The sequence below is a fragment of the Urocitellus parryii genome, chromosome 5, assembly GCF_045843805.1.
Source record: "Urocitellus parryii isolate mUroPar1 chromosome 5, mUroPar1.hap1, whole genome shotgun sequence".
Taxonomy (NCBI): Eukaryota; Metazoa; Chordata; class Mammalia; order Rodentia; family Sciuridae; genus Urocitellus; species Urocitellus parryii.
The window spans coordinates 94,537,630-94,792,359 of record NC_135535.1 but is presented as its reverse complement, the minus strand read 5'-3'; the positions used below and the strand labels follow the sequence as shown (position 1 = coordinate 94,792,359).

General features: G+C 36.5%; 2 protein-coding genes across 2 annotated transcripts; one reads left to right on the top strand and one right to left on the bottom strand.

Moving 5' to 3' along the window:
• The first annotated feature begins 18,741 nt into the window (after positions 1–18,741).
• Pde6h (phosphodiesterase 6H) lies at positions 18,742–22,328 on the top strand. The gene is made up of 3 exons (XM_026414176.2): positions 18,742–18,875; positions 19,915–19,955; positions 22,252–22,328. Exons 1-3 carry the CDS (start codon positions 18,742–18,744, stop codon positions 22,326–22,328), a joined length of 252 nt encoding a protein of 83 aa, XP_026269961.1.
• A 104,506-nt stretch (positions 22,329–126,834) lies between these two features.
• Rerg (RAS like estrogen regulated growth inhibitor) lies at positions 126,835–243,448 on the bottom strand. The gene is made up of 5 exons (XM_077798971.1): positions 243,262–243,448; positions 239,506–239,678; positions 139,888–139,944; positions 129,975–130,048; positions 126,835–128,471 (listed from the first exon to the last, which is right to left on the bottom strand). The coding sequence occupies exons 2-5, from the start codon at positions 239,564–239,566 to the stop codon at positions 128,064–128,066; spliced, it is 600 nt and encodes a 199-aa protein (XP_077655097.1). The 5' UTR covers positions 239,567–239,678; positions 243,262–243,448; the 3' UTR covers positions 126,835–128,063.
• Positions 243,449–254,730: the final 11,282 nt, after the last annotated feature.

Genomic DNA, 254,730 nt, shown 5'->3' with positions numbered 1-254,730 from the left:
ATGAAACCTTTTAAAGTATTTTCCAGCCATTGCAAGGATACAGCTAAAAGGTAAATTCTTGGCAACTCTTCCATGGGGCAAGGCCTTTGCCATGAACCTGACCTTTTTTGGGCACAGATATTTCGTAGAGGCTACAATACACTAAGAAGGCATTCTGCCCTAAGGCTGTTCATTCTGGAAAAAGAGTCCAGGCAGCATCCACAGGAGCCCTGCTGAGGGAAGAGCTGAGTCTCAGGCAGGCTTCCCAGTGCCAACTCCTCCTGTCAATGTGGCCTTGGGCTAAATGGTTTTATTTCTGTGAGCCTTAATTTTTTCATCTATCAAAAAGGGATGATACTGATCTTCAAAATTGCTGGAAGGGTTGGAAAAGATGTGTGATATCTAGCAGTTTTTACTTCACAGTACATGCTTAATAAAAGACCCGGGCAAAAAAAGCATTATTGCCATCATTATCATTTTGATCCTTTGGCTGTTAAGCAAATATTAGAATAACTGAATCTAACTGCTCATGACCACTCCACGTAAATCTCAAATATTACCTCCTCCTTCTTTGAAGCTTTGCATCCACGATTCAGAGCAAATGAATTATTTTTTTCCCCAAATTTCTAGAATGTACAATTTTATAATATGCAATATTTATGACATATTGAACTACACTGTATGTTGTGTGTTTTTCTGAAGTTCTAAAGTGTGTAATTATGCAGTATACTTTAGAACTCTAGTAAGCACTGTTTTATATTGTTAAGCAATTATTTTGTGAATATTGAAGTTATATTTCCAGCTAAATATAAAATCTCTTCAGGTCCTTGCCATTTATTGATTGGGTTATTTGACTTTTTTGGTGATTAGCTTTTGAGTTCTTTATATACCATAGTGATTAGTGCTCTATCTGATGTGTGAGGGGTAAAAATTTCAATAGATGAATGGATTAAAAATGTGGCATATATATACACAATGGAATATTACTCAGCAATAAAATAGAATAAAATCATGGCATTTGCAGGTAAATGGATGGAGTTAGAGAAGATAATGCTAAGTGAAGTTAGCCAATCCCAAAAAACCAAATGCAGAATGTTTTCTTTGATATAAGGAGGCTGACTCATAGTCGGGTAGGGAGGGGAAGCATGGGAGGAATAGATGAACTCTAGATAAGGGAGAGGGATTGGAGGGGAAGGGAGGGGGCATGGGGTAATTAGTGATGGTGGAATGTGATGATGATTATTATCCAAAGTGCATGTATGAAGATGCAAATTGATGTGAATACACTGTGTATACAACCAGAGATATGAAAAATTGTGCTCTATTATGTAATAAGAATTGTAATACATTCTGCTGTCATATATAACAAACAAACAAACAAATAAATAAATAAAATGGTTGAAGAAAGGATTACATCTTACATACCTCGTATTCCTTGGAATGCCCAGAATAATGCTTAACTGAATTGTGTAATAATTTGTGTAAAATTCTTCAGTAGAAATATGTGTCTACATAGAACAGCTATGCCTGCATTCTTCCCCTACTCTACCCCTTGCTCTTCCAGGAGACTATGGCCTTGGGGAGGGATGAATGTGAATATGGTCATGTGCCAAGAGGGTAACTGAGACTTTTACTTTCTTCTTTTCTGTGTATGCTGTCACGTGTCACTTAATGACAGATGTATTCTGAGAAATGTCATGAAGTAAATTTTGTTGCACAAATATCACAGAGTTACACTTTACACAAACCTAGATGGCCTAGTCTTACTATGCACGTAGGCTACATGGGATAGCCCATTACCCTGAGGGTGTAAACCTGTGCAGCAGGTTACTGCACTAAAACTGTAGGCAATTGCAAAACAATGGCAATGGTATCTTTATATCTAAACATATCAAAACATAGAAAAGGCAGGGTAAAAATATGGCATAACAGATTTTTTTAAAAATTAAAAAATTGTGTGTAGGGAACCTACCATGAATTGAGTGTAGAAGACAAATTATTCTGGATGAGTCAGTGAGTGACTGGGGAGTGAACGTGAAGGCTAGGACACTGCTGCCCACAACCGTAGACTTTACAAACACTGCACACCGAGGCTACACTGCAGTTATAGAAGTACTTTTATTCAATAATGATTAACCTTAGCTTACTATAAATTTTTACCTTATAAACTTTAAAAAAAAATTTAAACTAACTCTTTTGTAATAGCTTCCAATGAAAATGCATTATGCAACTGTACATAATATTTTTCTTTATATCCGTATTAAATAAGCTTTTTTCTATTTCTATTTTTTTAACTTTTACACTTCTTTGTTAAAAACTAAGACACAAACACACACTTAGGCCTAGGCCTATGCAGGGTGTCAGGATGATCACTGTCATTTTCTTCCATGTCTTATGTCACTGGCAGGTCTCCAGGGGTCGAAACATGCATGGAGCCATCATTTCCTAAGGTAACAGCTTCTTCTGGAACCCTCCTGAAGGATCTTCCCAAAGCTGTTTTATCATTATTTTTTTTTTATAATTCTGAATAACAAAATAATGTAATTAAAAGTATACTATAGTCAATACATAACTCAACTATATTATCAAGTATTAGGTACCACACATAACAAACAGTATGTTATGCTTTTACACAAACTGCAGTGCAGTATGTTGTTTATTCCAGCATCACCACAAATATGTAACTGTTGTGCTGCTATATTACTATGGCTACAGTGTCACTAAGTGATTTAATATTTTAGCTCCACTATAATATTATGGGACCACATCACCTCTGTGGTTCATCATTGACAAAAACGTTGTTATGAGGCACATGATTACATATGACATACTGAACTACAAAACTACAATGGCTGTATTTCATAATTTTGGCATAAAGACTCTTCTTTTTTTTTTTTTTTGGTACTGGGGCTTGAACACAGCAGCACTATACCACTGATCTACATCCTCAGCCCTTTATATTTTTTGAGACAGGGTTTTACTGAGCTGTGATGCTGGTCTAGAAGTTGCCATCCTCCTGCTTCAGCCTCAGAGTGCTGGGATTACAGGCGTGAGACACTGGGCCCAGCTATAAGGACTCATTTCAAATTTAACAAACAATAATTCCCAATTAGATGTCAGAAACTGCCTAAAGGTAAAGACAAAAAAGATAAACAAAACATAATCCTAGACCTCCAGTTGCTAATAACTTAATAAGGGAAGACAGAGACAAACTTGTTGTGAGCACAGGGAAAGAAAACGTACATGAGTATTGTGAGGGCATAAGTAAGGAAGTGGCCACAGTGCTCAGTCCTGGAAGATAGTAGGTGTTGGGCATTTGATGTGGGGAAGGTTGCAAGTGGAAGGATATTCTAACAGGACAATGGAAAGGTCCTGACCCAGTGATTGTCTGGAGTTGGGGTTCTGTTTGTGTATTTCCACAGGGAGAACAGCAGCCGATTTGGATTCCAGAGAAACTAACCAAAGCGAATTCTACGGACCAAAAAAAAAAAAAAAAAAAAAAAGGTGATCTTACTCAAATCCATAACAGCTGATATCCAGAGCTCCAGTTTGGCTATTCTTACATCTGCGACAGTGATTAACCAGGATGCTTTTTTCAATATTTATTTTATTATTGCCTTTTTCCACATCATAAAGTTCTTTATTTTTGAGCTCATACAGACCTAAGTTAATGTTTTTCTTATCAGTTTTATTTTTTGACTGTGGAGTTTTTAAACATTGCAATGGAGATTTCACCTAGGGAAAGCTACAAGGCCTTTACTATTGTCTTATGTGTTGTATGTTATGTGTGCACACTTCTGTTTTGTGTTGTATGTCTGTATGTGCGTATGTCCATATATCATATATGAGGAGCGCTCATGAATAAATGGATCTGAATTTTTTTTATTCACGTGATTTTAATGGTTTAATTTAGATTGGGTACACAGCTGTTGAAAATTGTTTTAATATGTGAACAAATAAGGAGGTTAACAGATCTGTTTGTTTACTTTCACCTTTCCTTTTCATTATATTTAATAATTCTGTTCAGGTTAATGTAAATTGTTCAAAAAATTGTTTTCTTAGTGCCTGTTGGAATGTTACATAATTTTTTTCTTAGCATCATTGCCAGAATTCCTATCCTCATCCCAGTGCCGGTGAAGACAAAGATAAAACTAAACTACAGCTTCTTCGATAATTATCACAACAAACTATATAAACTGATGCATCAATGAATAATAACTCAACAAGTAATGCTCAATTAAGGAGTCAATTTACTTTGGGAGGAAATGGACATATTGACAGATTCCTCTGCTTTGAACTGCTTGCAGAACTTGCGTGGACTATGTATCACTTGTATGCATTGTGAACTATCTGTTGGTGCAGCGAATTGTGGTAGTGCTGGAGTATCTTTGCTGATGGTGTCACCTGTGGTACAATTTTTCAAAGGAGCCCTCAATTGGCTTAGTGTCATGGCATTTTGCATCCTCCTCCCTTCTACTAGTGATGGTCTAAAATTTGGGGGCCAACAGAGGTGAGGCAAAGAACCTCACCCCCCCACTGGCACCAAGGCCAAATTTGGGGGCCAACAGAGGTGAGGCAAAGAACCTCACCCCCCCACACTGGTGCAAAGGCCTATCCACAAGTATGGCTGTATGCTGGACCGGTAGTCAGTGACGGGTATGATCCAATTGCAGTGGTACCAACCAAAGACAGGAGGCTGATGCCTAGAGGTCAGTTCATCCGATGACGGGTAAGGACCATATGTTGAATTGGACTACCTAACAGGCACGGTCCCTAAGCCACATTGCTTGTTGTTTAATTAAACAGAAGGGGGGAGATGCTGAGAGCCACGAGTCTGTATGGCCCCTGGCATTTTGCCAACAGTATTGATTGACAGGCGAGGCATTACTATCCGCCTCTGCCGCTACTTTTGAATTCTCGCACTATTTTGGAGTTCTCGTGGGGATTTCCGGGGATTCCCCGAGAGTTCCCATTTGTTGGGGAAGTGCAGGAGGAGGGATTTCCGGGAGAGATATTTCCGGCTAGGGGTTCCTGGAGGAGCCGCCTGGCATTCGGGAGAATTCCCCAGGAGCGTGTGAGAGGTTTGTTCTTGCAGTTCAAAAATAAAGTTTGTTCCTGCTTCAGTGGCTCCTGATTTGTGCCCAGCCAGACGGCGGCAGGAGAGAAGTTATCTGACATAAAGAAGCAGCAGAGGCAATGGTATCACATCCTAGCATGGTGTGTTATGGTGGGGAGGAGGTGAGCCCCAAAAGCTTGTAAATGAGACAATGCAGGGCCATTCAGAGGCAAAACAGATTGTGAGAGTATAACCTAATCAGCAGAACAATCCATTTGGTGGATTAATAATTTAATTAATGAGCCATAACCGTAGGCAGGTGGGGTGTGGCTGGAGGAAGTAGGTCACAGGTAGCATGCTCTTGGGTATTATATTACCCTTGGCTCCTTGCACTCAAGCTCTCTTTGCTTCCTGGCTGTCATGAGCTGAGTAGCTTTCCTTTGCCACATTCATCTGCCATGATGTTCTGCCTCCTCCCAGATCCAGAGCAATGGAGTCAGCCATCTAGGGACTGACCCCTGAAAGCACGAGCCCACATAAACCTTTCCTTCTCTAAGCTGTTCTTGTATGGTATATTGGTCACAGAAATGCGAAGTTGACTAACAAGCGTGACACCTGCAAAGAATTATAAGGGAGGAGCTTCAGATTGCTGGAGTATGAAGTGCATGTAACGAAAGGATGAGAAATGTTCCTGGAGTGGGGCAGGGTCAGGGTTCAGAGCACAGCAGGCTTCTTGTGCTGTATTAATAAGGAACTTTGCCTTGATTTCCGTCAGTGATGGAGAACCACCAAAAATAAAGGAAGGACATGATTAGTTTTATGTTTTATATAATTCACTCTGGTAAAGTACTATAGAAGAAGTTGATGTGTATAAAACCCTTTAGGAGACTTTTTAAGCTTGAACTATTATAATAGAGATTTACAGAGGTGGTCAGATCTGAGAAATATGTAAGTAAAATTGGCAAGATTTGGTGAGTGATGTGGTATGACAGATGAAAGTGAGAAAGAATCAGGAGTTGCAGATGACTTCTGGCTCTCTTGTTAGGGTCCTTGGTGGTACCACCTACTGAGATAGAACTTAACAACAAAAGAAGGAACAGATACAATGAGGAAAATAATGTCTTGAGCTTGGACATGTTCAGTTTGAAAGATGACATGTCTAGGAAGTGATTTCTGACACACAGTAAGATATGTCAGGCAGGATTTCAACGCTAGGCTAATGATTTAGACCTCATAAGACTATAGATGGTAATTTAAACCCGTATGGTCTCTATACTAGCAGATCAGCATCCCTAAGGAACTTGTCAGAAATGCAAAGTCCCAGGTCCAACTCCAACGTATTGTATCAGAACCTCTGGAGTTGGGGCCAAGAAGCTATGCTTTGGAAAGCACTGCAGGTAAGCTGAAACACTAGTTTAAGCCATATAAATGGGCTTGTTCACCCAGAGAGTCTGGAAGGAGCAGTTGGCCAATTTGAGGAAATCCTGTTAGCTCTACTTTCAATGTGTTACCTGCTGTCGACTCATTTCCTCCTTTGCTAGTACCCTGGTCCTCCCTTCATCTTGCCTCTGCTGGATCTTTACAACAACCTCCTTATTTCCATTTCCACAATAGCCTCTCTAGCACACTGTTCTCATAGCAGTCAGAGTAAGAAGCACACTCTTCATCACATGGCTTTCAAACATCTAGGGACCATCTTTTTGTAATAAATGGAAATCCCATGGTTGCCACACTGTGGTAGCTGGCCCCCAAGACAGCCCCTCTGATCCTGTTATTCAGTGCTGATCACATGGTATCAGGGTGGGTCTGTGTGACCAATAGAATATGGAAGAAGAGATTGTGTGTGGCTTCTGAGGCTGTTACAAAAAGGCATTGTGTCTCTTCTCTTGAGCTCCTTTAGCTCACTTGTTCTGTGGGAAGCCGGGAACCATCTCACAGTGACACTCAAACCCTGTATGGAGTGGTCTGCATGGTGAGGAACCTAGGTTTTCTGCCAAAGCCACAAGAGTGAGCCATCCCAGAAGTGAATCTTCTAGCTCCACGTGATGACAGCCCCAGTTGATAGCTTGGCAGCAATTTCATGAGAGACCCTGAGCTGGAACCAGACAACTAAGCTGCTCCTGGATTGAGCCTCAGATATCGTGAGGCACATCTAATTCCAGTGACTCAAGAGATGGGAGCAGGAGGATGGTAAGTTCCAGGCCAAGCTAAGCAACTTAGCAAGACCCTGTCCCAAAATAAAAATAATGGACTGGGGATGTAGCACAGTGGTACAGCACCCCTGGGTTCAATCTCAAGTATCAGGAAAAAAAATGATAACAAAAACCTGTGAAATAACAAGTGTGTTAGACACTGATAAATTTGGGGGTACTCTGTGCAGCATCTGATAACTGATATACTTATGATCTGGCCCTTGGCAAAACTGTCAACTCATTTCCTATACTTAGCCATTGTCCTCTTCATTCTAGTATCCTGCACCCTTGCCATTCCTTTCATGAGAAACAGGCTCCCACTTTAGGAGTTACTCTCTACAGGAATTCTTTCACCACAGATAATCATAGTGATTCATTCCTTTTTTGCTTAGGTCTCTGCTCAAGTGCCAGTCCCTCTGAGAGATCTTCTCTAGCCATTCTACCTAAAATAGTGCCTTGATCTGACCATCAGACTTATTTTTATTTACAGTATATAACATTTCTATATATTTTATGTATTTTTTTTCTGTTTATTATCCATTTCTCCACAGGAATGTGATCTCTGTAAGGGCAGAGACCTTGTTATGTTCCCTGTTGTCCCAGGGACTGGAACATTGGCTTCTTACATAGTAGACTGTCAACAAGTCTGTGTAAAAATGAATGGAAAAGGAAAATGTGCTAGGAAACCTCAGCATTTAGGAAAAAAGCAAGAGATGCCCACAGAGGAAGCAGAGGAGTGGCTTGAGGTGGAAGAATGGCTTTAGGGAAGTAGATGGAGAATGAGAGCTTCCCACAGATATTGACTTGATTGCTACTATGTTTAAGTTGCTGTGCTTCTATTTTAGTTAGCCATGTGTTGCTGTGACCAAAAGGCCCCAAAGAACAATGTAAAGGAGGAAAAGTTTATTTGTGGCACATGATTTCTGAGGTCTCCTTCCCATAGATAGCCAATTATATATGCTCTAGGCTCAAGGTGAGGCAGAACATGATTGTAGTAGAATGTCAGGGAAGAAATAAGCTCAGGACATGGCACCAGGAAGCGGGGTGGGGGGAGAGAGGAAGCTCTGCTCAGCAAGGACAAAATATATACCTCAAAGTCTTGCCCCCAGGAACCCATTTTCTCCAGCCACTCTCTACAGTTCCCACCCAGTTAAACCATTCAAATGGGTTAATGCACTGATTAACTTAAGGTTCTCATAGCGCAATCAGTGCACCTCTGAAATCTCTTGCATTTTCTCACACATGAGCTTTTGGGAGACACCTCATGTCTAAACTGCAACAGGCTTCTTCTTATGGACTTAAGAATAACAAACTTTTTTAAAATTGATTTTTTAAAAAATAAATGACAGTGGAATGCATTACAATTCATATTACACACATACAGCACAATTTTTCACATCTCTGGTTGTACATAAAGTATGTTGACACCAATTTGTATCTTCATACATGTTCTTTGGATAATGATGTCTATCACATTCCACTATCCTTGCTAACCCCCTGCCCCCTTCCTTTTCCTCCCATCCCTCTGCCCTATCTAGAGTTTGTCTATTCCTCCCATCCTCCTTCTCCCTACCCTACTATGAATCAACCTCCTTATATCAGAGAAAACATTCAGCATTTGTTTTTTTTTGGGGGGGGGGATTGGCTAACTTCACTTAGCATTATCTTCTCCAATGCCATTCATTTACTTGCAAATGTCATGATTTTATTCTCTTTTAGTGCTGAATTCCATTGTGTATATATGCCACATTTTTAATCCATTCATCTACTGAAGGCATCTAGGTTGGTTCCATAGTTTAGATATTGTGAATTGTGCTGCTATAAACACTGATGTGGCTGTGTCCCTGAAGTATGCTGATTTTAAGTCCTTTGGGTATAGTCAGAGGAGAGGGATAGCTGGATCAAATGGTGGTTCCATTCCCAGATTTCCAAGAAATCTCCATACTGCTTTCCATATTGGCGGTACCAATTTGCAGTCCCACCAGCATTGTATGAGTGTACCTTTTCCCCCACATCCTTGCCAACACTTATTGTTATTTGTCTTCATAATAACTGCCATTCTGACTAGATGATATCTTAGAGTAGTTTTGATTTGCATTTCTCTAATTACTAGAGATGATGAACATTTTTTGTTGATTGATTGTATATCCTCTTCTGAGAAGTGTCTGTTCAGGTCCTTGGCCCATTTATTGATTGGGTTATTTGTTTTTATGAGAAAAGATAGCCTCTTCAAATGGTGCTTGGAAAACTGGAAATCCATATGCAACAAAATAAAATTAAACCCCTATCTCTCACCATGCACAAAACTCAACTCAAAGTGGATCAAGGATGTAGGAATTAAACCAGAGACTCTTGTCTAATAGAAGAAAAAGTAGGCTCTAATCTTCATCATGTTGGATTAGGCCCCAACTTCCTTAATAAGACTCCTATAGCACAAGAATTATAACCAAGAATCAATAAATGGGATGGAATCAAACTAAAAAGTTTCTTCTCAGCAAAGAGAACAACCTGTGAGGTGAATAGAGAGCCTATAGCCTGGGAGCAAATTTTTACCCCTCACACATAAGATATAGCACTAATCTCTAGGGTATATAAAGAACTCAAAAAAGCTAAGCACTAGAATAATAAACTTTTTAAACTCTATATTATGAAATAATGATAGGTTCACAGGAAGTTGTCAAGAGATATATAGTGAGACTTCTCTTTTACTAAGTCTTGCTTAATGATGTATAGTATTAACTTCGAAAACTGACATCGGCCCAATTCTCAGGTTTTATTCAGATTTCGTGTGTGTGTGTGTGTGTGTGTGTGTCCATGATCAAGATACATAATTCTACCATAACCACAAGACTCTCTTCTTTTACTTTTTGTAATCATGTACACCTCCCACCACACCTGGCCCTAACCAGTTCTCCATCTCTATAATTTTTTCTTATATAAATGGAATCATACATCTTTTGAAATTGGCTTTTTTTTCATTTAGCATAATTCCCTGAGTTGCATCCAAATTGTTGCATGTATTGGTGTTTGGTTTCTTTTTATGGCTGGGCAGTATTCCATAGTACAAAAGTACCATGGTTTGTTTATTCACATATTGTAGGAGATTTGGAAACTCTCTAGTTTGGGAGAATGAATAAAGCTGTTATGAGCATTTATGTACCAGTTTCTGAGTAAAACTAATGTTTAACTTCCCTGGATAAATACCTAAGAGTGCCTTACTAGGTTGTATAGCAAATGCATGTTTAGCTTTAGAAAAACCTGCCAAACTGTTTTCCACAGTGGCTGTACCATTTTATATTTCCACTTGTAATGCATAAATGACCCAGTTCCCTGTATCTTTGCCATCATTTAGTGTAATAAGTAGGCTCTTTTTATATTAATTTTTACAAGTACATGGTCACATCTCATTGTGTTTTTTTATTTTTTAAAATTTATATATGACAGCAGAATGCATTACAATTCTTATTACACATATATAACACAATTTTCATATCTCTGGTTGTATACAAAGTATATTGACACCAATTCATGTTTTCATACATGTACTTGGGATAATAATATCCATCACATTTTTGCATTTCCCCAGTGAATAATTATGGTAAACATTTTATGTGCTTATTTGTCATCTATATCCACACATCCTCTTCTGTGTTTTATCTATTCATGTTTTTGTTCATTTTCTAATTGGATTGTTCCCCTCTTTCTTATGGAGTTGTAGGAGTACTTTCTATTTTCTAGATACATGTCTCAATATAATTGTCCTTTAGTTCTCCTATCAGGATTTTTACACAGCAAACATTTTTAATTTTTATGAGGTCAAAATTGATTATTTTTTCCCTGTTGCTTTCACTGACAAGTCTAAATCCTCTTCACCAAATCCAAATTCCTAAATGTTTATAAAGGTTTTATAGTTTTACATTTAAACCTGTAGCCCATTTGGAACTAAATTTTGTACAAAGTAGGAGGTGTGGGTGTGAAGTTTTGGGTGCAGAAAGTGTGAAGCTTAGGTTAAGGTTCTTCTTCTTATTAGTTCTGGTCTGTGGATATCTGTGGTCATAATGTCCATGCTCATTTGTTGAACAGGCTGTCTTCCTGCATTGAATTGCTTTTGTCAAAGATTAACTGGGCCTATCTATTTGTGTGAGTTATATCTATATCTGAGTTCTCTACTGTGCTTCTGTAGATTTTTATATTTGCTCCTTATAAGGTCTCCCATTCCTAGTTTGCTAAGAGTTTTTACTATGAATAGGTTTGGGGTTTTGTCAAATGGTTTTTCTTCATTAATTGACAGATTTTTCTTCTTTAGCCTGGTCTTTAGCCTTTATGTTGCTTGATTTTTGAATAGCTAGTAAGCCTTGTAAAGCTGGAATAAATCTCACATTGTTGAGGTGGATCATTCTTTTTACACATTGATATATTTGATTTGTTGATATTTTGTTCAGAATTTTTACATCTAAGTTCAGAGATACATTTCTCTCTCTCTCTCTCTCTCTCTCTCTCTCTCTCTCTCTCTCTCTCATCTTTGGGTTTAGTATCAGGGTAAAATGGGTCTTATAAAATGAGTTGGAAAGTGTACCTTTTGCTCTATTTTCTGGAAGAGAGTATTATATTTTTAATCAAATATATAATTTTTTCAAGAGTAATAATGCTGTTCTGGAAAATCAAGGTATAGGATATTAAAGGAAAGAAGGACCTAACTTGCACATTCCTCTTCCTCATTTAGAATATTCCTCTCTGGTCTTCACTGTGCATAAGTTGGAATGGGTAGCTCAGGCTAGGAGATTCCAAATGTGGAGGAAATGTGACTTTAATATGTGTTTTCCTACTCACTGGTATTTTAAGAAGCACTAAGAAAGCTTAGAGATTAGCACTTGTGTAAGCAGCTTACAGGACAGCTAACTTTTTAATTACTTACTACCTGCCCGTAATTACTTTCCTATATGTAATGAGTGGTAGTTTCCCATCTGTCAGAGGGATCAAGAACCAATGATTATAAAGATATCGAGCTTAGGCTTTTAAAAAAAATATTTTATTACATTTAGTTTTGAAATTTTCACGTAATAAAACTTACTCTGTGGTGTGTACTCATGAGCTCCAACAAATGCATGGATTTGTTCATCTACAACTGTGATCAAGATACCCAGTAGTCCATCATCCCTCAAAAAATTACTGTGTTCTGCCTTTGAAGTCAAGTACTCCTTCAACTACAACCTTTGGCAACCCCGATCTGTTCTCTAGTGCTCTAGATAATTTGCCTTTCCAGAGTGTCATAAATGAAATCAAATAATATAGATCCTTTTGGTGGTGGATATTTTTTACTTAGTGAAATGTTTTTATGATTCATCTTCCATTGTACCTAGTTCCCTTTTCTTTTTCTTCTTCTTCCTCCCCCACTTTCTCCTCCTCCTCCTCCTCCTTCTTCTTCTTTTTCCTTGCTCAGTGAAGTTCCTATTAGCTTTATTTATTTCATGTCTAGTCCACCAAAGGACTTTTAGAGGAATTCCATAGTGATTGGTTACCTGGCTTAAAGTCATGTGGTCCCATTATCAGGCTGCTAAGATCAGAGATAAAATGATTAAGAGTTAACCATGACTAAACTAGTCAGTTACCTGGTAGAAGACCTCTGCCCAACAGAGGCAGTGATAGGCAAGTCTACTCAAATCCCTTGCGACTCCGTACCAGCCAGAAGGAGTAGAGACAGAACCAGAAAGCAGCCGCTTAGAACAGGGAACAATGAATGGCTATGTTCCATGGAGACAGAAAATAGAGACCAGTTCCTTAGAACTCCACATTGTCTTGGACTATGTTTCCTTCTGCTTATGACATAAATGTTTGGTCTTTTAGTTTGACAGGTATCTGGGAGAGGGATTGTGACACTCCCCCACTCCCCCAAACCTGCTCCATTAATAATAATAGGATTAAAAATGCTATTACCGATGATTGTGGGTTATCTCTTTCAAGAGTTTTGGCATAGGAGACAACGAAGATCCTGGCACTCTAAATCATTCATTTTTACAGATAAGGAAACTGAGATTCAAAGAAGTGGCAATCTTCTCACCTAGCAGAGAAATGGTAAATCCAAACCTGAATGTAGATCTAGACTGGCACTTTCATGAATGTAAAAATTCGTCAAGAAATGCAGATTCAATAAATCTGGATTAGGGCCTAAAATCCTGCATTTTCTAGCAGGAGATACTGATGTTGTTCCACTTTAAGTGACAACATTCTGGACAACTCAGCCTACAGCTCTTCCCAATGCCCTTAAGAATTAATTGCTGTTCTTCATGAAGGAAATGGAGAACACTATTTGACAGTTTGTTAAACAAGCATCTAAATATCCATGTGCCTGGTATGTAGGAGCAGAGGAAGATGTGAATGGTAATGGAGACACAGAGGAGAGAGGGAGGGACCCACACAGACTACAAACACTTTGCAGCTTGGCAGGCTGTTTGCTGCTTTCACAACTGCTCTTATTTTGGTAAAGACCACATATAAGAAATTTGTAAGCTATTTATCTACTCATGTCATCTGTTTGAGGCTACCAATTAATATTTCCCTGCCTAGGAAGGATAAATTGATATTCTTTAAAATCTTATGAAGTTCAATTCTCTAATGTGTAGCAATTTAGGCACACTAAAATTCACAAGCAAAGCCTACAAGTGACCAGCCCATGTACATCTTGGTTGTGTCTGTTTTGTTGTTGGTAGAGTAGAAGAATGCAAGGTGTTCCCAAGCTTGGTCCTTGCTCTTAGATCCACTTTGAACTTTATAAGCAGTCTTGAAGAAATCATCTGGTGTTTCTATGATGAATTTATCAAGTAAGCTTACTAGCATTTATAAGATCTGTTTAAAATCATGTGAAGTAACATATAAATGAATACCAGTGACTAAATGCAATTGAAGGACGAAGCCAAGTGTCCCAGTGAAATAGATCATAGCCTGGGCCCTGCACCCTGAAATCTCTGGTTATAGACAACCGAGCAATCGATTTTCAAACAAATGTCATTGGCTCACAACTCCTAGCTATTACTTGAGCCTCTTCTCTATTAAATGTCACTGAATTTGATATCACTCCCAACTTGAAGTTTCCATCTCCCAGAGGAAGTACATGTAATTCCACTAAGGAACAGATATCACCTGTTTTTCAATGGCACTATTTACATGATCAAATCCCTTTTGCTGCAGGAAGTACTGAGGTTCACTCTCTGCAGTTATCTAACGTTCCATAAGAATTAGGCATGTGTGTCTGTGTGTGTGTCTCTGTGTGTATGTGTGTGTGTGTTTCTCTGTGTGTGTGTGTGTGTGTGTGTGTGTGTGAGAGAGAGAGAGAGAGAGAGAGAGAGAGAGAGAGAGAGAGAGAGAGAAGAGAGAGAGGGAGGGAGGGGTAGAGAGAGGAGTAAGAGGGTAGGACTAAATGTGGGTATGGAAAAGAACAAAAGATAATGGAATCAAAACCTTAAAATCTACCCTGGTTATCAATACTTTGTGTGTGTGTGTGTGTGTATTCAATATCTGCTTACCAATAGGAGGGAGAGCCCTGTCAGTTGTTTAAAGACCATCTCATTATCTGGAAACTCCTAAGCCTGTCCCAGTCTCACCCCATTGTCTTGCAGCTTCTTTGCCCTTGGTTGGTGTTCTGAGCTTATGACGGTGGGATTAGGTAGCACCAGGGTATTACGGAGACAGGAATCAGGATGCAAAGATTCTTTTGTCTATCGTGAGGAAGGCAACCGGACGGCTTATAGGAGCAACGAGCAGCTCTGTGAGTATTTCTCAACTTCTGGGGAGTTTGGGGAGGATTTAACTGAAGGGCAATGGAGGGTTGATCTGAATCTAAAACAAACAAACAATCAAACAAAATGGAAGAAGAGAACATTCTGGACCTGTAAATCTGTACCCGGGCTGGGGCTGAAAATGGGAGAGAACATGAAGGAAATACACTGAAACCTCCTTGTACTGCTATGTGACAAGCTAATGGGCGAAACTTACAGGTCACTGCAAACCTTGATTACCGGATTCATTTGGAAGGAAACCAAAATGGACCCTCTTCTTTTTGAGGCTTCACAGCAAACAGTTTTCTGGGAAAGGAGGGATCTTGGCCATTAAAAGACCACAGAGCAAACAGTGCTTTACTCCCAGGGTGTGCTGGCCAACTCGGCCCAGGCACCAAGAGGCCCCTGTGAGAGTGTGAGGATAAGGAGACAGGGAGCAGAGTGGGCACCAAGGTTGACCGTGGGGCAGCAGTGGCTTAGATTTCTTCCTTTAAGGCTAAAGTGCTTGTTTGCTCCATTCGAAGCAAAGTACTTGCTAGATTTTTTTTTAAAAAATATCTTTTGTTTGGGTCTTATTTGGTCCTCCATATTATTTGCTTTTTTTCCTGCCTCAGCGGGATCCTGGGTGACATCAAAAGCCCAAACCCCGCAGTGGAGTAAATAGTAGTGTCCCTTGTGCCTCCCTCTACACTCTTCTCTAGTTTATTAACAATGGAGTGGTCTCTCTGCCTGCATCTCTGCTGAGAAAAGGGAACTGGGAATTGGGATGGTAAAGCAGCATCAGAGGGTCTGTCTCAAGAACCTTCTGAAATTGCTTTTCTTTCACTGGAATTTGTGGAGGATCATCATCTATAACTTTAAACAGCTGAGCTTTGCTGCGTTGGGTCTAATGGACGCTAACCCCAGCCCTCTTCTAAGTGAGCTCTTGTATCCACTTCTTTCTGTAGAAGGTATCTATAATGTTCAAAAGGAGAAGGGCTAATGTTGAAGTAAAAACAGGGAAGTATTCTGCCTCACAAAGGAATGATGTACTTGACACTTTTGGAGGTCAAAAACATGAAACCTCCTGATTTAGCAAGAGTCGAGACTGTTGCTAGTTTTGAGATTATTCAGCTCCAGGATGCCCTTAGACATTTCAAGGGAAGATCTAAGTATTAGTAATCCCAAATCTAATATCAGTATTTAATACCTACTTACATTATCTCCCTTAATGTTCCCCATGACCTTAAAGGAAAGGTGTTATTTGATTCATTTTATAAATGGAATGAGGTCCAGAGAGGGATATGCAACTTGTCAAGGTCACATAACCAGTTTGTATTTTTTTAAAGAAGGAATTAAAACTGAATCTGTTTGATTTTAAAGGGCACAGTCTTCACACTGTATTATCCCAAAGGGTAATTTGACGGATCAAGGTCACCTTAAGTCTTCCTATTATCAAATTCTGGCTCTCAAGTAAGAGGATTCTAATTAGGGTCACCAGAAAACATATGGAATTCCCAGTTAAATTTGAATTCCAGATAAATAACGAATTATTTTCTTAGTATAACTATGAACATTGAAATACATGGGATACACTTTCATTAAAAACTGATTTGTTATTGACCTGAAATTCAGATTTAACTTGGGTGCCTTATATTTGTATCTGTAAAACCTGGCCATCCTGACCCTAATAGGTTCTCCAGATGAAGGAAAGGAAAACATGGTTTCTTAATACTTTGAAAGAACTGAAGAGTCTAAAAATCTTGAGTCAGGAGAAGTTTTCTAGTTTTCCCTGTGGCTTTGGCAGAATCAGGATGTGTCAATTGCTGGTGGTGCTCTGAGCGTAATGCTGTCCTTGGCCACCCACCACCGAAACCCACGGTCCCAACCACACTTGGGAGAGGCACAAACCTTGCCTGTTGACAGGGCTAGAGAGGACCCACAGCACAAGAGTGAGACTTGGTGATCAGAGGAGCTGGCAGTGCATGTCCTAAAGCCACTGAGGGCTTTGTGAGGTGAAGTCCATCTAGTGCCTTCCCTGTGATCCGATGGAAAAGTCTCAGGTCAGGATGCGAACACCCAAGGTCTACTTCTTTATTAATTTATTCAGTCACTTGACCAATACAATGTATATGGCACACTGTGGTGCATCTGGCTCTGTCATGGGTTCTGAGATGACAAAAATGTTCTCAAATTGAAAAGGAGCCTTATGAAGCCTACTTCAGCAGGAGATGAAGACGAGATTCATAGCATGAGCAAGTGATTTAGGTCCTTGACCGAATTCACCATCCTAGCACCAGCTCACAGATTGGTCAATGCATTTCTGTTGAACAAATTGAGGATGACAACGAATTGAGAAAATGACAACAGAAATTGAAAAAAAGAAAACAAGGACAAAAAGTCTTGGAGGCAAGGATAATAATTTAAACCTGATTTTCAAAGTCGTAAGTAGGGTAAATAGCGATGATTGGCTGGAGCCGAAGACTGTAAGGGAGAGCTGAGCTAAGAACGTTAGCACAAATCTGTGGCAGGCACAGTAAGGGATCCCATGCAAACAAAGTCCCCAAGCACTAGATTAGGGAAGAGGTTGGCTCAGGGTAAGAAGTTAAGGCTATTTGGAAGTTCTTTAGAGCTTTCCAGAATCTTCCTTCTCAGGATAAGTTTTGTTGATTATTGATTGTGAAAGAAATAGAGAAAGAAAAAAAAAATGTCATTCTAAAACTTAGCACTTTTATTTTAAAAATTTGTCTTTATGGATACTTTTAAAGGACAGTGTAACATGTCTGTAACCAAATTAACCTGGGAACACCATAGTGGACAGGTCCATGATATGGATACGAGAAAATGTTGAAGATATCTGAGAATCATGGCTGAAGTAACTAATGTCTGGGTATGGAGTTAAAATGCAAGCTTATTACTTAATCGCCTGTATTAAGTTCACTATTTGTGCCCTTGTCTGTTAGTTTCTCCTATCCAGATGGCTACAATGTCACCTCCCAGGACTAAGAGAAAAGTTTCTGGGTCACATGAGGATTAGATAAAATAAAGATATACAGGAACAGGGGCTGGGGTTGTGGCTCAGCAGTAGAGCACTCACCTAGCAGGTACGAGGCACTGAGTTAGATCCTCAGCACCACATAAAATTAAATAAAATAAAGGTATTGTGTCCAACTACAACTAAATATATATATATATATATATACATATATATATATATATATATATACATATACACATACAGGAAGAGAGCTCATTAAATATAGACATTTAGAATCAGGTTATTTTATAGCTGGCACGAAGAATTCATAAAGTTTGGAGCCCATGAAAGCTGTAATAGGCTACAGATATGGTAGATAGTCCATTTCCCTCCCTCGACAAATGATGGGACTGGTGGTAGTGGAGGGCAAGTTCACCATTATGATGAATTCACATTCACATAGAACTCGAGAAGCTCATCTCTCGGAACAGCATATACCTACATTGAGATTGTAAGTCTCTTGGTTGTCAGTTTACACCCCAGTACATTGAATGCCTCCATTGAGTTACACCATATTTTCTTTAAAATCTCTTTAAACTATAAGCATCTCTCCCCTTTTGTGTTAATTTAGAATACTGAACTTCTTTTTCAAAGTGCTTGTCTTTCCCCGTTTAGACTGAAGGTCTAATAACAATCATTCTTGTTACTTGAACAGTCTTCCTTTTTTCCTCTCTCATTGTCCAGAGAGCCCCACAGGGAAACATCAGCCGACCAGGGGCAGTCAAAATGAGTGACAATACTACTTTGGCTCCTCCAGCTGCAAGCCAAGCTCCTGCCACCCCACGCAAAGGGCCTCCCAAGTTCAAGCAGAGACAGACTCGCCAATTCAAGAGCAAACCTCCTAAAAAGGGTGTGAAAGGGTAAGACCAAAAGGAAAAAGAAAGCCTACTGCTCCCACAAGACTACTCTGGTTTTGAGAAACTAAGGCTCCTAATATTGAACAGACTTACACAAATTTCCACCCCACCCTCTGTTTTCCTGTCTAACTCAGGCTTTGCTGAGTCATGTCTTTAGTTTTGTAACTCTTCCCCTCCCAGTTCGCAGGTCCATGGCCAAACTTATCATGTGAAATGGAGCCTCTCACAATAACCTTGGATTTGACCTTCCAGGATTTTCTCGACCACCCTTTGTTGACATTCCTTGTGCTTTAATACTGGAATACTGAACCACTGGTCATTTCCAAAAAAACACGATTTATTTTTATGTTTTACACTTTGATGTCTTCAGTTCTTTCTTTTCTCTCCCTCTCCTTGAAAAAATGCTGCCAACACACAGCTCAATTCAATACACCATTCATATTGCTTTTGAACTCTGAAACTTTATCCTTACTTTCATGTTTGCTCTATGATTAGTATTTAGCTATCCTAATTTGACTTTTCTTTCTTTCTTTCTTATTTTTTTTTGGTATAGCATTTATTAATTTACATCTGTTCCCCAAGGCTAAAATCCCTCAGAGGAAATTTGTTTATTGTTTTCCTTAACTTTCTGTGACTAACATGATGTTGGGCACATAGCAGATGCTAAGTTAATGCTTGTGAATGTGAACAGGCAGATGAATTGAATCTAAGGGTCTTTTGTAAGTAGTGCTCTCTAATTTCAGTTTCCATTTTACAAAGTGCAGCTTGAGTAAGTTGTCCTCTTAGTTATTCCTTCTGGTTTTCAAATGTCTTAGACTAAAGTTTCTAGAGAAGAAAAAAAAATCTCCCTCCAGAGATACACTAAGTCCTACTGGAGTGACATTCACTTTGCTCCAGTTCAATGCGAATGAAAGAAATTTCTCAAATACAACTCTTAAGCTGCTTCTTCTTCTCCCTTGAGTCAAGAAATTGTCCATGTGCATGACTCCAGGATCCTTTTAATTGAACTCAGCTAAATGTTTCTTTTATTCTTTCCACTTAGGTTTGGAGATGACATTCCAGGCATGGAGGGACTAGGAACAGGTGAGCCACTCACATGTCTAAGTGAGAACCTTGCACTTAGAGTTTCTCCTCTTTACACACTTCAGGCCTCAAGGGGCAGTTGAGAGTTACAAGGAATACCTAAGGCAGCAGAACCTTCGAGGACATAGAAATGTGGGGATTTCATTTACCCTCCTAAGTAAATACATATGTGACCAGACACAAAAACCCTAAAAGAAATCAAGGAGACCCAAAGTTTAATGAATCCCCTTGTTTTATTAAAGAACCTTTGAAGGTATATAATGGGCAATTGTAGATTTTCATGGTAGAAAGATTCTCAGAGTTTGTCTAGCCCAACTTTACTTTTCAGGAGAGAAATCTGAGACAGAGGAATTAAGTGACAATGTGGGGCCACAGAGTGAGGTATTGGAAATAAGACAAACTTTCCACCCAACAAGGCAAACCACTTCTTAGCAACTTCCTCTTCTTGCACATCCTCTAGCACCAAGAACAGGACCCTGCATGCAGGAGGCATCCAATACAACTTTTTGAATTGGCTAGAATATTTTCATTCTCTGGATAATGATCGTAACTAATGTACCCCAGGAAGTGTATGTCATCCTATTTTAATAGGTTTTATTTCTTATAGAAGTTTTAGATTTAGAGAAAAATCAAGTAGAAAGTCCAAAGACTTCTTTTATTCCATTTTCCTCTTTCCCCTCATGCACAGTTCCCCTATTGTTAGCATCTTGCAGTGTGACACGAGTGTTATAGTTGATGAGCCGATACTGATACATTATTATCATATTAATCAGAATCTGGGGCTTACATAGCTTTGGGCTAATTCCTTGTATGATTTTAAGTGTTTTAATTAATACATAATAGTTGTGTACCCACCATTATTGTACCATAGTTTCACTGCCCTAAACAACCCCTGTGTTCCAACTGCTCATCTCTCTCTCCTTCCTCCCAAACTCCTGACAACCACAAATATTTTTATCTTACTTTTGCCTTTTCCAGGATGTCATATAGTTAGAATCTCACAGTATAAAGTTTTTTCACACTGGGTTCTTTCACTTATCAATATTCGATTAAGGTTCCTCCATGGCTTTATGTGGCTTGACAGCTCATTTCTTTTTATTGTTGAACAATATTCCATTGTATGAACATACCACAGTTTATTTAGCCTATTGAAGGACTTGAATTTTTCCAAGTGTACACAAGTCAAGCCATTGTCTATGCTCGAGCATGCACACACACACACACACACACACACACACACATATTTGTGTGCAGGTTTTTGTGTGGATATATGTTTTGAACTCATTCAACATGGTTGATAACTGGTGACACTCATAGAAATCAGTGTTCTTACCAGGAGATACTCAGTGTGTTTGCATTCTATATTCAGTGGCACTCCTGGGATCACAAATAGATTTTCTAGTCACTTTATAATGGTCATTTGTAGTTCTAGGTCAGTTGCTTCTGTATTTTGGCCAGATCAGCATATTTGCTTTGAGCTCTAGAAGACAGGCTTAAACTCCCAACACATTTGGAACAATGTAAACAGATTTATTCTGAAGGAAGATCTGAGGTCTTTGACCTGGTTCTAGTCCCATATATATAACTGGTTTGATTGATTGATTGATTGATTGATTGCTAATTGTTTACTCTGGGTATAAGCCAGCTTCTTTGTAATGGGGGATAGTAATATCTGAAACAAGCAGCTGAATTAGATGATGCCTTGAGATTGCCTGTCAGTATATGATTTGATATAAGTTTCAAAATGTAGAGGAACTGAAGAGTGAGTCAGAGAAACCCAAGGAACCCATTTGGTAGGAGTAAGACCACTGATTCTCAGACCCCGGGGATTTACAGTGCTTCCAATTCCCTTTTTAATCTTTGACCTGACTAGAATTCCACTTCTGCTTTCTCCATGGTAGTTGAAGTTTAGGGAGACTCAGTGAACCATACCCCACAGTGTACTCCAGTCCAAGCCATTGTCACCTTCCCAAAGAGGATACAGAATGAAACCAACAGAGATACCAGGGCAGTGGGGGCAGCAGAGGTGGGGACAATAATTGTGCAATTGATGGGATTCTTCCTGGGCTCTAGGGCCAGTCTGGATAGCTTCCCAGTTGCCAGGGGGTGATGAATAGGAGGGAGGAGAGAGGTGTCTCTGCCTGAAGGGTATCCTTTGCATGGAAGAGGCTCTCCTTCTTTATGTAGAAGAGGCTCTCTTACACACACACACACACACACACACGCACACACACACATACACACACACACACACTGGATGAGGTTGTTTTACATATTCTTCTTTCATCTCTCGCAGATATCACGGTGATTTGTCCATGGGAGGCGTTCAGCCACCTGGAACTGCATGAGCTTGCCCAGTTCGGGATTATCTAAAGCACCAGGGGTTCTGCCAATGCTCAGCAACATCTGCTGTAAAATTGACTGCTTTTGCTCTATTGTTCTGACAGAGGCTTAAAATTCAGTATTTAGAAGGAGTTTCTTGGACTTCTGTGGTCATTTTCCATCAGTTACCAAGAGTTCTCTTGGTGTCAGAATCTCTCTTGCAGCCCATAGCTCAGCTAGGAGTGAGATTGAAAACCTACTTTTGTTGGGTGATTTTAAACTTCACCACCCTTTCTATCAACTGATTAGAAGTCATCAATATTTCTGTACATTTTGTTTTATGTGTAAGTTTCTCAAATCTAATTTGCTCGGCATTCATTGTAATTAGTAGTAGAATTTTAAGATAGCATGTCATTCTTCGCCCCTTCTTATTTAAGAAAGGAGACATTTACCTTGAATCTTATGGTGAAATTGTACTAAATACTGCATACAAATACTTGATGCCCTGTTCTGAGTACCAATTAAACAAAGAAGGCACAGTCATGGGGAAATAGGCACACGATGCTTGTGAAAGAGTACAAGATTAAGATTCAAGTCATAGTTTTGCTTTGTCAATTTCACTTTCTTGGTCTATATTTTATTGAATTAGGTTATCCTGAGGTCCCATGTAGCTCTGAATTGTATAATTCTATGATAGTTGAAGACTGGACACTTAAACTCACAACTCTGACAACATGAGTCTACTTTTTAGTGCTCTGTTTTGGAAAAGTTCCTATTTATAGCCTCCCTTTGGTGGAATTATTCTGTCCAATGGCTTAAGGTGAGAGTCACAGCTTATTTGTATATACATCGGCTGGATTTCTGTACATTTATAATAAATCACTTTTAAACCATTCGTTTAAAAGCTTTATATGCTATAGATGCAAAGTGCAGATAGTTGAACCCTCCAAATAAAATGAAGGTTTGCTTCACCTCTAAGGTTGTGTCAAATGGAATGTGCACATAGTTATCTTTTCCCAATACTTTCAAGGCGCTTGTGCAATTTGAATACTGTCTCTGTCTGACTTGGATGCCTTGGTACTAACAGTATGGATTTCTTCATTTCAGTTTCATAATCTGTGGTTAAAAAAAAAAAAGAGTAAATTAACTGAAAAAAAGAAGGGCGAAAGAGAGGATAGAGAGATTCTAGTCCTGAATCTACCAGTAAGTTGCACTGTAATTTTGGGCAAAGACTCCACCCTTTGGACCCTCCAGTTTGCTTGAATTTGATAATCTGAGGTTCACGGTAGCAATAAATTCTGAGAATTAGAGGAACTCAGTAGTCAAGAGAATTTACTTTTGCTATTGGTTTTATATTATTTATGTTACACAATTGACCGGAAGTACTTATTGACCAGAAAATTAGAAGTACAAAAGAAAAAGGAAGATATAAATTAAAAAGTGCAACAATGACATGCGCAGAGGCATAGTGGTAAGTGTGCTTCCTCCTTCAGCAGGAACTCCTGCCTCCACCCAGGCACCTATTTTCTGTCCCTCCTGCAAAAGCTGGCCCGACCCCTTCAAGTCAGCCGCGTTTCTTAGCCAATGACTTCAGTCACCACTTGTTCATCCCAGGCTGTCTTTTAGTCTAGGAGGTCTAGGTTCTTCTGTGGCTGGATGAGAGTCTCATCTGCATTTTGCTTACTTTGAAAATGTTTCTCTAAATGTGAAACAATAATGTTGAGAAAACAGAATGCACCCAAAGGAACATATCCATGCTTCTGTCTGACATGGATGCTTTGATACCAACGGTATGAGTTTCTTCATTTCAATTTTGTAAGTATATCAGAAGTTAATTCATCACAAAATTTTAAGTTTGGAGAATTTTAAAAAATCTTCAGACACCTTCCTGATAATAAGAATCATTGAGGATTGCTGGTGCAAAGCATACAAAATTTGGATCCAACTCAAGATTTCCTGTATAAAAATCTCCAAGGGAAGGATCCTGGAGTCAATTATTATTAATAAGGGTCCCAGGTGATTCTTTTATTTGTGTCATTTTGAAAACACAAGGAAGTCCTAGCCTACATTTTGCACATTAGAAATTAGATCATTCTGATCATGCTGCCTCTATTAGCCAATCAATTTGCTTCCCCCAAAAAATATGTGAGAAAAGTGACTAACGTTTAATGGATTCCAACTCGTCAACTGTTTTGTTGACTGATAACATGGAAATACCTCACGACTCCTTGGTAACTCAGTTAAATGCTTTTGCAGAGACTGTCAGAGAGTGTAGACTTTAAGTATTGAATTGACAGTTTCAAGAACGATGGGGCCAAATGTGCACCATTATTGCCAATTACCTGCTGCTGCCTCACTCAGATCCCCTCCCTCCAAAGTCCTGTCCTAAACTGCTTTCTCTGACTGGAGTAGGAGAGACCAGGGAGGGAGAGAGCTTTGGTCTGGGCAGGCGGAGCCAGGGGCCTGCCTTATCCTCCACCCCTTTCTTGTTGGTTGCTGTAGTTGGGTAGAAGTTGAGAATGAAGGTGCTTATGATTTAGGCCCTTCTGCCCATTCTAGAACCCAGCAGCGCTAAAGTCAGACAGAAAAAATTATGCAAGGAGGAAATGCTCCTCTCAGTACTCCACCCTAGGCAAATATACACAGTGGTTCAAATAACGGTCACTGTGTGTTGACTTCTATTGTGAGGGAAGGAAAACTCCCATCAACTGACGGGAGAAAGGAGAGATATTTTCTTAACAACTAAAGGAGTGAATGGAACACACACACACACACACCACATACACATGCACAGAGGAATAATCAGTAAAAACAGTATTTAATACCAGAGAGAGTGGCAATCGCACTTGACCAAACAAAAGAAAAACCAACACGATGAGAGCTAAGAAAATATGACATAAAATTGTCTTAAAGGGAGAAACAGAAAAGGCTTTATGTTTTATTAAAGGCTAAAAGGCTTAAATGGAACCTAAAACCTGGGTATGTGTATAAACTAACAAAGTGTTTCCTGCAGATCTCAATGTTGCCCTACCATTTACCTTATGAGGGCATAGCTGGATTAGATGAAAACAGAAATTTAAAAGCAAAATTCATAAGCTGATTGTTAATCTCAGTACACATTTTCTTTTGGCAAAAACCATCAGGAGATGAGGGTTCTGCCTGGCTCTGCTACAAAGTGCTTATTAAATAATCAGATAATCAATGTCCCTTCTTTGGGCTGAAATATTTTGAGAATAAAAATAGATCTTGGACTAAATGATCTCCAATGTTCCTTTCAGCATAAACTTATAAAACACAAGTAATAAGACTAAATATATTTCAAATGCAACCACACTATTCTCTTTATGGACAGAAGTCCTAAAACACAGAGCCTCAATTTCCAGTTCCTTCCAGAATGAGTGTTTAATTGGTTTTTTCACATCTCTTCAAGAGCCAGGGTAAAGTCAAATTGTGTACAGTACTGCCACCTGCTGTGATGAAGGGGTACTTCAACACTCAGAAAGCTAACCATTTCAATTAGAAAACTTTTAAATCCTCAGAGCTAATTCTGAATTTGTCCCCATTTATTGGCCAATTAAGTCTATTGTACTACTGATTGGCTATGGAAAGGTCTTCTATACACAGGATACACATTAAGAGGCTATGAAATTGAACGTACTACAAGGTGAGTCTCACTTCCACCCAATGAACTGTGTAGTGTTTTGAAGTTATGACCATACAGAATTTCTAGTTAGTAAATTTCTTTTTTTTTATTATTGGTTGTTCAAAACATTACAAAGCTCTTGGCATATCATATTTCATACATTTGATTCAAGTGGGTTATGAACTCCCATTTTTACCCCGTATACAGATTGCAGAATCACATTGGTTACACAGCCACGCTTTTACATATTGCCATACTAGTGACTGTTGTATTCTGCTACCTTTCCTATCCTCTACTATCCCCCCTCCCCTCCCATCTTCTCTCTCTACCCCATCTACTGTAATTCATTTCTCTCCCTTGTTTTTTTTCCCTTTCCCCTCACATCCTCTTACATGTAATTTTGTATAACAATGAGGGTCTCCTTCCATTTCCATGCAATTTCCCTTCTCTCTCCCTTTCCCTCCCACCTCTCATCCCTGTTTAATGTTAATCTTTTTCTCATGCTCTTCTTCCCTGCTCTGTTCTTAGTTGCTCTCATAGCAGCACAATTCACAATAGCTAGACTGTGTAACCAACCTAGATGCCCTTCAATAGATGAATGGATAAAAAAAAATGTGGCATTTATACACAATGGAGTATTTCTCAGCACTAAAAAATGACAAAATCATGGCATTTGCAGGGAAATGGATGGCCCTAGAGCAGATTATGCTAAGTGAAGCTAGCCAATCCCTAAAAAACAAATGCCAAATGTCTTCTTTGATATAGTTAGTAAATTTCTATTATATGTAACAGTATATTTTGTAATAGATTATTATTTGCATATATTGAAGTTATAAAAATTTATAGGTTAGCTGCACTCTCAGCTGATTTAATGAGTTCTTAGATTATTTTAAATAATTTTTTATTTGTTAATTGGGGGGTTTCCAGATACACTCTGATACATCACTTTCAAAATAAGCAGTAATTGTCCAAAAGAAAAAAAAATTATGTATTTTTTATTTTCTGATACTCTAAATTGAGATCATTTCCTCGCCCTGAATGATATTATAATGGAAAGTGTGATATTCAGACATGGGAGGTAAAAGAATAGGCAAAAGAAGCAAATAGTACACTTTTATCACATTAATTCAATAAACCTTTCAGGTAATATTTCTGAGGCCTATTATGGGTAAAAATCATAACTATAAAATATGGAAGCACTTGATAGATATTTGTTAAATGAATGAATAAATTATATGATTGCAAGATTGGTATAAACCAATAGAAGTAATACACTATTAACAGAGTATATAAAAAACACCTGCTTATGTCAATTCATATAGAAGAAGCATTTGAAATAATTGAATATCTCCTCCTGATAAGAATTCTCAATGAGGGCTGGGGATGTGGCTCAAGCGGTAGCGCGCTCGCCTGGCATGCGTGCGGCCCGGGTTCGATCCTCAGCACCACATACCAACAAAAGATGTTGTGTCTGCCGAGAACTAAAAAATAAATATTAAAAATTCTCTCTCTCTCTCTCTCCTCTCTCTCTCTCTCTTTAAAAAAAAAAAAGAAAAAGAATTCTCAATGAATTTGCTGTAGAAGAATGTTTGCCAACATAATAAAGGCTGTATATGACAAGCCAATAGTTAACATCACACTTAATGGTGAATAGTTAAAAACTTTTCCTCTAAATTCAGGAACAAGACAAGTGATGGACACTATAATCACTTCTTTCCAAAATGCTACTGTAAGTTCTAGCTAGAACAATTAAGCAAGAAAAAAATAAAATCAATAAAATAAAAGGCATTCAAATTGGAAAGAAAGGGGATAAAACTGTTTGTAGATGACATAGTCTGATATACAGAAAACTGAAGATTCTACTAAAAATTGTTAGGAGTGCCAAACTGTGGTGAGCCGTGTCAGCGGACCGTGGTCGCCATTACAAGATGGCGCTGATAAGCGCCGTGGCCTGTGATAAACAACTCCTTATTTTGGGAGAGTTGGCGCGTAGCTGTAAAACACCCTATGAGAAAGATCCACGTGGCGGCTTTGCATTGGGGCTTGGTATGCTTTATTAGGCTGGGGGGTGTGGGTTAGAAGGAGAAGCTTCCAGAGACACATAAGTAAAGGCCTGAATAAACTGCTGAAAGAAGATTTCTGAGTTGCGTCTTCCTTGCGGGCAAGGGGTCGAGACACCAAACAAATGCAGTAAAATTACAGGATATAAAATCAACATGTGAAAATCAGTTTTGTTTCTATCTTTTAACAGCAAATTACCTAAATTATTTTTTTTTACAAAGCAATGCCATTTATAATAGCATCAAAAATAATAAACATTTTGGTATAAATTTAACCAAGGAAGTGAAACATCTGTATCCTTAAAATTGTAAGACTTCAATGAAAGAAATTGAAAATGACACAAATAAATGGAAAGATAGTCCATGTTCATGAATGGAAATTTTAATATTGTTAAAATATCCATACCCAAAGTGATCTCCAGATTCAACAAAATCCCTATCAGAATTCCAAAGTTATTTTTTGCAGAAGTGGAAAAAAAATCATTCTAAAATTTGCATGAAATCACAGAGGACCTTGAATATCTATAGTAGTCTTAGAGAAAAAAGAACAAAGCTGAAGGCAGAACATTCACTGGGTTAAAAATATAAATCTACAATAATCGAAACACTATGGCACTAGTATACAAACAGACACAAGAACAATGAAACAGAATAGAGAGGGCAGAAGGGTGAAATAACTACCTTGAGATTCATGAGTACACATCTTTGGTCAACTAATCTTCAATAAAGGAGGCAAGAATTTGCCATGTGGAAAGAATACTCTTCCATAAATGGTGTTAGGAAAACTGGCTATGCACATGCAAAATAATGAATGGAATTGGAACATTATCTTATACCACATACAAAAACCAATGAAGTGAGTTGAAGACTTCAGTAAGGTCTGAACTGATAAAACGCCTAGAAGAAAACAGGGGAAAAGCTCTTTGGCAGTGGCCTGGCAATGAGTGGCTTTCTGGACATGATATCAAAAGCACAGGCAACAAAAACAAAAATAAACAAGTGAAACTACAGAGATGCATAAGTTGAAGCTCTCCAAGTGCATTTTTCTGACTGTAAAATCAAGAAACTTGCATCTATTTAGTGCAAGTATTTTTTTTTTTAAATATAAAATAAGTGTCTTGCCTGGATAGTTGTAAATGCTCAATGATCACATTATAATTGCTATTCTTTTTTTATTGTTGTCATTATGAATTTCCTGATTTCACCATGCTGACAGTCTAGCACAGGGGTACAATTTGTTATGAAGTTCCACATAAGGGAGACATCTAACTGGACAGCTGTAGCGGTAGATGTTGTATGTGTATGTGAGCAATAAAGTCAGGTGTGAACAATAAAGTCAGGAGGAATAATAACGTAGGTACATCTGTCCACTGCTCTACATTTCATTATCTCAGGAGTGAATTATCACAATACCTCCACATAATCTCCCTGTTCTCACTCCTAACCCTTTAACTCACTCTTCAGATTAGCCATTGCGTCCATCTTCTCAGCAATAACAACATAAACTGTGAAAACAGTGACCTCGTTGTTGTATCAGTTTTGACTGTGTATCTAATATCTGGCATGGAGTCCAGCAGAGACTGAACACTCAGTAGGTATTTGTTCAGTGATTGAATAAATGATTAATTTAAAGACTTTGCCCTACCATACCTGTCTTAGCCCAAAGCACCCTCCTGCATATTCTTCCTGTTTTCCTGAGCTCTCACTTGATAAAATTGGTGAAATACTACACTGATCTACACATTGGCAAATGTGGCCTTTCAAAGTTTAGCTGAAATTTCTGCAAATACACTCTCTACCGGAACATCATAAAATTTCACAAGAAATGTCAATTAAAGACACATCTACGAGTACTTTGCTTGCATTTTTTAAAACTGGGTTAGCAGACTTCTATTACTCCATGTTTTTAAGAATTCCCATAAGTCCAATGAATCATTTTCTCATCAAGACTATAAGGAATTAGAGCATATTCGCTCCTGTTTTTAGCTTATTGTCTCTGGAAAGAGAGAAGGGTGTTAGGAATAATTAATTGTGGGATTAATTCATAAAATTTCTGGTTTTGTCCTTTTTGTTACTATTATTCAATATTTCTATCCATACCCTTGAACATACTTAGGTAAGCACGTTTTGTCTCCTACCAAGGAATCTGGTATGGCCTGTCACCTTGATGTTGTAATCATTTTCACTTGTAATCATGTGGTATTACATCACAGGACAATGTCATTGCACAGATATTGCTGAGAGAGAGAGAGAGAGAGAGAGAGAGAGAGAGAGCCCTCTGGAATCACAGAACAAGCTTGTAGGCCATGGATGAGAACCTGGAGGACACCTCCTGGCTTAATGCTTAGTCCTGTTAGCTGGGCATGCATGGTGGCAGATCCCACATGAGATGGGAACTATCATGCCACAACCCAGGAGTACCTAGTTCTGCCAGAAGCTGGAAGAAAAAGGAATCATCCTACCCTGGAGGGTTGGAGGGGACTTGGGCTGGCCCATACTTTGATTTCAAAATCAAAGAAATTCTTTTTTTTTTTTTTTTGTACCAGGGATTGAACTCAGGAGCACTCAACCACTGAGCTCATCTCCAGCCCTATTTTGTATTTTATTTAGAGACAGAGTCTCACTGAATTGCTTAGCACCTCATTGTTGCTGAGGCTGCCTTTGAAGTGTGGATCCTCCTGCCTCAGCCTCCAGAGGAGCTGGGATTATAGTGTGTGCCTCAGCACCGGCTTTATCCTGTTGATTTACACCACCCACCTTATGGTATATTGTATGGCAACTTTAGGAAACTAATATACTATGTTAAGTCCCAGAAGGGAGACAAAGTATAATCATTCATTTGCAAAAGTTTTTTGAGCACCAGTTTATTCCAGATACTCTTGCTTGCTAAGTGTGAGAGACGTAAGAAATGAAATCAGATATGGTCTCTGCCTCCATGCACTTCCCTTCTAGAGGGGGAGAAATATTAAACAAGAATGTCATAAAAGTATGAAATGACATCTGTGTAGGGTTTGCCATTATTTTGGTGTGTGAGGCTTTAAGTGTATATAATGGGAAAACAATCAAGGAAGAAGACCAAGACAGACATCCCTGAAGAAACAGCAATTGAAGTGAGCTCTGAGGGAAACATGTAATGATCCAAATGACAGGGTAGGGAAGGTGTGGTGTGAGAGGGAATACCCCAGGCAGAAAAAGAGCACATACAAAGGCCCGAGGTAGGAATGAACCTGGCATGTTGGAGGAACAAAAACCCAAGTGTGGGAGGCAGAGGGAACCCAGTCCAGGATGACACAGGGAGACAGAGGGGCCAAGCGTGCTGCATAGGCCACGCCAAGGATTTGACCTTTATTTGTCCATTCTAAGAGAATGGACGAGAAAAGCAAGGGATACGAGCTTTGTTCCAAGGGAACAGATGGTGGTTAATGGTGGGTTTCTCTGCATGAGTATGTCCTGATAGGTCCAGATCATTCTGGATCCTGGCACCTGGGGAAGAGACGCTACAGTTAGTCTTTGTTGCTGAAATCTGGAAGCATGACCACACTGAAAACCTGGGTGACTGCAGCTTTAGTAATATGCAGTAGAAGCACTGCATCTAAGCAACACCCATTGCCCCAAAAGCTTGAAAATGGCAAAGGAAATTGTGATGGTTTGTTTGATGTATTAAGTTGACTAGACAGAATTTTGTAGACAAGAGTGACATCCATAATCATTTGACTTTAAATAAAAAAGATAATTGTTGATAATCTGGGTGGGCCTGATCCAATCAGGTGAAAGGCCTTGAGAGCAGAGCTGAGGCTTCCCTGAAGAATTCTACCTCTTAATCCACATGCAACAAAATGAAATTAAACTTCTCTCACCATGCACAAAACTTAACTCAAAATGGATCAAGGACCTAGGAATTAAACCAGAGACTCTGCGTCTAATAGAAGAAAAAGTAGGCCCTAATCTCCATCATGTGGGATTAGAACCCAACTTCCTTAATTCAATTCCTCTAGCACAAGAATTAAAACCAAGAATCAATAAATGGGATGGATTCAAACTAAAAGTTTTTTCTCAGCAAAAGAAACAATCTGTGAGGTGAACAGAGAGCCCACATCCTGGGAGCAAATTTTTACCCCTCACACATCCACGTTCTAATCTCTAGGGTATATAAAGAACTCAAAAAGCTAACCCCCCCCCCCAAAAAAAAACCCCAAATAATCCACGCGACAAATGGGCCAAGGACCTGAACAGACACTTCTCAGAAGAGGACATACAATCAATCAACAAGTACATGAAAAAAATGCTCAGCATCTCTAGCAATTAGAGAAATGCAAATCAAAACTCCTCTAAGATATCATCTCACTCCAGTCAGAATGGCAGCTATTATGAAGTCAAACAACAATAAGTGTTGACAAGGATGTGGGGGAAAAGGTACACTCACACACTGCTGGTGGGACTGCAAATTGGTGCAACCTGTTTGGAAAGCAGTATGGAGATTCCTTGGAAATCTGGGATTGGAACCACCATTTGACCCAGCTATTCCTCTTCTCGGACTATACCCAAAGGACTTAAAAACAGCATACTACAGGGACACAGCCACATCAATGTTTATAGCAGCACAATTCACAATAACTAAACTGTGGAGCCAAACTAGATGTCCTTCAGTGGATGAATGCATTTAAAAAAATGTGGTATATATATACAATGGAATTTTACTCAGCATTAAAAAAGAACAAAATCATGGCATTTGCAGGTAAATGGATGGCACTGGAGAAGATAATGCTAAGTGAAGTTAGCCAATCAAAAAAAATGCGGAATGTTTTTTCTGATATAAAGGGAGTGACTCATAATGGGGTAGGAAGGGAGAGCATGGGAGGATTAGATTAATTCTAGAGAGGGAAAAGGGTAGAAGGGAAAGGGAGGGGGCAGGGGATTAGCAAGGATGGTGGAATATGATGGTCATCATTATACAAAGCACATGTTTGAAGACTTGAATTGCGTGTCAACATACCTTATATACAAACAGAGATGTGAAAAATTGTGGTATATATGTGTATTAAGAATTGTAACGCAAAAGAGACACAGAAATGAAGGCAAGGGTCAGGTTGATGAAGCACCTGCCAGTGGTCTCTGGAATAGCTGGGGGTCAAGAGGTAAGCAGAACACTGAATTTCCCACAGTGGATGCAGGTTCAAATCAGAGAAATACAAGTTTGTGGCTGTTATTTTGAAAGTGTGTTAGTTAGCATTCAGGCTGCTACCCCTGTGGCTGTACGCATGCTCTAGGGGTTTAGCAGATGCTTGGCGGTGGGAAGGGTAGAGGTGAGCCTAGGCTCTGGTTGCTACTTATGGCTGTACTACACTTTTTCTAAAAATATTTCTCTTAGTTCTTTCTGCTGGTAACTTCTATCATCTAGACAAGGAAAATTGAAAAGCAAAACTCAGAATCTTTATTGAATTGGACTTAGACTGCCATCTTGTGGATATTTAGCCTCATCATCTAGTGCCAGCAAAAACACTGTACATAAAAGTACACATAAATATCTTTTTGCAAATTGACAATGAAATTGTACATATTTATGGTATACAATATAATGCTTTGATATATATGCCTTTTGCAACAGATAAATCAAGCTACCTAATATATGTATTACCCCACATGCTTATCATTTATTTTTGTAGGAAAAACACTTAAAATCTACTCCAAATTTTCAAATACATAGTATATTGTTTTTAACTTTTGCAGTATAATTTACAATAGATTTATTGAATTTATTCCTTCTGTAAAACAACAAATTTTGTGTTCTTTGACCACCATCTCTCTAACCCCTGACATTGGCTTCTGGTAACCACTGTTCTACTTTCTGTTTCTGTGAGTTTGATACATTTTATACCCCACATATAAGTGAGAACATGTGATATTTACCATTTTTTGCCTGACTTATTTCACTTCACACTATGTTCTTCAGGTACATCCACAGTCACAAACGACAGAATTTCCTTCTTTTCAGACTGAATAATATTCCATTGTATGTATTTTCCACATTTTCTTTCTTTCTTTATTTGTTGATGAACAATTAAATTAATTCCATATCTTGATTATACTAAATAATCTTACAATAAATACGGAAGTGAGATGTCTCCTTGACATACTGAATTCATTTCTTTTGGATATATATCCAGTAGTGAGACTGTTGGATCATTATGACCATCATATTTTTAATTTTCTGAGGACCCTCCACTGCCTTCCATAATGGCTATACGATTTCTATTTAATTATTCATATAATATTTATATTTTTAATTATTTAAATATTTATAATATTTAAATAATTATTTAAAAATTATTTAAATATTTATAATATTTAATTATTTCTATAATAATTTCTATTCCCACCAGCAGCTACACATGCATTCTTAAAAATATTGAAACTGGAAGAGACTTTAGATTATTCACTGCATGCCCTAATTTTACAAAAGAAAACACTTGAAGTTGAGAGGGAAAATGACTGGTCACCATGGTATTTTCATTTGGCCAATCGGATGCACCATTTCGATACATCACTGTGCTCCTTCAAAACTCAGTAAAGGAGTAAGACACAGATTGGACAGACCCTGAGACTTGGAGTGAAAGTAAAGATAGGATGAGACTCAGAACTGGGATGAGGCTAAAAAAATGGTTCTTTGTATTTATTACAAAATTCGCATTTTAAAGTTGGTGTTCCCTTTCTGTTCTCTCTGCTTCCAAGAGGAACTCTTTATCTGTTTCTAACTCTGTCATTGTTACTATTATAAATTTAAATAATAGGCTATGCTTTTATTTAAACACTATTTATTACCTTCTTATTACAAAAGATGAGGCTATAAATTACATAGTAGGCTACTTTCCCTATATATTTTCATTTTCTGAATTATCTATTTTATTTTTAGATCTGTCATTGATCATCTTTGTAATTTCAATAATGTAGTTCTATCGTCTTTAGTTGTTTTTTGGAATCTCTGCTTACTTAGGATGAGTGCCCTTCTCCTGCTCACTACGTTTACTTCCTCTCTCAGTCAGTCAGCCACAATTTTTCTTCTGTGTTCTCTGGGTTGTCTGCATTAACATTCTATGCACCTGCCATATATAAACCTATGGATTTCCCATATGTAGATTCTAAAAGAAAAACTAACAACCAGCAGTTAAAGTATTACATTTATATACATTTTTGTCCTCCAAGCAAAGTCAAGTAGTATGTTTAGAAAATATTTTCTTCTCCATTCAACATCTATCTACATTTCTGGTATGCTCAGTGGAATTTCTTTCTAGCTTCGAGTTCAAATGGACTCTCTCTCTCTCTCTCTCTCTCTCTCTCTCTCTCTCTCTCTCTCTCGTTGCACTTCATCAGTTACTTGGTTTTGCAAAGTTTGTGTTTTGTTTGTTTATTTCTCACTTGATTTTTAAACTTCATGTTTCTTTCTTTTTCTTTTTCTTTTTTTTCTTTTGCAATATAATAACATGACTTTGTCATGGTCTCGAGTTCATCTAGCATTGCGATTACCTGGTCTTGCACCTATCCTGGGAAGACATCTCCACCAGAATCTCTGTCCTACTGACTGATTGTTGTCCAGGTGTTTGGCAGAGCTTTGTCATCCCAGGCACAATGTTTTCTTGGATTACATCTGTGTGTTTTTTTTTTTTCTTGAAATGTTTACAATTAATTATCTTTTATCCTGTGTGCCTTAAAATTTACAAAGCTTTTTAAAATTTATCCTACTCAGCAGTCAGTGAAGCTTTTTCTGCTGAAAACTTGTACTTGTTAGGGATCACCCACCTCTACTGTCTCTGAGATATCCCCTCTCTTCCATTCTATTGTCTCTGTGTGAGTTTCTAAATCTTTTCTAGCTCTCTTATATTTTCTCTCATTTTTCTCTTTATCATTTTGCTTATATTTGGGGGTGTTTCTGTAACTATTTGCCTATTATTCTATTGAGTTTTCCTTGTTCTACTCTTAATCTCTTTACTTTTTCCTGCATGCTTTTTTTTTCTTAAGATCCTAGTTATGGACACATAATCTTCTTGGATACTTGAATTCTTACTTTTTCTCCCCACTGCAGTATTTTTTTCCTTTCTCCTTTTTTTTAATTTAGGATGATAGTTTATCTCATATATTTGGTCATTTTAGGGTTTTTCTTCTCAAATTTAAGAATGAAGGGTGGGGATGTGGTAGAGTCCTGGCCCAGCTATATTGGATCCAGTATTGGTTTCCAGTTGGTTGCTCCACTGAATGGGAATTCTGATTGGAAGTTCTGTTTATGTACTTAAGCTTGTGGAACAGCAAGCGTACAAAACTTTAAAATGTGAAGATGTGGAAGTGGTTGTTGGGTGAGGCCCCCAAAAGTCAGAATGAGTGACTTTACTCTGGGGTATGTTAACATTCATTAGAGATGGCTTGCAAATGTCAGCAGTGAGGCAAGTGGAGAGGGGAATGTAACTGGCACACCTCTTGTCGGTTTATGTATTCAATAAATTCTCCTGTTTTCAGGCTCCAGACCAATCCCACCGTCTGAGCCCAGAAGCACACTAGGATTCTAGTTGGCACATTATGGCATCCCCAGCCCCCACTCAACCCCCTGTTGGAATATCCCAGGGAATAACTTCCTCTTCCATAGTTTATCACTATACTCCCATCTGTGTTCTGCTTTCTGGAGATTTATTGAAATCTGTTGTCTATTGGTTATCTCTGATTCCCTGGGTTTTTTTTTCCCCTTTGGTGACTTTTGAAGTGTTTCAGTGTGTTCTGAGAGGAACAGGATATAAATGTGTGTACCAAATCCAGCATCTTGAACGATTTGGTAGATTTTTCTTTGATGTTAAAATGTTCTACTTCATTGGTGCTTGTGTGGTTTTCTGATTCTCACTAAAGTACTCTTTTCTTCATCTTCCAAAAATGATATTGACTTCATGACATGCTAATTATTGCACACCTACACTTTAGAGTAGGGGTTTATAAGGGAACTTGGAGATAGTTTCTTGCTCTTTGCAATCAATAAACTGTGGGTTAGCTGAGAACTGAGGATCTCTAGGTGTTCTGGAATATACATGCACTATTTGCTATACAAAGAAACCAAAAAGAGAGGGTTGGAATATCTTTCAGCTAGCCAATCATGAATTTCTGTCACAGTATCTCATAAATCAACAGCATATTTAGAGCCAATAAATTCCTAATCTTCCAGATTTCCCCATTTCCCAAGATAATTTGTTAATTAACATTTATACACATATCCATTCTATATATATATATATATATATATATATATATATATATATATATATATAAAATGCCAGACATCATGCACTATGTTAAGTACCTAAGACATGCTCCACTCCCTCTGGGACCTTCTAGTGGAGGTAGAAAGACTGGTACAAAGGGATAATGCCTAAATCAGCCTGCAGTTGAGAGGGAGATAGAGGAAGCATATTATGCTTCAGACCCCAAGCTGTTCAGTAAATGCAGGGTCTGCAAATCTTAACTGCTTTTAGAGGCCATTAGGTGGCTGGACTAGGTGTGGCTGGCTGAGTGGGACTAGATGTGGCACTGTGCTGAAGAGCACAGGCTTCACTTTTCAGGGCATCTATGAGCAGTGGCAACTGGGAATTTAAACCCCATATTGTTAGATTATCAGAAGAGGAATAAAACATGAATTTTAATATTAATTATGAGAAGGAATATGGTGAGAAGAGTTTTAATTAAAAAAATGTATCCATAGCATTATAAAAGATTAGTATATGTAATCTTCAGATGCATTTAAATTAGTTCATGATCAATAAATGCACACTGGATTCTCAATTTATCTACTATAGGTCACCACAAGAAATACACACAGGGATGAGATTAATATCTTCCCAATTTCAGTAGTCATGGCACTGAGAAGAAGCAAAACAAGTTGGAGTCGAGGCATCTGCAATATTCTTTTTGTCTCAAGTAAAAGTACGTCAGAGTTAGAAGAGCCCTTGTGCAATATTATTTTTCCTAGGCAACTAACTGTACCTGAAGCTACAAGTAAGTGATTTGTCACTGAGGTTTCAAAAGAACTAGTCTCTGAAACATCTCCTCTGGTTTTTAATTTCTTGCAAAAATCTGTTGATATGTAGTTCATCTCTAAAACTCTTTGGGGGAGTCATTTCAGATACCAATGGAACAAAAGAACATTCTGGAAGAGTGTCCTAACACCCACCCGCCTCAGTGCATGAGGTTTGCACAGACAAGGGTGTACTTTGGCTCTTCCCAAAAGTAGTGAGTGTAAGGGTCTCATCATTTTAGAAGACATGATGTTAGTAGGACAGTTTAATATGAAAGGTGACAGTTAAAATGATGGCTTATGGACGACAGAATGTTAATGTAGAATGTTATCCTAGATGAACTGGAAGAATTAGTAGTTTTTTACTAACAATTTATATGTGCTTGACACATTAGGAACAGGAAGTAAATTGGATACTCCTTTGTTGCCAGAGACCTGTCCTAAACTTCGCACTACTGCCATGCATTACTCACTTGTTGTCTGTCCACCCTGTTAGAACGTAAGCTCCAAGAGGACAGGGAATTTGCCTTTGTTCATTGTCATAACCATCCCAGCAACTAGAAAGATGCCTGGAAATGGGAACCTGATGTCTGCTGAGCAACCAGCACGTCGCTAGCTTCATACTAGAGGTTCTAAACATAGAAGTTAACTAGTGAGATCAAAATAAGGACACATAAAACTCAATTTACCTTTTTCTTGCCCAGCTAAGAGACGGCCTTTCCCAGCTCCTGCCTGGAGCCACCTGATGTGGTAGCGAAGTTTACACAAGAGACCAGCAGGAGAGAGGAAGAGCATGCCAGAGAGTGGGCTTTTATTGGGGGACAAAAAATTCAGGGGAAAACTCCATCCAATGAAGGTCGAGGGGGACAGCATTCCAAGGTCAGGGTCAGTGATTGGTTTCAGGGTCAATGGTCAGTCACACCCCCAGATGGACGTGCTCTCGCACCTGAAAAGGGTGGGGATAAAGCTCTGACACAGCTGGCCTGAGCCCTCACACCCAGTCAGGGAGGTACCCAATCACGTGTGAGAATAGCTTCCCACACTGATGAATATTTCTTGGGTAATAAATGCATGGACAAATAAATGAGACCATTATTTGCTTGCATGAATAGTTGCAAAGATGAATATGGTGCAAGCAGAAGTCCCCCTGGTTACAGAAATGCTGTTATTTGTTTACAAACTGCAGTTGCCAGTTGAATCACCTGCTGTGATTTTTTGTCTACTGCAGTTGACAGAAGGACCTGCTAAGAAGATACTGTGCTGAGTTATATAACTTTGGTCCTCTACTCCAAGTCTCCTTTGCACACCTCCTTATGGGACTCTGCCGCAGCGACACCCATAAGTATGGTTGGGTTCCCCTTGGATTCTTTTGAGGATAGGCACTGGAAGCTGCCTGAGCACCTGAGAGAGTTGGGGAAATTCCTGTCCTTGGCAGCAGCAGCCCCAGCAACAATTTCCCCCTCCTGGCAGTGGCAGTTAGTGGGTTCTGGTTTCCACACGATCATCCTGCTTCTTTCTGCCCTCCACTTACCACTGTCTGCAGAGGCTTCAGTGGCAGCCAGGCAGGGACCTCTGCTCGGGGTCTGGTCTGGATCTGAATCTGGCTCCCCCAAATTCCCTCCCTTTATTCTACTTTCCCCTAGGTATAGAAACTGCTTCTGGACGTTATCTCTTTATTACGTCAATGTCCCCCTTTTGTATTTTCAGCCCTCTAACACTTATTTAGCCAAGACTTTAATATTGATTATAATTAATGTATAAATAAATCCCTGTGTTAAAATAATTAGCATGCTTTCTAGTTTTCTCTACTGGACTGTGATGGATAAAGATTCTCATCATATTCTTTATCCTTTAGCTGTGTGTTTCTATAAATTTTGCATTTAAAGTTCTAATAACTTTAATCACAGATTTATAGGGCTTCTTTTAATTTGATTGTAACTTTAAGTCTTTTTAAATTTAAAAATGTTTTTTTCTGATGGTGAGACTCACAAAACAAATAGTGGTGTGGACAGAATGTAAATGTCATATTCTGCTTTTAAAGTCTCCTCTTTATAAATATGCAATCTCCAATAAACCCCCCAATGGTTCATGATTTCGAAGAGGATCCCTTTCTATGATATTGAAGTGGAGAAAAACTTTCTATAGGTTTATAATTCCTTTTTTTTTTTGCTTTGTGAACAATAGAGTTTATATAAATATAAAATTGTGCACCTCCTAAGCTACCACTCCACAAAGACTCAATGAAACAAAACATATTTTAATAAAGTACAAATATACTTATAACAATCTGCTGACTAAGACTCCAACGAAGTTCACAGTACCTACAATGGAACTTACAGATTTTTATAATAGTTTGTAGATTGGTTTATAGTTACATATGTTCCTTTGTTTTAAGAAATATCATTAATACAAATGTATGAATTACAACATCCCTGTTACAGCAAAAAATAGATTCATAACATAAAATGTCTTTTAGGCATTTATTATGCCAAGTATTTAAATGATTATTCTTAATGTAACATAATAATAATATTAATTTAGTTATAAAAGATTAGATTTTATTAACCTAAGGACCACCTAAGAGTTTCCGGGAAGTTCCAAAGTAAAATCTGTCTAGCTTTTAAATGAAATAAATAGAACAGCAGCAATCCTTGAGTATCCCTTAAACATAAACTGTGAAGATTCTTCTTATATTAACTGGGCCTTAAGTAAATGATATGTTAGAGCATAAAAATATAAACAGAAATTTTGAGACTAGTTAATAATACTGGCCTGAATTTTGTTTTTCCTTGTGCGTATGTCAGGTAAGAAATCTCATCACTAAGTATATATTAAAAATTAACAATTATTTCTAACTTTTCTAACTCATTTACAAGCCAAGTGCTCACTCTTACCATTGAATCAAATCTTATTTCTGAAAATAACCTACAGAAATAGTATGTAAATACATAGATCTTTGAAATAGACTAAGAGCATCCTCCCATGTTCTATGGATCAAAATGTGATGATCTCTATAACATAGGTAAGTAAACATATTAATTTGGGATATACTGACACATTATTGTAGGTATATATATGTGTACCATAAAATAAATTCTGACAGTGTTTCTAGTGACAGCATACTTTCCAGCACTGCTAGAAAGAAAATAAAAACTTAGTATTAAAACTATGTTTTATTTTTTAAACAAAGTTTTTAAGTGGAAAAAATAAACCCAGTTCTCTTCTTGCAATTGAACTGAGTTCTAAACAGTTCATAGTCAAAAGTCTCTTCAGCTGTTCTCCAATGACACATAAGCTTTCTGTCTATTCTGGAAGTCTCATCATCTCCAATGATGCTTTCGAAGATACAAGGTAGCCATGCTGGTTAAATTCTTTCCACTGCCCACTACATACCTGATGTAACTTCACAGGTTGGTACCTTAAGCACCACAGCCATGTTAACCACAGCCAGCCACTTTGAAGGAGAAGACAGGACTGAAGGCAAATATCACCCATTGCACTGGACAGGCTATAACTACTGACCCAAAGATTCCTGATCCAGCCTCTGAAACTGATTTATTCTCCAAAGAAGTTGCCTTCCTAGACTCAAACACTCAGTGACTGTTTCCATCCTCATCAATATGATTCCACCGTGAATCTACTTCTGATAGTCTTTACTGCTCAAAAGTCATATGAGAACATCAAGATAATTGTCATCATACAGGCAATAGAGCTGCTGCTGAGCAATTCATTGAAAAGATAGACTGCAATGGCACCGACTCCAAAGAACACATGGAAAAATGATGCCCCTGGATGTCTGGTTTTTGATCTTCTTGGTTGATTAGTTGTCTCTCCTTTTGCATCAAACAGTGAAACACTTTTGGTATCATCATTGCTATCCTGTGACAACATGGTGGCCCTGAGTCAGACCCTATAGGTTTGTAATTCTATTCTCACACGCGTACAATGCTTTTAAATATGTTTAAATGTCTCTTTTTTTCCTGTTGAATAATATGAGTAGCTTTCAAGGGGACCAAGTCCCAACAGTCACTTGCATGGTTCACTCAGTTCTGCTCACTGCAAGAGGACATTGACACATGGAGGCTGGAGCTTGCTCTGTGAGAATCCGATGTTGGGAAGTGGCCTTTTCCTGCTGGGGCAGAGTTGGCAGCTTTCAAGCAGCTGATTGTTAGCTAGGAATACCTGGGATGGGGCAGAATAGGAGCAGCAATATTGCTCTTTGAGATTGCTGAAATTCTCGGTAATTATGCCCTCTGCAAGCTTTCTGCTGCAGAATTTGTTGATCTAAGGTCGAGGAACCAATTTGATTTTGCTAACAACAGCATTTTCGCATGATCTATGAAAGATGAAAAAGTGATGTGCTAGAAAGGTTTAAGTCATCAGAGGATAGTGAATTGCTTGGCCTGCAGGGAAGAAAGAAATTAATTTCTCCTTCTCACCAAGTGTAACTTCTATCTACTGAGTACCTCTGAGGGGTGAAGCACCATTCAAGGCACCCATACCCAGCTCGCTTGATTCTTCACAAAACTGTGGAGTGGGTATTGGGAAGACAACACTTATCATGAAACTTGAGCTAATAATCAAATGCCCAACCAGAAGGTGGTAGAGCAAGTCCTCAGTCAAATCTAAGTTTAAAGCTAAGTATTTTGCTTTTTTTTTTTTTTTTCTTCCTTCCACTAAAAAACAGGTGTGTTCTTGTATAATCTTGCACGGGCAATTTCCCTACTTTACATTAATGAGACTCACAAGAGATTTATGTCTTTTACTGCTTACAACCTCCCATATTTTTCATATCTTCTTTTTAAACTTGTATTATTTTTTCTACTTTCAAAAAGAGATGTAATTCTGTCTGTCTCATGCCATGTCTTTCCTACCCCTTTGCCCATTCCTCCCTCCCCTTTAACCACATCCAAAGTTCCTCCACTTATCCCATTCACCCCACCACATGTATGATGGCACGGAATGGTGTAACCCTATTTCATGCACAACCAGAGAAGTGACAAATTCTGCTCCATTTGTATACAATGAATTGAAGAGCTGACTACTGTCATGTATAACTGATTAGAACTAATAAATAAATAAAGAGGTATAACTCCATATCTTATTCCTGGGATAAATATTATGATCTCAGTATTGATCCTTAAAAATGCTCCATAGGGGCTCAGTTCTGAAGCTACTGATTATTCAAAAATTGCTCCTTCATTTATTTTTCATGTCACTTTAATCTTTGGAACTTTATGTTTTGAATTTCCTCTTTACATAGTTTTCTAGTGGAAGAGAGGTCTTCCTTCACTGTTTTTCTAAAATTGCATAACTTTAGGTGTTTATCTAGCACATATGGATAGAATTTTTTCTATGTTTATACCCATAGGTAAGTCTTGCTGCAATATTATTTAAAATGGGTAGAATGAATAACTGAATTTATAAGTAAGAGAAACTGAGACTTAGGGAGTTAATTGCCCAACGTAACTAACTAGACTAATCAGTAGTGGAGGGATGCCTCACACCAAAATCTGTTCAGAGCCTGTCTCCTGCATTATTACACTCTACATGCCTCTCATTCACACTGCATTCTCACCACGTCCCACAACTTGTCTCAGAGGGATGGCTTACACAGAACATGTCTGTGGATCTAGTGCCCCCTGTTTGTGCACACCAGAGCCAATCGTATCATCTTGAAGCCTGCAGAACATTGGTCTGTTTACTTCTGTCACCCCAACCAGAAAGGAAGGTTCTTCCCACTGTTTCATTCCAGCACTTGACATAGTGAATAATATGTTGTTGGTGTTTAACAAATATTTGTTGAATAAATGCATGAGTGATTCTGGGCTTGCCAAACATATGCTCAACTTTGCTGTCTGTGCCTATGTCTACCTGGGGGAATTTCCATCTGCTTCAACTACCACCAGATCTCCATAAATAAACAAGTGAGGGATTTCAATTGGTAATGGGTATTTGTTGCTGATTATGCTAACAAACTCATGTGGGGAAATAACTTCTCCGATAAAAGAGCAATGAGAAATGTTTTGGAGTGGATGCATTTATAAATGCATACATATTACGGAGATTTTATTGGCTGGCTGTTTTTGTTGCATGTGGCATAAACCCAATTCATATTAGCTTAGCAAAATGTACAGTTGTGATTTTATATATCTATAACTGGGAAATGGACTGTAGAGTCTGGCTTCAGATCCTGATGGATCCTGGAGCCAAACAATCTTGTCTGGATCTCTCTGAGCATGCACTTTCTTTCTCATTATTTCCATGTGTCTCAATCTGGCTTTCTTCAAGAGAAAACCTCTCCCTATTTGATCAGAAGAAAGAAGGACCAAGACAGGAGGACCGTAAGTCAATGATTCTCACAGTATGTTGAAACAGAATCAGCTTCTTGGGAAACAGGTTGGATGTGCAATATTCTTCAGCCCTATGCTAGAACTTCTGAATCACAGACTGACAGTGGAACCAGAATTATACAGTATTCTATGTGTCCCAGGCAATTTTGGTACACACTAAAATTTAAGATCCACCTGATAAAAGGTGGGAATTGAGTTTTCAAATGAATGGCCTTCATCCAGTGACTTTTTAAAAAAAAAAAAAATTTATTCTTTAGTTGTAGGTGGACACAATACCTTTGTTTAATTTTTATGTGGTGCTGGGGATCAAACTCAGTGCCTCACGCATGCTAGGTGAGCACTTTTCCTCTGAGTCACAACCCCAGCCCCCATCCAGTGACTTTTTATATTCAAACAAAGAGGATCATGGCAGATGGCCCCAAAGGAGAGACTCATGTTTGAAATTCCTGTAAGGTACAAGGCACTCTCCTGAGAAAATCCTAATTAATCCACTTTAATTATGCCCTTTTCCTTATTATGAGAAGTCTTCAAAAGAAGTTTAATAAATGGTGATATTTTGGTAAATTCCACTTTAAGACTGACGGGCAAGTGGCAGGACCCTGCTCCATCAGAGAAAAGTACTCAGGCTTCGGGCGTTCAATTTCCATAAGAGCTATGGGAACTCTGCCACTTCCAATTTTATTTTTTTGGCACCAATCCTTTTTTTTTTCTAGTGATAAGTAATAAATTTGTTGGATAAAGAACGGTTGTTCATTAGTTTAGGGAGATAGCATGAAGTGGGAAAGGAGAAAAACGGCTATCCATTCTGAGGCCAGTCTGAGGAAATGGATCTCAGTAGATGACAACAGAGTCACAGCTCAGAGGAGGGAAAACTTTCTACATTCCTTGTGCTCAAAATAGAGGGGCCCCGGGGGGCTCCTCAGAAGTGATAACAAGTTGCTTTGGAATTCTGTGTTCTGTATTATCTGTCATTTTAGATCATAATTGCTTTTATTCTTGCTTATTCCTTTAGTAAAGAAAAAAAAACGTATCTCCCTCTTTCTAGGGCCAATACCGTCCTTTTGGGGGGGCATTAAAGGGAAGATCGTCAGGATAACTCTTCATGCAATAACTTGGCAGTTCCTGGACAAAAACCAACAAATAAAAAAAACAAAGGCAACAAGAGCTAGGAGGAAGGTAATTAACAATTCTAAATAATATAATAATTCAAGTGAAATCATTATTCTAAACTTAAAAAAAAAAACTCCAAATAGGAATTATACTAACATAATAATAGCAAATACTTGGTTCTTAAGATGGGGTAGGTTCTGTTTTAGGCACTTCAGTTGTATTAACGCATTTTGTTTTTACAACTACCACTCATTTTACGAGAAAAAAAATGGTCACTGCTCATACAACTGTTGGTACTGCAGATAGAATCCAGGGCCTCATGTTCACTAGACAAGAACTCTGCCACTAGGCTACATAAACCAGTGACACTCTGTCCTCAGCACTTAGGCAGTTTATTATTGCATGAGGCTCCCTTCCAAAAGTGATTCTCTTCAGGTGAAGTCTGGAGATGTTTGATGACATTCAATACTTTCGTGTTTGGGGAACGCCATTGCACATGTAGGATCTTTTCGGTATGGAGATAGGATCGGCTCACTTTCTTGTTCTTCTCCTAACACTGTCATTGCAATCAGATCATCAGAGTGGACATTCATTTACTTTGGGGTAGCATTTCCATCTGACCCTATACAGAAGTCAGAGAGCTACCTGTGATTGAGATTCTTCTTCACAAATCCTTAAACTCTTTGCTATGAAGGTTAAAGAATGTTTTTATGAGAATTATTTTTATAAAAACAGCAAACTTGAAGCTCTCTATTCGAACCTCTGGAGTCTGAGCAACCTGACTCCATCACAAAGCATTCAACTCTCACATGGTTTTTTTTTTTTTTTTTTAATTTGTTATGGCTCTCAAAGACTGCTCAGAATGTTCAATCATATTTTTAATTTCACTGCAGGCATATTAGCTGATGAACTCAGCTGTTACATCTGAGCAGTGTTAGGATCTAGCAAGATCTTGGCATCATTCTACAGGAACCAATTTATAAACATTGTTTACTTCAAGGTTTTAGTTGACATAAATTTAGCAGTTACAGAATTACAGACAGCATTACGAAAAAAGCTATTAGCTACTCTTTTAAAGACAATATTTATAAAGGGAATATAATTACAACCCGAAAGCACACTGTTTCCAGAGCTAAAAGCAATAAAGCTAGAGCAATAAAGAATTTGCTATTAGCTCTCCTGGGATAAGGAGGCCTCCGGTGGAATGGGAAATAGGCTGGGGTGAGGAGTGGGACTAAGAAGGAGAAAGAAGGAAGAAGGAAGAAGGGAATGGGATCAGGAGAGCAGTGAGGTTCTTCCAGACAGTGGGTACATTCCAGGCTGTTCTAAGAGAGCAGAGACGCAAGTCTTTGGCCTTTACTGAGGAAAACTTTTTTAAAAATGTTTTTCTCCAACTTGATGGAAACTTTCTCATGGGAATCCTTTGCTCACAGATGTTTTCCCAAAAGATGATTCCTCTTATTTTCCCAGATAACCAAATTAAAAAAAAATTAATGAATACAGTTGTAACCAACTAGATAGTATATGGCCTGCTGTGTCCTTTGGGTAAATTCAGGCTGATGAATATTTACTGAGCAATTGCTGTATGCGGAACACTTCAGTAGGCATTCTGAGAGACATTGAGATGAACAAGACATGACCCCTGCCCTCCAGAGGCATAAGATTTAGACAGGAACTGAAGACTGTTATACTGCAATTACTAATCCTAGGTACTCTATACCAAGAATTGCTTTCAGTACCTTGGATATGCTAACTCAGTTCTCATGGCCATGCTGAAGTAAGATGCCATCATGATTTTCATTTAGTAGATGCAGATTCTAAGGTAGAACACTGTGATATCACTTGTCCAATGTTATATAGCTGTAACTAAGTTATAGCCCGAGTCAGTGGGAGATGAACTATTGACTTAAAGTCATGAAGTAAATTAATATCAGATCCAGGATTATAATTCAGTTGAGGCTCCTGACTCAATGCAAGAGTCCTTTTCTTAAACTGTGAAGTATTTTTTGTTTTTTTTCCTTAATAATAAATGAGCCTAGGAGTGACTTCAGCACTCCATCCAAGATTCCGACTTGCTTATTCTGAGAAAGGAATCAACTTTAAGTCCAACTTTGTTTTTTCTACAAAGTCTTGAAAGTATTCACTAAGTGTTTTATGAAATTAAGCAAAGAACTGTTTGGACAAATACCATTTTTAAAGGGCTTTTTGGCTAGAACTAATATGTACATTTGTGGTTGATTTTAGGAAGGCTTTCACATGAACATCGGTTTTTAAAGTTTCTTTAAAAATACTAATTTATCTAAAAATGCATGTTTTACTTCAGTGCATCAGAGTAAAAGTTCATTAAATGATGTTTTTATTAGGAAATTGGTTTATATGTGTAAAGTAGCTAAAACATAACTTACAAGAATACTTAAACTCATTTTTGAAACATTCTCTAGGCACATTAATTTTCCTACAGGACTTTTAGGAAATCAGCAAGGCAGGCCATCAACCTAGGCCCTTAGATGGAAGTGAAAAGCAGGCAGTGTCTGTGTTCAGTGGGTTTTTTTGGACTGGTTTCTTCATTCGTCTGCTTCTGCTCAGTTCTGCTTTTGTCCTCCAACCACCTGGAAGTCTTGCTCCAAAGCTTTAGGCAGCATTGAAAATTTCACTATTTCCATGTCATTCTCTTCCATTCACTGCTTCTTAAGAGTACAAGGAGAGAACTAGGTGAGCACATCAGTGATGGTGGGTGTGTGTTAGTTTCCTGAGGCTGCAACAACAAGGTGCCCCAAACTCAGAGGCATAAAGCAACAGAATTTTTCTCACTGTCTCACAGTCCAGGAATCCAGAAGTCCTAAATCAAACCATCAAGGGTTGTGCTCCTTCTGAAGTCTGTAGGGAAAAGAAACCTCCTGACCCTTTCTAGTTTCTGGTGGCTCTGGGAAATCCTTGGTTTTTGTTGGCTTGTCACTGTATCACCCTATCATGTGGCCTTGACCCTATGACTCCTGCATGTCTCTGTGTCTGAATCTCCCCCAACAGTCATTGGATGTCGGACCCACTCTAAACCAGTGTAACTTCCTATTAACTCATTACTTCTGCAAAGACCCAGCTTCCATAAAGGTCATATTCTGAGGTTTCCAAAGGATATACATTTTGGAGGATACTCTTTAACCCAGTAAAATAGGTTACTAAGAGAAGGCAGGAAGAAAAGTTTGATGATACAAACAAATATTGGTTTATTTTGAAGGTGTTGTAAGGTTGCATCTGCCCACAATTACTTCTATTTTGTTATAGTTTTAGTTTCCCTTTGTGGCTGATTGGAAATAGCCAGTGATCTCCATGGGTCTGATTCTAACTCCAAAAAACTATGGAGACAAATGCCCATGTTTCTTGACAAGAGGGAATGTTACCTTTGGTTAGATTAATTCACTGCCTTCACTAATTATCTTCCTGAATAGCAAATGGAACTTAGCATGTCTTGAAAGGAAATTACGATTGCTGAAAAGAAGAGAGCTGTGAGTCTTGAGTGTCATACAGAAATAAGTTCAATTCTCGGTAGGGCCATGTAGTGTGCTCTAATCAGAAGATTACTAACCATGATCTCTTAGTAGTAGTTTCTGAAGCAATTAAATCCACCTACCAAGTTATTTTTAAGGATTAAAGAAAGTCACAGTATATATTTAAAAATGATAGTATGTTTCCTATGTTCATAATAAGAAGGAATAATAATAAAGCTGCAGCTCTAATTGGAATCTGAAGAGTCTCCAGAAGGTTCTCATATTCCCTAAGGCCAGCCTGTGGTGCTACTGAGAGGTGGAGGAAGCTTTAGGTATTTGGGCCTGGTGGAAGAAAGTGTCCCCTTAAAGGGAGCACTACAGCCTCTTCCTCTTTTGCTTCTCTTTTACTAGGAAGAGAACAGGTTCCCTCAGCCATGTTCCTCCATCATGATATGCTGTCTTGCCACAGGCCCCCAAAACATGGAGCTAACGAACCATGAACTGCAACCTCTATAACCACAAGCCAAAATGAATCTTTCCTCTGTATAAATTGATTTTCTCAAGTATTTTTTTCACAGTAATGTAAAGCTAACACAGTTGCCAAAAGGGAGTAAGGTTGCTGGATAAAGAGATGGCACTTAAAATGCATTTCTACCTTTTCAAAATTTTAAGAAAAGTGAATCCCATGGTGATACTCAAGAAGGGGACAGTAGACTACTTTAGAATGCTGAACAAAAGATGTCAGTACTTTTGAGGGTTGGCCAAACCTTCAAACTCGTCATCCTTTGCAGGATGTGTATTAGTTCACCCTCATCTTACTTTTGCAGTGTGCCAATATTGAACTTTGTAACTCTAATAGTCCAGGCCAAACCCTTTCCTCACACACTTCTTTCCTCCCTTGTATCAAACGGCTTTGTTTTATAGGGAGGGCAATCTTAAAGGTTAAAAGGTAAGAAGGTGCCACTTCTGAGAAGGTAAAGTGTGGAAGGTGGAGTATTTCTAAGTAAGCATCAGCTCTGCCAAATAGGATCTAACTGTATCCGTGAAGCCTGGGTTTGTCTGTTTACTGTCAGATGGCAGATCAGCTTCTTGCTCACTGCCCTTCAGTTACTCATGATGGTATCTAGTTTCCAAAACAGAAAGTTTGGGTGATCTTCAAAATTTATCATGGAGCTGGGTGTGGTAGTGCATGCCTATTATCCCAGTGGCTCAGGAGGCTGAGGCAGGAAGATTGCGAGTTCAAAGCCAGTCTCAGCAATTTAGTAAGGCACTAAGCAACTTAGCAAGACCCTGTCTCTAAATAAAATATAGAAAAGGTCTGGGGACATGGCTCAGTGGTTAAGTGCCCCTGGGTTTCATTGCCAGTTCAAAAAAAAAAAAAAAAGATTAACATGGCTTTGGATTAGGCCTGGTTTAGTCCTTGAAATCTATAAATGCATCAGAGAAACTTCTAATGTGTAGTCATTCCACACCTATCCTTGGTCTCATATTTCAGGTCTCTGGATGGCTGTCTTAGGATCCTGGTGGGCTTCTTATGTCTCCTGAGTCATTCCACACAGCCATCACCACCCACCACTATTACCTCCAACCTGGCCCCACAGGTCCTGGCCTTGCTGTTGGCTCATGGTGCCAAGTACTCAGGCAGCATTGTCTTCTTTTTAGACAAATGCTCACTAGGGAGCAGCATCAAAAGGCTTAGAGCCATTGCATACTGTTCTGGGTGGATTCATTCAACTGCTAAATAGCAATTCATGATAAAGGCAAAATGTGTACTTTCACATGAAGTTCTTATTTGACTATTTTAATGAGCTATTCAGGACAAAACAGGTAACAATAGTTTGAGCTCATGTGTATAGAATATTTCACTAGGCTCTGTGGGAGGTAAAACAGACACAGGACTTGCTTTGTGGAGGCTAAAATTGTATCTTTATTTATTTTTCTTGTTTTAAATACCCCCATCCTTCCATTTTGAGGGGGGAAAAACGTATTGTCACAGAGTTTGCATTATTTCCTTCATTCTGTTCTTCTTTGAAATATCAACTACTTCTAAGAGCAAAGGAGTTTTAAAAGAAAATCAAAGATTTTTTCCTTGACAAAAGAGAAAAAAAAGTGTCAACCTCTAAAGTAGACTCCAATAGTGAATTGGGAAGAATATAGCCTGAAATCCCTTTTCTTAGCATGATCCTTAAACTTTGAACCTTGCAATAGAAGAGTAATGGAAATTGCTTTGTGTTCTGTGTACTACACTAGCCAATGTTACAAATAGTGTATTATTAGGAAAAAAAAATTTATTATCTTTACATACTTGAAAAAATATTTTTGTCCTTTCTTTTTCTAATTCTCTCTCTCCCTCCTTCTCTGGTGTGAGTGTGCACATGCGTGCACACACACATAACACAAATTCACATACACAATTGCACAAAAATTTGACTCATAATCACTTATTAGAAGGAGGAATGTGAGAAGAGTTAAGGCTCATTTATCTTGGTAGATGAATTAGACTGTAACTGGTCTTACAATATACTCAGTATCTCATATAGTTCCAGTCCTATAACACAAAAGGTAGTAAAAGAAGTACATGTTATGGTCTTGCTATATAAAGATGCAATAAAAGATAAAAATATGGTGGCTTCACAGTGGGGAAGTGGTTAAGCAAAGTGTGCAGAAGACTATCCACTGCAGAACAAGGGTCCAGAAGGTACATAATGAAGAGTGGTTCCTGAATTTAGCTAACTGGGAGAAAAAATTTATTTGGCTTGAGAGAATTGGAGTTGAAGCATAAGTTGAAGGAAAATGTTCTTTTGAAAAAAACATGTTAGAATTAAGTGATACCTTAAAGTGTAAAGATGAACATGATATGGCTGGGAGAGACAATGAGATCAAAAGACTTCTTTGGCTTTTGAGACAGACCTCCATGAGAATAGAGAGGAGGAATCAAGAAGCACAGAACTGACGATGTCAAAGATGGAAAGAAGGAAACTTGAAACTGATAGCAAACTCTTCTCTGCCCTTGAGATAAAATGGAATTTTGCATTGCTTGCTAGAAATCTACATGGTACAGGTCCCACAATGAATCTGTTAAATTATTAGTTAAATTATTATTTTTGTTTCAATAAATGGGATGGAATTAGAAAGGTGTATTGCTTTAATAAAATCTTGGATTTCACATTCAATTGCTCACCTCTGAACTATATTCCTCACCAAGGCATAGAGATACTACATCAAAAACACTTTCTGTATTTTAGTCCTTGAGGTTGTTGCCCATCACATAATCTTTTGCATGGGGCACATTTACCCAGAGCTCACCTCTCCAAGCAGAAGACTGATTGTGGGCATACTCATAACAAACTTTCATTGTCTCTGAGATAGAGAACTCCGTGGTCATAGTCTCTTTTCTGCTTTTTTCTCATAGCCACTCTAGGCTATTGGTGCCATAAAGCAATTATTTAAATTTTGTGTGGCATCAAGAATTTATCAATTGACACACTCCAAGTAGGCTATTGATTTTAAGATTCTTCTAGAAGAACCACCCCACCACACACATGCTATGCTGGAATCTATTGTCTTCTCCAACCACTGTGATGAGAGAAGGGACTGGCATAGTTCACTCCTTTGGGTAATTTCTTGTAATGAACACAATAAGATGGGTTATTGCTCTCAGGCAAGATTTCTCAACCTTGGGGAAATACTTGGGGCATTTTGACATTTGGTGCTAAGAAATCCTTCATCCTGGGGGACTGTCCTGTGCTTTGGAAGATGTTAGGCAGCATTCCTTGTCTCTACTCATTAGATGCCTGTAGCATGAGTTATCTCCAAACATTGCCAAGCCTCCCTGGGGGGAATCGCTGTGGTTGAGAACTGCTCTACACTCTTATCTCCTTTTAGTTCCTTGTGATCTGAGTCCCAAAGTCTAGCAGGGCATTGAGATAGTGAGAGGTTTTTAGGAACACAGAAGAATCATCAGCTCAGGAAGCACCAGAAAGTGGGCAGGAAGAGTAGATCTGAGCTGGCTATCACACTCCCCAAGAGCCACAAGAGGATGGGATGAGGGGAAGACAGGGATGAGAGACATAAGAAAGACAACTGAAAGGGAGAAACACAGAGAGCAAAGGTGGCCTTAACCAGGACTCACAGGAGGGGAATCACAATAGACAGTCAGAAAAAACAAAGTTCTGGTCTGAAGCACTCAATGGGTCTTCAGATCAAGGGCTTGTATGCCTGGTTTCCTTGTCTACAGAATGTGACCTGAGTATCTCACATTGTCATGTTAAAGCAATACACAGGAATACACATTGTAAATGTATTCTTTATAGAGGTGTCAAGAATTTCTATTTTTGCATAGCTGTGCCTCACAATAAGTCAGAAGACTGATAGGATGGAACTTAAAAAGGCACAAGGCCGAAGAACAGAGTGGACTTCAGTCGAGAGCAGCATCATGCTCTGGGTGAAATCCAGTCATTACTGATACTTCAGAATCTAATAGTTACCAGTACCAGTTATCCCTCTAACTGGTCAAGTTTGATCTGAGTGGAAGGGAAAGTAGAATCCAAATCCATACCAAATTTGTTTATCTCACTTTACATTTATGTATCTTTCTAAAGAGAAAGTCTTAGTAAGTCTTGATAGTAGGGCTTTGGTAGGTCTGTATTTCTTGTATTCTATGGTGGGAAGAAGAATATTTACCTACCAAAAACTTAGAAAAGTTTTTATTTAACTCTGATCACCAAATAATCATGCTTTCCCCCCATCCCCTTATATCCTATGTAGAAAGCTGACAACATCTTCCTCAAAGCATTTCTTTTTTCATTTAAGATCAAGATTTGGCTAGTAAAAAGGAGAAGTGAAAACACAAGTTTAAAAAACCTGAGGCAACAAAACCCTTTGGAAATTCCAAAAAGATTATGTTGAAGATCAGCTCAAGTTTTAAGGAAAGATTTAGTGCTTATTTGCTCAACCGTAGTAAAAATAGCTAAACATGTTTGTCCTCTGGAATCTAGACTTTTGTACCTGGCCAGAAGGAAGAAATATATCAATTCACATTAACCCAGTTTTTATTAGGATATGCAAGGCACATTGTGAAGTGCTTAAGCACAGTAACTACATTATTCCTTTCTTTATGGAGGAAGTTTGATGTACCCCTTTCAAGTTTTCTGTTTACCAAACTATAAATAAAAATGTATGTGGATATACTTCATGTTTTATATTTCTGAATGCTATTGGAGATTGCAATCACACAAAGTTGGAAACCGAGAGCTTAATTACAGTAAAACCTAGTAGTGTGGCGGGGGGAGCCACCAGCAGCAGAGATACAAAGCTGCTTGTTCTTTGTCTCTGGCATTTGGGAACAAATTCTAAACCTCCCCTCTATACTTCTTTCTCTTTTCACCCTCTAAAACCAGTGAGCTACACCTAGTTGTAAAACATTGTTATGGCAGGCAACTGATGGAGAATAATTAATAAGTAGCCACAGTTAAGTGATGCGAAGAATAATATAGTTAGCTGCCAGAGAGACAAAGGTGACTTAAAGAATATCATGAAGCTTTAAGAACACAAGTGCTCTAAACTGGCATTAGGTATTTGCTTTATTGATGTCAAATGTTAGATTTCAACAAATATACCCTCAGAACATTTCAAAGAGTAGAGCAGTATTAGCTTCTAATGGTGAGGTTTATTGAAAAGTGGGATCTAGGGGCTAGGGTTGTGGCTCAGTGGTAGAGTGCTTGCCTAGCATGTGTGAGGCACTGGATTTGATTCTCAGCACTGCATATAAATAAATTAAATAAAGGTCCATTGACAACAAAAAAAGAAAAAAAAAAGGGTCCATACCCTCAAAGTTAGTGCATTCCCTAGCACTGAGTCATTTCTAATAAGAAAAATGATCCTTTCTGCCGGGTTTCTGTTTTTGCGACTAAAAGGCTCAGGGGTCACTCTAGTTAAACTGGGCTAACTGGGCTAACTGGGCTGCACGAAATAACCACACAAGAGACACAAATACCTTTTTCTTTGGGGTCGCTGTGACGGCTCCTCTGACCTTAAGGGTCCGCAGAAAGAGAGAGAGCGAGAGCACGCACTGACCCCTTTTATTGAGGAGAAGCTATTCAAATGAGGCAAGGGGTCAGGTTTCAGGGGGCTGAGTCTGTCTTCATGATGTCCACTGTCAGCAGGTTGACTGACACCTGGGTAGGCCACACCCAAGGGCACAGTAAGAGAAGGGGACACACACAAGGCACTTCCATGGAAGATTCTATCCTAAACAGGGCAAGGGGTTGTATTACAAAGCAACAGGTGAGCATAGCTGCACCCATGGGGCTGTAGGAATATACACCCATTTCTGTGACTGAGGGCCTCAGCACCCAGCTGGGGAGTGTGACTCAGTCACCCATAAGGTTGGCTTCCCACACCTTTCTATGTTAAGGAAATTCACAGAATAGACAGAACAGATGGGTAAACCCTCATGATTTCAACTGATCTTGAAATTGTATGACTTATATGTATTATTGGATTCTTGGAACTTTTTAAGAGCAGGACACAAACTATGTTTAAAAGATGGGTAGGTTCATTTTATATGCTACAAGACATGATTCTCAAGGTCATTATGCTAAGTGAAATAAACCAGTCACAAAAAGACAAGTATTGTATGGTTCCACTTACATAAGGCATCAAAAGTGTTTAAACTCACAGAAACCTGGAGTAGGATGGTGGCTGTCTGGGACTGAGGGGAAGAGGATATTGGGAGTATTTGCTTGATGAGTGTGGTAGAGTTTCAGCTTTGCAAGATGAATATGTACTTGCAAACTTGTTGTTGGGCAGCCTTGTAAAAAAATGGCACTAATGAGCTATTTATCCATTAAATATTTTATTTTATTTTTAAATCTTTATGTATTCTTTAATCTTTATTTATTTTTTAAATAATCTTTTTATATGGTGCTGAGGATCAAACCCAGTGCCAAACACTTGCAAGGCACATGCTCTGCTACTGAGCTATAGCCCCAGCACCTATTATATATTTTAGAAGTACACTTCAACTCCTCCTGAAGACAGTCAAGCAATTAGTTTACTTATCATACAGGGCTGCTTTATTACATTCTTTTTCTGATGATGCTATGAAGAATATGAATATGAAGAAACTAGAGTAAAGATGATATTAAAGAAACATAGGAAGGCATTGTCCTTGGCAATGAAGAGTGACATATCACAAGGGAGGAGTTGGGGATTCTTAGGATATTCATGCGAATGTCTGATTTCTGTGGCATGGAATAGATTCTCATAAGAGCCATATCCTCCATCATATTCTTGTATGCAATTAAATAGTCTGCCATTTAAAAAAGGAAAAAAGCCAGGCCTGGTGGCCCATGCCTGTAATCACAGGGGCTCAGGTGGCTGAGGCAAGAGGATTGCAAGTTCAAAGGCAGTCTCAGAAACTTAGTGAGGCCATAAGCAATGTAGTGATATCCTTTCTCAAATTAAAAAAAATAATAAAAATAAAAAAGGGTTGAGGATATGGTTCAGTGGTTTAGCACTCTTGGGTTCAATTTTTGGTACCATAAATAAATAGATAGATAGATAGAAATAAGTATTAGTTAATAGCTGTATCTCTTCCAAGAACAAAATCTTAATGACCATAATATTTCTTTAGAAACGTATATTTTTCCTTTAGAAATGTTACTTTTAAAAAATGCTATTTTTTCCTAAAGTCACATTAATGCCCTTTTTCAATTTTTCCATTATGGTCTTAATGACCATAATGTTACTTTTCTAAATGATCATAAAGTTACTTTAGAAAAAAAATAGCATTAACATGGCTGACAATGATCATGATAGTAGCAGTGAACATCATTGAAAGATTATCATGTGACAAGAACTAAGCACCTTCGGTCCCTCTAACAAACTCCTGTGATAACTTATAAAGGGAAACCATTTATTTTGTTTTCAAAGTTTCAGTTCATCATCCATTAGTACCATTGGTTTGGGTCTCTGGCAAAGCAGCACTCAAGACAGAGCCTGTGGTGGGGCCAAACCATTCACCTCATGGCAGAGAGTGAAAGAGAGGAAGAAGAGACCAGGGTCCCACAGTCCCCTTCAAGGACACACCCCAGTGACTTAAGACATCCCCTCAGATTCCGCTCTTAAAGGTCCCCCAGCTCCCAGCATTCCCTGAGCTGGCTACCACATCTGGAGCCCGTGGGCCAGAAGGGAGCTTTCCAGGTCATCTGATCCACAGCAGCAAATGTCATCCTTGCTGTCCCCGTTTCCAAGGTGAAGGCTCATAAGGGTTAAGTCCCTTGTTGAACCCCATACAGCTTTAAATTAAATAAAGGTACGCTTTAGAAGCCTCTTTGATGATATAATTGCAATTGCCTCTGGAGAGAATGTAGCAGCAGAGAGTTTGGAAGAGCAGGGAAAGCCTCTGGTGTCCCATCGTCTTACCTGACACACCAAGCAGTTCTCACTTCTTGACTCCAAAAGCTATCCTTAATTTCAAGAAGTCTGTGCCACTTCAGCCAAGAATTATGAGAAGACCCTTGATGCAGTTATTTAAAACTCAGATCGGACGAGAGCTTTGGCTTCATCCTCTCTACATTAAGCCACAGCAGGGGGGAAGCTACAGGAAAAATGAATATCTGAGAACAAGTAGTCTCTGCCTTGCGCAATGTTTTTTCCATTGAATTTAAGAAGGGGAAAATAATACATCTCTATTGGAGAGTGTAGGAAGGGGAAAATTCATCAAGCCCAGATCCTTTTTGTGAGCCTCACACAAAGCCACAAAGTGAACATGTGACTGTTTCTGACAGAGCTGAAGCTCCTCTGCTGGCTCTGACTGAACACGGAGCCCTGGGGCAGGGTCTGTGCACCGGGAATTAGCTCTCCTGATGAGCCTCACCAGAGAGAAGACAACCGACTTGCAGCGCTTAGAAAGCCCTTTGGCGCGGGTGGAGCGCAGAGCCACCCTGGAGGACCCTGTGCGCTAAGCGGATGACTCAGCCTCATCCCTTTCTGCAGCCGGCCACACCAGGGCAGTGGGATTTCAGAGAGAATTTTTTTTTACCCCCTGTGGACATAAAGGCGTGTTTCGGCTTAACATTTCACCATACTTTATTCTTTCTCAATCTCTTTCGCATTTTATCCGTATAAAGCATCTGTCATGGCAGCAAGGCGGGCACGGCCATTTGTATTTATGCAAGTAAGAAAAAAAAAAAAATAGACCTAGGGAGGTTGTGTTTCTCTGCTCTGTTCCCGGAGCTCAAAGGGAGTGGGAGGGGCATTGTGCTGGAGCTTGGAATGCTTACTCACAGCTCATCAGGTCAAAGAGAAGAAAGGACCAGGGCTCAGATCTTAGGCTTCTAAGGACTAGGTGAGGTTATATGACATGCAGAAATGTGCAGGAAAAAGACCATGTCACCAATCACACTTAACTCCTAGATTGATGGACTAAATGCCTTATTTTGCGTTTCTCGGAAACATTACTGAATATAAGGATGTCAGTGTAAGCTTGATTGGGAGATGGTGATTCTGGAAAAAAACCTGTTGGGAAAGAAAAAATTGAGAAAGGGAAGGGAAGTTAGTAAAGAGTGGTGCATGACCAACTGGAGCTTCAGTCTCTTAGGGGAGTCAAGGCAGAAACAGCGTTTTATAGTTCACTTATCTAAGAGGTGAGGATTCAGGAACACTGAAGAGAGCTGATAAGGAAGTCTCAATCAATAGCATTTTCTTTTTCTTTTATTGGTTTTATTTTTTAAATACATGACAGTGGAATGCACCACAATTCTTATTATAATATAGTACAATTTTTCATACCTCTGTTTGTATATAAAGTATGTTCACATCAATTCATGTCTTCATATATGTACTCTGGATAATGATGTCCATCACATTCCACCATCCTTGCTAACCCTCTGCCCCCTCCCTTACTCTCCCACCTCTCTTCCCTATCTAGAATTCATCTATTCCTCTCATGCTCTTCCTTTTGATACCTATTCTCACCTCATATGTAAAACAACAAAAAAATCAAGACTCTTGGCTTTTCTCTCATATTTGTATAATATACATATATATGCTTATTACACATTTATATATACATGTTATCATCTACATACAAAAATATGTTTTATGTATATATAAATATCCAGTGACTTGACATATACAACAAGACTAATTCTGTTATTTTTGTGTTTATATTTAAATACATAGCAATATAGATGCTATTTAATTTTTCACTTTTACATTCATTAAATTTTTTGAGATGATTACAGATTCATATACAGTTAATAAATTCTATGCACTTCTTACCCAAATTCCCCCAATGATAATATCTTATAAAACTACTGTATATGTTTTAGTCTATTGCTATAACAAAGCACCCGAGGCTGTATCCTTTATAAAGAAAGGAGACATATTCACTTCACAGTTCTGGAGATTTAAGAGCATGGTGCCAGCATCCACTGTTGTGCAGAGGGCCTTCTAGCTGCACCACAACATGTTGATAGCATCATAGTGGCAGTTTTTGCAAGAGGGAGACTCCAACGGTGGGACAGGAAGCCAGTGAGATTCAGAGCCAGGCTTGCTCTCTTTATAATAACTTGCTCTCATGGGAATTAACCAGAGTCCTCTGAGAATTACATTAATCTCTACAAAGGACAGTACAACCAATGACCTAATTAGGTCTAACCCCTTATGGGGTTCCCAACCTCTCAACATATCACACTGAGGACCAAGCTCCCAGCACATGAAACTTCAGGGGACTCCCTCGAACCATACCCACATCACAGCAGTACAACAGCTAAGTGGAGAAACAGTGAACATTTTCCTCCCCACAAGGATCCTCCCATCATCTGCTTATAGTCATATCCCCTTTGCCCACCTTGTTCTCCTCCTCCCTATTCCTTAACTCTTGACACCCACTATCTGTTCTGTATTATTTTGTATTTTTAAAATGTTATTTATACAAATGTAATTGTATAGTATGAATCTTTTGAATTTGAAATTTTTTAACCAGCATAATTCTCTGGAAATTCATTCAAGTTGTTGCATATATTAACATTTTATACCTTTTATTGTTAGGTAGTATCCAAGGGATGGATACAACAGAATTTGTTTATTAAACTATTGAAAGACAACTGAATTTTTTTAAAAAAAATTTCTTGCTATTACAAATAAAGCTGCTGTAACCATTTTTGTGTTTTGTTGTTGTTGTAGCAGTTATTTTATTTAGAAAAAGGATCTCTCTAAGTTGCTAAGGCTGACTTCCCACTTGTGATCCTCCTGCCTCAGCCTCCCAAGTAGCTGGGATTACAGGTGTGAGCCACTGCAACAGCTTACTCTGACCATTTCTATACCTTTTTCTCTATGAATATAATTTTCATTTCTCTGAGGATAAATGCCCAGGAATGCAACTGCTAGGCTGTATGGTACTTCAGTGTTTAGTCTTTTGATGTTTCCCAGATAGGCGTCATCATTTTATAACATCATTGGATGAGTTTCTTCACATCCTCATCAGCATTTGGTGTTAGCACTTTTATTTAAACCATTGATAGACTTATACTGAGATCTCATTGTGATTATTTAAAATTTACATTTCACTAATTGCTAATGACATTGAAATTTTTCATGAGTGTCAAAATTTCTTTGTTAGATATGTGATTTGCAAATATTTTCTCTGAGTCTATAATTTGTCTCTTTTGCCTTTTTAATAAGATTAATAAGCTATTTGGATGATAAAATTTCTTAATTTTTTTTTTTTGGTACCAGGAATTGAACCCAGGGGCCCTTCATCCCTGAGCCACACCCAGCCCTTTTTATATTTTATTTAGAGACGACGGCATCTTGCTAAGTTACTTAGGGCCTCACTAAGTTGCTAAGGCTAGATTTGAACTCATGATCCTCTTGCTTCAGCCTCCTGAGCCTCTGGGATCACAGGCTTCTGCCATTCCTCAAAAATTCTTAATTTTGATGAAGCCTAACTTATCACTTTTATCTCTTACAAATCATACTTTTTTGTGTCAAGTTTAAGAATTCTTCAGGGGGCAGGAAAGATGGTGGAAGGAAATGAACATCATTACTCTCGGTACATGAATGACTGCACATGTGGTGTGGCACTACATTATGTACAACCAGAGAAATGAAAAGTCATGCTGCAATTGTGTACAGTGAATCAAAATACATTCTGCTGTCATATACACCTAATTAAAATAAATAAATAAACAAACAAACTAATTAATTAATTAATTAAATTTAAAAAAAAGAATTCTTCAGCTAGTCCTAGGTCCCAAATATTTTCTCCTGTGCTATTTTTTATAAATGTTATAGTTTCACATTTTACATTTGAGTTATGATCTGTTTTTACATAAGCTAATTTTTGTATAAAAAAGTTCATTTTTTGGTCAGTGAATGTTCAACTTCTCCAGCACTGTTTATTGAAAAAGTAATCATTCTACCACCGAATTGCTTTTGTTTTGTCAAAAATTAACTGGCTGTATTTGTGAGAGTCAACTTCTGTGTTATATATTCTGTTCCATTGATCTTTGTGACTATCCCATGCTTTCATGATTACTTCAGCAGTAAGTTTGGATACCACAAAATGTAATTTGTTTGAGTTTATTTTTATTTTTCAAAATTATTGAAAAATTAAGGCCTAACTAAGGCCTTTAACGTTCCACATAAATTTTAGAATAGGGGCTGGGTTGTGGTTCATTTTTTTTTTGGTAGAGCGCTTGCCTAGCACGTGTGAGGCACTGGGTTCAATCCTCAGTGCCATAAATAAATAAATAAATAAATAAATAAATAAATAAATAAATAAAATAAAGTTAAAAAATGTTTTAAAAATATTTTTAGAATAGACTTATCTGTAGCCTCATGAAACTTCCATCATTTTGGTACAAATTGTGATAAATAAGTAGAAAGATAAATTTAGGAAGTATTGGCATCTTTACTATATCAAAATTTTAGTACACAAATACAGTATGTTGTATCTAAGTATTTAAATATTTGATATTTTCCTCAGTATAATTTTCACGTATAGACCCTACCTATGTTATTTTACATTTATACCCATTTTGACTTCTCTTGAGAAATTTTTAATAGTATCACATTTTGTTTTAGTTTCTACTTGTTCATTGTCAATATATAGCAGTGAAATTGATTTTTTTGTGTGTGTGCTGATATGGTTCATGGATTCTGTGATCCTATTAAAGTGTTCAAGGATGTTTTTAAAAAAGAATCCTTGGAATTTTCTATGAAGACATGATATATGCAAAGAGAAATAAATTATTTCTTCCTTTCAATTTGTATGCTTTTTGTTCTTTTCAAGGCTTATTAGTAACTAAAAGTGATGAGAATGGATTTCCTTGTCTTGTTTCTGATCTTAGAGGGAAAGCATTAAATCTTTCATGACTAAATGTGATATTTGCTTTAGGTTATTTGTAGATGCTCTTTATAAGGTTGGAAAAGTTTCCCTTAGTTCTTAGTGTATAAGAAGACTCCATCATGAGTGGAAGCTGAATTTTGTTGAATACTTTTTTTCTGTGTTGGTTGATAGGACCACATGATTTTTCTTCTTTAGTCAGTTGTTGTGCTGAATTACATTTACTAATTTTTGAATATCGAGTCAGCATGTGTATGTGGAATAAATTCCACTTGATCATTGATGTATTCATTTCATACAACGTTTGATTAGATTTGCTAAAATTTTATTGAGTTTCCTAGTGGAAAGCAGGATCTTTCCACTAGGATTTGAGAGTTTTGGATATAAACCTATAAAAAATAGACTTCTGTTTTTCTGCCAGGCCTCATCTGTCCTTATCTATGTGAAGGCAAATGTGATTTTAGAGGTACTGGAAAGGGTTCCACCATACATGCCCGTATGCTTCCTGATGACTCAAAAATTTCAAGATTTATTCTATAATCAGAAATAAATAGCTTAAGACGGAAAGAAACTATGGAATAAGAATATGTTGACAGGTTTGAACTTTGGGAAATTAGCCATCCAACATCTACTTTGGCCTCTTTGAACAACACGTAGAAATATCAGAGACTTGCTCTTTTTTCTGCCCCTGCGTTCCCATCTCCCACACTTCACTCATACACACCACATTAAAGCCCCATTGCTAGACAAATCTTCAGAATATTAAAAATCAGAAAACTGTTTTTAACAATTTAACGTAGATGTGTAATCTGTAAATTAAACACATAGATCTGAGCTGTCTGGCAGAAATGGGATAGCTGAGGAGGAGATTCAGGCCCAACTTGTTTTTCTTTGCCAGCAGTTTAAAAGCCACTCTCCTGATCCCATGTTTTCCTGAAAACTATGTAGGACGATTGCTTGAGGGGAGAGGAAATGCTCAAGTAAGCCAATTTCTTTTCTCTTAAAATTACATATTTTTTTAACGTCTGGAGAAGGCAGACTAACAAAGTCACTGCAAATTTTACTCTTTCTAATTGCTGTTAGAATCAAAATAAAATGGAATGAAGTGCAGGATGGAGAGAGAGAGTTTCTGTGCAGGAATTATGCTGGCACCACAGAGGTCAAAGCCAAACTTGAGCCAAGTTCAAGCTTCAAACTGAAGTTTGCTCCACAAGTTTCAAGGCTCTCCCCTTCCCCTGCTTTATTGTTGTCCTCTATACTGGTGTTAACTCAGTGACTTGAACAGCATCACAATCTGCATTAGAAGGGGAGATTTTGAGGATTGGAGCTTAAGTTTTATTAATTGTCACTATTTAAATATATGTAATACACAGAGGTCAGAACTGGAAGTGACCATACAAAACCAGAAGTACTAGTGTGGGATTATAGGGTTTACTTGTGTGTGTGTGTGTGTGTGTGTGTGTGTGTGTGTGTTGTGGATTGAACTCAGGGCCTCAAGCTTGCCAAGCACGCTCTCTACTGCTGAGCTACACTCCAGCCCTCTCCACAAATTTCGACAATATTCAAATTTAGAGTTTAGAGCAAAGAGCTTAGTAAATTGTATACTTTGTAGATTTTATAGAGAAGGGGGAAATGATGTAATTGGAATTTTAGCCCAATTTACTCTTCTCCAAAAAGAAGGGTTCTCAAGGCATATTGTGGAAGTGTGGTCTCCTTCCCCCCTCTCAGCCCCAGCAGACTTCCTCCCACCAGAGCACAGTATTTAGGGTTCTGCTGACAATAAAAGGCAGTTTTCTATACAGACTCAGTGATTGTAAAAGATGAAAACAAAGAAAGACCAGTCTGGCATAGCGGAAAGAATCCATTTTGAAGCAGATGTTTCTGTTCAATCTTTGGTCATGGATTTAATTACTAACGATGTAATTTTGAACAAATTACTTCATATTTCTACTCACAATTTTTTAAAGAAAACTACTATTTACCTCAAAAGGGTACATTTTTAGGTGCTTCAAAGATGCATTTGCCTCTGTCATATTTGCAGAGCAGTTTCCTGTGTACAATTGAAGAGTTATTTACACTTGATGGAACTCGTCTCTGGGCATCAATAATGAAAACATCTTACAAATGGTTTCCTGACTTTGGCCAAGTATCGGAAGTTTTTTAAGCACAGCAATTTAGATACATCTCAGACTGAGTAAATCAGAGTTTCCATGGGCAAAATTCCAGATTCAGTATTCTTAAAAGCTCTCCAAGATTGATGATTGGCCAGGATTCGGGACACCAACACCAGTGATTTTTCAGACTTGAATATATATGTGAGTCACCAAACGATCTTGTTAAAATGAAGATTCTAACTCAGTAGACCTGGGTGAGGTACCACATTTCTAAGGAATTCCCAGAGGATGTAGATGCTGTTGGTCTCAGCAACATGGTTTAAATTATGGGATGTCTGGAGAGCTGGTAAGACACTATTTCTGGGTGTGTCTCTTAGGGCGTTTGAAAAAAAGATTATTATTAAAATCACCAGACTCAGTAAAGAAGTCCACACTCATCTTCAAATTTACTGAAGACTCAAGTAAAGCAAAAAAGCAGAGGAAGGGTACATTTTCTCTCACTGCTGAATTGGGATATCCTTTTTTTTTTTTTTTTTTTTTGCCCTCAGACATTAGAGTTCTAGAATCTCAGGTCTGGCCCCAGGACTGAAAGTTACAGAACAGTTCTCCCAATTTTCATAACAGATCTCCTCTTATATTTCTCTGTATATCCTATTTATTCTGTTTCTCCAGAGAATCCTGATTAATGCCAAACTATTGGAACAACCAGTTGGCCATATGGAAAAAGGCGAGATTATATTCAGATCATATCCTATAAACAAAGAAAACTTCCAAAAAGATTAGCAACATAAAAACGGAAGTGTACAAGTACTACAAGAAAGCAAGAGTACATCCCTCTCTTGATCTAGATAAAGGCAGGAACTTCCTAACAATGACTCAAAATCCAGAAGAATTCAGATTGATAAATTTTATCATATTAAAATAAAAACATATTTCTTCATAGGAAAACCCCAAAATATGGATGACATAGCAGAGAAATAAAGGGTTTCAACTCGTATGACAGAAAAGTTATAATAGCCCTAATATATAACCACTAAATATTAAGAAGAAAAATAATAACTTAAAAAATGGACAAAAATACAAGCAGTTCTCAAAAAAAGAATGACAATGGATAAATAATGAATAGGAAAGTAGACCAAATTGGATCAGAATAAGAGAAATTGAAAATAATACCACGTAAAATGCAATTTTCTACCATCAGTTTCACAGTATATTCTCTTGGCATGGTTCTGGAAAGACAGGTACTCTTGTATTTTTCTAGTAAGAATGAAAAAAGGTGCAACTTTTATTGAGGAGAATTGGATTGCAATTAGTAAAGTTTTCACTAAAATTTCACTTTATCACAGCAATCTCACTTTTGGAAGTCTATCACCAACATAAATTTACAAAAATAAAAAGTTACAAATGTACACAATTATTCATTGTGGCAGTATTTGTAACAGTAAGACATTTAAAACAACTCATGTTTATCAATTGGCAACTGGTTGAATAATCATGGTACAATCATACATTGGAATACTATGCAGATGTAAAAAGAAATAAGCATAGTACAAGGCCTTTAAATATTGAAGTATAGTCATTTCTGGAAAATACTTTCAGGTTAAGAGACCAAGGTACTGAAGAGTACATAGAGAATTTAGCTTTTGTATAAAAATAGGAGATGGTGGGGGAAATATATATACATATATAATATATATAGTATATATATTATATATGTATATATATTTCTTCATATATATATGTTTGCAAAAGGAACAATTGAAGGAAATGTAAAGCTGATACAAGAATTGTTTGTATCTCATTAAGTTTTGAAATTGAAATCATGTAAATATTTACATGAAAAAATCATGCAGAAAATGAACTGTGAAGAAAAACAATTGTTTTGTAATGTTGAAAACTAAAAACAAACAAAATGGATATTACTGCATGTTAAGTTGGTGGAAGACCTTACAGAGAACAGATTTATTCTACCTGACTTTAGAACACAGTACTGTAATAGTAAATCCTCATCAATATGTAACTTAAGGGCTAAAACTTCAAAGGAATTTTATACTTCATTTAGCAGTTTTATTGTTAGTTTAAAAAAAGCTACAATTACTTTGAAAGTATTATTATTTACATTGAAATAAAAAATATCATTATGTTAATGTTACTAGGAAATATTTAAAATAAGAGGAAAGAGATATAAATATAGAATTAAAGAGTTTAAATAATATTCAATTTGAATTAGAAATATAGAATTCATATTTTCCCTTTAAAGAATATGTATTTCTTAACTCTTAAAAAAAAAGCCTAAAAGCAATGATATCCAGGAGCATTGTGATTTCTGAGTCATATTTTCCACCCAAAGCACTGAGTTCTTTACATAAATGGTTGCTTCCAGCTCTGAGACAGAAAACATACAGATAAACCTGTGTATCTTATGCCAGAAAGCAAGAAAACTGTCAAGTCATAAAGGGGTTGCATCAAAATGACAGAAGACAGCAGGCAGAGGCTCCCTCTGGTCAAAGTAAGATTAGTACCTGCCCACCCCCTTCAAAGGTTTGCACGGACTATGCAAATATCATGAATTTATAAGTATCATGGACCCTGAAGACAAAAGTGCCCATGAAAAGGAATGCAAAAGAGACAAGAAACCTCACCACTACTGGAGGTTGCTAGGCTGACTATTTTTAATACTGGAAATCAACAATTAAAGGGAAAGAACTAAGTATTTATCTTCTCCAGGTTGAGATCTATTTCAGGGTAAGCAAATAGCCCAGGTAAATGAGGGAGAGATCTCAAGTGAACAACTTCACGGGATAAATGCTGAAGTTGGAAAGATGGCAAAACATTATTTTATAATTTTTCAATTAAATGTCCAAGAAACTGTTTTCCATAGTGGTGGTAGCAGTTTGCAGTCCTATCAGCAATGGATGAGTGTAGCTTTTTCCTCACATCTTCACCAACATTTATTGTTGCCTGTATTCTTCATGAGTGGAGTGAGATGTAATCTCAGTAGAGTTTTAATTTGCATTTTTCTAACTGCTAGAGATGTTGAACATTTTTTTTATATATTTGTTGATTTTATTGTATTTCTTCTTTTGTGAAGTGCCTGTTCAGTTCCTTTGGCCATTTATTGATTGTTTTTTTTTTTTTTGGTATTAAGTTTTTTGAGTTCTTTATACATCCTGGAGATTAATGCTCTATCCATAGTACAACCACTATGGAAAGCAGTATGGAAAGTCCTGAGAAAACTTGCAATGAAACCATCATTTGACCCAGTTATCCTACTGCTAGACTTATACCTAAAGGACTTAAAATCAGCAAACTACAGTGACACAGCCTCATCAATGTTTCTACTAACTCAATTCACAATAGCCAAACTGTGGAGCCAATATAGGTGCCCTTCAACAGATGAATGGATAAAGAAACTATGTACATATACACAATGGAAAATTACTCAGCCTTAAAGAAGAATGAAATTATGGCATTTGCTGGTAAATTGATGGAACTGGAGAACATTATGCTAAATGAAATAAGTCAATCCCAAAGAACCAAAGGCCAAATGTTTGATATGAGGATGTTAATTACAATAAGGGAGGTGGGGGAAGAATAGAGGTAATTCGGACTAGACAGTGGGGAGTGAATGCAGGGAAGGTGGATGGGGTAGGAATGATAGTGGAATGAATCAAACATTATGACCCTATGTGCATATATGATTACACAACCTGTGTAACTCTACATCATGTACAACCAGATGAATGAGAAGTTATGCTCCATTTATTTATGATGTACCAAAATGCATTCTATTGTCATATATAATTAATTCAAACAAATTTAAAAAATATACAAAACAGTCAAAAAACTGATTTAGGCAATGGATATTTTCCTAACCCTCAGGATTCTAGCAAAAAACAAAATCATAAACTGGGTAGTTTATAAACCAAAGAAATTTATTTCTGACAACTCTACAGGTTGACAGAGTCAGTGACTTGAAGGCCTGCTTCCTGGTTCCCGGAAGGCATCATCTCACGGCATCTTCACATGGAGAGAGGAGGCAGCAGCTCCCTGATGACCCTTCTCCAAGGGCACTAATCCCATTCATGGAGGCTCCACACTCAGGAGCTGATCACCTCCCAAAGGCCCTACCCTTAATACCACCACAGTGGTGGTTAGGTCACAACCATGAATTTTTCTTGGGAGCACAAACTTTCAGAAAATAGAGGTATCAGTGGTTGGCAATACCATGAGGTGAGAGACGGGTAAGGCGCTTTACCATTAAGGAAGTTTATCATACGAACTTGCTGATTGATTGTAGCATTATTAAAAAGAAAAATAAATTACGTGCCTTCTAATGTAAAGCTTTATGAATTCTATAGCACTACTTACATAATTTTCTTGTCCATTGGTCCCCCACCACCAAATAAATAAATAAATAAATAAAAGTAAAAAGAAATACTGAACCTGAATTGAACCTTTACATCTATCTGCTAACAATTCAAAGAAGGACATGTTAAATGAATAAACCATTACCAAGAGTGTGGAGTGTTTTAGAATATAAATGATGTTGCTTTGTAAAAAGTCGACAGTATTTAAAAAAAATGAGTGAGACAACTAAATAAAGAGATTTAAAGGAGAGACAACAATCAAAATCATTGAGCAGGCTTAATTTGCATATGATAAAAACAAAATTTAAAATTGTTATTTTGAGACAATTGGACATATTTGAGAATAGTCTGTGTGTTAGGTAATTTTAAGAAATTCTTTGTTATTTTTGTTACGTATGGTAGTAGTATTTTTCGTGAGAAAATATCATTCGTGTTATCTTTACTTTTATTATTATTTATAAATTCATCCTAAAGTAGATGAAGATATTCTCGTGGAATCTGGGATTCACTTACATGCATTTATAAACTCATAATAAAAGGTGTTATGTGAGAGGAAGTTAATATGACAATGTTGATAAATGTGGAACCAGGGTGCTTGGACTCTGTTTTGTTGGACTGTGTATTTTTGCATTTGTACTTTTCTTTAAAATAGGCATCACAGAGTAAGACCTGGGTAGAATATGAGGAGGAAAGGGGAGGCAGGCAGCGGGTGGGGGAGGGGGAGAGGCTGAGTCCTGAACACAGGTCCAGGCTGCTCTGTAGGGGCCTCAGGCTACAGGCAGTTCCAAAAAAAGGGCTCAGCCTCCCAACCTGAGAGGAGTTGAGGGGCTCTGGGCACTCTAGAGACAATGCCCTTTAGACTGCCAATGTCCCAGGACAAATCCTCTCTGGAAATCATGCCATGCTGGCTTGAACAGACCAGATCGTTGGAGGCAGGAGGATAGTGTTCCCAAGTCCATTGTGAGAGTTGGTGCGAGTTTGACCATTTCATAAAATAAAATCTACATGCAGTTATATGTTCAATTCATAACTGAAGTATATTACAATTGATTCTGGCATTTATTCACTGAGGCAGGAAAAATGCATGATTGCTCTTCCCTTATAATAATTTCTTAAAGATTGACATACAGGATGAGTTTACTTCATAGCCTTCTACTCCAATTAAAAAATGAAAAATTATGTCACCCTTTTCTTAGATTGTTTTTTAAATCCTTTTGTGTTTTTTTTTCTTCTTTCGAGGTTTCAAAATATAAATTGCAATTCTAGAATGCACCAAAATAACATGTGATATTGGTAGTTCTTATAGAAAATATGTAGAGATGTGAAGAAGAAAAAGAATTATGCACACTAAATAGGAGTCATAGGAACTGCATGGATTGATGGGCCATGAAATTGGCCTGGAACTAGATAGTGGCTCAAATTACACCGATATTTTCAACTCAGCAGAGCTCTCTTAGAAGCAGGTAATATTGTGTCCTGCATGCAGAAGTGAAAATGATTTCTTTCCTCCCTTCCTCCTCCCCTTCCTTCCTTCCAAACTGGTACACAGTTAGAAGCTGAAGTTTTTGGTGTTGTTGCTTTTTGCTTGAGAGTGTGTGTGTGTGTGTGTGTGTGTGTGTGTGTGTGTGTGTGTGTGTAAAATCCTTTCAAGGCCCAACAGAATTTGTCAATTGAATGTGCATATAAGAACTGCTCCTTCCAAACATGGGCTCCTGTCTCCATCTCCAAGACATAGCTCGGTGTCCTTCCATTGTCTTGAATCCAGAAACTTCCTCCTCCATGGAATGTATGCTAATTCATTGTGATCTTTTTTCTTACTCCTTTTTACTTTCAAGGCACTCTGAAACCCAAGCAACTAAAGATTCCTTAAAGTGTTTATGTTTAGAGACTATATTTTTCAGATGGCTCTTCGCTTTGTGGAAATGGAAAATCATGTATAACCTTCTTCTGCTTAAAAATGAGAAATTATATATACAGGAGAAGAAAAATTAGAGGTGGAGAAGAAATTAATTATCTGTCATTTTGTTTCAAATTAAAATATATATTGTGTTAAATACATATATTTTTTTTTTTAGCCATTAAACCCTTAGTGCTCTATTTATAATGAACTTATTGCAACCAATGCTATGTGTTTGGTAAAACAAAAAAATTAGAACATATTCCCTTCATTTAGTATGTGTAATATTCTACACTAACTTTTAATTTGCATTTTAGTACTCATATGCAATTTAGAAATTGAGAGCCCTAGAAACTTATATTAAGCATAGACATATACACATACACACACACACAGCAGTTAGTATCCAATGAGTCCTACTCTCCAAGAAAAATTGCTTTCCATGTTTTCAACTTCTGTTTCTAGTATTTACTATCACAATTTACAAGCAGTATGCTTCTTGGCTGTTTCTTGATTTTTTTTAAAAAAATTAGGATATTGTCTTATGTCTTCCTACTGGAAGATTTAACATTTTAACATTGTTCCATATTCTGACAAACTTCTACTTTTCATTATTCAGTATATCTATTTAGAAATTGTGATTAAATATGTGTTAGATTTTAAATTACTAGGACTGTGTACATGTTGTTCACAGAAGCATTTGATGTGCTCTGATCTCATTTTATTCTTTATGATTTTAATTTCCTCTGGAGCTAACAATCTTTTTGTTTGCTTGGTTTTCTATTTATATAGAGAATTCAGGAGAGAGAAAAAGTGTTGAGCTACACTGTGCTTCTGAAAGCCTGGGCTTTGGCAGCTTCCTTTGAGGGATTGGTTTGGAGTTCTCTAGCTGACATGCTTGTGGGGATGATGGGGAAGCTGCCTCTTGAAGACAGGGTGCCTGGGCAGCACGCAGCAGAGGGCTAAAATGCTCCAGGATCTTCTGAAGATGCAGAAACAGAACACTGCAGGAAAGAGGGCAGTAAATGCTGTTTGGAGAAGATGCATTTTAAAAATGAAGGGAGGTTTACTTATTAGAAGACTCATTGGCTCTGTGACAAATAATTTACACTACATTCATGCCTAGGGTACCAGATTGTAAATCCCAAGGAGAAACGGACCTTTAATGTATGTGGGAATAAGGTATAAAATGATGCCACAGTCCAGGTGCAGCAAAATAACGAGGGGTGACGAGGAACTTGTGTAGATTGACACAGCAGGAGTGGGAGCCCATCAAAAATCCGGAAGAAGTATCAACTGTAACATGCAAATATTTTAACTTTCCAAATTCTGGCAAGTGTGTGACGTCCATCTGCCAAATATGGTTAGGTATCAATCCTCTAGGATTGACTCCAAGATTAACTTGTGGTAAAAAGGTCACACAATTTTTACATTGTTTTATTATTTGTCTAGCTTGTTCCTTAGTTATTTTAAAATGCTTTTGTAAAGTATTAGCATTGACATGGAACCTTTTATGAAAATTTGTAGCTTCTTCTAGTGTAGAGAAAATATGTATGTCATGTGTAGTTTTATCTGCTAAATCATTGCACAAACTAAGGGCTCCAGGCAATCCTGTATGTGCCCTGATATGTCCTATAAAGAACGGATCTTTTCTGTCCCAGATTAGACTTTGTATAGTGGAAAACAAAGAGAAAACAGTAGAGGAAGGGGAAATCCTACCAGCATCTTCAAAGGATACTATAGCATTAACTATATACTGACTATCAGAAAATAAATTAAATACAGAATCTTTAAACATCACAAAAGCTTGTAATACTGCATTAAGCTCTACCTTTTGAGCTGATTGTTTGGGTACTAAAAATGTAAAAGTTTGATCAGGGGTAACTACTGCTGCTGTACCATTATTTGACCCATCAGTGAATATATATGAGCATTCATGAAAATGAGGCTCAGGGAACTGCCATGTCTCCGGTTCCTGTTTTAGAGATAAGGTCCCCAGGTCCACACTTGGGAAAAATTGAATCAGAATACTGATCAGTTTTCATTATATTGTTTCAAATTTAAATTAGCACATAGTTTCAAAGTTATACTTTAGGGTGGTTGTATCTTTTATTATTGAAATTCTTTTCATTTAAACTATTTTTAAGAGAAGGAGTAGAGTTAAAATGCCTTTACTCTACTATCTGTAGTTATAAGTTAAAGGTAACAATTTCACTTCTGCTACCAAGTGGCAGAGGTGACACAGTTGTTAAAAAGATATAGGTTTTAGAGACAGACTACATTGTCCAAATCTCAGCTCTGCAGTCTATATAAATAAGAATTATCTTAATACTTCTATGCCTCAGTACTTTTCACATTGTTTTTACAGTACTATTAATTAGCCCTGGATTATTGGTTTTAAGTATTGCATGCTAATATTTTACCACTAAATTTTTTATTCTCCTATCTTTTACCCTAACTCCATTACTTATTTTTGTCACCTGAGGCAAAAGCTGTTACAGCCGAGTAGCCTATATGAAGTTTCTTATGCTTCATGCATTGCAAGCTACTCAAATATTTTTACTTTATAGAAGAACACAAACTAAACCTTATTTGACTGCAGGTGTCAAAACTCAAGGAACTTGGCAGAATTAATAAATTCTAGCTGCTTGTGGTGTAAGCCGAATGACTGTGACTGCCCTCTGTGTAGGACTGTGGTTTACAAAACTCCAAACCTATAAAAATGGCCATATGCCAATACTTTGAGGTAGAGACTTTAAAGTCTCTACAGAACCTCTTTGGCCAGATTCATGACTCTGGCATCTGCCTGAAAAATGAGTAAATAAGTGGCTAACATGCTGTGCGGGTCACAAGTACTGTAGCTTGCTTGTTTTGCTGGTTTAAAAAGTAAACGTGTAAGATCAAAACTTGTCACATAGAATGTTGTGAACTCTTGTCAAATCTACAGCATTATGAAGAAGCATATTTTAAATTTGTCAAGAGTACCAATAGCATCTATGATTTCTGATACTATTATTATCTGCTTCTATGCAGCAAGGTCATTATTTTGGCATCTTAGCTGTTAATTTGTAATTTATGTTTTGTGTCAATCTGTTCAAGGCTACATGGTAATTATAGAAATATAAAATCATTCAAGTGTGCTAAATATTTCTTATTTATAAATTCATAATATCAGTGTTATGGTCTGGATATAAAATCTACATCCTACAGCTCACATGTTGGTGGCTTGTCCCTAGCTGATGGCATAATTTGGGGTGGTGGAAACTGTAGGAAGGAAGACCTAGTTGGAAGAAGCAGGTCATTGAGAGTGTGCCCTTGAAAGGTATGTTGGAATTCCAGGCCCTTCCTCTCTCTTTCTTTCTGTCTCTGTTTCCTGGCTGCCATGAGCTGACAGCTTTGCTCTATCATGTACTTCCTACCATGATGCTCTGCCTCACCACAGGCCCAAATGTAATGAAACCAGCCAACCATAGACTGAAATATCTGAACTGAGCCAAAAATAAAATTTTTTTTTCTTTTTAAGTTATCTCAGGTATTTTGTCATAGTGATACAAAGCTGACTAACACAATCAGTGTTTGAGTAGATAAAAATATCTACAGTATCTGAAGTACTGTCTTTTTCTAAAAAAATAAAATAAATGATAACTAGCTAGCAAGTTATATACACATAAAGGATAAATAACATAGAGGGAAGTTTAAGTAATCAAAGCTATAAATTTCAAAGACAAAGCATGTGGTCAGATAAGGGTTCAAAAGAAAGGAATAATTAAAAAAAAGCTTGAAGAGGTTTAGCAAGATTTATTATTATGTGAGAATGACATGAAAAAAGTTATTACCACAGGAATTCATTAGGTCTGATCACAATCAGTGAACAGGTACATCGGCTGGAGAGAAGGTTTAGGCTCAATTTCAGTTATGTTTTAGGAAAGCACATTTATAATTTTACTGCCTTTCTGATTAACTGTGTTCACTAAAGCAAAAAAGTCATTTTGAAGCAACTTCTCCAGCTTCTCCAGTATACTTCAAGAGCATGCCTTTTGTGCTGATTTTTCTCACCAAATGTTCACAGCAAGGGTTAATGCTGATCTCCAGGATCACCTTTTCTGCAGTGGTGGAGGCCGAGATGACATTTGTACCCAAAACTGCTTTCTTACCACCAACCCATTTTTGAAGATACCATCACGATGACAGAGAGCTCATTCTTCTCACAGCGCTGCTCACCTGCCTTGCTTGTAAGATGTGGTTCTCTCGAAGGAGATCATATGTAGCAGCTAATTTTCCTTTTCTCCTTTCATTTCTAACAACTGGGTGGAGTTGAATGGGTAGCTGTGCATAACAAGAATGTAAAATAATCAGATTTCTAACACTTGGCGCTGCTTCCTACCTGCTCCAAGTTATAGTACAGATACTTGATTACTTCAGGCTTTCTTCTTGGCCAAAACACTAATATAACATGATGATTATGGATATGAATTCTGGAGCCAAATTGCCTCAGTTTGAATTCCTGGCTTCTGTTTTCTAGCACTATCAACTCAGCCAAAATATTTAGTTTCTCAATGCAACTTTCTCAATATTTTTAATCCATGAGATAAATATTATAATAAATGTCTATTTTCTTGGGTGGTTTTGAGAAATTCAAATGATTACACATGCTTTTTAAAAAAAGTTCTAAACAGAAAGGAAGAATGAAAATTTTTGTATACTTGTGGTCAAAGTTCTATATTTTAGTTTAATAATACTTTTTTTCTACTACAGAAAATTTACTATAACACAGACCAATTAAAATTGCCAAAACTTCAAATGAACGTCAACAAGCTTGTGCATATTTGATGATTAAAAAATTTACCTCATTATAGTCATCCCATTTTGTAATTGTGCCCTTTTCTTTGGCTACCATTTAAAATGCATTCTCTACTGATCACAAAGACTTGCTTTGTATTAGGACTTTGTGTTTTACCTGCTTCCTCCATTTGCTAAGGAAGGAGAGAAAATAAAGGATTCTCCCTTCCCTCCAACCTGTCTTCACACACAGACACATATAGGCAATGACTTATAATGTTAAGCTTTAACAAAACACAAATAAGGACTTTTAGTCTTCCACATTTAAACCTTTTGGACATAACTTGAAACAAATTTGGCTTATGTTAGCCATATGTATAAATGTCAGCCAAGTGGTTAGATGTCTAATATTCAAACCTAAGTTTCAAAGTTTAGAATTACAGTAGAAAATTCCTCTTTTCTTCAGAGCAAGGATCATACAGTGGAATTCTAAGCCATATGATTTGGTGGGTACCAGACACTTTTTCCTCTGTCCAAAGAACATTCCTTTCTGCCTTCTTCTAGATGTCCTTTTTACTACATTATTTACTTATTTTTTGGTGAGGGGATGATAAAGATTTACATGCAAAGGAAATAAGATTACTTTCTGTCCAGAGACAATTGGAAAATATGAAAACAGCCAGTGTATTAGAACACTTCAGTTAAGCAAGAGGAAACAAGGGGAAAGAATAGGACCCAAATTAATTTTGTCTTTTTATGATTCTCTTGCTTAAGGAGTTTCTGTTTTCACTCATTTCTATAATTTTTTGAAGCAGATTGGGTCACTGTAGGCTTTCCTGTTATTAGGCAGGTAACAGTTACCTCTTAGGAAATGGAACCATCAAGACCATCAAAGAGCAAGAGATAGAACCAAAGACTATTTTAAGAAAGACAGGAATGTTTACCTTTGATAAACGGTCCAATACTCAGTGTTCATAATATGAAATGAAAAAAAAAATCCCTTAATGGAAAGCGAGTATAGAGTGATTCTACACTGTTTTAGCTTAATTGCCTCTTTATTTCTTCAGAGATGATAATATTAGTTTTCTTCTTCTGTTCTTTCACCCATTTGCAAGTGTAGAAGGAAATTATTAAATTATCTGCAAACCCCCAGAGGCCCATCTCATATCCAGCTATGAGAGACTGCCTCTGGAAACCAGCTGTATTTTGGTCTGTTAATTCACCAGTTAGTTTCAGTATTCTTACCTCTAATTATTTATATATATGCCAGGGAAGGGAGAAGTACCTCAGTAACTCTCTCTCTCTCTCTCTCTCTCTCTCTCTCTCTCTCTCTCTCTCTCTCTCTCTCTCATCTATCTATCTATCTATCTATCTATTTACCTTAGAACATTTGAGTTTAAAATATCTTCAAGCTAAGGCTTTCCTGATTAGAAAGACAGGCCAATACATTTTTGAATCGTTCTATTTACTTGTAGGTAGAAGAGATTTTTAGTTACCTGACTATAAAAGATCCTTCAGCCCACTAAGAACAATGACCACACACAGTGAGTGAATCTGTCAGGGCTGGATCAGCTGAGGTGCCAAAAGTTGGCTTTGCTAGGGGGATATGAATGGGTTATGGAATTGAGAAAGTATTAGACCACAAACACTGAAGGCCAAAAAATACAATTTAGTGTGCATTATTGACAAAGATAGCAAACAATTGGCCTTTAAGTTTGACCTAGGTTAAAATTACTCCACTGATATTACTAGTTATATAACTTTGGGCAAATTGTTTAAAATTTGAATGCTAGTTTCTTTTCTATAAGTAAAGATATGAAAATATTCCAAAAGGGCTAGTATAAGAAGATAATAAAATAAAATATGCAAAATGTGGATGGATTGTAGGCCATCAATAAATAGTAAGTGCTAATTTTAACATTATAGATTTTAAAATTTTCTTTGACTCACTTATGTCCATTATGATGAATATATACATTCTTTACTTGTTTTTATCCATGCATCTGATGACTTAGACCTTAAGAATTAATGACAAGCTAATAATAGTTGACACCCAACTATGTAAGTGGGCTTTTAGTAGCCTCAAAGGCAAAGTTATATTCCTCATGAGCTTGTGTGGGTGTAATCAACCTTTCATGCTATGAAGATGTCTGCAACCTGTTTTCATTTTGAAGGAAGAATATGTACTTTTATTTATTGCCTGCACACAAACCTATGCCTTAGCACATTCCTGAAAATATATAAAAGAAGACTCAAACTATTTTATCATCTTTTTTTCTAAGTTATGATATATTACCAATATGAGACTATTTAATATTCAAATGGAATTATCCAGAATACCTTGTTCTGTAAGACACTAATTAGAGATATCATCCTCTTGACTTTGGGTATTTTTCAGTCATTTATCTTATTTTAATGTCATAAATTGACTTGTATTTCTGTTGAAATCCTTATTAACTGGCTCCACTATCCTAAATTCACAGGATATCCTGTGAGCAACACTGCTGTCATTTTGGAAGTCAAAATTTATGCATCAGTTATATGAAACCACAGAGTTATCACTTGCATTTATTTTATAAATGCTTAATAAGAAGAAAGCAAGGGAAGGCCAAGAAAGGGAGAAGTACCTCATTAACTCTATTTCTCAAGTTTAAAATAGATTCTGCCTCTATCACTGCTTCATTCCTTATCAAAATTATTCACTATATTTCTCAGAATTCAAATTCAAAAGGAAAAGGGTATTCCTTAACATAAGACTGACAAAGTTAAGTGATAAAACTATTTAATAAATTTAACTTAGATCTCAAGTTTGGGGGCATTTATGAAATGTTTTTAGAATGGTGTGGGGGCTTTTTTTCTAGCGTTTAAGGCATTTTCTTTGATATTCTAATTAAGATTCAGAGCCAAGTGGAAATAGCTACATAAAGGACTCAATTCTATGAGGTATGGATTTAAACCACTGATTTTATAACTTCATACAATTTTAAAATAGAAAATAATTATTCCCATTAAGAAAATGACACAATTTAATTATTATACATATGGTATGCATTTAAAATGAGTGATAATAGGACTGGTCTATTTTAATCTTGGTTTTACCTCCAGGTTTTGTTTGGAATGTTCTCTTCTGATTCACTTGGGGTCAACTATTCTACTGCAGGGATTTAAATTCTTGATCTTTAGGCTTTTGATATTAAAGGCTTTTAGGTTTGCTATTTCCCTTGGCAACCAGTTTAATTGCACAAATAGAGTCCTTTCTGTGATCATAAACATAAAGGGTTGTTTTTAGTTTGCTTTTTAAAATATTCCCTCTCATCTAAGATCTCTCATTTCCTTTCATGTAAAAAACAGCACAAGTGGTCACTGCTATAAAGGTTGTCCCTCTATTTTTGAAGCCCTAAGTATATCATGTTGTTTTTGTCCCCTGTGAAGTGGTTTCTGTTTCGTGACTCCGTAACAAATCATAACAGTTGTATACTGTCTCATAATTTATAAATCACTTTTATATTCTCATTTAAACTTTATAATAAGCCCATTAAGTTCAGAGTCATTTATTGAACCCTTGGCATGGAGTAGGTTGTTCAAGATTAACAGAATGAAGTGTACATATTAACATCTTATTTATTTATAAAAAAAGGATTTGAAACGCTGAGAAGTTCAAATGTTTGTCTAAGGTTGCTTGGTGGAGTTGAATTCATTTTCAGCTTTTCTAGATCATGGGACAAGGTTTTTTCCTACCATTCCAGACCATACTGATCATATTTGTGGTTTTAATTTTTGTTGCTTTTAAGGTAAAAATTTACACAGATTCAAACATTTAGGTAGTAAGTATATAATTCAAGTTTAGAAAAATGCATTCACCTATGTCACCAACACACCACCCAAGGTAAAGCACTTCCACTTCCCCACCTTTCTCTAGGGATTTTGCCCTTATTCTTCATCCTGGACAATCACCGTTACAATTTCATTTAGCAGAATACATTACAATTCTTGTTACATATATACAGCACAATTTTTCATCTCTCTGCTTGTATACAAAGTATATTTACACCATTTGTGTCTTCTTCATACAAGTACTTAAGGTAGTGATGTCCATCTTTTTTTACCCCTTTGCCCCCTCCCTTTACTTCCCTCCCATTTGCCCTATCTACAGTTTGTCTAAACTTCCCATGATCCCCTTCCCAACTCCACTATGAATCAGCCTCCTTATATCAGAGAAAACATTCAGCATTTGGTTTTTGGGGATTGGCTAACTTCACTTAGCATTATATTCTCCAACTTCATCCATTTGCCTGCAAATGCCATAATTTTATTCTCTTTTATTGCTGAGTAATATTCCATTGTGTATATACACCACATTTTCTTTATCCATTCATCTACTGAAGAGCATCTAGTTTGGTTCCATGCTTTAGCTATTGTGAATTGTGCTGTAATAAACATTGATGTGGCTGTGTCCCTGTAATATGCTGTTTTTAAGTCTTTGGGGTATAGACCAAGGAGAGGGATAGCTGGGTCAAAGGTGCTTGCATTCCCAGTTTTCCAAGGAATCTCCATACTACTTTGAAGATTGGATGCACCATTTTGCAGTCCCACCAGCAATGTATGAGAGTGTCGTTTCCCCCACATCCTCTCCAACACTTATTGTTGTTTGTATTCTTTTTGCATCTATCTCATTAGAGATATTGGTCTGAAGTTTTCTTTCTTTGATATGTCTTTTCCTGGTTTTGGAATCAGAGTGATATTGGTCTCATAGAATGAATTTGGAAGTGCTCCCACCTTTTCTATTTTCTGAAATAAATTGAAAATATTGGTATTAGTTTTTCCTTAGAGATCTTGTTGAACTCAGCTGTGTATCCATCTGGTTCTGGGCTTTTTTTGGTTGGTAGGCTTCTGATGGCATCCTCTATTTCATCACTTGAAATTGATCTGTTTAAATTGTGTATATCATCCTGATTCAATTTGACTCTAGAACAAATCATATGATTTTAGAAATTTGTCAATGCCTTCGATATTTTCTATTTTTTGTAGTATAAGTTTTCAAAATAATTTCCACTTATCTTGTGTACTTCTGTGATATTTCCTTTTTCATTACATTAGTAATTTGAGTTTTTTCTTTCCTTCTCTTTGTTAGCATGGCTAAAGGTTTGTCAATTTTATTTATTTCTTCAAGGAAATGACTTTTTGTTTGTCAATTTTTTCAATTGTTTCTTTTGTTTCAATTTCATGATTTCAACTTTGATTTTCATTATTTCCAGTCTTCTACTGCTTTTGGTATTGATTTGTTCTTCTTTTTCTAGGGCTTTGAGATATAATGTTAAGTCATTTATTTGTTGACTTTTTCTTCTTTGAAGAAATGAACTACATTCAATGAACTTTCCTCTTAGTACTACCTTCATAGTGTCCCAGAGATTGCAGTACATTATATCTGTGTTCTCATTCATCTCTAAGAATTTTTTAACCTCCTCCTTGATGTCTTTTACAACTCATTGTTCATTCAGTAGCATATTATTTAGTCTCCAGGTGTTGGAGTAGCTTTTATTTTTTTATTTTATCATTGATTTTTAATTTCATTCCATTATGATCTGATAGAATGCAGAGTAGTATCTCTACATTTTTACATTTGATAAGAGTTGCTTTGTGACATAATACATGGTCTATTTTAGAGAAGGATTGACATGCTGCTGAGAAGAAAGTGTATTCATTCATTGAAGGACAAAGTATTCTATATATGTAAGTTAAATGTAAGTTTGATTGTATTGTTGAGTTCTATAGTTTATTTGTTCAGATTTTGTTTGGAAGATTTATCCAGTGGTGAAAGAGATATGTTGAAGTCACCCAGAATTATTGTGTTGTGGTCTTTTTGACTCTTGAACTTGAAAAGAGTTTGTTTGATGAATGTAGATGCTCCATTGTTTGGGTTATATAAACTTATTATTGTTATGTCTTAGATGAATGATTCCCTTAAGCAGTATGAAACATCCTTCTTTATCCCTTTTGATTAACTTTGGTTTGAAGTATACTTTATTTGATATGAGGATGGAAACTCCTGCTTCCTTCCACAGTCCATGTGAGTGGTATGGTTTTTCCCAACCTTTCATCTTCAGTCTATGGATGTCATTTCCTATGAAATGAGTCTCTTGGAGGCAGCATATTGTTGGTATTTTTTTAATCCAATCTGCCAGTCTGTGTCTTTTGATTGTTGAGTTTAGGCCATTAACATTCAAGATTATTATTGAGACATGATTTGTATTCCCAGCCATTTTTGTTTGCTTTTGGTATTTAGTTTGACTTGGTTTCTCCTTTGATTAGCTTTTCCTCTAGTGTAATACCTCCCTTTGATGATTTTCATTGTTGCTTTTCAATTCCTCTTCATGGACTATTTTTCTGAGGTTGTTCTGTAGTTTAGGCTTTCAAGTTGTAAATTCTTTTAACTTTTTTTTATCATGGAAGGTTTTCATCATTAAGTCTAAAGCTTAATTTTGCTGGATATAAGATTCTTGGTTGGCATCCATTTTCTTTCATAACTTGACATATGTTATTCCAGGATCTTCTAGCTTTCAGGGTCTGGGTTGAAAAATCTGTAGTTATCCTAATTGGTTTCACCCTATATGTAATCTGATTTCTTTCTCTTGTGTTTTTAAATATCTCCTCTTATTCTGTATGTTAGGCATTTTCATTATAATGTGTCCTGGTGTGAATCTGTTGTTATTTTATATATTTGTTATCCTGTATGCCTCTTGAATTTGGTTTTCCAATTCATTCTTCATGTTTGGAAAATTGTTTGGTATTATTTCATTGAATAGATTTCTCATTCCTTTGGTTTGGAACTCTATTCCTTCCTCTATCCCAATAACTCTTAAATTTTGTCTTTTTATTTTGTCCCATATTTCTTGAATGTTCTACTCATGATTTCTTACCATTTTCACTGTGCTGTCTACATTCTTTTTAAGATTACATATTTTGTCTTCATTGTCTGAGGTCTTGTCTTCCAAGTGGTCTAATCTGTTGGTGACGTTTTCAGTTGAGCTTTTTATTTGGTTTATTGCTTTTTTTTATTTCAAGGATTTCTGATTTTTTTTTAACCTCTGTCTCCCTATTGAAGTAATCTTTTGCTTCCTCTATTTGTTTATGTAGCTCTTTGTCAAAATGATCTTTTGTTGCCTGTATTTGCTCTCTTATATCTTCCTTGAGTTCACAGAACATTTTATCATGTACATCCTGAACTCCTTCTCTATCATTTCTTCTGCTGTGCTTGCCGTGGATTCTAATAATATGGTATCTTGATATGTTTGGGGCACTTTCTTCTCTTATCTTTTCATATTGCTTGTGTGTCTTCCCTTCTAGCACTGTGGATCCAAGGAGGAGTTACTATTTTTACCCTATAGGCTTATAGTGCTCCTGTTGGGATCCAATACCTTTCCTTTGAGTTCAAGGACAATGTTTTCAGATCCCAATATAAAAAGTATACTCCCTAAAAACAAATGTTTGCTATTAAGACATTTACAGTTTGGTCACAATGTACAGAAATGATGAATTAAATTATTATCTACAATATACTCAGTAGGTTTGTAAAAGGGTTTACAGTTTCTGATGGTGGACAAAGAACTGGGGAGAGGAGAAGGATGCTATGCTGAGGAGGTAGAAATTGAGGATATAGAGTTGCTATATCTTAGGAAGTGTGAAAGAGAGATCTAAAGATGAAGGTTAGTAGCAGGAGAAGGAAGAGGACATATTTTGGGGTAGACTATTAAGTGGGAAGACAGTAGCGTACACAAAACACACACATATATATATTGAGAAAAATTTAAAATGTTAAAATAGTAGAATTTGGTGGGATGAAAGAAAAAATTATATATATCTCACAGCTGTAATATACTATTCAGATGTCCCAGTCCTCAAAATCCTCTTTCATGCAAAGTACTTAGTTGTTGGGGATGTGAGGGCTGGAGAATAGAGAGGGAGAGGGGAAGAAAAATATCTTGAAGGAAGAAACAAGATTGTTTTGATTGGAGATCCATATCTTTCCTGCTTCATTTCTTATCCAATAGGTGGGGTTATCTGTTGTTAGCTGGTATCTCCACCCTCCAGGTGGTGAAGTTAACCCAGGTGTCATTGTCGGGGGTAGCGGCTGCTGAGGAGAGGGCGGAAATTAGAAACTGGGTACCAGGCCAGCCAGAGTTCCAAACTGGGTGTTGCCCCCCACTGAAGAGGGTGATGAAGGTTGCGAAAGATGGAGGCGCCTGCTTTCAGTGGTGGGATGTTGGGTCATATGATGGGAGCTGGGCAATGGAGTTGGAGGATGAGTTCAGAGATGATCTCATGCAGAATGTGTCTGTCAGGTGACTTCAGAGCCTGTGTGAGGTTCTTGGGTGTAGGCCACTGAGCTCATTATCTCCACTGCAACAGAGTCCCAAGATGGCGGTGACCCCGGAAGCCCCGTGTTGGTAGATGGGGGTCCAGCAGGGAGTGGTGGCCTGAGTTCCTGCATGGGGGAAGCTGCCGGATGTCCTTCGTGGGAGTGGTGTTGGTGATTTCTGCTCAGTTGGGTGGTAGAATATTCTGTGAGGGTGTTGATGGTGCCTAATTGGGTACCTGATAGTCCTGTGTGGGTGAGTATTTGGGAGATCTACTCTGACGCTGAGGCCTGGAGCCCTGGATGGGAATGGTGGCCATGATTCCCATGTGGGAGCAGGAATATCACTCATAGAGAAGCATTATTCTCACAACTTGAGTCTCAGGTCACAGAGAAACCTAGAATGCTGCCCCCCTCTGGCCCACCATCTTGGATTCCCTCTCTAAAACTTCTGATAAGTGGCATTATATAGAAGATATTCTTTTATGCTCCACTTATTTCATCTCATATAATGCCTGAGATTAATCTACATTGTTACCTATAGAAAGAATTTTATTCCTTTTTATTGCTGTATGAAGTTCTTTATATGACTACAGCAAAATTTGTTCATCTGTTCTCCTATTGATGAGAATTTTGGTTATTTCTAATTTTAAACTATTATAAATCAATATAATCAAATCTGCTATAAACATTTAAGTACAAGTTTCTTTGGGGACATAAAATTTCTATTTTTGTTGAAGAATTGCTAGCTTTCAAAGAAAACATAAGAAATTGCCAAGGCTTTCCCAAATGTTTATACCAATGTATACTTCCACCATTAATGTACAAGCATTCCATTTGTTCCTCATCTTGTTGCTATCTAGTGTTAGTCTTTTTAAATATGGCTACTGTAGTGAGCATATTATAGTGGATTGCAGTAGGTTTTACTTTGCATTTGCTTGGTTAATGTGCAGGCTCTTCTCTTGTGCTTATATGTAATTTTTGTATCTTTCTTAGTGAAGTGTCCAAATTTTTTCTCCCTTTTTATGAAGGATTGTCTTTTTGTCGTTGAGTTGAATATATATATGTATAGCAAATATGTTCTCTAAGAATATAGCTTGTCTATTGTTTTCTTGATATTGTCTTGACGAGCAGAAACATAAAATTGATAAGTCTTGGTATGGGGTATTTAAATTTTATTAATCTTTCCGAAAAAATATATTTGGATTTAATTTTTATGTTATTTGCCTTTTTAAAAAATGATTTAACACTCTTATTCCCTTCTTCCTAATTCCTGGATAAGAAAATTAAACCTAAAATATTTTGAGCAATTTTACATTTTTTTTGAATTCTAATTTAATTCTGTTGTATTTAGAGTATGTACTACATAAGAAAATCTTTTAAAATGTACTTAAATTTATTCTATGGCACAACATATGATCCATCTTGGTAATTCTCTCTTATGTAGTCTGTCTGTCTATCCTTCTATCTATCTATCTATAATTCAGTTGTTGCATATAATGTTCAAAATAAATATGAATTAGGTCAAGTTGGTTTTCTGTTTTAGTCAGCTATCTTACTGCTATGACTAAAAGATCTGACCAGAACAACTGTAGAGAAGGAAGAGTTTGTTTTAGGGCTTACGTTTTCAGAGGTCTTGGTCCATAGAAGCCCAGCCTCATTTCATGGGGCTTGAGGTGAGGCAGAATATCCCGGTGGAAGAGTGTGGCAGAGGGAAGCAGCTCACTCATGATCAGGAAGCAGAGAGAGGGTCTACTTGCCAAACACAAATATATACCCAAAGCCCATCCCCCAATTCCCACCTCCTGCCACACCCTACCACTTCAGTTACCCCTCAGTTAATCCCTATCAGGGGATTAATTCACTGATTGTGTTAAGACTCTTATAACCCAATCATTTCTCCTCTAAACCTTCTTGCATTGTCTCACATGTGTGAGTTTTGGTGGGGGACACCTCACTTCCAAACCATACAATTATAGTGTTAAATCTTTTTTCTCCTTACTGCCTGATTTTGTGTAATTGTTCTATCAATGTTGAGAAAGGGGTATTGATATCAAAGTATCTTTGTTGATTTCTTTGTGTTTGGTTGTGTTGATTTATTGCTTCATGTATTTTAAAGTTCAGTTATTGGGCCTAAGCATATTTATAATTATTATTCTTTCTGTTGAGTTGGCTATTTTGTCATTATGAAGTAACTTTGGGGTAGTGCTTTTTATTTTCAAGTGAGTTTACCCCACCTGCTATTAATATAGCTGCTCTAGGCTTCTGTCGTCTCTCTTTGTGGTGCATTGTTTCCACCTCTTTACTTCCAATTCAAGGTCTTTATTTTGAAAATATTTTAGTATGTTTCTTATATACAGATGAAGTTGAGCCTTTCTTTTTCACTCAATTGGAGTCCTTCTATGTTTTTAGTTGGAGAGTTTAGACCATCACATATAATTATAATGATTGATATAGTTGGATTTGGTACTATTATATATTTTTTAAAATATTTTCATACAAGTCTTTTTCATAATACTTAACTTTCTCTTTTCTTGATTTATTTTAGATAAATCTCTATGTTTCACTGTGTGCATGCATGTGTGTCTGTTCCAAATTAACTCTTTGGCTATTAAGCTATGCCTTTTTTGTACCTTCTTTTTTTTTTTTTTTTTTAGTGGTTGATTCCAAAGGCTTCAGCTTGCATCCTTAGCTTATGAAAGTCCACTTCAAGGTGATATTTAAGGCCTCTATATATGAAACTTTTAATATTCTATTTACCATATCCATTTTATTATTGTTGCTATATGTTTTACGTATACACACTAAGAACTCCACCGTATGAACTTATTTTAACTTATTAAAGACATCTTTTCACAACATTAAGAGAAGAAAATCATATTTATTTACACACATACTATAGTACTTCTGGCTGTCTTTATTTTTCCTACAGATTCAAATTTATATTCAATGTAAATATCACACATCAAAAATAATTTCCTTTAGGATTTCTTGTTTTCCTATATTACTATTATATATCTATATAGGTAATTATTAAGATGATTGATGTAATATATTTAATATATATATATATATATATAATATATGATATTAATGTTTGTATATCCCCAAAATACATTGAAATTCTAACCTTGAGGTAAATATTAGGAGGTAAGGACTTTGAGAGGTGATTGGGGCTCTTCTCTTGTGAATGGGATTAATGCCCTTATAAAAGAGGGACCTAGTGAGACACTCACCTCTTCTACCACATGAGAGCATGTCAAGAAGACCCTGTGTGAGAATCAGGAAAAAGATCCTTATCAGACACTGAATCTGCCACTATTTTGATCTTGGACTTCCCGGCCTCTGGTGCTGTAAGAAATAAACTTTGTTCATTATAAATTGCACAGTCACAGATATCCTATTATAGCAACACAAAACATATCTATGATAGAAAATTGGTACCTAGAAGGGGGCTGTTTCTATAACAAATATTTACAAATGTGGAGATGGTTTTGTAACTGAGTAATGTGTAGAATTTGAAGTAGCAGATGAATTTGGAGAAACAGGCTAGAAAAAGGCTACATGACCATGAATGGAACATGATGAGCAATTCTAGTAAGGGCTCAGAAGAGTTTCAGAGAAAGTCTGAAACTTCTCAGGGATTAATTATGTAGTCATGATCAGAACACTGCAGAAATATGCACAGTAAAGACCATCTTGCTTAAGTCTGAGATGGAAGTGAAAAACAAGGTATTGGAAACTGGAATCAGGACTAATCTTGTTATAAAGTTGCAAAGATCTTGGCTGAATTCTGTAACTACCCTGAGACTTCACAGAAGGTGGGATCATAGAGTCATGAGCTAAAGTATCTGGCAGAAGACATGTCTAAGCAAAATGTTGAAAGGGCTCTATGAAAGCTTTAACCATATACAGTATGCTGTGAGTGGAGGGTAATTATTAATAATTTAAGACAATTTATAAAAGGGAAGCAGAATAGAAAGATTTAGAAAATTCACAGCCCAACCATGTTAAGAGTATAAAGGCATGTTTAGTCGAGCAAATCAAGACTGTGGCCAAGTGACTGTTTGCCAAATAGGTTAGTTTGTATAGAAGGGAGCCAAGTGCTACTGATTAAGACCATGAGAGAGAGACAGTTCAGAGATCTTCCAGGCCCAAAGCAGGGCCTTTAGGGCAAGGCTTTCAGGGAGATGGTGGTCAAATCTCAGCATTTACTGCCCAAGGCTGCTCCAGGTTCCTGTTTTCTTCAGTCCCACTCAGTGCTCCTCAGCTTGTGCAGATGTGGCTCAAGTGGAGTAGGTGTGACTCATGCCATTGCTCCAGAAGGTTCAGGCTGTTAACTTTAGTAGTGTCCACGTGGGGCTGACTCATGCCTTATCCAAGATTTGTGAGGACATGGAAGTCTCCACCAATATTTTTAAGGATGTCCTGGACAGCCCAAGGGCCCAGGCAGGGTTTTATCACAGGGGTGAACCCCCTCCCCCTCCGAGAGCAATGCCTACTGGAACTGTGGGAATGAGACAGTCCCTGAGATTATAGAACCTGTAGAACCACCAATATGCAACGTGCAGGAGTAGATCGCAATCTATTATAAGAGGTGCTGGGTGGACACTGCTCAGCAAAGCTAGAGGGTTGGGGTTGTGTGAGGCTCTGGAGGCCCAACCTCCTGCCCAGTGTGCACAGGATGCGGCACATGGAGTCAAAGAAGATATTCTCCAGCTTTAAGACTTAATGTTTTCCCTTGGGGTTTGGACATACTTGGGAGGAGTCAAAGCTTTCTTCTTGACTATTTCTTTTGGAGTGGGAAAGTCTCTCCTGTGCTTCTCCCACTATTGTATTTGGGGACTACATAACTTGTTGATTTCACAGGCCCTGGTGAGATATTTGCCTCAGGATGAATCATGCCTGAGTCTTTTCTGATTCAGATGAGACTCTGAATATGGAACTTTTGAGTGTATGCTATGAAGCTTCTGGAGTTTGGGAGATGGAAAGAATGTGTTTTGCATGTGAGAAAGACATAGATTTGTCTGGGGGTTGTAGGGGAAAGATGCTGTGGTTTGAATGCCCCCCCCCCATGTTTGTTTAGAAAACAAATCCCTGGGCTGGGATTGTGGCTCAGTGGTAGAGCACTCCCCTAGCATGGGCGGGACCCAGGTTTGATTCTCAGCACCACATAAAAATAAAGGCATTGTGTTGTGTCCATCTACAAAAAAGATTTTCTCTCTCTCTCTCTCTCTCTCTCTCTCTCTCTCTCTCTCCCTCTCCCTCTTTCTCTCTCTCTCTATCTCCCTCTCTCTCTTTCTCTCTCTCTCTCTCTCTCTCTCTCTCTCTCTCTCTCTCTCTCTCTCTCTCCTTTTTTAAAAAAATCCTTACTGTAACACTGTTGACAGGTGGGACTTTAAACAGATGCTTCATTAAGAATGAATTAAGACTGGTAACTTGGGAGTAGTTTAGGAATTGCAGGAGTGGTTTCCTGGTAGAAGAGGAAGTGAGGTCTCTAATCAGTTGTGTTCTCTTTCCCAGGTGCTCTCCTCCTCCATCTTGTGCCCTGGGATGCCCCACCTTGAAGGCCCTTGTGAGATGTGGGCTCCTCAACTGTGGACTTCCCAGTCCCATATTCTTTCTTGTGTCAGTTTCTTTACTTACTAATGAAGCAGAGGATGCATGGTTCTTTCTGGTATGTAATTTAATAACTATAAGAAATAAATCTCTGTTCTTTGTCAATTACCCCGTCTACAGTATTCTATTATAGAAACACAAAACAGACGAAGGAACTCTTATTTGTGCTTTAATATGATAGAAAGCACAGTTCAATAAGGGCTATGTGGAGAAGGTTCTAAGGCCTATTTCTGCCACTAAACTAAATTACTATGAGGAAGTTACAGAGCCTTTTAACTTCAGTTTCATTAACTGTAAGATAAACATGATGTTCTGTGTCCCTTCTATACAAAAATCGTTTTCTGTCAGTTTTTGGGGGGCAGCTTTTTTCTCTCTTCTAATCATAAAGTTTCTTCTTTACTAAAATATTCTTGTGAGCTAACAGATTGTTCAATATATCTGTTTTTTCTTCCCTCTTTTAGACAATATTCCCTTCTCATTCCAAAAAATAGACAATTTTTCTTTAAAATTCTGTTCTACCAAGCATTCTATTGAAACTTACTTAAAAGAGGAAAGGAATGGGACTCTTTGAATCTATAGGGTAAATTTTATGTATTGTAAAGTAGCTCTAAGTAGTAGCATTTAGTATTCCTCTACTAACCTCAAACCTGCCTGCCATTATTTGTCCTTCCAAATTTATTTGGAAGCCTTTGTTTTATACATATTTTCATACAAACTTGCTTCTAAAATCATCAGATTCATATGTATAGTTGAGATTATTATTTGAAAATTTTATACTTTTTAATTTAATTCATGCCCATTTACATGCCCACAATTTTCATGGTTATGAGTATGCAATATTGCTTTCATCAATTCTGGTTGTTGGAACAAAAATACCATAGACTGGCTGACTTAACAGCAAACACTAGTCTTCACAGTTTTGGAAACTGGAAAAATCGAACTCAAACTTCCACCAGATCTGGTGTCTGATAAAAGCCCATTTTCTGGGTTGTAGATTAATTTATCCTCACAGCAGAAAAAGTGGGTTTGAGTCTTTTTTCTTGTAAAGATTTAAATCCACCGTGGAAGCCCCTGTCTCATGACTTCATTTAAACCTAATTATCTCTCAAAGTCCCCACCTCTTAATACTGTCCTATTGGGAATTAGGTTTCAACATATAAATTTGGGGGAGATTAAAAACATGTAGTCCATAAACAATATTTAATCAAATGTTCTTTACTGGTAGAAATATTCTAAGTATCATTTTATTAACAGAAAATATTGTAAGTGTTAAAACCAAATGATTGTTTATGGCTCACTTTTGTCTTCTGTAGAATTCAGCCTGTATGAATAAAATGAGGGCTTTTGCTTTCTTGGGCAAATGTGTTTTCAGTAAAGTCACAGAGAAATCAGTTACCATGACTACAAGATTAGTTGCCCATTCATTCACTTATTAAATTACTGTCTAACAATAGTCATTCCTACTTTCTGGCCCAGGGACATGATCTGACCTTTCATTTTGAATTGCTAAGTAAAATTATAAATTCATGTATTCATTTTCCTATTTGAGAAAACTGGTTTTAATGTTTTTGATTATCAAGATTAATTTTCTGGATTGATTTGACTCAATCTTATTAAATGAACTCGTAGGGTGGACTCACGTTTTATTGGTATCACAAGGACTCATAAAAATAATTGCCTACAATGAAAAATAATTTTTTTTCTTTTCTGTGAAAATTATAGCATGCCGATGAGTATGATACTGGAATTACTAATGCTTACATATGGGATTTTATATGTTTCTTGAAATGCATTCAGTCAAATAAGCCAGCCATAACCAGAAACATTCTACATATTGCTTAAAGGAATTTTCTCAAATTAAGTTTGAGGTAGGATCACATTAGTTATTGATTTTTGCTCTGATGGTTAAAAAGTTTATTTTATAAACAATGCTTTTAGGCATAAGAGAGGTCTATTTTTTACATGATTTTCATTACTTAATACTTTCACTCTCCTCTATGGAGTCCTGGGAGGTATGTAAAAACAGGCTTTGGAAACTTTTGAGCCTCTGGGGGAAACTATGAAATTAATTCACGAAAATGTATTGTAATGTACTCTAACCCTTTATAAACACTGAGGGAAAGATTGGAATGGAGTTTATTTAGGAGATTGGCATCAGAAGAAGTTAACAAACATTTGGTATGGTTGCCTTCATATGAATTTAGAATTTTCCCTCTCAGTATGTGCTAATCTTTTTTTACAAAATGGCTGTGAATGGCATTGGATCTTCCTGAAGAAGTGAAATGGAAATATGAATGCAAAAATGTCATGCTAAGCATTACTCTTCACTACTGCTAGTCTAATATGCTAATACTACAGCACACTGACTTGAAGATGAGCTATAGAATCATCCTGTGTTATGTTTCAGCTACTGCAACCCTAAGAACAGTCACATATCCTTTCTGCCTTCAGTGTTATTAGAAATAAAGTAAAGATCTTGAAGTAGATGACCTAGGATTCTTTCTGGCATCTAACATCATTTTCTGGGTTTTACTGATAAGCTGTAAATTACCTTTCTGGTGATAGCTGAAATAATTTGAATGTATATAGATTTTCATGAGCATTGGCTTCATAAACTCCAAGAATGTTTGAATAAATACACCAACTGTGTTAGACTTCAAATACATCGTGTTACTTTCCTAATTTTGTTTTCAAACTAGAAAAGCAAGATGTATCAACTCCAAAAGTGGTTTTGTCATTTTTGTGTTGGAAAGTTAATTATGGATATGAAAAGAACTCAGATCTTGGTTCTGCCTGTATCTGGTAAATATGTTAGTGAAACTTACAGAGAAAAGAAGTAAGTTATTTTAACCCCCAACAATGATGTCTCTTTCATGCCAAAAATGAACTATCCAATAGTAGGATTCTATTTTTATTTTTTAAATGGAAGTTCTTGATTATCTTTAAGCATAAAATTACTCTTACTCCATTGTCCCTCTTTTACTTGACTAATGAGTAAGTTGAGACTAAAATAAGAATGTGAGGGGATTGATGTTGAAGTCATTATGAATAAAAATGACGGGTAGGTTATACTGTTTCTTATTATTTTAAGAAATCAATGTTTAGGAACAAAATAGCTTCTGGATAAATACTAAAGTACTTACATGACCCAAATACAAGCCATACAGAGATTGGTTTGGGCCATAGAAAGAGTCTGTGTTAGTTGCACACAGTGCTGTTTAGTAGCCAAACCAAATGGAACTATGTTAGCACTCAGGAAGACCCCAGGCGAAATTGGTAGCCCATTGGCTCCCACCAAGTACCACTCTAGTGACTGTCAACAGATAATAGTGATGAGCACTTCCTCCTATAAACCTATAATCTTCAATATTAGTATTTAATTTGTCATGGTAAGTCTGACACTTACAATTCTATTACTTCATGAAGAGGTATAATTATGTGTAAATAGATGAAAGGAGCATTTACCATGATTTAAGGACAAAAACGTAGTCACAGGTTTTTGAAAGAAGATACATCGGAGCAAATTTTCAAAGCATTTGCAAGTTTCATTAATCTTGAAGTATTATGCTATAATCATATTATGCTAGACACGTGATTTTGTGAACCAGTGTAGATAATGAACATACATCATTTCATAAATAACAGTTTATGTTTAACAGTGGCAAAATTCAACACAGAGCCAGCTTTGCTTATCTGCACCCATTCTTTGTGTCTAACTCATACAAATTGATAGGTGAACTGCTGTTCTCATTTTGTCTTCTTTTTCTGTTTTTTTTTAAATATTTATATTTTTAGTTGTAGTTGGACACAACACTTTTATTCCATTCATTTATTTTTATGTGGTGCCGAGGACTGAACCCAGGGCCCCGTGCATACTAGGTGAGCACTCTACCCCAGAACCACAATCCCAGCCCCTTCTTTTTCTGTTTTTCTTTCTTTCTTCTCATACACCCACATGGACCTGGCTTTAGCTCAGCCTTCCAGATGCAGTTCTGGCATTCATTCTTTTCCACAAGGCTCTGAGACCCTCCTCACCCATTCTGCTTTCTGGATAAGGTGTTTTATCTATAATTACCTCTATCAGAGCACAGTATTGTACCAATATCAGTATAATGTTTTAACTTGTCTTTATTCTCCAGTAGACTCTGAACTCTGAGGTCAGATCATTGTATTATTAATTTTTGTGGCTTGCATAGCATTGAGGTCAACTTAACGTAGTAAGACTGTAAACAAAGTGAATAAAATATCTGAAATATCACTTCTTCCTGGATAGAACATCAGAATTGTGAAATTATTTGGTATTAGAGTGACACTAGCTTCATAGAATGAGTTTGGAAGTGTTTCCTCCTTTTCTATTTCATGGAATAATTTGAGGAGGATTGATATAAGTTCTTTGAAGTTCTGGTAGAACTCAGCTGAGAAACTGTCTGGTTCTGGGCTTTTCATTGTTGGTAGGCTTTTGATGGCATTTCAGTTTCATTGCTTGAAACTGATCTGTTTAAATTTTCTATGTGCTCCTGATTCAATTTGGATAGCCCATATGTCTCTAGAAATTTATCAATGTCTTCATGATTTTCTATTTTATTACAGTCTAGATTTTCAAAATGGTTTCTGATTATCAAAGAAAGAAAACTTCAGACCAATAAGCCTAATGAACATAGATTAAAAAATTCTTAATAAAATACTGGCAAATCAAGGCTGGGCACAGTGGCACATGCTTGTAATCCCAGTGGCTCAAGAGGCTGAGGCAGGAAGATCATGACTTCAAAGCCAGCCTCAGAAAAAATAAGGTGCCTCAGTAAGACCCTGCCTCTAAATAAAATATAAAATAGTACTGGGGATGTAGCTCAGTGGTTGAATGCCCCTGAGTTTAATCCCTGGTACCCCTTTTCCCCAAATACTGGCAAACCATAAACAAAAACATATTTAAAAGATAGTGCACCATGATTAAGCAGGGTTCTTACCAAGGTTGCAAGGTTTGTTTAGCATGGAAATTAATAAACACAATTTATCACATCAATAGACTTAAAGACAAGAATCAGTGGATTATCTTAACACATGCAGTGTTGAGAGCCACAGCCAAAGGGGCCCCAGCAAACTTCCAGCTGCCAGCAAACTTCCAGCTGCCGGCTGATGATTGGCTCACAGCGGTCCCAGCAACATCTAGCTGATTGGCTCCTCTGCGGTGATGTTCATTGGGCTGTTTCCCTGCCCTTTCAGACCACGGAGCTGCTCATTGGGGGACTTCTTTGGCTCCGCCCATGCGACCCAGCCAGTCGGCCTCAAGAGCAGGAGGATTGTGGGAGGTGGTGAGGCTTGTGTGGGTGAGAGGCTTGTGGGAAGCCGGTGGTGGCAGTTGGGCTCTGAGGGTTTTTTCCTGAGGAGCTATTTTGTTTGGCATTTGTAGTTCTAAAAATAAAGTTAGTTTCTTTTGACAAGTGGCTCCTGAATTGTGCCCAGCCAGACTGCGGCAATGCAGAAAAAGCATTTGACAAAACCTAGCATCCATTCATTCTCAAGACACTAGAAAAACTAGGGATAGTTGGAACATACCTCAACATTGTAAAAGCTATATATGCTAAACCCAAGGTGAACAGCATTCTAAGTGGAGAAAAATTGGAAGCATTCCCTTTAAGAACTGGAACAAGACAGGGATGCCTTCTTTCACCACTTCTATTCAAGATAGTCTTTGAAACTTTAGCCAGAGCAAATAGATGAAGGAAATTAAAGAGATATCAATAAGAAAAGAAGAGCTCAGACTATCGTGATTTGCTTAAAACATAATTGCATATTTATAGGACCCCCCAAAAAACTTCACCAGGAACCTTCTAGAACACATAAACAAATTCAGCAAAGTAACAGGAAGATCATGACTTCAAAGTCATTGACACCCATAAATCAATTGCATTCCTATACACCAATGATGAATCAGCTGATAAAGAAATTAGGAAAACTATCCCAATCACAGAGCTTTGAAAAAAATAAAAACTTAGAAAATAATCTAACAAAAGAAGTGAAAGACCTCTACCCAGCACTAAAGAAAGAAATTGAAGAAGACCTTAGAAGATGGAAAGATCTCCCATGTCCTTGGATAGGCAGAATTAATATTGTAAAAATGGCCATACTACCAAAAGTGCTATATGGATTTAATGCAATTCATATTAAAATTCCAATGACATTCTTCATATAAATAAAAAAGGCAGTTCATGAAATTCATTTGGAAAAACAAGAGGCCCAGAATAGCCAAAGCAATAGTGAGAAAAGTGAAGCAGGAGGCATCACAATACCAGATCTTAAATTATACTTCAGAGCTGTAGTACAAAAAATGGCATGGTATTGGCACCAAAAAAGACATGAAGACCCCAATGGAACAGAATAGAAGACACAGAGATAAATGTAATATCTCATAATAGACAAAGGCACCAAAAACATCCATTGGAGAAGAGATAAGCCTCTTCAACTAATGGTTATGGGAAAACTGGAAATCCATATGTAGCAGAATGAAAATGAACCCCTATCTCTCATTCTATACAAAACTCAACTCAAAGTAGATCAAGGACTTAGACATTAGATCAGACACCCTATGCTTACTAGAAGAAAATGCAGGCCTAAATCTACATCATGCTGTCTTAGGAAACAACTTCTTCAACAAGCACAAGAATTAAAATTGAGAATAAATAAATGGGATGGTATCAAACTAGAAAGCTTTTTCACAGCAAAGGAAACAATCAAGAATGTGAAGAGAGAGCCTACAGAATGGAAGAGAAATTTTTGCTACCCCCATCTCAAACAGAATATTAATCTCCAGGATATATAAACTTAACACCAAAAATAAATAAATAAATAAATAAATAAATAAATAGGCGGGCAAAGGAACTGAACAGGCACTTCACAGAAGAAGAAATATGAATAGTCAAAAAATACATGAAAAAAATGTTCAACATACCTAGCAATTGGAGAAATGCAAACTACAACTATACTGAGATTTCATCTTACTTCAGTCAAAATGGCAATTATCAAGAATACAAGTAACAGTAAATGTTAGTGAGAAGGATGTTGGAGAAAAGGTTCACTTATACATTGCTGGTGGACTACAAATTGATGCAACCATTATGGAAAGTAGTATGGAGATTTCTTAGAAAACTTGGAATGGAACCACCACTTGAACCAGTTTTCCCACTCCTCTGCATATACCAAAGGTCTTAAAGTCTGTGCACTACAATGATGCAGCCATATCAATGTTTACAGCAGTTCAATTCACAATAGCTAAACTATGGAACCGACCTAGGTGCCCTTACAGATGAATGGATAAAGAAAATGTGGTACATATACCCAAAGGAATATTACTCAGCCATAAAGAGAATGAAATTATGGCATTTGCTAGTAAATGGATGGAATTGGAGACTATCGTGCTCAATAAAAGAAGCCTATCCCCCCAAACCAAAGGCAGAATGTTCTCTCTGATATGTGGATGCTAACACACAATAAGGGATGGTGGTGGTAACAATAGAAGTTCATTGGATTAGACAAAGGGGAATTAAGGGAAGGGAATGGGGATTGGAATAGAAAAGACAGTAGAATGAATCAAACATAACTTTCCTAGGTTCAATGTATATGACTGGTGAAACTCCATATAAAGTACAACCACATGAATGGGACCCTAATTAGAATAAGTTATAATCCATGTATGTATAATATGTTAAAATACACCCTACTATAATGTATATATACAAATAACAAATAAAAAAATTAGAAAAAGTTATGAAAATATGGAAAATATCAAATTTTGATATCATTTGTTATATAGCTCTGGTTCCTTAAAGGTACCTTAAGTGTCTTCAGATACATCTGATTTAGATCAATTCTTTAGGACTACTAGAGAAGCAATACAGTTAACACTATGTCAACAACAGGCTATGATGACATCAATTTTTAATTTTTAAAATTTGATTGTACAACTTAGGCAAGGCAGGGAATATTACTTTAGCTTTATAATAAAAGGTGATCTTGGGCAAATATCTACAAAATCATGCTATAGCTAAAGCAGGATCACTTTCAGACATTTGGATCAGTTTACTTTCTTTAGCAGCATGAGGATTTGTGTTTGTAATTGGGGTTACTCTATTTCAGAGACCCTGTGACTATTGATCAGACGATTGCCACTACAAACTATTGTACTATTGCCAAGTTCATTGATATTCCTCTTCAATATTTCTGACACTTCTGTTTAACTGTTTCAAGATTGTCATTCCAGATTATATTTTCTGGTGATGTCTTGTCAATCTCTATTGTTTGAGGGCAACATAAAAGAGATTATAATACTGTGTGTAGCATTTTAATTCAAAATTATGCTCTTTTTTTTAAAAGCAAACAAACCAAAAAACCTCAAGACTGTGCCCTGCCATATGATTTGACTTACTGTGTGAAAGAAAATTTCAAATATAAGGGAATAGACCTAGAAAATAATTTTTCTTTCTTAAAATTTGATTGTCCCAAAGGATAAATTATAAAAACATGCTTTATAAAAAGAAATTAATTATATAAGTTTTTTAGATGCCTAAAGAAAAATAAGACAAATTTCCATAATAGGCAAATATTTTATTAGGAATCTTGATTTTCTTGCTCAAATAAGTCTTTCTGAATTGACTTATATTTAGTTTAATAATATACTTCTGATTTACTATAGTTTTCATTTTTGGTCAATTAGACTAATTTTAAATTTTATCACTTTGCTCATGATTTATAGTTTGATTGGACTCCTCTTCAGACTGTCTTAGGCATTGGATTAACTGTCATGAACAAAGCAACCTGGGCATGATGTTTGCCTCTGTGGAGCTTACAGCAATCTTGACAGCAATTTTGGCCCAGGATCAATATATGGTCCTATATTAGGGCTGTCACACTATGGTCCTATATTAGGGCCTATTGTCACACTATTAGTGATCTACTTTTAATTCTTATCCAATGAATTCATTTCAGATATATTTCAGATACTGAAAGTTGAAGTTCTAGAATACCCACTGGGAATTTCTTTTTAGCTTCCATTTTTACATTTAAATATTACTTTCCAGTTTGTTCATCTTTTCCCTTTATTTTCTTTATCATGTTAACTAATCATTTTCAGCTGTTTCTTTGGTCTGTTCATCTTTCTTTCTATCCACATTTTGACAAAACATTTAAAACATGGTCTGGAGGAGGCCAAACATTATCAACTTTGCCCTTAAAAGGAGGGGGGCTTGCCAACCTGTCCAGTGTATGAGATAGAGGGAAAGAGCACAAGAGGGGATAAGTCAGTCTCAAAATCCCTTTAAAATACTATGCCTCTCTTCCTCCAGTTGTTTTCAAAATTTTCTCTTTGAGGTCTTTAATTTTTAGCAATCAGTGAGTAGGTATGGGTTTCTTGGTATTTTTCCTGTGTTAGAGCTCAGTGTTAGTTGCTATTGCTCATTAGATCTGAAAAATTCTCTGTCATTATTTCTCAAATATACCTTCAGTCTCCTCCTCTCCCGCCTTCTTTTGGAACAAGAATGAAAGGCTTTAGACTTTTATAGAATGTCTTATCTGTTTTATTCTATCCATTCTTTTTCTCTCTATGCTTCAGTTTTGATAATTCCTTCTAAACTATCTTAGCATCTACTAATCCTATCTTCTGTGTTTTTCTACTATTAAATCTATACAACGAGTTCATTCCCCATACATTTCAGATACTGAAAGTTGAAGTTCTAAAAAGTTTACTTAACTTCTTTTTAGATTTCATTTCTACATTTAAATATATTTTTTTCCAATTTGCCTATATTTCCCCTTTATTTTCTTTATCATATGAATTAATCATTTTAGTCTGGCTTTTATTGCTATAGCTGAATACCACAGATTGAGTAATTCATAAGGAATAATGGTTTATTCAGCTCATGATTCTGGAGACTGGGAGGCCTAAAGTCAATGTACTTGTGGGACTGTCTGCAGGAGGTAAAAAAAAAAAAATCACATGGCATGTTTTAGTCAGCTTTTTCTTTGCTGTGACTAAAATACCTGACAAGAACCATTTTGGAGAAGGAAAAGTTATTTTGGGGCTCATGGTTTCAGAGGTCTCAATCCATAGATAGCTGGCTCCATTCCTCAGAGCTCATTGATGCTGAACATCATGGTGAAAGAGCATGGTAGAGGGAAGCAGCTCATATGATCAGAAAGCAGAGAGAGACAGAGACTCCACTCACCAGATACAAAATATATACCCTGAAAGTCATGCCCCCAATGCCCATTTCCTCCAGCCATGCCCTACCTACCTTCAGTTACCAGTCAGTTAATTCTGTCAGGGGATAAGTTCTCTGATTGGGTTAAGGCTCTCATAACCCTATCATTTCTCCTCTTGCATTGCCTCACACATGAGCTTTGAGGGGATACCTTACATCCAAACCATAACATGGCAATATATAATAAACTTGCTTCCCTGTTCTCTCTTTTCTTACAAACACTTCACAACCTCATGTAATACTAATTACCTCTTAAGAATTATATGTTAAAATACCATAGTTATTTTGTAAATAAGTTTTAAATACATAAAAATTTGGGGGATATACTTGAATTCTGACATTTTCCTCATGGCTCCACAAATTCATGACTTTCTTACATGTGAATCACATTCATTCTATTCCAATAGCCCCAGAACTTTAACTCACTCCAGAGTCATAACAAAATCCAAAGTCAAGCGTTCCATCTGAATCAGACATGGAGAAAACTCAAAACATGCCTGAGGTAAATTCCTCCAACCATGAATGTGTAAACTCCAAAACAAGCTATCTAATTCCAAGATATAATGGTGGAATAGGCACTGGGTAAAATTCCCATTTAAAAAGGGAGAGATTGGCTCAAAGAAAGGTAACATACCCTATGGAAGTCTAAAATCCAACAGGGTGAACAATGTGAAATTTTGAGGTTCCAAAATTACCTTTCTCAATTCCATGTCTTAGTTCCCAGGCACACGGTTTATGAGCTGGTCTCCAAGATCCTCATGCAGGACCACTCCTATGGACATTCCTAGGTTCAGCCAACACTTCAATTCTCACAGACTGGGCTCTCATATCTGTACTCTCCCAGGCTGGCTTTGCATGCTGGTCCTCTACAGTTTTGGGATCTTGGTGGTGGCTCCCATTCTGCAACTCTACTAGGCATTGCCCTGATGGGCACACAGCAACAGGCCTAACCTCACATTTCTACCAGGAATTGCCCTGGGGGAGGTTCTTTGCAGTGTATTCTCCCTGGCAACAAGTCTTTATCTAGGACCAGGTTGTTTCAGACAACCTTAGAAATCTAGATTCAGCAACAAATAGTCCTACCTGGGGTGGTTGAGGCATGCTGCATTGGAATGTGGGAGGTAAGACTTTGAAGAGCACTGTAGGCCCACCCACTGCAAGTGTTTGGCTTTTCTGGAGTCTTGGACCTGTGATGGGAGTGGCAGCCTTGGAGATCTCTAACATGCTTAAGAGGTCTCCCTCCCATTGTCTTGATGAGCCCTTCTATCCGTAATCATCTCCTTATAGTTTCCTTTCCTGAAAACGCTCTTTCATTTTCAACCACATAGTCGGGCTGAGAGTTTTCCAAATCTTTCCACTCTGCTTCCCTTTTGATTATAAATTTTTGTCATTAAGTCATTGTTTTCCCTTTTACAGATTAATAGAAGCAGTTAAAAGTAGCCATGCAGCAGCCTGAATGTTTTGCTATTGAGATGTTTCTTCTGACAGATACCCTAATTCATTGTTCCTAAGTTGTGTTTTCCACAAAACACAGCTAGGGCATAAAGTCCAGCCAAGTTCTTTGTTTATAACAAGGTTTGTCTTTATACCAGTTTCCAATACTTTCATCTCCATTTCCATCTGAAACTTCAGCAGAACGTTCTTTACTGTCCATCCTTTTATCATCTGTCTGGTCACAATCACTTAGTAATTTTTAATAAGTTCCAGCCTTCACCTAGTCTCCTTTTCTTCTGAGTTGTTATCGTATTCACCCGTCATGCTCAATTTATGGCAACACAAGTTTTATCTAGCCTGGTCCTTCAAATTCTTTCAGCCTCTACCCATTACCCAGTGCTAAAGCTACTCCCAGAGAGCAACAGCCCCACTTTTTTGTTCCATTTTCTTAGTCAGTTTTCTGTTGCTGTAATCAAATACCACAGACTACAAAAGAATAAAAGTTGATTTGCATCATGGTTCTGAAGGCTGGGAAGGGGTGGCCACATCTGGCGTAGTCCTTCAGGTTAGTAGAAACTCTATGGAATCCCAAGGTGGTACAGGTAATCACATGGTGAGACAGAATGTCTTAACTCAAGTCTCTTCCTTTTCTTGGAAATCTACAGCCTTATTTTAATAGGATCACCCTAATGGAGTCATTTAACCTTAATTACCTCCCAATGGTCCCAACTCCAAATACTATAGTTGGGTTAAGTTTCTACCTACATAAAATATTATGATAGGGATTAAATTTCAACATGAGTTTTGGTAGGGACATTCAAAACACAACATTGATGTTGTATACCAACTCTATATGTGAGTCATCCCTGGCTCTAATTATTTTAATTTCTTATCACCTTTTTCTGCTAATCACACTTTGGATAATATACATCATCATATTCCACATTATGCTGTCTTCCTCTAACAAGTGTTGAATGTTGTTCTGATGATTAAATTATTAGCAGACCACTTTTTTTTTTCTGTGGATACTAGATTTTAGGCTTTTTAATAGCAGGTCGATTTTGTTTTGCTTCAATTTCTGGGGTGCAAAATGTGTGGGTTTAATACCCCATTACTAGAGCATTCACCAATGTCTCTGCTCTCTGATTCAGGCCAAACTTCAACCTTTACCTTCCTAGGACTGTGAAGTATTCCCTGCTGGTGTCTTAGAATTTTGCCTCATGGATACATGGCTTAGAGTTAGCTAAAGACTCAAAAGAGTTTTTTTTTTTTTTTTTTTTTTTGAGAGGGGGGGAGGGAGGGAGGGAGAGAGAGAGAGAGAGAGAATTTTAATATTTACTTTTTAGTTTTCGGCAGACACAACATCTTTGTTTGTGTGTGGTGCTGAGGATCGAACCCGGGCCGCATGCATGCCAGGTGAGCATGCTACCGCCTGAGTCACATACCCAGCCCTCAAAAGAATTTTTTCCCATAAACTTTAAAGTTCCTATTCTGTGGTCCTTGTCTCCAAGAACCTGTTCTGTGATCCTACCTGCCTTCATAGCCCCATACAATGACTGCGTCTTCCTGCCAGAAAGACCACTTCTCTTTGCCTGAACTCTATATCCTTGCACTGGGGTTTGGAAGATGCTCTGGATGAGAGTAAAGGGAATCTAGGGCTCACCTTGTCTTTTCCCTTCTCTCAAGGACTGTAGCTATTCTCCAGTTGCTATTCAGTGCCTACAAAGACTGCTTATATGTTGTAATGGTTAATTTGAATGGTCAACTTGATTGGATTAGGAGATGCCAAGAATTAAGAGGTTTATGGGTGTGTCTATGGGGGTGTGTCCAGGAATGATAGGCATGTGGGAATGCCAACTGATATGGAGACCTTTCTTAAGCATAGTCCAATAGAATGATGGCTTGGATGCAATAAAAGTTGGAAGAACAAGGAAGCAGGAGCAGATGCAAGCTCATTCTTCTTGAATGAGTTCTTGATTCTGCTGTGATCTCTGAGGATATCGGACTCTCACTTCTTCACTCTTCCAAAGCAAACACTGCCAGTGATTCTCTGGAAGCCTTTGGTTGCAGACTAGGATAGCACTGTTGATCCCTCTTTTTCTGGGGCTTCAGCCCCGTGGACTATGCAGCTACTTATTCTTCTAGCTCTTTGGCCTGCAGAAAGTCATTGTGAACTATCCGGCTTCTGCTCATGTAAGCCAACCTGATAAATCCCCTTTTTATAATTATACTTCCTGTTGATTGGGTTCCTCTAGAGAACCCTGACTGATATGTATGTCTTCTATAGCTTTTAACTATTTATAATAAAAGGATAAATACAATACTAGTTAATCCCAATTTGTCTTTGATAGCATGGATTTTTAAAAAATTTCATCAAAATAGTCCTCTTCATGTGAAATCTATCACTTCTTCCAGGAATGCTGAAATAGGGAGTAGGGAGAGTAGTTTATAAACTCACCGAGTTTTGAGTTTTTATTTCTGGCCCTGTCGATACGATTTTTGACACCTTTCCTTTCCTTTTTTCTTCTTTCTTTTCTTTCTTTCTTCTTTCTTTGTACCAGTGATTGAAGCCAGAGGCACTTAACCACTGAACCACAACCCAGCCTTTCTTATTTTCTATTTTGAGACAGGGTTTTTCTAAGTTACTTTGGGCCTCTCTAAATTGCTGAGGCTGACTTTGAACTTGTGATTCTCCTACCTTAGCCTCCTAATCCACTGGGATTGCAGGCATGTGCCACCATTCCCAGCTGTGAAATATTCTTTATAAGTTCAATGGCTTTTTAACTTTTTGAAATATTAGACATATCTTGATCTTCTATCTCCCTGACCTCTGTAGCACTTGTCATTAGTATAAATTATGCGATTCTTAATAGTTTCTTCTTTAAATTATTTTATTTTTATGTCTCCAACTTCAATAGACTAAATGTTTATGTCCCTCCAATTCCATGTTAAAATCCTGACTCCCAAGGTGACGGTGCTGGGAAGTGGGGCCTTTGTGATGCTTTGTCCTCATGGATGGTGTGAGTGCCCTTATAAAAAAGACCCCAGATATCTTCCTTATCCTGTCTGTAGTGTGAAATTATATTGAGAGGCTTGCCCTCTGTGGGAAATGGGGCCCTCACCAGACACTGGATTTTCTGGAAGCTTGAACTTTATGCTGTTGTTTGGACTTTAAGTGTTCCCTGACATCCATGTGTTAAAGGCTTGGTCCCCAGCATGATGCTATTGGAAACTGATGGAACCTTTAAGAAGTGGAGCCAAGTAGGAGGCCTGGAGGTCTCTGGGCCATGCATGGCCTTGAAGGGATAATGGAACCCCAGTTTTCCCTTCTTATGTCTTTACAAGGTGAGTGGCTTTGCTTTACCATGCGGTTCTTGCCAAGATGTGCTACCATTCCACAGGCCCAAGAGCAACATGGCCAACTGATCACTGAGAGCTCTCTAAACTTCCCAAACTGTGTCCCCAAACAAAAAGTTTGTTCTTTATATGTATTTTATAGGTATTTGTCATAGTGATAAAAAGCTGTTTAATACATTTCAGAATGTTGAGAAATAAATTTTTCTGTTGTTTATGAAGTTTATGGCATTTTGTTTTAGCTGCCTAGACACACTGCAATATTAACAGTACTCCATTAAAATCTCTAGTTCATGTTTCCTGTATATAATTAAAAGGTTTGTCTCCTGAAAACATATTCTTTTTATTCTCCTTAGCCATTCTCATTGATTTCTGTGGCTTCCAACATAGCCACTAAGTACATGACATTTTTGGCTTAGAGTTGTAGCACTAAACTTTCTCCCAGGGATGTGACTTCAATTATCTATTTTTTTTGAGGATATGGAGTTATTGAAATGGCATTGGTCTGAGTATCTCTGCTATTGTTTTGTAGAAAATTAAAAACGATTTATCTAACATCTGTGGAAATCCCTCTTTTCATCCCAAATGCTTCTCCAATGATTATCTACTGGAAATAAGCTCTGAAAAGACAAAGACAGAATCCTATTCATCTGTGTAGATTTCCTTAGTGCTTTGGAAACAGTTGGAAAACATTTTATTGAATAAACATCTGTCATTCAAGTCCATTTGAAGGGACTGCTTATATTTTCGGCACAATTGTCCTACTAGTCACCAACTAGAATTTGAGTGTGTAACTTTTAAGGTAAATTGAGGTGAACATTTTATTATAAACATTTAGCACAAATAAATATCTTTTAGAGAAGATTTATTAGTTTATATGAAAGATAATCAGGTTTAGGGTTTGGAAAAGCTGGTCACGTTGGGAGGCAGGAAGGTAAGCAGCAAATGAGATCTAAACTGTAGACGGAGGTAAAGGATGAGAAGAAAGGAGTGAGGAGACGTGAAGTCTGGGTGCTGGGGAAGGATAAAGTCAGAGGGAAACCGTGAAGGCATTTTAGGTATAGGGAAATCCAATCCATGATTGGAATCTGCCTTCAGTATAGAGAACTTTTCATCACCCTCAAATCGCCAGTGAAACTAACTACATTCATGAATAGTTTGGGCAAATGTTTTGTGTTTTACTTTACTTTGATCCTTAGAATTCGGAAAAGACTATGTTTCATATCCAGACCAAAAGATCGAGGATCAGTGATATCAGGTATCAGGAGACAGATGTGGCCACAAGAATAATTCGTAGAAATCTTTAGAATATCTTATATAATCTGTCGGGATTCTAAAATGTTTACCTAGATCTTGGTGGTCAGGGAGGACTTCATTTAATTCCTAAATAATGATAGCAATAAGTCCCATTTTAAAAAATCTTCAAATATACTTTTTAATTTTTCTTGGTATCGTTAAGTTCCTTGTTTTAATAAGTTTTTCATCACTGTGATGAAAAAATCTGACAAGAACAACTTAGAGGAGGAAAAGTTTATTTTGTCTTATGGTTTTGGAGATTCAGTCCTTGATTGATGGTCTCCAAAGCTCTGGGACCCAGGTGAGGCAGAACATCATGGCGGAAGGGCATGGTGCAGGAAATCAGCTCAATTCATGACAGCCAGGAAGCAGAGAGAGAACTCCACCCCACTGGCTAGGTACAAATTATAGATCTCAGAGGCATTCCCCTAGTGGCCTACTTCCTCCAGTCACACTCTACCTGCCTACAGTTACTACCCAGATAATCCTTATCAGTGGATTAACCCACCGATTAAGTTAAGGATATCATAATAATTTCATCTTTGAAAATTCTTGCATTGTTGTAGGGCATGATGTAACAAGTGGGGCATGTTGCATCAGAAAAGAGGAAACCTAACTTGCTGGCTGCTACCCGGCGCAGTTTCCCAGTACTGAGGCCACAAGTGGCTAAGATAGAGCCTGGCGATTAGCCAGAAGGCATTGCCCTGTGTTGTGATGAAAAATCGGACCACCTCTAGGAGAGGCTCAGAACCCCTCTGCCCTCACAGACAGTTCGTGTCTCCCATTACTGCCTGTAGGATGGGTGTACACGTGAACTCTCCCCACCCCGTGACCTTTATTCTGATTGGCTCCTGTACATTATATTAACTGTGAGTGTTTTCTCAATAAAGGAGCTCCTGCTTTGACTGGTTTCCCTGGCGTGTCTGATTGTCTTCCTCTGAGGGAGGGCTGGGTGCGGGTGGCCAGTGGGTCCTCTCCTTTCTTGGCTCATCCTGGTCGGGGCATGCTTTCCCCATCTCTCCCGCAGGTCAGGAGGAAATGAGGGGAGGCGGACACATGGTCTCACACCTGAGCTTTTGGTGGATACTTCATATCTAAACCATCACACTCTTCAAGTGTTCTTTTCTTTTTCTCATTTCTATTTTTCCCATCTCTAAAACACAGACCACTGACGTATATGATAAAGTATACAATTGATAAGTTTGAATGAGGAAAGTAAATTCATTAATTTAAGCTCTTTTCTCACTGTTTAGATTTAACAAATGACCAGATTGACTTGATTTAAAAGCATCTAAAAAACAAAACTGGGGGGGTGGGGTTTCTTCTATATGTTTAACCAATCAGAGATTTTAGGAAGCAACAAGATCAATCGTTCTCAGATTTTGACATACCTGAGAATGAGCTGTAGGGTTTATTAAAATGGACTTTAGGAGCTCCACACAGAGTTTCTGATTCAGTAGGTCTGGGCAGGGCCAGGACTATGTTGATCTGAAGACCATGCTTTGCAAACCACTGATCAAGGTGACTTCATTAAGTCACACAGAATTCTCTTCACAGAAGACACTGCAGAAGCACTCTGTTCCTGAAATGTTTAAAATATCCTTCACTGCCCTGTAGCATAAAAAAGCAGGAGTTACTCACATTGTGCACCCTTAGCTCTGCCACCCACGCAGGGGTGACCAGAGATGAACCAAATCATCTCTGCCTACTTTGGCTTCTTCTTATGAAAAGGTTTATGGTCACCTTCTTATTTTGCAAGCTGTTTCTAGTGTTTATGAAATGTAAACTCTCACTATGGAACTGAAAGTACGTAACCTTTTATGAAAAGCATTATCTAAGCTCTAGTAATTCAGCTACAGTTTTCCTCTAGAAACTTTTGTTATGATATTCTTATCATTAGCCAGACCTGGAAAAGTGGTTTACTGATATTGAGTCTAATTAAATCCAGAAAGTGACCTTAGTCAATATTTCATACTTTCTGTGCTCCTGATTTGCACTGGGGTCTAGTCTTTGTCTTTCCACGTCCTATGAGGGGAAGGACAGGCTGCACAGGGGAATGGGGCAGTTGCCTTCTTTGTGCCCCAGGAACACTTGAGCTATTGAGTATATGCACAGTAATTTGAATAAGACAGTCACCCAAAATGAACAAGACAATAATAACTTTACTTTTTCATATTCTTTAGAATCAGAATGCCTTTTTGGTTTTTGTACATATTTGACTTTATGGATTTATGGATGTTACATAATTTGACGGCATATGCGAGGCCTAATGTTAATGGTGGGCTTCTAGATATCCTAATAGGTAACCAACTTGATTGTGAGCACTTCAAATTTACTGGCCATTAGTCACTGTGCTTCTTTTTTCCATGGTTGACATTGACTGATACTGTCTAGATGAAAAAATTGATTATATTTCTTGTTCTTTCCAAGAGAAGACATGCAATGCTCTGCATCCCTGAAGTTCTACATACTAGACCAACATTTGGATTCTGGTAGAAAGGAGAAAAGTGATATAGATAGCAACAGATTGAACACTTTTAATGAAAATCAAGGTACTCTTAGAATAATACTATATTTAGACATCAGTTGCCTTTCCTTGATACTATAGTGTTTTGGTCAGCTTTCTTATGATCAAAAGATCTGATGAGAACAATTACAGGAGAAAAAGTTTACTTGGCTCACAGTTTCAGAGTCCTTAGACAGATGGTCAATTCAATAGCTCTGGGCTCCAGATGAGGCAGAAAATCATTGCGCAAGGATGTGACAGAGGAAAACAGTTCAGGACAAAGCAACAGGATATAGATAGAGAGCTCTGCTCACCACGGTAAAAAGATAAACCCCAAATATAAAACCCCAGTAACATACCTCCTCCAACTACACCTTACGTAGTCTAAGTGTCTAAACTTACCACCCAGTTAATCCATATCAGTGGATTAAACCATTGATTAGATTACACCTCTTGTACCCTAACCATTTTGCCTCTGAAAATTCTTGCATCCTGTCACACATGAGGTTTCTGGGAACATCACATATCCAAACCATAACATATAGCAAAAGGATTTACAGGTGGGTGGGGTGGCCATAGATGCCATGTTATTTGGGAAAGTCCTGCTTTGTATCTGTTTTCTTGGTAAGTCTACTAATATTTCTCTCTTTTGTTCCCAAGTGCGTTAGTCTGTATGGTAAACATGGTCACCTTATTTATTAGGAAGGGCAAACCACACTAAAAATACAATGTTTAGATATGTGTTGAAGAGGTAAACATTTTCTGATTTATCATTCACATACTGTTTCTAAAACATTGGGATGAAAACAGGCATTTACTTCAAATAATTAGCCTTTGATCTGGAGTGGAGGGTCCCCAAAATACACATGGATGTACAATGCCATGAAATACAAGATGAGGCCTCTGGGTGACACAGTCCTTTCATCAGTGGTGCCTCAAAATTTGTAATGAATTATTTGCATATCTGAAAAAAATGGTTAGATATCATGTTAAATGTGTTCTGAATTATTATGATTGGTCTCTATAGTGCCAATAGATCTAGCAACTATTTTTAAAAATTTTCAGGAAATAGTAAAGAATTGTAACAGGTGATATTTACAGATGGGAGGGTCCATGATGTATGGAGGGGTGGAAAATTTCCTAGGAAAGGAGGTTTTTCCCTGTGCTAGTCATTACCAAATTATGCTGATGTGTAGATTCTATTTCATAATATCAATAAACACCACAAGTTTATCATAACAATTATGTTCTGATAAGTGTTTTTTAGCTTAAAGTAAATGAAATATTTAGCACCAACTTTGTTCTTAGTACTCTATTTGGTCCTGGAGAACATAAAGACACAATTTAAGGTTTAGTAAAGAACCACAAAATAATTACACAAATATAAGATCTTAACAAATAGGATATAGAATCATGAGACAAAAGGTCTGACTTATAAAATTTTAAGGGCATTTTAGAGGTGGCAGCTAGAATTTCCTTGTTATTTGGGACTTCAAATGATGTATGAAATGTCCATGCTTGTAACACACACCAAACATTGACCCTTCAGCAGCAACCCATGCCAAGTGCATGAAAATGTTGCTGCCAGATTTGCAGTGCAATTAAAGAAATGCACAATAAAGAACTTTCTTTGTATTCTCAAGTCTGTTATTCAGACTTAGGAGACATTTTTCTCATGGAATAAAGTTGCTTTTTGGATATTTGGGCACAGGGACAGAAGGGGAAAAAGAGATTGAATTATCTGATGCTTTGAGAACATTAGATAGAATGGTGATTGATATGATTGACATTAAATAATACCATTTTGAAAAAGCCAAGTGGTTATAAATTTTACAGTTTTCTTTATTAGGGTTAAATGTTCAATTGGAGAGCATGTCAGTACATTCTGAGACATTTTAAAATCCTATTTTTTCCTTGGAAAGTTACTAAAATGAAGAAGGGCTTAGAACTACTGGAATCTTTGCCCGAGTCTCTGTTCATGGTAGAATGAAGTCAGTTAGCTTTGACCAAGCAAAAAACTTGGTATTGCAGAGTGGTGACCTCTGGCTTCCTCATCCTCTCCTCCTAAAAGTAGTAGTTCTTCATATTTTACTTACCCAGTCTAAGGAGGCAAGTAGCACATTTTATAATCCAGCTGTCAAAAAGCTCCCAAAATAATGATTTTGCTTGAAATGTTGAAGATCTAATCCTTGAGAAAAAAGATGCCTAGTTGTACAATTTTAGACAAGAAAGAGAAATAGAAAGTGGTCATTTCCTCAATCAGGGAAGCAAGCTTTCCTTGAGAAATTCAAGATGAGAAAGTTTGAGGTTTCTTTTCTTTTTTTTTTTTTAAAGACAAAATGTGGTCACAAGAGTGGTTCCTAACCTAACAACACTGATGTCCTTTCTAAGAAGAGGAGATTAGGACACAGACAACACAAAGGGAGGGACCATCAAGGAGGACACAGCCACAGAAGCCTATTACTAACCCTCTTTCCCTCTAAAGTCTCAAGAAAAAGTGGAGGTATAAATACTGGAGGAAATAAAGACCAGGGGAAAGGGTGTTGACAACAGCTCCCCACGACAGGAAAAAGTCATAAAACTCAACCTGAACTCTCACCTCTTAAGCTGCACACTCCTGTGTCCGGGCTTTCCATAGCTGAGATACAGAACAATTTCAGTAGGAATTCTTGCAGGGAAATTAGGTAAAGCTAGTTTCCCATTGTTTCAAAAACGACCTACATAAAATTCAAAAGAGCATTTGGAAATACCTCTGAAGTCTTGGAGATTATGCTTCTCCATCTGTTAAAAATCTTACTCGTCTATAAAGGAACAGCTGTGTATTCTCCACAAACAGAACTGATTTAAATTAAAAAAATAGATTAAAAAAAATCCAACATACAAATCTCACCCAGACCAATTAAAGCCGCCTCTGGAGGAGGAGGAGGATGGGCCTTATTATAGGGAAGGCATTTTCATGAGTTTGGTAGGGGTGCCACAATCAAGTACAAAACAAGGTGGCTTAAACCACAGGAGTGCATTTCTCACAGTTCTCCAGGGGAGATCAAGGGTGCCAGCAGGTTTGGCCCCTCTGAGGCCTCTCTCCTTGGCTTACAGACGGCAGCAATTCTCACTGTGTCCCTTGGCTATGCTGCATGTATGTCCTCATCTCTTCTTATAAGGACACTAGTTCTATTGGACGAGGTTCCACCAACATGATGTCATTTTTATCTTAATTACCTCTTTAAAGGGCCCATCTCCACATGCCGTCCACATTCTCAGGCACTTGCTGTTAGGGCTTCATCATGTAAGTTTGGATGGAAACAGTTGAGCTCATAACATCCTACTTAGATTTGCAGTCCCACTTTAGAGGGCCTCTGGGCTGCTTAAAGGCATTGTACACCTGAGAATATTTAGTAAAAACTTCACGTGGTTTATAATTTTCCTAATAACAGGCTGAGTCTTGAAGGTAGTCTCTGAAGTCAAAAGCCTCGGCTTCTGCAGAGCAGTGTGGGAGGCTAGAATGTACTGAATTTGTCAATAGCCAAATTATTTTCTTATAGCTACTGGTAGCTCTAAGAATTTAGGTGAGTAATTTAACCACTCAAAGCTCTACTTTTCTTATTCGAGCAATAATGCCTCATAGGTTATTTTATAGGCTGTGATAACATTTGAAATGATTAATATAGTGACTGATAGACAGCAGAACTCAAATATTAGTAAAAACAGGATTCTGGTCTTTTCCCTGCCGCTTATCAACTGTGCATCCGTATCATTTTTCTATTGCTGTATAACACATTACCACAAATCTAGTGGCTTAAAATTGCAGTAATTTATCATGCTGTAGTTCTGGAGGTCAGAAGTCTGATGCAGGTCTCAGTCGGATGATATTAATGTTGGCAGAGCTGTGTTCCTTTCTGGGGGGGATCCAGGAGCTGATTCCTGTTTCCTGGCTTCTAGGGACCACTCACCATTTCTTGGTTCATGATCCCCTTCCTCTGTCTTCAAAGCTAACAACTGTGGGTCTAGTTCTTGTTTCTCCGACTCTACCTTGGTCATTGTCACATAGCCCCGAAACTTTCTCTGATGTTAAGGATCCACGTGGTTAGATTGAATTCCGTTTAACCGTCCAGGTTCATGTTCTCATCTTGAGGTTCTCAGCACAATCGCATCTACAAAGTCTTCTTTGCCAAGAATGGTGGCAAAGTTGCAGGCTCTCAATAATGGGGCCGTTACTCTGCCTACCACAGTCTCTTGGACACATTTTTCTGAACCAATTCTTTAACAGTAAAATGGACATATTACCATCACTTCCCTTGAGAGGCTTATTGTGAAAATTTGTTTCCTATTTGAGAATAATAGTTCTATAATGAATAAAATATCTTATCTTTCCTCTACAGCCAAATGAGAAAAGAAGACTGATGATCAAAGCCATTCACAGAAAATCTATCAATTCTCCTTACATAGTGCTGATTTCTTACTTTAATTTTTCTTTTTTTCCCTCCTGTCCCTGACTGACCCTAGCCCTACTGATTCCCTTTTACTCTGGTGATAGTACTTTCTTATCTTCCAACTTCAAGTCCCTGTTCCTACTTTGTCCTCGTACCACAAAGGCTACCACATCATTTACATGATTAGAATGTCTCATTTTCCAATTATTCTCCAAACAAAAACCTGAAACTTGGACATGATCCAAGTCTATCTAATATTAACCTTGATACTGAGCTTTACACTAGATCGCAAGATTCTGAAAGCCTTAATTTACTGAGCTGATTCTAAGATAAACTGATGGAGTAGTCCGGAGAACACATGACTTTTTCCCTTGGTATGTTTCTCTTCTCCAATCAGTATGCGGAGGCCAGTGCTCCTAGGTGCATGGGAGATAAAGTAATATAAGGCACATGTTCTACTTTAATCTGTTATATCCATACAATATAAAGCAGTACTTTAAAATTTGGATTTTAAAATAAATATATTCAGGATTAGCTCTTGATTTGTTATTTAATAGCTGAGTGACCTTGTGAAATTTTTACTTTATTTAAACCTATATTCATATATCGAACCTAGTTAACATCAAACCTATAGGCTATAGGCTTCATTGGGTATTAAATTAAATAAGGCAAGAAATAAATTAATCACAATGTTTAATACTATAGTAAGAAATCAATATTTTGTTAACTTTTGTTATAATATTTTATCTTCAGTCCCAGGTGGTTGCTCAGTAGAAAATGGGAAAAGAAAGCAACTTTAATCTATAATGATTAATGAAAATAAGTCTTTCCTTTCTTATGTGAAGATTCAAAGGCATTTATTGGAAGGAAATATGGTGAGCCAACAAAAAGTTGTAAACACTTCTCAGATGAAAACTTTCCCTTCCCAACAAAGATGATTTTAGATTTTCTCTATCAGTTTCTTCCTCTTTACTGTCCATTGAAATACATTTCTGTCAATTTTACATTTATCCTTTGAGTTTTTACAATGCACAATCTGGAAAAAATGGTTGGATGGGAGAAGAGGAAAGGGTGGGAAAGTATTTTCTGTGCTACTGGATAAAAAAAATGTTCATTTGGCTGACCACAGATTTGATGTGAAAATTTAACTGGCTTTGCTGGGCATGTTGATGCACGCCTGTAATCCCAGAGGCTGAGGTAGGAATATCGCAAGTTCAAAGCCAGCCTCTGCAACAGTGAGGCACTAAGCAACTTAGTGAGACCCTGTCTCTAAATGGAATACAAAATAGGGCAGGGGATGTGGCTCAGTGGTTGAGTGCCCCTGGGTTCAATACCCAGTACCTTCCCTCCCCGCACCAAAAAAAAAAAAAAAAAAAAAAAAAAAAAAATTTAAGTTGCTTTCATTTGTGATTCTAGAATCAATGCCTCATTCTGTAAAATAGAACGAATTGGGACAAGACAGAATAGTTTGTTTTTAAGGTGGGGTAAGAAAACTAAACAAGAAAAGAAGCACATTGGTAAACATCAGATTACTTCTCTTATAAAAGTTGAAGCAGAGGGGACTTCTTGCTATGCTGTTTCAGGTAGACTTAGTTGTTTCTGATTGGTTTCTGTGAATATCCTGTTTTCAAGTAAAATTTCTTTAAATTTTCAGTTTGATTAAATGGCATTTAGCATAAGTGACTCCATTTTGATTTGGTCTGATGGGGCCTAGCGTAAGAGGCATTCACAACAACAATACACTATTCTCATAAACATTTTTAACAGAGTAAAAAGAAAAAAAGGGGTAGGTCAATCAGCTTTACATCTCTGTAACAAATATACCAGACAAGAACAACTTAGAGGAGGAAAAGTTTAATTTGGCTCACAGTTTCAGAGGTTCAGACCATGGTCAGCTGACTCCATCGCTCTGGGCCCAATGTGAGACAGAACAGCATGGCAGAAGGGCGTGGCGAAGGAGTGCTGCTTCACTCTCATAGCTAGGAATCTGAGAGCTTGAGTGCGAGGAGCCAGGGGTTACATGATCCCCAAGGACACTTGTTATGGTTTACATGTGGTATCCCCCAAAAGCTCAATGGGAGACAATGCAAGAAGGTTCAGAGGAGAAATGATTGGGTTGTAAGAGTCTTAACCAAATCAATGAATTAATCCCCTGATAGGGATTAACTGAGTGGTAACTGAAGTGGTAGGGTGTGGCTGGAGGAGGTGAGAATTGAGGTGTGGCTTGGGGGTATTTATTTGTATCTGGTCAGTGGAGTCTCTCTCTTTCTGCTTCCTCAACACCATGTGATCTGCTTTTTTTTTTTTTTTTTTTTTGCCACACACTCCGCCATGATGCTCAGCCTCACCTCAAGCCCCAAGGAATGGAGCCTGCTGTCTATGGATGGGGACCTCTGAAACCATGAGCCCCTAAATATACCTTTCCTCCTCTACAATTGTTCTGGTCAGATCCTTTATCATAGCAATGAAAAAGCTGACTAAAACAACACTCCTCCGGTCACCTACTTCCTCTAGCCATGCCCCATCTTCCCATAGTTACCCCCCATTATCCATTCAAATTATTAATCCAATAAATGGACTAATCCACCCATTAGGTGACAGCTCTCATATTCTAATGACTCAACCTTTGAACATTTGTCTCACAGGTGAGTTTTCCAGGGGACACGTAATATCTAAACCATAATAGGGGACTAAAAAAAAAATAGGCATGAACTATGTGTTCACTTCAAATTGTTAAGAAATGGAGTAAAAGAGATTATTATTTTGAATGTAGGTTTTACTTATGAAAGTATTTATTTTGTACACAGCTCTGAATTTGCACCACATAAATCATACCCTTAATAGCATTATACCAAGACAGGCTGGGGTCATCAAATAACAATGTTAAGTTTTGGATGTAGTTTGTGTGTGTCTCCCCAAGGTTCACATGCTTGGAGCTTGGTCCTCAACATGGTAATATTGAAAAGGGGAAACCTTTAAAAGGTGGAGCATAATGCAAGGTACTTAGGTCATAGGTGACCATCTTCTAAAGGAATTAATACTGGTCTCATGGAGTGAGTAGTTCTTACAAAAATGAGTGGTTATAAAAAGAGTAAACCTATCCCTAAATCTCTATGGCTCCCTGTCTCATGTTATCTTTTCCATTATCATATAATTTCATTATGATGCTATCACCATGTTGTGATATGGTTTGAAGGGCTGGTATCATGTTCTTGAATCTCCAGACTTGTGAATTAAATAATCATTTTTCTTTATAAAATATCCAGCCTCAGATATTGTATTATAGTAAGAGACTATGACTAACTAAGATAAGCAGATATTGAAAGAGAGAGAGAGAGGAAGGGAAGGAAGGAGAGAGAGAAAGAGAGAGAGAGAGAGAGAGAGAGAGAGAGAGAGAGAGAGAGAGAGAAACAGAGAGAGAGAGAAACAGAGAGAGAGAGAAACAGAGAGAAAAATAAGTAGAAATAAAGAATGGATATAAATAATGAAAGGGAGGGAGACTGCAGACAAACTGTTAATTTAAAAATTCTGACTGAAGTAGAGCCCTGCAATATGGGTTGTTTGTATCTAAATTCAACTACTCAAAGTTCACATTTAAGTCCCATTTTAGGCAAGGCAATACCACAGATCAATTTGCTAACCTCAGATTTTAAAAGTCTTAACAAGAAGCTTATTTTAGGTCCTATGGATACAATAACTGGCTTTACTAACTTCACATTTTTAAGCTGGTGGTTTTGGCTCTGGGTAGTCACAGCTAGAATCAGGGATCAAAACCAAGCCTTGATTGTAACTGAGTAAATGCTGAGATGTTAAATAACAAGCAACATTTTCATCTTGGACAAAGATCACAGATTACGTGATCCTGAAATTTAAAGTCTGGTTCTGCCTTTGGGCTATAATTCTAATGCTGGTATGGCATCCCATTTTGTTCTCACTCTTTTCTGGAAACAAGAGCAATTTTCATCCAGAAATGAATCTTGTGTCCAGGTAGCTGATGTCTTATATTTATGGGCAGATGCTGGTTTTATTTGTTTATTTTTATTTTTCTTTTAGTTTTTAGTCAGATCCTCTGAAGCTTATTTATATGGAAGATAGGAACTATAGTAACTGAACATTAGAACAATAACTCTTGCACTTTCATAGTAATACAACAAAGTGTGGCTGAGTGCCACAATTCAGGCTACAGAAACCAAAGTCAAAACAAGGCATGTGTGGCTTTTCCAATTAAGTGCATGATTATCTGGTTCAAGAGAACCACAAAGACAGAAATCACCACAATGCAAGTCAAAAAGAAATCATTAAACTAATCTATGAGTGCAAAGGAGAAAAAAAAATAAAGGTCAGGAGAAGGATCATTTAAAAAGTGATGTTTAACCTGAATCTTCAAGTTAGATAGCATTCATTTTTAAAAATGTTTTTATTAGTGCATTAGAGTTCTACATAGTAGTGGGGTTCATTTGACATAATCATACAGGACATGCATTTTAATATCATCTATAGCTATTTTATTATCCTAAAATTATACATGTGCAAGTCACTGGGAAAAGACCAAAATTAGTCCTCTGTAAATTAGTAAAAGATTACCACACTGGCATTTTATTCTTTCAGTATTTATTCTTTTTATGCATATTTTTACTTGGGTTTTATCTCATAATTTGTATCCTATTATGCTTCTTAAAGAATCTCATAAGCACTGTCCAATATTTAAATTTTTTAAAAAATAATATTGCAATGTTTATATAACACTTATTTACTAGACTATGACTTTTAACAAACCCCTTGTCACTGAATGTGTGTTCTAATTTTTTTCTTTGTTTGGTTTTGTTGTTATGGGAATTAACAATACCTTTAATATAAGTATTCGCTGCATTATTTTATTTCTTTAAAATAGTTTTCTAAAAATGAACTTGGGTAGAAACACTTGAGTCTATAAAGGCACAGATTTAGAAATAGTGTTCTAGACACAGGTAATAGAATAATCACTGCCAGGCTATTTCCCTAATCATAAAAATAGCACAATTCATAATAGCTAAACTGTAGAGCCAACGTAGATGCCCTTCAGTGGATGAATGGATAAAAAATGTGGCATATATACACAATGGAATTTTACTCAGCACTAAAAGAGAATAAAATCATGGCATTTGAAGGTAAATGGATGGCATTGGAGAAGATAATGCTAAGTGAAGTTAGCCAATTCCTAAAAAATAAATGCCAAATGTTTTCTCTGATATAAGGAGGCTGACTCATAGTGGAGTAGGGAGGGGGAGCAAAGGAGGATTAAATGAATTCTAGATAGAAAAGAGGGGTGGGAGGGAAAGGGAGGGGGCAGGGGATTAGTAAGGATGGTGGAATTTGGTGGACATCACTATCCAAAGTACATGTATGAAGACACGAATCGGGTGTCCACATACTTTATATATAAACAGAGATATGAAAAATTGTGGTATATATGTGTAATAAGAATTGTAGTGCAAAAAAACCCACAAAGCACATGTATAAAGGCATGAGTTGGCATGAACATACTCTATATACAAAGATATGAAAAATTATACTCTATATGTGTAATAAGAATTGCAATACATCTGCTGTCGTGTATTTAAAAAATAAAGTCAATAAACTAAAAAAATAGTTTTGAAATAACAAATATCATCCAGGAAGATGATTTTAAATATAGAGATGATTTTACCATGAAGCATCATTGAGGTTGTTTGGCTGGTTTTCTATCTACAGCTGGTGGGAGAAGCTGACATCTTTAGAAATTAGTCAGAAATTAGTGTATTAATCTCCTTTCCCTTATACCTTCAATGTGGTTATGCTCAATTGACATGAGGATTTACCATTAAAGGAATCTGATAAATTAATGCCAAGGTTATTTAAAGAAATATCTGTTCTGGAATACAAAATAGCAAGAAGACTAAGGAGACTTTGGCATTCTCAAATGAATGATGGTGGCCAGAGTTCTTTATACCTTTTTTTAGTTAAACAGGTATATGAGTATGAAGCTGAAAAAGAGAAGCTTTGTTTTAAACTTAATTTCATTCCACCTCTAGGATCTATACTGATTACCCATATATATATATATATTTCATCAAACCTCTTCTAAATTTAAGAGCCTTGGAGAATCCTGGCTGTGGCATGGGAATGTGAAGGTTTGTTGAATGGCCAAAAAATGTTACAGTTTAGAGATGATTCCAATCCTATTAAGAACCATAAGTTTTTCAGAAAATAGGGTTGACAAAGGTTTCTTTTTCTGTTTCTTTGGCTCTACTGCAGAAGCGGTCACACTCTGATGTCCATGATCATCACCTAGCTTGTTATAGTGCCAGTTTCCAGATTTCACCCCTGAATATTCTGATTTAGTGGTTCTGGAGTGAAACTGGGATTCAAATATTACACAAGCTTCCCAGATGACTATTGAAAATGTTCCATGGATGGATTTTGAGACACATTGCCACAAGAAACAGAGCAGCCAGTTGCAACAGAACCAAGAGGCAGTCTTACGGTCCTCCGGCCATACGTAAGCTTGGAGTAGAGATGGGATACAATGATTTACTCTTAGTGTCTTCCCCAAAGATTTTATCCAACATGGTCTAGTCCTCTGTAATTTAGTAAAAGATTACCATACTGGCAATAAGAACTACTTATTCATAGGTTCAGTTTTTCCACCTTACTCTTTGGTAAGGACACAAACTGCCACATGGAGGAAACACCTGGCAGGTGTGCAGTGTGGTGTATAACCTAGTTTTATGCTAAGCAGCATTCAGAGACAGCAGTATGGTTTGTGGTTTATGGTTGGTGCCTAGTAATTACAGTGGGTGGAAGAAGAGTTTTATTTTGTTTTAATTGCTCATAGTGTTTTATGATCACAATCAGATCATTTAGCAGCGTCATGTATTTGTTTAGCATAATTTCTGTTCTCCATTTCAACTGTGATTTTAATGGATTGTTTATAGCCAAGGTGGTAGCTAAAGACAGGATGTTGATTCACTGTTAATTTATGTTAACTGGGAAGATTACCAAACAAGCATATTTCTTGTTTGCTTATTTGTCATTGTCTGTGAAAAACAGAGCTTCCCCTGCCTTGTTCTCACCTATCCTTTGATTGTATGGCTTTTCTAACCAAAATAGCTTTCATTTGGTACACACTTGGATGCATAATATTTATTACTGCTAGAATTTAGAGTAATAGATCTAAACTAGCAAATTAGAGACCTGCTTTTAGCAAAAAGTCAAAATAGATGTGAAATGTTCCAATCTTCTCTGGAAAAGTGGTTTTAATAAATGTGTAGCTAATTAAATCTTAATTAGCTTATTAATCTACTAGCATTTTAATATTTTAATATTTATATTTTCCACAAGGTCCTAATGGGTTTAATGGAAAAATTAAACAATTGAATTTTACAATTCAAGTTGTAAGTGATATCATTGGGCTTCGGAATGAAAGCTAAGCAGATAAATTGAACCTGGACCCCAATTCTCTTGAGAGAAATGAAGAACTAGTATATCACTAATTTTGTTGAAGAACCTGAATTTATTATATGTTTGTGCTGCATTTTCATACAATGTAAATATAGCAGTAGTCAAGAATTGCTTTTAGCTGTGTATGGTGGCACACGGCTATAATCCTAGCAGCTTGGGAGGCCTGAGGCAGGAGGATGACAAGTTCAAATCCAGCCTCAGCAACTTAGGGAAGCCCTGAGCAACTTAGTGAGACCCTGTCTGAAAAATAAAAAATAAAAATGGGTTATGGATGTGGTTCAATGGTTATGCACCCTTGGGTTCCATCCCTGGAATCCATCCCCTGCCCCCGACCATTACCAAAAAAAGAATTGCTTTTTAATCTACAAAATATGCCCTGATTTTATGTTGGTACTAAAAAACAAGAATGTGGCATCACTTTCTGCTGTGGATATAGTCTGAAAAATGTGTTTGCAAGTTGAATTTTTGTAAAGATCATATGTTCAGTTTTCTGGAAGTATTTGATTTTTAAGAGTAATTCTCTAGTCATTTTAAAAATAAAGTTAGAAATTCTTCTTATAAATTCAAATTTTAATGGAAAATTTTTTTTTAAATATTTTTTATTGGTTGTTCAAAACCTTACAAGGCTCTTGACATATCATATTTCAGACATTAGTTTTTTTTAAACAGTATGGTATATCAGGGCCAGGTGCATGTAACCTAGCCATCAAGAAACCTGCATCCCAGTTTTGTCGCTATTTCATTATATTGTTACAGAATTCAGAGAATTGTATTATGTGATTTCTAAGAACATTGTAAAATTCCCAGATTCAAATTTAAAATTTTTAGTGACTGGATTTGTTTAAAATAAAAGATAATGTCTCAGTATATGGTATAATAGTCTAAAGCTGCACCAGCCAGTGCAGTAACTACTAGCCACACATAGGAGCACTTGAAATACGCATGGTTGAAATTGAAATGTGTTTTAAGAATGAAGTACACATTGGAGTTCAAAAATTTGATTCAAAAGAATGTGAAGTAGTTCATGAATTAATAATTTTTATACTTCTTATGTTTTGTAATGATAATATTTTGAGATAGTAGGTTAAATAAAATATACTAAAATAAATTCACTGTTTTATTTTCCAATGTAGACATTTTAAATTTAAGTAATTTTTTTTTTTTTTTTTTTGGTGGTACTAGGGATTGAACCCAGGGGCTTATGCATGTTTGGTAAGCACTCTACAAACTGACCTATATACCCAGCCCCTAAATTTAAGTAATTTAAATTTAAGCAGTTAATAGTCATTTGATGATCTAATAAATAGAACATTTTAATTTCCATATATAGCTTATGTTATTGGGGTAGAGCAGCAGCACTCTAAATGGACAGCACATGGTACAAAAAGAAACTTCCTGAGGACCAGATAATTCTCCATATCTGGTATTTTTCAAGAAAAACCTTCATGATGTGGAAGAGATTGTCATCATTTTCTGTTGCTTACCAGAATACCTGAAACTGGGTAATTTATGAAGAAAAGAGATTTATTTAGCTCACAGTTTTGAGGGCTGAAAACTCAAGATCAGGTGGCCCTATCTGTTCAGCCTCTGGTGAGGGCCTTCTGATCAAATCCCAGTATGGCAGAGGGCATCATGGGGGAGTGTGTGAAAGGATTTCATGGCTAAACAAGGAGCAAGAGAGATACAGGGGCCAGGTTCTGTCTCTCTCTCTTTACAACAACTTACTTTTTCAGGAACTAAACTGGGTCCCCTGAGAAATATAAATCCCTTCTGAGGTGCTCCACCAATGACCCAATGACCTTTCATTAGGTCTCACCTCTTAAAGGTTCCAGCACCTCTCTCTATTGCCACACAGAGGATTTAGCCTCCAGCACATGAATCTCTGGAGATATACTCAAACCATGTCCAAATCATAGCAGAGACCCTTTGAAGATAAGATGAAAGTATTATCCCCAAAACATAGTTCATAGTTCACTAGTCCTGCAAGAGGCACCACCATAGTCAAGTAAGTATAGGCAATACTATACTAACTGAGACCTCTTACTGACAACATTCATTAACCTAGTGAAGTCAAAGTTTAGAAACTTGCTTTACTTGAGTCAATCCAATTCTTTCCAAATTTATTTGAGAAAGAATCTTGTCTTTCCCTATCACCGCACCACCTTTTATTTTTTTAATAGTAAAATAAAAAATAATAAAGTCACTAAGACAAATGCTGGTGAATTAGATAATCATTATTTCCCATTTTTTTCTGTTGTTTGTTTATGGGCAGTACATAGGAATATATCTGAGGGGTTAGGTGTGCTTGCTTTGTTTATGTATGCTTCTATACTAAAACCCCTCCTATTATGCATAAAATGTTTTCCTTAATGTTTGAAAGATTGCCAGCTAGATGTATTTATTTTAAATCCCTAATTTGACTTATACTGTTAAGAAGATTTATAGTCAGGGATTCAAGGAAGGGCTACCAGAATATGTGGAATAGATACAGAAGAAGAGGTGAGGAAATGTTGACAGGATATTTGCACTTTCTGAAATGTTATGTTCAGTGTATTCCCCAAAGAAATATGCTGTTATGTATGGTTTCAATAGGCTCCCATGGACTGTCAGGGACGCTTAGATATGATTTACAACTTTGCTTTCCAGGGAAACTGCATCCAGCATTCCAATTTAGCAGTGAATGTTAGGAGCATAAATTTTAAGTTGAACACAACTGGTACAAAGATTGACTCCAAAGCCCAGGAAATAAATGCAATCAGCATCCTTTATTTGTTTCAATGAACTATCTTTCTTTTGGTGGTAAGCCTTTTACTTTCCCAAACTCAGAGAAGATGGAGATAATAATAGAACAAAAGTTTCCATGACAATGTTCATAGGATCTCACAAATCATAAAGGAATATTAAGAAGCCCTCATCAAGAATTTCCCTAGGTTACAATGAGGTTTTCAGCCTTAAAAAATACTCCTTCACAGGGTAAACCAAGTTATTTTCTTTTCTCATATGACATGTATAGAATAAATGTATACATATACATGAAAACAGCCCAAACTCAAAAAGCTTCCTACACTCATCTATAATTTCTTAAGGAAAAATATTTTTTGTTTCTTTAACTCACAGGGAATAAAATGACAGATTTCATCTGTAATGGCTGGATGTACTTCAGCCTGAAGTGAAACAAAAGCAAAGATAATTTAAGTAAAACTACTATTTTAAGGTAAAATATTGATACTTCATTAATATTGGAAAGATGCACAATGAAAACCTATGCTTAGACATGGAACATTTGTTTTCAGTAGGTTTCAGGAGGCTTACTCATCCAAATGGCTTCATAGCAGGTGTCCTATGAGAGCCCACTGGGCTGCCAGTTTCTGGTTAGGGACAGCTATTATATTTCCAGTATTATTCATTCTGTGTGTAGATTTATATTTCTATCTGGTATATTTTCTTTGTGCCTAAAAAAATCTTTTAACCTTTCTAGCAGCACAAATATGCTGGCATTTGGTAGATCTTTTTATCATATAAAATGGCCTTAATTTTACATTTATTATTGAAAGATATTTTCAGTTGAAATAGCATTCTAAGACATTTTCCCAATAATTGAAATATGTTATTCCAATGCATTCTGGCTTGCATAGTTTTGGGAGAGAAATCAGCCTTATCTTTGTTCTACTGGATGTGATGTGTACTTTTCCCCTCACATTGCTTTTAAAACTTTCTCTTTATCAATATCTTTCAGCAATTTGATTTGGATGTACCATATTGTTTTCTTTCTGTTTTACTCCTTGGGTTTCTTTGAGTTTTTTTAGGTTTGAGGGCTTATGGATTTGGAATGATTTTTAGTAATTACTTTTTTAAAAAAGTTTTTTTTTTTTGGTCCTACCACCATCTCCTCTACTTCTTGTAGTTCAATTATCTCTGCATTAGACTGCTCGATTTTATCCCAGAGATCACTGATGCTGTGCTCATTTTTGTCTTTTTAAATGTTTTTTTATTTGGATGATTTCTATTGCTGTTTCATCAAGCATACTGGTTATTTTGTCAGGATATAATCTGATGTTCATCATATGCAGTGTATTATCATTTCATACAGAAGTTATATTTGGGACATGTTTATATCTTTCATTTATATCCTCACTATGTTCATGTCTTTCCTTACTTTCTTGAACATATGGAATATATTTGTAATAGCTGTTTTATTTTCCTTCTTTGGTAATGACATCATCTGCCCTTTCATAATCTGATTCTGTTGATTGACTATTATTCTACTTATGGGACATATTTTCCTGTTTCTTTGTGTGCATAATAATTTTTGACTGGATGCCAACCATCATAATTTTTAACCTTGTTGGGTACAGGATTTATTTTGTATAATTTTATATAGTATGTTGGATTTTTTTTTCTAGCTTGAAATCAAGTTACTTGAACTCAGCTTCATCAATTTCAGGCTTTTTAAAACTTTGTTAATACTTAGCATCTTGATCTAGGGAAAGTGTACACTCAAATACTACAATATCCCGTTGAATGTCATGTGTACTACTTATATATTACAAAGTCTTTTCAGCATGGCTGGTAAACTATTCCCAGTCCTATGTATGGTTTACCTGAAATTTGACCTACTACTTTTCTGTGTTTCTTATTTCAACCTTAAGTAATTTCCTCTCATCATGCATTCATCCATATTCAGTCAAAGGCTGAAGGAACCCTTTCACAGACCTGTAGGGTTTTTTTCTCTGTTAAGATCCCTTCCTTCAGACATTATATCCCACAGATCTTAAGGTCTTGGCCTCCTGAAGTTCTAATTTTTGTTTCTTCAACTCAGTGAGACCACCAAAGTCTATTTGAGTATTTCTTCACAATATTGCTTTCTAGAACCTGCTACTTGGCTACTGGTGAAATCATAGGTGTTATTATCAGTTCTTTCCCTTCTCTCTAGGATCACAGTACTTTATTGCTTATTCTTCAATGTTTAAAAACCATTGTTACATATATTTCATCTGTTTGTTCTGGTTGTTTAATATGTAAGAGTAAATATGGCACCTATAATACCATCATGTCTAGTATGATATGCTTTTAACGCTGAAAATAAAACCCTATCCCTACTCTTTACTAGATATATCTTCTTGCATCATTGGCACTCATGAAAATGTGACTCAGTTTCCAAATTACTAGTAATATTAACCTCTTTGTGACCTTTCTCTGTGGAGAAGCCTGGGCATGAGAGGAATAGCTGATTTGTGTTTATGTAATCTCATGTTCTTCTATAATCACCAGTTGGAACTTATGTCAGTGGTTCTAGGATTTTTAACAGGTCTGGATTTGAATTCATATGTCTAGGGTAATTACTGGTGTTGTTGGCTGTGTATTTAACTTTCTTAGATTTTTTTTTTTTTTACTGGAAGATGACACACAAGTATTTTACTGTCTCCCTACGAGCTTGATTTTAATAGGAGCTGACTGAGCTATATTTCCAAAGACAAATATGAGAGAATGGAAGAGATTATAAATATGGAAAAGTAACTTTTACGGCATCCTTTCCCTTTACATTGTCTAAATGGACATTACTAAAAATGAATCACAGCTGAGTTTTCTAACTTGGTCCTTTAATGGGTAGTTGCTTGCAAGAATATGAATTTTTGGTATTTTATCCTTATTTCCTATTCCTTTACTCCTTTTCTTTCTATTCTTATCTTCTGATATCCTCTCTTTTCCCCCTAAAAATTACATATGTGGCCATATAAATTTCTTTAATTTCTCACACTTACCATCCATCACTTTTCATGTCTCCATGAAATGTGCCTACAATATTCTTTGCCTATGACATTTTCACCACTTTCTTTCTTAAATTTTTCTCATATATTCTTTAAAGTTCAGGTCTGACACCATCCAGTGGACTAACTTGTACTGAATTGTGTATATGATATATATATATATATTCCTTTATATTCATATCTACAGTTCAAGGGTAAGAACTACATAGTGGGTAGTAGTGTGGACTATACAGTCTGAGTCTTTGAACCTCTGAGTTCAAATCCTGGTTCTACCCACTAAATTCTGTGTAGACGCAGCTGCATTACTTTTTTCCCCTTATGACTCTTTGTCTTTAACTGTGATCATTGTAATACTCTTTCATAGGGTGATTGTGATGATTTGGGGGAATAATATATAACATGCCTAAAATAGCACCTAAGCACTCTAAAAGTAGCAGCTATAATTATCAACGGGAGCTAAATTTTAAAAATAGGGCTTACTTGATTTTTCAACTCTGTAATTCAATTGCTCCCTCAAGTGCCTCCTAAAATTACAAAATGTTTCATGTTTTTCTTTTTAAAGAGAGAGTGAGAGAGATAGAGCGGTAGAGAGAGAGAGAGAGAATTTTTGATATTTATTTTTTAGTTTTTGGCGGACACAACAACATCTTTGTGTGTATGTGGTGCTGAGGATCGAACCCGGGCTGCACACATGCCAGGCGAGCGTGCTACCACTTGAGCCACATCCCCAGCCCTCATGTTTTTATTATAAGAAAGACTGCCCAAATTTGAAAATTATGCTTTTTATTATAGTCACATAAAATAAAGTCAGTTACACCAAGTTGTCCAAATACATGGTGAACTAAAGCTTCCAACACTTACAAATTTTATACATATATCTATGCATTTACAAATACATACATATGTAAAAGATATATATTTTCTTCTAAAATAAAGTGCCCAAATGTTGATATATGGGGGCATAAGAGGAAGAAGAGAGTTATAAAGCCTTGTTAGTTATAGGCTGTACTTTTATAATATAAGAATCTGTTTTATGCACATTTATTCAGATATAATGAACTCAAATCATCTGTTCTTTTCTGAATTCTTCTAAGTGAATTAATTTACCTAAAATGTTAAAGAAATCATGTGGTCATCTTAATGAAGCAGAGGCTTCTTTTTCTGATGTGACTGGCACAGAGCCTTGGCTTCTCTACAGAGGGGTGTTTAAGCTCCATTCCTAATTACCCTGTTGTTTGGATTATTGTCTTTCTGCTAAGGTGATAAACAGAGTGAGAAACAATCAGGCATCTCTAAGTCTAACTCCTACATGCATGCAATGAAATTAGAATTTGGTGAAAAGATTGCTAATGTTTTACATCACCTTGGGTTTGAGGAGAAAGCTTTATCAAGATTTGAATAGTGGGTCTTGCTGCCTCTGTTATTACAGAGGTGTATAAGCCAAGCAAGAAGAATCAGGGCATAATGGTTAATATGTCATTGAGAGAATCAACTCAAATTGAAATGAACTCTATGACAGTGAAAAACCTTCATGTGTTCATGTTTCAAGGTAAGAACAAATTGCAGGGTTAAAGAAAAACTCAGTGATTTAAGATAATTCAGAAAATCCTCACTTCAAAGAGGAACTGGAGTTCTAGTCTTAGCTCCAACAGCTCAGCTGTCCTTCTGGTGTTTTTACTTTATTTTGTGCTATCTCAGACATTTATGATGATCATTGGTAGTCTTTGACAAGAAATGGAATTTAAAATGCCTCTGAAAAGACCAACTTGTTTAAGCAATGTGGAGATGCCTGAAAATAGCTGAATATGAGCCCAGCCATTTCTCAATTTCTGGTAGCTACATCTTCAAGCTGTAGCGGAGTGGATCCTATGCAAGCAGGAAAGGGAATAATTGTCAGCATTGAAACTGCACAAGACACTCTAAAACCCCAAACTTATGGAAGGTGGGGAATAATGAGAAGCCCAGACAATTCCCATAGTCAAAACAAGGAGTGGGGTATTTCATTTCATTTTTGGAAGGAAAAAAGAAGGGCACAGTTTCCAATGACCCAACCCACCTCTGCAGTGCCTCTGAAAGACTAGAGAAGCCTAACTACTGATTTTGGTGAGCATCTTGTTGATGGCCTGCTTGACATGTGTGGTGGAGCTGCGTCTCCTCGTCTTGCCCTGCACCATCCTCCGGCGACGCACCTCTCGACATAACTCATAGAAGATCTCTGTGATGTTCCCTTCTCCAGTGCAGGCAGAGCACTCATAAAAAGCACATGCTAATTCTGTGGCCAGCTTCTCCCCTTCTTCTGTACTCACTTGTCTGGAGTGGTCCAAATCAGCTTTGTTTCCAACCAAGATTAAAGTCACATTCTTGGGCTTTTTGATCTCATCTAGGATGTTCTTCAGTGGTAGCACTTCCTCAAAACTACCTCGGTCAGTAATGTCATAGACCAGCACAAAGCCTTCCCCCCATCGCATGTGCCCTTCTCTTTGAATGGTGTCTTCCTGTAGGCCAAGAAAAAACAGCAGCTCAGAAACTTGGAGGTGATCACAATGCATAGACACTGCTGATGCTGATAATAACCCCTTAGTCACCATTCTTCCATATCCACTTTTGTTAAATGTCTTGGTTGTCTGCCTTCCCAAGTTTACTTTCTCAATGAGTTTGGAATAGGAGCATTCCTTTCTCATATCAACATACTTCAGGCAATTGAAAAGTTTCTAACTCATAGACTAAATTTCTACTTTTAATTTTTCTTGCTATATTCTTACTTTTATAATCACAGAACTATTAATAAATTATACCCTTGGTTGAGCATATTGCTATTGAGACTTTTTCTCATCACAATTGAAAATTAATAAATTAATAATAGACAAGTGGTTGTTACCCCAATATTTGGGTATCAGAATTAGAGCCAAAATTCAGCAAGATGTACCCTCTACCTTTTTTTGGTTTCTTTGTGTGTTTTAATCTCCTTTCTCATTGAAGACAATTAGGGAAAGAAAGAGTCCAACTTTAAGGTGGGCCTTTTTCCCCCCTATGCCAATACCCCAAATATGTCACACAGTACCAATAATGATGGAAACTTATTAAGTGATTCTTCACCGGAAGGTATACCTATAATTTGAGAAAGCATTGCCTTTAAAGGTTCAAGTGGTTTCTGGAGGCTGTGGCCTCTCTCAGTAGGCTCAGAGTGTGAAGGTCAGAGCATAAAGAGGTGGTGATGAGAAGTACATGAGTGAAATTAATTTCAAGAACATTTCATGGATTAAACTCTTCAACTCAAGTCTTGTTGGAGGCACAGATTATTGACAAAGGACCATGGAAAACTCCAGTTTGTTAACTCATCCCACTGGTCATTTCTATACAAAGATATGAAAAATGGTGTTCTATATGTGTAATAAGAATTGTAATGCATTCCTCTCTCATGTATTTAAACAACTAAAATCAATTTAAATAAAGAATTAAACCTATCTATGAATTATTTCATCGTTTCAGCTCTAACTGACCTCAAATTAGATTTACAAAGAAAATATTTCAGGAGAGAGTTCCAAAATAAAGCATTTTGAAGCAAACAGACAAATTTATATATGGCCAGAGAAGTCAATATATACTATATACTTTCTCTTAAAGGGTTACCTTGCATATTAGCATATAAAACCTCTGCAAACTATCAGTAAAGGCACTTGTTTAAGTATATCTAAGCATTTCAAAGTACATTTGACCATGAAAACTTCTTATTATCCTGCTAAGCCACCAAACAGGTGGGAGATTCCAACCTGGACAATATATGAATATTACAGTATTTTCAAAACCTTCTTGAAGCACAGCGAAGTTTACATAAACATTATACACAGGCTCCTAGAAATGTGTTAATATATAAAATTGTAGAAATAAGTTTTTAGTTATGCAAAAGTCACTTGAATGACATGCCTCAATTTTTGTGCACATTATGCATGTCTTTTTTTATTTGATGCAGAAAATATTTTAGTTCAATTTCTATTCACCTGACCAGCAGTATCAAGGATCTCCATGGAAACAACTTCGTCATCGATGGTTGCTTGGTGTCGGTAGGTTGATTCTGAGAGAATGAGCAAATAAAGAAGACAAACAGGTAAATAAATGCAAGATTTAATTTGATCTTTAAAATGAGAAATTAGGCATGGAACAGCATATCTGTCTTGTAGTACAGGGGATTGTGCAGGCTAGAGAAGCAAAGAATAATGTGCAAGAATGTAGCATCTTTGTACTCCCAGAGCTCCAGGTATAATTTCTTTCTATTTATTTATTTATTTATTTATTTATTTATTTATTATTTTGATTTGTTATGTATGACAACAGAATGCATTACAATTCATATTACACATATAGAGCCCAATTTTTCATACCTATGGTTGTACACAGGCATAATTTCTAATGAGCCACTACTTCAGGGCATAGAATGTGGGAGCTCTCTTTGTTTCCTTGATTCTCTGTCTGCTCCTCTTAAGGTTCCATTTTATTTCATTTTTAGGTCAGTTCTCTATAGTGCTCTTTTCTATCTCAATAAACTGAGGCTTCTATTTTCTAGAATGACAAGGTGGTTTTCCACAAAATGGATTTGGTCATGATGCCCCGAAATGTCCAGTTTCTGTAAAGCTCTGTTAATTTATTTTCCTAACAAAGTTACATACAATCAGAAACTAATATTTTCTTTCTAAACCTCAACCCGATAGATATTAGAGGGAAGTGGATAGATCTTACCAAATGATGTAAAACATGGGAAACACTTGGGGCAGTAATAGACAGGTGGGACCCAGTGTTTGTAGTTGACAAGGAACAGTAACCCAAATTAAAGGAGGGCTGGGAAGCTTGGAAGACAAAAGGAACAATGCAGATTTCTCTCATTTGTGTTGCCTCTTCAAAGCAGGATACAGTAACTAGTCAGTATCAGCTGAGGTGGGTCAAGAGCAGAGTGGTACCTAAGCTGTGAGCGGGTGAAGAGAAGTCAGCAGGTGTAAGAAGACTAGGTAAGCTTGAATGTAACCCTCATCACATAAGTGAAAACCAAAGGTAAAAACCAAGCACTCTATAGGAAAACTAGAACAACTGAAATAAAGGAATCAATAAATAATTGGCAGCTGATGAAAATCAGGAGGAGGAACTCTCTCAGGTCTCAGGAAGTGATAAGAAGAAAACCAGAAGCTGAAAACTTAATAGGAAGTATGGTCAATGCAATTAGAAATTTCATTCTTTATAAAATGAACCTCAAAGACAGAAGAACAAAATACACAGAGATGTGGAAATATTCAAAGTTGTGATGACTAAGAATTTCCCTGGATGAGAGTCATTGAAACACTTCAGATCAAAATGACTAATGGAATATGTGAGGAAAAATTTTCAATCTAAATTTCAGTGAAATTTAAGATATAAATGGAAAAGGAAAAAAAATCTAAAGAGATTTAGAGAATAAAAGCTCTTCACCTACAAAAGGATATGACTCAAATTTGACAATGGACTTCTTAGCAGTTATGACATCTATGGCATAAAAGAAAATAACAAAAGTATACCAAAAGCAGTCCACAGTTACAATTCGATGCGATTCTAATATATTATATATCAGGGTGGAGGTGAGGAGAAGACCTGGGAGGCAGGTGTGAGTAAACACACTTATTTCAGAAGACAATAAAATACAGAAAAAGTAAAAAAAAGGAAAAGAGAATAATTTTTAAAATATATAAGAAAATAAATAAAATACAAAATATCATGCATGAGAGAAAAAGTATGACCTTTTATGAGAAATTATTCTGACTCCATTAACTAGTAGTACAAAAGTAACAAGAAGAAAACAAAATAATAATATATTTGAACATAGATTCAAAACTTATAAATAAAATATTACCCAATCGAGTTCAACAGTTTAATAAATATTATGAAAATAGCATTTATTTCAGGAATGGAAATAGTGTTTACATATTATCAACACAATTTCATACATTTATGAACTAAAGAAGACAAATCACATGACTGACTCTATCAAGAAGAAAAATACTTTCCTCCCTAGATCTCATTATTAATTTAAGAGTTTTAGAAATATTCAGAAAACTAAGAATAAAAGGAATTCCCTGACATGAAAAAATGTTACATATAAAACCCCATAGCATACATAAAATAAATGGACTAAGTATACAGATTGTCTTCAAACTCTTAAGCAAAGAAAGTATGTGCTATACAAAAATATAATCCAACATGGACTACAAACACTGGATAATTCTTTTTTGTATGTGTGCGTGGTGCTGGAATTGAACCCAGTGCTTTGTACATGCGAGGCAAGCACTCTACCAACTGAGCTATATCCCAATGTAAGGCATTCTGCTGTCATATATAAAAAATTAAAATAAAAATACACACAAAAATTAAAAAAAAACCACTGGACAGTATAAGATAGGAAAAAATAAATAAGAGACATAAGTGTAATGGGAGTCCACTTTACGCTCTGGGTACAAACCTTGATGCTTGATCAGGATTGACTTATTCTAAACCTGTCATGATTGTTTTTCCTTTTCTTCATCTTCTCCTTGCCCTCCCTAACAGTGGGGGAAAGGGAAATGAGATGAACATTTTTCCTGTCCCCAACTAAGCTGTCATGTCCTTCGCTGCCTGGAAGAATGTCACTGCCCACAAGGATAAACAAGCTCTAGACCTGGGAACTGGAGCAATGGCTTTCTCAAGGACAGCAGCAGACTGACACTGATTAATTCTATTGACTCATGATATTTGGATCCCCACCCTTTATTCCTCTCTTAAAATCCCTGCGTTCCCTCTAGCAGGGAGAATCACAGCTTCCGGGACAGGAGTCCTCTGCTTCTCCTTTGCTAGCAAAACAACAAAACATTCTTCTTTATATCAAAACTTGTTCTCATTTTTGGATTGGAAATGGAAACAAGGACTGAGCTTTCAGTATCATAAGGGTGGGAAAGGGATTTAAAAATCAAGGCTATGAATTTGAGGTCTATCAGAATGAATCACTAAAATTCCTCTATATCAGCAAAAACCACATAGGAAATATAAATGACAAGTAACCACTCCCAAGAGCAATAAAATAAATGACAATATCTAAGAAACAATAGAGAACAAGCACAACCAGCAAAGTTCAGAATTTCATGAAAAGGCCCCAATGATACTCAAATAAATAGGAAAATTTCCAAGAAAAGGGCATGAGCAACAATTTTTAAAAGATGTTAAATTTCCCTCAGAGTGATCTCAGATTTAATGCAATTCAAACTCAAAGTCTGGTCAGACTTTGTGAGGAACTAAATAAGCTTATCTAAAATGATGTCATGCAAAGTAAATAATACTACCCAAAACAGTGTGGTACTAGTGTCAGAATGTGCAAATTCATAAAGCCTTAAACAGATGCTCATTTATATAGGAATTTAGTATATGACTGAGGTAGCACCACAACTACAGTGGGGTGGGGGGGAGGAAGAATACATTGTTCCATAGATGGTAATGGGAACAACCAATAAAGAATAGTTCACTCTATGAACCCCCTGGAGCATACACTAAAAGTAAATCCAGATGGATTAAATATTTAAATCAACTAGACTTGAAAAGTAAACTTAAAACAATAATAAATTTAAAATATGAAAACACACACACACAAGGATCTAAAAATAAACAAGTTGACTATATTTAAAAAAATTTATGCAATACAAAATAAGCTAAAACCTGGAGAAAGTATTTGCCACATCAAAACCCAGAATTGATAAATACCTAAACTATAGAGGAACATTTAGAAATTAAAAGTAAAAAAGATGGATGAGGAGAAAATAAATATAGGCAAAATATTCAAAGAGGAAATTTGCAGAGGAGAAAGACCAAGTGTATATAAAATGATGCTGTACCTGGTTACTTATCAGAGGGAAGCTTATAAAATTATATTACAATCATAGAGTGGCCCAAATTAGAAAGTTAGATAATGAAATGCTTGGTTAGATTCTAGAGAGGTTTCCATGTACCAGCAATTGGAGTGTAGACTGGCTCAGCATTTTGGAGGGCAATTTAACAATATTAAATATGCATATACCCTAAGAACCTGCAACTTCCTTCCATACATGTACCCCAGGGAAATTATAAAACAAAACAAAAACCTGGTCCAGGCTCTTATAGAAGTTTTTCTCAAAGTCTAGTGTCTGGGTCAGCAAAATCAGTATCAATTAGGAATGTATTAGAAATGCAAATTATCAGGTTCCACCCCACACCTATTGGGAATGGGATCCAGTAATGTGTGTTCTGACAAGTCCTCCAGGTGCTTATGATGAATGCTAAAATTTGAGAATCATTGATTTAAGCCAAGGTTTTCCCGGGTGATAGAAGGAGTTCACTTTGGAGGCAACTAACTGGGTGTTTAACACAGGGAAGACGTGTTAAATGTGGCACACTAAGGAACGCTATGCAGAAGATACATAACAACATATATGGACTTTATAACATTCTGTTATAAAGATTAGAAATAGAGACACAACACAATAAAACTTATGTAAATTTAAATGAATAGACAAAAAATTATTTTTATAGATATAATAGCACAAACTGAATGTTTGAACAAAAATTGTTTTCAATGCTTTATTTATGTTCTCATTTACTCTTCACAAACATCTCATAAAATTTTTATTACTATTAGCTCCATTTTAGAAAAAGAAACTGAGACATAACAGGAGTAAATAATTTGCTGAAGCCCACAAAGGTGATAAGTGGTAGTAGTCAGATTTTGGACCAGGAAGACTGGCTTTGGAGTGGCTTTGGGATGTAATAGAAAACCTACATTTAGTATTAAATACACTAGAATATACTTATGGGAAAGAGGAGCAAAAGGGTGTCAGAATAAGGTATACAGGGACAAAAAAAAAACAATAATATAAAGGCTTCATATATACAATAATGGCAAAGTGCAATGAAAAGAGAATTTAACTAACATAATTACTATCTTGATCAAACTACCTAAATGACCAACCAAGCAAGCAAAAGTTTCTGCTTCCACAGGGATAGGCTATGAACAAGTGATCCTATTATTATTATTATTATTATTATTATTATTATTATTATTATTTTGTCTATCTACCTTTCTTCCATTTTATCCACTATTTTGCAGCATTTTGACAATAATTTTACCATAAATATAAATTCCTACCCAAAATACAAACTGTAGGAAGGAAGCTGAGTGAAGTGGCATGAACTTAGCCTCAAACATAACGTATGTGCCATCCTCACTGTGCCATGATGGTTACCACAGGCATGTACCTTGCCATTGTATTTTCCAAAAGTAGTATTTTAAAATGAGATTAGGTGTATTTTGTACTATTTTCATTCTCTTAGAACTTGCAATCTGTACACAGTATGAATGCTGATTCTCAGTTCTAGAATATTCCATCCCTATCATGAGAGATTATTAGTTTTGTATGATGGAATGCTCTAAAATTCCGTTTACAGCAGCTACTTGTCTCTAACTGTTCTCTCAATGATCTCCTTCTTCCATCTTCATTGCCCAAGCTCAGGGAGAAGTCTGGGCAGCGTCACACGCCCTTTGGTTTTCGGCTTCACTGTTCTTTATACTGACTTCCCTTTTCAAAAGACTGGCATCAGCCCTGGAGCCTGGAAAACAGAATTCTGGGCTCTAGTCCATCTTTTTTTTTTGCACCAAAAGTTGTCTGAGAGACAGGGCAAATTTTCTCGGTTACTTCCATGATAAATAGGATATGTATTTCAACCACAGAAGGCCGCAGCAGGGGGGCAAATAGGATAGAATGAAAATTGTCTGAAGTCGTGTGACTCTTTGGCTGCTTGTTATTGAAACAAAAAGGATGAAATGCAGGAAATGAGAGCATGTCTGCCACAGGCTTAGCAGTGGGTGGCAGTGGGGATTTCATCTAAGACCAATACCAGTTTCACACCATTTTGAACATATTTTCTTTAAGTATCTTTCATTAGGAACCCATTTTCTCTATATGTGAAACTCTGGAAGTACTAGCCACAGAGTCGAAACAATGTATGTGTATGTGCTAGCTCCTCTGAGATAGTTTTGAAAAAATGCACTAAGTTCTTTTTTTCTGTAATAAATGCTGATGTTCATTTTAAAACACATGAGAAAATGTGTATGTGTCCGGATGGTGATCAGATTTTTAATTTTCTTCCTACTAACAAAAATGATAATTTGAGTCTCTGTTTTTATTTTTTATTTTTGAAGGGTAGGGGATTATTGTTTAGGAGGTACTTCTAAAATGAATCAAAATGTTGTTTACTGTAAAACAAATATTAGCTTCAAAATGGATTTAGGCATATTAAAAAATCCTAGTTTCACTGTGTATGTGAGATATATGATTTAAAACCTGCATTCAGTCAAATTTTTATAAGTAGAAGTATATTTTGTATACTCCGAGAGGAGTTCATGCTCAAAGGGATGTTAAACGTGGTTAACTCTTACAGTAACTTAGTTGGTACTTTTTTTTTTTTTCAAATTTCAGCACTTTAGTATGGACACTAAGAGGCACAGAAACAACAGCAGTTAATAATGTTATTTATTTTGGAGTGGAAATTGCATTGACTTCAGTTCTACTGCTGGTCTGACTAAGAAATCTTGGATAAAAATTTACTTCTTTAGACCTGCTTCCTTATTTGTCAAAGAACTATCTCCAAGTTCCCTGCAGTGCTGTATTATATAGTGCTCTGAGTTGGCTGAGCACTTCTGCTTTGGTATCCAGTTGAGAGAATTTGTTCTGGGTGTGTATCTCTCTTTGTATAAATCTTTCCAAGCAGAAAGAGCTGTAAGGCAGGCAAGAAGAACCACATAGGGAATCCAAACACCAGTGGGTCTAATCTGTTTGAATCCCACCCTTTTACTATGTAGATACAGAGAGCCTCCATCCATTCAAACACAATGCAATGTGCCTCCTATGCACCAGCATAGAAATGTGTGTACCAAAATGCAGTCTCTCTCCTCTCCAAATGTCTCCAACACACACACACACGCACACACAGACACACACACACACACTCACTCACTCACTCACGGGCACATACACAATTGAAGACAATCTAAGCCTCTGTTTGTATCCTCTTCTATGACTCACATTCTTAGAGGGCAATTTAGCTCTTGGAGGTAGAAATTCAGTTCTTGGTTGAGATTATACAATATGGATTATGTTTGTCTACAGCCAGAATTTTGCGGCCATCCCCATTAGGGGTTTTCTTGGTTAGATGGTCCACATCCCAAATATTACAAACTTGAGTGTGGGTTGTTCATAAACAATTACTGGCCTTTGACAAAGATTTTATTAGTCTGCTGTGAAATGCAAAAAAAAAAAAAAAAAGAGGGAAACTAAAATCATTCAATGAAAAGGATTAAATGGCTTATTTTTTGTATCCTTCAAAACACTGAATATTTTTTAATAAAACTCCCATTTTTATGAAACAGAAGTTTAAATATGTGTAGATTTAGTTCCCTTCACTTTCTACCCCTTACATCTCTAATTGAAATTCTTATGATAGACCCTCTTCATAAAAAAAGCAAAACAAAATAAAACAAAAAAGAACAAACAAAACCAATGGGCTTGACATCTAGAAGTTTGGGACTACAGTAGCAAGCAATTTCTTTCTAGAATTATTTTGTAACAGTAAATATTCAAGTTTTGTTAATATGTAGAATGGTATTTATGGCTTCCAACTACATGGAGCAACAATTTTTTTACAAGTTTAAAATGCTGTCCCTTGTTTCTGAGGAAGACACTGAATTCGGAATGCAAGACTATTTTTTCCCCTAGCTATGTCAGTTTGCTTTGTAATATAGCCATTGCTGTTGGTGGTTGTCTTGGACTTTTAAAATAGCCATGACTTCAACAAAGGATCTGGTCTTCTCTATAGTATTGTGAAGTTAAGCCCAGGAAATGCTAATTTCTCTTGAATCAAATGAATTGGAGTCTCCTTTATGGCAGAACATTAGTGGTTTCTAGTGGTGTGCACACCCACACAAATCCCAGTCTCCAGAGTGAAATCTAAAGGAAACCATCACCTGGGAGTGAGTCATGCACCTGTTACTCCTGAAGTCCTAGGACAGAGCGCTCTTGTTGCCTAGCAGCCACAGTGCTCTCCTAGCAGAGCTGAGCAGCGAGGGCACTCAGAGAAATCTCGCCATTATCAGTGATGAAGCCCGCATTGCCAGCAATGGAAACAGGCTGGTTCTATTAATAGCAGTTGTTTTTCAGAATGAATAAAACAAAAGGAAAATGGTCCACGTAAGACTAATTAAAAATAATAGCGTTAGTTACTGGAACATATTCAGAGCAAGAGCAATAAATGATTATGAGATCCTTTTTAGAGCATTTCATCTTCATCGAGATGTGTGAGTATAACAAATAATTAGTATTTTTTAAACTCCTGTAGATCATTGAGATTCTCAGATAATCTCTGTAAACTTATATAAATAATGAAAATATAAGAAGGCAACAGGTATCTACTTAAGTGAGGAAAACAATAAAAAAATAATTTTTAAAAAACAGGTGCATTTTTAGATCCAGATAGATCATCTTAAATTTAGTGTGTCTATATTTTTAAAATATGTTGAAAAATTTTGATGAACAAAATATTTAAAAGAAAAATCCTAGAAGAAGAATAAATGCAGAGAGATATGTTAGGTTAAAAACTTGAATAGCATAAAGATATGAATCTTATAAAAATAATTTATAGTTTTACTGCAAATCCAATCAAAATCATCATATGATGACAGTTTGAAAACTGACTTGAAAAAAAATACACTGGAGAAAGTAGCCAAGATGATTTTGTAAAACACAGTAATGAAATAAAATTTCTTAGTAATGCTGAGTAGTAAAATATTGCATACAAATATCAAGAGTATAGTATTGAATGTGATGTGAAAAGCGAATCTAAATTGTGTCCTATCATAAATGATTTATTACACGAAGACAATACTGAAAGTAATGTGGAAAAGATATGAGTTATTTAACTATGGGAAAATTGCTCAAATATTTGGAAAAAAAAATGTTTGGTCTTCACCTTGTACTTCTCAAGTAAGTACTGAATAGACTTAAAAATTAAATATTGAAAAATAAACTGCAGAAGCATTCATTATTTCCTGTTCAGTCCTCCTTTACAGCATCATCGGATATATATCTATTTACTTACTGATTCTGTTCTTTACTAGACTGTTAGCAGGTTAAAAAAAAACAGAGGTTTTTCTTTTTCTTCTTTTTGCCAATGAATTTATCTGCAGTATCTGAACATGACTGACACACAGAAGGCAGTTCATAAATATTTGTCAAATAAATGAATGAAAATAATAAGACACAAGAGAGAAAGAAGGCTCCCCTTTAAGCTGAACATATGTAACCTTGGAGTGATAACAAAAACCAAAGCAAAACAAAAGAGCTCAGAAATAGTCTGCCCACACTTTATGCATAAACATTATTTTTACTTTCAAGATCCACAGACCACACATTTTGCATCTTTATTTAAACACATTTTAGTCTGATTCATAGGAGAGAAGAATTGGTGGGAGGACACAGTTTATTCTTACACTTTCCCCAAATTGGTATTCAGAACTTTGGGTTTTCTGTTAAACTGCCTTCAGCTTGCCATTCTACCCCACACCAAATTTGCTTTGCCTGTTTTTTCTCCCATTGGAGTGGGGCTCTTTTTTAATGGGGGGGTATCATATTGCCACTTCCTTGTGTCTTAGGTTTAACTTAGTCTCTTCATTTTCAGGTTAAAATCTTGCAGGGTTCTAAGCATATACAACATGAAACACAGCTCTTGCCTCTTAGAGAGATTCTTTGCATGATATGATAACTATCTTACTTCCAAAGCAGCTGCAAGGAGCTTTAAAATGTCATAATGGAAGATGATAGAAGGAAACAAAATTTGACCTACCGAGGGTGGGATCATATTCCCAGATGAACCGTTTGGTCAGAAATCTCACTACAAGAGCTGTGGGGGGAAAAAAAGAACAGCATGTCAATCAAATTTTCGAGTTTGATAGAGTTCTTAATCTTCTAAAGAAAGGGAAAAGATTTATACAACGTTATATGCATTTAATATTTCTGTAGTGTATATAATCCCAATAAATTTATGTTTATTTCAATACTTTTCAATTTCATATTGAGGCCTAAAACTGAAATCATGTTGTAATGTGCTTATTATGCATTAATCAACAGCTTAGATGTGTACCTTCAGTCAAAGGGTTAAAAACAAAAATATCACCATGTGACAATGCTCATCATACAACATTTTTAGGAATACAATGATTTCAGATAAAAAGAATCAAAATAGAGGTGTCAAAAGTTTAAATACCAATAAAGAGTGAACAAAATTATGTCATTTGCAGGAAAATGGATGGAACTAAGAAAGTACAATGTTAAGGGAAATAAGCCAGACTCAGAAAGGCAGTATCATGTGGTTTCTCTCTTATGTGAAAGCTAGAGGAAAAAGATAGATAGATAGATAGATACATACATACATACATACATACATACATAAAAATAGATCTCTCTAGGCATATGCCACATGCATGTAATCCCAGATGTTTGGGAGATTGAGACAGGAGGATTTAAAGTTCAGGGTCAACCTCAGAAATGTAGCTAGGTCCTAAGCAACTCAGTGAGATCCTGTCTCAAAATAAAAAAACGGGTTTAGGATATAGCTCAGTGGTTTAGTGTCCCTGGGGCTTAATCCCTAGTACCAATACATACATACTATGAAAGTAGAAGGGAGACCAATACAGTAGGGGAAAGCGGATAGAAGGAAGTATTGAGGAGTGAAATTGATCCAATTATATTATATGCATATACTAATACGCCAGAATGAAATCCACTATTCTGTAGAGTTAATATGTACCAATAAAAGAAAGATTGACAATCATGAGTTAAAATCATGATAAGTTTTACTATAACGGAAAGATCACAAGCTAGTATTGTAGATTATAAAAACATAGATATTAAAAATTAAGAATTCTACTGAAGATTCATTAAAGCTCCTCCAAAATAACATTGATGAAATACAGTCAGAGCCAGGTCTGGAACTGTGCTAAGCACTTTACATGAAGGAATGTCTCAAACCTCATTCCACCCCTGAGGCAGGTACTATGTCCCATTTTTTAGATAAGGAAACTGAGGCCCTGAGAGGCTAATTCAGTTGCACTCATCTAACTAGTTAGTGTCTGAGTCAGGATTTGAATTCAGGAAATTTGTTTACAATGATTATAATATATCCATTGTATCCAACTGATTTTAAATCCTAGGTCACCTGAATCATATTTCACTGGAATATGGGTTGGAGAAAAAATTCGGAGTATATGGACTCTATTGTCCTTAAAAATTGATGGGACATATGCTGAACATTTTCCTATACTTGTATTAGAGTTGATTAATACCTGGTCGTTAATACTAGGAAAGATGTCAAAGGGGTCATCACAGATGTTTTGAATATGGACTGAAAACATTGAATCCTTTTTCTAGAAACATGTACATACAGTTTGGGATGAAATTACACAGACTTTCAAGCCCTCTGAAGACCCTTGATGGTCTCCCTGGGATTCCACTGACCTTAATTAAAGAATCAATGCCTATAATTTCCTAGTTTTAAAATATTGGTTATTAGTGCATTTTTATTTTTACTGAAATACCTTGAATGTAGTAGCCCAAAGATACTCTTGAAGAAATAATACTAATTAGTTGAAGATTATTGCCATTCTTTGTCTATTGTCACTTTTAGGAATAACAGGGTTTTTTGCCTGCTACCCTCAAGTCTCATGTGGGAGATGACAGTGAAAACTGAAATGAGAACTTTATAAAAGAGACCATAGCCACTGGAGACTAAAAGTAGCAGTGTCCTTTCTAATTACAGAGTGGGAGGCTGGATTTGAGCCGAATCTCTGCAGAGCCTAAAGTAGCAAGGCCCCTGACCCTCTAATTCTTCCCACAGTGAGCCTATCTGTGGTTTGAGCTGCAATGTTCACAGTCTGTCGCTATCCATTCTCTGGAGACTGGGATTTTAATTTTTTTTAAAAAATATATGAAGTAGTAAGTACAGACAGATTTTTTTTCTCTTTTTAAAATTAACAATGTTAGTAAACATAACTGCCCATGGGATTCAAAGAGTTTCATCTTTTGTTAGAATATGTAATTTTAACTATGAAGGCTGTAACCTGGAGAAAATAATTGCTTGTCATCTTTAAGAACGGAGATATCAAAATTAACTAATTTTCTTTTTTTTAAAAAAAAAAAACTTTTTTTAGTTGTTGAGAAATGTTTATTTTATTTATTTATACGCAGTTCTGAGAATTGAACCCAGTGCCTTACACATGCCAGGCAAGTGTGCTACCACTGAGCCACAACCTCAGCCACCAAATTAACTAATTTTCATATAACTGAAATTGGAAGTTCTCCCATTCCAAAATCATTGAAATGTTAATCATTTCTCAATCTTTCTGAAATGTATTAGGTACTTGCTTTTCAAAATAAAATATACTGAACATAATTACATCATTTTTAAATGTCTGGATCTGGTAAAGAATCTTGGTTAGTGGCCTGTGTAGTTATGCAGCAATATTTTTGTGAAGTGGATGAAGCAAAATAAATCCAGAGTGCTAGGGCTTTCAAAGTTTTAAAGCTTTTGAATGTGCATATATAATTTTATTCTTCCTTCACATACTACATCTGTCTTCTTTGGCTATGGCCACTGAAACCACCTCTAATAAACTACCTGTTCCTCTGTTGTTATTTTATAATGTCATAAATTGATAAGCCACATTTAAAAACTTGTTACAATTTTGTATAACACAGGAGGAAATTAGCTCTGGGGTTAGGTCGGAAAGAACATGACTTCTATGCAACATGGAGTCATAGTGTTTGTTGCTGAAAAGGTTGTTCCTACCGACTTCTGAGTTATTTGCTCCATTTTTACAACATAACCAGAAAGGCTAATTCAGGTAATCCCCATAAATATTTTCAAGTATTCTTTTAAAAGAGACACATGTGAATAATTATTTTTAATAACAGAATCATGCATTTCAGAAAATATTTCAAATGTGTTTTAAAAACACTGAAAAATTGACATATTAGCTATGCAGTCTTTGAAGATATGATTTCATGTCTTATAGGTTACTTATAAAAAAAGAAATGCATTTATTTTTAAGTTCTCAAAAATGTTTCAATTTAAAACTATTCAAGAATAAAAATAATAATTTTACATCTGTGGACATGATGTCTTTTCAAGGTTTTATTATTACTTAAGTTGTGTCTGAGGTACTTAGGTGACATTTCACCATTTACTGGTGTGGTCATCAAACATCATCAGTATTATTTATTCCCAATTTTTATTTTAAGTTTACTACGGAACATGGTAGCCAGGTGCAATGTATCCTTCTGTTTCACCTCCTCAGCCACTGTGGCTCCCATGGCCTGTTCTCACCGTTAGCACCCAGTTACTTCCTCAGCAGCTCTGCTTCTCCCGACCCTCACAACCCCTTAGACTACTGTCCACAAAGCAGCCAAAGATTCTGTCAAGACATAAACCATCTCATGTTATATCTTCACTCTCAATTCTCCCTGACCTTGTGGCTTTACCCAAATCCTTATGGAGTGCTTCCTCCATGCTGTGTTCTGCTCTAAGCATTTGGAATAATCCAAAGATCCAAAGATATGGGGTTTACCTACTACTAGGGAGCTACTGTTACTACTACAGCCACCACCACTGATGAGAGAAATAAAACGACCAAGATGATTCTATATCATTATTTTTATCATTATGCTTGATTTCCTCTTTGTTATTTTTTTCACTGTTTTATTTGTTCATATGAGTTATACATTACATTAGGAATCATTTCATCATAAATATATAGAATAATATTTGCTCTAATTCAGTCTTCAGTTTTTCCCTCCATACTCTCCCCTTCTCCCTCCCCTTGTTTCCTTTATTCCACTCTACTTATCTTTCTGTTATTTATTTACAGTTTTTTAAAACAAATTAGTGTCTCATAAAGATACACAAGATTCACTGTAGTATATTCATATATGTACATAGAAAACTTAGGTCAGATTCATTCCACTCCTTTTCCTTTATCTCATCCCTCTTCCCTCTCAATCCACTTCTGCTACTGTAGTGATCATCCTTCTCCTCCTCCTCCATCTCCTCCTCCTCCTCCTCCTCCTTCTTTTTCTTGGGGGGGTACTGGGGATTAAAGGAAGGACATTCAATCACTGAGTCACATCTCCATCCCTATTTTGTATTTTATTTAGAGACAGGGTCTCACTGAGTTGCTTAGCACCTTGCCACGTTGCTGAGGCTGGCTTTGAATTCATGATTCTCCTGCCTCAGCCTCTGGAGCCACTGGGATTATAGGCATGTGCCACCACTTAACTCTTTCTTCTATTTTGATGGAATCCCCCAGTCATTTGTTTTCTCTCTTTTCTTATTTATTTTAGACTAGCTTTTTCATATCAGAGAAAACATTCAAACTTTGACTTTCTGGGTCTGGCTTATTTCACTTAACATGATAGTCTCCAATTCCATTTGAATAAAATGACAAAATTTCTTCTTCTCTATTGCTGAATAATACTCCATTGAAGATATAAATACATTTTCTTATCCATTCATCTGTTGAAGGGTACTTAGTTTGGTTCCATACCTTGGCTATTATAAATTATGCTGCTATAAACATTGATGTGGCTATATCACTATAGCATGCTGAGTTTAGATCTTTTGGATATATACTGAGGAGTGGGATAGCTGGGTCATATGGTGGTTACATTCTTAGTAAAAAAAGCACCATACTGCTTTTCAGAGTGGTTGCACCAATGTGTAGTCCCAATAAAAACATGAAAGTGTATCTTTTCCCCAAATCCTTGCCAACATGGTAGACTAAAAACTACTTATTGAATAGATGAAAAAGATGCATCAGTGTATGCCACAGATTACTCACCTTTAACAGTTAAAGAAGCAGAAGAAAAATTAACACAAAAGAGCTCACATTAGAATCATACCATCTTTCCATCACTATTTTCTTGAAAGGTTATAAGAATATATAATTGAAATCCTTCATAGTAGCTGTTCTATGATCCTTACACAAATTATAATTCTATTTTTTTATTAAAATGATTATTAGATTGGATCCAACATGGTGGCGGGCAGGGAGGCAGCACTTTCAGTACCTCCTCAATAACGGGGTCAGAGAGACGCATTGATACACTTAGATTCTACCTGCTGAGAAACTTCTAGCAAAATTCCACTGAAGAGAGACCAGCCAGGAATTAGTAGGATTTTTGGAGGTGACAGTTTGCCCCAGACGAGTGAATCTCTGCCACACAGCGCGGAGGTCCAGACCCGCCAGCCGCCGCCCGCGCGACCCGGCGACCAGCCTCCGAGGCGCAGCTCAGCAGGAGCGGAGCAGGGACTCTAGGAAGAGGTCTCTAGCCAAGCCTTCATGAAATAGCGAACCGGGAACTGAAACCAACCGAGATTGGGTCAGACCAGAGACAGACCAGTCCCACCCCTCCCTTCGGACACTCCAGCAAGGAGCCTGGGGCCCGCCATAGCAGAGAGGTGACATCACCAGAGTTGGCCAACGAAATTCCTTCCCAGCAGAATCCACTTTAGCAGGTGTGTGACTCCCACCCCCACCAGATACAAGCAGCCGGGAAACCTTGGGAAGCTCTCCAGGGGTGTGACTGTAGGGGCCGACTCCCCTGATGGCCAACGGAGTGGGCGTGACTGTAGGGCGGAGGGAAGCAGAGGGGATTCCCAATCCCCAAATCCCCTTACCACCATCAGCGACACCCAAGGTCTTAGTCACCAGTTTCTGGGGGCATGCCCAACAAAGGAGTCTGGAAAAATTAAACTGTTGGTTCCCAGACCACAACTCCACAGCACTGGGGCTTAGATGAATGACAGAGAGAGTGCTCAGTCTTTCGGGAAATAGGGCACGAGGTGGGGCTGAAAGTGTAACCAGATCATTGGGGAACTGCCTCCGGTGAGCAGGACCTGGCTGGCTGGCAGGAGGAAGGGGAGGAGGGACCGGAGAAGTGGAATGACTCTGGACTAACAGGATTGAGAGACTCCCAGGAGCCGCCTTACAGGGATTGCTGTCAGCACATAAAGGGCAGAAGCTCAGCTTGGAGGGCACAGCTCCGCCTACTGGAAGAGAAGGAAATGGATCTCTAAGACTTCAAATTCTTTTTTTTTCTTTTTTCTCTTTTTTCTTTTCTCCCCTTTTCCTTCTTTCTTTCTTTCCCGTTTCAAGATTTATTGTTCTTTCCATTCTCCTCTAATCTCTCTCTCTCTCTCTCCTTCTTTCTTTTTAAGAGCACCTTCCATCCCCTAACCCCAACGTTCATCCCAAGCATTACGTCTTTCATTACATGTAATTGTCTAAATGCAAATAGGTGAATGTCTCAAGGCTGTCTATAGGGCTCCTAAATACCTAGCTACTACCAACACCATGATCCAATCGATGGTTAGTATCCCCCCTCAGTAGAGCAATCTTCCAAAGTAGCCAAGACATACTAACCCTCATACCATCATAGCACCTAACCTAAACATAAAGTCCTAAGTCCAAACAACAGATCACTATATGCATAAAGAATCCGGAAGCCTTTTATGAATTGAATGAATCAGCTTTAAAGTACAATAAAGCCCAACATCTCTAGGCATAGTCTCCCACCACAAAGGAGAGACCACAGAGATATACAAAACCAAAACAAATTTATAGGAGAAAACAGAAATACAGCAGTTAAACAGAGTTGGAAAGTAACGTGAACAACATGAAAAAACAAGGGAAAAAAGGATTACAAACAATGCAGGACAACTTAAATCTACAGTAGAACCTAGAGGCATCAGAAAAATGGACAGAGAAAGAACTCAAGGCATACCTGATTCAGATGGATTGGAATCTTAGAGAAGTCATGACACAGCAAGTCGAAACAATGAAGGAATACTTTGAAAACGAATTGCATAAGCAAATTCAAATTGCAAAGAAGGAACTCTACCAGGAGATAGAGATCCTAAAAAAAAATCAAACAGTAATACTAGAAATGCAGGAAACCATAAACCAAATTAAAAACTCAAACGAGAATATTACAAATAGACTAGATCAAATAGAAGTCAGAATATCAGATAATGAAGACAAAGTTTATCAACTCGAAAAGAATATAGTCAACCCAGAAAAGATGTTAAAAAATCACGAGCAATCCATGCAAGAGATATGGGATGTCATAAAAAAACCAAACTTGAGAGTCACTGGGATAGAAGAAGGTATAGAGGTTCAAACCAAAGGAATGAACAATCTGTTGAATTAAATAATCTTAGAAAACTTCCCAGATATGAAAGATGGAATGGATCGCCAAATCCTGGAAGCCTACAGGACCCCAAACATACAAAACTGTAATAGACCAACTCCAAGACACAAAATTATGAAGATATCCAACATACAGAACAAGGAGAGAATATTAAAAGCTACTAGAGAAAGGAGGCAGATTACATTCAGGGGTAAACCGATTAGGTTAACGGCTGATTTTTCATCACAGACTTTGAAAGCGAGAAGATCCTGGAACAACATAAATTCAAATGCTGAAAAATAATGGATTCCAACCAAGAATACTGTATCCAGAAAAATTAAGCTTCAGATTTGACAATGAAATTAAAATGTTTCATGATAAACAAAAGTTAAAAGAATTCGCAGCCAGAAAACCAGCACTGCAAAGCATTTTGAGCAAAATACTACAAGAAGAGGAATTGAAAAATAGCACCCAAAACTAACAGTGGGAGGTATCTCAGTAAAGAGGGAGAAAAATAACTAAAGAGGAAAAACTAGCCAAACTAAAATAAGTAAATAAATAAACATGACTGGAAGAACAAACCATATTTCAATTGTAACCTTAAATGTTAATGGCTTAAATTCACCAATCAAGGGACATAGGCTAGTAACCTGGATTAAAAAAACAGATTCAACAATATGCTGCATTCAGGAGACTCATATGATAGGAAAAGACATACACAGGCTGAAGGTGAAAGGTTGGGAAAAAATTATATCACTCAACATGGCTCTCGGAAGCAAGCAGGAGTGGCCATACTCATATCGAATAAAATCAACTTCAAACCTAAGTTAATCAAAAGGGATAAAGAAGGCCACTATATACTGTTAAAAGGAACCATCCACCAACAAGAAAACAGTTATCAATATGTATGCACCAAACAATGCAGCTGCAACATTCATAAAACAAACTCTCTTCAAGTTCAAGAGTCAAATAGACTACAACACAATAATTATGGGTGACTTCAACGCACCGCTCTCTCCATTAGACAGATCCTCCAGACAAAAGCTGAATAAAGAAACTATAGAACTCAATAACACAATCAATAACCTAGACTTAACCGACATATATAGAATATATAAACCATCATCAAGTGGATACACGTTCTTCTCAGCAGCACATGGATCTTACTCAAAGATAGACCATATATTATGCCATAGGGCAACTATTAGTAAATATAAAGGTGTGGAGATAATGCCATGCATCTTATCTGATCATAATGGAATGAAACTGGAAATCAATGATAAAAGAAGGAAGGAAAAATCCTGCATCACATGAAAAATGAACAATATGTTACTGAATGATCAATGGGTTACAGAAGACATAAAGAAGGAAATCAAAAAACGCTTAGAGATAAACGACAATCAGACACAACATACCGGAATCTATGGGACACAATGAAAGAAGTTTTTAGAGGGAAATTCATTTCCTGGAGTTCATTCCTCAAAAAAAGGAAAAAACCAACAAATAAATGAACTCACACTTCATCTCAAAATCCTAGAAAAGGAAGAGCAAAACAATAGCAAATGTAGTAGAAGACAAGAAATAATTAAAATCAGAGCGGAAATCAACGAAATTGAAACAAAAAAAACATTGAAAAAATTGATAAAACTAAAAGTTGGTTCTTTGAAAAATAAATAAGATCCACAGACCCTTAGCCATGCTAATGAAGGGAAGAAGAGAGAGAACTCAAATTATTAACATACAGGATGAAAAAGGCAATATCACAACAGACACTACAGAAATATAGAAGATAATTAGAAAGTATTTTGAAACCCTATATTCCAATAAAATAGAAGATAGTGAAGATATCGATAAATTTCTTAAGTCATATGATCTGCCCAGATTGAGTCAGGAAGACACACACAATTTAAACAGACCAATAACAAAGGAAGAAATAGAAGAGGCTATCAAAAGACTACCAACCATGAAAAGTCCTGGACCGGATGGGTATACAGCGGAGTTTTTCAAAACCTTCAAAGAAGAATTAATACCAATACTTTTCAAGCTATTTCAAGAAATAGAAAAAGAAGGAGCTCTTCCAAATTCATTCTATGAGGCCAACATCACCCTGATCCTGAAACCAAAGACACTTCAAAGAAAAAAACTACAGACCAATATCTCTAATGAACTTAGATGCAAAAATCCTCAATAAAATCCTGGCAAATCGAATACAAAAGCATATCAAAAAAATTGTGCACCATGATCAAGAAGGATTCATCCCTGGGATGCAAGGCTGATTCAATATACGGAAATCAATAAATGTTATACGGAAATCAATAAATTTAATTCACCACATCAATAGACTTAAAGATAAAAACCATATGATCATCTCGATAGATGCAGCAAAAGGATTCGACAAAGTACAGCATCCCTTTATGTTCAAAACACTAGAAAAACTAGGGATAACAGGAACTTACCTCAACATTGTAAAAGCTGTATTTGCTAAGCTTCAGGCTAGCATCATTCTAAATGGAGAAAAACTGAAGGCATTCCCTCTAAAATCTGGAACAAGACAGGGATGCCCTCTCTCACCACTTCTATTCAATTTAGTTCTTGAGATTCTAACCAGAGCAATTAGACAGACAAAAGAAATTAAAGGCATAAAAATAGGAAAAGAAGAACTTAAATTATCACTATTTGCGGATGATATGATTCTATACCTAGAAGACCCAAAAGGGTCTACAAAGAAACTACTAGAACTAATAAATGAATTCAGCAAAGTGGCAGGATATAAAATCAACACGCATAAATCAAAGGCATTCCTGTATATCAGCAACAAAACTTCTGAAATGGAAATGAGGAAAACCACTCCATTCACAATATCCTCAAAAAAAATTAAATACTTGGGAATCAACCTAACAAAAGAGGTGAAAGATTTATACAACGAAAACTACAGAACCCTAAAGAGAGAAATAGAAGAAGATCTTAGAAGATGGAAAAATATACCCTGTTCATGGATAGGCAGAACTAACATTATCAAAATGGTGATATTACCAAAAGTTCTCTATAGGTTTCATATAATGCCAATCAAAATCCCAACAGCATTTCTTGTAGAAATAAATAAAGCAATCATGAAATTCATATGGAAAAATAAAAGACCCAGAATAGCAAAAGCAATTCTAAGCAGGAAGTGTGAATCTGGAGGTATAGCGATACCAGACTTCAAACTATACTACAGAGCAATAGTAACAAAAACAGCATGGTACTGGTACCAAAACAGGTGGGTGGACCAATGGTACAGAATAGAGGACATAGAGACCAATCCACAAAATTACAACTTTCTTATATTTGATAAAGGGGTAAAAGCATGCAATGGAGGAAGGATAGCATCTTCAACAAATGGTGCTGGGAAAACTGGAAATCCATATGCAACAAAATGAAGCTGAACCCCTTTCTCTCACCATGCACAAAAGTTAACTCAAAATGGATCAAAGAGCTTGATATCAAATCAGAGACTCTGCATCTGATAGAAGAAAAAGTTGGCTCCGATCTACATATTGTAGGGTCGGGCTCCAAATTCCTTAATAGGATGCCCATAGCCCAAGAGTTAATAACAAGAATAAACAAATGGGACTTACTTAAACTAAAAAGTTTTTTCTCACAAGAGAAACAATAAGAGAGGTAAATAGGGAGCCTACATCTGGGAACAAATTTTTACTCCTCACACTTCAGATAGAGCCCTAATATCCAGAGTATACAAAGAACTCAAAAAATTAAACAATAAGATACCAAATAACCCAATCAACAAATGGGCCAAAAACCTGAACAGACACTTCTCAGAGGAGGACATACAAACAATCAACAAGTACATGAAAAAATGCTCACCATCTCTAGCAGTCAGAGAAATGCAAATCAAAACCACCCTAAGATACCATCTCACTCCAGTAAGATTGGCAGCCATTATGAAGTCAAACAACAATAAGTGCTGGCAAGGATGTGGGAAAAAGGGTACACTTGTACATTGCTGGTGGGACTGCAAATTGGTGCATCCAATTTGGAAAGCAGTATGGAGATTGGAAAGCTGGGAATGGAACCACCATTTGACGCAGCAATCGCCCTTCTCAGACTATTCCCTGAGGACCTTAAAAGAGCGTACTATAGGGATACTGCCACATCAATGATCATAGCAGCACAATTCACAATAGCTAGACTGTGGAACCAACCTAGATGCCCTTCAATAGATGAATGGATAAAAAAAAAATGTGGCCTTTATACACAATGGAGTATTATGCAGCACTAAAAAATGACAGAATCATGGAATTTGCAGGGAAATGGATGGCATTAGAGCAGATTATGCTAAGTGAAGCTAGCCCATCCTTAATGTCTTCTTTGATATAAGGAGAGTAACTAAGAACAGAGCAGGGAGCAAGAGCATGAGGAAAAGATTAACATTAAACAGAGATGAGTGATGGGAGGGAAAGGGAGAAAGAAGGGAAATTGTATGGAAATGGAAGGAGACCTTCATTGTTTCACAAAATTACATATAAGAGTTTGTGAGGGGAAAGGGAGGGAAAAAAAACAAGGGAGAGAATTGAACAACAGTAGATGGGGTAGAGAGGGAAGATGGGAGGGGAGGAGAGGGGGGATAGTAGAGGATAGGAAAGGTAGCAGAATACAACAGTCACTAATAGGGCATTATGTAAAAATGTGGATGTGTAACCGATGTGATTCTGCAATTTGTATTTGGGGTAAAAATGGGAGTTCATAACCCACTTGAATCAAATGTATGAAAGATGATATGTCTTGAGCTTTGTAATGTTTTGAACAACCAATAAAAAAATGAAAAAAAATTAAAAAAATAAAATGATTGTTACAAAAAGTGGTTTAATTTTCTTTTTAATTCACACCCTCTCTTTCCCAACAATGCTGGGCGAAGTTTTTGTTTTGAGTTAAATGATGATGTTGATCATCCTAACTTCCACCACAAGTCTGATATAAAGTCTTTTTATCCTGAGTTTTAAGGTTTGACCTGTTTGGTTTGTTACAGTTAATTCCCTGTATTCTAAAATTATTTTTTTCTTCTCCACTGCCTTGAAAACCCATACTTTTCTAGTAAATATGTTAAAGATATTTAAAGACAAGCTTAAGGAAGAATATTTTCCTCCTTTTGCTTAATTTATAACCTACTTGGATAACTCTTCATCACGTGTGATTCATTTTTAGTATTACTAGACTATAAATTTCCTTATTAATGAAAGTTTGTTTCTAGTAGAACAGAAAATTCAGTATGGAGAATTTAACCCAAGGAAATATTTTTAAAAGTCAATGTCATAAATCAGGGGGATGATATTCTATTCATAAGTAGAACTAACTGGCAAAATTGCTACATTAAAATAGCCATGCTATTTTAAAGATTAACAAATTTGCACTCATTACTCAGAATAATTCTTGATGTCATTATAATGATAGGAGAAGCATCACAAGTGCCAATTTTAAAGATCAAAATAATATGTTTAAATTAAAATTGATTAGATATGTTCTGTACATTAAATATGTTAGAAAGTAATAAACTTTTCATGGTAAATAAAAACTGACACTGATATTCTTACATTCTAAAAAAAAGTTAAAAGCCATACTTCAGAGAAATGTAGACAGAATTTTCAGATGGTAACTTTTAGGATAATACTCTAAAATTCTGTTGTGCCATTAGTTTTCACTTATAAAGTTTATGAAATGATGTGATTAGCAATGTATACTTTAGCAAAAATTACCTGCTAAACATCTGGGATTGTTTTTCTCTCTATTGGTATATGACAAATCTATCCCCAAACACAGTGCACACAATGATAAGTGCTTATTTTAAGGCAGAGAAAAAACTAGCATGCACTTACGGAATTATGGTCAGTAGTTGGTGGTATTGGAGAAATTAAGCTGGAAGTGTTTACAAGGGACAGGTCACATTTTTTATAAGAGAATTTTTGTTTCAATGAGGAACATTTCAAGAAACACAACTCATAATCTGGTCATCATTAATACCTTCTGAATTTTGTCTATAATTCTTGTAACATACATAAAAAGAAAACTCTTGGTTTAATTTAAACTATAAGATAGTGCTTTTCATTTCTTAACTTATATAATAATGAAAAGTTATTATGGACCTATATTTGTAATTTATATTCTTTGTATTTTGTAAACTATGAGACCTTCATTTGAAAAAGCAACAACAACAACAAAAAAAAAAACAGTTTTAAGTTGTAAGACCAGGTAACTTTAAAATACTTTTTAATGGACAATTCTGTCCATTAAGACAGGTCTGTCATAGTTTTAAATATTTTGTGAAAAATAAGAATTTTTTTCTATATAAAATGCAGGCAAACATGGATAATACTAATACAACCATAGTCTGTTAGGGTTTGGGGTAAGTACAGCTGTCACTTATTTTCTTAATTATTTTTCTCATTTTAATTTACAACCAAATTTCTCAATTTTTAATAAATAGAAATATTAAAACTTAAAAACTGCATGAAGATATTATTAAAAACTTACATAATATCCTAAGTGTGAAACTTTTCAAAATCAGGATGCACCCAGGAAAAAGAGTGTCTCCTTCCTTGCCTCTTCTTCTTTTTCATTTTATTATAGTAATTGCTTGGCCTTAATACCAACAAAAACCCCATAAAGCAATGGTATGTATTACCAAGCCCACACAGGTTGCAAAATCAACACTCAATCTCTTTCAGTTTGAATTTTATGACCTATACTTAAAATGCCATAATAAATAAAGCAAGCATTAAAAATAATGAAAGAGAGAAAGATGAGGAGGTTTAATATCACTTGGGAATTGTTTATTCACATCACTGAATACAACCTTAATTTAAAAATACTGTGAAATTTATAATGGGAAAAAGTTTTAAATTAATGCGGTGATGTTACTATCATCCACCATCATTTACTGAGTGTGCACTATTAGGTCAGACATTGTGCTAGATATCTGCATATATTTCATTACTCTCCACTCCCTTATAGTATGAAATATATAAATATGGATATGGATGACTATCAACGTAGAGATTAAACCTGAAATTATTTATATTTTTGCCTAAAATACAAGCGTACTCTTTCAGGCCTCAAGATCCACAGTCTTTTAGTGCATGCACACCCTAACTCAGTGCAATCCCCTCTTTTCACAGATGAGGAATTTAGAACCAGAGACCTCAGGGGTCTTATTGGTGCTCTATTATCATTAAACCCTCAATGGGTACATTTTTACACACATACATACCGGTATTCTTCATTTTGAAAAAAGACACATTGTCTTACTCAGCATTCCTTTTGTTACAAAAGAAAAGAATCAAAACCCTGCTAAACATAAAGTTCAAATTATCTCTCAAAAAAGTGGTTTTCCAACATGCAAAAATCAATACCTTTGAAATAAGTCAATCCCCCCCCCCCCAAAAAAAAAAACAAAGGCCAAATGTTTTCTCTGATATGTGGATGCTAATTTACAATAAGGCTGGGAAGACTGGGGGAGTGAAGGAGAGGAGAGGAGGGGATATGGGAATAGAAGGATAGAAGTATGAAACAGATATCATTAACTATATTATGTTACATATATTACATATATGTACCTACCTAAATGACTGCATAACTGATGTGATTCTACAACATGTACAATCAGAAAAATGAGAAATTATACCCCATTTATGGATGATATATCAAAGTGCATAAATGCATTCTAATGTCATGTGTAACTATTTAAAACAAAAGAAAATCAATAGCTTTCCTATATGCCAACAATGAATCTGCTGAGAAAGGAATCAGGAAAATAATTCCATTTACCATAGCCTTAAAAAATACTTAGGAATAAATCTAACTAAGGAGGTGAAAGAATTCCACAATGAAAACCAATGAATATTAAAGAAAGAAATTTCTTCAGAAGACAGAAAGCTCTCCCCTGTTCATGGATAGGCAGAATACATATTGTTAAAATGGCCATATTACCAAACATAATACACAGATTCAATGCAATCCTCATCAAAATACCAATGACATTCTTCACAGAACTAGAAAAAACAGTCCTAAAGTTCCTTTGGAAGAATAAAAGATTCAGAATAGCCAAAGCAATTCTAAGCCAAAAAAGCCATGCTGAAGGCATCACTATACTAGACTTCTTATACTAAAAAGCTATAGTAATATGATACTGGCATAAAAACATACACATAGACCAATGGTACAGAATAGAAGTTGCAGAGACAAACTTACACATCTACAATTACTTGGTTCTTCCCAGAAGGGCCAAAAACCTTGGAGAAAAGATAGTCTTTTCAACAAATGGTGGTGGGAAAACTAGTTATCCCTATGTAGAAGAATGAAACTAGACCCTTAGCTCTCACCCTGCACAAAAAGCAACTCAAAATGGATCAAAGACCTAGGAATTAGACCAGAAACTATGCAACTCCTACAAGAAAATGTAGGGTCAACACTGTAGTAAAGGAAATAACTTTCTCAAAGGACCCCTAATGCTGAGGAAATAATGCCAGGAGCTAATAAATGAGATGACATCAAATTAAAAAGCATCTACACAGCAAAGGAAACAATTAGAATGTGAAGAGAGAACCTGTAGAATGGGAGAAAATCTTTGCTATCTACTCTCTGACAGAAGAGTAACATCTAGAATATATATAAAAAACTTGGGGTTGGGGTTGTGGCTCAGCGATTGCGTTCTTGCCTACCGTGTGTGAGGCTCTGGGTTCAATCCTCAGCATCACATAACAATAAATAAAATCAAAAGCATTGTGTCCAACTACAACTAAAAAATATTTTTAAAAAAAGAACTCAAAAAAAGAACACCAAAAATCAAGTAGCCCAATTAATAAATGGGAAAACAAATTAAACAGTCATTTGCCAAAAGAAGAAATACAAATGGTTAACAGAAACATGACAAAATGTTCAAAATTGTTAGAAATGAGGAAAATGCAAATCAAAACAACTGAGAGTTCATCTCACACCAGTTAGGATGGCAATGATTAAGAATACAAATAATATTAAATGCTGGGAAGGATGTGAGAAAAAGGAATACTTTTATACTGCTGGTGGGACTGTAAATTAATATAATCACTCTGAAAATCAGTATGGAAATCTGAAAAGACTAGACATGGAAGCATCATATGACCCAGTTGGTATTTATCCTGAGGAATTAAAGTGAGTACAGTGTAGCAATGTGCATATCCATGTCCACCATATAACCTAACTATCCTACTTCTTGGCATTTATCCTAAAGAATTAAAATCAATGTGCTATGGAGATTCATGCATACCATGTCAATAATAGCACAATCTGCAACAGCCAAGTTATGGAACCAGCCTAGGTGTCCCCATTGATGGATGAATGGATAAAGAAAATGTGGAATGTATACACAATGGAGTTTTAGTTGGCTATAAAGAAAAATGAAATGATGTTATTTGTAGGAAAATGGATAGAACTAGAGACCATTATGTTGAATAAAATAAGTTAAACTCAGAAGGTTAAGGATCACAGGTTTCCTCTCATATGTGGCAGCTAGATAGAAGAAGGAAAATAAAGGTGGGAGCAGATCTCATGAAAATCAGAGGAAGATCAGTAAAAGAAAGGGCAGGAAAGTAGTAGGAGGTAGGGAGAGAATAAATAATACTGGGGAGTGCTATTGGCTAAATTATATTGTTAAATTGTGTATAGTGTGCATGTATAAATTCCATCAGCATGTACAACTATAAAAAATTGCAAATCAGGGAAGAAATAACCACTGAATATGGAATTTTTTGTAGGATCCATATAAATAAAATAATAATAAAAATAAATGTATAGGCTAAAAAATGATTTTCTAGAGGTAAACTTCTAAACATTTACTTTTATGGCCTCACTATTGACCCTGACAATAATAATTTACCATTATTAATTTAGTAATATTATTGATAATAAATTATTATTAAACTTTAATAAAATTATTATTTGAAATATACTACAAAATCACTATATATTTGGGTGCAACATAAATCCCTTTGGGCTGATTTTGTTTAACTTGGCCCTCTTAAAATTCCAAATGAACTCATACTTAGTCAACATATTGGGAGGTAATACAGAATAAAACTAAATCAAGTAAAGGAGGAAATATACTAGAATACAATAGACTCATACATAATGCTACTCTTCATAAGACAGTACATCTATCCGTAGTAAGTGATGAGGTATATTTTCCCCTTTAAAGTTTCCCCTGGCCTTGCCCTGTGAGTAACTGCTCCTTCTGTGACATGGAATTGTCACTCATTTCATCTCTGTTACAGAAGGCATACACCTATTTTGTAAATATTCTTTTATATTACTGTATGTCTTACCCATTATAAATGATCTGAGGTCTGAGATTAAAACTTACTGATCTTTATCTTCATCGTTATCTTAAGTGCCTGATAAATCATATATGCCCAATATACATTTGATAAATAAAGGAGGAAACATTTAAAATGTGAATAAATTATTTGGTTCCATTTTTACTATTCTACTGGGGTCTGTATTCTGGAGTGTTTATATTGTTTGAAAACCATGGTCTTTAAAGTGGAACTTCTATTTCTTGAAAATATATCAACCATTTCTCAGGTTCAATGTCTGGTTGAGATACCCATCTGGTCTGCCTGCCAGATGATTATGAAGCCGAGGATTTGCTTGACCTCTTCTTGCAGGCTAGAGAAGAATCACTATCCCTACCCTCACACTACAATCAGTTTTAAATTTCATTCCAATCCCTTAGGTAGCCAACAGTTTTCAGAGATTTAAAAAAGAACATTACTCACAAAACAAGAAGGCCCCCTACATTAGTTTTGTGAACAGTTTCTTGGGGAATTAATCTTGTGAAGCAAAGTATCTATTTATTAATCATATTAGCTATTGGATTAAAGTGTCTATTCTCTTGGTAAATTCCATTAGGTAGGTTTTAGTTGTTTGAAATAAAAACACTAATGGAATGTTAAATAGCCAAAGGGGAGTTAGGTATATATTGGATACTGACTACAAACTTATTTATTTCTCAAGAAAACTCTGAAAAGAAGAAATTAATGTTCCTACTTTATACATAAGAAACCTGAGTTTAAAAAAAAAAATGAATACACTTGTCTATGCTTAGCGAGCAGTTAAATGACAGAACTGAAATTGAACCCAGTTTTATTTACCTTAAAACACATGCTTTTTCCAATATACAATATTTACATCTATGTGTTAACATTTCTATGAATACAATTTAATTCTGCATGGTTGAACTTGTTTTTCCTTATGAGCATATATCCCATGGAGAAGCATGCTTTGAGAAAAGAATTTTTAGTTCGTGACTAGAGTTCTTCTTCAACAGAGAAAATATCCATGACCAGAAGCCATGGCAACACAGAATAGGAATTTCAAGAAACGAAAGGGAAACTTTAAGATAAATAAGCCTTTTTTTTCCTCTTCAAAAAGTCTTTAAGAAGGCAGCACATGAGGAAAATAAGAAATATACAAAATGATGTAGATATAAAGTAGTATGTGATAAGCAACTGTCTAATTAGTAGTTTCCTTAGTCATGAAGAAGTTCATTCTACCAAAAACAATAACAAAAAATTAGAACTTTAGGAACCATTTTGGCAATGAGAAAGACAGCAAAGAAAATCAGATACACTTTCTATTTTTGAGGAGTTTGTGGTCCCTTTTTATGTCCCAGGAAAAAATAAAAAGCTGTGTGAGTAATTTGGAGTACAATCTAATCATCTAAATCCTGCCTTGAGGCCTAGCATTCTTCTTATAAGGACTGGGTAAATGAAGGAAAGCCAGATGCAGGGTGGGGTGGGTGGGCACTCATTTTAATGCCTCAGAGGGAGGAAATTTGTGGTTTTTTGTAGGAGAAAATATAATAGATAAAATCGTAATAGCACTTTCTGAAGTGTCAACTCTATGTTCCAGTTTAGAGGCAGCAAACTTGTATTCTTTCATACTTTACGCCTGGGTCTTTTCTCAACCATTTCCTATGTACAAATTTTTCCTTTCAATAGTCCTTCCTCTCTTTTTTGTAACTGTTCTGGCCTCCTCCAGAAAACTTGGGCTATTGTGCCCTGGGGGAAGAGTGAACCCAGAAGATCCCAGCATTGAGCTCTTAGCTAGTCAGCCCTGTGGGGGCCAGAACAGCTCTTTGAAGCTTTGGCTTGTTGGAGAGGCTGAGAGCAAGAATATCCCAGTTTGAAACCTCAGAATCCTTCATGAAAGGAGACTGAAAGCCCTTTCTGAATGAGCTATGCTAAAAGGAAATGGAAATGAACTGGATTAGAAATGGGATGTCAAAAATACCAAACTAAACCAAACCAAACCAGAACAACAGTAACCACAAAAAACCAGAAACCAAAAACAAAACAACAACAACAAAATCAGGTTTTAGACATATTTATAGATAACTGAATTTAACATTTTTTAAATTTCTAGTTAGATCTCTTTTCTTTCTCTCTTCTCCACATAAATGAATTTCACATGCGTTCATTTAATTAATAAATAGTTATTGAGCTCTGTGCAAAATGCCAAAGAAAGCAAGACTTAGAAGATTCAACAGGAAAGACATTAGAAATGACTTCATATTAGAGCTAAATGGTGAGCTCTGCTTTGGATGAATTGAAGCTCGGTAATTTAGGAAAAGCAGTTCAAGCAGAGAACAATCGTGTTCAAAGGCCTAGACAAAAGAGAGCCTCATTGAGCTAGGAATCACATGTGGTTTGGGGTAGGTAGAATAGTATGTGGTGGAGGTATGTTTGGGCAGGTTGTAAGATTTTTTGAGCCCAGAATATGTAGGAACTTGTATGTCACATTGAGGAGCTTGGATTTTACTCTGATTTATGAACAGATAGAGGTTCTGAGTAGGAGGACCTCTGGGTTTGATCTGGTCCAGAAATTTTAATTGATTTGATATGGAGATTGAGGGAAAGGGATTAAAGTTAGCATTCCATATGGAATAAGTCTGGAGGTAGAGGTATTATTTGAAGGAGAATGTAATGAGGAAATGAGTTAAAAGCAAGTGATATTGAACTTGAATGTGTTGAGCCTAAGATATTAATGAAAACATTAGGAGAGAATTACCATTCATCCATTCCTTATCATTTCATTCATCCATACATCTATCATACATTCAGCATGTATATACTGACTGTCTATCATACACCAGGCACTTGCAGGTGATATTCTATGGGCAGCAGACATTACACCCTGTGGCTGCAAAGAGTGATCCTTGCCAGAGTGCCACCTTCTTGTGGGTTTTAAATGTAATGTTGAGATATCCCAAGTAAACATTGTAAAGTAAAAGAAGAGGAATTAGTCCAGCACTCTCAAGGTGGCCTCCCTTGCTTCCTATGTTTCCTTCCACCTAAACTCCTCAACGTTAATAGATCAAGTCAGGGTGCACAAATATTTTTGGATAGGTGTACTTTCTGAAGAAGCCCCATCCTCCACCCCTTATCTCACCTTCCTCATTGTGCTACTCCCCATGAAGGTCAAAATAAGCTCACATTAAAAGCCCTTAAGCCCCATAAAAAATAGACATTGAGCAATTGAATGGAAATGCAAAATGAATGCAATATAAAAATGCATGCTTTATGCTGCCAGAAGTTAAAATGAGAAGTAAATTAGTTCCAGATGGGGTCTAAGGATTGCTTTTAAATTACTGTGTTTGTTTAAGCATGAAAATTTTGACTTATTCTGCATTCTGACAAAAATGCCACTCTGAGAAAGAGTTATAGAATAAATGTAAGTTCTATGTGCAAGACACTTCTTAGGAATATATGGTGCAATCCCCAAGAATTATTAGGAAACACTTTTGTTTCTAAAATTCTAGCTGGAGTGTTTAGCTTCAGTACATCTCAAGTCTTGAAAATTGAATTATTTGCTATGGAAATAGTAAGTCAAATGTTAATTTGATGCTGGCAACTGGCTTTTAAGATGACAACTTAAAGATTTAAAAAAAAAAAAAAACCCGGCAGAACCATGGCTTATAATTCCTGACATGTTTGGCGATGCTTACAAAGAATGTAAAATCAAGAAAAAATTTTAATATTAAATAAAAATCAACTTGAATTAATTTTTTATATTGTTTAATGGTAATAGTTTCTTACAGAATTTTTGTTGAAAGGAGAAACAAGAGGAAATCAATTTGGAATGTGGTAATCAGCTGCTTTGGTTTTATCTTTGTATCCTAAAGTTTAATAAATCAAAAGCTATGAGTTCCATGTCTAAGATTTCAAACTAGTTTCATATAAATTGAAAATTATTATTGCCTTAATTTAAGAGTGACAAATAAAAATGAAATTATTGAATTCCCCAAGCCAGTACTTTTAATTTTACAATTTATAGTTTGTAATATATGTCTCTTAAAAATAACATTTCATTCCAAGACATCATGTCTTTACAGAATTGTCTGTTAAGTATTAAGTATTTTTTTTTAAGTTGTCAAGGGATTTAGTTATAAAATTTGGATTTTTAATCTTTGTTTCTTTTGAAAGAGGGAATACATATGGTGTTAATGTCTAATTTTTTTTCCCCTATGCTTTTATTACTAGAGCATATGAGAAATTGACAGATGGAAACATTCAGATTTTATTGGGGACATAAAAGTGATTCAGAATGACTAAGTGTCCCAAGGAAGCAGAGGAATATCTGGTGTAATTCTCACTGAGTCGCCTCTTCTACTCAGTCTTTGGATCTTACAAGCTACTCTGCTCATGCAAGTCCTTTTTCTCCAGCCAGATCTTGCTTCCTATCAATGTGGGCGCATACAGTTTAATAGACTGTGCCTGCAGACTCTATTTGAGGTCATAACCTCTGGCAATAGGAAATCTCCATTTTCAACCCCATCATCATACCCACGGCTATCTGGGTAGCCCCATAAAAAGACATGGAATGTATGAAAAACTAGAACCTGGCAAAACAAGGGTGTAGTGAGAGGTAGTACAGGTGAGTGGGCTGGAAAAGTACCCACATGATGAAGAGTTTATAAACCAGGCTAAAATTTCCAATTGTTCTTGAAATGATGAGAAGCCATTATAAGCAGAAAGACATGATCTTTGTTTTAGTTTATAAAGGTCACTGCTGTTTTACTGCTGAGATGAACTGAGGGATGTGGATACGATTGGAAACAGAAGGACTAGTTAAGAAGCTCTCCCAGCACTACTGAAGGAAAAGTGCTAAAACTGAACAGCTTTCCCTTCACTCCTGCCATTAGTAAATGTGCTGAATCATAACTAGAAAAACGTGCGGGCTTTTAAACTAGCTTCCTTCACTTTGCAACACACACTTAAGGCTCATCCATGTCATTTCCTGGCTTGATGGTTTATTTATTTTTATTTCTGATTATTCCACTCTCTGTTAGTTAACCAATAAATAACTACTTGAAGAATGTCTTAGTTGCTTTCAATTTGGGATCAATACATTTTGGTGATAAAATATTCATATATAGATACTTCTGTAGACATCAATCATCAGGTTGGGTAAATATTTAGGAGCACAAGTGCTAGCTTAGATAAAACTAGCTTTAGATTTATAAGAAATTGTGAAAATGTTTTACAATGAGGCTGTACCATTTTACATTTCCACCGGTAATGAACAAGACATCCTTGGCAGCATTAGAATATAATAACATTGTCAGGTTGTTTTATTTTTAGCTATTCTAGTACATTTTTTCTTCGACTTGCAATTATCTAATGAAAATTGATACTGGGAATCTTTTCTTATGATTATTTATCATTTGTATATCTTCTTTGGGAAAGTGTCTGCTAGATCTTTTGCTCATAAAAAAGAAGAAAAGAAAAGAAAAAACAACTATTTCCAGTGCTGTTTTAAGTTTACAGAAAAATTGAGCAGAAAGTATGCAGAATTTCCATATACTTCCTGACCCAACACACACCCAGCCTCCCCTATTATTCATATTCCAAACCAGAGCGGTATATTTGTTATGATTGATAAGCCTGCATTGATACCTAATCAGGCAATGTCTATAGTTTATATTAAAATTCACTTTTTTGTGGTATTGGGGATTGAACTTCCTGGCACTCTAAGATGCCATCCCTTTATATTTTTATTATTTTTACATTTTTATTAGTGCATTACAGTTACACATAATATTTGGTTCATTTTGACATAGTTATACAAGCATAGAATATAATTTGCTCCAATTCGGTCTCTAGTACGTCTTTCCCTCCCTTCTTCCCTCTCCCATTTCCTTTCCTCTATTCTATCTTTCTTCTGTTCATATATATAAATATATATATATATATATATATATATATATATATATATATATATATATATATATTAGCTCATATTTAATTAGCTCATAGTTTTACCTTTTCCATAAATGTGAAATTCACTGTGCCATACTTATATATAGTTACCTTTTTGTTTTTTATTTTGAGACAGGGTCTGGCTAAGTTACCAAAGCTGGCTTTGAATTTGTGATTCTCCTGCCTGAGCTTTCCAAGTTGCTGGGATTACAGGAATGAGCTACCATGCCCAGCTTGAGGTTTACTCTTGAGGTTGTATATGCTATGCATTTTGACACATATAATCACATGTAGCCAAAACTGCAGGATAGTTTCACTGTATTAAAAACCTTCCCTGCCCTGCCTTTTGTTCTTCCCTCCCACTAAATCCTTGTAACCTCAATCTTTTATTGTCTTCATAGTTTTACCTTTTCCAGAATGCTGTATTGTTAGAATCATACAATATGTGGCCTTTCAGATTAGCTTCTTTCACTTAGTAATATGCATATAAGGTTCCTGCATGTCTTTTCATGGCTTAATGCTCACTACTTTTTCGTGATGAATAATATCTCATTGTCTGATGTACCACAATTTACTTATCCATTCACTTACTGAAGGATATTTTGGTTGCTTCCAAGTTGTGCCAGTTGTGTGAATAAACATTTTTCTACAAACACCTCTGTGTAGATTTTTTAATGGACTGTAGTTTTTAACTTACTTGGGTAAATCTCAGGAGTTGATTGCAAGAATCTGTTTAGTTTTGTAAGAGACTGCGAAACTGTCTTCCACTTTTGTCTTGCCAACAATGAATCTGAGTTTTTGTAGTTCCACATTCTCTACAGAATTTTGTGTTGTTCGTGTTTTGTTTTTCACTACTCTAATAAGTGTGGAGAGAGCTATTTGTCATGGTTATTTTCTTTGCAAACTTCTAATTATATATGAAGTTGAACATCTTTTCATATGCTTATTTGGCATATATTTTTTGGTATATTATTTTGGTATATTCTTCTGAGATAATCTGTTCAGATCTTTTACTCTTTATTTTTTTTTAAGTCAAGTTGTTTATTTTCTTATTGTAGAGTTCTAAGAATTATTTGCATGTTTTGGATGAGTTCTTTATCAAATATATCTTTTGCAAATATTTTCACAAAGTCTATGACTTGTCTTCTCATTCTCTTTACAGTGTTTTTCATAGAGAAGTTATTAATTTTAATGAAGTCAAATATGCCATTTAAATTTTTTTTCTAGATCTTTTTCTGTTGCTGCTTTTAAAAAGCCATTACCAAGACCAAGGTCACCTAAATTTTCTCCTATATTGTTATCTAAATGTTTATAATTTTGCATTTTGCCTTTAGGTATGATCCATTTAGATTAATTATTATAAAGAGCATATTTCTTTCTCCTTCCTTTCCTTCTTTCTCTTCTCTTTCCCTTCCCTCTCCTTCATTTCCCTTTTCCTTTTCCTCCCTCCCTCCCTCCCTCTTTCTCTCTGCCCCCTCCTTGAATAGTCCCCAGTTCTAGAACCAAATTGTTGATTAGAAATTCTTTTTCTACTAGGTGTGGTTGCCCACTCCTATAATCCCAGTGACTCAGGAGCCTGAGGCAGGAGGATTGAAAGTTTCAGGTTAGCCACAGCGATTTAGCAAGAACTTTCTCAAAATAAAAAATGAAAAGGACTGAGGGTGTGGTTCAGTGGTAAAGTGCCTCTAGGTTCCATCCCCATTACTAAAAATAAAGAAGAAGAAGAAGAAAAGAAACAAAGAAAGAAAAAATCTTTTCCCATGTCAATAGCCTTTGCTCCTTGGTGAAATTTCAGTTGACATTATTTGTGTAGGTCTATTTCTGAGCTCCTTGACCTGTTCACTAAGTTACATGTCTCTTTTTTCCTAAGAATCATGCTGTCTTGTTGCTATAAGTAAGCCTTGAAGTCTGGTAGTCTTTCACAAAGACAGACAGAACTCACTCTTCTTTTAATATTTGTTAGGTTTTCACCAGTCTCTTGGTTTTCCATATAAACTATAGATTTTACACATAAACTACGGATGATTATTATTATCTACAAATTGACTTGCTGAAGTTTTGCTTGAATTGCATTGAATCTTTGCATCAAACTGCAAAGAACTGACATCTTAACAATATTGAGTCTTCCAAACCATAGACATCAAATATCATTCCACTTATTTAGATGTTAATTTCTTCTATCAGAGTTTTATAATTTATCTCACAAAAATCTGCTATGTATTTTGTTATATTTATACCTAAGCATTTCATTTTCTTTGTGCTGTTTTAAGTGGTATTATTTTTAATTTCAAATGTCTTTTTTTCATTGCTAGGAAAACAATACACTTTTATATATTAAACTTGAATCTCCTTATGTTTCTATAATTGCTTATTAATTGCAGAGATTGTGTGTTAATTTGGAGGGGGGTTATATAGAAAATCATATCATCTGTAAATAGGAAGTTATATTTCTTCCTTCTGCTCTGTATGCATTTATTTTCTTTTCTTGTCTTTATGTACAAGATAGGGCTTCTGGTGCAAGGTTGGACAGGGTGGAATGAGGAATATATTTTCCTTTTTCCTGATCTTATCAGAAACATATCTATTTTCTTATTCACTAAGTATGATATTAGCTTTATATTGTTTGTAGCTATTCTATATCAAGTTGATGAAGTACCTCTTTATTCATAAGTTTTTGAGTGAACAGGTGTTGTGTTTTTGTAAAGTCTTTTCTATATCAACTGATATATGATTTTTCTTCTTTAGACTTTACCACTGTTGATATGGTAAATTACAATAATTGATTTTTAAGGTTTCTTTTGTTTTTAATTGACAAAAATATACATTTTAACATAATACTATGTATTATAATTATGTATTATTGTATATAATTATGGGTTAAGTGTGATGTTTTGATACATGACAACATTGTGTAATGATAAAATCAAAATATTTGTCATATCCATTATCTCAAACATTTATCTATTTGGGAGGTGAGAATATTTGATATCATCTCTTCTATTATTTTGAATATTGAACTGACCTCACATAATGGAATTAAACCCATATGGACATGAGGCATAATTCTCTTTATACATTGTTTGATTAAATTTACTAATAATTTGTGCAGAATTTTGCATCCATGTTTATGAAAGGCATAGTTTTGCAGTTTTCTGTTCTGCAACATCTTTGTATTGTTTTAGAATTAGGTTAATGCTGGCCATATAGCATGAGTTAAGAGGTGTTCTCGCTGCTTCTATTTTCTAAAAAAGGTTGTAGGGAATTATAGAAAACTGTATCATTTCTTCTTGAAATGTTTAGTAGGATTCACAGGGGGAACTGTCTGCTTTCTTCTTGGAAAATGGTTACGGACTAAATGCATTCCCCCAAAATCAGTGGGTGGAGAAACACCCAAATGACGGTATTAGGAAATAAATCCCCCGGGAGAGAATAGGTTGTAAGTGTGAAGCCCTTCTAAAAATGTCTCTACAGACTTCTTTCACTCCTTTCCCCCATGTGAGGGTAAAGGAAAAAGGAAAAAGACAATCCTTTGGAAGGAGGCCTTCACCAGACTTCACCAGGCCTTCTCCCAGCCTCTTGATTTCGACTCACCAGCATCAAAAATTGTGAGAAATAAATGTGTGCTTGTTTAAGCCATCATTCTATAGTACTGTGTGACAGCAGTCCACACTGACTAGGACAGGAAGTGTTAAATTATTGATTCACTTTCATATAGGTTTATTTCATATAGGTTTATTAAGTTATCTATTTCACACTATGTGAGTTTTGATTTGTATCTTTTAAGAAATTGGATTTCGTTTAAATTATCAAATTTGTGAGCATAAGAAAAATTATATAGATCAGAAACTGAAATTGACTTTATTACAAATTTAATGCTCAGAGGACACTAGTAATAATTTCTTTTTGATTCATAATATTAATTTGTATCTTTTTTCTTTGTTAGCCTGATAAGAGATTTGTCAATTTTGTTGATCTTTAAAAAGAACCAGCTTTCAATATTGCCAAATTCATTGATTTCCCATTTAAAATTTCATTGATTTATGCCCTGATGATGATGATGATGATGAGTAACATCATATTATTATTTTCTTTTGCTTGTTTTTGATTTAATTGTTTTCATTTTTTCTACTTTTCTAAATTGGAAGTTCAGATAATTGATTGTTATTATTTTCTCATACTTCCCTATAAACACTGCTCTTACTGGATGGCATAAATTTTGATAAAGTACATTTTTATTCCCATTTGCTTCAAAATATTTCTAACATTTCTTTTGAGACTTTTTTTTTTGTCCTGTGTGTTATTTAGAAGTATTTTCTTTAATCTCCAAGTATTTGGGGGAGATTTTCCAACTATCTTTCTGCTATTGATTTCTGGTTTACTTCCACTGTAGTCTGAGAACATACTTTGAATGATTTGTATTCTTTTAAAATTGTTTAGGCACGTTTTATTTTCTAGAATGTGGTCTACCTTGGAGAATATTTCAAATGAACTTGAAAAGATGTGGATTCTGCTGTTGTTGCTGACATTCTATAAATGGCAATTAGGTCAAGTTGATGGATGGTGCTGGTCAGGTCCACAGTATCCTTCCTGCTTTCTTCCTACCTCCCTGGTCTATCAACTGCAGAAAGCAGGAAGGGTATGTCTTCTCCTGTTACAAGAGTGGGTTTGACCATTTCTCTTTGTAGTTTGTCTCTTATGTTTGGATGCTTGTTTCTGGGTGCTCTTTAAGAATGTATGTCTTCTTGAAGAATTAACTCTTATTATTATGTGATCCCTTCTTTCTTAGTCCATTCAGGCTGTTGTGACAAACACCATAATTTTGATGCCTTATAAACAAGAAACTTCCATTTCTCACAGTTCTAAAGGCTGGGGAGTCCGCCATCAAGGTGACCTCAGATTCACCTTCCTAGTTAATAGATGGTGCTTACCACTGTGTCCGAGTATGATGGAAAGAAATGTCTAGCTCTCTGAGGACTGCTTTGTTGTCCTATGATCTAATTACCTCCTAAAACTCCCATTGCCTAATACCATCACCTTGAGAGTTAGGATTTCCACATACTAATTTTGGGGTGAAAAAAAATACTCATGCCACCACACCCTATTTATCCCTGATAATTTTTCTTGTTCTTAAGTTGACTTTGTCTGAAATTAATACTTTTGAGTGGTATTAGGATTGTATGCCATTCTCAATTCATTTACTTTTACTCTGTGTCTTTATATTTAAAATCTATAGGGTTTTTTTCTATTTGTTTAATCCAATCTACAGTCTTTTTAAGTTGATGTGCAGACAATTCATATGTGAATTGATGATTGATATAGTTGGATTAATACTTACCATGTTTCTAATTGTTTTCTATTTGTTGCAATTATTTTACTAGAGTTTGCAGTATACATTTACAATTAATCTAAGTCTACTTTTGAATAATACTATACTGCTTCACACATAGTACAGTTTACTTCATAACAAAATATTTCTTACTCCCCTCTTCTTGTTCTTACCACCTTACCGTCATTCATTTTACTTATTCATATGCTATAATCACCCAATACATTGTTAATATTATTATTTGAACAACAATGATCTATGAGATCCTTTAAATAGTAAGAAACAAAAGGTATTATTTTACCTTCATTTATTCCTGCTCCATTTTTCCATTCTTATGTCAATTTCAGTTTCTGATCTATATAATTTTTCTTCTCCAATGAAGTTTTTTTTTTCATTTCTTATAGGGAAAGTATGCTAGTAATGAATTCTGTTAGTTTTTATTTAAGACAGATCTGAATTTTTTTCCTTCATTTTTGAAGGATAATTTTATTGTGTGTGTTATATGTAATTCTAGGTTGGTGATTTTTTTCCTTCAGCACAGCCTATTTTATTTCATTTTCTTTTTGATTGGTTTCAAATGAGAAGTCTACTATATCATTCTTATACCTGCACCTCTCTAGGAAAGGCCTCTCATTCCAGCTTCCTTCAAGATAACTTTTTTTTGTCTTTCTTTCCTTTCTTCCTTCTTGTTTAATATGATATGTCTATGTGTACATTTTCATTGATATTTACCTTCCTCTGAGCTTCTTATATCTGTAGTTTGGTGTCTGTCATTAGTTTTGGAAAATTCTCAGTTATTATTTCAGGTATTTCTGCTGAACCATTTTTTCCCTTTATGGTATTCTCACTATAATGTGTGGTATATCTTTGATATTATCTTATGCTTCTTGGATACTCTGGAAGGTGTGCTTTATTCAGTCTCTTTTTCCTTCACATTTTGTTTTGGCAAGGGTCTGTCAACATATCTTAGAGCTCCTGGATTCTTTCCTCTGCTGGGTCCAAGTTACTGATGAGCTGCAAAAGTATTTCTGTTATAGTGTTTTTTCTTATTTATAGCACGTGCTTTTGATTTTTTTCATAAAACTTCTTTCTGCTCACATTATTAGTCTTTTTAAATGTCGCCCTTTTTTTTTTTTAAAGTAGAAAACAGTTCATAGTTCCATCAGCTTCTGTCCAGGAAAACTGATCTTGGATATGATTATCTGTATTTTCCTGTTTCTTTCCAGATTTCAAGGTCTGATGGATTGTCCAGAACCTTCAATTTCATGATTGATCCAAGAAAAGTAATTGATTTTAAGTTTATTTAGCCTTTTCCTTGTTTTTAAGGATGGCAGTTATGACTTACCAAGTCTTTACTTCAGGACACAAATTGTTTTTTTTTGTTGTTGTTTATTTACTTTGCAGAATAAGAAAGGCTCTAGAGCTCCCTTGCGTGTTGATTTTTTCTGCCTTTTAAATATACTCTCATTTTTATTTCGGCTCAGCCATGCAAAAAAAAAAAAAATACCCCCCCCCACACACACACACACATATGGGCATGGTGGCACACATGCCTATAATCCCAGCAGCTCAGACTCTGGAGGCTGAGGCAGGAGGATTAAGAGTTCAAAACCAGCCTCAGCAAAAGCTAGGTGCACACTAAGCAATTCAGTGAGACACTGTCTCTAATTAAAATACATAATAAGGCTGGGGATGTGGCTCAGTGGCCCAGAGCCCCTGAGTTCAATCCCCAGTAAGCACCCCCCAAAAAAATTATGTTCATTTATTTATGATAATCACAATCTCAATATGGATATATAACTGATAAAGATCTTGTGGCATGATTTGAACATCAATTATGTTTTATTTGGCAGTGATTTATCAGTTAATCTCTCTTTCTATTTTGCTTCTTCTTTTTCTAGCATTTCTATGGATAATAATAAATTTGGAGATCTCAAGGGAGAGAAAAGAGACAGAGAGTAACAGAGCACCAAGAAAAAGGCAATACCAGTTTCTCCCATTAGGTGGTTAAACCATTTAAAAAATTCATAGCAGTACTTTACATATATTTTTTGAAACTGTATTTTCATCTGTTATGTTCACATTTTGAAAAACATTGGCATGAATCTTCATACCTGTATCAACAAAAGCACATAACCAGCTTTTTTTTTTCTAATTGTTCTGAACTGACTCTTCATAGTGTGGGTTAGAAAGGCAAAGCACACCTAGGAAGAGTGTATTTGCAGAATAGTGTATATCTTTAGCCTGGCTCTCCACCCCCAACTCCATCCTATTGTATATAAGCATCTCCATTACACACGTAAAATATATCACCAACTTATGTTGTTCAAAACTGGCATGCAATCTTTACTCTAAAAACCACTTTACCTACAATATTCTTCCATCTGGATGAGGTCACTTGGTGCCAGTTTAGTTCTCGAAGCACCCTGAGCCATGAGTCACCTCTAACTTTTAACAGTTGAGTTAATGAGGTAAAAACCAGTGGGGGTGACAGGAAGGTGAAGTAGAAGGACCACCAGGAGAGTTTAGAATCCTAGAAGCTGAACAAGAAAGCTCTCTGTGGAGAAGGGATTGATCAGTTCTTTCAAATGCTGCACATAAAATGAGGACAGAGAATTGGATTTAGTATGTAAAATCATTGCTGATGGATTAGTATAGATGAAAGCTTAATTGGGGTGGGCTCAAGGGAATATGGAGGAGAGGAAACAGCAAGAGTGAATGTAGGCTTTCAAGCTTTTAGCAAATGGTTCTGAATCACAGTCAATTCACAGCAACATACCCATTTTGAACATCAGTCATCATTATGCATGAAGATAAACTGTGAATCACAAAAATCTGATGATACATCCAGTTATATTCAGTAGTGTTCCAAATATAGTTTAATTGCACAGTGGTATAGAAACAGGACTAAAACAAAATGACCTAAAGTTGTAAAATGTGAGTGATAACACAGCGAAGCATTTTCTTAAATATTTTTTAGGTTAATTTTTTTTGTTTCTTTCACTTTCCTTTCCTCTTAATATAGTACCTTGATCTCCATGTCCCTCAAGGAAAGTAAGCCAAAGATTTACTTATGCCTGAATTTCAGCATACCACATGATCTTGGCATTAACAATGAGATTCTAGCCAGAGAACTCTGCTTCCCCAACCCTCATACGATTCCCATCCTCAGATGCCTGACATAGCACTCCATCTGGGCTAGGAAGAAAGGATTGTTGAGAAAAGCATGCAAGAAAAATTTTGATGTCTCCCTCTTAGGTCGAACCAGTGATGTGGAGCTGGAAAAGAAGCTGGCAAAGGAATCCCTAGTTAGATTTGGTGGACTTACAATAAGAAGAAACTTCTCCTCCATGACTGTCTGGGTCCTGAGAGCCCTCACCAAACCCCTATGAGTAAGGAGAAACAGGAGGAACAGCTCTCATGGGAGGGATAGGCAAATGGACCTCAAATAGAGCCACTGTCCAAAGGTAGCCAAGGTGAATCCAATACTTGCTCCCTGGATCACAGTGTGCAACAGGTGTTCACATGTGTGCCAGCAGGAGCCAGTCCTATGTGCTTCAGCCTTCCAATGAGATTTTGACAGCAGTTGGGCGTAGAGTCCTCAGTGGATACAGCACAGAGTGGTGACTATGTCTGGCCAAATGATGAGGACTTTCCAATGCCTGGGCTAAGTTAGATTTCATACCAGGAGTGAAGAGGCAGTGGCAGTATAGTATAGTTGGTTGAATTTACCAAGAGTCCACCAAGAGAAACCTGAATTACCAGGCTAAATTCATGGAAAAGTGACTATTTTTTTTAAGTTTCATGCTAGAAAACAGAAATAAAACTTGGCATTGAGAATGGGTTGTTATAGAGAAAAACAGAGGTACAGTTACTTTCGATGCCCGTGGTTTGAAAAAATTTCAAATTTGAAAACTTTTCAAACCACAGACTAAGAAATTTACACTGGGCCACATGAACCCACAGTTGCATAGAAAATATGTTTATAAACTTTTTAGGAGAAATTTGTGAGATGGGGTAGAACAAAGTACTCCACTTGGAATATCAAGAACTGATTGAGTCCCACCTCTGTTACTCTCCCTACGATCCAAAGCAAGATAGCAATGCTGAGTCCTATCACTTTTATTTACAAAATGAAGACAAGTAAATGCATCTTACAAGAATGCTGTGATTGTTAAATGTTGTAAAGTATGCAAAAGTATTTAATAAACTTTAAATGGTCCAAAATAAAGCATGAAGAAATTGATATCAGGTATTGTAACATGCTAAGTTCCTCATTTTATTTTAAATCTGCATTTATACATATTTTTATTTATATATTATGTATAGCTATTACATTATTATATTATACTCCTGATTTACTTGAGTTTGATTTATTTTACTTCATTTTTCTGGCATAATTTTTAATAATACCCATTTTATTTAAAATCTTTTGGTTTGAATGATGAATTGCATGGTCACCCTATATATTCTTTCTATACAATATCTTTGCAAGGTAAAGCAGGTGTTTTATTCTCTTTTTACAGGTGAGGTCACTGATGCTTATATGGTTTGAGAAATTAACCTATGCTATAACCTAGTTACATTGCTTTACTAAAAATTAAATCTGGTCTATTGACTTGGAATATCAGACAGTTCTATATATAAAGCCATCATTCAAGGTACACTATTATCCTTCCCATGTGCAGTAGAACCATATGTATGTAAAGTTACCACTTTCTATGAGGCACAGGGCATGGGACCCAACCACCTGACCTTAACAGGCTAAGAGTAGAGTGAATGCTAATCCTTGGATTCCTGAGCTGGCAGCCACCCAGCCCTCTTCATTGGAAGATATTTTGCCTTGGTATTTGAATTGGCAATTAGTGCAAACATGTAGATTAGCCCTAAGCAAATTAACTTAGAAATATTACATTATAGTCCTCTCTTTATTTTTATTTTTTATTTGGGTTTTATTCAATATTCCTAATTGGAAAACCTATCTCTCTCTTAAATCTGCACTTTCTTTGGCATTCTAAAGCTTTAACTGTGTTCTACTTCTAGATTTAATTTAATTAAGTGTATATGTATATATACATATATATCTATGTGTATATATATATATATACATATATATCTATATATATATAAAGTTATGCATGTTTCAGTTTAGTCTGGAGTTTCATGCCAAATCTTGTTTAAATAAAACAAATTCACTATTCCTAGTAAACGTGGTGTGAAACTTACAATTATACTGTTGACCAGAAAGACTGGTTAGCTTTGGTTTATAGAATTATGTGACATTAAACTGGTATTATAAGTCAAAAGTGACTGCAATGTAGGTCTATCAATGAGCATAATTTCAATTATAAAACTTTATTTTCTGAAAAAAGGCATTTTTATTACATTCTTCACTAAAATTATGTCTTAACCAAATGTGATAGGTAAATGAGGGTGAATCTTAGGCTGAAGCAATCTAAACAGAGGGGGAGGAAAAGTGGTATCATGTTATAACTACTTCTGTAGATGTTTACTTTTAAAAACAGTGAGGGCATCAATTAATATCCTTTTGCACTAATAAAATATGGGGGAAAACTTAAAATTTGCTTTAAAATACACATATACCTATAACCTGTATCTGTTATAGTGCCCACTGACCCAGAACACTTCTATCAAAATATGATAAACTGTCCAGAAACATTCACCATCAAACAAACAAAAAATTACACCAGAATTATCACTAAGGACAAAGCCTAATGCTGCCACCAACTTCCTTAACGAGACCTCCTAAGCACAAGAAATAAAACCAACAATCAATAGATTGGATGCCATTAAACTAAAAAGCTTCTGCACAGCTAAGGAAATGATAAAGAGCATGAAGAGAGAGCCTACAGAATGGGAGAAAACCTTGGCCAACTATTCTACCAACAGAGGATTAATATCCAAAATATACAAAGAAATAAAAAAAATTAATATCCCCCAAACCAAATAACCCAATCAATAGGTAGGCAAAAGAACTAAACAGAAACTTCTCAATAGAAGAAACACAAAAAAAGCCAATAAATATATGAAAAAATGTTCAACATCTCTAGCAATCAGGGAAATGCAAATAAAGAAACTACACTAAGATTCCCATCTTATTCCAGTCAGAATGGCAAAGATCAAGGATACAAACAACAATAAATGCTGGGGAGGTTATAGGGAGAAAGGAACACTTATACATTATTAGTGGAACTGAGACTAGTACAACCACTCTAGTTTGAAGATTCCTCAAAAAATTAGGATTGGAACCACCATGTGACCCAGCTATCCACGCTCTTGGATATTTTTTAAAAGATCTATAATTGACATACTAAGAAATTCAGCTACATCAATGTTTATAGCAGCACAATTCACAATTCAGATGCTCGTCAATAGATGAATAGATTAAGAAATTGTGGTGATATACAATGAAGTTCTACTCAGTCATAAAAAAGAAGGAAATTGTGGCATTTACCAGTAAATGGATGGACATGGAGAATATCATGCTAAGTGAAATTAACCAAACTCAAAAACTCAAAGGTTGAAAGTTTTCTCTCATATGAGGAAGCTAGAGTAAAATAAAGGAAAGGGGGAGGAAAGGATCATATTACATAAGAAACTAATCAAATACAAATTACTAGATAAGCAAAAGGAAGTCTAGTAGACTACGGGAAGGAGAAGGGGAGGTGGGGGGAGAGGATAGGAGGGGAAAGGGAAGGGAAAATGGGATCATAAACTGAAATCAATTTTCATCCATGTATGAGTTTGTCAAGATGTACCCAACTATTATATATAACCATAAAGTTCTAACAACACAAAACAAAGATGAGTCTCTGGACTTGGATAGCATTATCTACGAGGGTTGGTGGGTAATTATAATCAAAGAACATGAAACATGTAAAACACACAGGTAAGGTACATTCAATTCCTTCAATAGAGCATGGAGCAGTGTCCGAAATCTGAGTTCTGCACTTAATGGGTAATCAGACCCAGAAAACACTGAAAAAGTGGAAAAAAGACTAGCAGCCCAGGAATTGAATGGGATACACTCTTAGATCATGTGAACCAAGAGAGAAAAGCCAGAGGGAGAAGTTTTCCTGAAGGGAGGGCTTTAGATGTATTCAAAAGAAACAAATAAAAGGGAATTATGGGTTTTTTGGAAAAAAAATCAAAAGATGCCCAGAAGGCTAGACAGACTGGCCATTATGGAGTCTTGGGGAATTTTTCAAAAGGACCTAATTGGAATATGAGAAGGGTGAACAAATAATGTAGAGATGGAAAAGAATAGGACCTAAAACAACAACAACAACAACAACAACAAACAGGAAATGAAGGAGAATGTCAGCACTTGTCTGTTATAGGGAACCTCCTGCTCTGAAAGAACATGGAGCTGAGTGCTGCAAGAACCAAACTTGGGCTGGAGTTGTGACTCAGTGGTAGAGCTCTTGCCTAGCATGTGTGAGGTCCTGGGTTCAATTCCCAGCACCATATATAAATAAATGAGTAAAATAAAGGTCCATCAACATCTAAAAAAATTTTAAAAATATCAAACTCAAAGACACTGGGAAAAATATTTCTATCCATGTAGGCCCAGAAGACTTTGTATCAGGTTATTTAGCCTAACCTAACCCTAACCCTAATTATTAATAAATAAATATTATGTGCAATGACTTGATAAATCAACCAGTGACTCCAAAGGCAGAGAGAGACACACTGAAGTGACATGAAATGAATCAGAAAAGGTCATTTTTGCTAAACCTACCGATTTAATTAGCATTTAGAGGCTTTAAAGATATTCATATGCTCTGACTCTAATATTAATCACTAAAATTTTGGTCCCCACATGAACATTAATCCTTTGGATAATAGTTCCATGCAATTTGTTAGCATTCCTTCAATTGTTGATGTTTAGTCCTTAGTAGTGACAGGAAAATAGGCCTGTGCTTATTTGCTTATTCATTCTTTCTTAAAAATTATGAATGTTTTCAACTATTTTTTTAAATAATTTTAATCAATGCATTTTCCATGGTCTTAGAATCTCTTCTTCTTGACATATTGTTCCCAAGAGTTGCTACCATTTGGTTGAGGGGACACAAAGCTGAATGCATTTTATTACCTGGGGTATATACACCAGTTCTCATCCTATGTTTCTTTAGTGGTTACCCTTGGATGCAGGTATAAGGTAGTTTTTTTTTTTTTGGGGGGGGGTCTAGTAAAGTTATAGTGAAAATAACTCAGGTGTTTTTCATTTGTAAAAATTCAGAAAGCTTTTAACTCATGATGTGCATTTTTATGTCTTATATTTGTATTTTAGAGTTTTCCCCATATTTTTGTTGGTACACTCAAATTATACATGAAGTTGGGATTTGTTGTTACATATTTGTTCATGCATACAATATAACAATATAACTTAGATAATATCATTCTCCAGGATTTCCTTTTTCCTGTTCCTCCTTCTTCCCCCAGTCTCCTTCCTCTCTTTTACTGATCTCACTTTGATTTTCATGAGATTCCTCCAAAACACCTTTCTTTTCGTTTTATTTCTCTAGCTTCCACATATGAGAGAAAACGTAGCACCTTTGACTTTCTGAGTTTGGTTTATTTTATGTTCTAAAGTTCCATCTATTTTCCTGCAAATGACATCATTTCACTCTTCTTTATGGCTAAGTAAAACTCTACTGTGTCTATATACCACATTTTCTTTACCACTAATCCACTGATGAGCACCTAGGCTGGTTCCATAGTTTGGCTACTATGAATTGAGCTGCTATAAATGTAGATATACATGTATCACTATAATATGATCCCTTTGACTTTAATTCTTTAGAGTAGATCCCAAGGAGTGGTATAGCTGGCTGGTATGATGGTTTCATTCCTAGTCTTTTGAGGAACCTCCACACTGATTTCCATAGTGATTGTAATAACCCCACTCACAGTGCAAAAGTGTTCCTTTTTCTCTACATCCTCTCTAGCATTTAGTATTGTCTTTATTCTTGATGGCTACCATCCAAACTGGAGTGAGATGAAATCTCCATGTAATTTCGATTTGCATTTCCCTAATTCTAAAAGTGTTGAACATTTTTTTCATGTATTTGTTGGCTGTTTATATCTCTCGTCTTTTGAGAAGTATCTGTTTAGTTCATTTGCCCATTTATTAATTGAATCACTGTTAAACAAACAAAACACTAACTAACCTACCACCTCCAAAATAAGACAGAAAGCCCAAACTTCATAGACTGTCAAATTTAAGTTTGTATTTAGTCTCAACAGGGCAACTTGCCATGTGGCTTGGGCAAGTCATTGGGGATCTCTGTCTCCTTGTCTTTCTCTGAAACAGGAATAAAGAATATCTAATTTATAGGATTGTTATAAGGGTAGATAGCATAGTGAAAAATAAAGAGCTTAGTATAATGTCTTATATATCATCAAAATATATTAACAATAACTGACATTTACAGAGTCCCTTCCACCTCCCCAGCTTTGTTATAGGGACATAATATCCTGAAAGTCCTGTCAGGGCAGGCCCTTTATTTTATAAAAAGGAGGTACCTGAATCAGAGAATTTAACCACTTATCCAAGATATCATAGCCACTACGTGGAAAAGCCAGAAATGAAATTCAATCTTCAATCAGCCTATGCGCTTAACCACTGCCTTATCTTATGTTATAAGAACCTAATAAACTGTGGTTATTACTATTATAAGAACAAATCCTGGCAGAGCAGTGGGAGATTATAAGGAAGAATTGAGCACTGATGGAATCACTGTTCTCCAGGAACCAAATGGCAACTCTAGGGTCAGGCTTTGAAATTCTGTACTAAATTAATGCTTATTATTATGCAATTACCACACCTAATTTGAGAGAGAAAATGACAGTGCATCAATGCAGTATTACCACTGCACTTTATAAACAGAGGAAACAGCTGTGTGGAAAAGGTTAATGACATGCTCACCCTCCGTCCATTAGCGTCTGCTCCCTCAGGACGCCCTGCAGGAAAGCCTGCCTTGGTAGGCTACAGTCAAAATCAGTCTTGGCTTCGGTATGACTACGGGGTGAATTTTCCTTTGTATTTTCAGCGTCTTCTATAACAAGCCTACTTTATTTCACAGTGGAAAACTAACATCAAAAATAAAATGAAGTGAAAACAAAAACCAATCTCAGTAAGGCAATTTGAACCACATGTCTTTTAAATGGAAAACATGCTTATTTCTCCTTTGTTTCTTGGAAGCAGACGGCCAGACACACAGTCCACAGCTTTGAACCATTTACATAAACACACCCAAGCCAAGTGTTTGCACGCAACAGCAAAATTGCACCCATGTTGGCAATTTAATGACTTTGAAGGCAATGGTAAAAGCTGATAGGCACTTTGGTTGAATTCACCTTAGATATTTCTTACAAACCACAAGCCGTGACAGTTGATGTAGATTGTAGCATCTCAAGTCACTTTGAAAGTTAACTCTATTCATCATGAGATGGGGGAAAAGTGGTAGGTGATAGTAAAAGGTACAAATTCTTCAGGTGAATTTGTACCAGGAATTGAGTGGTAACAGATAATTGCTACCATCCACCAGAGGGCACTACCAGTATGTAGAAAGTCTCCTAAGGAAGCCTCGAAAACCCCCATCAACCCTCTCCAACCCCAATTGTAAGCAGAGAAAGCTAATGTGATTAGGTCACCAGAATTCCACTTTTATTATGCTTGATTTTCCTGTATAAATTAGGTAAGATTTTTCCACCTTATGAAGGGATTGATGAATTGCATGCTATCCTTACTGTTACAGCTCTCTTAAATTGCTGGAGCCATTTGATTGTAAAAATGTTCTTTTACGGTAAATATTGAGTATACCCGTGTACAAAGTTCTGAGCTTGTCACCATGATGGTATAAATTAATTATAAGACCACCTTCTTGCCTGCAGATTGTAGATAGATAAAGGGCTGCTGAGATCATTACAAAGCACATGAAAAAGACCTCAGAATGATAAAATACAGAGGGTGATGTTGTTTTGTTTTGCACTGTTAAATACCATTGCTAATGGGAATATTGGCCACAGTCATTGTGGAGAGCCATCTGAGCAAGGTACAGAAGGTTGTACAAATAGAGCAGGAGAAGGGCAAGCAGAAAACAGTATTAGCAAAGTCATAGAAGGAGAAATTTCAATGCTAAGGAAATTTAATGCCTTTTGTTTATTATTTCTGGCTGTTCTACATTGATGTGCAATGCTTCTAAATGCATCAATTAACCTGCTTTAGATCTGGACATTTCTGCTCCTTCTACTGTAGTAGGTGAGTTTTTTTTACTTCCTGAAGATATTACCCATAGTGTTTCCCTTCCATTTTTGAAAGCCTATTGAAAAACAGAACAATTCTTGTTTTGGACACTGTGGGCGGTGAAGCAAGTCATCTCTTAGAGACAAATATTTTCTTTGTTCTCCCTAAGCCAGGTAGCACACAGTAGGGGCCATTGTAAGAATAGAGAGTGTGTGAAACTGTCCCTTTTGTGCCACTGTAAATTCAAGTTTTCAGGTTGCAGTGACTTATTAAGATGATAACTTGAGTGGAAGAAACCAGTCCAGCTGGTACTTCCTTGTGATTTCCCATGTATTTGGAATCGAAATGTGCTATAAACAAATTCATTTTTAAAAGTCCATGTTCGCATAGAATTTGAAGTTTAGTAGATTTTTTTTGAGGGGGGGGGACCAGATATAGCATGCATGCTCGTAGATATAAAAGCCTAATACAATTATATTATTATTTGAAAAAAATTACTGGTTCCTTTTTCATAAAAATGTTTCTTAGAAAACGATATTGCTTTTTACTTATACTGAAAGCTTTTTACTTATACTTACTACTATCTCTCATGTTATGCCACTTAGGAAAAATTCTATCCTAATTTCTTATTGAATGAATATGTGCAGACAAGCATTTATTCATCACGCACAAACATGACCTCTTTTAAGTCTTCACTCCTGATATTTATGGCCTAAGAATGAGGTAGTTCAAGTGAGTCATATATTTACACTTAGTAGAGAGATTAAGAAAAAAAATTAACACCACAATTTCCCTTAAGTAATGGAAAAATGTGACTTGTTACACATTTATTTTCAGTGCTTTTCCAGCCATTCTCCAGACTTAGGGTCACCTAAGATTACCTTAGGTCTTCTTGAGAGAAAGAGTAAAGGAGTTATGATTGTGCTCAATTTTAAATTAGAAAATTATCTGTTACTTTTAGGCAACACAAGTAACCACAGTGAATTTTACTGTTCTGGATATTGAAAAACATGAACCAGAGATACAAGCTTTGAAGATTTGAAATGAATGATTTTGAATTAAATTTCCCACATAATAGGGCCCCAGACATGCACTATGTTTACAAAAGAGTTCCTTTATTCCAATATTTAGACATTTGTTTAAGGAGAAAGAGTGTCTAGTGTTTACAAACAAAAGGGAAATGATAAGATTCAGAAAAATCCAATGAGTTGCATGAGGTAATATTAGAGAATCACAGTCCATGGGAAATGCAGGAATAGTTAGAGAGCATTCATACTTATAGAAAAAGAACATTTGTGGTGTATTACTATCATGCAGATAAGGCATCTAAAATAAATACATTCATTAAAGGCAAATTATACGAGTCACATAAGTTTTACTAACATCTATGAATTATCTTCTCTGGAGATTTTCCAAGGTAGAGAGTGGTATAGGTTGAATTGGGTCCTCCCTAAAGATGTTGAAGTCCTTACCCCTAGTACCTGTCTAGGCACATGAGCTTATTTGGAGGTAGTGTATGTGCAGATGACCAAAGATGACTTAATGGACCCTTATGGATTATGGATGAGTTCTTACAAAAAGGGGGAGTTTGGATACAGAGACAGACACATGCAGAGCACAGAGGATGTGAAGACACAGGCAGGACAGCATCTATAAGACAAGTGCATCTGAGGTTACTAGAAGCTGGGAGAAAGATGGAGCTGATTCTTCCTTACAGTCTTCTGAAAAAACCAGCAGCTGACACCTCAATTTTGAACATCCAACCTTCAGAACCAAAAGACATTTCTGCTGTTTGACCTACCTAGCTCATGGACCTTTGTTAAAGAAGTGCTGGAAATGTAATACAGATTGTATTTTTCTAATACCTGCCTTTTGGCCTATTGTTTAGCCACCAAGTTTCCCTGGCAATCAAGAGAGCACAGAAGTTTTGTCCAGATTGCCCTGAGATCCAACCAGCTGGCCCTGTTGTGGACTGCCTCACACTGACATCTACATAAGGCAAGTTCCTTTCAAAATTTGCCAGACCAAGACAATTAGAAGGGCAAATCTGTTGTTAAAAACTCACATATTTCATTATGAAGCCATATACAGACTCTACTTTATCACTCAAAGAAGAATGAAGGGTAACAATGTTGCCAACCATGTGAAGAATCAGGGATTGATTGTATTTCATTTTGAGGAAAATTTGGCTGAACAGCTATGTAGCCTGAATAGTGAGAATTTGGTAAAATGGGGAAAACACTGTAATTATAAGCAGCAACCATGGACATTCACCAATGGGCCAAAACCACAGAGAGTGGTTCATCAGCTGCTTCTAACATGTGTCAGCTCGTTGGTCCCCTGCCAAGCAGTGCAATCAACATAAGTTAAAACTCGCCCCAGTAATCCTCAGCAATCAGGTTTATAAACATTATCTCTGTGCATTACTTACATAAGACAATGACTTAAAAACTATCATACAAATAGAATGTTTACAATTAGAATTTTTAAAAATATATTGAAATTCAGAATGGGCCTGTTCTAGTAGAGAATGAAAGCACTTCAAAGAGGTTAATTTAAATTAAATTGTAGCACCATATATTTTCAGTTTTTGAAATATAAATTACAAGCTTTAGGCATTTAGACACTGCCATGAGACCACCTTGATCCTTGCTCCACAAAGAGACTTGGAAAAGAAACTATTGTCTGTATAAAATAATTAATTGATATAAAAACTCAGATAAAAGATATTTAGACTGTAAAGCATAGAAAGCAAACAATTAAAAATAAAGAGAAAAAAGCCTACATTGTATTAGAGTATATAAAGTAATACAACACCACTAAGTTTTTTCATCTTTCACTTCCTAGTAAGCATCTATGATGCATTGTAACTATCAGAGAAATATGCACACACCTGGGGCCACCTGTGTAGGTGTGACCAGAATCTGCCTGTTGGAAAATAAAGGATTAAAAAATGAAATTAGAGAAAATGACACATAAAAGGACAACTTAAGTTTCCAGCAAAGCAAACATATAACCAGGTTTATCAACCCTCCAGCATAGTCCTTCTGAGCTGTGTTTCCACAGGAAAATGAGGGTGGAGGGAATCACAAAAGTCTTGGCTCCAGTCCACCCCACTGGCCTGCTAACACAGGCCCAGCTCCCTGGTGCACCAGGGTCTCACTAAAGTCCCTCCCAGAAGAGCTGCTTTCATTAAATTGAGTAGGAAGGAGAACAGGCAACAGGATTGGGTAGAAATTGGGACCCTGAAGGAGCTAGGAGGTGGATGGGTGTTGGGGGGGGGGGGTCCATCTTCTGATTGGGAAATGCTAGTTAGGATGCACTTGAGAGCATCTAACAATCATCTTCTAGAATTTAGAAACCTTTTTCCTACTCAGGTTCACTGCAATACCCCCAGAAGTCTCTGACAGCCTCCAGTTGTTAAGTCAGGACATTCAACCAAGGCACTAATTTACGGTTCAGAGTATAATCCTTAAACATTTTTGTGCTATGAACCATTTTTGCATTGTGTGTGAACCACTTCTCATAATAATACTTTTAAATATATATAATATAATGTATATAAATAAATATGCAAATAAAATCAACAATGCTGAAATACCACTATTACAATATTAAAAGAGTATTAACATACTCTTTAAAAGAGTTTTTTAAAAAATATTTTTAAAAATTTAAAAAACAAATTGGTGAAATAGTAATTGTATGGTTAGCATATTCAATATGATATATTTTTGAATCTAATAATTATCATACTTTGACCTTGATGAGTATAAATGACATTTTGAGAATCAGCAACTAATATGACTGAAAATACCCGTGATTCCTATTGGTGACAAAGTCATAGGTATTGCTAACAACACTGTGATTTATTTCTAAATTAACAATGAATGCATTCTAAATGATATTAAAAGTTAGTAAAAATGAAGGTGGAATATTTTCCCATAAATTTCACAGAACCTCTGAAATCTATCAGTGGACTCAGTGGCTCTGGATCTAAACTTAAGAATACTGGTATAGATTTTAAAAAAGAAAAGAATTATGCTATAGAGGTTTAGCCTTTTTCATACAGAAGTTGACTACAAATACCACATTGATTCTTATGAAATTATATTACGAATTACCAAATTTTCAGTGTTAATTGAAACTCTATTTTTGATGCCTTATAAGTCTCACTCCAAGTCTCAAGCACTGTTGCCCTGCAGAGTTGTGGTGTGCTTGTCAATGAAATTGCTGGGTTCAGAATGGACTTGTAACAGTTGTCTGTATATTCTTTCTAAACCATGCTGTGCAAAAAATTACACATGAATGAAATGGAATTATCATTGCATCATGAGACCTCAGGAGAAAGAAGTACAGTTGAGCGATCAGCCTACTCAATAAAACAGGGTGGTTCAAACTTAGACTCTGAAGTCAGGCAGAGTTTCATCCAAATTTCAATCCTAGCACTCTCATTTGTCACTCATTAACTTCTCTAACTAAGCTTCAGTTATATGAGCTACAAGATGGAGATAAAAATAGTGTCTATCCCTTGGAGAAATTATTAAGGGGATTAAATGAGATAATGCATGACAAAGGGCTAAACCAGCACCTGTTGCAAAGTATCTGTTGCTTGTTGTCAGATGAGAGAATGAAGGCTAGCTAGCTACAGTTCTGTCAAGCATCTCAGCCTGTCTTCTCTTGAGGCTTCTTTTCTTGAGCCTGCTCTCAATTCTCTGATTTAGTAGGGAGACTCTGTTTCTCATTCTGCATTCTAGATCTTAAAAAAAGCAGGAGAAAATAGAAAAAGTAGAAGAAGCCACTTAGATTGTACAAAGGGCAGATGCACAGGCCTATCAGAATAGCTTATGACTATTTGTAACCAGCAGATAAGACTCTAGGTCTGGTATCAGCTTTAAACTATTTTGTAATTTTGGGAAATATTTTACAATCCAGCCACCCCCAGTTTTTCTGTGCCAAAATGTCAAGTGGGACGTGCAAGAAGCTTGAGAACTAGCAAGTAATTTTTCATATAAATTCCCACTAGTTGGGACTGACATGAAGGATGTAATTAATGGCCATTTTTGGGAAACAACCATATTCTTGTTTTATAAAAATGTGGTGCTCAGACTTGTCAACTGCTTCCTGTTCCTAAAGTAACTGAACTTACATGGAGTGTGCCACTTATAATTTTTGGTTTCTACTGTATACTTAAAGAAGAAAAAAATAAAACAAAATTGAAACATAATTTTAGCTCCAAAACACACAAAGATAACTGAGGAGGACTAGGAGATGAGCCCTCTGGTCACCTATTTCAAGAACTTGAACTTGTCTTTCTGATTTCAGTGAAACACAAATGACTGTCTCCACTGATGGGGGAATTTTTCTTTCCAATATTTTTTGTCACTTTTTGGCTGTATTTTCAAACAGAAAGAAGCTATGAGAATAGAAACATAATAACAGATTACTTATCTAGATCCACCCATTGCCTACAGTTTGTCCCACTTATTTTATCATTCACTCCTTCCTCTCTCTCTCTCTCTCTCTCTCTCTCTCTCTCTCTCTCTCTCTTCATTATCTACATTTGCACATTTTCTTACCATTTGAAATAAAGTTGGAGACATTATTCCTCCTTACCTCTAAATGCTTCAATATGTAAACTTAATAAAGATGTTATAAGAACAGTGTCATTATCAATTTCAGAAAATGTGTCACTGACATGGTAATAGTATCTCATTTATAGTCCACAATCATATTTCTTCAATTGTCCCAATTAATTTCTTTAGAGCTACATTTTTTCCACCTGGTAAAGGATCTAATTCAAGGCTAAACATTGTGCTTCAGTGTTACATCTTTTCTCTCTTTTCAATTGAAATGGTTTCTCAGTCTTTTACACACACACACACACACACACACACACACACACAATTTCCAGTCTTTGACATTTTTGCAGAGTACAATTTTTGAAGAGAGACAGGCAATTGTCTAATATTTCTTCATGATTAGATTCAGATTATGCATTTGGGGACAGAAACATTATAGAAGTGAGGCTGTGTCCTTAGTTCATCATGTCAGAAGGCACAGTTGCTAGCTTGTACCATTATTTGTGGTGTCAAATTTATTCACTTGATTCCAAGGTGGCATTTGGGGGGTTTTTCCACTGAAGTTACTATTTTTTCCTTGGCTAATTAAGAAGAAATCTTTAAGGGATACTCTGAGACTTTGTAAATGTCCTAATCCTCATCAAACTTTCATCCACTAGTTTCTGCATCCATTATGTCTGAATCAATTATTATTTGGATGGTTTCTAAATGGTATTTTTTTTACTCTCATCTATTCTGCAATTATTAGTTGATTTTCTAGTATAAGGAACAGTTTGTCTTTCTCCCATTGACTTATCTATTCATTTATTATTATATCAACAAGAAACACATGCATTATTATTTTTGTTAATGGTTTGCAATTTATTACTATCATTCCTTACTTTTGTCTCAGAAGTAGTCAATGATAACCATTTCAGGCTGGATCTTGTATCCTTGACAGGTCCCCATTCATCATTTATTGAACACAAACATGATAATATTTTACTCTTTTGCACAATTTTCTGCCTTGCTAATACAGAAATAAAATTTTAATTCTGACATAAAGATGGCTCACTTTACTTTCACTGTAAAAGAAAAAAGTACAAATATATGTATATTTATGTACATAAATATGTGGTTATGTATGTAAATACACACTTATGTATATAAATATATATGTTTCTATATGTAAATATATAAATTTATATTTGACTTCTCGGGATTTTTAGTTCTTTATTCAGATATTGATTTTGGACACTTCTTTATACTTATTGATGCCAAAATACATCAGATCCAGAATAAAAGAAACAACAAAAATTCCCTACCAAATTTATATCCATAATAAAGGGGATATTTAATGGATCTTGGCCTATGACAAAGGGGGAGTATTTTGAGATTCCACAGTTTATCTAAGAAGAAAGAGAGAATTAGAGATCACCATAAACTTTGGAAAAGGAAAAAGATGAGCATAACTACTAAATATTTATGAAAAATTTATCTTTGTATAAAACTACAAATAGCCATTTATGTTTCACTAAAATAGTTTTCTTTGCAACTAAGCAGTTTTTATTTATGGTGTCTCTACACACAAGTGTGTGCATACACACACACGCACACACGCACGCACGCACGCACAACACATTTTGGTCATTTTTGTTTTAAAACTTTTTATGAATGCTATACTGCATAAGTAGTTTAAGATTGTGTTTATTTCACTGATTTTTAGTTCTAACTACTGTGAATCTTGTGGGGCTTAGTAACCCCGTCTGGGTACAAGCCAGCTGACAGGTTGGGATGAAGCATACAAGGACTGAAGCAGATACTCAACATGTGCAGATGCCACTGAAACATAGCTGTTCAAAGCCCACATTTCTGGAAACTTTGTAAGTGTTCTGTCCCTAAATGAAACAAAAAAGGAATCATACAACAGAAGGTATGCAGAATTTGGAGTGTGACCGTAAAGATGCTAACCTTTTAATCTCAATTTTATTATCACTAAAATACAGAAGATGACAGCACCTTACCTACCCCACAGGGTTTCTGTAATGATTAAAAGAGGTACTGAAATAAAATACTCTGAATTTGAAGAAGTCATATTAATTATGATCACACTTTGTCCAAGAGCATTTGAAGACATTATATTGAGTGTTGAAAATGAAGAATTCAGTTTTAGACATTTCTCAAAAGAAGAAATACAAATGTCTATCAAACACATGAAAAAATACTCAACATCCCTAGCAAATAAAAACTCTACTAAGATTTCATCTCACTCCAGTAAGAATGTATCCATCAGGAATACAAATAATAATTAATGCTGGCCACGATATTGGGGAAAAAGTGCACTCATATACTGTCAGTGATTCCTCAAAAGAGTAGGAATGTAATCACCCTAGGACCCAGCTATCCCATTCTTTGGTGTTTATCCAAAAAAACTAAAATCAACATACTAAAGTGATACAAAGACATTAATGTTTATAGCAGCACAATTCACAATAGAAAAGTTATGGAACCAGTCCAGGTGCCCATCAACAGATGAGTGGATAAAAAATGTATGGTATATGGGCTGGGTTTGTGGTACAGTGGAAAAGCACTTGCCTAGCATGTGTGAAGCACTGGGTTCAATCCTCAGCGCCACATAAAAATAAATAAAATAAAGGTCTATCAGCAACTAAAAAAAAATTTTTAATATGATAGATAGACACAGTGGAGTTTTACTCAGCTGTAAAAAAAAATGGAATTATGGCATTTGCTGGTACATGGAGAGAACATCATGCTTAGTGAAAAAAGCCTCAGAAAGTGAAGGGTCAAATGTTTTCTTTCACATGTGCACATGTGGAAGCAAGAGCCAACTAAGGAAAGAAAAGGGTTGGGGATTCCATGAAAATAGAAGGGAGATCAGTGGAGTAGAGGAAGGAGATTGGCAGGTAGAGGAAGGAGAGATGGAAAAAGAAAGGAACAGTGAAATGAAATTGATCAAATTATGCTATGTACCTATGTGCATATACCACAGTGAATTATACACACACACACACACACACACACACACATTATACACATTAAAAATTAGTAAACAAATAAATGGAAGACCAGTGAAGTAAAGAAAGGGAACTGGGGAGAGGAGGAAAAGGAAAGAGGAAGTACTGGAGAATGATCTGGAGCAAATTATATTCTATGTATGTATGATTATGTCAAAATGAACCTCAAAATATATAACTATCATACACTAATAAAACCTTTAAAAGTAAATAAATAATTTAAAAAATAAATAAAATTAAATAAAATAAAAATTATCTATTTTTCCCCATGGCAGCATATTAAAGGTAGAAATTTAAGAACTGAGTTAGAAAAATACATTTTGGGACTCTCAAAAGCATTAAAACCTTAGGGAATAATGCCTCTAACAAGCGGAGAGACATCACTGAATGTATAGATCTATGAGCTACATTCCCAGTCCCTGGTATAAATAAAGTATGACCCACATAAAAGTCTCCATGTATGGGCCATGTTAAGGAAAACCTTAGAGTTGATGAAAATGTATTCTTTGGAGCACATTCATCTTCTCTTTAAGTACTGCCTGTCTCGGGATAACAAGCTAGTTACTAAAAGCCCCTTGCACAGAGAACAGATCTGTTCTCCATTTAGACTGGACCTCCCACCTTTTCCCATTTATATTTTTCTTGTTCAGAGTCCAGCCAGATCCCCTCCCTTCTGTGTTAATGACTGATGTACTAAACCAATTCTCTTAGAAGTACATTCACTTTAGGAAGAGATTTGAGAGTCTCACAAATTATTTACCTATGAACACCTATTCTGCATTACTCCCTGCATTAGTAGTTTGGACAATGGCTGTACCCAAGACATATACAGTCTCTGCCTTCATTTAGGTTCCCCTCTGGTAGTGAAGACATATAACTAAAGAATCAAATGTCAATAATAATCAGAGTAATAACAACAAATCATATCTTTGAGCACTTATCACATGCCAAACACTATTCTAAGTGTTCCACGTGAAAAATCCTCCACATAAACATTTGCAGTATACATTGTTATTATTCCCATTTGATTTAAAACAGTAAGCCTTAGGAAGCTTAAGTAACTTTCACACAATTACTACATGGCAGAGACAGAATCCAAACACAGTCTGAAACCAGTTTCTACATCCTTTGGTAAAGAAAGTAGGAAGCATTGTGGAAACATAACCTAACCTAGACATGGAACAGGAATGAAAAGCTTTCCTGAAGAACTATTGTTGAATTGGAGATTTGAAAAATGAGATTAGTTCTTTAATAAGATGAATCTTTTATAAAGCTTTCAGGGTACTTAGACAGGATGAGGGCAGGGTGAGGGCAGAATAACCCACATTTCACTGTTGAAAGGACAGCCATCTCTGGTTAGACACCAACTAGACCAAGGCCTGTTGCCAGCTCTGGCTGAGGAGTGGCCCCAGAAATAAAAACCCAGTAGTCTTCTCTCCTGTTCTTAGAGCCAACTGTTAGAGCACAGCTCTTAAGGGGAAGGTGTAATTAGGTAATGCAACCCACAGCCACAGATCAAAACATAAAGGGTAACATAGATGACGATGCTGGAGTAGGAAAGGGGAGCAGAAAAAAACTTGTTGTTTATTTTTCCATGCTAATGAGAATCTCTTTTGTTCTCAAGGAAGGAAAGTAAAGCATGAAGACTTTTTTTTTTTTAAAAAAAAAAGACTACAATAAAATGTATTGTAGTTATAATTTTATGTTTCTGGGCTCTTAGAGATCTATCTAGTCTAATTCTCTTATTTTGCAGGAGGAAGATGAGTAGTGTTTTTATCACATGGCCAATTTACAGTGAAGAACGGGACCTAGACCTCCTTATAGCATTGCACTAGACCTTAGAATCTCATACTGTAAATGGTTTTAATTCTTCCCATTAGCAATAGCTTTATGGTCTTGTTAAGCCTTGATTTTTGCTAAAAATTTTGACAAACTTTGTTAAAGCAGTATGACTACTGTTTTCTTTTGATCCCCTGGTTATATTAATGAGGATCCCCAGTTTCTACCTTTTGTTGAAATATCACAGAATGTATGGAAATCATGAGCAATTTCCTTTGCTGTAACCCAACAGTGTCACTACACAAAACCTGCCAGGTGGCCTGATGTTTAAAACAAGAGAAAGGATTAATGTATGAGGGAAAGTGGATGACGCCAGCAACAGGGAAGAAGGGATGAAAATTAAAATTTGGAATTTCATTTTGTGGTACAAAGAGTCGTTTTTCCTGAATTGTATTTCAAATGGTGCCTCTGTTAATTTTAAGAGGAACAACATAGAGGTTTGAGATGAAAGAGAGGATGATCAAAACACTTAAGATTCAGTATGAAGAGGAAAAGCTAGGTGAGAAAGAGGAAATATTTCCAGTAGGGGATAGACAAATGTGGGGTAGTGTTGAGAGCCACAGCCGAAGGGGCCCCAGCAAACTTCTAGCTGCCAGCAAACTTCCAGCTGCCAGCTGATGATTGGCTCCACTGCGGTGATGCTCATTGGGCTGTTTCCCCGCCCTTTCAGACCACGGAGCTGCTCATTGGGGGACTTTTTTTTTGGCTCCGCCCACACGACCCAGCCAATCGGCCTCAAGAGCAGGAGGAGTGGGGGAGGTTGAGAGGCTTGTGGGAAGCTGGTGGTGGCAGTTGGGCTCTGAGGGAATTCCTGAAGAGCTTGTGTGGTGTTGTGTGTGTGTGTTTTCTAAAAATAAAGTTCGATTCTGCTTGATAAGTGGCTCCTGAATTGTGCCCAGCCAGACTGTGGCAGGGTAGGGGAAAGGAAGTCATTTAATAGTCAGATGGTGTCTACTATAATTCCAAATCTGCTCAGTGGATCTAGTCAGTAAGACAGAAACCACTGTAGGTCTTTCAAACAGAGGGCATTTAAAAGAGGGTGGTCATGACCTAAAATGATGAAAGACCGGAGAAGCCAGGGAATAGGAAGAAAACAGCGAAAAACTATAGTCACACTAGTGTTGAGGGAGAAACATGAAGAAGTGGACACCAGGATCTAGCATATGGAGCCTTCCAGAAGAAGCTGGAGGATGGCCAAGGGAAAGAAGGGATCATTGGTGAAAGAAGCTTTCTAAGGTCATTAGAATTCTAGATAAGATGCAATTACTCTAGCAGACACCATGGGAAGCAGATAAAGAGAGGAACATTGTGGTTTTCCCTCCTTCCCGGTCTTCAGTCTTTTGCCACTGCCTCACATTGGCAATCGTACTTGGAATGCAAAAGGTAAGGCAGCCTAGGAAACCCAGCTCCTTTTAAAGAAGTGCAAAGCTAAGACCAGCCTGTGGCATAGTTGATCAAGGCTGACCCCAAAAGATCTCGGGGATCTCTGAGCCAATCCTGACTGGGGCAAATTTTACTCATTAACAGCTCATTAACATCTCATTAACAGCTCATTAGCAGCTCGTTAACATCTGTGAGGCTTTGATTGGTCCTTCCTCCTCTTTCAGGCTTCTGAAAGTCAGCTCCAAACTCATTGTCTGTTCACCAAACTATGGAGTCCCACTGATCCACCAAAAATGTTTCAGCCATCCATAAAGACAACAGAGGCTCACCACAGGAGATCATCACTGCATTTTTCTGAGATCTTGACACTCTATGAAGCTCATTAGTTCTCTCTGCCAAGGGACAAGAGCAAGGCCTGAACCCTTAACCCTAAACCCTAGAACATGGATCCACCAAGATTGATCATCTGCTGCTTCAGTATAGCTGCCTATGAGAAGTCCTGGACCACCACTAATGAGCATCCCCCGGCTCTGTGTCCCACCTGCCAGACTGGAGTCAGCAGTAAAATTTCCCAGCAGTTGCCCTGCCTTGAATTGTGGATTCACTGTGCCCAGGGGCCAACAGTATCGCTATATATTTTCCTGGGCTTGGACCACATCTGGTCTACCATGCAGTCACATTGAATTTTCCTTCTTTACCTTTCCCTCAGTAATTTGCCACCCACAGAAGGTGTTAATTAGTACAAAATAGTCAAAGGTGTATGAGAATGAAATAAAAATAAAACCAAATCTCCTCTGGAAACTTGACCTTTTGCCCCTGGAAAGAATCCAAAAGGGTGTTATTGAAATTTTCCAGGAGAGTGTTCTCTCTTCATTAAGGCTGAGTGCCACTCTGAAAATTTTAATGTAAGGACAAATTGTAAATAATCCTCTCAGCACAGAAGATTGGGCTCTCTTTGAGGCTTCAAATCTCTTGTCTTCAGAGCTAAAGGAACAGGAGGAACAAACTGTACCAGATCCAAATTGATTCTGAGGACATGATCAGATTCCCATTCATTTTGCTTCTCCCTATGGCACTTCAAAGTGAAGTCCAGGAGGAGAAATGCTGCTTCTCCTGGCTGCATTAGTCACTGCCAGCATTCCAAGTCTGCAAACCGACTTCTGCCTCTTCATGTAAACTGTCACAGTACAACTAAGGAAACTAGATTGGAAGCCCATATACCAGCCACTTCTTCAAGCCAGCAATATCTTTTAACTTCTGCCAAGACTGTTTTTTTTTTTCTAAAATAAAGTTGCTCAGGCTCCAAAAATAACATCTGTTGCTCAGAGTAACATTTTCAAACAACATAATAAACTATACTTCCAGAAAATATACAGTCTGTGTTTCCCTAAGGGCACTCACAGAGTGGATGATGTGAATTCTGGGCTCCCCCATTTTATGTACTCCCTGCCCTTGGGCAAATTATTTAGTTGCTGTTGAAGGTGGTAAGACGTGCCACATTCAATTACCTTCATTTGCAGCGTGCAGTGACTGAAGTAGCTTTAAATAAAAGCCCTACCCAGATATCTCTGGCAGGCTTTTACTAGCAAAATGCATTTTTAAACAGGGGTCATGGTGCCCTGCAGTAGGTACCAGGAAGATTCAAAGGATATAAAAATTAATAATAGCTACAACACTCCAAGTGCAGTACAGTTTTAGATTTCCTAAAGCTTAACTGGGTTTCCAGGGATGACAAAACTTTCTAACTCTCACCTCCCAGTATTACTCTGCAACTTGTTAACCTTTATCCTCTCCATTTCTCCTGCCAGCCTTTTAGAGAAGGAAGAGAAACAAATTATGGGGGTCCTTGGATCAAAGTCCTCTTCAGGACTATAATGAGTTGCTCTGATCACTTGGCAGGTGGAGCTCATTATAGGAGGCTGAAGGAGGATGTATAGGTGGTGTGGAATCATTGTCACTACCAGGAACATTCAAAGCACTCATTTTTGTGTAAACATGGTAAAGAAGGAATTAGCTCTATGAGAATTCATCATTTCTAAATGGAGAAGGAATGCCAAAGACATTTTTATTGTTATCTACTTCTTAAAAGCATGAGATGGGCCTGCTGCCTATCTGGACAAGGAGGCATGGTGGAGGTCATGAAGGAGAGTAGTGGCTGAGGGCAGCGGATCAAGGAGCATGGATTGTAATTCTAGGGTGAATTGATAGGCTGAAAGACGTTGAAAATGAATAAACACTCTCTGGGCTTACAAGGAGAAATTTTAGAAATAAAATATCAGACAATCCAATTTATCCCATTTAACCTAATTCCTTGATTTTACGAAGGTATACTGAGGAAAGGATGAGAAACATGAATTTCAGTATTGATCTCAGTTTAACTTTAGGACTTTCACAAATGACTCAGCCTTTAGTTTCCTGATGGTGACAATAATGATGATGATGCAGCTGTCACCCACCTTCCCTAATGACTGTTATTTGAAATACACAGTAAGTTAACATATACAAAATGACTTTATGAAAGATAAAATGCTTGGAAAGTATTTTTACTGTTATTGCTATTGTTCAGAATGTTGTAATCAACCACGACCCCGCCTGAGAAAGGGCTAGAAAGGCTGGCTTTTCAGAACCTTTCTAACCTAAGATTCTATTATGACATCACTCCTGTTCTCATTCATCATCTAAGTTCAAAACACCCATCAAAATATAATTTCTTACAAGTAAGGCACATCTTATTAAGGAGATAGTGCAAAGCAGCATTGGTGCAGAGGACTGATTTCCTTATCAATTAAAGATCAATGAGGGTTTGTTTAACTTGGCTTTCCCAACTGAGTCCATCTGGGGTACTGGGCCGACCAGAATTTCTGAGTATAGACACAGGCTAGGTTGAATGTGAGAGGAATTCAACCTTCCTGTTCATTCTACAGAGGGATTTAGGTTCTGTCTTAGAAAAATTCTGCCCTATCCCTAACCCTATTACTTTCTATTCTGGAGCAGAGGATCACAAAAGTTCAGTACCATTAGCATCCGCTGAAGGGATTGTGAGACCCAGATTGCTGGACTCTCCACCCCCAGAGTTTCTGATTCCGTAGGTCTTGGGTGAGGCCTAAGATGAGGAGGCTGCTTGTCTTGGGATCACATACTGAGAATCAGTCTTCTGTAGGAGTTGTCGTGTTTTGTTATCTAAAATGATACTTTAATATGTCACAAAACAAGCAGTCTTGTGAGTTGGTTCTGATGGAAGATGGGATAGGAGATGGTTTTAATATGTAGCAGAGCAGGTTTTAACTTTAAAGATAATCTATTTAAGCTGGGTGTGGTGGCACATGCCTGTAGTCCCAGTGGATCAGAGGCTGAGGCGGGAGGATCACATGTTCAAGAACAGCCTCCGCAACTTAGCAAGGCTCTAAGCAAATAAGCAAGACCCTGTCTCAAAATAAAAAATAAATAAGGGCTGGAGATGTGGCTGAGTGGTTAAGCACCCCTGGGCTAATACCTAGTACCAAAATAATAATAATAATAATAATAATAATAATAATAATACCTATTATTTATATAAATCACATCTAAATAAAATATATTTTATAGATTTCTCCCCCCCCTTCTCCTAGCCCTTTTTTCAGTTTTTTATTTTAAGACAGGGTCTTGCTAAATTCCTGAGGTTGGCTTTGAATTTATGATCCTCCTGCCACAGCTTCCCAAGTTGCTGGTATTATAGACCTGTACCACTGTACCTAGATTTTTGTAGACTTCTTAATATTTCATAATTTTAACATTTTGGGGCTTCCCCCTCTTTATTTTCCCTCTTGTTATTAGAAGTAAATAAAACTTTTAATTTTTAATTGATTCTTGGTTCAAATCAAGGCAAAAGGCTATCACATTGGTAACATAGATTTATAGACTGCCCTTTGAAAGTTGAATAATAATTAGAAATTATACCCCTGAGAGAAAGTAAGGTCAACTTTACATCTCAGGTTTCCCTTCCATTATACCTACAAGTCTGGCTTACGGTAGTTGCTTTTCATCTAATTAACCAATTATTCTTTTAACCATTTGCTGTCGTACTTTGGTCTCCAAGCCTCCACTTTGATAGTATATTCCATTATAAAAGAAACGTGAACAATTTCTGGCTTCTTTAAAACAATTACATTTCCACAATTATGAGCTGTTCCTAAGTTCAATATCAATGATTTGGATGTATTCCCTGAAGCTTCAATCAAGAGACTTGTCTATGCACCATTTAGCCTCTGCCATATGTGCTCGCCTATTAGCAATAGAGCAACACCATAGCAATTGTGTGCTGCTATGAGTCTGAGGACTCAGGTTCCATCCCAGCTCTAAAACCTGTTGGTTCCAGAGACTTTCAGGAGCTCCTTGACTCCCCAGAGTTTTTTTCATTTGCAAAATGGAGCCAATAATTTGTGTCTGGACTTTGTTAGTCAGAGGTTTGGTTTCTTAATGACCAATATAAAATGAGATAACATGAGTGAGTGCTCTTTGGAAATTGCTAAGCCTTAGAAAATCAAGGCCTCCTTCTTGCTGTCATGATGCAATATATTTCCTTTGGTGGATGTTTAGTTTTCTCTGGTCCATGTTCACAGACGATGCTTTCACTCTCGGGGAGTGTTTTCTCAAACACATGCTTCTGAGTTCACGCTTGATGACAGATGAGAAATGATAACAGCTCCACGCCACCTCATTACCAGCACAACACTAGCATTTCTTCATTGCTGTGGTAGGTAAGAAAGTCATTTCCAAGTGCACCTTGTCTCTTAAACTCTGTAACTATGTACAGTTAATGTTTCCCCTAATGTACAACTGAGGAAATAAAAATCCAGTACCTAGTAAAGGACAGAACCCAGACTAGAGGCATTCTTTTTCTGTCTTGTAGGAAATGAAAGTTAAATAAATAAGCAGATAGTTATGAAGGAAGACAGATAGCCAACTAAAATGTGTATATTTCTGATACGTTAAAGATATTTTTTTAGTATGAGAATAGTACTATTTTAATAACTTTTGAGAAAAAGTTGTAAATCAAAGGGATCCCAAAGTAAGAAAGAAAAACAAGAGAACTCTGCTTTGCTTTGTTGTTTCACCTCTTGACAGGTTCAATAAGAACCTATCAAGACAGATCTGTAGGGTTCCTTGTAGCTATACAAGGGTATGATGATTAATTTTATGCATTGAAATTAGCTAACTGGATCAAAGGGTTTACAGATATTTGGCTAAATATTATTCCTAGATTTGTCTGTGAAGGTGTTTCCAGGACAGATCCTCATTTGAATTGATAGACTGAGTAAAGATGACCTCACCAATGTAGGTGCACCATCCAATCCTTTGAGGGCCTGATTAGCCCAAAGGATGAAGAAGGCAGAAGCTTCTCCTTCTACCTGTCTGCTTAAGGTGGACATTGATCTTTTCCTGTTCTTGGTAATTTTGGTTCTGAGGCCTTAAGATTTATACTAGAATCTACAATCATCTTTGGAGCTTCCTGGGTTTCCACATTGCAAGTGGCACATTATGGGACTACTCAGGCTTCATAATTGTGTGAGCCAATTCCTATAAATATTACGTACCTTATTGGTTTTGTTACTCTGGAGAACCCCAATACAAGGGATACTTCTCTCAGATATCTACATCTTTTTTATTTTTATGAGTTTCTAGACAAGCAATCATGTGACACTAATTCTTGGTCATTACTAAACTAATCTTCATAATGATAAACCCACCCTCCTAACAGAGACAACAGGAAAGGTCATTATCAGAAGCCAAAACACCACATAAACAATGATACAAGGAAGGAACACATTATCCATTAAAGATGTCTTTGTTGTGTGTGTGTGTGTGTGTGTGTGTGTGTGTGTGTGTGTGTGTGTGTTTAAAATCCAGGGTCTACAATGCAGGGATTCAGGAGATTATATGCTTAGACCCAACTTACAAAGTGTTTTGTATTTTTAATAATTATAAAACTCCACCAATTTCAAAGTCAGTGAGAAATACATATATGCAACTGGCACCTATAACTGAATTCAACTGCTTCAAGTGATAATAACACAAGTTGTTATGGGACAATGGTTTATTTCCAGAGTCCTAAAAAGTTGATTTTGCCAATTTTTGTCAGTGTTTTCATTGGTTTTTGGGACAGGCAATTTTCTCCTTTGACAAAGGGGTGGAATTTTATTTAAATAAAATACTTTAAATTATCGGAAAATAAATATTGAAAGAGTGAATCCTAACATAAACTATGAAATTAAGTGATACTATGATATTGAGTGTTCATGGATGGTAACAAATGTCCTGCTGTGGAATAGAAAAGTGATGATGGGGAAGGCTTGGGGAAAGAGTAGGGTGTCAGGGGGCAGGATCCAAATGGTAGATGGGGATTTTGAAATTTTTGCTCAATTTAACTGTGACATCAATTTACTCTAAAAAAAACTTTGTTTTTTAAAAGGAAATATTATTTTTTAAAACACCCATTCTTTTTTTTTTTAAGTTGGAGGCTTCAGGATTGTTGCTATTATCTGCATTTTATAAACATGCAGAGGCCATTAGTTTTTAATTGCTAAGTCTAATTCATTGGTGTAGAGGCTAGCTTCTAGCTTAACTATTATATAAAGATTTGCAGCCTGAATGAACATACTTGCAGAACATGTGATTGGCAGCTAAGCTAAAGGAAACCTGAGGGATTATGCAATATGAAAGCCCTTGACTGAAGACAGCACTTCCAGCTCTCACAGGAGATGCTCTGCTTTCCCATGCACTCTGCCTCCTTCCAACTCAAGCCCTCAAACTACAAAATTATCCTAAACAACCACTTTTAAAAGTCAAAATCACCTCCCTGAAAACCAAAGGAAGTAAAATTACAGTTCATGTAAACCAAATGTTATTACCTTCTCTTAGACTACATGACTGTGGGCATGAAATAAAGTTCTGCAGATAATTCAAGGAAGGTTGAGAAAATCCCAGCTTCCTACATAGGTTTTTATTCATCTCAGTTCTTATTTATTTAAGAATGTCTTAATTTCCTTTTTGATTTTGAAGTGTAGTTTTACTGGATGTTGGATTCTTGAATGACAGCCTTTTTCTTCTAGCATTTTGGATATGTCATCCCACTGCCTTCTGGACTCCATGGCTTCTGTGGAGAAGTCAGTTTCAATCTTCTTAAGTATTCTTCATACATAATGGATAATTTCTCTCTTGCTGATTTTGAGTTCCCCTCTCTGTGTTTGTCTTTGAAAAAATTTGACTGTGACACTTAACAGCTTGCTTAGGGCCTCAAGGGCAGCCAGAGGTTCAAGATTAGAGCCCTTTCATGTCATTCCTGAGAATGCATCCAATCTTGCACACCAGTGCAGCCTTCTAGATCCTCAGGAACATGTCAGAGTTTTCTCAAAGCCTCTATGGTCATCTCATTTCCTTTATCTTCCTTTTTAAATTTCTGACCCAGCTCTTGTTTGCCTCTGATGTTAGACAATTACCACTGATTGTTTTTGACAAATGCCTGCAGAGAGGGCTTCACCTTTAGAAGGTGTTCTGAGTCATATCAAATAACAAAGACCTTCAAAGGGCTTTTTCAGAGGCTGTGAGATAGGTCACAGATGAAACTTTTGTGGGGTCCCAAACCCTGTCTACCCTTCCAGCCCCTGTAACACTGCTGTTTTCCCCAGACGCCATGGTTGGAAAGCTGCTGGTTTTCAAAGCTAATGCAGAGCTAGAAAAACAGTGATAATAGAGGATCAAATTCAAATGTCACAAGCCCTGCATTTCTTCATGAGTTTCAGCAGTTTTTCCTGAATAAATACTTTTCAGGTTGTTATGGGACAATGGTTTATTTCCAAGAGTCCTAAAAAGTTGATTTTGCCAATTTTTGTCAGTGTTTTCATTGGTTTTTTTGGGAAAGGCAATTTTCTGCTTTTCCAGAAGTCTCCCACTACTATTATTTTTTAAAGGGAAACTTGAAATTTAATTGAAGTTTTCCATATATTATAAATCATTAATCTTTATTTCCATCTATCTATTTAGATGATTGAACATTCTATTTTAAAATTCATTAATTTATGGCATGTGGCAGAAATATACATTTTCCTAATTTTTATCAAAATCTTTTTATCACATAGTTTCTAAAAAAAATATTTTGATCGGCAAAGCCTATAAGGAAGCTAGAGACAAATGAAGCTAGAGACAAAATGAGAGACCAAAATTGGGATCTCTCTGGTTCTCTCTTTTCTTTTTTTTTAATTATTTAATTAGTTTTAATTAGGTATATATGATAGCAGAATGCATTTTGGTTCATTGTATACAACTGCAGCACAGTTTTTCATCTCTCTGGTTGTACGTGATGGTATGTCACACCATATGTGCAGTCATACATGTACCTAGGGTAATAATGTCCATCTCATCCCACCATCTTTCCTACAACCCACTCAGGACAGTAGAGGGCCCAAGAGAGTCTGATAATGACTAAGTCATGTGGATTTAACCCCCAAACCTTCTCCTCCCCTCCCTTCCCTTTGCCCAATCAAAGTTCCTTCATTCCCCCAACCATATGCTTCTTTCTTTTCAACTTGTATGACCTATTAGATTGCTGCTTATAATTATGACATCACATGTTTCTATTTATGGCATTAAGTAGAAGTACAGAGAATATGGGAAAGGAGGATTGGATGTGCATATTTAGATTTTTCAATACTATAACCCTCCTTGTCTCTTTTATATATCTTCTTCCCAAACAAATTGAAACCTTTCCCTAGAAGACCAAAGTTTTACTCAGTTTTATTGTTGACTTGGAGCAGGAAAGGAGAAAGTAAGTGCTATAATGGAATACTTTGAGATTGCCCATTTTCACTTTGCAGTAGGGAGAACTTGATTCTATAATGAAATCATTTCAAGAATTGCTCTAAACTCTCTATAAATGGCTAACTACATTCTTCTTACTTATTTCAATCATTCTTCTAACTGAAAAATGTTACTTCTCATTCCACTTAAAATGGTATCACATTTCTTTGGATCTCTAACTAAAAATATGAATATTGGGACCTTGGCATTAATGAATGGATTTGGATAATACCAGGCAAAATAAAGTATTATAAGTGATCAGTACACAATCTAGGAAGGAGCCCAAGACAATATCTATCTTTTCCGCCTTCATTTGATAGACAAATTTTTGAATATTAGTTTTATTTCTTATCAATTGTGTGACAATGCAAATTACATATTATTTTTGGGCCTAAATTTCCTTATTTGTAAAATGTAGACAATAAAGTATATTTTGAAGTCCAAATCAGTTAAATGACTACACTGAAAGGACAGCTTGACTCCTACAAACCTCCGAGACATTCTTCCAGGATGGAGGTACCGTCATATCCTCCAAGTTCCTCAGTTTACATAGAGATTCAATAAGGGGTCATTCCATTAGCATTTTGGAAAAAAATATGCTTTTCTGAACAGGTTCTTCTGATCAGATAGTAATTGTCTTTTCTTCAAGAGTTATAATTATCTTTAAAAAAATCAAGCCAATTAGTTTTATCTCAGTCATAAGGGGTGAGTGCCTACAATAAAGGTTTCTTAAGTTACTAAGAGTTTGTGTTAGTCAGCTTTCTATTACTGTAACAAATGCCCAAGATAGTCTACTTATACAGATAAAATGTTGGTTCACAGTTTTAGAGGGTCTGTTCCATAATCAAGAAGAGACATTGCTTTTTAGGTGGGGGTGCCAGATGGCAATGGTAGAGATCCTATGGCAGAGCAAAACTGCTCACCTCATGGTCAGGGAGTGGAAGAGAGAGAGAGAGGAAGGGAACAGGGTTGAGGGCAATGATCCCAATGACCCAAACACTTCCCACTAGGTCCCCCTCTTAAAGTTTCCCCTGCCTCCCAATAGCTCTTCTCTGGGGACTAAACACCTACCACATGGAACTTTGGGGGACATGTCAGCTCCAAACTAGAGCAAAGTTTCTACTGACATTGTAACGTTATTTTCTCTAGCTGATGTGTTGCCTGGAACAAGATTGTCTTCCTATGTCCCAGTTAAACAAAGATTTCAACATCAGAAAGTAGACATAAAAGAAAGAAGGAAAGAAAAAAACAACAGAAAATGTATGTTCATGGGTTGTGGGGAATGGGTGATACAAAAAAAGTGTGTTTGCTTGTGGGGGGCTGGTGGTGAAGGGAGCCCCTTCTTAGCTATCTAAGCTAAATTCAGATTTTTCTTTTTATATAATGAGCTATGCCTTTTTTTGCAATCTCAAAAATGGTTCAGAACAACAATAAAAAAAGTGTCAAAAGCCAATAAAGTTTGAGTCCCAATACCAAAGAGTTTGTACTGCTTGTATCTGTCTAAATCAATGTGCAAAAATGCATTAAGGTCTTTGCCATCAATCATGGTTGAAGTCCAGGATGAGAATTCTCTACCTGATCGAAAGCAATCTCTTACCCCACAGAGCTTCGGTTAAATGTATAGATTTTGTGAAATTTGCACCCAAACTTTTTAAAGTATCTGGCTTATTCCTCTGAATGCATTATCTTCCATATGTAGATTACATCTTTCTCCACAAAATTGTTAGGAAACATTTGCTGGCTGCCATGTAACATCCAAAAATATCAAGGCATTAAGAGATGTGTGAGAAAATGCCTGTGGGTTGTTATTTTTTTTTTTTTTACTTCAATTGCCATCCCTGAAAGCCACAACAGAGTGATTCACTGCTTTTCATGGAGAAAATTACCAATCAACAAAGAATGCACAATGAGACAGTGAGGAATATAGTGTGGGCAGCTCCACTTATAGTCATATCTTATCACAGCTTATCCACCGCACAACAAGAGCTTCAAAAAGATCACAGCTGGAAATTTCGAGAAGCACATGGAACAGGACTTCACAAGCTTAGAGCCAGACCACCAGAGTTAGGGACCAGACCAAGGCTGGAATGAAAGGCAGGTGGATTGAGTTTAGTAGTTTTGACAAGGAGGAGGAAAAAGAGGCATATCAAATTCACTCATATGAATCTATTTGGGGAAAACTTAATGGAGGAAGATGAAAGAAGAAAAGTGAGATAGCAATGATTCTTTGCTATAAATTTGACTTTTTCTAACCTTAGAAAGCCAGAGAAGATAAACAGAGAACAATATCACTTCACAGGCAACCAAGGGCTTGGAATTTTACTGCAAAGAACTGACATAATGAAGTGAAGAAAGACTGGAATTATAAAATCAAAAATAAAGATGTAGGTCTACTTCTAGTGTGAAATGAATCCATGAGGGACATCCACATGAGTCCCAGGAGTCCCTGGACCATTCAGGGCCTCAGGAGCCTTCCCCAAACCACACCTTCTTGCCCCATAACAAGGCTTGAGCTAATGCCAAAGGCCCTGGTGTGCAGAGGAGCCTTGTCTCTGCACAGGCCCAAGAGCAAAAAGCTTCCAGCAAGCAGTAGCTCTGAGAACTGTGGCAAGAGTGTTCAAATGCAGAACTACACCCGTGAGACAAATCCAATAAATCATCTGTAGGATGCTCAAACTTCAGGCACAGGCTGTGAGACTGAAGTCACACTGGCTAAAGTCAACAGGGACAGCCTAGAGCCCTTCTACCAGCTAGGAGCTGCAGGATTCTGAGCCTTCACCTCTCCCTGCCACTACTTGTAAAAAGAATCTCTGAGGTGGATCTGACAGTCTCACAGCTAATTCTGTGGGGATGTAGCTTCTTCCCCTCTGATGTGGTAAGAGCTAGAAGGAGCAGCCCCCAGCTTTGGGAGAAGAAAGCCGAGTTTTCTAATATTCCTTCTCCAAACTGGGAGGAAGACCACACAGTCAGGTTGCTTCTAGTTGTAAAGATATTTCATATGCTCTCAACCTCTATTCTTTTAACATGCACAGATGATTAATAGTGGCAATTCTATGGCATCCAGACATTCATTTTTCCAATTGTTTTTCTCCCCCTGGGATTGAAGAAGAAGAAACCAAACACAGACATCACATTGGTTTAAAATGTGTTTTTGGTTCACCTCTGCAACTGAGACTCTAGTTTCATTTAAAGCTAGCATATAACATGGCAGTCTAACCAAAGCTTACAACCCACCCAGGACAGGAGAGGCCCCAAGAGAGTCTGGTAATGACTAAGTCATGTGGATTTAACCCTGAAACCCGAGGCCAGCAAGCTTGGCTTTTCATCCTGAAAAATCTTAATAATCCAAACAATATGTGAAATACTACGATACAGCACGTTTATGAAATTCCATATTCAATTCAAAAGCTAGTATGGGATTCATTCCCTTGTTGGTATTCACAGATATCCCATTTATCAAGATTGCTAACGGCTGGACTTTGCAGACTACATGAGTAAAGAATAAGCTATTGTAAGGAGATGGTGTATTGCTTTGGCAATTGGGGGTACTAGGTTTGAAATCCTGGCCCTTCTACTTATTAGGTTGTGTAACCTTGGAGAAGATGCTTAAACTCCCTTTCCTTAATTTCTTCATCTCTAAGTGGGAAGAATGTTAGCTGTTTTATAGGACTATTATGAAAATTAATTAATATATGTAAATCATTTTGAACAATTCATGGATATCATGAAGCTCAATAAATGTGAGATTTTATTATTACCTACCCTTTACTCATAGAGGACAGAAGGAAATTACTAACCTCCTGGAGGTAGCTGTGCACATTTGTGTAAATGAGAAGAAAGTGGAGAATGGAGAAGAGAAGGTGAGAAGAGATGTCGCACATACTTCCAGATAGCTTTGCTATATAGAGAGTAAACCCTGGGATAGTGGCATTATGACCACTAGTAGAAGCCATCTGGAAATTCATTTTCTCTCTGTTATATTTTGGAGAATTAAAAAGCAGTTCATGAGACAATTTTATCTCAGGAAAAGAAAACAAGTAGCAGATGAATTTTTGCTCTGGATTGAATGTCCCCTTTAAAACTCAGGTTGAAATTTCATTGCCACTGTGACAGTTTCAGGAGGGGGGACTTGAAAAAAAATTGTTCTCATTAGTTATACATGATAGTAAAATCTATCTTGATATATTACAGATATATGGAGTATAACTTCTCATTCTTCTGCTTGTACATGATGTAGAATTACATTGGTCATGTAATCATATATGCACATAGGATAGTAATGTCCAATTCATTCTACTAACTTTCCTATTCCCATTCCTCCTTCCTTCCCTTCCTTCCCCTTTGTTTAATCCAAAGTAGTTCTATTCTTCCCTACCCTTCTTGCACTTATTGTGAGTTAGCATCCACATATCAGAGAAAACACCACCATTGTTTTTTACTTCCCAGACTCCAGAAGCATGAGCCAAATAATTTTTACTGTCTATAATTTACCCAGTTTGTCTTATTCTGCAACAGCAGGAGATAACAGATTAAGACAAGTTTGAGAACAATCTCTGGGTTTCTTGCTAAAAGAATTCTCCATCCTCACCGAGTAACTCCTTGTATGTCTTCACCATAAAGGGATCAGGGTCAACTGTTGATTAAGAAGGGTTTTAGAAGTTAAAAACCATCAAATATTATAACATTACATCATGAAGTACATGTAGTATTTCTTCTCATCTGAAACAATTACAGATATCTAGAATTCTGGGAAAAGACGAGCCAATTGCTACTGCAGTTGCAATTGCTAAATTGCAAAGCATGAGCTTTCTACACATTCATGTGGATTCCACAGTGACATCAACATCCCATAACATAAACTGTCCATCTCTGCATTCTGACTTAACAATAGTATTCTTTCACTTCCTGATGGTCTCAAAACACTTATCAGATATTACCTAAGTAAGAAGGTATAAATGAGAGATTCCTACCCAAACATTTTAAAAGGCAGGATGGAAGATATTTGAGAGATAAGGCCTGAATTGTGAAGAATCCTCAAACTATAATAATAATAGCAACTCATTATCATATCATCTTTAATGGTTTAGAAAATATCTTCTTCTTTTTTTTAAGGTACTGGAAATTAAACCCACAGGTGCTCTACCACTGAGCCTCATCCCCAGCATTTTTATTTTTTATTTTAAGACAGGTGCTTAGGGCCTCGCTAAGTGGCTGAGGCTGGCTTTGAACTCCAGATCCTTCTGTCTTAGCCTCCCCAGCTGCTGAGATTACAGGCGTGCAGCACTGTGCCCAGCAGAAAATATCTTCTTATGCATGCTGTAATTTAAATTTTAACACAAACCTGTGAGATAAGCAAAACATACAAAATAGCAGAGTATTAAAATTAATTTAGTTTAACATTTGAAAAAGTAAATGCCAAGTTAAGATAATTTTGAATATAAACTTAAAACTTTGTATCATCTTACTATAACATACATATATATATACACACACATGTATTGCTGAAAAATAGTCTTTATGTCTGGCAGCCCCAAACATAGGCGTTTCTCTCAATCAATGAAATCAATGAAGCCATGAAATATGGTATTCAATTCCAACTTCTTATTTAGGTATACAATTTCTAAAGCAGGAAGAATATTTCCCCAGATGTTATGTAAAGTTTTATGCCTACAGCATGTTTATTTTATAATCTGTCATTCTGAGATGTCAGAAAAAATAAGAAGCTATTAGTATATTTCCTCCTCTTTAAAATACCAGCCTTGGGCTAGGGATGTGACTCAGTGGTAAAGTGCTTGCCTAGCATGCACAAAGCCTTAGTCCCCAGCACTGCAAAAATTAGTAAGTAACCAGCCTTGTATTATCTTAGAAAAATGATTGCACTATAGATCTCAACTCCAGGAAAACACAGCTGTAATACAGGTCCATGAATAGTTTGAAAAGCAAAGGGTCTTCCTGATTCACTCTGAACTCACTTGTTTCAGGGCTAATCTGCCATGAACCCCGATGGGAATAATGCTCAGGCTTGTCAGAACTATATATCTCAAAGAGTAGAATAAGGAAACTGTAAGCAAATACTTGATATCTCTGTTCATCCATTTTTTTTGTAGGAAGACAAAGGAAGACCTTTCTAAAATAAAATATGTGATGTGAATTTATGAAAACCCATCCTAAACCATGATTATTCCTCCAGGTCCTGCAACACACACATCAAACTACTGACACTTCACTCCCAAGTCGGAACACCCTGGTAAGCATGAATGGGAGAAGGAAAGAGATGCGTCGCTTAATTCTCTGAAAACCATTTCCTCATCCACCCCACTAGTCTCCAAAAGGGTACAAGGAGATAGCCACACTTCTGCATCTATTCATTTGAGTCTCATCCTTTTGAAGTCCCTACACTCTTTATTTTTTATAATTTGAATAATAAATTAGAACAGTAGTGACAAGTCGTAATTCTGAATACACTTAGTTCAAACAGGAAGGGAAAATGTTTCTTTGGATATGAGGCTATTTTTGCAGGAAAGATCTTTATACTCCAATAGATGTCTTTTGCTTCTCTAAATTAGCTTGCTTCTTGAAAAAAAGAAAATGTCTAATAAAAAATTTTTTTAGAGTACATGTAATAACATCTGAAATTATTTAATCCAGTAAACTATTTTTCCATACATGCTATGAAAGCATTTATCAGGAATGCAGAGATCTCAATCATTATTTTAATCTGTAAATCTGGGAACACAGTGCATTTGAACTGATGGATTTAATAGCATCTAATGACAGCAAATCATAATGACAGAGGGTGTGTCATAGAAGCAGTGAGAGACAAATTTTGAAAAATGCATATTGCCAAGTCAGTTTGTGGGCGACTATGTGATTTTTCCCTGTACTTCTTAAGAAGGCCAATCCTCAGGAGTTCTTTCAGAATCTGAGCTGAAAGAGGTCTTCTAGATCATATAATTGGAAATACCACAAGAGTGGGAGCAGACATATAGAAGGACATTCTGTTTTATGGTAATTTTATTTTCCTTTCACCTATTATAACACTGATGGAAACTGACTGAAAAGTAGCTCCAGTAATTTGCCAAACAGATTAGGCACTGAACAAATTTTATTCCCCCAGTATTAAACAGGCGAGGTCTCAGGGGAGAGTACATGCCCACAATTTTCCCCCCTATGGCTATGTTTATATAATGTTTGTTCCCCTCAAACACATGATCCTGCAGTTGCCATAGTTTCCATACACTGAACCCAAATTCTGCCAAATTTAAACAACTGGAATATAGAGCACAAAATATTTAGTTTCTTTGCTTATGAGATATGGTCTACATTCTTGAAATATTGCCCTTGAACAACCCAAAACTCAAGTACATTTCTTAAAAAGGGCCAGGATGTAATTCTGTGATCTTGACCCAAAACTCAAGTATACTTCTTAAAAAAGACCTGCATGGGCCAGGATATAATTCTGTGATCTTGACCTTGATCATCTACAGCTATTATCTCTCCATGTGGAGAAATGTGGAAGAGAAAAGGTTTATGGTTTAAGGTAATTCTCTTTGATTAATTTTCCCTCTACACAATCTGGCCCTGGAGGATTTGGCTGCAGGCTGACCTGGTCTATACAAGTTTATACTTTCTAGAGAAACAAGTTCTAATATACTCTTTCCAGATAAGCTGCTACAATTCCAGAAATTGAGCTAAATGAGGGAGGATTTAATCTTGGTGACTTGATTATGAGTATAAAAGTGACTAATAGATATAATAAAATTATTTCTGTTGATCTTTTTAGTAGAAAGTAAGATTTATGAAGTGACTTCTAAGAACTGTCAATTGCATCATAGTTGTGTGCTTACAACTCTGCCATAGGTGTTAGTTGTTCCCATTTTAAAGGAGATAAAACCATCTCAAAGTTAGGCAGTTAGAGCAAGATCATAGATCTACATAGTTTCAGAGTACATTGATCTCATTTTTTTTCTTTTACTCCACACAAAGTGTCCTTCAATGCATCGTTTCTAGTTATTTAATGACTTTGGTAAAATGCCCATTTAGGATATTGTGTGGATCACAGCAGAGTCATAATGATTTACAATAAGGGGTTATGTGAACCCTTCCCCTCATGCCCCTGCTTGAGTACAAAACCTGTTATGGCACGTGACCAATAGGACATGGCACAGGTAATGGATGCCATTCCCATGATCACCATATGTTACATGAGCCAGAAATGAGGGAGTTTCCCTAGCTGGCTTTGAAGGAGTAAGCAGCCTCTTTGTGATATGGCCCGTGGCAAGAAGCTGTGGCATCTCTGGGAGTTGAAGGAGGACCCTGGCTGACAGTCAGAAAGAAAATGGGGACTTTGGGCATAAAGCTGGGGGGGGGGAATGTCGTCAAAACCCTAATCAAGCTTGGAAGCAGATATTTTGCCCTAGTTAAGCCCTTAGGGGAGAATGTACCCCACCCAATACTTGACTGAGACCCTCAACAGAGAACCCACCTAAGACGAGTCCAGACTAAACATCTGGCCCTGGAAAACTTCAAGGTAACGAATAGGTATTGTGTCAAGTCACTACATTTGCAGTAATTTATTATGCAGCAATAGACAATCAATATAAATAGCATCTATCTTATAATGTATGGGTCTTAGGCACACAGAGTACAAGGCACTGTGTTAAACATCTGTGAAGAGAAAAGAGTTAAACTGCTTCCTCTGTGCTAATGCACTCCTGAGCCATGAGCAGTCACCTGCTTAATGATACTCATCACTGCCAATCTATAGAGAACATCCTTTCCACCCCCTCAAGGAACACTGCTGAAAGATGAGCTCTTGGAAGTTTCCCTATAAGGTATGCAAATGTTCCAGAAGCAGTCAGCAGCATCTTGGTCTTGCGTGTTTCAACCTGAATCCATAGGTTCTGAAATTTGGTTAAAAATGAGTATTCCTTCAGTTTGGCAGGATGGAGTTAAGAATGGTCCTCTACCTTATTCTTTCTACTTTTTCACTTCCCCATCTTCAAATTATCTTGATCTACATAGATTCTTCCCTTTATATGAGTGCTGTGTCATTCTACATTGACATCAACAAGTAAGTTCAGAACAGCAGTTTTGGGGAATGCAAAACAGCCTGTGTCCGCACAAGGAATCAGATCATCTTTATGTTTTGATGGGGTAGCAAGACCCCAGAATGGTCAATTGCTAGAAACACAGGCCCCATCACTCTATTTCCTCCCTGAAACAACCTTTTCAGCCACAGTAATTTTGGAGTTATCTTACCACTCTAAGAACATAATATATTTGTTTGACAGCAAAGATGAGCTTACAAGAAAAATAGTAATAACAAAGACTCATTCCCTGAAGCTACAAATCAGCTGCTCCTGTCTGTTTTGAAGACTTGTAGGACTGATTAATTCAGTATTTAGGAAACACTATGATTTGCTCTCATTCTTTAGCAATGGTAAAGGAGTTGGATAATGATTGAAAGGTTCAGTTAGGTAATTAAAGCAGACTTTTAGGTCTTACTGTGGCAAGGACCTAAGCTAAATTCTGTCTGGACAATGGCTCTCCATTTTGGCTTCTTCCTCAAATCATTAGGGAAACTTGAGCAATGCTAATACCTGACGTTTGGTTAAAAATGGCACAGTTAATGGACATTAGAGAGTGGCCTGAGATACTGAGATGCTTTTAAACCTTCAGGTAATTCAAGGATGCGCAAATGGGTTGACAGTCAAAGGGTAAGAAAGGTTCCCAGGAAACCTGCAATTCAATTCAGTTCAGTGAATTAAATTTTGAATCCTCCAAAACAAAAACAAAATAATAAAAAGAAGAAAGACAGAAAAGAAAAGAAAGAAAGAAAATCAAAATCAAAATACTTTTCCTTTAAAGACTAATAACATTTGATTATTCTTCTAAGCTTCACTTCTCGGTCTTTGCAGAACTAGTTCTCAAAGTTCTTCTCTCACTTCTGACTCCTGATAGTAACTCAGATATGTATGGTATACATATTTTACTTATCCTCACATACTATGTAATATATACATATACATATAAATAGTGTGTGTGAGAGAAAGTAAGACATGAAAAGAACTCATTAGTTCATTCATTAGAGAAATATTTATTGACTACTTGGTTCCATGTACTATGCAGGGTATTGGAATATGAAACAGAAGGATTTCATTCCTACCCTTACTAACCAGATGGTAACAGATGGACTTTAACCCCAGCATACATTTTACCCTTTTCTAGGCAGGCACCAGTGTGGGAGGAAAGTTACTAAAAGAGTGCTGAGGTCTGATTGGGTGACTTGAATAAGGCTCCACAGGTAGAAACTGAGCTTAGCCATGACGGATAAACAGGACTTTGCTAACAAATCAGTCAAGGGGATTCTTGTGGTTAGAATGAAAAAATGTGTGCAAAATTATGGAAGCGTGACTGAGAATACGAACACTGGATCATCTACTGTGAAGGTGTGGGCATTGAGGGAGTGTACAGCAGAGGTGAGGAGCATAAAAGCCATCACACTCCACCACACTGCCTCGTTTTTGGTTTTGGTCCTGGAGATTGTACTCAGGAGCACTTTATCACCAAGCTACACCCAAAGGCCTTTTCATTCTATTTTAAAATTTGGGGACAGGGTCTTGCTAAATTGCTGAGGCTGGCCTCAAACTTGCTATCTTCCTGCCCAGTCTCCTGATTCACTGGGATTGAATTCACTGGGATTGACAGGCATGAGTCATCACACCTAGGCACAAGGACTCCTTTAATAAAATGATGTCACTTGGCAGGTACCAACTAATAACTGTGCAATAACTTGTCCCCAAGTGGGAACCTTCAGACTTTTCTCATCATCATTTTCTGCTTTGGTTTTACAAGACCAATGTTCTGTCTCCATAGAAATCATCCCTCACATCAGTCTTGGGTGTGGACTACACATCAAGGTTTTTGAAAACTCTTATAATTGCAGTATGCACTCAAAGCTGAGAACTAATAGATGAAGGTTGCAAAAATGGGTGGGAAGGCTCCTTAGGGAGCATGCAGTTCACTTCAGAGCACAGTGACCATGTGGTCTCAGAATCCTTCCTCCCCTAGACCTAGCAGAGATGCTACCACATGCCATCAGATGGAGAAATCCCATTTAGTGTTAATAAACCTCTCCCACCTGCATGGAAGGAGCGGTGTCATCTTTGAACAGCAACTGGTATCTGAAGGGAAATTTTTACTCTGGGTAAAAATAATACTTTTGAGCTACCTTCCTGTAGTATCAGGTTATGGTCTTTGTTGATTAAGAGATGACGAGTATGTTGACAACATCAAGAAATGAAACATCTGTTCCTCTTACTTATCATTGATAGCAATTTAGGCCATCTGGATGTTTTCTGGACCATGCACTCAAGCAAAGATTAACCTTAGTGAGGTGGAAAAAGAAAAGAGAAACATATATTCAATTCCAATGTTTTAAATCTTGTTCTTTACTCAGAAGAGATTAGGAATAAAATAAAAATCGTTGATAAATTATTATCTGATAAATCATTTAGAGAATGTGGATTTGAATCAGAGATGAGGAAGAAAAAGATGAGAAGAAAAAGAGGTAGGAGGAGGTGAAAACAGAGAAAAGGAAGAGAGAAAGAAGGAAAATAGGAGAGGAAGAGGAAAAGAAGAAAACTCCTTGATTCAGAAGAAAAAATAAAACAGAAGAAACATCGGAGGCGTCTTCTTCACAGCCATATGGAATATATAACAAAGAACAGGCCCTGCTATTAATGAAAATAAGCTGCCAAAGTACAGGACCATGAAGAAAATAACAAAGCATTTAATTATACAGTGACAGTTGTGGTGCTGGGGATTTCCCAGAGATTAATGGAGCAGCTGGGAAGAGTCGATGGCCCTGGGGACAGCCAAAATGATCCCAGTCAATGAATAATACTTAGGAAAAGCTTCTTGTTAACTTCACCATTAAGCAGAAAATGGAGGAGAACTTGGGTGTCTTCCTCTTATTCTTCCCATCAGAAAAGAAAATTAGCACAGGGAAAAGCTTGGTTTCAATTAAGACTCCTACAGAGATAATTAGGACTTTTAATCTTGAATAAAACCTTTCTACTACCCCAGCTAAACTGGGAATTATGACCAAGATAATTTTTGACGGGGTGGGAAGGAAAGAGTAGACAATAAAAAATTGACCTGTGAGGGGTGGCAGAACCAGCTCCCTAGTCAACAAGTAGGATCAAGGTACAGTGATAAATACTGAGTAAAAGATGCCACTCTCGTCAGCCAGCAAAGCTTATGATGTGCCTGAGATTAACTGCAGCACCTCCCCAACCACATGCTGACGGTCTTGCTGCAGACTTCATGCCTGGCTGGACTGGAAGCCAGCACAATCTTCAGGCCCTAGGTCTTGACATTAGTGCTAATTTGCTTCCCCTCCAAGGACCGTCCACAACATTGTTAACTGAAGTTTCATGTTGACAGGTACAAATGTAAATTAAGGTCAGACATATTTACTGCCTTTTCTTCTTCATTTGGCTATTTTTATCAGCAAAGCCAAGTGTTCTGAGACCTTTATTAAGTTGTCCTAGGTGAATTATATGGAAGAGAATCTTTATCATGATTTCATAAGATTACATATTACTCTCTTCTGCATCATCAGGAAATGAGCAAATAGCTGTTATATAAGAACCGAGAGAATTTCTTCTCATCAGAGTAAATAAGAATAGAGGACACTAAATTATTTTATATAAAGTTCTAAAACTAGAATGATCCCTAGGCAGGCAGTACTCTTATTTTAAGGGTTAGAAATAGATATACAGTGAGATGGCTTGTCTTCCCAAAGTCACAAAACTAATTAGTGATAACGTCAAGACCCCAACTTCTGCTTACTGTCCCCATCCAGAACCAGGCCCATGTATTTCCACCCATGTTTTCTTTTTCTCACATGGCTAGCTTCTATGCCTCTTTGGTGAAGGGATATTTATCTTTCATGCTCTCACAGAATCAGCTTCTGACAAAGAATAAGAAAGCACATCCTGCCCAAAGACCCAAGCTTGGGTAACCACTGTTACTTAGAGAAGGTCACCGTGTCTCTAAGATATATTCAGGGAGTTATACAAACACACACAGATTTCTAATCTATTAGCATTCTTCTTTGATCATCATGCATGAAGAAATGTCCAGAGAGGAAGCAGAATAAAGTACAGGATGAAAAGGAATGATACTTGGAATCAGTTCTTGCTCTATCATTGACTCCTACTCTGGGCATGTCCTTTATCTTCTCTGAACTTTGACTTTACCTAGAAATGAAGACATATTTTACATAATTAATGTGAACATAATTTAAATGAAAAAATCTAAGTGTATTTAAGACACAGTGTATGCTTATACCAAAAGCATATTAATATTGTATTTAGCATATAATGCTGCTTAGTAATATGAGTTTATTTGCTCTTCCTCAAAAAGCCATCCCTTAGAGATATTCTGATTGGAAAAAAGGGAGAATCTACTGTCCTTTCAACAGCTTTCTGTTCTCCACTGATAGATAAGGAATGACCCAGACCTCATGTTCTCCCATAGTAAGGAGAGATCAGATCCCTTGGTTTCTTTACACCAGTGTCCAGAAAAAGCAAGGAATCCCATATTGCCCATCCTCTGCAGAAGTCCAGTAGAACCGTCTGTGATGATGGAAAAGTTCTATATCTGCACTGTCCTACATGAATTATTACAGTAACCTCCTAAGCAATGTATCGGTTTCTACGTGTTTTTATCTCTCTCCTATAAGCCCACACCATATTGAATTTTTAGCACAGAAATTAGATGGCTGTATTATGTGAGTCACTCTTTAAGATATTCCAATGGCTTTCCGGCTTATTGTAGTAGGAGTGAAAAGTATTTGCAGTGACCTATATAGATCTATATGATTTCAACACTCAAGAAGAAATTATGACATTTTCCCCTTGTTCCATTCTGCTCCACTTCATCCTACTAAACTGGCCTTCCTCCTGGCAGACACTTTGCACTTGCTGTTTCCTTTGCATTGAATGCTGTTGGCCCATATAGCTACATGATTTGCTCTCTTCAGACCTTTCCTTAAATTCAGTCTTCTCACTGAAAAATTTTCTGACTATACTGGTTAAAATTGCAACCCTTAGTACTCTGTTTCTATTCCCAACTTTTTTTTTCTATTATAGCTATCCTATCAGACACATTATACATTATAAGTATTAATTTTCTTATTATGTCTCTACCTTTAGAAAGCAAATTCCACTTATTACAACTATTTTGTTATCATATTCCCAGAATCTCAAACAGAGACTGACAATAATAGATAGAATAAGTAGTAAGTAAACTCTTTGAATAAATGGCTATATAACTGGAGGATTAGAAAGACTGGTCTTCTGGGAAAAGAATTTATACGATTTTTAGTAAAAATGAGAATCAAAAAGTAAATAGCTTGGTGAATCTGTCCTCAAAAAGCCATGAAAAAGTCAAAGGCCAGAGCCTCCTAATTATCACCTATGTCAGCAAGGGGTCAAACCAAGCAGCTTGAAATTAAAAAACCTGCATTATTTCTTAAGAGTCTGTACATATGCTATTTTCATAATCCACTCTCTATTACCTAGTACTAATTAAAAGTATCATTTTTCTTAGTAACACTACAGTAGCAAAAAGTTGAGGTCTCATATAAAGACTGACTTAAGAATGGAAGTAAAGAGGGGTTCAAAGAAACAGAAGAATTAAAGTAGACAAAGAGGCTGAAACCGAACCCTAAAGCACCTTAGGTCCACAGGCTGTGGCACGTAGGAGAGTGTGGGAGCCAGCTGGGATCTACGATGGGTCCTTAGGCTTTACACAGTGGGAAGCACTTTGAGGTGCTCCAGTATTTGAAAGCAAATGTTATTGGCAATAGGTTACATATACATCATAGTTCTAGATTTGTACAAAGATGGTTAAGGTGTTCCTTAATTTGTAAGTCAACCCAGCTCTGAGAAATAAAGCCAAAGAGAGAATTTCAGTATTAGGAATATCCAGGTTAAGTGCTGAAAACCTAAAAGATAGGTAAAAAGAAGGGCCCTGGTTACAGACCATGATGATGGTCAGAGGTAAACATGGGAAATAGCAAAGAGTGAAGAACAGAGGTATGTGGAACAAGTGGATTCATTCTCTTGTCACAAACTTAGTGGCTCCAAACAGCACCTTTCATTATCTCACAGTTTCTATGAATGAGGAAGTTTGCTCAGAGCAGTGTAGGGTTTGGATGGAACTGTGGTCTCATCAGAGACTTGACATGGGAAGATCTATTTCCAAACTTCTTCAGGTTGTTGGTAGCATTCAGTTCCATGAGGTTGTTCTATTCTTGGGCCAGCTGTCAGCTCCTAGGGTTTGCCCACCATTCCTTACCACATAGCCCTCTCAGGGGATGGTAATTTAGTTTCTCAGAGAGAAAGAGAGGTCTCACTTCCATCTGCTAGACAGCCTTATATAAAGTGACTTAATTATAGACGTGGCATCCCATCACCCTTGTTATTTTCTATTGGTTAGAAGCAAATTACACATTGTGCCTGAACTCAAGGAGAGTCATGGCCTGACTCCTTAGGGGCCATGTTAGGGTGTGTCTGTCACACCCATATAAGCATCACCACAGATATTTAGGCAATTATGTATCAGTGAGAGGCCACTGCTGTCCCAGAGAGCATGGAGGCATGCATAGAATAAAATGACTAACAGATTCCAGATGGGGAAGTGAATATTCTAAATGTTCTTCATCATTCTCATTGCATCAAGCATTAGCTTCTGTGGATTATATCTTCCTGAGACTTCTCAAATCTGTCCCCTTTCTCTTTAAAGCACTCGCCAAAGTGTCCAGGCTATGTCATCCCTTGCTGAAACTGCTGGAACAGTGATTGCTCTCCCCATCCACTGTCCCTGTCCCATTCCCCCCTTATAATCTATTTCTCGTAAGGGAAGTCAGAGATTATTTTACCAAAATATAAAACTGATAACATCAAACCCTGATTCAAGCCCTTTACACTTATGTTGCCTATTACACTTATGTTGTCACAAACTTCTTAACATAATCTAGTCTCTGCTCATCTTCCCAGCTTCAGCTCTCTCCATCCTCCCATTGAACTTCATGATCCAGCCAAGTTAACTATTTGTTCTTTTTTTCAGAAGTCCAATGTTTTTTCTAGCTTCTACTCCTACTATGTTTTTTTTTTCTTCCTGAAATACATTCCTATCCCTGATTTCCTCTCCATAAATCCCAGCTTTGCTAATTCATGCTCATTTTCAGCTCTGTAATCTCTGACTGCCCTCTAAATTCCTGGCAGGCTAAGTTAAGTGTTGCCTCTGTGTTTTTTTCCCATAGGTTCATGTCATTCCCTTATCTTGGCATTTATGGACCTGTCAGGACCTGCTTGACTTGTTAGCTGCTAAATTCATGAGGCTAACATGGTGATTGACCCAGTGACTGCTGAGTTGCTGTTGAGCAAACAAATGCCAAGTTTTATTGAAAGCAGCTATCTTGACACTGACCTAGGTGCCTTACACTCATTTATTTTTTAGTGTTGAAAGATAGATTTAAAAAAATATGGCCTATGCAATATCTTTTATTTTGAGACAATTTTAGACTGACAAAAGATCTGTAAAATTAGTTCTCAGAGTTCCATATACCCTTCACCCCAGATACACATAATGTTAACATCTCATGTAGCCATAGGTCCACCAATGATGTCATTTTGTTATTGTTGTCGTCATTTTTGTTTTACTGTTTTGCTTTGTTTTCTTCCAGGATCTGATCTAGAATCCCATGTTGTATTTCATCGTCCTGTTTCCTTGGTCTCCTCCAATCTCTTTTCAGTTCTCAGTCTTTCCTTGTTTTTAATGACCTTGACACTTTAAGAGTCCCAAGCAGCCTTTTTTTCAGAATGCTCTTTACTTTGGGTGTGTCTGATGGTAACACATGATTAGATGGAAGTGGCACATGGGAAAGACTGTCACAAGGGTGGTGTGCTCCTCTCACGGCATCATATTCTCATGCCCATAAGCCTCATTCCAAGTGATAGCAGCTGTTAGTTTTAGCTAACATGGTATCTTCCCAATTAATAAGTGTTTCTTTAAAGGGAGATACTTTGGGGCTATGCCAGTATCCCGTTTTGGCTTAAATTTCACCCACCAAATTTGTTGATGGTCAACTGCAGCAACTATGAGTCTGGTGTTCTACCATTCTATTTCCTGCATTCATTCTATATTTAGTAATTTGAAATTTTTTCAAAGGAAGACATATTATTTCTTTCCCCTTTCTTACTTTGTTCAGTTGCTATTTATTCATATGAGATATCTATTTCCTTCTGTGGGTTATAATCAGTATTCTTGACTTTGTATTGTTCTTTGTTCAGATTGTTCCAACACTGGCCTTTGGGAGTTCTTATAGGTTGATACACATGCCTCCATTCTCTTTTTCTCTCCTGACACTTTCTGACACCAAAAGATGCTCCACCTCTTGAAACAAACACTTCTCCAAGGAACCCGAGTTCCTTTTATTAGAGAATTTATACTTGCCTCTCTGAACATTGTGAGGAAAAAATGTCACAAACTCTGCACCATTCCATGCTCCCCACAGTGGAGGTCCCTTTTCCATTTTCTTCAAAGAAAAACAAACCTAAAATGACGATTCTAGGAATGTACATGGGTCATGACATGACCATTTAATACAGCAGAAAGAGTGCTGAACTTTGAGTTGAGAAATGCTCCTGATCACGTGGCATTTTGACTCTAAGTCTAATTTGGAAAGAAAAGATATCATAAGTAAGATAAATTGTAAATAGAATTGCAATTGAGAAAAATCAGCCTAAAACCACTTTGGCTATCATTTACTCTACGTTCTCCTATTTCTGGATTTCAATGGCAGTAAATAATTCTGGTTATTATTACCTTATAAAAAGAAGCGAATCTGTGAAAAGAAGTTTGGTTTCTTTTCCTTTTCCTCTCTACTTTCCCACTCCTCCCTACAAAAGGATTTGAACCTGAAATCTCACTTGGCCTGCAAGAGGGGGAAAAAGTAAGAACATTTACAAGAATAATCAAAACAATGACTCACAAACTCTGTGCAAAGATTTAGGATTATTTTCCTGTTTTGAAAACCTTCAGGGGATTATGCTAAATCCTATGCTAAAGGGTGGAAACGAGACCTTGAGCAGCTGGAGTTTGCATGTTTGTATGGCACACATTCGTGGGATGTAGGCTGGACTCTAAATAACAAACATGGACTTCCTTCAACATCACATTCCAGGCCTTGCTGTTGGGCCAAGGCAAAGACATTAAAGAATGATCATAAATGATCATTTGGAAGTCACTAGAAACTGATCTCTTGAAACACTTTTTTCCTACCATTTCACATATTGTCTGCTGCTCCCCATTCTCAAAATATATACATTCTCCTCTTAGAACATGTGCTTTTAAATATCAGTTTTATGAAATTGAATGTTTTAATTGAAACAACAACAAAAAAGTTAGAAGCAATCCGACTTTCCTGAAGCTTCGTGTTCAGTGCACTCTCTACTGTGAATGCTCCTCTTTTACTAGAATTCCATTATCTCAAATTCATGCATTGTATATATAGCCTTGGTGTTGTTTAAAAGCCTGGAGCCCATCTCTTCCAAGAATGCTTAACATGATGTCCAGTTCTTAGTTGCCAAGAAAACAGTTCTATTTTCTTTGTCGGTTAAGAGCAGTTCTGTTGACAGCCGCAGGATCTATCTCATGCTGTGTCCATTTTTTACCCTCTGGTTGCTGCAGGATGTTGAACTGATTGTGTCTGACCACTGAGAACTTGATGAAATCCACAGAGAAATTCTTCCTGGGGATGTCATGTTTTCTAGGTGCTATTTCCACAACCATCTCAATATCCCCTATTTCTGCAAAATCAATTTGCAATTTACACATGGTAGCTTATATCAAGGGTTTACCCCATATCCATCAGCAATTGAGAGTTTTGTTTTGTTAATATCTGCATATATTATCTTCCAACATACATCATATGGAAAGGTTTAATCTATTACCCAGAAAGTTAAAGAACCTGTCAAATTAATGCTTGCAAAGTGGCTTGGGAAAATCCCTTGTGAATATCAGTAAAGTCATGGCTAATTAAATAACTGCTGACATGAGAAGATTCTGATTAGCCACCTAGAGATGATGGTAGAGTTGAGATTTCCACAATGCCTCCAGGAGTGTTGCTTTGGGTAAGGTCCAACATGGCTAGGGTGCCAAAATAAAATGAAGAGCAAACACCCTACATCTCTTTCCCCCTTATGCACAGTGCAGCTGCTCAGAATGCATAGGGTGCCTGATTAGGAAATAGAGAGTGGGAGCAACAGAGAGAGGCCATTGTTAATCCATCTATTGTGCCCACTCATTTTCTTCCTAAGTAGGTGGCCTTTACCTCACTCCATGAATGGTTCTGTAACCTGTCATGGAAAATTTCCACTTACTTCTTAATACACAGCAAGGTTGGCTGGTTTTTTTTTTTCTTTTTTCTTTTTCCTTGTTGGTTCCATTAATTACCCAAACCCATCAGAATTTATTTGTGTTATATAAACTGAACAGAGGTCAAAAGAAAATCAGTACAGGAAGGTGGGAGGGAATCAGTATTAGCTGTCATATGGCACAAAACCAATACTAGCAGATACCTAGAAGTTGCATCACTCAATACCTTCATTGCTAATATGTCATCCTGCTCTCCAGAAGCCTCACGTATCAGTTCCCATACTATTTTCCTATTTCCCATTCATGGTTTAAATCAAATATGCCAACAACTTAAAGTGAAGAGCCGCTCCATTGGACGGCTCTGTGTACCTTGAGATACTTTACAAGCTACATGGACAAGCACGTGAAAAGAACAAAACAATCCACCTGTTACAGTCCGCAGGTTGCACATTTGCCCCATCCAACACAGCACCCGCAAACAGATGACCATTAACCACCTGAAGAATATAGTCCAAAGACTTCCTTCCCTACTTTGGGCCACTTACAAGTTGAGAACAGGATTGTATCCTTCCATAAGTTAGCATGATTTAGTCTTATCTAGCAAGTATTTGCTGAAAAGCATTTATTTTAGTGCAACAAGAAAGCAGCCCAGTAATAGAGATACTTAGGACTGAAAACCCTGCCCAGTCCCATGGAATGAAGTGGTTGCAGCACTTTTATTTATATAAAAAGATGAAAGGCACAGCTTTTCCTTCTGCCCAGGCACAGCTTTTCTGACTGAAGAGATGACCCTGGTTTCCTAAACTGAGATAATTAACATTGTCAGCTTATTACAAGGCTGATATAAACATGCTAGAAAATGACACCTTGTCTTAATCATCCTTTGCCCCTGAGGAAGTATTTCTCAAACACATGCAACCTGGGCTGGGGCTTCATACTAGCAACAATGGTCAAGTTCAAAGCCCTGGTGTGAAGGTCAACAAGGTCTTCTGCTCCGAAGACTGAACCTTGCACAGAAATATGTGCAGCCAACTCAAGTAAACACAAAAGCAAGAAGGAAACTGTTAGTGATTGGGGAGCATTCAATTAACATTAAAAACAGAACCCATGCCACCTCTCTGGGATGAGAAGTCATTTTAAAAGACCTTTAGAGGTAGTAATGATTCCTGAATCACTGTCAGCAACTAATTTAAAACTAGGTATTTTATACATAATTATAGTGGAATGGAAAGGCTATTCTTAAGTATTCATAGCATAGCTTATATTTTATAAATACTGTCTAATCCTTCTTAATTGCCACCACTGAAACAAAATAGCCCTAGGCAGGAATGAGAGGGGAGAAAAGCCAGGAACAAGAGAAGGTTCTGATCATAAAATAAGCAAACCTTCTGATGGTTGGCATCTCAAGGGAACACAGGTCTATTCAGTCACAGATGCAGGGGCATCTATCCTGTGCATAATGATAGCTAACAGTGACTGAGCATTTATTAGGTGTGAGGCACTGTTCTCAAGTATTTTCATGGATTATTCCACTTAGTACTTACAATAACAACTTGAGGCAGGCTTTTACTCTTCAAATATTTATTGAGCACCTACAACATGTCAAACACTAATCTGGAGTTTTTGCATAGATCAAAACACACACACACACACACACACACACACACACACACACACGTCTCCCTTCATAACTCATGTGTTCTAGTACAGCCAGGAAGCAGTGGAGCCAGGATTTGCATCCAAGAAGTCTGGCTACTGGACTGTAAAATTATTATAATTATGGTATCATAAAATGCAGCCTCTTTTGGAAACCAGTGAGAATATCATAAATCACAGTTCAGTGTGCAACAAGTGGGAGACATTTGTGTTCTCTGACTGATATTACTGAATGGCTGAGATTGAGCTTTTCTCAACTGGAAAAGTCTGAGCAGGGCCTGAAACAGGAAAGAACTGGCATTTGGAGTAAGCACACCTGGGTTTGGGTTCTGGCTCTGCCAGAGTTTTCATTGATAAATCCACACAGTTTAAATCACCTTCAGTGACCTCTTCTCTCATGTGTACAGCTGTCACAGCATCCTTTTCTTAACCAACAGATTAAATGGCAGGACTCAGCTCTAATCAAGCTGTGCCTCACTCTAGTGACAGCCCAATGTGATCCCCTAAATTTCAGAAATTAACTATAACTCCAGGATGTTGGTTCCATTTGGTGAGCCCCAAGTCTGCTTGGGATTCCAAAGGCTAATTTGAACCTCAGGGTAAGGAGTGTGTACAGATCCAGACACCTTATTCTGTATAGAATATATCCATTCTCTGTAGTATCTTCCCATACTAATTTAGACATGAGTATGAAATCAAAGCTTTTGGGAGCCATGCTCAGTTATCATGCATAAGAATCTAAGTTATCACAAACTATTAAAAAAATACAAATTCACCCTCTTGCAGTTCTGTGGGTGAGAAGTCTAATGTAGGTCTTAAGGATCTCTCTGGACATGCTAGGACAGGGCTAATTTCCCTGTCTCCTTCAGCTTCCAAAGCACATCTACATTTCTTGGTGAATGGTCCTCAAATCTTGTAATGTTACCTGTCTCACCATTCCTCCTTATCACACCACCCACAGTATAGCTGTTTTGAAGTATTTCAGTTGCTGTTGTTTCTAGAGTTTATACATTGTATCAAATATTATATTCTAGACTAGTGTTTGCCATGTGCAGAGGGAAAAGCTAAACATAAGACTAAATAATAAATTTTTTATTATCTCAAAACTTTCTACACATTTAAAGTCTTGAAAACATTACAATTCACAGATGGTTTAGGTTCTGATTTTCTGGAGTAGCAATTTAAGTCAAAACACATACACACACATTCATCATATAACAGTAGAGATCTGAAAATCATATAATTTAAACTAGTAGCTAGTTCAGTATCATTAGGACCTGGGTAGTTCAATTTTATTGCTACCTGTGTTAATGTACCTTTATAAAAATAGCATTCCAAGATTAAAATGAACTTGATATTTCTTGACAATCCTTTTGTTTTATTTAGTATGTCTGCATTTGCTAAAATAAAACCCTTTACCTATTTTTTTTTAAAAAAGGTTTTTAGTGATGTGATTTTGGTTCATTCAAACTAATGTATTTTAGAAACAAAACATACTAATAGTAGAAATGATATTATAACAAGAGACAGGTCTGTCTATAAATAATCTTGGCTGATCCAAGAGACAAAGGTGTTTGGTAAAATATAATGAATATTCTGTAGATGACAAATAAGACAAAAAATATGGACTTGTTGCAAACTATGGTAATGCTACATTATGTAGAGATAACTTTTAAAATCTTGTTTCATGATGCTTTCAATAAAACACATTTACAATAGCTTATGTTGTCTCAGTGATGGTTAATTTGAGGGCTTTCTTAATTTGCACTGAAGAAAACTTCTATTCTTCTGAATCTGAAAAAGGTGACCCAAGAAAATGATCTAATAGAGTTTCTACTTTGCCATCAAAGCTGTGCATGTTGGGGCTGGGGTTGTGGCTCTGTGGTACAGTGCTTGCCTAGCATGCTTGAGGCACTGAGTTTGATCCTCAGCACCACATAAATGTAAAATAAAGATATTGTGTCCACTTAAAACTAAAAAATAAATATATTTTTAAAAAATGCTGCGGGTGTCAATCATTCATTTTAAAAAAGACATCATACTGTAATTTTGAATAACCAATAATAGAATAAAAAAATTATCAGCAACAATAAATGACAGTGGCCCCTTGCTTTTATAAGAAGCATCATGGTTTTAACAAAATTTACTGACCTACAAACCTCCAGCAATAATTAATCATGAATTATTCATAGAAGATAAAAGATCTCCAGTTATCTGATGGGATCCAATCCTAACCAATCTGCCTTCATAACATGTTTGAAGACTTCTGGCATTTTGCCCTGTGTAGGAGCTTGATTCTTCCATCTATTTGGTTCACAAGAACATCTTGTATTTCAGCGAAAAGAAAAAAAAAATCACCCTTCTATTGTGATGAATAATGAAGAAGTTTTTTGCAATCCAATATTTTCAACACATATCATCATTTAAAAATGTTGACTTAACCATATATTTTCCTTAATGTTGAAATGTTGGGAGTTTTGTGCTTTCAAAAGCTTCTGAGTTTTGCTTCTGGGGCTCTTCCAGGTCAATTTTTAATATATCCTCCCTTTCCAGTAAGGATACTTAACACACTGCACATTTTTTACTTATTAAAAGTTGTACTGTTTTGTCTTTACAATTTCCATTCTCCTCCCTTAACACCTCTTTCACATACTGCTGGGCCATGAGAACCAAATAAGAGGTTTCAGCATGAAATCATAGGCAGAATTTGGAATAGGAATACTATTTTTAAAACTGGGTTGAATACAAATTTAAGACTGTAAAATCTTTTGGTAGTTTAATTACAGTTTCTTCTGGTCAGGTTCCTCATTTTTCTCTAGCAATGTTCAAGTGAAGTAAAGAATTTTCATAGATACTGTTTAATCTAAATGAGTGTTCCTCAGAGAAAGAGGGAGGCAGAGAGGAAGAACACATTCGTTGATCTCCTACAGTTATGCATTTTAAAAGAAATTTTTAGAATACTGGGGATAAAAGCAGACACTAGAGCCAAATTGCCTGAGTTTGAATCCTAACTCTGCCAAAATCCCATCACTACCTTATGATCCTGGGCATGTTCCTAATTCACTCAACCGGAACTCAATCTACTCATGGGCAGAGAAGGGATAAAAATAGGATGGAGGCCTGGAGTGTTGTGGAAGTTCACGGCTCTAAAGTCCTATAAGAAGTGGTTTACTGATAGTAAATGATATCCAAACATTACCTCATTATTATATTTGTTAATTAATACTATATCTCAGTGTGGTTTGGGTCCACAACAGCCCTTACAAACAAATGCTATTTTCATTTGGCATTTTACCTAAGAAGAGAAGAGGGTTCACTAAAGTTAACTGACCAGTTAATCAAGGCCTGATTCCAAACTCCTGCTCCTGCCACTGAGGGAGGTAGAGATTGAAGAGCTGGCCCCACAAAACTTTGAAAGGGCCTTTCCTGTGACCGAGTCAATAAGCCTCACAAAGTTCTCTACCTCTCTAAACACCATTTACTTCCTTTCCCTTCTTTTTATCATTTTATTGTTCCTTTGCCTTTTCTTATATAACTTTGTTAAAGTATAATTTATATACAAAAATTACACTTAATTTTTACAACTAAATACACTTAATATTTACAATTAGATAAGTTTGGACATAGGCATATGCCAGTGATTTCATTGCTACAATTAGGGTATCAATTCCCTCCAAAAGCTTCCTTGTGTCTCTTTGCGCTCGCTCTCTCTCTCTCTCTCTCTCTCTCTCTCTCTCTCTCTCTCCCTCTCTCTCTCAATTGAAGATGAAAAGTTGTAAAAATCTCTCATTCGGCTGAACACAAACTATTACTAGCTGATTTTTAATCATAAGCCATACAGTCCCTCAAAACACTGTGGTCTGAGGACCAGAACAATTTTACACGGTGCTTTGGAGTTCCTCTATAAACATCTGCATTTTACTGAGCTTACAGTAGAGGTTAATGGAGAAGAGGACAGAAGACTTGGGAACGTAATAGGATTTTCATAAATATTTATAAATTGATAAATGGGAGACATAAAAAATTATGAGTTATATTTTGGGCTCAAGAATTTAAATGTACTATGTTCCTGAATTCACCTCTTTTGGAATACTGATAAAAAAATAGATTCAAGATATAAAATATTGGAATGGAAAAAAGTTCCAGGCATTGGAAGCGATAAGCATTGTTCCTATTACCATGTGTAGCTGAGTTTTCCTTAAAAACATTTAACTTAACATGTGTTGCCAAATGACTAGAAAGCTGGCTTAGCTGTTAGGTTCAGTGGTGATTTATGGGGCTCTGCAAAAAGAAGTCAGTTACTTTTCAGACAAATAAATATTTGCCATTTTTACTCTAAATTTTTTTTTATTTTGGCTTTACCTATTATGTTACTGTCCAATGGCACAAGACAAAAGAGAACTTTTAAAAATATTTTTTAAACAACAGGAAACGTATCATTGAGAAAAAAACATTATCTTTCACCTAAAACAGCGGAAATCCATGAACTTTTCTCAACACTGTAGTTCCTTCTACTCGACTACTGCATAAGTTTATAAACATCACTTATCAAAGAGCAATTTAAAATACTTTTTTTCCAAATATTGAGAAAAGAACAACTCTGTTACTTTTAGTTCTACATAAGACTTAACTCTATGGAGTACGCTGTTAAGAAACTCAAGGTTATGGGTTCAATTTCTAGGTGGTCTGCTTAGCTTCTGTCAGTACAAAATTTGGTACATATTGAGTATCCCTTATCTGAAATGCTTAAGTCTAGAAGTGTTTCAGGTTTATAATTCCTCAGATTTTGTATAGACTTTATCAGTTTAGCCTCCCTAATCTGAAAAATCTAAAATCTGAAGTGTTCCCAAATTGGAAACAATTTGAGCACCTTTATCAGCACTTAAAAAGTTTGAAATTTCAGAGCATTTCAGATTCATATTTTCAGAGTAGGTGTGGTCACCCTGTATTCTAGTCAGACGACATGTTTTATTTCAGCCACTTACCACTGCAGATCAGCCCAACCCACTCCACTCCTGCCAAACAGCTCAGAGAATCATCTTAAATTCAAAGTTCAGAATGTCACAGATGTTGTGGTGGACACTTAAAAAAAATAGTATTTACCCTACTCTGATGTAAATGAGAAGTCCTAATTTTAAGGAAATACAAAAAAGCCTCACATTTAATCTGCCTCACAGGGTAATTTTCCACACACTTTGTCTACTCCCACCCTATAAAGTTAACACCACAGAGCAGAGTGTGTGTCTCTTTTATTTATCACTTTATCATCTGTACCTTCAACAGTACCTGACAGTGTCTATCACACACAACTCATAAAAAACTACATATGTGATACTTTTTTTGGAAGTTGGAACTTTTTTTTTTTTTTTTGCAAATGGAAATTGAATACTTAGCAAATAATCAAACAACGTAAGGATTCCTAAAGTGTGGGCCCTAGACTGGCATCAGCATCACCCAGGGAACCATTAGAAACGTGAATGCTCTGGCCCCATTACAGACCTACAAAATTTGGTACATATTGAGTATCCCTTATCTGAAATGCTTGGGTCTAGAAGTGTTTACTGAGTCAGTACCCCTGGAAATAATGTTCTGAAACACAGAGCTTAACGAACCCTCCAGATGATTGTGAGGCATGGCAAAGTTTCATTGATTGCCATAACCCAATAAAGAAAACTAGCCCACACTCTGCTCTAATTTGTAGTAGCAGATCTGAATCCATGAATGCGTCCATTTCAGTACAGAAGTATAAATAAATACAGATCTTGGAATAAATATCTGGAAAATGAGTTTCTGTATATAAGTGATACTTGAGCCAACAATGTTTGAAAACTGTAAAAAATTTATGTAGCAATGTACCTTGAGTTGTAAGAAAAACATGTAACACAGAAACAAGAGATATAAAAGACAATACAAAATAATAGATTATTACTGTGAGACTTCCTCCCATATCATTTTTTATGGTATGTGTCCTAAACAGAAGTTATTTAATAAACATGGGAATAATGTGTCATGGTGTTTATGTCCCTACACCAAGACTCAAAGACCTATGCTTTTTTTTTAAACCCATCTAAGTTATAAGTTATTTTAAAAATGGGATTTCTCATTTTAATGAGTTAAGTAATATGGGAAAATAGAAAATTCTATGATTTAAGAGCATCAAAGTTCTATAATGTTCCAAAGTGAACAAACTTCCAGATGACAGAAAGCAGGGAGGGGCAAAACATATGTGGATCCAACAGGCTCCTGACAGGCCAGAAGAACTGATTCAATCTAACAAAACAATATTTAAGAGGATGAAAATAAACTTCTACACCTGGGCTAAACACTCACACCCTGTTTAGGTATAGGTTTGGGAATATTTGGCTCAGCAATAGCATCTATTAAAAAACCAAAAAAAGGACATACCAAAACAAAACAGCAAGCCCCAAAGCCTTCATTTGCAATGAATTCTCTCCATGGGCGATCATCTTATCCCCTGTCACCCTGAAAGCAGCAGTGACCGTAGGATGCCTTAGCAGCAGTGTCTAGAAGCCAAATCACAGCTCTGCTCTGCTCTGTTCTGAGTGAACCACCTCTGCAATGACTGTGTTCCATTCCTGGCCCCACACTTCATAGAGTGCATGGTGGAGTGTATCAGGGAGAAGAATGCTGTTACTAGAAACCAGAATCTCTTTGCAGAAAATGAAGTAACTATTTGTCCCTAGACTAGGAAGAAAGAACTCAGGCCTGAGTGAAGGCATGCTAGTTATCTCCAAGTATGTGAGGGGCTGTATAAGAAGAGAGATTTATCATGTCTATGTGACTCTAAACTGTGAAAGTTAATGTCCATGAGGAGAAGCTAAAAAGTCTTTGGTTCCAAAGAAGTTAAAGCAACCAACAGGAAGAGTTGTAATAGTTTCATGTGTTAATTTGGCTGGGCTGTAGTATGCATGCATTCAACACTAATGTAGGCGATAATATGAAGTAATTTGTAGATGTAGTTGTAGATAATACCACCCACATTATCCCGAGTAAAGGAGATTACTCGGGATAATGTGGGTGGGCCCCATTTAATTTTCTGGGAGGCCTTAAGTGCAAAAAAGTCATCATTGACAACACATCTGGTACTTCCAGAGGCTTTTGCCATGCATTAGTTGTTCACTGATTACTGGATTTCTTATAAAACATAACGTCAGGTTTTACAGGGTTCTTATAAAATTCCAATGGTCATCTCATTCCTGACAGAAAATGTTTAAATGGAAGTGGAAAAGAACTGCATGATACAAAATGAAAATATTTAGTATAAAAGTTGCAATAGCTTTGCACAGTCATAAACTAGGATTCTAACCCTGGCTCTAGCACCGGCCATCAAGGAGATCTATCCAAGACACTCTATAATAAATGTCTCTCATACATATGCATATAAGTTTTGCATATCTGTTTATTCATGCAGAAATTACCTATTTCAGACTGTTTTGCCTTTACAATATTTTTAATGGGGTGAAAGAAGCTATGCTTGTTTTTCTGAAACTACATCAATTTTCAAAGGCAGCTATGGCAACAGACATGCATTTGCACTGGAATTTTGGCTTCAAGGCCAGTACCACCTTGAAATTTGGCTGATTTCCCCAAACCTATAAGTTGGAGAAATACCAGGAATAAAAAGGGAAATTACACCGATGATTTAAAATTTATTTAATTCCCCTTAATGTTAGTTCTTGTCAGTTGCCTAGAAAAAAAGTCAAGATCAAAATGGAACCACTATTCTTTGAAAATATAAACAAAATTGATAAACCCCTAGCCAAACTAACAAAGAAAAAGACAGAGAAAACCCAAATTGCTAAAATTTGCAATGAAAAAGGAAATATCACCATGGATACCAATGAAATACAGAAGATAATCAAAAGCTACTTTAAAAATCTATAATCCAATAAAACAGAAAATCTTGAAGACATCAACAAATTTCTAGAGACATATGAACTATCCAAATGAATCAAGAGAACAGAAATTTAAACAAATCAATTTCAAATTCAAATCAATTTCTAATAGTGTCTTCAATTTCATTTAAATGAAATTGAAGACACTATTAGAAGCCTACCAACAAAGAAAAGCTAAGAATCAGATGGATTCTCAGTCAAGCTCTACAAGACCTTTCAAAGAAGAACTTACACAAATGTTCCATGAAATAGAAAAGGAAGGAACCCTTTGGAACTCATTCTATGAAGCTAGCATCACTCTGATACCAAAACCAGACAATTATTCACCAAGGAAAAATAAGTTCAGACCAATACCCCTGTTGAACATTGATGCAAAAATTCTCAATAAAATACTAGCAAATTACATACAGAAGTATATTAAGTAAATACAGAATAATGGCATGGGCAAATAGGGATATTTGCACCATAATCAAGTGGGGTTCATCCAAGGGATGCAAGATTGGTTCAACATATGGAAATCAATAAACATAATTCACCACATCAGTAGACTTAAAGATAAGAACCACATGATTATCTCAATAGATGCAGAAAAAGCATTTGACAAAATTCAGCACCCCTACATGTTCAAAACAACAGAAAAACTAGAGAATAATAGGAACTAACATTGTAAAAGCTGTATATGCTAAACCCAAGGCCAACATCATTCTAAATGGAGAAAAACTGAAAAAATTTCCTCTAAAAACTGGAACAAGACAGGGATGCCCTCTTTCACCACTCCTATTCAACATAGTTCTCAAAACCCTAGCCAGAACAATTAGACAAAAGAAATAAATTAAAGGGATATGAATAGGAAAAAAAGCTCAAAATACTCCTATTTTCCCATGCCATGATTCTATATTAAGAAGACCCAAAAGACTCTACTAGAAAGTCCTAGAACTCATAAATGAATTCAGCAAAGTAGCATGGTTTAAAATCAATACCAATAAATCAACTGTATTTCTATATACCAAGGTTATATCAACTGAAAGAGAAATGAGAAAAACCATCCCCTTTACATAAGCCTCAAAGAAAATAAGACATTTGGGAATCAATCTAACAAAAGAGGTGAAAGACCTCTACAATGAGAACTACAGAAAGAAATTGAAGAAGACCTCAGAAAATAGAAATATCTCCCATGTTCTTGGATAGGCAGAGTCAATATTATCAAAATTGCCATTCTACCAAAAGCACTCTACAGATTTAATGCAGTTCCTATAAAGATCCCAATGACATTCTTCACATAAATAGGAAAAGCAATCATGAAATTCATTTGGAAAAACAAGAGGCCCACAATAGCTAAAACAATCCTTAGCATACAAAGTGATACAAGAGGCATCACAGTACCAGATCTTAAGTTATACTACAGAGCTATAGTAACAAAAACAGCATGGTATTGGCACAAAACATACATGAAGTCCAATGGAACAGAATAGAAGACAGAGAGACATACCCACATAAATACAGTTATCTCATCCTAGACAAAGGTGCCATGAATATACATTGGAGAAAAGATAGCCCCTTCAACAAATGGTGCTGGGAAAGCTGGAAATCCATATTGAATAGAATAAAACTGAACCCCTATTTCAATCCGCACAAAACTCAACTCTAAGTGAATCAAGGACCTAGGTATTAGATCAGAGACCCTGCACTTACTAGAAGAAAAAGCAGGCTCAGCTTTCCAACATGTCATCTTAGGAACCAAATTCCATAACAAGACTCCTAAAGGGTAAGAAATAAAATAAAGATTCAGTAAATGGAATGGTATCAAACTGAAAAGCATCTTCATAGCAAAGAAAACAATCAAGAATGTGTACAGGGATTCTACAGATTGAGAGAAAAATCTTTACCACCAGTACCTCAAATAAGGCAATAATCTCCAGGGTATACAAAGAACTCAAAAAACTTTAACACCAGAAAAATAAATAACCCAATCAATAATGGGCAAAGGAATTGAACAAATACTTCACAGAAGATGGTACATGAGTGGTCAAAAAACATGAAAAAATGTTCAACATCTCTAGCAATTAGAGAAATGCAATTAGAGTGAGATGCCATCTCACTCCAGTCAGAATATAAGTAAAAATAAATGTTGGTGAGGATGTGGGGGGAAAAAGTACTCTCGTACATTGTTGATGGGACTGCAAATTGGTGCAACCACTATGGAAAGTATGAAGATTTTTCAGAAAACTTAGAATGGAACTACCATTTGACCTAGCTAAGCCCACTAATCTGTCTATACCCAAAGGGCTTAAAAACAGTGATGCAGCCACATCCAATTTTGTAGAAGCCCAACTCACAATAGCCAAGCTATGGAAACAACCTAGATGTCCTTCAACGGACAAATGGATAAAGAAAATGTGGTATATATATACACAGTGGAATATATTCAGCCATAAAGAAAAAAAATGAAATTATGGCATTTGCCAGTGAATGGGTGATATTGGAGAATATCATGCTAAGTGAAATAAGCCAATCCCAAAAAGCCAAAGGCTGAATGTTCTCTCTGATTCATGGATGCTCACCCACAACAAGGGAGAGTAGGGAGGGGAAGATTAGAAGTCCATTAGATTAGACAAATGGAAACGAAGGGAAGGGAGCGGGGAAAGGAATAGGAGAGACATTAGAATTAATAGTCATAACTCTCATAGCCTTGTATTTGCACACATGACCAGGGCAACTCCACATCATGTACAATCACAAGAGTGGGAACCTAAATAGAATAAGTTATACTCTATGTATGTATATTCTATTGTCATGTAGAACTGAAAATAAAAAAAAAGGAATCAATAGATGCAGGATATTTAACTACAGAAGTAATGTCTTAATGAATAAATTAGTCATCAAATACAAATAAATAACCATCAAATTTTAATAATATATTAAAACTGAAAAAGCAGAGATAGAAATATATCCTTTTGACTTTGAAAAATTATTCTTGGTTTTGTTTCATTTTGTTCTCCAGTATTATTTCTTCCATATATTTTTCTTTTTATTTGTTTTTAATTTTTCCTTTTCGTACCAGTCTCCCACCCTTCCCCGCATCATAACATTTTGGTTTGTTCATTTGTTTGCAGGGCTGGGGAGTGAACCCAGAGCCTTGTGCATGCCTGGCCGCTGCTCTACCACTGAACCACATCCCCAAGCCCCATCAGAACATTTTTGAAGTATTTATTTATTTATTTATTTATTTTCAATTAAGATAGTGATTTTTTTTCCATGGCTGGGGATTGAACCCAAGGTCTCACACATGCTAGGAAAGTACTCTACCATCATACTATACCCCCAGCCAACTGTGACATTTCTTAACAGAAAAGCTTTAACTGAGAATTGGTCATTGACAATCTAAAAGTATTTAACTTGTCACCAATGAACAACTAATTTTAATTTCATTTCATCTCTTTTCTTTTCCCAGTCCTCTTAACCTCAATTCCTCATCTCTGCTTTTCTTGCTGGACATGCAAGAAAAATTCACAATAATGGATAAATTACTTAGAGGTCTGTTTTTAACACATATCCATAGGCATCTGCAATTTGAAAATGTCATTTTATTGCCCTTAGGATGGACAAAACAAATAGCAATTATCTCATCTAGGCTATTTGCTTCTTCTTGGTTTTCCATGTGCAGGTAAAGAAAGATAAATTTTAGGAACCAAAGTAACCATATTGTCTTATTTTATGATAACAAAAAGACAATTTTTTTTCTAGTCTCAGCAAAACATCCCAAGCATAGTTACACTCCTTTGCTCCAATCCTTTAAAAACTAACTATTCCTGTAACCAACAACTTCACAAGGAATCAATGGACCTTATTTCTGGCAATCCTTTGATTTAAAAAACCAACTAGGAAAAACTTCTTCACACACATACACACATTTCCAGGGCTAGGACACTTGACTAATGTTTTTAAAAAATTACCATTAAGATCATATAATCTTACATCTATACCATGACACAACCAAAGTGGCTATCACTGGAAAAATAAAGAAAACATGCACTCACACACACACACATGCACACACACACACACATACCAGAATGCTACTCAGCTTTATGAAAAACAGGAAATTTTATGATTTGCAACAATACAGATGAACTAGCAGACTTTAACTAAGGAAATAAGCCAGGCACAAAGAGACAAATACCATATGATCTCACTTAAATGAGGAATCTACAAAAGCCAAATTCATAGAAGTAGACAGTAGAATGATGTTTACCAGAGTGGGGGATGGGAGTGGATGGGGCAAGGGGAGGCTTTGGTCAAAGGATAGGAAGTCTCAAACAAGAGGAATAAGTTCTGACGAGCTATTGCACATCCTGGTGACTTTAATCGATTTATTGTTAACTTATTAATAAGTTAATATATTACAGATCTCAAGATATCTAAAGGAAGATTTCACGTGTCCTAATTACAAAGAAATGACAAATATTTAAGGTTATGGATATGTTAATTAGCCTGATCTGATCATTGGATGACGAACATAATGACTATTTGTCGAAAAACGAAAACTTCAAAAGCCATAATTGATGGTAAAGAAAAAGAGATTATATAATCTTAGAAAATAATGTCCTCAAACTTGACAAGATGATTGCGACCTGGAGAGGTCAAAACAGGTCTAAGGTGCTCATCAGGGTTCTGGCCTCCATCTTGAGCACACATAAAGAATTCATTTTATTCACTGGGCAGGAAGCAATTGCTTTTATATTCAAACAATATTATGGTTTAATATTAAATTTTGCATATGTTTTACATAAATAATAAAATTCACCAAATAATCACATGCTTATGAGACGTTTACATCCCCAAAGCTCTCTGGATCCTTCTCTTCTATTATAAATACTTTGAAAGCATCACTTAAGAAGCATTGTACTGCACCATAAAGTCTAAAGGAGGGGAAAGAACTGGGGTAGAACTACTTAAATATAAAATAAGTTTTAAAACACAAAAAATTATTATATAAGAAACCTGACGTCGAAAAATGCTATTGATATTTCTGGGTTTGATTTAATATATATGCGATCTCATCAATATATCTGTCATGAGGTACACATGTATTATAACAGGTTTTTTGGTACTTATTGGGAAATTCACATTTAAAATCAGAACTGAGGCTGTCTTATTTGAAAATAAATTGAAAAAAACTTAATGTTTTTATATATAATTGAGAGTGAGGGGAACAGCAGGCAAGAACAAGAAAATGGTCCAAAAAATTGAGGAAAAATTAAACTACTTCTCTTCATGCCAAGGGAAAAGTATATCACAAGTTTGTTTTATTGGGCACCCAATTTATAGTCCAGCAATCTGAGTGTATGAACTTGAGCTTTCATGGGTGAGTGCATTAATTAGTTTTTGAATTAGAGGATAGCATTACTCAATTAACTTTGAGACTAGCCCTTTCAAGAAACATATTTTTGCAATGGCACACGAAATTTCAATTCTAAAATGAGAATGTCAACTGTGAAACTAAATTTAAAATTTCAGTTTTTTTTTCTATCAGGCCTTCCTACACTTACTACAAACTTGAATAGTATGAATATAGGAAGCACTGAAATAAAAAAAAAATGTGTGCATTCCAGGTTTATTGGCAAGTCTTATCGCTTTAATTACTTGGAGGCTGTCAAAATACAGGCTGATGCACATAAGTAAGCCTGCATGCCACATTATCAGAGCTTTGCCCTCAGTCAGTGAAGGTCAGTGTTTACCCTGTGGGGTAGAAGAAGATGAAAACCCTGTCCTACACTAGGCAGCACCCCCACAGTGCTCACTCTACTGCCTCTCAGCCAGCAAGCTCACTTGAAGATGGAACTGCAAGGTGAAACGAGACAGAAGGAAGATCTGAACATTGACAATAGACCATGTAAATACCGCCACACACATATTATACACATGCACGCCCCTCACATGTTTTATCAGTCCTCCTTAGTGGTTAGCACCTTAGTAAATTTTGCCTCCGCTGACACTTCTACGGTCAACCTGTCAACCCAAAAGTTCTGCTTAATGTTAAATTCTGTTTTAAACAGAGAGGGCCCATCTATCACATGGCTCAGGAAGTCAGCTAATACATACCAGAAGCACTTTCCAAATTAAAGGGTGTTAATTTATTGATGACACCAACATATTTCTGGCTATTTTTCCAAGATTGAACATAAGCCATAAAAAAGGATTATTATAATCATCAGTAGCCAAGCTGTAATTGACATTAACCAGACTTTGAGTTCAAGAAAGAGAGAAAAATGTGGGGTGTATGTGTGTGTGCGCGCGCCCAAGCACATTGACGGTATGCTGAGTAAAGATAAAGTTTTTTTTTTTTTTATCTTATGAACTTTCTGACTTTTGTAAAAACCAAAATGCCCACTTGAATAGATCTTCGATTATACATGTTCACCAGAGAACTTCTAAATTAAAATAAGCATACTTGGAAACATTATATTAATACAAGTTAGTAGTTGAGCATTTGCTATGTACCAAAACAGTTGTATAGAATTCATTTGATCCTAATAACTGATATAAGCACTACTATATGCTTTTTATAAGTGAAGAAATTGAGAAGTAACTTGCCACAAGTTGCCAAATTCAGACAGTTAATAAAGCATAAAACTGTGAGTCAAATACCATGTGATTCCAGAGCTCATGTTATTGATGACAGTTATTTAACTATTAATTAGGAAATGGACAATATGGTCTTATAATCCCCAAATACCAATTTGCTACTTAGTATGGGGAAAAGAGGAGGGGGACAAGTAAGACTTGAAGCCTTCAAAACAATTCTCACAGATCCAAGTCAAACAGAGATGCTCAGTTTCTACCAGCCCAAGATCTCAAGCTCGCTCTCTTAGGGATGCTTCCTACACTATTTGGGGAGAAATTAAATTGTGAGGGCCCAAGGGAAGATCATGGCCAATCTTGGGAGGCAGCTGAGTAACTAAGGAGTTGCAGTACATTGCAACAGGAATAATTTCTTGCAGACTTAAAAATGCAAAATGGGAGTTCATAACCCACTTGAATCTAATGTATGAAATATGATATGTCAAGAGCTTTGTAATGTTTTGAACAACCAATAAAAAAAATCACACCATGTCAAAAAAATGCAAACTTTACTTATGAGACTGATATAGCTAGCTTCTATAGTAGAAAAGTGACAGTGTGGGACAATGACAAGGCAGAGACAAGATAGAGCCATATTACAAATAAATAAAAATAAACATGAATTCAGTACTGCTACCATCTATTTTCAAAATCGATAGGTATGAAATAGTCTGAGGTTGTTGGCACTGAACTATAGGAAAAGTGTTCTCCCATGTGCAAGTCAAACTGGTGGTACTTTTCAAATGTGAGGTGTGGTGACAGGTCTCAAGCAAACAGCCTGATGTTGAAATAGGGAAACAAGGTCTCTACAGGTGGCAGACTAAAAAGGCAATTGTTGAAGGTACAAAGTCTATTATGGTCATTTTCACCCAAATGAAAATGGTGAATGTATAAAAGGTGGACAGAGAAACCAGTCCAAAGAAGGTTCGTTTACTAAGAATCACAATTTTCGAGCTGGTAAAGGACTTGGTGAGCAATTTAAACCTCAGCATTTTACATCAAATAAAACTAATCAGCAGAAGTTGTCTTCTGGGTGCAGGTGTTATTTTTGGCTATGGTTGTGAGGAATCATCCAGAGAGATAGCTCATGGACTAAGAAGACAAGAGGATGCATGCAAAGACCCAGTTTCCTAAAGGCGGATGAAGGCAGCTGTTAGGGGCAATAGAGAGGGAGCAGAAAGCCAAGGAGCAGGCAGCCATGGAGCTTGGGAAGGAAGAGAAGAGTGGTTGTGTTATACGGTAGAAAGAGGTCAAAGAAGATCAGACTAGAAAACGTTCATCAGTTTTGTTAAGTATTAACCAGGGGTGACTTTTTCAAGATTGCTGTTTTAAATAATGAATTGGAGATGGGAAAAAGTTCACTTGAGAAAAAAAACAAAGATAGCACAGTGGACAGAGTCATGCTCAGGGGAAACAGGTCAGGAGAGAATGACAGGAATAATTGAAACAATTCAGGGAAAGACAGAGAAGCTGGCGTCATAGCTCAGGCTTGATGGATCAGCCTTAATAGAGGGAGGTAGCACGTGCTTCCTGATGGGGAAGATGGGAAAGGAATGGGTATACACAGCATCAAGTGGTTCTTCCAGCTGATTTATATTTTTAAACCATGTGGAGTTTACTTTAATAGGTGATATGAGGTTTTTTTTAAAAAAAAAAAATCCCTTTCCCTTACTGTTTATGGTACGTGTGGAATGAACAAATAATACATGGCCAGCCCAGCCCTTCATTCACAAGAACTTGGACAAGCTGTAGTTGGTAGCGCAGGCCTGTCCCATGCTCCTGTCGACAGCTACAGAAGCCAGGTTCTCACACCATTAGGAAACGTTGAGATTAAGAGGAAGGGGTTTAACCAGCTTCAATCTTGTGAATGCCGGCAGTTTCTTAGCCTTGCCAACTATTTTCCTAGCTCGGATTCTGCCAGGGGTGAAAGCAAATAGCAAGTAGAAGAAAAGCATGGTGGAAGCAAAAGCTCATGAGAAAATTAAAAGAAAAATAGAGAGTAAGAGTTATAATAGGGAAGATGACTGCTGAAAATAACGAGAGAGTAGGCCAGGAAAGAGAAGTCAGTCAGTCACGGAACTGAAATATGCTTATGTGTGTGTGTGTGTGTGTGTACTTGAGATCATGTGGATTACCTGCTGCATTGGATTACCAGTTTATTTCCAAATGGGTTTCCCTCTACCAACATGCACTCACTAGATTCCTGTTTGAGTCCTTTCCTGAGATCCAGAAACACTGTGTGCAAAGTCAAATATGGCTCCTTCCTCCAATAAGACAGCAAGTCAGTCTCTGAGAAGCCACATTTTCCTGATATTTTAGCAACATTTCTGTTAGTATATTTTTATTATAAAATTTAAAACATTGTGTACAAATTGAATATCAGTTACATTTCTTGATTCCAACATTTCACCCGTAATCTTAAAGGTATGAAAACCTTTTTTTCTGGTGGGGAATAAAAAAGCCTTTGAATTATTAATGCAAGCCAAAATTTACTGATTAAAATTCATCCCAGAGCATTGGTAATGGTTGTCTTAGCGTCCTCCTCTAGCTTAAAAGTGTTGGACAATAATGTAATTTTGTTTCTCATAAATATATATTCATTCAACACCAGTTATTAAGTACTGAATACATCCTTGACATTACACTGTTTTCTGAGAATATCAAAATGAATGAGATAGAAAACTGACCCCTTAGGCTCTCACAGAGAGTAAAGAGCAAATATATTTTTCAATTTCCACAATCTGATTTTTTTTGGAGTTCATTTAATATCCTCCCTCAGAATACCAAGAACTATGATATATCCATTTCTTTGTATATTATCAGCAAAACTACTTTATTATTAAGAAAAATGGTACATACATACAGTCATTTACACAACATAAGAATTACAGATAAAGAAAAAGAAATTCATATAAAAGAACAGCCAGTGAGAATATGAGAAATGCCTACCACCCACTTGTCCAATCATAAGAAGCAGTAGCAAATACACACATGCGCGCGCCCAAACACATATACACACAACAACCACAACAAGAGTCTTACCTGACTTGCCCACTCCTGCTCTCCCGAATACTGCCAGCTTGACCTCTGCACTTTTAGCCATGATGGGGGATGGTAGAACTTACTGTTGTTAAAACTAAAGAGCTGAGCAAATGTTTTTGGTCCCAGTCTCTGGATTCACTGTATCATTGTAAGTCTTGGAAGAATTCACAGTCCTTAGACAAAAGAGATTTGAAAATTCATAAGTGACTGGAAAACGAATTAATATTTATTAAATATCTACTCTATGCCAGTCACATTCACTTTACCAACATTTTCTAAATTTATCTTCATCCCCATCCTATGAGAGTGCTATAGTAATCGACTTATAAGCTGTTCAACTAGTTAATGGTGGATTGAATTTGAATCCATTTGATCCAACATGTGCATTTACATACTCAATATCATTGTTTCTTGGCAGTCAATACACTTGGAGTATTGAATATGTGTATTTGTCATCCATCTGTAAGTATCCAGCACACAGATGGAGTCATCTTGAAGCTCTTTATTTCCCTTTGGTTTGAGTACCATTTTTTTTATGAATAAATGATCAACTTCATTGCCACACAATTCAATTTTCCATTTCAGGGTTAAATTTTATCTCAGTTTACACTAGATCACATGGTCAAGTTGTATAAGAAATATGTTTATGAAGTCAATAAAAATGCTCTGGTACAAAAAGAAGAAAGAAAGAAAGAAAGAAAGAAAGAAAGAAAGAAAGAAAGAAAGAAAGAAAGAAAGAAAGAAAGAAAGGAGGGAGGGAGGGAGGGAGGGAGGGAGGGAGGGAGGGAAGGCAAAAAGAAAGAAAGAAAGAAAAGAAAGAAAGAAAGAAAGAAAGAAAGAAAGAAAGAAAGAAAGAAAGAAAGAAAGAAAGAAAAGATAAATGCCATGCTCCAAATTCGGAGTCCTTTTTTGTGGCACCCTTAAAAAATGAGTTCTAATATTGTCCTAACAGTTGGCATGTGACATTGTATAGAGCGTAAGCACATTTTATATAGGTTGGTGCTTTGGAATACATCTAGGTTCTTACCACCAAGGACATGTAAACTTGGAAAGATCCTTGGGAGGACAGCCAGAGGGATCTTTTAGTCATTGCAAGAGTCTGCATGTCCAGATAATCATCCTGTGCCTGATTTACTACTTTCAGCAATGGAAGGTGGGTTCATTACATCTAAAAACTGTTCCATTTCTAGTCAGTCCCTTCTAATTAGAACTATCTTTCTTCTACTGATCTCCAATCTGCTTTCTATCACTTCTTCTCACATGTCCTTACTTTTGTCTATGAAGTAGCTCAAAACAAGTCTATTTTTTTCTTTTCCTTGGAACTCTTCGAGTAGCCTAGCATCTGTTAGAATGCTTTGCTCCGTTCCAGGCTTCTACTTTCCAGCATGTTTATTCAGCTCTTTGTGGGATCTCCAGCATGGGATATTTCTTGTTTATAATATTTTGACTTTCACCTTCCCCTTTCACCATATGCACTATTCCCCTCTGGCTCTGGCTATTCAATCACTTCACTGTGGCCTCCACTATATTCACTACTTGACATGTGACCTGAGAAACTGACACAGCAAAAGTTCTCTGAGAGGTTTGCTCTCCATTATCTGCATGCCACAGTTGTGCAATAGCCCAGCTACTCACAGTAGGGCTCACATCTTTTACATGTATTGCAAACTTCCCCACTCAGAACTTCTGCAACCAATGATTTCAACACAAATACTAAACTTCAAGTTTGTCTGTGTTAAACTTGGTCACAACAGTCCACAAAGTACCCATTTTCCAGTCTATAAATATACACTTGAAATAAATATGTGTTAACTTCTCCTTCCAGCATTTTTTCATCTACAACTTTTAAAAAGAACTGAAGAGAAAGAGAAAAAGTGAAAAATCCTTCTGACAAACTATTTCCACAAAGAAACAACACAAAAATATTTTTTACATTATGCACTGAAGCCATCAAGTTGTACCTAACAATTTTTGTAGTTGCTGATTTCCAAAGTGCCAGAGCTTTCTCTGAGCAAAGCTATTAACATTAGCTATTGTTTACTTCATTTTCAAATGAAAAATCTTAGTAATCATTAATAGTACAAAACCCAAAAGCTTAAACATCTGCAATTTGTCCAGTCCCATACTTTTGGCTAAAGATAAAAGGATTTCTTTATTCGTCATTTTACATGTATTCATTAAGAAAAGGCCTCTGTGTTTCAGGTTCAGTGCTTCATCACAGAAGCAGAATATATTAAGAAATACTAACTATAAAAACTCTAGGTGAGAATAGTTTCTGGTTAGCATTTCTTTGAAATATACAAGTGCCAAAAACTTGCATAAAAATAATTGACTATTCCACTCAAAAATGGCTTATTCTCATGTATATAAAAGACACATAATTGTCCATTTGATTAATGCTTCATAAATCTCATCAAACAAGTTTTTTTAAATGTCACATATTTCAGTAACTCCCAAATCGCCTCAGAGGCATAGGACTTTCACATATGAAAGAAAGATTATGTGGGTTATTTTTTCCATTTATAACCTAATAAAGCTACAGCTGGTTATTATCAACCTTATGTATAGTTAGAACAAAAAAATCACTTTAAAGGAAGACACAAAACTGACATAGATTGTTCATTTTATTTCTCTCATGAAAATATGAAAAGTTACATTTGACAAGATAGAAAACAAAGATAAATGTATAAAGTGTTGTAATAAAGAATCTGCTGCCAAGATTCTGATGTTCAAATAGCTCATAATCTGAGCCCTTCCATAACATGGATCTAAGAAAACAGTTTTTTTTTTCTAATGTTCTACAGAAATATTCTGACTATGGCTAGAAGTTGCCCTTCACTTCTTATGTGGGTAGATAGTGCTTTAGCAGAGACAAAACTTTCAATTCCTATCAATCCTAAAGGTAAAGTCCTAAATATTCAAATTAAAGGTGTAGTCCCCCTCCCCAAACACGAATTAATAGAAAATATAAAGCAAAACCTAGCTCCAAATTCTGTATTATTACTAATGCATTCATTGATCCATTCCACACTTACATTGAGCATATATAAACAAAAGCAGCTACTCTGGAGGTGCTCAGACTCTATTTAGACCTATGACATTAGTCACTAGAACCTTATTTATTTATTTATGAAAAGGTTTCATTCCTTGTAAACGATTCCCAAGACTATACTTACCAAGGTTCATGCTTTCTACTTCCTCTTCAGGGGCGGGGGGAGGGGGAGAGGGGAGCATCTTTATAATCATTTTTCTAACTAAGTGCAGCTGTTTAAAGGGAGCAAAGAACCTAGTCCGGTCGGTCGGTCGTGGGAATGAGATTCTCCTCTCTTGGAGCCAATCCTTCTCTGGTTTTGAAATCAAGTTTTCCTGGTTCCATTACTAGGAATTTTCCCTTATCTTATCACCACGCAGCACCCACAGCAACAAGGATAATTGTGCAAGCCCCTTGGCTATGGCGTTACTCTGAAATCAACAGGTATCCTGCACCCATAGACAAGCTCCTTGTGGACTGAAGGTCACTGGCTTTCAAACTAGAGAGTAAATGTCACTTATATCAAAAGGGCATTCCCAGTCTCAGCTCAGAGAGTGCTGTCAAGCCTGGGTGCTGGCGTTCACATCTCTTAGCGAACTCCAAAGACACCCTACAAAGACCCAGCGACTAGGAGAACTGACCCAGAGGCCGAGGGCTCAGGACTTAAAACGGGTCTGCAGGGAGTCGTCCCAAAGGAGCAACCTAGACACGTGCGTGACACTCACCTGTTCACACTCTCCAGGCCAGGAGAGCGGCGGTCCTTTGCAAGTTCGTAGTCGGTCCCCTAAGACCGCGAGGCCCTCCCGCGCTGACCCGCCCAGGCTGCAGGCTGCGTTTCGGACTTGCCAAGCTGCGATCGCGGGTGGAAGAAGCAACAGTAGCAAGTGTGGGTGGCCAGGCAGCAGGGGTCGCCTGCCTAGCGCTGGCTGGGACTAGCGGCGGAGAGACTGCGGCAGGACGCGAGCACTGCCCGGCTGAGGCCGCTGCGCTCCACGGCCAGGATGCTGCAGTGAGGCGCTTTGGCGCCCCCTGCTGGGGCCTGGGGCTGGCTCCTCCCGCACTGCTGCCTCCCAAGCTTGACAGCCTGAGATGCCGCCTTTAAAGTACTGCACCCAAGGCTGGCTTCTCTCCTTTGCTCAGTTCCAGGCCTCCAGGCTCTGGCAGACCGACTTTCCTGAATTAAAACCTTGCATATGAAAGCGTCACTACGTGGTGTTTTCTATTCCTTTCTTCAAATAATTTTCACAATATTTCTTGGAAATATACTTACTTATCCCCATAATATCTAAAGGAGAAGATTAAAAGAAGAAAAAGAAAAGAAAAAAAATTAGTCAAAGGCTAGTAAATGACTGGAAGAAAATCCAGGCTGGGTTGGAAGCTGAGAGATGCATGGAAAGACATAAATGATGAATTCAACAGAAATTCATATTTCTATATCTAAGAAAGTTCCAAAGCTTTCCACCATCCATACTAGACCAGTGTTATAAGATTTGTCTTGGAGTCATACCCCACCATGCTGAAAACCTAACAAAGAAGTAATATGCTATCCTAGACCTGTTTTTGCATTCTTCAACTCATTTAATATTTACAGCCTTCCTTGAGTATTGTAGTTGCTAGCCCTTCACAGATGAGAAGAGGGACTTAGCTTCAGAGAGGTTAAATAATTTCCCAAAGATGATGAAATTTGTAAGCAAAGGAGCAAAAAACACCTATGTTACCGGTTTTTGTTGTTACTGTCATTTTGTTTTGTTTGTTTTTATCATTCCAAATGTGAGTGTTCTTACCAAGGTACCAGGTGGCTTCCAGAAAACTACTGCAATATGAGCAGACAGGGGCCCAAGGCTAAGTGAACAATCTAGAGAATGTCAATGATGAAAGGGAGGTAACCATGGAGGTAGTTTCCAAAGTTGGTACTGCCTGGAAAACTCACTGCAGCCCCAAGCTGGGAACCAGGTTGAATTAAGTGGCTGGATGTGTGCTAGAAGTAGGGATTGTATAGTTGAGCAGGGATTTCTCTGAAAGCTCAAACATCACTCCTCTATGAGTTTCCTGATTCCTAGCTTACCCCCAGCATCTTCTGTAGTGCCTGGCATATAGTGGGTATTTAAAATGTAATTGTTTGATGAATGAAAAGAATGAGTTTGTAGCAGGATACATGTGAATTGTTTATGGGTTGAATTTGGGACAAAATATCCAGTAAGAATTGAATAGATGGGTCTAAAATTTGAGAGATAGATATTTTAAGTGTCTCAGGGCACATTAGATCTTTGTACCCTGGAATGGAAAAACAATTGCCCACACAGATTATATAGAATTTTATAGAATTTCAATTGCATGGAATTTTGTGGTGTTAATGTGTTCAAGATTCACCTTTATCTTCTTCCCACATTGAATCTTGTATTCAGAACAGTATTTAATAAAAATATTCATGAATATATATATATATATATATACTGTATGTAATATATATATTAATAGTAATAATAACCAACACTATGGTTGGTTATTTCCAAAGAAGGTTAGTTTTGAATATATTCTATATACTATATGCAATTTAACACATTTAAATAATTAATATATTAAATATATATTTATGTATAATATATTATACATACTATATATCCTATACACAATTTAAATATATATATATACACATAATATAATTTTACAATGACTTAAGTTGGAATTTCCATTTTTCCACTTTTTTTTTATTAATCCCATTTTTAAACTTTTAAATTTGTTTTAATTGTACATAACAGTAGTATGACAGTAGTTCTACTCATTATTATTAACTAATGTCTATGATTTTAAGATTTATTTTTTGTGTTGTATAATTCTATGGGTTTTAACAAATCCATAATGTCTTATAGCCACCATTATAGTATTTTTTTAATTTTAATTTGTTATATATGACAACAGAATGCATTACAATTCATGTATATGTGTGTGTATATATATAAATATATAATATATATATATATATATATATATATTTTTTTTTTTTTTGGTGGTACTAGGGAATGAACCCAGGGCCTTGTGCATGCTAGGCAAGCACTCTACCAACTGAGCTATATCCCCAGCCCTCTCACCACTCTTATCTAAGAGATAATTATTTAAAAAGGCCCAAGTCAGGTTCTATTTGAACAGTTGTCAGGAAATCTTGTTTCTCTTCATTTTCATGCTTAACCCATATATGACAGGGCTCCTGTGTCCACCAGGGAGGCATTGTCATGCACACCTGAAGTTCTTGCACTGAGAAAGATCAAGTTGCTATACTGGAGCATGGCACACATTATATTATCTCTTCTATATGTGTTCTATATTTCATGGAACTGCTCCTTTATCTCAAAAGCAGCAAAAAGCAGTGACCTCCTTGTCATCACCTGCCCCATGGATCAGTAAAAAGGGCAGAGTACACTTCACACTTATGATTTCATAATGTATGCCTACTGGGGAGAGATCTTGTCAGTCTCTTCGCTTCAAGCTTATGCTAAAATTTCTAACACAAAAGTAGTAGATGGAGAGGGAGTAAATCCCAAAACAAATTAGAAAACTGAAACTGTGTGTGACTGTATGGGTGTGTATAGAAGATAATCATATTTATTATAAACCCTTCAAACAGGAGGAAAAAAAAACACAAAGTAGAAAATCATCCCCCACAAATCACACTATCCAGAGCCCATCATTAACATATGGGGTAGCATCATTCTAGACAATGTAGGACACAAACATATTAACAGATAGTTAAATGTCATACAGATATGCTAAGTGCTATTATACTTCAAATGCCATTTTTAATTTTAAAATACACTTAGCTAAGCAGGAGATAGAGAAATTAAAATGAATCTTTAAAAATAATGACTGAACTTCAGCTGTGTACTCATCTCATGAGATAATTCATCCTAATGATTTTTCAAGGCAAAATTATCACATAAAACTGGATCTGAATTCATTATGCTTAAACACATATTTGTTTTACTCAATATCAAAGGACTTCTTGCTATTTAAAAGAGGAAATTATATTTCTTATTATGCGTCTTACTTTTTCTTACCTCCTCTGTATTTTCACTTAGGTACTATTTGCTCATTGTCAAGATTTACAACATTTGCATTTCATTTAAAACTCTCCTACCCAAAGTAATTTAAATTTAGTCTTCTACTTAACTAGAACAGATTCATTTAATTAATTATTCTACCATGGTTTTTCTATTATTGGTGCTTTATTATGATTCATCCCTGGATTTCCTTATGAAATAATGCTTTCAAGAAGGCCCTGTTGTATACTTCAGAATACCTGTCTCTTTCCTTCTTAATGTTTTTAATTTATTTTGCAATTAGCTTACTTTTTGTACAATTATCCTTTCCTCCTTTTTTATGCATAGCATGTTTTCATATTATTATGTGATTTCTTTTTTGAAATCACATTTACAATGATATATATTAGATGAATTCTGCATGGTTCCATTCCTACCTTGCCTGAGACCTGTGCATTTTCTCCATGAAGTGATATTTTGAAGGTAAGCATTGTATTCTGCCTGCTGTCTTGTGAGATGAGAAGATACAGGATACAGGTCATCTGAGTCTCTGTGCAGCCTCTGTTATAGGTTACATGCTCTGCTTTCCCTCTGAAGTTGGACCACAGACTTTGCCTAGGATTTAGAACAAACAGTCAGGGTCAGTTTCAGTAAGGACCACAAAGGAAAGATTTCATCAGGTCTGAGGTTGCTTCCCCATTCATTCTTGGAGCCTTTTACTGTCTCTCAGCCATTCCTGTTATAACTACTCACTATTGCCTCTCCTTCAGTTGGAAAAACGATAACATAGTTGCTTGGTTCACATGACTCCAGATGTGGAGGCATCCTCAGTTGGTGAGGAAGAATATTCAAGGTTTGATTAGACATTAGTACTACTTCTGGAAAACAGGGATGTCTACATTATGGTTGATTATTTGCAAAGATTAGTTTTAAAGTTTTATGGCCAAGAAAAAGCATCTTTTTTTCTTAGTTTGTTGCTGTTAATGTTATTTATTGCTGTTGGGTGGGTATTTATGGTTGTTATTGTTTATTTATTTAGATATTAGGCAAAGGCAAGTCTTGTTTTACCTATTATTGGACTTCCTGCTTACTGGGACTAACTATAAAACATAATCAAAATACCAAAAATAGTCTTTTGGAAGCATTAGAAAACCACCAAGGCAGAGCTACAAGCCCTGATGGAATGTACTTACGTTAGTGCAACATGCACCCAAATTTTCTCTTTGGGGGCATCACCCATGAAGGTAGATACCAAATAACAGTAAAATATTACAACTAAGGGCTTCCAAGACAGCTGGGTTCAAAAGGTAAAAATGGCAGAAAGGATAGTCACAGAAACCCCCAGATATTTTCAGGAAAATGCATCTGAACTTTGCCAAATTTCCAGGCAGCATGTTGTATAATAAGTCTCTGGGACACCTAATAGAACAGCAGCTGTCTGGAGTCTGAAAGTTAGATTGTTCCAGAGATCTTGGAAGGCTGGAAAGACAGTGGAGTTGGAGCCTAGCCAGTGCTTGGAAAACTTTGTAAACATCCTGGGCATTTGACTGTAACTGCAAAAAGACCACGTTCTAAGAATGAGGGCCATGCCTTAGGAATAAGGGTTATGTCCTAGGATTAAGGGTAAGTCCTAAACATATTCCTCATCCACAATAGAGACTAAAATAAGACCTTGAACACTCTAATCCACCAGCAAGTTATCTGCCTGTCAAAGCAAAACTCAACACTCTTGAAAAAGATAACATGATCCAGAGTGTCTATAACTATCATTTATGATATCAAGTACACTGTAATAGTCTGCTGAGGCTGCCATAATAAAATGCCACAGGATGGACGGCTTCTGGAAGCTAAGAAGTCCAAAATTAAGGTGCTGACAAAGTCGGTTACATCCTGAGGCATTTTTCTCTTGTTTGTAGGTAGCTTTAATTTTATTCTGTGTTCCCAGTACAACTTTTTTTTGTGAGAGTCCAGAGAGAAGGCTGCTTTCTGTTGTCTTGCTTTGTAAGAACATCAATTCTGTTGGTCCTTATAACTTCATTCAACCTAAATTACTTTTGTAAATAACCTATCCATTCTACTATCATGTATAACTAATAGGAACAAATTTTTAAAAAATGCATTAGGAAATACAAAAATTATAGACTTTTACTATTTGAAAACTTTAAATTGTATTTCAAAATGTTATGACTTAATTACTTTAAATTTTAATTTTCAAAATCAGAACCATTAGGCATCTTTTTTTTTGTATATACATTGTTGCTTTTGTTTACCACAAATAATTACAAAGCACAAAACATATTAGAAAATTCAATGAACAATCAAAATATATGCTTACAAAATACTTAAAAAAACAAAGAATCTATATATAAATTCAGTCACTCTGGAGGTTACAGCAGCAACATGCAAACATTGGGAATACACACAAACATTCAGTAAATAATACAATAAAAATTACTAAATAGGAAATCAGCACAAAAAATACCAATAATCAAGAGATAAAAAATCAATAGAAGTGGGCAAAAATTTATTTAATTTTTGGGATAAATAAATAAGGCCTTCAAAATTGCTAGCATTATCTTAATATGCCAACAGAGAAAATAAAGGATGAAAATAGATTAAAAAGCATAAATCATCATATGTTCATCTTTTTGGAGTATTTCAACAGACAGATAGAATGTAGAAAAATGATCAAATAAAAACCTTAGACTATAAATATGATACCTGAAATTAAGAAATTAAGAACCTATTTAATGAAGTCATGAGATTAGAAGGCAGAATTAGTAAATTCAATGATATATTGTTGGAAAATATCCAGAAGAAACCACAGAGAAAAATAAAGAGTGAAGGACCAATACCGCATAATAAATACAGAATATGATCAACTGGTACAACGCACATGCAATTGCTGTTCTAAAAAGAGAAGAAATAGAGAAATAAAAGTAATACTGATAAAACAATGACTGAAAATCTGGCAAGTCTGATGAGAGACAGCAGTCCTCAAATTCAAGAAGCTTCATGAACTCGAAAGCAAAAAGAAAAAAACTGTACTTAGAAACATCCCTGTCAACTTATAGATACTAATCTAGGTAAAAAAATATTAAAAATAACCATGAAAACAAAACAAACACATCATCTTTGAGGAAGAAACAATAGAATAATAAACTCTCAACATAAACTATGGAAGACAGGAGACAATGGAATGATATTTTATAAAATTCAAAGCTAGAATTTTCTATTTCTTGAAATACATCATTCTCAGACAAAATTTGAGAGAGTTCATTGAGATCAGAACAATTTTTTTTAAAAAAGGAAAATAATTCTAAATGGAAGCAAAATATTAACAATTGTAACTCCACCTAGTGTAAACATACAAGTTAAAATAAGTAAATATTGATCATTGAAAGCCACAAGCATTAAAACACCTTGTGGATATTAAATAACACTTGGAAGTAAAACATACCAATTAACAAACAAAGTAAGAGCTATATTTAAATTTATTCTCTTATAAGTTTCTTACACAGTTTGGGATGTGTTAAAATCACTAATTTAAGATGGCCTGTTAATTAAAGAAAACATTTTGCAATTTCTAAGAAAAATACTACAATCATCCAAAAGTCTAGCAAATAAAGTAAATAAATGAAACAACCGAAGTAGAAATATTTCATCAATACTAAAAAAAGCAACAAAGGATGAATAAAGGAACAAATTGACAAAAAAATTAATAATTAATAGACTTAAATCCAGCTATTTCAATAATGAAATTAGGTATAAATGTACTAAATTTTCCAATTAACAAAATATATCAGACTGGATTAAAATTAATGTAACTGTGTTTTTTACAAAAGAAAAAATATACTTTAAATAATAAAACACAGATAAACTGAAAATAAAAAAAAGGAAAACAATGTGTCATATAAACTTACAAACTCTAACCAAAGCAAAGAGGCAGTTCTGCAGTTAAGTGTCATTCAGTACCATTATGTACATGAAAGTTCACACGCACACTATATATATATATATATTAGACATATATACATACATATATATATGTATGTATAAATATCTGTAATCACTGTGCTCCAACACTTTTATCTTGCAATGGAGTTCATCTCTCTCAGTAAGATTTATTTTGGCTTGGCCTGGGTTGTTTGTCTCCATTCTCCTTTACCATTCTCCTTTTCCCATTGGGTGCTGACCTGAGCATGACAAGAACACCAGGAACAATTACATTTAGAGAAATGTAATCTGTGCCTAGAATTCCAGGTCTCTTCTGCACAGATTCTCATCTTGGATCCTTCCCCTCCTCACCCCAGGGTAAGCAAGATGGTAATAATTGCAGTCCCATTTATTAGGAAAGGGAGAAGAAAGCATATGCCCCATGCTACAAAAGCAAGTTTCTAGTTGAACAGATCTTTCAGCCTTAATCCCTGAATCGAATTTACCTCTCAGGAGTCCTTCTCTGTCTGAACTATTTTTTCCAGACCACCAAAGATTAGATTTTCCTAGTAGAATTGGATTTATTTTCGAATTGTTATTGGTATTGCTTTTAATGATTTTTAAGTGGGCAGTACAACAGTTTCACAATTACTGTGTGTGTGTATGTGTTTGTGTGCGTGCGTGTCTATGTGTGTGTTAATAGTGTGCAAGGGAGAAAGAGGTAGAAACAGCAACAAGTAAATTCAATGTGGTAACCACTAGAGTTATATAAACACTGTAGTTATATAATCTGGAATCCTGAAAAAGTCAATTCAAATGGAATAATAGATTTTATTGGCAGTTCATACTGGTCAGATTATATTGGGTGTTCTTTACATAATAAACTGTCAGGAAATTAGAAACACATTTCCAAGGTCTTGAAAATTTGTGGACCTGAAATAACATTGAAAATATAATTCAATCTACCACAGGGTTAATGTGAAAAGCTAAATTTATTTATATAGAAAAGTTTATGTGGTTTTCTACTTCCTAAATTTGCCTTAATGATAACATGAAAGCAATTTCAAACTGGAACAGTTTTTTAAAACTTTACAAAATCTGATTTATCACCTATAGTTAAAAAGGTTAAGAAATCATATGAACCAGGGTAACTTTTCATCTTGGGATTGGATCCATCATGGATTTAAAGAAGAAACCATTCTTTTGCCAGTGAAAAGGTGATTTAATGATTCCAGTTGATACAACTGTGGTCTGGAGTGAGCCAATGATGCAGTAGGAAAGTGGCTGAGTAGAGCTTGACAGCTTAAGAATATTTTACTGGCTAAAGAAATTCCAAAGTTTAAAAACAGCCAGCAACTGATACAGATCAGCGGCAAACTCAAGCAAGATTGTAGAAGGTAGAAACTGGTACAGTTTTGCCCACCATTTACTCATGTTTTATCATAGTGCCTGGCACAGAGAGGGAGCTTAACTCATTGTCAGTACTGTCAAATAAAATAAATACAATAAAATATGTGTAATCCATGGATAATTACACATAAACACTTTGTAACATCTGTTTTAATATTTCATCTGGTTAGCTGTCCCTGGATAAGTCTCTCCAAAATGTACAAAAATATATAAAATAAGACATTAACAAAAGATGAAAACGCATACAAACACCAAAATCTAAGACCAACATCCAAGTAAAACCAATCCCTTTAAGAGTTTAGAGTATATTCTTCCGCCTTTGTCTATGTATTCACGCATATAAACACATGCACCCACACATCCATAATTATACTTAAAAAATGTGCATATTGGATCATAAATTGTTCTTTTTTCCATTCACTATTTAGAGATCTCATCACTTCTTATAAATGTACTTCATCTTCTTCAACTGTGTCATGGTATTAGGGACTATGTACCAAGCATAACTTATTTAATTTTTTAACAATCCAAAAATATATTTTTAATTTAGAAATATTAGCCATTATTTTTAATAATACAGTAAATCTGTATATGCCAACATGAAAATATCTCCAACACATAAACAAGGTGCAGTGTGTAAAATCTGATGCCACTTAGATAAGAAGACCTATATAATTTCTTTGTGGAGACATACACAACTCCATAGTAAATGCTTGAACAAAAAAATAAAAAAGCTTCCCGGGAGCTGATGGAGTTGGTGTTGGTAGATGGGAGTGTTAGCCTTACTGGTAATGTTTCAGTCTGTTTCATTTAGTTTATCTTATGATGAAGATATACATATCATACTAGTTGGAAACTAAAAATCATATTATCCTTTAGAAAATCAGCTATAAATTTAGTACATGTCTTCTGGAGATTCCTGAGAAAGCTTGTCAAGGAAAATTGGTCCACCTGTAGCAAAATCATCAGTGCAAAAATGTAAAATGGTTGGATTGTACAGTTATGTATCTTAAATGAACACTGCCAAAATGCCTCATATGCTTTTCTCTGGTGACTGTGAATAATGTTTTTAGCCAGCTTGTTTATGAAGGGTGATGATGGGAAGGCATGAAAGTAAATTAAAAGATGCTGTCATTCATGTCACACTCAGTAACTGAGAATGGGAGTCATGCTGCTGTCAATCATTGGGGGTCCATGGCATATTAGTGCTACCACCGAGCTAGCTACACAAAGGGATTAAACTAGGTTCAGTACAGTCAATATTAGTTGCCTTGCTGTTGGTACCCTCTTGTGCATTTCACAAATAGTTTCTTTCTATTTTTCCTTTTACATTAAGCTATGTGGTAATATAAGGAGATAACACTGCCGGAGCTTATTGAAAAACAAATACAAACATTTACAATTAAATTTTAAAACATATCCAGAGCTCAAAATTTCAGAGATGGGCAAAATACATAAACAGATATAAAGCTGTTTCTAGGTTTTTACCAAAAACATTGGAAGAACTCAATTTTCCTTATATTATAGTAACCTGAAGAACTATAATTGAAAGGAGCTTTTAACTAATAAGAGTGGAGAAGTCTCCAATTCTAATGTACAGTCATGATTGTTACAACTGAGACTGGAACGAGAATAACCTTCGACCAGCAAAGAGGTGTCAATAGAATATGGATTGTATATACAAAAAAAAAAAAATCTGGAACAAATGAGCAGAGAGCTCATTCTCTTCCAAACTGCCACTAAAAGCTTTTACTGGTTCTCTAACTGGGTTGAATTGTACAATAATGTCAAAAGACTACTGTGTAACATATGCAAATGTAGACCATTATCCCTGAGTTTGCACCATAATACAGTCATTCACAGATTACATATTTTTTTCCATCATAAACTCTCAAGTCAAAGAACTTCCTCAAAAGATGTAAGGTAGGTAAACCCCACCTAATCATGTTTTAAGATTCTGCCAATTAAGTTAGCAGACCTCTTATCAAAACTATATTTAAAAATTTGGAAGTATTTTAAAATGTTTGTGCTGTGCATCACATGATTAAGGCACAAGAAGAGACCAGCTTGAGGCTTTCCAGTGAGCTGATTTCAGCTGGCCAAAGAGAAGAGGAATGCATACCTGATCTTCTCTTATAACACACCACAAAAATCTATAGAAGTTTGCCTAATGGTCATTAACCCTTCACTCCAACCAGAGAAACTTTAAACGACAGGGCATATACAGACCTGCCAGACTAAGCCAAGTCGAAAATACATAGGTATTAAATCCTAGGAAGTTGTGAAGTGGCTGAAGGGCAGAGGGGTAGTTTTTATGAAAGTCAAAATATAGAAGTAAGAATCAGAGACCAGAAGACAAGCAGAAGCAAAAGTCAAATGGAGTATCTTTTGACCTTACAATAAATCATAGCCTGGTTTTCAGGAATTAGTTCTCCAAATTGATTGAACTCAGCTGATTTGCATTGCTCAAATTGACAAGAGATTCAAGTATATACTTCAAGTTGACTATTTATTAAATTTTCATGGTGTACATCAATTTTCTGTGGCCAAAATATTTGTATTTCTCATTCAGATCACTCTCTTTTTTGTATATCTATCTGCAGAGTTAAAATAACATTTACTAGGACTCTAAATAATATAAAAATGGCACAAAGAAATATTTTTCCTGGAGTAGATCATAGAAAGTTATATTTCCTTCTTCATAATTTTTAGTTATGTTTTTACATTTTTACTTATCAAGTTGAGGAATTTGTATCATTTGCACACATTCAAAGGGAAGGATTTCTCTGTATATCTAAAATCTATCAAACATCC

Coding starts and splice junctions, on each gene's coding strand:
- Pde6h (XM_026414176.2), top strand. CDS start 18,742: ATGAGTGACAATACTACTTTGGCTCCTCCAGCTGCAAGCCAAGCTCCT. Junction 18,876..19,914: donor CCTAAAAAGGGTGTGAAAGG/GTAAGACCAAAA, acceptor CTTTCCACTTAG/GTTTGGAGATGACATTCCAG. Junction 19,956..22,251: donor CATGGAGGGACTAGGAACAG/GTGAGCCACTCA, acceptor CATCTCTCGCAG/ATATCACGGTGATTTGTCCA.
- Rerg (XM_077798971.1), bottom strand. CDS start 239,566: ATGGCTAAAAGTGCAGAGGTCAAGCTGGCAGTATTCGGGAGAGCAGGA. Junction 139,945..239,505: donor AGCAGGAGTGGGCAAGTCAG/GTAAGACTCTTG, acceptor TTCCCCCCACAG/CTCTTGTAGTGAGATTTCTG. Junction 128,472..129,974: donor TCCTTGATACTGCTGGTCAG/GTGAATAGAAAT, acceptor CTTGGCCTACAG/GAAGACACCATTCAAAGAGA.